This window comes from Bos indicus, chromosome 3, assembly GCF_029378745.1.
Source record: "Bos indicus isolate NIAB-ARS_2022 breed Sahiwal x Tharparkar chromosome 3, NIAB-ARS_B.indTharparkar_mat_pri_1.0, whole genome shotgun sequence".
NCBI lineage: Eukaryota > Metazoa > Chordata > Mammalia > Artiodactyla > Bovidae > Bos > Bos indicus.
The window spans coordinates 3,580,928-3,869,285 of record NC_091762.1 but is presented as its reverse complement, the minus strand read 5'-3'; the positions used below and the strand labels follow the sequence as shown (position 1 = coordinate 3,869,285).

At 44.7% G+C, this 288,358-nt stretch overlaps 1 protein-coding gene and 1 long non-coding RNA gene across 2 annotated transcripts; one reads left to right on the top strand and one right to left on the bottom strand.

The window, feature by feature from the left end:
• Positions 1-61,329: 61,329 nt before the first annotated feature.
• Positions 61,330-235,281, bottom strand: LMX1A (LIM homeobox transcription factor 1 alpha). Its single transcript, XM_019986723.2, has 9 exons — positions 235,111-235,281; positions 234,258-234,355; positions 231,843-232,029; positions 116,578-116,810; positions 70,957-71,129; positions 68,007-68,084; positions 66,162-66,231; positions 63,844-64,014; positions 61,330-61,567 (listed from the first exon to the last, which is right to left on the bottom strand). Exons 2-9 carry the CDS (start codon positions 234,331-234,333, stop codon positions 61,407-61,409), a joined length of 1,149 nt encoding a protein of 382 aa, XP_019842282.1. The 5' UTR covers positions 234,334-234,355; positions 235,111-235,281; the 3' UTR covers positions 61,330-61,406.
• LOC139180636 (uncharacterized) lies at positions 64,736-75,427 on the top strand. The gene is made up of 3 exons (XR_011564869.1): positions 64,736-65,017; positions 68,599-68,706; positions 74,296-75,427. It is a non-coding gene; the product is annotated as an uncharacterized lncRNA (long non-coding RNA).
• Positions 235,282-288,358: the final 53,077 nt, after the last annotated feature.

Below are 288,358 nucleotides of genomic sequence, written 5' to 3'. Positions count from 1 at the left end.
AAAGACAAAAGTGAAGAAGTAGGACCTGATTAAACTTAAAAGCTTTTGCACAACAAAGGAAACTATAAACAAGGTGAAGAAAACAACCCTTAGAATGGGAGAAAATAATAACAAATGAAACAACTGAAAAAGGATTAATTTCCAAAATATGCAAGCAGCCCAGAAAAACAAACAACCCAATCAAAAAGTGGGAAAAAGACCTAAACAGACATTTCTCCAAAGAAGACATACAGATGTTTAACACATGCCAAGATGCTCAACAATGTTCATTATTAGAGAAATGCAAATCAAAACCATAATGAGACATCACCTCACACCAGTCAGAATGGCCATCGTCAAAAAGTCTACAAACAAATGTTGGAGAGGGTATGGAGAAAAGGGAATGCTCCTGCACTGTTGGTGGGAATGAAAATTGATACAACCATTATGGAAGATGGTATGGAGATTCCTTTAAAAACTAGGAATAAAACCACCATGTGACCCAGCAATCCCACTCCTAGGCATATACCCTGAAGAAACCAAAATTGGAAAAGACACATGTACCCCAATGTTTATTGCAGCACTATTTACAATAGCCAGAACATGGAAGCAACCTAGATGTCCATTGACAAATGAATGGATACATTGTGTACATATACACAATGGAACATCTTTGTATCAGTTCTAATGAGATGGATGAACCTGGAGCCCATTATACAGAGTGAAGTAAGTCAGAAAGAGAAAGATAAATATAATATACTAATGCATATATATGAAATCTAGAAAGATGGTACCAAAGAATTTATTTACAGGACAGCAATGAAGAAACAGACATAGAGAACAGACTTATGAACATGGGGAGAGGGGAGGAGAGGGTGAGATGTATGGAAAGAGTAACATGGAAACTTACATTACCATATGTAAAATAGATAGCCAAGGAGAATTTGCTGTATGGCTCAGGAAACTCAAACAGGGGCTCTGTATCAACCTAGAAGGGTGGGATGGGGAGGAAGATGGGAGGGAGATTCAAGAGGGAGGGGACATATGTATACCTATGGCTGATTCACGCTTGACAGAAAATAACAAAATTCTGTAAAGCAATTATCCTTCAATTAAAAAATAAACTAAAACAAGAGAAAGAAATCTACGTGGAGTTCCTGTAAAATACCTGCCTTGCTTACTCTGAAAGATTGTTGTGAGAATCAGAATCAGATAAGGTTAACACATGTGAAAGCATCTTGGACACACTGAAGTTGTATGCAAATGGAGTTTCTTTTAATGTCCTCGGTATTTAATTCTCCTCAAGCCAGTGAAAGATGGGGCAAGAATAATCATCCTAATAGTTAAAAATTTTCCCTTGTATGTATGTTTTAACTTTTTATTTGATATAATTTCAAGTTATAGAAAAGCTATAAGAAAGTACAAAAGAAGCTGTATGTCCTATACCCAGATGTATCAATTAGTAATAAGTTGCCCCATTTGTTTTTTGTTTTTGTTTTTTTGTTCTGTCTCTCTCTCTTTGCAGATATCAGGTCCTTTTACCCCTAAATACCTTATTATATATTTCATTCTCTTATATCACCTCAGTACAATTACCAAAATCAGCAGATTCAACCAACCACAGATTGTATAGTTCTGTAGTATGTGTTTACTGGAAAAAAAAAAAAAAAAATCTGTATAAGTGAACCTGTATAGTTCAAACCTGTGTTTTCCAAGGGTCAGCCATGTATATATTAAGTGTAATATGCATATAAAGATGGAGAAGGCAATGGCACCCGACTCCAGTACTCTTGCCTGGAAAATCCCATGGACTGAGGAGCCTGGTGGGCTGCAATCCATGGGGTCGCAAAGAGTCGGACACAACTGAGCGACTTCCCTTTCACTTTTCACTTTCATGCATTGGAGAAGGCAATGGCAACCCATTCCAGTGTTCTTGCCTGGAGAGTCCCAGGGACGGGGGAGCCTGGTGGGCTGCCGTCTATGGGGTCGCACAGAGTCGGACACGACTGAAGCGACTTAGCAGCAGCAGCAGCAGCCAGTATAAACTCATGTTTTCTGCTGCTGCTGCTGCTAAGTCGCTTCAGTCGTGTCCGACTCTGTGCGACCCCATAGACGGCAGCCCACCAGGCTTCCCCGTCCCTGGGACTCTCCAGGCAAGAACACTGGAATGGGTTGCCATTGCCTTCTCCAATGCATGAAAGTGAAAAGTGAAAGTGAAGTCTCTCAGTAAGTGTCCGACTCTTCGCGACCCCGTGGACTGCAGCCTACCAGGCTCCCCCGTCCATGGGATTTTCCAGGCAAGAGTACTGGAGTGGGGTGCCATCAAATCAATACTACCAATGCATTCTAGTCCTTCCCCTTCCCGAATTTTTAACTTCCTTCCCTGAAAGTGAGTAACCTGGCTCCCATTCACAAAATACTTACTTACCCAGGCTTGGAACACTCACACAGTAGTTTCAAAACTGCGAATCCTGTTTGGCTTACTTCACTTAGCATGATAAATATCGTATGATATCGCCTATATCTGGAATCTAAAATAATGATACAAATAAACTTATTAATAAAACAGAGATAGACCCACAGACACAGAAAACAAACTTATCAAAGAGGAAAGGGGAGGAAGGATAAATTACGAGTTTGGGAGTAACATATGCACTACTATATATAATAGATACTCAGAAAGGACCTACTGTATAACACAGGGAACTATACACAGTATACTATAACCACCTATAAGGGAAAATCTGAAAAAGAATATACACACACACATATATATTGTTTGCTATATACCCGAAACTAACACAACATTGTAAATCAACTCTTCAATTTTAAAAAAGGAAAAAAAAAATGCTAACCCACACCACTCTGAAAACCAAACCTACTGGGCAGAGTTTATTGATGGCTGTTTTTGACTTCAATTGAGGTTATATAGTGAAAATACTGTGGTCAAATGTTACTTAGATTAGTTTTATTTCCTCCTTTGGTGTGATTACATTTTTCATACGAAATGTAAATAGACCCATTTGTTTCTGTTTGTTTTCCATTTTATGTTTCTTCACCATTCTTCCTGCTTAACTTTTTTTTTTTGCATAGCAAAACATCGACCTGGCTCCAAAGTTAAAATCATACAGAAATGTATTTTTAAAGTATGACTCCCCCAATTCTTTGCACTCTATTCCCACCACTCCCTGCAAATAACTAATCTCGCTAGCTTGGCGTTTATTCTTTCCATGTTTCTTTTGGCAAAAAAAAAATAAGCAGATGCATGTATATTTCCTTAGAAAAATTAGATTATTACTGACTTACAGGAAAGACACAGACAGTACACACACCTTATAGTTTGTCTGATCAGGCTGTATTTCCTACTGACTCAGAGGAGCCTGCAGGAGTCAGCAGGGGGCACAGAGCCAGCTCTCATGAGCTGAGTGGATATTACAAGTTCACTGTAGTCTGAACCCACATCCATCAACTGGCTGTTAATCCTTCTTGACAGACATCCCAGAAGAAACTTGATGTGTTAACTAATTCCAGAGTTTAATGGTGTGAAAGTCAAGGTTTGTGCTTGAGAGGCTGGAAGTAAAGTGATTTATTTCAACATTTGACTGAACAGAAGAAGTCACTCATAAAGTAGATTGACTCAGTAGCTTCAGAGCTCTTCCTCCACTTCATCCCAAGAAAAAGAGCCTACACATTATCCTTCAATTAAAAAAAAAAGTCTACACATTTAAGTTTCCCTATAAGGCTCTACTTAGGAGACCCAAGAGTCTCAAGCCCCAAGCCCTTCTTAAGATGCATTCGATATACCACCGTATGCAAGCGACAATGGCAGGTCTGTCTGCCCACCTGTCAGTGGGGCCTCTCAGCCCCACAGGTGAAGAAAAAGGACGATGGCTCCGCCTGACTGCACCTGTGTTCACCTGAGCAGAGTCAAGAATGTGAACAATTCAAGTATTCTCCAGCAGAGAAACTCAGCTGCGAGGCTGAGAGACTCTGGATGCACTTTTCTCTTTGGGAATTTCTCCTTTGTCTCCATTGCTTTTCTTGACTGAAGGGCACAGTCTGTGCTGGATGGCAGACAGAGAGCCTCGGGTGGCTGCCTTGGCTAAGGCAAGCAGATCTACAGCAAAGGAGGCAGCTTCAGCTGTTCTGTACAACCAGGAGCCCACTTGGACATAAGGGAACATCCCCAAACTCTGCCAAGTGTGCAGAGGAGCAAAGCTTTCCTCTCCACCCCCAACTCTCCTTGTTTTCTTGTTTAGTCCATCTTATCATCCCATGTCAGTACACTCAGTTGAGAAGTGTAAAGAGATACATCCCCTTAGGGCACAGCAAAGATAAATTCTCCCCCTTGATCCCTGCATAAACCCTCTTGGGTTGACAGCAACTCTCCTCTAGCCCCATAAGGCAGAGTATTGGGAATACTGTGTTGATGGATGGTAATATATATGTTAGTACAATAATGTTCTATTCCTGGGGCTCTTTCATAGAATCTTGGATTTGGAAGGACCTTGAGGTCACCCAGGACAGTTTCCCACCTACTCAGCAATCTGTCTGCAATGCCTTGACAGGTGGCCATTCAGCCTCTGTCTGAACCCTTCCAGTGATAAGGAACTCCATACCACTGAATAGCAGACTCCTACTCATCCTTCAAGACCTTGCTCAAATGTCATTTGCTTGGTAAAGCTTTTCCCAGTTCCCCTAGGCAGATCAGTTACTGTATAACTTGTGATCCCTCAGCACTTTTCCTTTAGTCTGTAAGAGCCTACTGCATTCGAATTTATCTATTTATATGCATGCCTGTCTCTCCTATGGCCTCTGAGCTTTTCCTGAGAGCTTTCCATATTATTCATAATTGTATCCTCAACTCTTAATACAACACCTGACACTTAGATGTTCCAATAATCATCATTGACTATGAAGATGAGTGTATTCTCCTAAGATAGCTTATACCATATTTAAACAGCAATAATTGTTTAAATATCCATCCTTATGTTGAGCCCATGTCTTATTTCCTGCATTTTCCACACAGTGGGCAAAGGGCCAACAGGAAGCTAGAGCTTGTCAAATTTCCACTCTTTGCTAAACACTCCTCTGGACAGCTTTACATAAACTTCGTTTGTTCTTTCATTTACCATCCTTCTAATACTTGCAGTCCTCATGATTCCTGTGATCCTCTCCTGCTCAGCTTAACCCTGAGCAATACTTCCTCAGCAGATGTGGCTTTAGGACCTCAGCTCTCCATTCTGCTAGTTCTGCATGGGTTTACCTTGGAGAAGCTAAAGGAAACTCATGTGGTGAGGTCCATTATCTGCCCTTGGAATGCAATGGCTCACCAGATAGCATGTGACAGCTGCTCAGTCTTTTAGATGGTGGTGGTTTAGTCACTACGTAATGTCTGACTTTTGTGACCCCATGGACTGTAGCCCACGAAGCTTCTCTGTCCATGTGATTTCCCAGGCAAGAATATTGGAATGGGTTGTCATTTCCTTCTTCAGGGGATCTTCCCAACCCAAGGATAAAACCTGTGTCTCCTGCATTGTAGGTAGTCTCTTGCATTGCAAGCAGTTTCTTTACCACTCAGCCACAAGGGAAGCCTCCAGTCTTACAGAGGACAGATAAAAAGGATTAGGAAAATAGGTCAACACTTTTCCTAAGTACCAAGCACAGTACTTCAGTAGGACATCGAATTTTCCTTCAAGCCTATCTCAAGGGAAGATTCTGTTATGCCCCAACTAATGAAACATTAGCTGCTGCTAAGTTGCTTCAGTCATGTCCGACTCTGTGCAACCCTGTAGATGGCAGCCTACCAGGCTCCTCCATCCTTGGGATTCTCCAGGCAAGAACGCTGGAATGGGTTGCCATTTCCTTCTCCAATGCATGAAAGTGAAAAGTGAAAGTGAAGTCACTCAGTCGTGTCTGACTCTTCGCAACCCTATGGACTGCAGCCGACCAGGCTCCTCCATCCACGGGAGTTTCCACGCAAGAGTACTGGAGTGGGTTGCCATTGCCTTCTCCAAATGAAAAATTAGACCTGAGGCCAAAGAGCCATACAAACTGCACTCAGATTAGTATCACCAGTGTTGAATCCTCAAGTCCAGGTTTTTATCCATAGGTCAGTTCAGTTCAGTTGCTCAGTTGTCTCTGACACTTGCGACCCCATGGTTGCAGCACACCAGGTTTCACTGTCCATCACCAACACCCGGAGCTTGCTCAAACTCATGCCCATTGAGTCAGTGATGCCATCCAACCATCTCATCCTCTGGCATCCCCTTCTCCTCCCACCTTCAATCTTTCCCAGGATTAGGGTCTTTTCCAATGAGTCAGTCCTTCACATCAGGTGGCCAAAGCTTCAGCTTCAGCATCAGGCTTTTCAATGAAGATTCACGACTGATTTCCTTTAAGACTGACTGATTTGATTTCCTTGTAATCCAAGGGACTCTCAAGAGTCTTCTCCAACACCACAGTTCAAAAGCATCAATTCTTCAGTGTTCAGCTTTCTTTATGGTCCAACTCTCATATCCATACATGACCACTGGAAAAACAATAGCTTTGACTAGATGGTCCTTTGTCCTAAGTAATGTCTCTGCTTTTTAATAAGCTGTCTAGGTTGGTTATAGCTTTTCTTGAAAGGAGCAAGCATCTTTTAATTTCATGGCTGCAGTCACCATCTGCAGTGATTTTGGAGCCCCCCAAAATAAAATCTGTCACTGACTCCACTGTTCCCCCATTTATTTCCCAAGAAGTGATGGGACCAGATGCCATGATCTTCGTTTTCTGAATGTTGAGTTTTAAGCCAACTTTTTCACTCTCCTCTTTCACTTTCATCAAGAGGGTCTTTAGTTCTTCTTTGCTTTCTGCCATAAGGGTGGTGTCATCTGCATATCTGAGATTATTGATATTTCTCCCATCAATCTTGATTCCAGCTTGTGCTTCATCCAGCCTGGCATTTCTCATGATGTACTTTGCATATAAGTTAAATAAGCAGGGTGATAATATACAACCATGATGTACTCCTTTCCCGATTTGGAACCAGTCCATTGTTCCATGTCTGGTTCTAACTGTTGCTTCTTGACCTGTATACAGATTTCTCATGAGGCAGGTAAAGTGGTCTGGTATTCCCATCTCTTGAAGAATTTCCCACCGTTTGTTGTGATCCACACAGTCAAAGGCTTCAGTGTTGTCAATGAAGCAGAAGTAGATGTTTTTCTGGAATTCTCTTGTTTTTTTTCTGTGATGTAACAGATGTTTGCAATTTGACCTCTGGTTCCTCTGCCTTTTCTAAATCCAGCTTGAACATCTGGAAATTCTCAATTCACATACTGTTGAAGCCTAGCTTGGAGAATTTTGAGCATTAGTTTGTTAGAATGTGAGATGAGTATAACTGTGCAGTAGTCTGAACATTCCTTGGCATTGCCTTTCTTTGGGATTAGAGTGAAAACTGACATTTTCCAGTCTTGTGGCCACTGCTGAGTTTTCCAAATTTGCTGGCATATTGAGTGCAGCACTTTCACAGCATCATCTTTAAGGATTTGACTAGCTCAACTGGAATTCCATCACTTCCCCTACCTATGTTTGTAGTGATGCTTCCTAAGGTCCACTTGACTTTGCATTCCGGATGTCTGGCTCTGGGTGAGTGATCACATCATCATGGTTATCTGGGTCACTAAGATCTTTTTTGTACAGTTCTTCTGTGTATTCTTGCCACCTCTTCTTAATATCTTCTGCTTCTGTTAGGTCCATACCATTTCTGTACCTCATTGTGCCCATCTTTGCATGAAATGTTCCCTTGGTATCTCTAATTTTCTTGAAGAGATCTCTAGTTTTTCCCATTCTATTGCTTTCCTCTATTTCTTTGAATATATCACTGAGGAAGGCTTTCTTATCCCTCCTTTTTATTCTTTGGAACTCTGCATTCAGATGGGTAAATCTTTCTTTTTCTCCTTTGCCTTTAGCTTCTCTTCTTTTCTCAGCTACTTATAAGGCCTCTTCAGACAACCATTTTGACTTTTTGCATTTCTTTTTCTTGGGTATGGTCTGGATCACTGCCTCCTGGACAACGTCATGAACCTCTGTTCATAGTTCTTCAGGCTCTCTGCCTATTAGATCTAATCCCTTGAGTCTATTTGTCACTTCCAGTGTATAATCATAAGGGATTTGATTTAGGTCATACCTGAATTTTGCCATAAGGAGTTCATGACTTGAGCCACAGTCAGCTCCCAGTCTTGTTTTTACTGACTGTATAGAGCTTCTCCATCTTCGGCTGCAAAGAATACAGTCAGTCTGATTTCACTATTGACCACTTGGTGATGTCCATGTGTAGAGTTATCTCTTGTGATGTTGGAAGAGGGTGTTTGCTATGACCAGTGCATTCTCTTGACAAAACTCTGTTAGCTTTTGCCCTGCTTCATTCTGTACTCCAAGGCCAAATTTGCCTGTTACTCCAGGTTTCTCTTGACTTCCTACTTTTGCTTTCCAGTCCCCTATGATGAAAAGGACATCTTTTTTTGGTGGTAGTTCTTGAAGGTCTTGTAGGTCCTGATAGAACTGTTCAGCTTTAACTTCTTTGGGATTAGTGGTTGGGGCATAGGATTGAATTACTGTGATATTGAATGGTTTGCCTTGGAAACAAAGAGAGATCATTCTGTCATTTTTGAGATTGCACCCAGTACTGCATTTCAGGCTCTTTTTTTGACTCTGAGGGCTACTCCATTTCTTCAAAGGGATTCTTACCCACAGTATTAGATATAATTGTCATCTGAGTTATATTCACTGATTCCACTCCATTTTAGTTCACTGATTCTTAAAATGTCAATGTTCACTCTTGCCGTCTCCTGTTTGACCACTTCCAATTTACCTTGATTCATGGACCTAACATTCCAGGTTCCTGTGCAATATTGTTCTTTACAGCATCAGACTTGACTTCCATCACCAGTCATATTTACAACTGGGCATTGTTTTCACTTTGGCTCCATCTCTTCGTTCTTTCTGAAGCTATTTCTCCATTCTTCTCCAGTAGCATATTGGGCAGCTACCGACCTGGGGAGTTCAATTTCATTGTCATATCTTTTTGCCTTTTCATACTGTTCATGGGGTTCTCAAGGCAAAAATACTGAAGTGGTTTGCCATTCCCTTCTCCAGTGGACCACATTTGGTCAGAACTCTCCATCATGACCCATCCATCTTGGATGGCCCCACACAGCATGGCTCATAGTTTCATTGAGTTAGACATGACTGTGGTCCATGTGATCAGTTTGAGTAGTTTTCTGTGATTGCATAGGTCAATGGATAGGTCAGACAGCATCTATTTTTAGTCCTACCTGTATCCAGCCCTTGCCTCTTTACTTCCACCAAAATGCACCATAAAACCAATTGCTTCCCTTCCTCACAAATCTCTGAAGATGTTGTATTTGATTTTAGTAACTCTCTTCAAATATACTCTCCAGTCACTCTTAACCATGTTTTTTTTTTTTTGTTTTTTTTTTTTCAGAAACCACCCAGGATTCCTTCCTTACCACACATCCTATCAGGCACTTGTTATTGATATTAGCTTTCACAACAGACCTAGTCCCCTCAGTTGAAGTCACCTCTGTGCCTTCTATATACGAAAGACCACTTCTACCTTGGGGCTTGCTCTGCATATTTGAAAAGGCTTCCATCCTGACACATGATCTAAGATATTTATTTACACAAATGTCTCCTACAGTAAAAATCTCTGAGCTTCTACTTTTCCCCCCCAGAAATTGCCAAATTTATCTTAAATTTTATTTGAAAATGCAAAGGCTCTAAATAGCCAAAATAAGTTTGAAAGTGATGAAAAAGTTGGAGGATTAACAGAGCATATTTCAAGATTTTTTATAAAACTGCCAAAATGAAATGTTATATTTATGAACCACATATATGGGTGACTGATTTTTGACAAGATATGTAAGATTTTCAACAAACGGCACTGAACAATTGGCTATCCACATGCAGTAAGATGAATTTCAGCCATTACACCATATACAAAAATTAGCTCAAAATGGACCATAAACATAAATATAAAAACTAAAACTATACAACTTTTAAAAGAAAACAGAAGGAAGTCATTGCTAGCTTAGGTTAAGCAAAGAATTCCTGGATACAATACCAAAAGCATGAGTCATAAAACAACAATTTGATACATTGGACATCATCAAAATTAAACTATTTTGCTCTGAACTTCTTGAGAGCAGGAACTTTGTCAGTTTTTGTGTTTCCAGGATCCAGCATAACCTGTGACATGTACGAAGTACTCAGTTGGTGCTAATGAACTGCTTTTGCAACAACCCCCAAAAACTGAGTCATTGTGTGACCTTACTCACTCACACCAGTGCCTTTGAATCAGCTAGAGAGTTTGTTAGAAATGCAGATCACAGAGCTGTTGACTCTTTTATGGGTAGGGTCTAGATATATGCATTTGTAGATAAGCATTCAGGTGATTCTGATGTTAATGTTCCTCATAATACACTTTCATGAACAGTGACTAACCTGCAGCCTTCTTTCCCATCATGCTCAGGGTATAGGGTAATTTGCCATTTCACATCTAGAGAATTATTAGCTAAGTAGATCAGTCACAAATTGCAAACATCATATATCTGGTATTCAAAAGGCAAGTGTCAAAATATCTTATTAGCACAATTAGGTAAATTAATAGCTGGTTCAGTTCAGTCACTCAGTCATGTCTGACTCTTTGCAACCCCATGAATTGCAGCACGCCAGGCCTCCCTGTCCATCACCAACTCCCGGAGTTCACCCAAACGTATGTGCATCGAGTTGGTAATGCCATCCAGCCATCTCATCCTCAGATGTCCCCTTCTCCTCCTGTCCCCAATCCCTCCCAGCATCAGAGTCTTTTCTGATGAGTCAATTCTTCGCATGAGGTGGCCAAAGTATTGGAGTTTCAGCTTTAGCATCAGTCCTTTCAAAGAACACCCAGGGCTGATCTCCTTTAGAATGGACTGGTTGGATCTCCTTGCAGTCCAAGGGACTCTCAGGAGTCTTCTCCAACACCACAGTTCAAAAGCATCAATTTTTCGGTGCTCAGCTTTCTTCACAGTCCAACTCTAACATCCATACATGACTACTGGAAAAACCAAAGCCTTGACTAAACGGACCTTTGTTGGCAAAGTAATGTCTCTGCTTTTGAATATGCTATCTAGGTTGGTCATAACTTCCCTTCCAAGGAGTAAGCGTCTTTTAATTTCATGGCTGCAATCACCATCTGCAGTGATTTTGGAGCCACCAAAAATAAAGTCTGACACTGTTTCCACTGTTTCCCCATCCATTTGCCATGAAGTGATGGGACCAGATGCCATGATCTTATTTTTCTGAATGTTGAGCTTTAAGCCAACTTTTTCACTCTCCTCTTTCACTTTCATCAAGAGGGTTTCTAGTTCCTCTTCACTTTCTGCCATAAGGGTGGTGCCATCTGCATATCTGAGGTTATTGATATTTCTCCCAGCAATCTTGATTCCAGCTTGTGCCTCTTCCAGCCCAGCATTTCTCATGATGTACTCTGCATATAAGTTAAATAAGCAGGGTAACAATATACAGCCTTGACGTACTCCTTTTCATATTTGGAACCAGTCTGTTGTTCCATGTCCAGTTCTAACTGTTGCTTCCTGACCTGCATATAGGTTTCTCAAAAGGCAGGTCAGGTAGTCTAGTATTCCCATCTCTTGAAGAATTTTCCACAGTTTATTGTTAGACACTATCAATCAGCATAGGAGAGGGTAGGCTGCAGTAACAATTAACCACAATATCCCAGTGACTTGATGTTGCAGAGTGTATTTCTTCCTCAGTGGACTTGGCAGGAGCCTTGGTTCATTTGTGGAAACAGGCTGGAGAGGTTTTATATAAACACGTGCTTCCAGGGACCCATGCCAGGGAGAAGAGGTGTCAAGTCTTGCACTGGTCACAAGGCTTTGGCCTGGAAATGACATCCGATCACTTCCAATGACCACGTCCAGACTCTAGAGGGTCATGTGATCGTGCTACAGGTCTAGAAGGACAGCAAAACTGAAACATTAAGGAATAACAGTAATGATTATCCAAACACTCCCTCACATCTAACAAAACCAGGAAGAGGGTATCAGAGAGGCTGCCACAAACTATGAGCTCAATAATTATTTATTGGGTAAATAAAATGAGAACATGTAGCACCCGTGTGAGGAAACCACTATCATTATCTTTCTACTTGCAAAGCTAGTTCTTTTCTGTTGTAACATATGTTAAAATACATGCTCTATGCTGTCGAGTAGAGGACCAGTAGATTACAGAACATCTGTTTGGTGTAGTTATAATCTCATTTAAGCAAAGTTATGGATGTATGCAGCACACCAGACATAGTTATATGCTATACAAAGAGAAATAAATGTGTTCCACTAGAAGTTATTAGTAAGTTATTTCAGTCTGGTGAGCTTTCACATGACTTTTCAAATTTTATTTTCTTATTTCATTTGACATATTTTCAGTAAGCATGATAATCAGAAACAATAAAGCAACTTTCGTTTTGGAAAAAAAAAAAACACAGATGCTCACTATAAGGGAATGAAATAGAGAATACTAACAGAAAGCATGTATGGGAGAAAATGAAAAGAAAATAGTTAGTATATGTTCTGGAATAAGAGCAAGTTTAACAAGTGGCCTAAGATACAAGGATATTCCATAAGAGCACTAATGACAGTGGACAATTTGAAATGTCAGTTAGAAAATAAATGAGTACCAAGAATAGTATGGATTTGTGAAAAGGACACAGGGACAGGTGGAAGGGGCTCCCAATGACCGAATCTAGGACACTGAACATTAAAATTAATAATAATAGTAGTGGGGATTCCCCTGGTGGTCCAGTGGTTAAGAATTCACCTGCCACAGCAGGGGACACAGGTTCACTTCCTGGTCTGGGAAGATTCCACTTGCCTTGAGGCAGCTAAACCCACGTGCCACAACTACCGAAGCCCTCACTCTAGAGGACATGCTCCTTAACAAGAGAAGCCATCCCCATGAGAAGCCTGCTTACTGCAATGAACACCAGCACAGCCATAAATAAATAAATAAAATAATAGTAATGGGTTGCTGCTGCTGCTGCTAAGTCGCTTCAGTCGTGTCTGACTCTGTGCGACCCCATAGATGGCAGGCCACCAGGCTCCCCCGTCCCTGGGATTCTCCAGGCAAGAACACCAGAGTGGGTTGCCATTTCCTCCTCCAATGCATGAAAGTGAAAAGTGAAAGTGAAATCGCTCAGTCGTGTCCAACTCTTAGCAACCCCATGGACTGCAGCTTACCAGGCTCCTCCATCCATGGGATTTTCCAGGCAAGAGTAATGGGCTACAATCTGTTAAATAAAATAAGAACCAGAGACACTCTCGGAGGTTCCTTCACCCTCGGCACTCATTGCAGTTGTAGGCACATGGTCAGTTCTCAGTCCTCACGTTACTTGATTCAACAACATCATACAACACAGTTGATTTCCTCCTTCTTCCTTTAAACACTTAAAAAACTTTCTGACCTTCCAGAACACAACAGTCTCCTGGTTTTCCTTCTACTTCATTGTTTCCTCTTTCTTGGGCTCTTTTACCTGTTCTTCCTTCTCTCCTCCACCTCTCAACATTGGAATCCCCCGAGGATTCAACCCTTCATCCTCTTCTCTTCTTACTTGCTCTCCTCTGGTGATTCCAGGCAGGTGCATCACTTTGAGTACCATGTATATGATGATAACTTTCAAATGTCTATCTCTCCCCCAGTCTCACTTTCACTCCTGGATTACAGAGTGTATATCCAACATCTTCATCTGGACACCCAGTAGACATCACAGATTCACTGTGTCTGAAACTGACTACTGATCTTTCCCCTAAACCTATTCCATCTTCAGCCTCCCCTTCTTTCAGCTGATGTTTCTCCAAACTTCCATTTCCTCACACCAAAACCCTGGAGTCTTCCATGACTCCTCTTTTTCTCTCATGCCTCCCCATTCAATATGTCAGAAAACCTTACTGGTTATGCTTCAAACATGCATAGCAATCAATCACATTCTCCCTTCTCTTACTGCTGCCACTGGCTGGTTTCTCTGACCAGCATGCTCAGACAACCACTGTCTAAATCTCTCACCTCCTTCAAGTCTGTGCTCAAATGCCACCTTCTCAATAAGGTCTTTGGTTAAATATGTAACCCAAATGCTGCTGTGTTTTTTCTTTTGATCACACATATCATCTTTTTAGATACTATATGATTTGCTTTTCATTAAGCTGTTAGTTGTCTGGCACAACACAGTGCACATTCCACAAGAAGTATTATTTTAATTTGTTTAGATTTATGATTTATTACAACACATAATATTCAATAAAATTTGTTGAATGAAAAATTGACATTTAGAATTATTCATAATATATCATTGTTGGGAAAGGGGAAGCCAGTTGCAAAACCAGGAAAGCAAAGTGATGCTATTTCGGGAAAAATCGTGCATCTTCATTTAGATGTGTATCTTCATGTATATAATAATGTAATACACATAATAGTATGGAATAGCATACAACAAAATGTTTACAATGGTTTTCTTCACTAGACAGTTCCTAAATAATACCATTTTCTTCTTTTGGCCTTTTAAATTTGTGTTTTTTTAAAGGCATAAATATTATGCCTGCATATTTTTGCAGTCAAAGAAAATTCTTTATTTTCCTTTTATGCAAAGAGTTCTAAAAACAAAATGTCACTCAGAAGCCTACAGAGATTAAAAAGAAATCTAATGTGTGTTTATGGCAAATTTCCAATGAGATGGAAGTTAGTGAGGATGCTGTCACATCATGGTTGTAAACTGGGGGTTTGAACCCAGATAAACCTAGGCATTATGCTGATCTCTATCCCTCATCCAAAAATTTTAATTCACAAGGTTAAATGAAAAATCCATGAAAAACATTTAACCAAGTACCTAAATTAGTACAATAAATACTAGCTATTATCACTTATCTCATTTAATCCTCTCAACAAGCTAATAAGGAAACATCACTATTCCAATTTCCTAGATGTAGAAGTGAAAATCTCAGTCATGTCCAGCTCTTTGTGACCCCATGGACTCTACAGTCCATGGAATTCTCCATGCCAGAATACTGGTGTGGGTAGCCTTTCCCTTCTCCAGGGAATCTTCTTAACCCAGGATCCCCATTGCAGACAGATTCTTTACCATCCGAGCCACAAGGGAAGCCCTTGTGGAAAGGGTGTGGAAGACAAGTCTAAAAAGAGTTAAGCACTTGTCCCCAGTAAGAGGTCAATCCAAGATTTTCAACTGAGTTTGTCTGATAAGTGAGTCCACACTCTCGGCAATACACCACACTTTAACCCAAATCTGCGCTGTAAATGTCACTACTTCTTTACTGAGCACAGAAGAAAGAACAAAAATCAGAGTATTACTTCTCTGCTTTCATTTTTAAGATTGATGAAGGGGATGTCTAGAATCACAGGAAGACAGAGCTGCAAGTGTTTAGAGACTTTAAAAACAAGGAAATCAAGATCCAAGAATGTCCATGGAAGTTGCTAGCGTATGGTGGCTGCATCTAGACCTGGCTGCCCGTCCACCCCATTTCCACCCCACACACTAAGTCAAGGCCATGTCCAGTACCCTGTCATGCATCTGCCCAGCCCTGTTGATCGCCTCCGCTAGGATCCCCTCTTTACAGGGCAAAGAGCATCAATTCTTTGTTTTTTGTTTTTTCCCTAGGGCACTTATCCAAGCCTTTCATCATTGACACAGGCCTCTCTGGGTTTTTTTGTTTGTTTTTTTAATCTTTAGTTTCTGAAGCCCAACTAAGGAGCCGTTTCATATAAAGAGTGATTCTTGAATTAGGAGAGAAATAAACATGCATTTGATCATGGGCAGCTCTGGCGGAGGAAGAGGGAAACACACGCTAGCTGCCTCCGCCCCAGGTTATCCCTCCTGGTAAGGATCAGTGGGCATGAGGACTGGCCACAGGGGAGTGGGAGTAGAAATGAAATCTTAATTTCCAAAGAGCTTGGGGAATAAGGCTGCTGGGAGAAAAATTTGATTCTTACAAAGATAAGACAGGCAGAGAAGAGTCAATAAAATTACTAGCTTACTGTGAAAACATTTGACTACTCTGTTCACTATACAACCTCCTTTCAACATGCATTCATTTACCCTACTCCACCCCTACACACACACCAGCAGCTGATATTATTATCATAGTAACAACACATTACAGAGAAGACTCTCGCTGGTCCCTTGGACTGCAAGGAGATCAAAACAGTCAATCCTAAAGGAAATCAACCCTGAATATTTCTTGGAAGGACTGATGCTGAAGCTGAAGCTCCAACACTTTGGCCAACTGATGCTAAGAGCTTACACATTGGAAAAGACCCTGATGCTGGAGAAGATTGAAGGCAGAAGGAGAAGGGGTGGCAGCGGACAAAAGGATTAAATAGCATCACTGACTCAATAGACAAGAACTTGAACGAACTCCAGGAGATAGTGAAGGACAGGGGATCCTGGCGTGCTGCAGTCCATGGGGTCGCAAAGACTTGGACATAACTTAGTGACTGAAAAACAAAACAACACGTTTCATTTCAAAGTACTTGAGAACTGCTCTCAGCACTCTGAACTCAGCAACTCTGAGTTTAGCTGAGCATCTGTTCCTGTCGGAAGAACATGTCTACACACCTTTCCCACTACCCCTCCAGTCTTCTTTATATCACCCCCAGTGGAAAACCACTTGATAATAAAGATGGAAAGTTAGGTTAAATTAAACCAAAGAGAAAGTGATGCAATGATTCACTGCTTAGTAGAAAGATCCTTGAACTGGAAATCACAAGAATCAAGCTTTATTTCCTCATATCCTAAGCTACTGTAATCTCAAGCCTCTACAAGAAAATAAAGGTAATGATGAAACTTTGCCTACCTGATGGCAGGTGGCCATGTCAAATAAATGGCTTTATGAATCCCTTCCAGTTCCACAGTTTATTTTTTTATATCTAATTTTCATTCTTTTTTAAACAGTCTCACTGAGATATGATTGGCATGCAATAAATTGTAGATATTTAAAGAAAACAATTTGCTAATTTTGACAAGTGCATATAGCCATGAAACAAGCACCGCCATTAAGACAATGAACACATCCAACACCCTCAAAGTTTCCTCTTCACACTACTTTGTGATCTCTTCCTCCCATCAGCATACATTGTTTTCATTTCCTAGAACTTTACAGAATAGAATCACACAGTACATACTCATTATTGTGTCAGGACATAGTTTGTTTATAGAGTCAAAAGTATTTCCCAAATGTCTATAGCTCCAGACAAAGTCTTATCCTCAAGGTGATAGTGAGTGCTAAAAGGAAAAGAGAACAGGAAAGAGGCAGAGTGGTGAGAGGATGCTGTTCTTGGAAGGATGGTCACTCTAGAGCCACACGGATGCCTGGGGGAAAGGCAACCCAGGAAGCAGGAAGAACAGTACATTCTCTGCATCCTTGAACTGCATTGTGTACACATTTCCACTTAAGGGGCAAGAGAGCCTCCCAAAGTCTGGTTCCTTTAGAAACTGTAGATGTGTGAAAGCTAGGCCAGCTCCGTCTTGGAAAGACCAAGTATTGAGAGCTAGGAAAAAAAGGATCTGTCCTTTTCTTCCTCACTCCTTCCAGGACCAGCTGGAATATAGCCATCTGTTTGTGTGGGCAGTGATTTTCCAAGAGCACAGCTGCAAACAGGCCCTCTTCGTTCCAGTGGCTCTCTTGTGCAGAGCTCTGGAATAGTCCCAATGGCCTCTTCCAGCTCCTTGGAAGATGATGATGCTTCTTCCAAAGCAACTCAGGGAGGCAAGGTTCCCACTGGCTACTCCCAACTTGGTTCAGGAGCCACATTCTCTTACTCTCAGGCAATCCTGAAGTCCATCTCCCCTAGAGCCTTTTTAAGGCAGAGCACTGGTGTGATCAGAAGGAAATGATCAACCAAGCAAAAATGTCTACTCCAAAAATTCTGAACAGGCCTGCCTAGGAGGATGCCTGAAGTGTCTACCATGTATTTGGGATTCTTTTGAATTAAAACAGTGAAGTTCCTTTTAAAAAATACAAATATGGCACAGTGTTGATAAAGTGTAACATTAGAGTGTAATGGTTTCTAATTTCTTTGTAATTACAAAGTTTGCAATTCAACTTTTTGCACCAGTTGAATCCTGGCCCCCCAAGATGTATATTCATGTTCTAACCCCAGAACTTGTGAACAGAACGAGTGTCCCTGTGAGAGAGATAAGGGGAGAAAACACACATGCAGAAGAGAAGGCCAGGTGAAAACAGAGGCAGAGAGGGCGTGACATGGCCACACACGGAGGAATGCCACAGGATGTTGGAAGAAGCCAAGAAGAACTCTCCCCTGCAGCTTTCCAAGTGTGAGCCCTGGTCAGCACCTTGACTTTGCACTTTCACCCTCCAGAACTATGAGAAAACTGTGAGAGAATTGTGAGAGAATAGTGTTTTGTTGTAAGCTTCCAAGTTTGTAGGGGCTTCCCCGATGGCTCAGCTGGAAAAGAATCTGCCTGCAATGCAGGAGACCTGGGTTCGATCCCTGAGTTGGGAAGATCTCCTGGAGAAGAGAATGGCTACCCACGCCAGCATTCTGGCCTGGAGAATTCCATGGTCTGTATAGCTCATGGGGTCACAAAGTATCGGACATGACTGAGCGACTTTCACTTTTTCACGAAGTTTTTGGTAATTTGTTTCAGCAATTCCAGGAAACTCAAATAACACCTTGCATTATATTTTTATATTTAGCATTACATTTACTATATTTGCTTCTTCTTCTCTTCTGGACCTCAAAACTCTGGGATGTGGGACATTTACACATCTCATAGGGAAGGGAAATGCATTAGAAACTGTTGGTGGAGGGGACTGTGACCAGCAGACCCAGGTGAGGCCCAAAAGGTGGCAGAAGGATCACAGAATACTCTGGGGAACAGGAGGACGTGGGCACCAGGGGGAGTGGTGCCAAGAAGGGGCAGGGCCTGGACTCCCAGGGAAATGATAGCTGACACTGCAGCCTACACTATTTTTTTTTTAATGGGGTAATGACAGTCTTTTATTTTCTACTTTAAAATTTTTACTTATTTAGTTTTTGCATTCCAAGAGAGCATAACTTTTGTTACTGTACAAAGCATATTGCCTGAATATATCGGTGCTCTTTATTCTGACTTCACATGTGTTCTATAAAGCTGTTATTTTTATTTTTACATATATCTCCTCTTTTTCAAATTCTTTTTCCATTTATGTTATTACAGAATATTGAGTGGAGTTCCTTATGCTATACAGTAGGTCCTTTTTGGTTATCTATTCTATTTTTAAATTTTCTTATTTATTTTTAATTTAAAAATTTATTTTAATTGAAGGATAATTCCTTTGCAATATTGTGATGGTTTTTGTCATACATTAACAGGAATCATACGTGTGTCCCCTCCATCATGAAACCCCTTCCAGCTCCCTACCCACCCAGCCCTCCAGGTTTGGGTGTCCTGCATCATACATCAAACTCACACTGGTTATCTATTTTACATATGGAAATGTGTATGTTTCAATACTATCTCATATCATCCCACCCTCTCTCCCACTGAGTCCATTGGCAGATGAATGGATAAGGACATTGTGGTACATATGCACAGTGGAATATTACTCAGCTATAAAAAGAAAAGCATCTGAGTCAGTTCTAATGAGGTGGATGAACCTAGAGCCCATTATACAGAGTGAAATGTCAGAAAGGAAAAGACAAATATCATATATTAATGCATATAAAGGGAGTCTAGAAAGATGGTACCACTGAGCCTATGTGTAGGGCAGAAAAGGAGACATAGATGTAAAGAGTAGGTTTGTGGTTGTACCGTGCTAAGTCGGTTCAGTGATGTCCAACTCTTTGCAACCCTATGGACCATAGACCAACAGGATCCTCTGTCCATGGGATTCTCCAGGCAAGAATACTGGAGGGGGTTGCTGTACCTTCCTCCAGGGGATCTTCCCGATCCGTGGATCCAAGCTGAATCTCTTAGGTCTCCTGCCATGGCAGGCATGTTCTTTACAACTAGTGCCACCTGGGAAACCTTTTGGATATCTATTCTAAATATGAGTGAGTGAATGAAAGTGGCGCAGTCATGTCCGACTCTTTGCAACCCCATGGACTATACAGTCCATGGAATTCTCTACTCCAGAATACTGGAGTGGGTAGCCTTTCCCTTCTCCAGGGGATCTTCCCAACCCAAGGATCAAACCCAGGTCTCCTGCATTGCAGGAAGATTCTTTACCAGCTGAGCTATCAGGGAAGCCCCATTCTAAATACAGTAGTGAGGATATGTGAACCCCAGACTTCCAGTCTGTCCCTGCCCTTCCCCTCTGGTAACCATAAGTTGGTTTTCTGAGTCCCCACAGCCTGCACTTGATGTTCTCGCAGTTTTATGTCTCTGCAGCTTCTCACCCAAGGTTAACAGAATGGACCTCATTGCCAGAAAGGACTTTGGCTCTCCCCAAACAAGCTGTTGAACCAATTCAGTCTCATTGGAATAAGCCCTGGGCTGAGCAAAAAGATTTATGAAAAGTGTTCTTAGGCTGCATTTCTCTGAAGTAACAACTTGAAGAACCGTCTGACTTGTGCTCGAAGGGAAACAGACGGCTGCTGGCTTCAGATGAAGAAGTCGCAGGCAACCCAACCCTAGTTTGGAAGGCAGTTCGTCTGTGATTTGTCACACCAAGAAGGCTCCAGAGACTAAGGAGAAGTGTCTGAATCAGCAAGCTGGCACACATCCCGCTGTGGGCAGGAGCACACACACCACGGCAGCTGATGGTCGAAACATCTTGCCCAAATTCCTTTCCTTGGTTGAATTTGATGGCAGTGAACAAGCAGCCTCCTTGGGAAGCACCTTGAGGATACCAGGGAGAAGAAAGCTTCCTTTCGGGTTTCCAAAACACTCCCCTTTCATGCTTGTTTTTACTGAGTCATTGCCTCCCTCCTGGCCTCCAGCACCGAGCCTGCGTCACGCCTGCCCCAGGTAACCGGAGCCCTGAATGTACACAAAGCACCACTGTGCCGGAGTGATGCTATCAGGCGGGCCTGGCCTGCTCCACACGGGAAGACAGAAGCCAAGCCAGGGTGGCCAGACCCAGAGCTGAAACAGGATTCCCACGCGGCCGATCAAGGACAGAGTGGCCTTTGTGAGGGACAAATCATATTTAGGTGGGTTCCTTACTAACATTGCAGTCATCAGAGCATTTTCTTTCCTGACTTCCAGTGCCAAAATCCTGATAGGCTTCTATAGGATGCAGATCAACCCTGGAGGTGACATTGGATGGAAAACGTGGTGTGGCTCTATTTGGCCTCAATATTTGTGGGCCCCTCAGGACACAGAACACCCTGTAATGTGTGATGCAGAGCAAACCTTGTGGCCGGACCATAGGACTGAAAGCTTGATAGGGGAGGGTTAGAGCAGAAAAGATTTGGTCATCATAGAGGGAAATAGTGTCTTTTACAAGGTTCAGAACTATACAACCTTGGGTTATTGAGCCTTAGACTGCCTTTCCCACTTAAGGCAGAACTGAACCTCCTACTGACAAAGATTACAGGCATTGGCTTCAATTCTATGTATGAGGAAAGCCTCGACATTCGCATGGCTCACGGACAAAAGACTCCCTATCTCCCTATGGCTATAGTGGACCCTGATGGCTGTTTAGAATCCTCTTCCTGCTGTAGGATCCTCTTCTGATTCTACATAATGTGCTCATGGCTAAAACTCATTGGTACATAACTGTTTAGAACACTTAATAGAAAATCTCATCCTTCATCAAAGCCCAGCTCAGGTAACACCTCCTCAGCAAAAGCTTCAACTTCCCAGGTCCACAATTGTCCAGTGTTCACACAATACACTGCAGATGGTGACTGCAGCCATGAAATTAAAAGACGCTTACTCCTGGGAAGGAAAGTTATGACCAACCTAGATAGCATATTCAAAAGCAGAGACATTACTTTGCCCACAAAGGTCCATCTAGTCAAGGCTATGGTTTTCCTAGTGGTCACGTATGTATGTGAGAGTTGGACTGTGAAGAAAGTTGAGTGCCAAAGAACTGATGCTTTTGAACTGTGCTGTTGGAGAAGACTCTTGAGAGTCCCTTGGACTGCAAGGAGATCCAACCAGTCCATTCTAAAGGAGATCAGTCCTGGGTGTTCTTTGGAAGGACTGATGCTAAAGCTGAAACTCCAGTACTTTGGCCACCTCATGCAAAGAGTTGACTCATTGGAAAAGACGCTGATGCTGGAAGGGATTGGGGGCAGGAGGAGAAGGGGATGACAGAGGATGAGGTGGCTGGCTGGCATCACTGACTCGATGGACATGAGTTTGAGTGAACTCTGGGAGTTGGTGATGGACAGGGAGGCCTGGCGTGCTGTAATTCATGGGGTCGCAAAGAGTCGGACACGACTGAGCGACTGAACTGAAGTGAACTACACAATACAGGTGGCCGGAGCAGACTGGGTTGTCTAAGAGTAAGTTTATGCAATTTAGGAGAGGTAGAAGGAAGGGAAGGACTTTTTCAAAGAAGAAACACAAAATTATAATTCAAATTTGACAGGAAGATAAATATTTATATAGAATGAAAAAAGAAATAATAAACTATAAAAGATTAAAAGCTGGTCAGTACAACAGACATTGCAAAAATGCAGAAATAAACTCAGTTTCATGAATTAACTGCCTGATACATTTTTATATTTTTCCTACCTTTTTAGCTATATACTATTTTGTATGCATACGTATTCTTGTAGCATCTTCTACTAAAGAGAATAGAAAGATAATTTCATCTTTCTTTGAGCATGGTTAATTAAAATTTGTTTGTTACAATTAATAGGTGGGATGCATAAAACATATGAACATACAGAGATTTACTCAACACTGTGCTACAGCTACAGTTTGTTCCTGCAAACACAGGAATCAGGAATTCTGATAAATTCATTAGTATGTAATTCTCACTACACACTCACACATTCTACCTATGTAAGTAGAGTGGGTGTGGATATGTTTATAATTGTGTGTATCCCATCCTTAACTATATTCCTGACCTGGGAAAAGTTCCATTTTGGTTAGTCATTGACAAAAGTCAAACCCTCCACTCCCAATTTGATGTTTGGAAGAATTTTTCAGACTGGTTTCTCGGTCCGTATATTTCAAGTCTTCTTTCTCTCCCACAATCTACACACCTCTGGTGCCAGGTGTGATGTGACCTCTGACCCTGCATCTTTGTTTCGTCAATGAATTGGAATGTAGGTGGTGGGTGTATCTGTGGGAGCCATTTCTGTACCAACCTCACTGTACACGGTGAAAGCACTAATCTCAAAACAACTATTATGCCCACTCTCCTGTCCCTTGACCCAATCTCAAAGCTGCTCTTGTAGCATCACCCAGCCCTGGGAGATGGGATGGAAAGAAAGGCAGAGTAGAAGAGAAGGTCTTAACTGATTCCATTTAAGTGTCTTAATCATGCAAATTTTACAAAAGTCCATGACCACTTGAACACATTCCTAGAACTTCTCCAGGCTCTTTGAAGGCACCATGGGGGTGAGCTGTCCTCAGACTGAAGATTCATCAGCTTTATGGAGCTCTGCCCCTTGTATTACCTTTCTTCATTAACCTATTATATTGTTGTTTACCATTATCCTGCATTTATGCCCTGTCTTTACCATTTACTACCTATGTAACTTGATCAAGTCTATCAAACTTGGTTGCATTTCTGTAGGAAAATATATGAAATGGGGCTAAAACAGAGAATGTTCCTGGGGCTCTTGGGAGAATGGTGTGAGGTGATGGCCGGGAAGGTTCTTGGAAGCCACCAAACAGTTGCCATGCCCACAGCAGATCTGGTGATGGCAGTATCCATGGAGGTGTCCTTCACACTCACTGGTTATGACATTGGGGACAAAGAAGCAAGTGAGTCTTTGAAACAACCGTGGATTGCCCTCAGAATAATAGTCAATCTTTGAACAAAGATTATGAGGTCCTTCGTGGGCTAGCCCTACTTATCTCTCCTACTTTACCTCATCTCTACTTTTCTCTCCAACACCCCATCCTCCTTTCTTGCTGCTGGACTACAGAGCTCTTCACCATGCAGCCTTTCTCTGGCCTCTGGGCCTTTTCTCATGCTGGTCCCTCTGTCTGGAAGACTCTCATCCCCACACTTCCTCCCTTTGTCCCACTACCTTCTGATGGTCCTGCAGGATGCAGGACCTGAAACTTCCTCCAGGATGTTGTCTCCGAAGCCCTGGTCTGTGACCCATGTGTTCCCTAGTCTATGGTACACCCCTACCCCCATGGGTCCCCACAGCACCCTGCTTTTCTTCCGTCTCTGCTCTTGGCACACTGATTATAATTGTCTACTCATTTATCTATCATCCCCCACTAGCCTGTGGGCTCTTTGAGGACTCACAGTGTATAGTGCAGTGGCTAGCAAACACTAGGTTCAATAACCATTTGTCAATGGATATATAAGTGAAAATAGGAAGGAAAAAAAAAAAAAAAAGCTGACCGTACAATCCCTCAGTGGCATCTGGAAGAGGCAGCATTAGGCAGCATCCTCTGGGATTGATCTTGGGCAGTTGACTGGCTTGAGCAAAGTAAACTTTCTCCTCTCGGATGACAGAGGGTGAAAGCCTCACTCCCTAGAGGCATCTCTTCAAGGAGCATGGATACCAATCGCTGGAGTCATTGACCCCAGACCTCAAAGAATTTGCAGAGTGGTTGGACTAAGTGAAGGAAGCTTGTATAGGTCAGGGCCAGGTGCCCTGATAACAGAGGCCTCTCTGATCGCCAGGTGACCAGCCACCTAAAGGAGTTGCAGGTGGCTGTATAAGGTGTGTGCTCACTCAATGGCCAGCCTGGGGCTACTCTGAACAGGAAGAAGGACTCTGCATGCTATGGGAACACAGGAATAGAAGCGGGGGAAAGAAATGGGTCATTAATCAGAAGACAATAGCCTGAGGTCAACCTTCTTTCAACCGGACAATTCATTCATCCCTAAGGTTCAGGATGTTGCCCACAAATCAACTTTTCTTCAGAAAAGTGTCTAACCTGTGCTTCATAAAGCCTCATTCTCCTCTATGGCAGGCAGAAGCAGAGCAGGAAGCCTCTGTCATGGGATTTTTTTCTTTTAGATGCAGTAGGGAGGCCACTTCACTTACTCTTAATTGTCCATGATGATCTGAAATTCCACAATTAGACATGCATTCCTTTGGCTTAATATTTCCTTCCCTGTTAAAATGCAAACATCCCTGGCAGTCTGTGCTTTGAATTGTATCCATCATTTACCCTTTATATTACTTGGTATAATCCACTCCAGACATCAGGATTTGCTACCTGAGTCAGAATAGTTGGGAGTACTCTAAAGAGGATTTCAAGTCCCAAAGTCATGGTCACCTCCTTTTCAAATATTCTAAGTGCTCTTGTCCCGGCCCCAACTAGAAATATTGTAATATTATGACACTCTTCACTATGAATACTATTTTTCTTTCTGTGCATTTTCTACCTCTCTCCCTCCATTATTTCTCTCCTTTCAATCAATTTCGTCCCTGTTTTTCTCTATACTTCATCTATCCCAAGGCTGCAGAAACAACCATACATATGTTCATGGGCATTCTTTAACATAAGGGCCAAGTGGTATATGATGAACAGTAAGGCTTTGTTTCAGTTCAGATCAGTTCAGTCGCTCAGTCGTGTCCGACTCTCCGCGACCCCATGAATCACAGCACGCCAGGCCTCCCTGTCCATCAAAAACTTCCGGAGTTCACCCAGACCATGTCCATCAAGTCAGTGATGCCATCCAGCCATCTCATCCTCTGTCGTCCCCTTCTCCTCCTGCCCCCAATCCCTCCCAGCATCAGAGGCTTTTCCAATGAGTCAACTCTTTGCATGAGGTGGCCAAAGTACTGGAGTTTCAGCTTTAGCATCATTCCTTCCAAAGAAATCTCAGGGCTGATCTTCTTCAGAATGGACTGGTTGGACCTCCTTGCAGTCCAAGGGACTCTCAAGAGTCTTATCCAACACCACAGTTCAAAAGCATCAATTCTTTGGTGCTCAGCCTTCTTCACAGTCCAACTCTCACATCCATACATGACCACAGGAAAAACTATAGCCTTGACTACATGAACCTTTGTTGGCAAAGTAATGCCTCTGCTTTTGAATATGCTATCTAGGTTGGTTATAACTTTCCTTCCAAGGAGTAAGTGTCTTTTAATTTCATGGCTGCAGTCACCATTGCTTAGTGGCTATGTGACTTTGGACAAATCACTAGTCTTATTTTTCTCCTTTGAAAAGTGAGAATAATAAGTTATACCAATGTTAGCCGAGAGCTGTCAAGAGTCAATGTAGCCTGGTTGATACCATGGGGTCACACCAAACCATTTCTCCTTTCTCCTTTATCTCTATCTGAGCCTAACCAGAACCCTCAATAAACCCCTGGACACAGCTCAGCTATGGGGACTGGAGGACATTATGGGGACATTAACCTCTCTTGTTAGCCACTTTTACTATTATCTTTCCATTTTCCCTGGCTTTAATCTTCCCCCTATAATAGTGTTCCTAGTAAGGTTGCAATAAATATGTAACATGGTAGCCTAATCTTGAAAATACAGGTGCTTTTTCTGATCAATTTGAACAGAAATTCCACAGCTTTAAAATAACACCTCCAAAAGCATGGTATTCAGTCTAGCTTCATCAGAATCTCTAGAAATGTTTGCTAAAAGTGCAGATTCTTGGGCCCCATCCCAGAGCTCTTAAATAGAGATTCCTGGAAATGTGGCCTGGAAGCCAAGCAGTCCAAGTGATTCTCATGAGAGCTATTGTCTTATAGGTTAAGCTTAGCCTCAGAGGCTGTTTAGTACTATTTAGACTATTGTAAGAGAGGATAGAAAAGCATTCATCAGCTCTTGCTGACTATTCGTAGCACTAAGATAACCTTTTTCCACTGTCCATTGAGACCCAAGGAAATGATTTGCCAGGAAGCTCACAGCTGGTTAACGAAAGAGAGAGAAGGAAACCCAAGCTTCCCGCTTGCAGATTCAGGTCTGTTTCTACTGCATCATGCTGTGTGATCCTTCGACCACCATCATTCCTTCCTTCCAAAGAGTTCTAACCACTGATCAAGAGTTCCAGGATCTTCGTGCAAAAAGAGTGAAATAAGTGTGTGTGACAGAGACAGAGAGATACAGAAACAGAGACAGATAGACAGACACAGATACAGACAGACAGAGAGGGACAGAGAAAGAGACAGAAGCAGAGAGCTCCCTTTTTTTATACTTCTTGTGCTCAGTACATTTTGTCTTATTTTCAAATTCATCCTGAAGTTTACATGCTTGATATGTTCTTTTTAAATTCCTGAAAGTTCAATTTCAGATGAATATAATCATAATTAAATATCATTATGGGAAAAGGAATTTAGATGACTAATAGCATTTTTTTTCTTAATACTGAGATTTGATCTATATGCCCATTTAAGTATCTTTTGTGCTTCCTTATAGTTGAGAACTGTTCTATCAAGTTTCATGCTTCCACCTGATAAAAGATTTTTGGACCAAGGTAATCTTTTAAAACATTAGCTATTATCTGGCAGATAAATTAATTTAATGATCCCTCAGGAAGAGAGAAGTTGAGAGGGCCGTGGTCTGCATGTCAGCAGATTTGAGGTTCCATTCCAAAGAATGAGTTTGAAACACTGGGTGAGTCACTCATTCTCCTGCATCTCAGTTTCCTCACTGGAAAAATAACATAGAAAATTTGAGTGCTTCATGCACTGTGTTTCGCCTTGATATGTTAGTGATCATTCATGGGAAATGCTGCCATACACCAGATCCTGTCTCAGAGAATCTTGACAGATTTCTTATAATAAAGGCTACGAAAGATGAAGAAAAGGAAAGATATAAACATCTGAATGCAGAGTTCCAAAGAATAACAAGAAAAGATAAGAAAGCCTTCTTCAGCGATCAATGCAAAGAAATAGAGGAAAACAACAGAATGGGAAAGACTAGAGATCTCTTCAAGAAAATCAGAGATACCAAAGGAACATTTCATGCAAAGATGGGCTCAAAAAAGGACAGAAATGGTATGGACCTAACAGAAGCAGAAGATATTAAGAAGAGGTGGCAAGAATACACAGAAGAACTGTACAAAAAAGATCTTCACGACCCAGATAATCACGATGGTGTGATCACTGACCTAGAGCCAGACATCCTGGAATGTGAAGTCAAGTGGGCCTTAGAAAGCATCACTATGAACAAAGCTAGTGGAGGTGATGGAATTCCAGTTGAGCTCTTCCAAATCCTGAAAGACGATGCTGTGAAAGTGCTGCACTCAATATGCCAGCAAATCTGGAAAACTCAGCAGTGGCCACAGGACTGGAAAAGGTCAGTTTTCATTCCAATCCCAAAGAAAGGCAATGCCAAAGAACGCTCAAACTACTGCACAATTGCACTCATCTCACACGCTAGTAAAGTAATGCTCAAAATTCTCCAAGCCAGGCTTCAGCAATATGTGAACCGTGAACTTCCTGATGTTCAAGCTGGTTTTAGAAAAGGCAGAGGAACCTGAGATCAAATTGCCAACATCCGCTGGATCATGGAAAAAGCAAGAGAGTTCCAGAAAAACATCTATTTCTGCTTTATTGACTATGCCAAAGCCTTCGACTGTGAGGATCACAATAAACTGTGGGAAATTCTGAAAGAGATGGGAATACCAGACCATCTGATCTGCCTCTTGAGAAATTTGTATGCAGGTCAGGAAGCAATAGTTAGAACTGGACATGGAACAACAGACTGCTTCCAAATAGGAAAAGGAGTTTGTCAAGGCTGTATCTTGTCACCCTGTTTATTTAACTTATATGCAGAGTACATCATAAGAAACGCTGGACTGGAAGAAACACAAGCTGGAATCAAGATTGCCAGAAGAAATATCAATAACTTCAGATATGCAGATGACACCACCCTTATGGCAGAAAGTGAAGAGGAACTAAAAAGGCTCTTGATGAAAGTGAAAGTGGAGAGTGAAAAAGTTGGCTTAAAGCTCAACATTCAGAAAACGAAGATCACGGCATCCGGTCCCATCACTTCATGGGAAACAGATGGGGAAACAGTGGAAACAGTGTCAGACTTTATTTTTCTGGGCTCCAAAATCACTGCAGATGGTGACTGCAGCCATGAAATTAAAAGACGCTTACTCCTTGGAAGGAAAGTTATGACCAACCTAGATAGCATATTCAAAAGCAGAGACATTACTTTGCCAACAAAGGTTCGTCTAGTCAAGGCTATAGTTTTTCCTGTGGTCATGTATGGATGTGAGAGTTGGACTGTGAAGAAGGCTGAGCACCAAAGAATTGATGCTTTTGAACTGTGGTGGAGAAGACTCTTGAGAGTCCCTTGGACTGCAAGGAGATCCAACCAGTCCATTCTGAAGGAGATCAGCCCTGGGATTTCTTTGGAAGGAATGATGCTGAAGCTGAAACTCTAGTACTCTGGCCACCTCACGCGAAGAGTTGACTCATTGGAAAAGCCTCTGATGCTGGGAGGGATTGGGGGCAGGAGGAGAAGGGGACGACAGAGGATAAAATGGCTGGATTGCATCACTGACTCGATGGACATGAGTCTCAGTGAACTCCAGGAGTTGGTGATGGACAGAGAGGCCTGGCGTGCTGTGATTCATGGGGTTGCAAAGAGTCGGACACGACTGAGCGACTGATCTGATCTGATGAAAGATTCTGAAGGAAAGATGCTAGTCTAACTATTTTCAAGCCAAGTTTTCCCAAGCCCATTTCATTATCCATTCAATAATTATTTATTGTGCATCTACTTTAAAGCAGTGTTCCAGGAGCTAGGGATTAAGCAGGAAACAAAACACATTGATATGCTTTCCCATAAGGAACTTACGTTTTAATGGGGGAGACACTGAAAGCAAAATGAAAAATTGTAAAGTATATAGTACATGAAAAGTGATGGAGAGTATTATGAAATAAAATAAACCAAGGAAGAGACTTGGTAAAAAGGAGGTTGAGTGATCAGTAATCTTTAAGAATAATTCTTATTAATCTCTCTGGACTTGATGTTGTGCAAAAACATAACCTGGGCATCCCTCTCCTGGAAAGTGTCTAAGGGCTTATCTGCTCTTAAAGTGCTCTGTTTCACTACAAATGATCATACTGAGAATCATGCAGGTAAGTAGGGAAATGCAGAGTTGATCTTTGGTGTCATAACTGATTACATAGCCAGATTCCTCCCGTGATATCACCTAGAGGATAATTCAGTCCACCCACCCCTTGTTTGCCTAACACTACTCTGGGTACTATTGCTGCTAAGTCGCTTCAGTCGTGTCCGACTCTGTGGGACCCCAGAGACGGCAGCCCACCAGGCTCCCCCGTCCCTGGGATTCTCCAGGCAAGAACACTGGAGTGGGTTGCCATTTCCTTCTCCAATGCGTGAAAGTGAGAAGTGAAAGTGAAGTCGCTCAGTCGTGTCCGACTCCTAGCGATCCCATGGACTGCATGCAGCCCACCAGGCTCCTCCATCCATGGGATTTTCCAGGCAAGAGTACTGGAGTGGGGTGCCATCGCCTTCTCCACTGGGTACTATTAGGATACACTAAAGTAGAAACCATTGCCCTTGCCTAAGGCGCTTGAGGGTCTTACTGGATAAAATAGCTAAGAGAATAATTCTAGGTCAATGTCTGCAGTGCAATAGAATACAGGGAAAGATACTAGAGAATCATGAGATTTGTTACCTAGGGGACATTCTGCCCCTAGTCAGTGGTTTTGTGCCATGACTGCACCAACCTAGGCTCAATTTTGTTACATTTAAAATGCAGATGTTGGACCAGATGACCTTCAAGTTGTTTACATTGGTGAAATATTATTTTTTTACATTTGTACGATACAGGTTTATGCATTCACTCAATAAACATCTACTGAGTTCCCAATGATATTAATACTTGGCACTGAAGGCAAGACAAATAATCTAGAAAACTTTCTTTGAAAAAAATCTCACATTTATTAATGCATTTTAGACTAACATTTTTTGAGCAATTACTATTCTGAATGCTTTCCGTATATAATTCACAACTCTTTGAAGAAGATACTATTATTGACCCCATTTCAGGAGGCAGAATTCTAAGAGAACCCCAATGGCTCCTGTCCTTATAGAATGTCCTCCTGTTGAATGACAGTGGAACCTACAAATTTGATGAGATGTCACTTCTGCGATTAAGCTATACTATTATGACAAAAGGAATTTGTAGACGGAGTCAAAATCCCGAATCAGGAGAAACAGTGATGTCAACAAGCTGGAAATATAGAAGTTTCCACAATGTATCTTCTTACAAAAACATTAATTTGAACAACTAACCATGCACAAAACTACTTTCACAAGAACTAAAGGTACATATGTGCACAAGTCCAGAGGTCTGTGTGCAGGGATAATGACTACAGTTAATAATACTGTATTGAATACTGGAAATATGATAAGAGGGTAGATTTCAGGTTCTCTCATCACACCCACAAAAAATGATACCTATATAAGGATAACTATCTTCACGTGCTAACCTTGACTATATCAAATTTTTATTTTAAAATATGTTCAATTCAAAAAATTGCTCTGGAAAATGTAAAATAGACTATTTTCCAACACCAGTGTTTAACGGTGCCAACAGACAGAAAAAACTCAGTGCCAGCAATTTCCCACCATTTAAAACTTAGCTGTTGTTTCATTTTTGCAGAACCAAACAGGCATCTGAAACCACAGAATGAAACCATTTTATTCTGCATAGTCAAATTGCCTTTAGTGAAAGTTTGTAAATGCAAATTTGCTCTCAGACTCAAATAAACTTATACCAAGCATTAAAAAACCAAGACAAACTAAAACAAAATCAAGGTCTCTGATAAGTTGACTTTGATTGTTATGAATGTGCCAGACATAGTCAGCTGAGACCTTAAGAGACTGAGCAGCTCCTGAGGAGATTCAAAGAGTAAGAGATTTGATGTAAAGGCAATTCTTCACTGCTGGCTTTGAAGACAGAAGAGGTCTTCAAAAAAAAAAAAGAAAAAAGAAAAAAAAAAAAGTGATACAGGATTTTGTCTTCCCTTTTCAACCCCTCTCATACATAAAATGTTATGTTCTGTATAACCTTTATCTAGTTTGGTCCAAAACCACTCAAGTCAGAAAATAATAATAATATTTTGTTTAAAAAAAAAAAAAAAAAGAAGAGGTCACTGGGTGAGAGAATGTGAGCAACTCCTAAAACAGTTGAGAGCAACTTCTTGTCAATAGCAGGAAGGCAAGAACCTCAGCCCAATGAACAGGATTCTGCCAAAAAGGTGAATAAGTCTGGAATCAGATTCTTCCTTAGTCGAGCTTCTAGAGGAGAACACAGCCCAGCCCACCCCCTTGATTTCATCCTGGTGAGACTCTGAGCAGAGAAATCAATCATGCTGTGTTCAGACTTCTGATGGACAGAACTTTGAGCTAAAAAATTAGTGCTGTTAAGCTGCTAAATTTGTGGTGATTTGCTGTATAGCAATAGAAAACTAATATAACCATTTTATAGATTGGAAAACTGAGACATAGAGAGATAAGTAAATTGAGTAAGATTATACAGCCAGCAAGTGCCAGAACCAGGATTATGAACCCATATCACCTAATTCCAGAACCTGTTTTATTACTTTATGCTCTGCTGTACAGCAAGAAACTGGATCAGTATAGTTTACTAAGTACAACAACTAGAATTAGGGTGATCAGCACCATCAGAGAACTGAATCAGTGATGTCCTCTGCCACAAACACATGGTAAGATACTCAGGACTTTGCTAGCTGGTTGCTAAGCTGTTGGCAGCTTGAAATAGGCCATGATGGAAGTATTCACCTTGTGGGAACTGGCAAACACTACAAATCAGGTTTTTCTCTTTTAAAAGGGACAGCAGGTTAATGAGCACACAAACTGAATTGATGGTTCCTCGGGCTTCCCTGGTGGCTCAGATGGTAAAGAATCCACCTGCAATGATGGAGACCTTGATTCATCCCTGGGTTGGGAAGATCTCCTGGAGGAGGGCATGGAAACTCTCTCCAGTATTCTTGGAGAATCCCCATGGACAGAGGAGCTTGGCAGGCTACAATCCACGGGGTCACAAAGAGTCAGACACAACTGAGTGACTAAGCACAGCCCAGACACAGTATAAATGGAGACTGCTGCTGCTGTTGCTGCTGCTAAATCACTTCAGTCGTGTCCGACTCTGTGTGACCCCATAGACGGCAGCCCACCAGGCTCCCCCGTCCCTGGGATTCTCCAGGTAAGAACACTGGAGTGGGTTGCCATTTCCTTCTCCAATGCATGAAAGTGAAAAGTGAAAGGGAAGTCACTCAGTCGTGTCCGACTCTTCTCGACCTCATGGACTGCAGCCCACCAGGCTCCTCCATCCATGGGATTTTCCAGGCAAGAGTACTGGAGTGGGGTGCCATTCGCCTTCTCCGAAATGGAGACTGAGCATCTATCAAATATGGCTGGTATTCAGAGAAAAGGAAGAAACATTGCAGGATGAGGTTCAAGCAGGGCAGCATCATGAAAAGTACGAGTCTGCAGGTGGATCATGAAATACGGCAGAGGGTGTGGGAAAAGCATTTCAGACGGAGGGGCAGCACATTTGTAGAGCAGCACAGAGGTGGCAAGGAATGTCATGTGTGTGCACCTGGAGAAGAGGGCCATGCTGGGCACATCATTCTCCATCATAGAAGCTGGCACGGGATAGTGTCCTGAGAACAGAGTGTGCTCTGAGAGGGAGGGGTCTGGATGGATCCCAGCAACCTACCAGATGGGGTGGGGGTGGGGTGCTCACAACTGTCCATCAGGCACGACCCAGAGGCCCAGGGCACGGTATACTGGAATGGGAAGGTGGGGATCAGGGCCTCATCAAGAAGAGTGCTAATATGAACCCAGCTTGAAGCCAACTCAAATCAGCTGCCACTGCACCAGGTGTAGCCACTTAATAGAATGGATATATTCACTGGACAATAGAGGTAAGAACTTCCTTAAGGAGTTTGATTTAGTTACAGCAACCACTAGTGGGAAGGAAAATACAAAAATAGCAACATTTAGTTGTGTACCTTTTCTCAGAGCCCTGCTATGCAGTGTTAAAAGAACTGGTTGAAAAGAAAATATTCCAGCCTTTTAATCCAGGTGTATTGTGTCCTGGGCAGAAGGAAAGGGCAACCCACTCCAGTATTTTTGCCTGGGAAATCCCATGAAGAGAGGAGCCTGGTGGGCTATAGTTCATGGAGTCACAAAAGACTTGGACATGACTTAGCAACTAAACAGCAACAACAGTGTCTTGGGTGCAATAAAAGCACTTACTAAGATGTGTGCTTAATGCCCTCTGTTGGACATCTCCTTTAGCCTGTCTTCAAACCCTCTCCCCTGACTGCTGCAACCAGCTTCTTGTAGGTCTGACTGGATGGTCCTTACCTCCAGCCCTCACCCCTCACCTTCTACCTCCTTCTCTGTTGATGCTGGACACCTCCCTGGAGCTCCAACCCACATAACCCAGAAGTGCAATAGAGTTAATATTTCAAAGGCAAAACTTGGACCAAGGATAGACAGGAGCCAGTGGGTAAATGTTCCCCCTTTATTCCCCATGTGGCTGGTCTTGAGATGCACTTCTGAGGGCTTCACAGACTGCCTGGTGGGATCAAGCAAGCAGTCACCTGGGTTGGTGACCCTCCTCCCATGCTCTGCTCTGCCTGAGTATTCTTATTTTTAGAAATATTTTTTTTTTTCGGTTTACAAAATTAAGTTCCTAAGCATTTGTGTTCTAATTCTGCAACTGAACTCCCTCTGCTTAAGATCATGTACATATAGGAAGGTCACAGATTAGATCTTGAGAATGTTAGAGAAAACTAATCTCTCTCCTATTTGTAAAAGTAGGAGAATGGAGGAATCTAATAATCCCTTTCTCTTAATCTTCCTAAAGAGCTGAGATCTGAGAATGTGTGGTTTTTCTTAGTTCTGAGAACACCCAACATTTGAACACTGGGCCTGTCATGTCACAGATCTGATGAGGGGAGGGGTACCCCACTGTAAAACTATTTGCTCAATAAAATATAGAAGAAAGGGCCCTGGACTCACTTACAAGATTCCTGACTTCATGATGTGACAATGAGCGAGCAATGTAACTTCCCTGAGCATCTCTTCTCATGTATGAAGTGACACAGGCTGTCGAAGGGATGCAATGAGATGATCCATGTGAACACTGTCAAGGGCTATATACCTGCAAGGGGGAGACTTTGTGATATCCTCTGTGTCCGGGAGAGGATGATGCACCCAGATAAGAGGCACTTTGGAGGGTATGGAAAGCTGAAGAGTGGCCCCAAATACAGCCACATCCTAAATACCTGGAACCTATAAATGTTACCATATATGGCAAAAGAGCCTTTGTTTAAGTTCATGATCTTGAGATGGGGAGATTATCCTGTGTAACCAGGTGGATCCTAAATGTTATCACAAGGTCTTTACTTATAAGGGAGCAAAGGGAAACTTGACTATCCAAGTAAGAGATGTGACAATGGAAGTCATGGACTGGAGTGATCTGATGAGCCAAGGAGTGCCAAGGAATGATTGCAGTCTCTAAAAGGTGGAATGAGATGTTCTCTCCTGGAGCCGCCTGCTGACACCTTAATTTTAGTCCTAGAAGACTCAGTGCAGACTTCTGACTGCCAGAACTGCTAGAGAATAAACTTGCATAGTTTTAAGCCACTAAGTTTGTGATCCATTGTTTGGTTTTTTTTTTTTTTTTTAATGTATAAATTTATTTACCTTGGCTGGATCAGGTCTTACTTGTGGCACTCAGGCTCTTCAGCGTGTCATGTGGTGCCGGGGTCCAGCCCCGGTGCATCCAGGGAATTCGAAGCGGGGACGGCGTCGACGAGGATCAGGAAACAACTGCTTAATTAAATGTTAATTAAGGATATAAAGAGTAATAGAATAAGGATAGCTCAGCAGGAAAATTCAGTGAAGAAAAGAGGCTGAAATAAGGATAGCTCAGTGAGGAAATTCAATGGAGAAAAGAGGCTGAATAATTCAGCCAGAAGGTGAGAGAAAGAACGACATGGGGAGACCAAGTTTCGGTGAACAAGGCCCACACTTCATTTTCCAAAGTAGTTTTTTTTTTTTTTTTTTAATTTTATTTTTCAACTTTACATAATTGTATTAGTTTTGCCACATATCAAAATGAATCCACCACAGGTATACATGTGTTCCCCATCCTGAACCCTCCTCTCTCCTCCCTCCCCATACCATCCCTCTGGGTCTTCCCAGTGCACTAGCCCCAAGCATCCAGTATCGTGCATCGAACCTGGACTGGCATCTCGTTTCTTACATGATATTTTACATGTTTCATTGCCATTCTCCCAAATCTTCCCACCCTCTCCCTCTCCCACAGAGTCCATAAGACTGTTCTATACATCAGTGTCTCTTTTGCTGTCTCGTACACAGGGTTATTGTTACCATCTTTCTAAATTCCATATATATGTGTTAGTATACTGTATTTATGTTTTTCCTTCTGGCTTACTTCACTCTGTATAATAGGCTCCAGTTTCATCCACCTCCAAAGTAGTTTTTATACCTTAAGTTATGCACAGAGGATAATGGGGGAAGGGGTAGAGTCATGCAGTAAGCCAGGCTTTCTTCCTGCAAACTTATCATATGCAAAAGCTTAGGTGATTTGCATCATCTTCTGGCCCGGAGGCCTGTTAACATTTTAAGACCCTTTCTTCAGAAAACTTATTTTTCTCTAAAGGTGATTGGTCAGGAACCAGCCTCCAAAAGCATTAGATAAAGTTGCATTCCTACAGCGCAAAGGTGTGGTGGGCTATAACAAGAAAAAGAATTAACTCAAGGGTCCCAGATTACAAACATTAAAGCTACTACTTACACCAATTATATTAATCAATACACTGCCAGGGACACAGCAGGTAAGGGATATGGAAACTTAGCAGCAAACATTGGCCCAAGAAGTGAAAATCCCTTCACCAATACAATTTCTAATCAATCTTTAAACTGCTCAAAGGAATCTTAGACAGTTTAGAACATCTCATGCCTCTCACAGTTGGGAGGCTTTGAGCAATCACATGTGGCCGGAAAAACCTATTCAGGCAGGCTAGAGGACTTCCAAGGGAGTTTGTAGGTTGAAACACTGTCACACCCAGGAATTATTAACTGGAGCTGTAAGCTAACTCTTTTTTCAGAGAGAGGTAGTGGGGGACAGCCCCCCATAAAGTCAGAGATGTAGGTGAGAGCACAAAGCAGAAAGTAGGCAGACTCTGGTTTGGGAGGTAGATGCTCGAGAATTTCCAGGGGAACTCCTGAGGCTCGATCCCGCCTTTGCGTATGCCGGGCCTCCTTCCTCATGACCTTTGCCACGGGTGGAGTTCCTCACGCTGGCTTCTGGCAGTGATAGACTTTCAGTTGAGCTATTCCAGACCCTGAAAGATCATGCTGTGAAGGTGCTGCACTCAATATGCAATATGCACTCAATATGCAATAGGCCGGCTCCCAGCATCGTGGGATCTTTCATTGGGGCACACAGGTTCTCTAGTTGCGGCACATGGGTTCATTTGCCCTGCAGCCTGTGGGATCTTAGTTCCCTGACCAGGGATCGAACCTGTGTCTCCTGCATTGCAAGGCAATTCTTAATCACTGGACCACCAGGGAAGTCCCTGTGATCAGGTGTTACAGAAGCAACAGGAAACTGATGCAAGTGCTTGCAATCTGATTCCAGCTCCTTCTGCTGCTTTCCTGCCAAAATGAGATCCCCTACTCTCACATACCTTCCAAACATGGAGCTCATGTCATGCTTCCAAGCACACTTTTCTGGATATTCTATAGTTTCTCTAAGAAAAGTCATTATTCCATTTAATGCTAACATTGCATACAAGAATCCAGTCCAGTTTCTCTCAGTTAAAAGGAATTTACAACAGGTGTAAAGAGGAGACAGTTAAGAAAACCCCCAAAGTCCTGCCTGTAATACAGGTGGCTGGACCAAACATCCAGGCAATTAACCATCTATTTGTCAACAACTCTTTGAGCAGTTATATGTGTAGATGGTCACCATGTGAGTTAATAAAAGAGCGCACGACTTTTCTGAAGAAGGAAACTGTGTGAGGGGTTGTGAGTTAACATTAAAAATATAGTGAAAAGAAGTCTTGCCTCCAGCCAGTTATGTGGTTTCAGCAAGTTACACCCGCTCCAGTGCTCTTGCCTGGAAAACCCCATGGGCAGAGGAGCCTGGTGGGCTGCAGTCCATGGGGTCGCTAAGGGTCGGACACGACTGAGCGACTTCACTTTCACTTTTCACTTTCATGCATTGGAGAAGGAAATGGCAACCCACTCCAGTGTTCTTGCCTGGAGAATCCCAGGGACGGGGGAGCCTGGTGGGCTGCCGTCTATGGGGTCGCACAGAGTCGGACACTACTGAAGTGACTTAGCAGCAGCAGCACCAAGTTACAACCTCTCTGGATCTTTGTTTCCTCCTTTTTTAAGAATAGAGTTTACACTGTAGATGGTGTTTGTGCTTTTTAAGTGCCTTGCTTGCTATGTGAACTTCCCTAAATACCCACAACAACACTATAAATGAAGTATTGCTATTTCCATTTCAGTGAAGAGCCGAGGCCTGCATTCACTGCACCTGACAACATCATTATCAGTCTGACTGTAGACCCCACGCTCCTCTCACTGCATCACCAGAACGATGCTCAGCCTTCAACCTTCTTCTCACCTCAAATTCATAGTTCTCCCTGCCTTTGCTCAAGGAGTTTGTTCCCTCTATTTAAAATGCACTAGCTAATCTTTGCTTATTGAGACTCATCATTGAAGACGCAGTTGAAATACCATCCTCTCGCTTGAAATTAACTCTCCCTTTGTCACATCCCATAAAAACTTGCATGACATGTGTGACAACACGGATGGACCTGGAGGGCATTATGCTAAGTGAAATAAGTCAGAAGGAGAAAAACATATGATCTCACTAATATGTGGAATTAAGCAACAAACACAACCACAAACCAAGCTCACAGATAGAGAACATACTGGTGGTTGTCAAAAGTGGGGAGCAGGGGTGGGAGAAATGTGTGAAGGCTGTCCAAAGGTACAGACTTCTAGTTATAAAATCATTAAGGTAGAGGGATGTGACGTACAGCATGTTGACTATAGTTAATAATACTACATTGCATATTTGAAAGTTGCTAAGAGAGTAGATCTTAAAAGTCTTCATCTCAAGAAAAACAGTTGTAACTATATGTGGTGATTATAGTTCGTATAGTCGCCTGGTGGTCCAGTGGTGGTCCGGGAGGTTAGCTAGACTTACTGTGGTGACCATCCTGCACCATCTACAAATACTGAATCATTATGTTGTACCCCTGAAACTCATTTAATGTTCTATGTCAAGAATACCTCAAATTTTAAAAGCATATCAACATTTTCCATTTGGTGCCCTTTATGAACAAAAGCAATGTGAGAGACTTGTTCACCACTGGAAGTCTGAGAAACTAAAATGTGGCTGGTATTTTATAAGGATGGCTATACTCTGAAAAGTGAGACAAGGCCAGCATTTTGACAAGGGATAGTGTCTGGGAGGAGGGTGAACATGCATGCATACATGTAAAGTCACTTTAATACTGTCTGACTCTTTGCAACCTTATGGACTGAAGCCCACCAGGTTCCTCTGTCCATAGGATTCTCCAGGCAAGAATATCGGAGTGGATTGCCATACCCTGAGGGATCAAACCCACGTCTCCTGTGGTTCCTATATTACAGGTGGATTCTCTACTGCTGAGCTGACAGGAAAGCCTGAGAAAGAACACATTTACAAATAAAAAGAAATTATGTTAACAGAACTCAAGGGAAACCTCAGGAGAGCCATCTTGAGTTCTGACTCAATTTCTCCCAGACTCTTGGTGGAAATGTAGAATGGCACAGCCACTATGGAGAACAATTTTGAAATTCCTCAAAAACTTAAAAATAGAATTACCCATATGACTCAGCAGTTCCACTTCTGAGTAGATATCCAAAAGAATTAAAATTGGGATCTTCAAGAAACACCTGCATTCCCATGGTCATTGAAGCATTATTCACAATTGCCAAAATACGGAAACAGTGCAAATGTCCACCAACAAATAAAGAAAATGTGATATACGTATACCGTGGAATATCATTCAGTCTTGGGACTCCCCTGGTGGGCCAGTGGTTAGGAATCCACCTCTAGTGCAGGTCACTCAAGTTCAACCCCCGGTCGGGGAACAAAGATCCCACGTTCCTCAGAGTCACTAAACACACACGCCACAGCTGGAGAGTCACTGTGCTGCAACAAAAGACCCTGCATGTCACGGGTGAGATCCGATGCAGCCAAATTAATACACAAAATATTATTCAGCCTTGAAAACTGAGGAAAGGCTGCAGTCTACAACAATGTGGATAAATCTGGAGGATATTATGCTCAGTAAAATAAGCCAGTCACAGAAGGACAAAGACTACGTGACTCGACTTATATATGCTGCTGCTGCTGCTAAGTCGCTTCAGTCGTGTCTGACTCTGTGTGACCCCATAGACGGCAGCCCACCAGGCTCCCCCGTCCCTGGGATTCTCCAGGCAAGAACACTGGAGTGGGTTGCCATTTCCTTCTCCAATGCAGGAAAGTGAAAAGTGAAAGTAAAGTCGCTCAGTCGTGTCCAACTCTTAGCAACCCCATGGACTGCAACCCACCAGGCTCCTCCATCCATGGGATTTTCCAGGCAAGAGTACTGGAGTAGGGTGCCATTGCCTTCTCCGCCACTTATATATGAGTTATCCAAAATAGTCAAAAGTTAGAGGTAGAAAACAGAAAGGTGCATACCAGGGGAGGGGCTGTGGAGATTAAGGAGTTGTTGAGTGGATATAAAGCTAAAGTTATACAAGATGAGCAAGTTCAACAATGTACCACCTCTAGCTAACAATACAGTGCAGTGCACCAAAAAACATTTTAAGATGACGAATCTCATGTTGACTGTTCTTACAATACACACATACACACAGGTGCATAAAGAAACTTTTGGAGGTGATAGATACGTTTACTACTTTGATTCTCACGATGCTATGGTGGTGTATCAAAATTGTATACATTAAATATGTGTGGTTTTTGGTCTTCAGTCATACCTCAATAAAGTGGTAAAATAATTAACGCTTTCTTTTCATCTACAGAATTGAGAGTGAGAAGAAAACCACAAAACTGGAAGAATATTTTGCAACATATAGAAACAAAGGACTTTATCCAGACTGGTAACAGCACTCTACATATCAGTGCAAAACAATTTTAAGAAAGGACCAAAAACTCAACCTAGGCACTTCACAGATGAAACAGGAATGGCTGGTACACCTGTGACAATTATGCCTCAGCACATTAATAATCAGAGAAATGCAAATGAAAATCACAACAAAAAAACTTTTCACTATTCGACAATTTAAAAATACGGGGAGTGAGGGGGGAAGAGAGTTCAGGGTGAGGAGCCCATGTATACCTGCGGCGGATTCATGTTGATGTATGGCAGAACCAATGCAATATTGTAAACTAAAAAAATAAAATAAAATAAATAATTTAGCATTCTGAATAAGGTAAATGTAAATTGTGAAATGCAAATGTAAAATTTTGTTGGAAAGTGCTTTTACTTTTCCAAATGGAATGCTCAGGGGCTCCCTCCCTCCACTGAGAAGAAACAAAGACAGCGCTCAGTCGTGTCTGATTCCTGTAGCCTGCCAGGCTCCTCTGTCCATGCAATTCTCCAGGCCACTGAGAACTTCTGTCAAAGTAAACTCCATGAAAAGGATGGTGGGTTTTTTCCTCATTATATTCTCAGCACCTATAGTGCCTGGCACTTAGCATATACTCATTAAATACTTGATGGAAGGGAGAAAAGCAAGGAAGGGAGGAAAGACAGAGTACGGATTATATTCCAGGTGTTTGCATGTTTAGAGCCTTAAATCTCAAATCTAGTCTGTGGAGATGAAAGCCTAGGACTAAGTCCAGGCTCTAAACATTAGAATCTTAGGCAAATCAATTAATCAGTGGGAATTCTTTTTCCCCAGCCCCATCAGGGGCAGCTGTGCTTAGAAAGTGGCCGATCACCTCCTGAAGCTTTATGCAAATATTCCTTGGTCCCCTGAATGCTTCGGCCCCAAGGTCTTAGACCTCCCTGTAAACATGTTTCTGGATCATTTGCCGCCAGAGGCCTCTAGGACTATAAACCCCTCCCCTCCTACTGACTGCTCTCTGCACCCCTTGAATGGCAGACAGAATCTTTCTCCTGCAATCAAAGATAAGGATGCAGAAAGGGTGTTGACAATAAGCTTCACCTGGCTCACGGGAGCAGGCACGTCCTGTATCGCTGAATGAGCATGAATGAAGACTGTGATGGAGCAAAGATACCCACTTCCCCCGGGGGCAGAGTCAGGTCATGATTGGGCTCAGGTCAAGAAATTGAGACGGCCCTGGGGGCTGGGGGAGGACTGCAATCCAAACCCATTGTTCACCTTAGGAGAAAGGCCTTCCCCTGTGCCACTCACTGACCCTCCCCAGCAACACCCCCCCTCTCCCCAGTCTGAAAGGCTGGAGGTTTAGGAATGTCATTCCACCTGAGCTTAGCCACAGTAGCAGGCAGGTGGGCCACTAGACACACAGGGACAGGAAGGCAGCCCTTCCATCCGTACAGCAGAGGCCATGCCAGAAGAATTGGGGCAGCTCTCCCAGGGCCACAGCAGCCGGAGGAGCCCACGTGCCCTCAGGAGGTCTGCCTGAGGCCAGCTCCTAGGCAGAGACACTGCTGGAACACTAGCCCTGCGGCCCCTCCCCGCTACCAGGTAGCACCCGTGCTGAGTCAACACACGTACTTCAGACCCAAAGGGCCAGGAGCTGGGACAGGGCTCAGAGGCTTCTAGGATCTATGGGACTCACATCAGATATAGTCCCCAGGAAGGTGGGATGTAGAGCCACGTAAAGGGTAAGTCAGCCCTGACCAGACTGAAGGGTCAAAGAGAGACAGCAGGGATGGATAATAATAGAAAGAAGAATCAGATCGTAAGAGCCACATTTTCCTCCCTGGTCATTATATGCCCAGCGTTTTATATATTTGTTGTCCTTACAATCTTGCAACCCCCTTAGGTGCAGAAACTGGCATTAGCCCCATTCTACTGAGACACAGGGAGTCCCACAAGGTCACAGGATAGTCAGGTCCAGAGCTAGTCTTGTGAGCTCAGGGTCTCTGACTCCATCACCCACTCCCCTCTGCTCTTAAGCCCACTGAGAACAGAAATCTGTTTCTGATCTGAGACCACAGGGTGTCAGGCTCTGAGTTCTTATGAAGCCAAGGCAGAACCAGACCAGAAACAGGCCAAACCCTCTCATTTTGGCAAATATTAACCACTGTAAGAGCTCCCCCAGCAGTTCAGCAGTAAAGAATCCGCCTGCCAATGTAGGAGATGTGAATTTGATCCCTGGGTTGGAAAGATCCCCGACCTGGAGGAGGGCATGGCAACCCACTCCAGTATTCCTGCCTGAAGAATCCCATGGACAGAGGAAGGAGCCTGGCAGGCTACAGTCCATGGGGTCGCAAAGAGTAGGACTGAAACAGCTGAGCGCAGCACACACAATCCCTATAAGTCCTGACACCAGCTAGGAGCCAGACATATAAAAGTGAAGGGAAGATCAGATCCCATTCTCTATTCTGACACCAACTAGGAGCCAGACATATAAGAGTGAAGGGAAGATCAGATCCCATTCTCTGTTGCTCCTGACATACTCCAGTGGGGGCTCTGAGAGCCTGAAGAAGGACAGAGGCCTGGACATACAGGGAGGGGGTTCAGTGAACCTCTTGGGGATGTACTATCTGATTTGAAACCTGAGGAATGAGTAAGGTAGCCAGGTGCATGGGGGTGGTGGCAAAGGCACAGGGATGTGGTAAGGCAAATAACCCATGCAAGACCGGCAGTAGGACAGAGTGCAGAGCCTGGCAGAAGTGGGGGTCTGGGCACGAGAACCTGGAGGGCACAGCGAAGGGAGAGAAAACGCGGCTGTGGATGCTCAAAGGCATAGCCATGAGGTTTGGTTCACCTCAAAAGACCACTCTGGCTCCAGGGCACACAGAGGGAAAGAGCAGCCCTCCCTGCTTGCATGGCATGTGTGACATATTGCTTCAGTCAGTCAGACTCAGCAGGGTGGGCTCTTACAGATCAGTAGGCCCCCAGGGAAAAAGTGAATGTGGTAGCTGCTCAGTCGAGTCCAACCCCTTGCAACCCCATGGACTGTAAGCTCCAGGCTGCTCTGTCCATGGGACTCTCCAGGCAAGAACACTGGAGTGGGTTGCCATGCCCTCCTCCAGGGGATCTTCCCGACCCAGGGACTGAACCTGTGTCTCTTATGTCTCCTGCATTGGCAGGCGGGTTCTTTACCACTAGAACCACAATGGGATAAACGCCACTGTTATCATGGGTGCAGGGGTGGAGCTTCAAAGCTGGGTCTGGGGAAGGGTCCCGAGAAGGCTGGCAGAGCCTCCTGCTGCAGTGCAGGACACACCAAGGCCCTGGAGGGCGCCACTGAGGGAAAGAGGGCCAGAAGCTCAGGGGGCAAGACCCCACAGCCTGCCTTTGTGGACCCATGTCCCCTTGGGAGAAGCATCGACATGCAGGCACCACCCTGGGTTGGGGGGTCCAACCCAGTCAGAGTTTTGGCAAGCCCAGAGCAGTTGTTGGGAGCAACCAGGTCTTGTTTCTCTTCCCTTCCAATCCATCCTCCCCACTGCCGCCAGAGGGATCTGGTGTGAAACATAGCCTCTCATATCCTCCGTCTGCTCAGAGCTGCTCAGTGCTGTTAAAGCTGTTAACACCGCTGAAGCCTTAAACCGGAGTAAGTCAGCTGCCCCACACTATACAAGTAGTTATCAGAGTCTTCACTTCCACATGCTCCCAATTTTGAAAAAGTCACTTAAGTTTAAGAATGTAACAGAGAAGTCAGTAAAAACGGTTTTTTCTTAAATGTCATCCTCTGAGCACACATAGTTTTAAGATTTGATGTGATGCTGTGGGATGCACAAACACTTCAGCTGCTTCCTGAAGGGTGTTTGTCCACACAAAGCTCTTATTTGATTGTGCAAGTTGTGAGCTAAACTAGTCGTTCTTCCTGGAAAATACCATCTTCATGGAAAAAATGACTGGACAAACTATGATTGTGATTTACAGACATTTTCTCAAAAATAAGCAAAGTGAATTTGTCGATTCAAGGGGGAAAATCTCACAGTCTTTGTTGCCAATGACAGAATTTGAGAACTCGAAAGAAAATTAGACTCTTAAACACCAGTGCTTTGGAGATTGACAGCTGCCCAGTCCTGGAAGACTTTTCTCATGAGATCAGTGGTGATACTGACAAATGTGATGTTGAATATGGTGTACTGAAATGTGTCAACGTTGGGAAGAGTTGTCTAGCTCATAGAATCACTAGATTTCAAAAGACCAATAAACAATAAGCGGAGCTGTGATTACAAAACCAACCATGGATTAGAATAATCTACTCAAAGTGCAAGATAGACCAGTGAATTTTTCAAAAATAAACTTAATTTTTAAAATGTATTTTATTGAATTATAGTTGATTTACAATGTTGTTTCTCTGTACAACAAAGTGCTTCAGTTATACAAATACATATTATTTTTCATATTATTTCCCAGTATGGTTTATTATACGATATTGAAAATAGATCCTTGTGCTATGCAGTAGGGCTTTGTTGTGTATCCATTCTCTATATAGTAACTTGCATCTGCTAATCCCAAATCCTCAATCCATCCCCCTCAATCCATCCTCCCTCCTTCTGCCCCTTGGCAACCACAAGTCTGTTCTCGATGTCTAAAAATAAACTTTGTTTTAAAGCAGTTCTTGATTAAATGACAAATTATGAAGCTAGCTTGGTGAGTTTCCACTTAACCAGTGCAGTTTCCCCTATTACTGACATCTTGTATTAACACAATACATATGTTGTGATTAATGACCCAATATGGACACATGATTACCAACTCCATTATGTATTCAGAGTTCCAGAGTTTTTATCTAATTAACTTTTTCTGTCCCAGAACCCCATGCAGGGTATCATATTACATGTAGTCACCATGTCACCTCTTGCTCTGACAATTTCTCAGACTTCCCTTGTTTATGATGATCACCTTGATAGTTTTGAAGAATTTTGGTTATGTACTTTGCAGAATGTTCCTCGTATGAATCTGTCTGATATTTTTCTCATGACTTGACTGGGGTTATGCCTTGGGGGGTAAAGACCATGGACGTAAAGTGGTGTTCTTACCATGTCATATCAAAAGTATACACTATCCATCTGAGGTGTGACTGTTATGTTCACTTCAGTCACAGGTGCGGTAGTGTTTGTGGCTTCTCCACCATGCAGTTACTCTTTCTTTTCATACTGTCATGATTGGAAGGAAATTGCTAACTGCAGCCCACACTTGAGGAGTGGGAAATTAAACACCCCCTTCCTTGAAGGCAGAGTATATGCATGTATTGTCTGAAGTTGTCCACATGGAAGATTTATCACTTCTCCTCCATTTATTTGTTTTTTCAATCATTCTTGTACATCAACATGGATTCATATTTATTTTATACTTTGGGTTATAATCCAGTATACTTCTTTATTAAGTTTGTTCCTTATTTTTTTTTTAGTTTTGGGCACCATCAATTCTCATAACGGACTCCCGTGTCCCTTTGATGTGTCCCCATCATTGTGTGCGTGTGTGTGTGTGTGTGTGAAGTGTTGAGGCTCATCTTGTATAGTTCCTGCCTCAGCTCTACTAGAATCAGTCATTTTTCTCAGCACCTCCAGCTCCTTGTATTAGAGAATGGTATTAGAAATCAAGATCTAGGTGCTAAGCACTCATGGATTTTAACATAACAGAGAACTTGGTTTCAGATTCAAATAACATTTAGGGAGCTACAACTTGTCAAGTTTGGGTTTAATAGGATTACCTGTACCTGTTTCTCTCTTGCACAAGGACAGGGACTTCTATGATTCATTACCCTACTATGGTTCAGAATGTAATGCCAGGCATATATTTGGCATCCAGATATGTTTGTTGAACAGCTGACCCAGTGAAACTGTCTCTTCCAGAGACTGATCAGGCATCTCTGCTGGCTTTACATCTGAATGAAATTTGTTTTTCTCCATTTCCCTAGGGCAAAAACCAAGTGTTTACATCTTGGAAAGTGAAAGTGTTAGCCTCACAGTCGTGTCCAACTCTTTGCAACCCCATGGACTCGCCAGGCTCCTCTGTCCATGGAATTCTCCAGGCAAGAATACTGGAGGGGGTAGCCATTCCTTTCTCCAGTGGATCTTCCCAACCCAGGGTTTGACCTTGGGTCTCCTATACTGCAGGCAGCTTCTTTACAGTCTGAGCCACCAGGGAAACTCCATCTTTTCATCTGAATTAAATGAAATTTACATCTTGGAAACTGTCTAGCAGGAAATAACTGGTCATTGCATTCAAGGCCAGTGGACATAGAACAGTCAGCTGCATCCAAATGTAGTCCTAATCCCAGAACATAAATGGGCCAGGAGCAAGCAATTATCCAGTCAAAAAAACTCTAGGCAGCTAGCCTCAGTAATGAAATGTGAAAAAGATCTTACGCTAGGTGGTGGTCAGATTTACCCAGATTCAACAGCTATGATTCCTCTTGAAAATGATATGCAAATGTGACCAAGTCCCTCAATATTTTAGCATTTGCTTTCTGGCAGGCATGAGATAAAAGGAGGTACAAAGAAGACAATAGAAAGAGATGATGCAAAAAAGAGAATTCAACTTGTGGTGCTCTTTGCCAGGCACATGCAGGTAAATGCCAATACACTGCTTTTTCAGATATTTCAGGCTAGAATCACAGCAATGTCCTTTTTGTCACTCACTTGGTGTATGAAAATTTTTTGGCCCAAATGGTCTGCTGCTGCTGCTAAGTCACTTCAGTCATGTCTGTCTCTGTGCGACCCCATAGACGGCAGCCCACCAGGCAACCCCATCCCTGGGATTCTCGAGGCAAGAACACTGGAGTGGGTTGCCATTTCCTTCTCTAATGCATGAAGGTGAAAAGTGAAAGTCAAGTCGCTCAGTCGTGTCTGACCCTCAGCGATCCCATGAACTGCAGCCTTCCAGGCTCCTCCGGCCATGGGATTTTCCAGGCAAGAGTACTGGAGTAGATGTGTGCTCTTCAATACAGTAGACACTACCCACATGTGACTATTGAGCAGTTGAAATGTGGTTAGTGGGACATGTTGAAAAATAATATTTGTAATATATGCAACTTATTAAAAATATGTAATTAAAATTTATATCATCTATCATCCATTGCTTCTTACCACTTTTAAACATGGCTAATGGAAAATCTTAAATTCCTCAAGTGGCTCATATTGTGTTCTGAGTGGATACTGCAGCCTCACTTTACCATCTGATGTTCAGGTTAGCAGAGGCCTTGGTTCAAGTCATTTCTCTGTCCCATATGACTGCTCACTTGGCTAGAAAGCCCTGCTTTTAACTCCAAGCCATGGTCTCTGCCTGCCTTTGCAAAACAAGGTAATTAACCTAAGATCACTCAGAACAGGCTCTTGCCTGTCTCCTGATAACATCACGTGGAACCCCCCACCTGAAAGGTAATCTCCCAGCAAATCTCAGGCTGGCTGTCAGGCAAAATCTGAGGACAAAGAAGGGGTTGTTGATGGAACGTTCCAAGCCTTAGAGGAAGGTCAATCCCAAATTCATCCTTTCTCCTCTCCCTGTCCTCCTGCACCTGAGGAAACCTTCATTCCTCTTAGAAGCTCCCCTCAAAGACCCCTATCTCTGAGCCTCCCTGCCTTCCTACTCTGCCAGAGTTCTCAGCAGCAGCCCTGGTTTCATGGCAGGCATGGAAGCCTCCCTAGAAAAACTCCCTCTGAGCTTCTCCCCTGGTCAGGCTGACTCCCAGACACTGGCCTGACATCCTGCAAAGGCTAGTTAGAACCCAGTTCCGTGTTCTGTGTCTGTATTCATCAAAGGCAATCTTCTACCATAAGGGAAGACAGGATGTGGTAAGATGTACTTGATATTCCTTGTTTCAAAAGGCATCACCATGTTTCCAGTCACTCAGGCCCAAAAGGTCTTTAATTTCTCTGCTTCCCTTGTCTGATCGTGAACAACTCCTGTGACTTTTGCCACTAAATCATTCCCCTGTTAGGACCCTTTCTTCCCCTTTCCATCTTCCTGGCTTCCCTAGTGGCTCAGACACTAAAGTGTCTGCCTCCAATGTGAGAGACCTGGGTTTGATCTCTGGGTTGGGAAGATGCCCTGGAAAAGGAAATGGCAACCCACTCCAGTACTCTTGCTTGGAAAATCCCATGGACAGAGCAGCCTGGTGCAGGCTACAGTCCATGGGGTCACAAAGAGTTGAACACTCCTGAGTGACTTCACTTTCACTCCCCCTTCCCATCCCCCTACACCAGGCATTACTCTGCCCAGAGTCACTACAGCAATGGCCCCCAGGTTCCATGTGGCTACTGATCTCACACTTCTACTCCTAACACCAGTCTGGCAATCAGGAATCTTTATCCCCCTTTAGTGATTTGGGGGGTGGGGGCGGGAATGTTAAACATGTGGCTAGAAGTGGCAGAAAGACAAAGAAAGCATGTCTGGGATCACAGTACTCTTATGCGCCTTCTACACTGGTTTCCCTATCTCTGTGAAATGAGAAAGAAAGAACTGAGGTCCTATCTGTCTAAGTTGTTTCAGTTTCTCCATAAGTCAATGTGTGGATGAAAAGTGAAAAAAATCCATCACCTAGGTGTTCCGAACATCTGCCTGTTGCAGGTTGTAGGACCCAGCTGGCTGACGTGTTGGAGCCTTGACTTGTTGGCATCTATACTTAGGTCTCTGTTTTATATTGTTCACTGTGTTTTGTTTTGTGTATGTCTCATATAGGTCATTAAATAGTCAAATATTTTCTTAAATAAATATGCTAAAAGTATTTACTAATATGCTTTGCCTCCTTACTAACCTTTAAGCTTTATAAGGATGGAAGTTGTATCCTTATCTTTATGGCATCCCTTAGCAGGGCCTCTTTCCCATCGATGTTCAGGAAAGGTTTGTTGAATTGAATACTTTCTGATGCCTGGTGGATAAAGTCCCATCTGTTAAGGAGGCATCTGAAGTCCTTCCCATCCACACAGCCATAATTTAATTTCACAGCCTTGGCTCAGCCACTCCCTGACCCCTTTCCCCTGCCTCCACTGTTCAGCCACAATAGGCATCTTCCTCCTGCACTCTGTTCTACACTAATTATTTCCTCTTTCTGGATTGTCCTTCCCTGTATTCCTGGCACTCTCTGCATCTTTCAAGGCCCCGATTAAATATTACCTCCACCATGATGTCATTCCTAATCCTCTTCTCACTTTGCCTCTATGGAACACTGCACATACCCTTGTTAAAAGTCCAATTATATCATAATGATCTATTTACAAATCTTTCCTCACCAGCCAGAATTATGCTCTGTGGGGAAAGATTAATTATTTCCAGAACCTAGTGAGGCAGGAAAATATGTTACTCTAAAATAGTATTTTATTTTATTGCAGGAGGATTAAGCAAAGGAAAAAGAGTGAGGATTCAGGACATGGAGGGGGGTGGGAATATCTTGATTGAAAACATAATTAAGAAAAGCTTCTTCTAGTGTTATTCAATAAAAAGGGATCCCTGGTTTGATTATGAGAAGGAAAAGGGTGGGAGAATACATAGGTGTCCTAGTAATGTTAACAGAAGACCCAAGAGAAACCACTGCAAGGTGGGTCGGGACCATGACAGTTGTGAAGAAGGGAAAGATGGCATGGACCATGGTGCTGGACACGTCAGAATACCGTCCAACACCAGATGGGTTCCTTAACCTTAAGTTTTCAGCTATGCTGACCTTGCCCAAGACCCGAGACTATCATATAGCCATGGGGTTGGAGAGAGAAATCCAGCCTAAGGAAAAAGGGACAAAAACTAGACATAGGTTCCATATAGAAAATAAGACATATATGCTTCTTATAAAGCTGAGAGTTCAAACTAAAATTCATGCTCACTATTCCAGACTAGTGACTGACACAGCAATGGTTCTGAAAAAGTTTGCCTTAAGTTAAATGTTGAATGGATGAATGAATAAATTTATCAACATTTAGATTTGCCATGCAATTGCTGAACTTTTTATGGTAGATTTAATGGGTATTTAATTGTTGGAGTTTGGGGGAATGATAAATAACATCGTTGGTTTTGTTTCCCAAGTTTGTAACTAACTTGCAAATATTACAAAGCAATCAGCCATATGGAGATTTTTGTTAAAAAATCAGCTTTATTGGTCAATCTAACTAAAGGGTGATCCATTAATAGCCACATTCAGGGTCCCTAACACAATCGCTCTGAATGGAACTGTTCCCTAAACTGCATTTCTGTTCCAGGACCTTCCACATGGATGAACCAGGAACACCCAGTGCTGAGTCCAGGCCACCGAGGCACCAAAGACCCACAAACTCAGCAGGGCTGGTCCACACATGCTCAGCTCCTTTCCTCGAACCATCGATCACATACTTTATCCACTCCTTCAGGATAAGCAAATTAGAGAGGACAAAAGAGGCCAGGGGTGTTTCTCTAGGGGAAACATGTTTCTCTACAGAAGCATGAGACAAGGGGAATGAAGTTTCCTCTCTAAATCAGTACCTAGTGGGTTACTGGCATGATGTATGATATGTGATCACTCAGCTCCACTTGGCCTCCCAGATGACTTGATCCCTCCTCACCCAATAGGAGGCCCCCACCCAGGCCTGTCTGTTCAAGGGTCTAATGGGGCACACCTGGTGCCTTAGATGTCTTTATGCCCTTTCTCCTACTTCAGAGTAGGAGCAGACTTCCTTAGAGTAATAGCTTAGCCTGTTGCTTTCTGCTTTCTTCTTGAGATTATAGAAAAAGGTTGGAAGAAGCTTTCTGTGTATCACAGGAAATGAAAAGAGCATTTTGGTTTTCTTCAGCTCTCATGTCTCCTAGATCCCCAACACAGACATAAAACCATTCTCAGGATTTGTCCAAATTATAGCTTAGGGCTAGGATTGAGAAAATATCTGATCAGCTGGGAGTGTGACTTCTGGTCAAACCTCCTCATAAATATGTATCTATATGCAAAAAGTGGAAGCTGTGATGGATTTTCTTTTCTTGGGCTCCAAAATCACTGCCACTGGTGACTACAGCCATGAAATTAGGCTTTACTGGCAGCTCAGTCAGTAAAGAATCTGCCTGCAGTGCAGGAGACCTGGGTTCAATCCCTGGGTCAAGAAGATCCCCTGGAGAAGGAAATGGCAAACCACCCCAGAATCCTTGCCAGGAAAATCCCATGGACAGAGGATCGTGGTAGCCTGCAGTCTATGGGGTCGCAAAGAGTCGGGCACGACTGAGTGACTAACATTCACTGCTTCGTGGAAGGAAAGCTGTGACAAACCTAGACAGTGGATTAAAAAGCAAAAACATCACTTTGCAGACAAAGATCCATATAGTCAAAGTTATGGTTTCTCCAGTAGCCATGTACGGATGTGAGAGTTGGATCATAAAGAAAGCTGAGCACCAAAGAATTGATGCTTTTGAACTGTGGTGCTGGAGAAGACTTTTGAGAGTCTGTTGGACTGCAAGGAGATCAAATCAGTCACTCCTAAAGAAAATCAACCCTGAATATTCATTGGAAGGACAATGCTGAAGCTGAAGCTCTAGTACTTTGGCCACCTGATGGGAAGATCCAACTCACTGGAAAAGACCCTGATGCTGGGAAAGATTTAAGGCAAAAGGAGAAGGGGGTGGCAGAGGATGAGATGATTAGATAGCATCACCAACTCAATGAACATGAACTTGAGCAAACTCTGGGAGATAGTAGAGGACAGAGGAGTCTAGTGTGCTACAGTCCATGGGGTCTCAGTCAGATATGGTTTAGTGACTGAACAACAATATGTATGTGTGTATATATACAATGTACATACATATGTGTATATAAATAATGTTACATATGTAAATAATATATATGTGAAAAAATTGAAAATGAATATGAATATATAATATGTAATATACATAATATATATATAAATGACTTTTACAGCTGCACTGGTGGCCAAAACTGGGGTATGGAGGAAACAGTGTATAGAGCTGCCTGTTCATTCTCCTTCAGGAGGCCAAGTAATCTGCACAAGTTCCACACTGTAGCACCCAGGTAAATGCCCTGAGTTCTAAATGTACCATGTAAATCTACATCTAAATGCTACATGTAGATGCCCAGGTAAATTCATTTAAGAAGGTAGAGAAATTTGTGATAAAAGTGATTACATAGATAAACCACATTGATGTCCACAAGAGGACCCAGCTCCAAAGTTGGTGCTTTTTAGATCATCTGTATTTTCCAAAATCACAAAATGATCCTTCTACCCTCTGTCTGCCTTGCCTCAGTTGACCCTCATTACCTGGGGAGTCTGAACATTTCACTTTTTATCCACAGGAGAGGAACAAACCAGGCCTAGATTGCTTCTTAACTGGGTTAGGACTAGATTGAACTATGAGTCAAGGAAATACAGAACAACAGTAACTTAAAGAAAGAAGTTTATTTTTCTCTCATATATGCATTAGGGCATAGATCATTCAAGGTTAAAATGGCAGCATGGCTCTCATGTCCTCAGGAATTCAGGTTCCTTCTACCTTATTGTGTTACCATGTGTCGCCTCCAAATTCACCTCACGACCTCAAGATGGTTGCTTCGGTTCCAGCCGTCACATTACATCCCTGGCCAGGAAGAAGAAAGTGACACAAAAGAAGAGGGGAAGGGCACACGCCAGCTGTCTTTTAAGGAAGTTACCTCAAAGGTGTCATGTGATACTTCTGCTTATCTCATTGGTCAAGATTTATTCAAATGAACACACTTAGCTGCACTGGAGTTTGAGAAATGTAGACTTTATTCCACGTGAACTTGTACCAGCTAAAAATGGAAGATATTGCTTTAGGGAAGAATAGATTAAGGGGAATGATTAGGAGCCTCAGCTACACCTTGAAACAGGATGTCTTTGATCTGTGTTATGAAATCACTGGCAACAAGCTACTGTCACCAACAGCATCACCATCAACCTCATCCAGTGCCTTAGTCAATCCTCCACACCGAGCAGAATGGCCTTCGTGCATCTGTCCTTGTACATGCCTTGCATCCTTTCCTCTCTACCTACTCCGGTCCTTTTTAGAATGTCCTCTCTCTTGGTACTTTTCTAAATTCTACGCATCTTTGAAGGCTCAGTGGAAGTCCCATATTCCTGGTAAAGCCTCTTCTCGCCTCCCCATTTCTCACTCTCTTCAGAATGCCCAAAGCACATATTACCTATGCCAGTGACCTGACCCCTCGCATATATAGGCATTTATGTTGAATCTACCTGATGCAAAGAGCCAACTTATTGGAAAAGACCCTGATGTTTGGAAAGATTGAGGGCAGGAGGAGAAGGGAGCGGCAGAGAATGACATAGTTGAATGACATCACTGACTCAATGGACATGAGTTTGAGTAAACTCCGAGAGATAGTGAAGGATGGGAAAGGCTGGTGTGCTGCAGTCCATGGGGTGGTAAAGAGTCAGACATGACTTAGTGGCTAAACAACAACAACAATGTTGAGTTAGTGTGTACATCTTTTACTTTCAACTAGTCTCCTTGTAGGAGGAAAGATATCATAATTCTCTATACCTCTCACCATCCCTGGCATGCATGTACTTCTAAATTTGTGTATCTTGACTCTTAGAAGTCAGGGATGGGGAAACAGCAAAAAACTGAAAGCCAAAAGGAATGAATTAGAAACTGCACTCTGATCCTAACTAACTCTACAAACTTGGGCTTAATTTCTGTGAGCTATAGGTTTCTTATCAATAAAAGGAAGGAAGGAATACCAGCCCAGGCTAACCCAGAGGTTGTGGCAAGGACAACACACACCCTTTATATAATGTCAATTACACAAATTGTAGGTAAGTAGGGATTCCCTAGTGGCTCAATGGTAAGGAAACTGCCTGCCAATGCAGGAGATGCAGGTTTGATCCCTGGATCAGGAAGATCTGCTGGAGAAAGAAATGGAAACCACTCCAATATTCTTACCTGGGAAATCCCTTGGACAGAGAAGCCATGGAGGCTATAGTCTTTGGGGCCACAAAAGTGTTGGACACGACTTTGCAGCTAAACAATAACAACAAAGCTTTTGTCAGGGCTTTTTGACTGCAAGCAACTCAGGCTAACTTGAGCAAAAAGGGTCTTTATTGGAAGATCAGAGAAGATTGCTCGCAGAATCATAAGGTGTCTGGAACCCAGTCTTGGCAACAGATGGGCAGCAGGGCAACTCCAGGGTCCACTCAGCAAGAACTGTTTGGCCATCTCGTTGGGAGCACCTTCAGAAGTGAGATAACTCTGAACAAGCTTCCAACTCTGTATGTTCCTGCTTCTTGGGTATAGCAGCCTGGAGTCACCCTGACTTAGAGTCCCACAGAGTCTACTCCATGCAGAAAGGTCAAAGCCCTGAAGGAAATCAACGTGATGTTATCAGTAGAGTGAAAGAAGGCTGGACGGCCAGAAAGCGCAAATGTCTACAATAGGCTTAATAAACAGTGTTGATTGACAGTGTCCACTCCTTTGACTCTGAAGACATTTTGCATTAAAGATAATATAAGCAACTTCTTTAGACCTTATCAGCAAACACCTTGGAGGGCATGAGTTCATCAGATTCTTTCCATCCATGGCAGTGAAAATATTAATGCCCTTATAGGAAGGAGATGCAGAACTACTTACTTGACGGGGGAGAGCACAAGGACAGATGAATAAAGTCACAGCTCCATCATCCCTGGGTCACAGAACCTTCTCTAACCTTTCTGACTAGGTCATGCCTCCGTGCTTTCTACTCTCTTACAGTTCTTGGTCTTCTTGGTGGCTCTTGATACTGTATAAGTTAAATTATTACCATTTATGATTATTGGTTATTTCCTCCATTAAACTGTAACCTCCATGAGGGCAGGGGCAATGTCTCTGCTCCTCTCTGTTTTTATGACCCATCCCAGAGCCTGGCACATTCTAGATGCTCAGTAAATATTTACTGAATGAATTAAATACATGAATAAATAAGGTGCTCAAAGGGCCAGAGCAGTCAGTTGCGCAACTATCTAGGGAGGGTCATTCCCATCACATATCAGGGGCAGGTTTCACCTTTTCCTTTCTAGGCACATGGGGTGATGGAACAGATTAAAAAGAGTGGCAGATTAGCTAATTCACCATCCTCTAGGGGTCGGGCCACCCTGGTTGTTTGTTTGTTTGTTTGTTTTTGCCAAAGTCTGCTGCTAGAGGGGATAATGCCCATCAGGCAGTGGGAGAAGTAATCCACAGCTTCTGGGAGAGGAAATAAGACACAGTCTTAATGATCCTCCATTCACTGTACTGATAACATCACGATAATTTCCTTCAGGGCCATCCTGCTGGGAGCATCCACCCAAGTAGGAGCACCCATGGATACCATGACCCCCAAGTGGTCCCTCTGTGGTTGCTTCCTGAGACAAGATACTAAGAAGCCCTCCTATTTGTACAGCATTTGTAGTCTACAAAGTGAAAATTGCTCAGTTGTGTCTAATTCTTTGAGACCCCTTGGACTATACAGTCCATAGAATTCTCCAGGCCAAAATACTGGAGTGGGTAGCCTTTCTCTTCTCCAAGAGATCTTCCCAACCCAGGGATCGAACCCAGGTCTCCCTCATTGCAGGCGTATTCATTTCCAGTTGAGCCACAAGGGAAGCCCAAGAATACTGGAGTGGTTAGCCTATCCCTTCTCCAGCAGATCTTCCTGACCCAGGAATCAAACTGAGGTCTCCTACATTGCAGGCAGATTCTTTACTAAATGAGCTATCAGGAAAGCCCGTGGTCTACAAAAAGCTTTCCTAATTATCTCCTTTGATGTTCACCATGACCAACCTGTAAGATAGGCCCCATTTCACAGATGAAGAAATTAAGGCTCAGAGTCGTGCTTAAGGTTATTTAGGTAACTTTAAATATTGCACAAACTTCAAGGTTAGGGAATCTCCACATCATCCTTGTGTAGAGGGACTATATTTTTAGCATAAACATCTCAAGGTCTTTTTTTTTTTTTTTGAGCCCTAAAGATAGCTCACTTCTTTTTGTCATTGAAATGTTGCAACATAATAAACAAAAGGATTATGGAAAGCAAGGTATTCATTTGGTTTTTATTCTAGTGAAATCATATCAGTTTGCAGGTCAACTTGGATTGACTGAATACATTTGTATTTGTATGTAAGGAGATGGAAGAGGGGAGAGACGTTGAGAAGCATTTTGATTTTACTTGAGGTTCAGTTAAAAATTTATTTTGTCTTTGAATTTGGAATTGACAAATTCATTCCCACCTTGTTCCCATTTTTCACTCATGTTGGGTCAACTCAGAACTCTCCTGCTCAGCCTGTGGATCTGGGCACTCACTCTCATCTCAGCCCTAACATCTAAGTGACAGATGACTAGAGAAGTCACCTATGACCTGACTGCTTCTCCTTGGAGGCCAGAGTTCTTGATGTCTCTTTGGAATTGGAATTTTATCTGCATGCCTGTGAAACACAAACCAAACCAAACCACTCCCAACAACTGTTAAGTCAGGCTAGAAAAGACCCACACTGAGATTAAAGGCAGTTGCACTGAGGTGTGATCAGGAACCTCCCTCTCAGGCGAACCAGTGTGTGTTCTTCTTCTTCAGATGTGGTCTGAGACTCCCAGGAGCTTTTCATTAGTGACCAAACCGTGAGAGCAGGGTCTGGCCCCTGGCACAGCAGCTAACACACATGCCCAGGACAGCTCTTGGCGTGAGCTTTCTCACTTGCCCTCATCACCCTCTCTGCAGTAGCTCGTGAAAAGCACTGAGCCTGTCCTGTGGATGAGGGGTCAGAGGCTAAGCAGGGGGAAGTAACTTGCCCAAAGCCATGCAGTTAGTAAGGGGAGAAGCTGGGTTTGGATCCAGACATATCCACTTTCAGCTGGAAGTGGGGAGAAAATAAAACAGGAAATAACCAATCCCTAGTGGAATCCTGGATGGAAAAGAGGTGCCCTTCTCACACAAACCCCCTCCCAGGCCTTTTATGTGAGCAAAAATAGAAATTTCTCTTGTGTTAGAGCTATTCTGAAATTGGGATGGGTGGTCACAGCAGGTAGCATTAGTCCAGTTCCTCCACACAGGCAGGCATGCAACCCAGCCCTGCAGACTTCTCTGAGGGAGCCAAGTCTAGGCTGATGCTGTAGGATGAGTGGATGCCAAGCAGGCAAACATGGAGGGTGAAGGTCTCATGCCTAAGCTCTGTCTGGAAACTGGAGATGAAACCCAGGGTAGCCCAGTCAAGGCCAGTCTGAGATAGACGTTTCCTGGGTGGACACCACCTGCCCACCAATTTCTCCTTCTAGACCCTCAGTGAGAACCAGAGCCAGCTTCTAACAGTGCGTACATGAGCCAGGGTCAGGGGTGGAAGGGTCTAAACAACTTCAGGGGATGAAAGTGAAAGTTTCTCAGTCATGTCCAACTCTTTGTGACCCCATGGGCTATACAGTCCATGGAATTCTCCAGGCCAGAATACTGGAGTGGGTAGACTTTCCCTTCTCTGGGGGATCTTCCCAACCCAGGGATCGAACCCAGGTCTCCTGCATTGCAGGCAGATTCTTTACCAGCTGAGCCACAAGGGAAGCCCAAGAATACTGCAGTGGGTAGAAAGAACTTTCAAAACAATGCCACCTCTCCTCTGAGTATGTCTTATGGTCTTCCAGCCATACTATTTCCTGACTTCTTTACTCCATAAGCATAATCTTTGCCCATTCATAATCATATTTAAAATTGTTGAGGGTTTGGGGAGAGTCTATCAGGGGAGCCACACTGTCTGTTGTTCTGACCGTGATCCTGGCAAGGCACCTGCCTGCAGTCCTGCATGAGAAATCTTTCTCCTGCCCATGACTCTGCTCTGATATCCAAGTAAATGCATATCACAGACTGCCCTGGCTTGAGTGAACTTGCTGGGAGGATGGACTGTTCCCAGCATCTCCTCCTGGAGAGGTGTCTGTAGGGACTGAGGTCTCTGAGTCCATCTCGGCAGGAAGGTGAAAGCTGCTTTCCCCTTCTGTTTTGCTGTCATCACTCGGTCAGGTTTTCCTGTATAGGCAGCTTCAGCCACTGCTGACAAAACATCCAGGCCCCCCAGTCCCCTGCCAACCACCCCTGCCCCTAAATAAACACCAGCTCATTTGTAAGAGGTTTTTAATTTGATCTTGGTATGCCATTAAGGAGCGGAATAAGGATCTCTACTCATCTTCACTCACACAGTATCTACTGCTTTTCTCTAACTGATCTCCCCCATGGACGCCTGTGTAGTCATAGAGTGTCTGCATGATTTTCACTTAGCAGACTGGTTTAGGTTTCTCGGTGGTTTGCATAAATTATAAAAAAGAGCACAAAAATCACACAACAGTGATTCTATCATAGGGAGCTGTGTTCCCTCTGGCCTTGCAGACAGTGATGGGGACACGTAGCTGTGACCAAAGCTCTGATGACTGGTGACATCCCTAGGAGTGAGGCCAACCCTGTCCTGGCCCCTCTCAGAGGAGTCCTCTGTCTTCCCCATCAACTTGTTCTGGTTTCTCAAGAGGCCTCCTAACACAGAAGGATCCCATCTTAGCACCACAATTGGTGGACAGTGTGTGGAACTGTCCCTGTTTACAATGGCAGCTGGGTCTTCTGTGCTCAGCAACATGAAAGGGAGCCAGGAGGAGGAGCCCTGGGTTTCCACCAGGACCTCCTCTGCCTCTATGAGCTCCAAGAGGCTGTTAGCAGAAAGAGCATCTGGACCATGGGTCAGCCAACTTTTCATGAAAAGAGCCAGATATTACAGATAGTAACTATTTCAGGCTTTCCAGCTCACATATATTCTGTTGCATATTTTTCTCCCCCCTCCTTTTTTTTTTTTACAACCCTTTAAAAATAGAAAAACTCTTCTTAGGAGGCAGGCCATAAAATACAGGCCTGCAGGCTGCAACTTCTGGTCTAAAATATGATAATAACCTGTCCAACCCATTCGTCACAGCCTCCTCCCCATCGAAAGCCTCTAGTCCCCCTGGGCTGCCCTGACGTAGTATGTGCAGCCCAGGCTTGCCGGGGGTACTATAGCAGGCAGAGTTGCCCTCAGGCTCCTGCCCTATAGGCCCAGGTATCTTCCTTTGCCAAATGGCTGGTTGGCTGGATTTTAAGCAAGTATAGATATTAGTCTCAGCCCTGCTCATGTGTCCTGGGGTTGAATTAAGCCTCAGTGTCCCCAGTGAGGTAGGTAAATACTATCAGCCTCATCCCACACTTGCAGATGGTGAAGTTCAAGAGCAGAATTGACTTTCCTAGTCAATTTCCTAGTCGTGTGACTTCCCAACAGTCACATGTCTGAATTTCAAAGAAAGCCAAAGAGTCTAGGCTTTAAATTCCCTAATGATCAGGAATGGTTCTGTCCCCCCACAAGCCCAGTGATTGATTCCACCTCAAACAGAGCAAGAATCCACCAGTGAATACTGTCAGCCACACAGAGTAATTGCTTTCCAGACCTCAACGACACTCTCTGAAAACAGAATTAACTCAAGCACTCAAAGCTACGGGCCTCGGTGGAGCGGCGCTCTCTGCCCTGCCCACGAGTCTCTTCAAACTCAAAATAAAGTTTATAAAAGTAAATTATCTCATTTTATAACTTAAGTGCATCAAGCATTTCCTTAAATATAGTTCACACTGAAAATAAAGTTACTTTTTGCTGTACAGTTGGTGTCTGTTATAATTAGGAATAAACTTTGATGATAAAGTATGAAAGGTTACACACTCACGCACACATCTATCTATCCGTTTGTCTGTCTACGGGTGTGTGGATGGGTAGACATATGCACCTCTCGACAAGAGCTTCCCCCCAAAATGGTGGGAAGTTGTTAGGGGTCTCTAGTATCTAGTTTGCATGAAAATGCCTATATTAAAAGTCCCTGTCCTTAATGATAAACACATTTTCGTACCTAACACTAAGACTCTTATTAGAAACATTAAACTATGCAATCCGTAATGTATTCAGTCTTTGGAAATGCCAAGCTACACCATATCATTATACAACAGCATCCCCAGCAAAACTCCCACCCACCCCACTCTGCCCTGCCTCCCCATACTAAAGCCAGTCGACCCCTCACGTAACACAGTTGTTCCAGAACGGGAGCTGAGCCACAGAATTCAAGGGGAGGACTCAAGAGGTGAAGTAAGAATTCTGCATGGAGTACAGATGATCAATGGGGTTTCCCACTCTGGCCTGCAGGGGCCCGGCTTCTGAGGTTGCTAGGAAACAGTCACCCAGGTTACTGAGGGAGGTGTCCTCACTGTCCAGCTCGTGGAAGAGGGGCTCAGCACCTGAAACGGAGACGAAACACTGCCATGAAGGTCCGGAAGGAGGGACTCACTCGATGCCAGGACATACAGCTGAATTTGGCCCGCGCGGTCTAAGCACACCACCCCGTCCCCACCATGAAAAGCCGTCTACTGGGTGCTGGGAAGGGGGAGCGCTGGGGGCGACAGGAGAGCTACATAGAAGAGTAGGAGGGGGCAGAATCCCTGCCCACCAAAGACCTCCTTAGAGGGCTATGTCTAACGTGTAACAACTGAAAACAATATAAACTAGGATCTGACAAAGTAGTGCTAAACCGAGCCCAGCATAAGCAAATATCAGAGTGTTTAGACACTGGCGGTGGGCGAGACCCAGCACCGGACGCTGCAGAGGCAGGCACAGGGCTTCTAGAAGACTCTGGCCACAGAAAAGGTTCTTGCAGGAGGGAGGGTAAGAAAACAAACATCGACTCTGTGAATGATGCTCACGAATCCACTGGTGATAATACTTGTCCTTTCAAACAGCACAAACATACTGAGTGCCAGCTGTTTCCCCAGATTTGTACTGCAAAGGAAAGGAAGGTTAGGTGTCCGCACTCAACTAGTATAACCTTTGACAATGAAACTCGCAGGGCAAATTGAGGAAGAGCTGGGGGACCACTGTGACCAGAACCTGGAGGTGGGGACATGTCACCTCCACTTCAAGTAAATGGGAGAGAGGAAAACTGCTGTTTATAAAACTCGTCATGTGGCTTTAATTATTCATTGTACTAAAGGATTCATCACAGGAGTAATTTACGTAACAAGACCCCTAGGACTCTGAAAATGTATGAATTGGCAAAAAAACAAGAGCTATTTGTCCTGCTTTTGCATAGCAGAGGAGTGCACACAGGCGTAGATGTGTCTTCTCAGGAAGCAAAGAGGATGGCCGTCACTGAGCATGCCCATATGTATCTACGTGGGTATGAGTGAATGAGGTTAGTCGATGATGGCCCTGCAAGTGGCTGGATCTTAATAAATGTTTGCTGAATGCATCCCAGGGAAAGATAAGGCTGATTTCAACAATATAGATAATTTTATAATGAAGGCAAAAAAGAAGTTGACAAAATCTGTGCACGGAGGCATGTATCTCAGATACTAACATTTTGAAGGAGTACTGAATAAAACTTTATTTTTAGCTATCAGGGTTACTGATTACAGATTTCACAGTACAGGCAAATGCATTACATAGGCCATATACCTTCTCGGTATAAAAAACCCAGTGGCGTATATTTGACTCTAAGATTGAACTTCAGCCTTCAACTCTAGAGCCTGCCCTCTCCATCAGGGCATCCAGGCCCCAGCTGTTGTCCACTGGCTTCAGAAGCAAGCCAGGAAAGTGGGGGAATCTCAGCTGCCCCCACACCCTGCCTTTAAAGCAACCCCATTTTGGCTGCAAGTGGGACTGGGACTTTACTTCACAAGTCAGCTTATGTTTTAGGAATTACATGAGAATACGTACTTGTGTCCATAATAGGAGAGTCCAATTAGAACCTTTGTTTTCTGTGCTTTTCCATGTATTCTTTCCCATGTAAGAGTTGCATAATTAAGGCCTCTGACTATATCACTGCTGGTAATGCTCATGAACTTGTAAATGCGGTGAAACTGATGGTGTTAGTTGCTCAGTCCTGTCCGACTCTGCGACGCCAGGGACTGAAGCTCACCAAGCTCCTCTGTTCATGAAATCCTCCAGGCAAGAATACTGGAGTGGGTAGCCATTCCCTTCTCCAGGGGATCTTCTTAACCCAGGAATCACACGTGGGTCCCATGCACTGCACGAGTGTGTAGCCGGCATGAGTGTGCCATAGCAAGGTAAGTGTGGTGTTTGTGCTTAATTGCTCAGTCAGGTCTGACTCTTTGCGCCCTCAGAGACTTGTAGCCTGCCAGGCTCCTCAATTCTCCAGACAAGAATACTGGAGTAGGTTGCCATTTCCTACTCCCAGAAGTGTGGTATCTGGCAGGAAACGGAAGACTTGGGAAGTTAAATCCCAACAAAAAGGTCTACAGTGAAAACACAACCTCCTTTTCAAACAAAAAGTTTTTAAAAAGGAGAACAGATGGAAACATGACTCATGGATACGCGTACTGGTCTTACTTCTGGAGCCATAGGTTATGTGATTCTAGCAGCATTTTGTGGGACACTTATTCTGCTTTGGAACTTTAATGAGCAACTAGGAACTGCATGGGGAGGGGAACTGGGAGGGGATGAAAAACTCACGCAAGCAAGCTGTGCGAGGTCCCTGCGGGGCTTGAGTCCCTCTTACCATAGGGGTGCATGTGGTCTCCAGGCATCTGGGGTGGGGTGAGCCCCTGTCGGAAGGGATCTGAGCTGTAGACACTCTGTTCGATGGCCAGGAGCTGCTGTGGGGTGGGGAGAGCCGTGTAGGGGTTCATGATCCCTTCCATGCCAGCGCTCCCACCACCGTTTGTCTGAGCTGTGGGACAAAGAAGAGGATAAATAATTCTCCATGTGCAGCCCAGTATCTCATGCTGAAGGTGGGGTAGGGCCTCTGAACAAGCTCTGAACCTCATGTGCCCCACTGGCTGGGGACCACACACGTTGTGTGGCCACGGCAACATCATTTTACTTTCCTCATTTACAGGAGAGAAGGGATGAGGTGACATCAGTGGTTCCCAGCGTGTGCCCTACCACGGGCCACCAGTGACTGTGCTGAAGGATAGAGAAGGGGGATGAGTGTTGTACTTGGAGAGCTTCCTTGAACCATATCATTAAGACAAAGGCTTTTGATGCTACACACAGGCTTGGCAGCCAACGGAGTAGACACATCTAAAGATCCTTCCAGCGTTACCCCACTAGGATCCTATCAGTCAAGTGGGTTCATCGTATTGATCCAGGGGGCCTTGTGGAGCTGATGTGAAGACTCCGTGAGAGGGTGTGTGTGTGCTTTGGGTCTGCAACTTGCTCTGCTGTGTACACAATTCCATCAGAAAAGGAGGACTCAGTTCCCCCTTCCACATCCTGCCGTGGTTCTCTGAACATGGTTGCATTAACTCTCAGACTCTAGTTCCACCTTAAGTCCACCCTAGGAGCTGCCCCTAGAATTCTTCAAAGTTCCAAGCACTAGAAGTCTGTGTTCTCATAATGCCATGATGCCTTCTCCTCCCTTTGAGCACGTTGGCCCATATGGAGTCAACTCACATGGCTCCTCTTGATGCCCTATCTGATCTGTGACCCTCTCTGAGGCCCACAGGGTTGTGTGACTATCTGACAGCACTACCATACCCTAGGGACGCAAGCCCGAGGTGCAGAGAGACAGAAAGGCAGGTCTCAGATCTCCAAACAGCACTGCACATAGAGCTGCAGCAGATTCAGGTCCTCTAACCAGCTTGGCTCCACCCTGCCCAGCTGCCCATGTTCTTGCTTGATTTTTCTACCAGAGCACCTCTCTTGTCATAAGATACTATTTGGCCTCAAAGGTAAGGAATAGAAAGAACTCTTGACTGGAAAAACCAAATTCTTGATGGAGCCTAGCCCCAGCATCAAGCATAAGGCAAGGTCCATGAAGGGAAGGGGCTTTGTCTGGGGGCCAGACAACTGATGCCACTTTCCACAGCCTTCCAACTGTGGTCCACAGGCTGGCACGAATGAGAATTTATTAAAAATGCAGACTCTTCAGGCCCACCATTATCTCAAGGATCAGAATCTACACCAATGCCAGGTGGTTGCGGTGCCCCTTAAAGGGCAAGAATCCCTAAAAAAAAAAAAAAAAAAAAAGAATCCCTGATCCAGGGCACAAACAGACCACTCGGGAGATTCTACTGGGCAGCTGAGGCTGGGGCCATGTCCCTTTAAGAATGATACTGTTTAACATCGTCATTCTTGCTTTTTTTCTTTTAACTTCCTTAAAGGGTCCCACAGCTTGTCCCGTTTCACACTCTCCCCAATCCTCACATCACCCCTATTAAAAAAAAAAAATGAAGGTACATGGAGGTAAGGGCGAGCTAAGGCAGCGTGACCAAGTGGGCCTTAGAGAGACAGGTTCCAGCCCAACTCCATCCTTCACTGACCTAGGACTGTGGTCCATCCTTGCAGAACCTCTGTTTGTGCATCTGTAAGATGGAAATATTAATAACTCCTCTGCTCACCTTGGGGGTTGGTGGCTGTGAGTCAGGTCAGCATGAGTGAGAGCAAAGGTGCTCAGCAAAGGAGTTTTTTTTTTTTTTTCCACTATCATTATTTTTACTATTTCATATTATTTTAGAAAGGATTGTAAGTCACTGTGGTGTCTTCTATGAAGCTGATTTGCCTAGAAGAAGGAGGGCCAGGCTGGATGAGAAACAGGGCGTGTCTTTGATTCTGCAGGTAGGCCCCGACACAGGCCCGGATACCACAGCAGGGTCTGGGCACGGGGGCTTTGGACTGGTTAGTGCCACAGTTCTGGGCCTTCAGCTGGCGCCCTCTGACCTCTCTCAGTTCTCATGGTTTGGTCCTCCCTGGAAGGTCCCTTCTCCCAAGAGAGTGTGGACTGGGCTTCAGGGAGCCCAGAGATGTCATTCCAAGGACAGGGCAGCTGCAGGCCCCTGGCAGGAGAGGCCTGGCCAGGAGGAGGTGCCAGCTTACCGGAACTCAGCCTCTGGGTGTTCTGCTGATCTTGCTGCTGCTGCTGCTGCCGCCGGGCCAGCTTCTTCATCTGGGGAGGAGAGAACTCAGGATTAGAAGTCAGGGGGCCTGCAGCAGGTTCTCACAGCTAGGCCAGGGGGCATCGGCTCAGGGGGAAAGCAGAGGGACCCCTTCCCTAGCTTTTACTCAGGAGAGAATCCACGTTTCAGGCGCCTTGAGCCTGATGCATGGCGGCTGAGGGATTTCTACACTGCAGCCATGGAAAGACAGCTGGCTAGGAATCCTCAGGGCAGCTGCTCTTGGCAGGAACAGGGATGCCCTCTCAACAAATAAAACCTGCTGCTTATGGCGTCACAGTTTAATGTGAGGTGTAAGTGAGGGATGTGCAGTCTGCAGCTCAGCTTAGATGTACAGTAAGGGCCTGCTGGCACCTGTGATTTGGCATGAGCCAAGAGGCCGTTCTACCCACTGGCCCTTGTGGCAGAGACTCCTACCAGGACATGTATGCCTTTAGGTAAGGAGCTTGTCTCCCAAAGCACACTAACTTCCCATAAGGAACACATCAACCCAATCTTTCTCAAAGTGTCTTCTGTGGAACATTAGGGTTCCATGAGATCCTTGGTGTGTGTGCGTGTGTGTGGGGTGGGGGCAGGCAACATTAGGTAAACCTTCATTCCCCAGGTAAATGAAGAGAAGAATAAGCATACATTTAGGTATGTATTTCAAGAAGAGTTCCTGGGTTTCTCATCCTCTGGAAACTGGGCCTTTAGGTGGTTCTTGAGTGTGTGTGTGTGTGTGTAGGGAACATTAGATTTTTAAAAAACTTCTTTACTGCAAGATTTCTCAGAACTTCGAATATGCTCCCTGCTTATGAATATATAGGCTATAGGTTCTCTCAAACCTACTGAACTATGAAATTCTTTCATAGAAAAGACCATGGACTACACACCAGAAGCCCAGTCTGAGGAATTCAGTTAGGGAAATAGTATCTTAACCAATCACGATTAGCAAATGAGATATGAATCCATCGCCCACTAAAGATTAGAGGTCTAGAGAAATGGGCCACTAACACACGTGTGTATGTGTGTGTGTGTGTGTGTGCGTGTGCTCAGTCATATCCAACCCTTTGCAACACCCTGGACTGTAGCCCACCAGGCTCATCTGTCCATGGGGTTTTCCGGGCAAGAATACTGGAGTGGGTCACCATTTCTTCCTTCAGGGAATCTTCCCAAATCCAGGGATCAAATCCACATCTCCTGTGTCTCCTACATTGGCAGGCAGATTCTTTACCACTGTGCCACCTGGGAAGCCCAACACATGCTTGTGTACAGGTAGGAAGATAAATAAGGAAAGGTCTAAGAGAGATGAGAGGCCGTGCCAGGGGTATGCACACCTTGGCAGGATCCAGAGGACAACATGATCTAACAGGGACAGGCGGGGCACTAGGAAAGCTGAGTTAGGACATCCATTCCGTGTGCCATAATGTTGTCTTAGACCAATCATATGGGTGCTATGTTGGTTTCCCTCTGAAATTTCAAAGGAACTCTGGCATCTGGGTTAAATGAATAGGAATTGAAGAACCTGCTTTTACCAAGACACAGAAAGGCATTTCTTCATGAAAACGACTGACAGCCACAGTCACAAGGAAAATAACAGTATCCCACTAGAACAAATGCCCTTCTGCAAGTATGCTGTGGCTGAAATGACTGCTCATCATAGACTTTCTGAATTGAGAGCACCAGTCTATCCAATGAATTGAAGTTAGAAAATTTGCGGGCAAATACAACATTCTACTATTATTTCAGGAAAGCGGCCACACAGAGACAGAAGTAAGAAGCAGATTACCTTAGCTCTCTGGTTCTGGAACCACACCTGAACCACACGGACGCTCAGCCCTGTCTCTGCAGCCAGGGTCTCCCTCACCTTAAAAATACATAACATTAGAAATAGAGAAATATTGGCATGTCAGAGTAGAAGGCAGAACACTTCCTGTGCAGTGCACAGGGAGCCCAACAGGCCACGTCCCACACAGCAGCTGGTGAATATTCAATGCTCAGCGAAATCCCAAACACAGAGCATTGCTTCCCTTCAGTGGGAGAGACAGTGCGTCCCCAGGAAAGTGAGGGGAAGAAGCAGCATTCATTTAGGTTTGTATGGAGAGACAGTGCGTCCGAGGTGAGAAGAAGAAGCTTTCATTTAGGTTTGTATTTTAAGAAGTGTTCCTGGATTTCTCATCCTCTGGAACCTGGGCCTTCAAGCAGTTCTTAGATACTAGCAAAATCTATTTTGGGGTTTCAGCTATATGCCAGGTATATGCCATAACCTACTTAAGGAGAACTGAGGGTGAAAAATCACTTTGCAAAAACAAATAGTTCTCGCTTGCTCTCTTCTCCTGTCTTAATTCACTGACTTAAATGTTTGGTTTTGTCCCTTATAGCTCTAGGTCACTTTGGGTGTCTCAGGAATATTCAGTTACAGCGAGCCCTCAAAAAAGATAAGATAAGAGCCATCTGGGATCTGACAAAGCAAGGCAGACCACACTGAGGTGGGTACGTGTCCTGGGGCTATGAAGAGACAGGACAATCGAGGCCCCTCTCGTGAAGAGAGGGGTTTAAACGTCTGCCCTCTGTACAGGCACATGGCGAGGGACGGGCCAGAAGGGAAGAGGGAAGAGGCACAGATCTCCCAAGAGTGGCCCTGAGACACACTGACCCCTCATGGTTAGATTCTGAGGAGATGAGACTTAGGAGCTCCTTGAGTAAACATAGAAAATAGAGCAAGCTGGAGGCCTAGGGAAGCGTTTACCTTTGTCATGCCACTCAGGCTCAAGCTTAGGAGAAACGGGATGATTAGAGCAAATTTTTAAAGCACATCCTTCTGCTAAGCCAACTTAAACAGCAGTGTACGCAGGGGCCCACGGCCACCTGCAGAAACCCTATCCATCCTTCAGAGGCCCGGCTCAGAAGCCACCTGTCCCACAAAGCCTTGCCTGATTTCCCAGACACGAGTGGCCTCTCCCTTCTCCCAGCTCCAGGCTGCCCCTCTGTCTTGGCCCTTGCGCTTTCTCCCCAGGGTCCCAGCGCACAGCTCCTCCCTGCTGGTGGCCCAGAGACAGGCGGTGGGCACAGGCCACACAGAGGCTGGGGGTCTAGTACATGCAGAATAAGCAAACCGCTGAGGGAGGTGGGAATTGGCCCTTATGCACGTCTACTTTGGGGCTCACTTTCTACCAGCTCGTTCTGCTGGAACTTATGGGGCAGTGAGGTCAGGGAAAGAAAGCACTCTGCAGTTGAAACTTCAAAAGTCAGAAGTGGTGGGAGGATGTATCATGGTTCAGCAAATAACCATCCTTCCCTCTCCTGGATGGGTATGTGCTTCCCCTGTACTCACAGTGGGCTTACTCATGTGACTTGCTGTGGCCCATGGACTGTTACTGAATGTGAAGTGAGTGATCTCCATGGAGACCCACTGGGCATGCCCGGTGGGACTCAGCCTCTTGCCTCCTGCCATTGTCAGGAGACCCATGTGCCCAGGTGGCTGCTTCTCCTGTGGCCTGGACCCTTTAATGACAGACATGCGGGCAGACCTGAACCTGAACCAGCAGCCAACCCACAGCCTAGCAGTAGGAAATAAATGCTTGTTGGAGCCGCTAAGATTTTGTTTGCTACCGCAGCAAAAACTGATTCCTACACAGAGGGAGAGAGGAAAAACAACGCTAAAATGTTTAAATATTGTTCTTCTATGAATTTCAATTCAATTTCAAGAACGTTTCTTTTTTTATCTTTGTTGCATAAAAGACAGTATCTGGTCTGGCAGAGTCAATAAATGGCGGGTACTTAATAAGTAAATGCAGCTATTTGTGACAGAGACTACTAATTGTCTCCAAAATGAATTCTCTCTTTCTTCCTCTTAGCAACTGAATTCCTAAGTTTTAGGGATTTATATGGATACCCAGATGGACTCATTTCCCAGGTCCCTTTGTAATCATGGGATTAAATTCTAGCCAACACATGAGAGTGATGCAAAAAATCCCAGGGTGTGTATGTCCTTTAAAAAGCAACTGCTTGCCCCCCACTCCCCGCCCTACTCCCTCTTTTTCCACCATGGTAGCTGCAAAAAATGGTGACATCTGGAGCAGTCCCTTAGACCCATATGATGAGACAGAGTTTCCCGGCCAATCTTGTGTTGCTCACCTCTGGACTATGATATGAGAGCAACATGAACTCTTATCTTTTTAAGTCACTGTATTTTTTTACATATCTATTCAGAGCAGCCCTGTCTGTAACAGCCCCAAACTGGAAACAACCCACATGCCCATCAACAGGTAAAGGGACAAGCAACCCATGGTTTACCCATGGAATACCATGCAACAACAAAAATGGGTGAGCAGCAACATGGATGAATGCCAAAATCACCACCTTAAGCAGAACAAACTGGACCAAAAAAATAACGTATGCTACAACCCACTGTATTTTTCTTCTATTGTAACATCTTGACCTATACCCCAAATGGAGCCCCTTATTATCTCCCCATTGCTCTCCATGAAATGAAAGGTAAGAGGAAGTAGCCAGTTGGAATGGTGCATGCCGAAAAGCAAAAGGAAATTCTACCACTGCCCCCGCCACAACTACAGGGATCCCTGGAGCCTCCAATGGGGCTCAAGGCCACCCGCCCAGACTGTCTGAACAGCACTCCCACCCCGATCCCCACCAGGTGCCCATCGACACCCCAGAGTCCAGGGTACACACAGAGAAGAGGGGCCTTATCCCCTTTCTTCCCTTCTTCCCCTCTGTACCTTCCTGCATGGCTTGGAGGATACTTCAAACGAGGCCTTGAATGCTCTCCTCTGCTGGGTTGTCAAGATGGTTCTGGGACGTTTGGGGCGCTTATGGTCCTTGCTGTCCTCAGAGGCTCCTTTCCCTGCCCCGTGGGCTGACTTGCAAAGACTTTCCTCATCATCACTTTTCCCTGAAAGAAGCAGAAGTAATGTGTTGAGTCCCTCAAGGCTGCTATCTGGAGTTGTATGTTATTCCATAATAAGACACTCAGGTCCACGTTCTGAGGATGACTTAAGATATGAATGAAACAACCTGTGTGGTATTGATCCCAAAGCCCCCAAGAAGGGGCTAAGGAAAAACTTCTGAAACTTGGAGATAGGAACCAGGAAGTCCACCATCACAGCTCAGGACTTCCTCCCAGGACGTTCTCCTACCTCCACATTTACCAGCTTGTGTGGCCTTGAGCAAGTGACTTAACTCTCTGTGGATCAATTTCCTTCTCTGTAAAATCGGGATAGAGGAGAACACTTCACTGAGGTTATTTGCGGATTAAATTAGGTTACCAAGAAGGCATTCAGAAGGCTGATAAGCATATAATAAATGCCCAGTACGAATTATTTATAACTAATTACAGTTATTAATGTACTAATACTTTGTGTAGTTTTCTTGACCTGGATAAGTTATATATAACTTCTAGATACTATGTCTGAAATACTAGCCACTGCCAGGAGGTAAAAAACAATACTGTTTAAAAGGCCTCAGAAGACCAGCATAAAACTACGTGCACAGACAGATAAAAGGCAATTAGTCAAAACTGCCTGTCTATAAAATAAATAATTCTCTAGTAGAGTAACTATTTATGTGTTTACTTCAACTTTATCAGGAGTGATCAATACAAGGAGTAACTTGAAGGAAATAAAGCCTCTAGTACATATGACATTCATTCCCAGGCTACCTTTTGCATCCCACAGATTTCACACTTCTGAGAAGATGCTTCCAGGATCTAGGAAATACCCCTGTGAGAGAGATTCCTTCCTACTTTTGGCATTAAAAGCCACAGGCAGTTGTGTGCTCACATTACCCTAGTAAGACCCTCATTTCTCTCTGGGTCCTTACACAGCTCAGCTGCCCTCTTTCCTCCAGGAGAAACCTTTGTCCCACGAGCCTCCTCGGCTCCAGTCCCTTCATTCTGGTCCCCTTCTGGCCACTTCAAGAAGTCCAGGATGAGGGGACCCACTGGGTGTGGGCTCCACATCCTACTTCTTCATCCCAACCTCCTTTGGAAAGATGCTTTTTTTGCATACCATGTTGGAGTTTAGACTTAGTTTAATCCTACTTTTTGACTCTGCTAGAGCAAAAAAAACCTTATTTTTATCTGAAAGACAATGGCTAAGAAGCTTTCCTCTATGAACTTTTAGACTTACCGTCTGAATGTGAAGGAAGATGAACTGTGAGTTCCTTGATGGCATGAGCCTTGCAGTGTAACTGAACAGTCTGACACAGGCAGACCTGGGTCTCCATCCAGCTCTGCCTCTTGTTTCAAGTTCAACCCTGTGTAAGGGATGCCCTACACTGAGCCTGCCCTGGAGATAAGAATACCCAAAGCAGCTAACACGGAGGCACACAGGAGGCTTCTATTAGACGTTATGGGAAGGACATCTTTTCCTCTCTGCCTTACCCCCTGTAAGAGTACAAATGATAAAACCTAAAAGATGGATGAAGGTGAGATTAAAGAAGAATCTTCATGACAAGGATTGGTGACTCTGGCCTCTTCAACCTCTTAGGCTTCTTTTCCCAGGGGAGAATTCAGTAAGCTGATCTAAGTCAGAAGTAAGGGGTTTTAGGATCTTTCTAGAAGGAGGTTTTCAGAATGGCAAGAAAAAAACAAGCATGTAAGAACTAAAAGCCTTGGAGAACTAAGGAGATCCCACAAGGAGAGAAAAGGTAGAAAAAAGGAGGCCATTGATGGTGCAGATTCATCCTTGCTGGGCCCTACATCCTGCTGCTCGGAGACTCCCCAGACTCAGTCTTTTGTGAAGGCAATAATTCTGAGTGGATTCTTTGGGATCAAAAGATGCTCCTCTGATACTGTTGATGCTTTGGGTACTATTTCTGAGGCAATGTGGCTGACACCCCATGCCAAGAATTGTGCAGCTCTCCTGCAAGGCAGATGACTACAAGGTTACTGAGTCTGGAACAAATCAGTGAGCAATCCAAAGTACAGAACTGATTTTAATATGCAATTGTATCACCCTTCAGAAACTACATGTCTTATACCTGTTTTGTCCATAAAATGGAATTTGCAAATGTCTTACAGAGTAAGTCACATAGCTTGATACAAATGCATACTGATGACTAGGATGATGCAACTGTTGAAAATGCAAAATCTAAAATAATGCTAGGTTCCATGACAACGGCTCATATAACCATTAGAAGAGCATGATGGCCCGGTGTCCACAAGATGGGCTCTGGAGCCATAGGAACTCGGGTGTCAATTCTGGCCTTGCCGGTGATGATGTGTGATTGTCAAGAAATTCCCAAGACTCAATTTTCTTATTGGAGAAGGTGACGGTGAGTTGGAATTAAATGAGATGATATATGTAAAGGGTTTAGCACTGTCTAGGTATGATAGGTACGTAGTAAATCATCATCGTTTCAAAGGATGTGTTCTTAATCTGAGATCCGTGTTTTCTCTTAACAGTTGCACATTGATGGGAGTCTGAGTTATGGTTTTAAGTGCGAGCATTCATTCCTCTCTTTGCAGACATGACCCTAGCTTGCACTGTGAGTTGGTTTTATAGAAAGTGAGTGTGCAAGTGCTTGTGAAGAGGAAAAGAGAAGGAGAGGGGATCAGGGCTGGTTCCAGAAGGAAGATGTGATGGGTGAAGTTTGTTCAGAGCCCCAGCAGTGGTTGGCTGGGGCCCCTGCCGTCTGTGTACTCTGGACTCACCCCTGCTAAGGCACGTGCACATTTCCCAAGATCCCATCATGGAACAGCTAGGAGGAGGGCAAAGAGAACCGTCTGCTAGGGCGGCATCACAAGCAGCTGCTCACTCATTCTCTCTACATCCCTGAGAGGAGAGATGAAAACATTTGTTTTCAGAAGAGGAGGAGAAGGAGGGCAGGCAGACGTGGGAGGAGAGGGAGGATGAGATTAAGATCTGACCCTGGAGTGCCTCTATCATTTTTGTGGTGCATTTTCTCCCTTTGATTCCTCCTTGTTGCTATTCAGTCTTTCTCTTCTGTCTCCTAAGGGGCCCCATTTTGCCTTCCAAGAAACACTAGATGCTCTAGAGCAGGCATCTGCAAACTTTTTTTGCCAAAGGCCAGGGAGTAAAATATTTTATTCTTTGCAGGTCTTATGGTCTCTGTTGCAACCACTCAACTCTGCCATTGTAGCATGAATGCAGCACAGACAGGATGAAGAGGCGTGTCTGGGTGCTAATAAAACTATTTCCCAAACAGGCACCCTGCCAGACTTGGCCTGCATACCATAGTGTGCTGACCCTTGCCCTGGACCGCTCCTGACCTGTTCTCCATCAAAACGTACATATCCTGTGCCCCAGGCTTTCAGGCTCTGACTCGAGCAGGAAGCACTGTTCAACACTGAGGAGTTAATGACTGCCATAGTTTGGTGTGTCCTCTGGCACACTCAGCAGTGTACAGACATGGAACAGGAAATGCTTCCAACCAAAGAGTCACCACTGTGAAATTTCAGGTGTCTTGGCAGATCTGAGCAAGAGAGAGTCTGAAGACGGAGGAATGGAGTGCCTCTGGGCATTTCCCAAAATGCAGACAGATGTCGCAACCCAGCTGCCAAGGGGAATGCAGACCATCGCTGGCTTCAGCCTGCCAGGTGGTGAACATGAGCGCAGCAGTGCCCTCTGACTCTTTCAGGGAATTTCCAGGCCACTCCTGGGATGTTAACACAGGCTCCTGCCGCCTCCTTCAGCAGGGGAGGACTGCCTGCCTCTGATGCCGACTTCTCCATGCAAGTCCGCAGTGCCTCAAATATACACTTAATGATTTGTCCAAGAGAAAGGAAAGTTCTAAACGAGCCAGGAGATTTCTCACTGGGCCAGCAGGAGTACCATAGAGCAGAAGATGAAGAAAAACCTTCTAACAGCAGAGACATCGCGGGAGCGGAGGGAGGGCTGGCCCCTCTGCCTCACCAGAGGCTCCCACACCCAGATGCAGGCCAGAGCGATCCCTCATAATTTAAGCTGACACCCCTCAGCGGAGATGAAAGGAACACCACTTGCTGTCTCCAACAACAAATGTCAGCATCCCTGGAGGCCATTTAGACACAAACGCAGCATAAATCTGACTCCTAGAGGAAAAGTCCAGAGATTAAGTCTCTACGCACAGCCTACCAGGCTGAAATGAATTTGCTTGGCACAAAGTTGGAGCATGTTTCTCAGGGCCTTTCTTCCTGCTTTCTTGTAAAAAAGAAAATCTGGAATGGCTCAGGGGCTATAGCTTCCCTTTGCCTGGTCCTCCCACTCATTCGTGACATAAGCAATGGCAGATGAAAGACCAGCCATGGTTTATGGCTCCGAGACAGGCTGTACTACCTGTGGGGCCTCCCAGATTCATTTCACGTTGTTGGAAAAATCCCAACGGCCCATAAACTGGGCAAGAGATATCAGAGCTTGGCCCAGGAGGCGAGGGTGAGGGAGGGGGACCAGAGACCCTTAAGTGAGGGAAGGGAGAGGCAGGAACAGGGCTCAGATGCTCCCCCCGTGATGGTCCTCATAAATGTCCTTCAGGCAGGGGAGAAGAGGAAGGCTCTGGGACGTGTGGTGGGTGGAGTGGGAGGGAAAGAAGCAAGGGAGGAATTTATGAGGACAGAATATATAGGAAACTATTTCAGTTGCTGCCCTGTGCTAGAGGATCAGAATTCCACCCTCCCCGAGCATAGATGCAAGGCAGCATTTCACATTCAAAAGGCATTCAAGCTGTCTAGAATAGTGACGTCCCTGCAGCTACAGTTTGAAACTGCCTCATACAGAGTCCTTCAAGGAGGTCTCAACTCAGACCCAAATCACGTTTCTGTAGATTTGCCTTGGACTCTGCATCAGCATCCACTCAGCATCTATTGTGGGCTCCCGAGTCAGGCACTGCAGAAGGACAATTCTGGGCTACAGAGATGATGGAGATTCAGCTTCTGCTCTTACAGATCCCAGATTAACAGAGGATAATGATCAAGTAACAAAATAATAACTCTGCTTACAGGAGCTGGAGGAGGGGGCTGGGAATGCGACAGAATACAGGTGTCACTGGAGGTGCAAGTGAATGACAGGCAGTGCACAGAAGCTGCCAGGCAGGAAAGGACAGAGAGGGTGTTTTGTGTCAAGAGAGAACGTCAAATAGCAGGGGAGCAAGACCTAGGCCTGGCAAGTGAGGCTCATTGAATATACAGTCCACTTGCACATCACCAGGTACTCAGCCCCAGGGATGACAGAGATCAGAGGTGACCCCTTGCTCTCAAGGAACAGAAAGCGAGCATGTGAGAGAGTTAGCATGTGTGAAACAATAAATATAACATAGTATTTGGTTATGAGTTTCAGGCATGGTAAAAAAAGACTATCAATAAAAATGGAGGCATTTAGAAGGGGAAAGAAGGAAGGGATAAATTAGGAGTTTGGGATTAGCAGATACACTATATATTGATAATACTATATGTATAGTATTATATAGTACTATATTTATACTATATAGCTCTATACTTATACCATATATAAAATAAACAGCAAGGTCCTACTATATTGCATGAGGAACTATACTCAATATCTTGTAATAAACTATAATGGAAATGAACCTGAAAAAGAATATATATGTATGTATAGCTAAATCACTTTGCTGTATACCCAAGACTGACACAACACTCTAAATCAACTATACTTCAATTTTTAAAAATAAAGGCATTGAAGAAAGAAGGGTGTCAATGAGCCAGACGAGCCAGTGAAGGCAGGAGTCTAAATGCAAGGGAGGAAGAAGGAGTTGGTCCGAACAGGCACAGGGGAGAGGGCAGGAGTGGGGAAAAGGGCTCAGCCTGAGACTGGAGAAAAGGGGAAAGAATGTGTATGCAGGCTAGTAGGGGGACCTCAGGGCCTCAGAGGGTGTGCACATCTGGGGAAGAAGAACAGCAGGAGAGGCCACGTGGAGCTTTCTCCAGGGGCCCAGATGTTTCTGAGCCAATGTCATTAGCAATGAGACATGGGGGCAGTTCTGTGGCTGGAGCTACACAGGAAAGTGTGGACCCGGGTAAGGGCCGTGAGGTCCAGGAAAGCAGACACCAGTGTCTACATGTGTATGATGCCACCCGGCCCTCAGGTCCGCTTTGCAGAGTGGGCTGAGGAAGTCTCTCGAGTCTCAGCACTAGACAAAAGTGAAGTCTCTCAGTCGTGTCCGACTCTTTGAGACCCCATGGACTGTAGCCTACCAGGCTCCTCTGTCCATAGGATTTTCCAGGCAATAGTACTGGAGTGGATTGCCATTTCCTTCTCCAAGGGATCTTCCCGACCCAGGGATCGAACCTGGGTCTCCCGCATTGTAGACTGACGCTTTACCGTCTGAGCCACCAGGGAAGTCTAGAAAGCACTAGACAAGGAACCTGAGAAAAGAGAAGGCCCACATCCCAAGCACCAGTTAGGTGTCAGTCTCTGTGTCCAGGGTAAACATTTCACCTCCTCTCCATGGCAACACAGCATGGCAGGTACCGGAAGAACTCCTCTCCTATCTAAGGAATAATCACAGCTTCAGAAAGCTTCAGGAACCTCCCCCAACACACAGGGTCCAGGTGGTGGGGCCAAGTTTCACACCAAGCTTGCCTACTTCCAAGCCCAGGTGAGAAACACTCCTGCAGGGAGCAGAGATTCAGACTTTTTACCCAGAAAATAAGGCATAAACAAATGACAGTCACCTGTGTGGGCCCTGGCCCAGGAGTGGGGGCAGTTTAGGAGCTAGGTCTCCCGTAACCACTGAAAGACCACTCTTTATATCAAAAGAGCAGTTACCTACCTGGTGGAAGGTAACTCTGGCCATGAAACAGGAGACCTGGATTCTAGTTCTAGTTTTACTACTCAGCTGTGTATCCTTGGATAGATTCCTCACATTGCTGAGACTCAATTTCTTTATCTATAAAATGAAAAAAACAGCCCTTTCCCTTAACTAACACTTGAAAGCTTCACTTTACAACTGCATTATTTCATTGTTTCTGTTGGAACACTAGGAGGCAGAAATTGTGTTATTATCTGTCCCCCTTTTTTTTAAACTACACATGAGTAAACCAGGCCCCAGGGAGGTGAGTGATATTTTGCCAAAGGGCACACAGCTGGGATGCTCTGTCTTCCACTTCCATTTTCCCTCTCCTGCCTCCGCTGCCTCCCAGGGTTCTGATGATCCAAGGATACCTGGGACTTGGATCACCAGATGAGGCAGCATCACTGTTATTAAAGAGTAAGGAGAGAAAAGGGAAGGGTTTCCAGGGTGATGGATCTTCCACTCTGAGCTCCTGCTGGAAAAGCCATTCTTTTCAGTCCAAAAAGGACAGACCTTATTTTAAATCCTGGTTCCCCTCACTCCACCCCACTCTCCCCAGGCACACCCTGCCACTCCAACCCTCACTCTGGGAGGATCCTCAGTCACGGGGCACCTAGCATTTCAGGATCAGGGCAGACAGGAGCAGAGCTACACTCCTGAGCAGGCCACGGGTAAGGGGTCCCAAGAAGAACCCCTCTGTTTAGTGATGTCCACTGCAGATGGAGGCTCCTGTGCCAAGCAGAGGGAGAGGGGCACCCAGCTCAGGCGTCCGGGTAGTCCCCCAAGGGGAGCTCGGTCTCCACTCTGAGAATGCAGGTGCCCCCCACAGCCTAGCACCCTCTCCTTTTGCTTTCCTTGGCTGGCTGGTGTTCCTGAAGTTCCCCTTGAGCCTGGGAAGTTTGTCGGGAACAGAAACAGTCCTGGTCTGACTAGTGGAATTTCTGTAGATCTGCATCAGTTTGGGGTCTTTTCACATTTCAGTAGGCTTTCTGTTGACATTTACCCTGCCTCACTCCCTCTCCCTTCTATACAGGCACACACACTCTGTATCTTTTCCTCTCTGAGTTTTCCCATCTCTTTGGCCTCCCCTTTTTAATGAAAAGATGGCCACATGCAACCCCAACTGATAAGCAGAGGTAAATGTTCAATGGAACTATGCATAGCTTTGTCAGTACTGGAAATCTTGGTAATCAGGACATCAGAAAATACCTCTCCACCACCATCACTGTATTCCAATCAAGCATGGAAGCCTAAACCACAACTCATTCTTTTTTATTCAGCCAGACTTAGAGAAGGTCAGGAAGCTCATAACAAGTCAAATCAGATATCTGGGGTTCTGCTCTCAGTCTCAACTGCTGTTTAATCGCTAAGTCATCTCTGACTCTGCGACCCCACAGACTGTAGCCCACCAGGCTCCTCTGTCCATGGAATTTCCCAGGCAAGAATACTGGAGTGGGTTGCCATTTTCTTCTGCAGAGGATCTTCCTAAATCAGGGTTCAAACTCACATCTCCTGTTGGTAGGCAGATTCTTTACCTACCACTGAGCCACCTGGGAAGTCTCTCAGTCTCAATACAAGCTCATTAATCCGCTAACCTGATGGCTTACTAGGCATGGGGTGTGATGGGCATGACACTGTATTTGGTTATATTATTAAGGTTTGAGTGTGTTTGCTCCAAACTTAGGAACTGACTTAAGTGGATTGAATACCATATCTCTTTGGAATAATCCAATTTTGCTGCATTAATCACCAGTCTTCAGGAGATAAAATTATCTGGAATGGAAGACAAAGGGTTAATTATCTAAGTTAAAAAGACCCAGACCAACAATCCTCTAGGTGACTAGGGAGCTGGGGTGAATTGGCTAAAACATTCTAAATATTAGGATGAATTCGCTGTGGACTTAATCACAAAGAGAATTTGCCTAGAGAACCACAGCTGATCTGACTGCCTACCCCCTTGGTCTAGATGTTCTGGTTCTGCCAGGCGCTCTGCTGGTTTGGAAGACAAACCAAGGCCAATACCCAGTCAGGCCTTCAGACTCTAGACCATTCTATAAACCACTGATAGACTCAAAAGAAAAGGGCCAAGTGAAGTCAGACACCTAGCCTCTGATATTACATCCACCACTCATCTGCTGTGTGACCTAAGGCAAATGACCTTTCTTCTCTGAGCCCCACCTTCCTAATTTGTAAAATCAGGGGAATAAAGACCTGATAAGCTACCCTGATGGAATTATGAACTCAGCAGTAAGAATAGGTAAAAGCACTTTGAAAAATATTCGTAAAATAGCATAAAAATGTGAGATATTTTAAATATTTTGACTTTATTATGCCTCTTGGGTATTCATGAACTTATATGTTTCCACTGATTAAGAAACTCACAGTTCTCATACAAAATCCCTGTCATTCAACAACCACACATGAGTGTGCCTCCTGTGTACAGGTACTAGACCCAGGATAAGGAGGCATGGACAAGGTCCAGGAAGTCACTGTTCTCCTATCCCTAGTGGGAGAAGAGAGATAAGGAGGAAAGAAAAACTTAGCATAGCTGCTAGCAATGTTAAAATGTTAAGAATAAAATAAAACAGAGTAATTAGCCAAGAAATGACGGGGGGCAGGGCGAAACCTTCTTTTGTTTCCATAATTCTCCACTAAAAAGATCCACATTTATCTTGTCCTGAAGCCTCCCTCAGCTCCTTCCCAAGTCAATTTCATCCCTTTCCAAATACCTAGAGCACCTGCTTGTCTACCTCCAATGTTTTAGTTACTCAAGTATATTCAAGTTAGAAGACAATTGTATATGTTGTTCGACATTATTCTCCAACCGTTTAAACAAAAACAAAATGACAAATGCTCAGATTTTTAAAAAAAAATTGTACTGGAATAATATAAAAATTTCATTATGGGGGACTTCCCTGGTGATACAGTGGTTAAGACTCCACACTTCCACTGCAGGGGGCATGGGTTCAATCCCTGGTTGGGGATCCCACATGCCTTTCAGAATAGCAAAATAAATAAATAAATAAATGAAATTTCATTATGGGAACTAGAACACAGTGGTTAAGAGCAGTGCCTTGGCCTCAACAGTGTTCTCCATCACTTACTAGCTGGTAGTCTGAGCCAAGATGCCTCTACATTGTTTCGGTTTGTCAAATGGGGTTAATAGAGTGCCTGATGAACTATGGAATGAGGTTCGTGACATTGTACAGGAGACAGGGATCAAGACCATCCCCATGGAAAAGAAATGCAAAAAAGCAAAATGGCTGTCTGGGGAGGCCTTACAAATAGCTGTGAAAAGAAGACAAGCGAAAAGCAAAGGAGAAAAGGAAAGATATAAACATCTGAATGCAGAGTTCCAAAGAATAGCAAGAACAGATAAGAAAGCCTTCTTCAGCGATCAATGCAAAGACATAGAGGAAAACAACAGAATGGGAAAGACTAGAGATCTCTTCAAGAAAATCAGAGATACCAAAGGAATATTTCATGCAAAGATGAGCTCAATAAAGGACAGAAATGGTATGGACCTAACAGAAGCAGAAGATATTAAGAAGAGATGGCAAGAATACACGAAGAACTGTACAAAAAAGATCTTCACGACCCAGATGATCATGATGGTGTGATCACTGACCTAGAGCCAGACATCCTGGAATGTGAAGTCAAGTGGGCCTTAGAAAGCATCACTACGAACAAAGCTAGTGGAGGTGATGGAATTCCAGTTAAGTTATTCCAAATCCTGAAAGATGATGCTGTGAAAGTGCTGCACTCAATATGCCAGCAAATCTGGAAAACTCAGCAGTGGCCACAGGACTGGAAAAGGTCAGTTTTCATTCCAATCCCAAAGAAAGGCAATGCCAAAGAATGCACAAACTACCGCACAATTGCACTCATCTCACATGCTAGTAAAGTAATGCTCAAAATTCTCCAAGCCAGGCTTCAGCAATATGTGAAGCATGAACTTCCTGATGTTCAAGCTGGTTTTAGAAAAGGCAGAGGAACCTGAGATCAAATTGCCAACATCCACTGGATCATGGAAAAAGCAAGAGAGTTCCAGAAAAACATCTATTTCTGCTTTATTGACTATGCCAAAGCCTTTGACTTTGTGGATCACAATAAACTGTGGGAAATTCTGAAAGAGATGGGAATACCAGACCACCTGATCTGCCTCTTGAGAAATTTGTATGCAGGTCAGGAAGCAATAGTTAGAACTGGACATGGAACAACAGGCTGCTTCCAAATAGGAAAAGAGTTCGTCAAGGCTGTATATTGTCACCCTGTTTATTTAACTTATATGCAGGGTACATCATGAGAAACACTGGACTGGAAGAAGCACAAGCTGGAATCAAGATTGCCGGGAGAAATATCAGTAACTTCAGATATGCAGGTGACACCACCCTTATGGCAGAAAGTGAAGAGGAACTAAAAAGCCTCTTGATGAAAGTGCAAGTGGAGAGTGAAAAAGTTGGCTTAAAGCTCAACATTCAGAAAACGAAGATCATGGCATCTGGTCCCATCACTTCATGGGAAATAGATGGGGAAACAATGGAAACAGTGTCACACTTTATTTTTCTGGGCTCCAAAATCACTGCAGATTGTGACTGCAGCCATGAAATTAAAAGACACTTACTCCTTGGAAGGAAAGTTATGACCAACCTAGATAGCATATTCAAAAGCAGAGACATTACTTTGCCAACAAAGGTCCATCTAGTCAAGGCTATGGTTTTTCCAGTGGTCATGTATGGATGTGAGTTGGACTGTGAAGAAGGCTGAGCACCGAAGAATTGATGCTTTTGAACTGTGGTGTTGGAGAAGACTCTTGAGAGTCCCTTGGACTGCCAGGAGATCTAACCAGTCCATTCTGAAGGAGATCAGCCCTGGGATTTCTTTGGAAGGAATGATTCTCTGAAACTCCAGTACTTTGGCCACCTCATGTGAAGAGTTGATTCTTTGGAAAAGACTCTAATGCTGGGAGGGATTGGGGGCAGGAGGAGAAGTGGACGACAGAGGATGAGACGGCTGGATGGCATCACTGACTCGATGGACGTGAGTCTGAGTGAACTCCAGGAGTTGGTGATGGACAGGGAGGCCTGGTGTGCTGCGATTCATGGGGTCGCAAAGAGTCGGACACGACTGAGCGACTGATCTGATCTGAATAGGATAGTTATAAAAACTATATGGGTAACTTATATACAGTATGTATAGTACTAAACTCAAGGTAAGAACTTCATAAATGCTGGCTAATTACCATTGTTACAATTTTGCATCCCTTCTATAGAGACCAAATCTAAATCATCTTTGTATCCTCCACATACACCACCACACTAAACATTCAGAAGACTAATAATTACTTTTAAGTAGTTTGTATCTAAAGTAAACAGAACAAAGTGATGCAGTGCATTAACAGGCATGCTGAGGAGTCCTGTCTTTCCATTTTTCAGAGATTAATTCACCAGTGTCAACCAACTTCCAGTAGCTATAGAAATTATTATAGAATTACTAGCTACTTCCATACTTGGGTTCAGCTAGGATGAAATAAAGAAAACTGAGTACCAAAGAATTAATGCTTTTGAACTATGCTGTGGGAGAAGACTCTTGAGAGTCCCTTGAACTGCGAGGAGATCAAACCAGTCCATCCTAAAGGAAATCAGTCCTGAATGTTCATTGGAAGGACTGATGCTGAAGCTGAAACTCCAATACTTTGGCCACCTGATGCGAAGAACTGATTCCCTGGAAAAGACCCTGATGCTGGGAAAGACTGAAGGCAGGAGGAGAAGGAGATGACAGAGGATGAGACGGTTGGATGGCATCACCAATTTGATGGACATGAGTTTGAGCAAGCTCCGGGAGTTGGTAATGGACAGGGAAGCCTGACATGCTGCAGTCCATGGGGTCGCAGAGTCGAACATGACTGAGCGACTGAAATAAACTGAACTGTGGATGAAATTCTTCCCTTAAACTACAATTTGAATTTCTTTTTTTTTGTGCTGACATTCATTCCACTGACAGTCTCATCAGTACCATCCAGTTACGTTTCCATAAGAAGGATAGGAGAGAAAACCATGACAAAGAAAACCCAAAATACAATAATTAAGACTAGAAAGATGTTGGCACACATACACTGCTATGTATAAAATACTTAATGAAAACATACTTTTACCCATACCAAGCCCTGTACCCAAGGTTTTCTCTCACAGTTTTTATACAAGATGGCAGAGTAGAAGGACATACACTCATCTTCTCTTTTGAGAACTCCAAAATTGCAACTAACCAGTGAACAAACATTGACAGGAGAATGTTGGATTCCACAAAAAAAGATACCCCACATCCAAGGGCAAAGGAAAAGCCCCAACAAGGTGGCTCAGTTCAGTTCAGTTGCTCAGTCGTGTCCGACTCTTTGCAACCCCATGAATCGCAGCATGCCAGGCCTCCCTGTCCATCACCAACTCCCGCAGTTCACTCAGACTCACGTCCATCGAGTCAGTGATGCAATCCAGCCATCTCATCCTCTGTCGTCCACTTCTCCTCCTGCCCCCAATTCCTCCCAGCATCAGAGTCTTTTCCAAAGAGTCAACTCTTCGCATGAGGTGGCCAAAGTACTGGAGTTTCAGCTTTAGCATCATTCCTTCCGAAGAAAAACCAGGGCTGATCTCCTTCAGAATGGACTGGTTGGATCTCCTTGCAGTCCAAGGGACCCTCAAGAGTCTTCTCCAACACCACAGTTCAAAAGCATCCATTCTTTGGCGCTCAGCTTTCTTCACAGTCCAACTCTCACATCCATACATGACCACTGGAAAAACCATAGCCTTGACTAGATGAACCTTTGTCGGCAAAGTAATGTCTCTGGTTTTCAATATGCTATCTAGGTTGGTCATAACTTTTCTTCCAAGGGGAAGCGTGGTAGGAGGGGCAAAATCGACAGTAGCCTGCCATGGGGTCAGGAGCACAGAATCCACCCATCTGGGCATAAGGCCTTTGAAAGGAGGTCACCATAACCTCTACCATAGAGGCCAAACTACAGGGAGGGAACACAGCCCCACCCAACAACAGAAAACTGGATTAAAGATTTACTGACCAGAGCCCTTTCACAGCATCATCTTTTAGGATTTGAAATAGCTCAACTGGAATTTCATCACCTCCACTAGCTTTGTTCGAAGTGATGCTTCCTAAGGCCTGCTTGACTTCACATTCCAGGATGTCTGGCTCTAGGTGAGTGTGAGTGTTCACACCATCACAATTATCTGGGTTGTGAAGATCTTTTGTGTACAGTTCTTCTGTGTATTCTTGCCACCTCTTAATATCTCCTGCTTCTGTTAGGTTCATACCATTTCTGTCCTTTATTGTGCCCATTGTTGCATGAAAAGTTCCCTTGGTATCTCTAATTTTCTTGATGAAATCTCTAGTCTTTCCCATTCTATTGTTTGCCTCTATTTCTTTGTACCAATCACTGAGGAAGGCTTTCTTATATCTCCTTGTTATTTTTTGGAACTCTGCATTCAAATGGGTATATTTTTCCTTTTCTCCTTTGCCTTTCACTTCTCTTCTTTTCATAGCTATTTGTAAGGCCTCCTCAAACAACCATTTTGCCTTTTTACATTTCTTTTTTTGGGGGATGGCCTTGATCACTGCCTCCTGTACAGTGTCAGAAACCTCCGTCCATAGTTCTTCAGGCACTCTGTCTATCAGATCTAATCCCCTGAATCTATTTGTCACTTCCACTGTATAATCATAAGGGATTTGATTTAGCTCATACCTAAATGGTCTAGTGATTTCCCCTACTTTCTTCAATTTAAGTCTGAATTTGACAATAAGGAGTTCATGATCTGAGCCACAGTCAGCTCCCAGTCTTGTTTTGGCTGACTGTATGGAGCTTCTCCATCCTCGGCTACAAAGAAAATAATCAATCTGATTTTGGTATTGACCATCTGGTGATGTCCATGTGTAGAGTCGCCTCTTATGTTGTTGGAAGAGGGTGTTTGCTATGACCAGTGCATTCTCTTGGCAAAACTCTGTTAGCTTTTGCCCTGCTTCATTCTGTACTCCAAGGCCAAATTTGCCTGTTACTACAGGTATCTCTTGACTTCCTACTTTTGCATTCCAGTCCCCTATAATGAAAAGGACATATTTTTTTGGTGTTAGTTTTAGAAGGTCTTATAGGTCTTCATAAAACCATTCAACTTCAGCTTCTCCAGCTTCTATTGGTCGGGGTATAGACTTGTGATACTGAATGGTTTGCCGTGGAAATGAACAGAGATCATTGTGTCATTTTTGAGACTGCTTCCAAGTACTGCATTTCAGGCTCTTTTTTTGACTATGAGGGCTACTCCATTTCTTCTAAGGGATTCTTGCCCACAGTAGTAGGCATAATTGTCATTTGAGTTAAATTTACCCATTCCAGTCCATTTTAGTTCTCTGATGCCTAAAATGTTGATGTTCACTCTTGCCATCTCCTGTTGGACCACTTCCAATTTGCCTTGATTTCATGGACCTAGGATGGATTCTAGGTTCTTATGCAGTATTACTCTTTATAGCATCAGACTTTACTTCCATCACCAGTCACATCCACAACTGGGTGTTGTTTTTGCTTTGGCTCTCCCTCTCATTCCTTCTGAGTTATTTCTCCACTGATCTCCAGTGGCATATTGGGCACCTATTGACCTGGGGAGCTCATCTTTCAGTGTCCTATCACTTCATGGCAAATAAATGGGGAAACAGAGGAAACAGTAACAGACTTTATTTGGGGGGGCTCCAAAATCATTCCAGATGGTGACTGCAGCCATGAAATTAAAAGACGCTTGCTCCTTGGAAGAAATGTTATGACCAACCTAGATAGCATATTCAAAAGCAGAGACACTACTTTGCCAACAAAGGTCCATCTAGTCAAAGCTATGGTTCTTCCAGTAGTCAGGTATGGATGTGAGAGTTGGGCTATAAAGAAAGCTGACTGCCAAAGAACTGATGCTTTTGAAATGTGATGCGGAGAAGACTCTTGAGAGTCCCCTGGACAGCAGGGAGATCCAACCAGTCTATCCTAAAGGAAATCAGCCCTGAATGTTCATTGGAAGGACTGATGGTGAAGCTGAAACTCCAATACTTTGGCCACCTGATGTGAAGAGCCGACTTGTTTGAAAAGACCCTGATGCTGGGAAAGATTGAAGGCGGGAGGAGAAGGGGACAACAGAGTATGAGATGGTTGGATGGCATCACTGACTTAATGGACATGAGTCTGAGTAAACTCCGGGAGTTGGTGATGGTCAGGGAGGCCTGGCACGCTGCAGTCCATGGGGATGCAAAGAGTGGGACATGACTGAGTGACTGAACTGAATTGAGCATAGCCCTGCCCATCAGAGCAAAACCCAGATTCTCCTACAGCCCATCCCTCCCATCAGGAAGCTTCCATAAGACTCTTATCCTTATCCATCAGAGGGCAGACAGAATGGAAACCACAATTACAGAAAACTAACCAAACTGATCACTTGCATCACAGCCTTGTCTAACTCAATAAAACTATGAGCCATGGTCATGTAGGGCCACCCAAGACAGATGGGTCATGGGTGAGATGGGAGAGATCTGGGTCATGGGAGAGATCTGACAAAACGTGGTCCACTGGAAAAGGGAATAGCACACCACTTCAGTATTCTTCTCTTGAGAACCCCATGAACAGTATGAAAAGGCAAACAGAAATGTCACTGAAAGATGAACTACTCAGGTTGGTAGGTGCCCAATATGCTACTAGAGAAGAGTGGAGAAATAACTCCAGAAAGAATGAAGAGGTGGAGCCAAAGCAAAAACAAAGCCCAGTTGTAGATGTGGCCGGTGATGGAAGTAAAGTCTGATGCTGTAAAGAACAATATTGCATAGGAACCTGGAATGTTAGGTCCATGAGTCAAAGTAAGCTGGAAGAGGTCAAACAGGAGATGGCAAGAGTGAACATCGACATTTTAGTGATCACTGAACTACAATGGATGGGAATGGGTGAATTTAACTCAAATGACCATTACATCTTCTACTGTGGGCAAGAATCCTTTACAAGAAATGGAGTAGTCAAAGAAAAGGGTACAAAATGCTGTACTTGGGTGCAATCTCAAAAATAACAGAATTATCAATGTTCATATCCAAGGCAAACCATTCAATATCACAGTAATCCAAGTCTATGCCCCAACCACTAATGCCAAAGAAGTTGAAGTTGAATGGTTCTATAAAGACTTACAAGACTTTCTAGAACTAACTCCAAAAAAAGATGTTCTTTTCATCACAGGTGACTGGAATGCAAAAGTAGGAAGTCAAGAGATGCCTGGAGTAACAGGCAAGTTTGGCACTGGAGAACAAAATAAAGCAGGGCAAAGGCTAACAGAGTTTTGCCAAGAGAATGCACTGGTCATAGCAAACTTTCTCTTCCAACAACACAAGAGATGACTCTACACGTGAACATCACCCAATGATCAGTACCGAAAACAGATTGATTATTTTTTTTTTTTACAGCCAAAGATGGAGAAGCTCTATACAGTCAGCAAAAACAAGACCAGGAACTGACTGTGGCTCACATCGTGAACTTCTTATTGCCCAATTCAGACTTAAATTGAAGAAGTAGGGAAAACCACTAGAACATTCAGGTATGACCTAAATCAATCCCTTACAATTATACAGTGGAAGTGACAAATAGATTCAAGGGATTAGATCTGATAGACAGAGTATCTGATGAATTGTGGACAGAGGTTCGTGACATTGTACAGGAGGCAGTGATCTAAACCATCCCCAAGAAGAAGAAATGCAAAAAGGCAAAATGGTTGTCTGAAGAGGGCTTACAAATAGCTGAGAAGAGGAGAGAAGCTAAAGGCAAAGGAAAAACCATAGCTTTGACTACATGGGCCTTTGTCAGCAAAGTGATGTCTCTGCTTTTTAATACACTCTTAGGTTTGTCATCAGAGAAGGCAATGGCAGCCCACTTCAGTACTCTTGCCTGGAAAATCCCATGGACGGAGGAGCCTGGTGGGCTGCAGTCCATAGGGCCGCTAGGAGTTAGACACGACTGAGCGACTTCACTTTCACTTTTCACTTTCATGCACTGCAGAAGGAAATGGCAACCCACTCCAGTACTCTTGCCTGGAGAATCCCAGGGATGGGGGAGCAATAGCTTTCTTTCCAAGGAGCATGTCTTTTAATTTAATAGCTGCAGACACCTGCAGTGATTCTGGAGTCCAAGAAAATAAAATCGGTCACTGCTTCCACTTTTTGCCCTTCTATTTGCCTTGAAGTGATGGGACCAGATGGGGCAGGTGCCATGGTACAATTTGTTCTGCAGCCATCCCTTAGGGTACTGGAAAGCACAGTCTCCAAGGACAGCTTGGGGAATGATGGGCCCTTGGCCTGGAAGCCCTAGACCCCATCTGGCTGGGCTGCCCTTCCCAAGTGACAGATCTTCAACAGACCTTCCCCTAGCCATGGTTCTTCATGGGTGAGAACACAAGAACTGGGTGAGAAAAATAAATATTTATCACAGGAAGAGCTCTCCCTAATTTAACTATCAACTGAGTATAACTGTATGCAGTGAACTCCTTTACAGACCTAAACAGAGTATTTATGGTTCTTACTCATAAGTGAAATTGGGTGTCCCAATGTGATTTTGAGCTTGATGAAATCATAGTTAATAGCACCATCATGAATGCTTCTTACAGTTACTTAGCCTTGAATTTCTAATACTAAAAACTTTTCTTTGCCATCCTGTCATTACTTGTAAAGTAGGGAGTTTATTGTTGAAATAAGGATGAGAGGAAGAATACTGTTATTATGAACCAAAGATCACTGGAGTTCTAGTCTAGACTCTGGACAAGTGGATCTCCAATCTGAGCATGCCTCAGAATCACCTGGAAGGCTGGTTAGACACAGACTGCTGGGCGCACCCCCAGAGTCTCTGACTCAGTAGGTCTGGGATGCAATCTGTGGTTTTTCATTTCTAATGGTTTCCCAGGTGATGCTGATGCTGCTGGTCCAGGAACCACACTCGGAGAACCACTGGTCTAGAACATTCCTCTTGCTCTCTTTCTCCACCTTATGCCTAGATGTACACAGGGATACGTATACGGGCAGGGATGGGAGGTCTGCAATAATAACACATCCTTTAAGTCAACAGAGGCCATCATACCTTTCCAACGAGTCCCAAATCTTCAGAGTAATTTCTGCCAGTTTTGATAATTAGGGGAGAATAAAATTATGATAAAAAAGGATGATGTGCGTCTATAAGCCAGAGGTTGCAAACTAGCTACTTTGACCTTGATGATGTTGACCCTCAAAGTATTTTTGCTTTTAAGCTGTTACATGAATTGACAACATTAAGAATGACTAGATATTGAAACACGGAGAAGAAAAGTAGTTGCCAAGGGCTTGGGAATAGGGGAAATGGGGTGAGCCTGGTAAAAGGATAGAAACTTCAAGATGAATCAGGTCTGAGGCTCTAATATATAACATGGTGACTAGAGTTAATAACACTATATTTTATAACTGAAACTTACTAAGAGAGTAACACTTAAATGTTCTCACTGAAATAAATTTTAAAAACAATAATGGTTGTGCATGGGAATAATGGGAAAATTGGGGCTGAATATACGATGACTTCGGGTTGACGTGAGCAGGGATAGCCCTTGTTATCCATCATCTTGAAGTACCCTACCAAGCACATGAGTCAGATTTGCCTCTTCTTTGTCAAGTGTGATGGCCTCAAAATACCAAACCCACAGATACTTGAGCTGGTAAGAGAGCAGAGAGCCCTAAGAGGGCTCAGCTCTCCCTCACCCTGGTGTGGAGTTGCTCTTTTCCCCTCTATTCAGGATCACCTCTTCCAGGATTGAGGTAAAAGGGCCGGGTGGCCCTTCTGCTTGCCTCACCAAAATGATTCAAAGTTATGAACCACTCACAAAACACAGATGTCATCATGTGTCCATTTAGCTTAATGTCTTAGACTAAGTCTAAATGCATCCTCCCTTGCAGTCAGCTGTTTCATCTCTACTGATCCCAGTGAGAGCTGGGACAAGAAGTTATCAGGAAAGACCCAATTTCATTCTTTTTAACAGCTAGTATTCCATTGTGTATATGTAGCACATCCTTATTCATTCCTCTGTTGATGGACATCTAGGCTGCTTCCATGTCTGGCTGTGGTAAACAGTGTTGCAATAAACACTGAGGTACATGTGTCTTTTTGAATTATGGTTTACTCAGGGTATATGCCCAATAGTGGGATTGCTGGGTCATATGGTAGTTCTGTTTGTTTTGCAACATGGAAATACCCTGCCGTTACAGGTACAGCTGAGCTTCAGCAAAATGTAGGTGGCTGATGGACTATAATGGCAGTTGCAGCTTACCCTTGCTATTAGGGTCTAAGTTAATATAGGTTTTCTTTATATCACACGTCTTGCTCTATAAAGTGAGAGTGCACCTGAGAAGCAGGCATGGATCAAGCTTTTTGTGTAAAGCTGAATTTTATTCCCCCATGAAGAAGAGTTCTTAGTTTCATAGATTCTTTATTTTCAGAGACAAACATTTTTCAGTATGCAAGGGTCCTAATACATCCATCATTCAAGTATTCATCTTAAAATGTTTTAATTAAAAATATTTAATTGAAATATAATTGACATATAACATAACATTGCATAATTTTAAGGTGTACAACAAAATGATCACCACCACAGCATTAGCTAACACCTCTATCATGTTGCCGGAGAAGGTGATGGCACCCCACTCCAGTACTCTTGCCTGGAAAATCCCATGGGCGGAGAAGCCTGGTGGGCTGCAGTCCATGGGGTCGCAAAGAGTCAGACACAACTGAGTGACTTCACTTTCACTTTTCACTTTCATGCATTGGAGAAGGAAATGGCAACCCACTCCAGTGTTCTTGCCTGGAGAATCCCAGGGACGGGGGAGCCTGGTGGGCTGCTGTCTATGGGGTCGCACAGAGTCGGACACAACTGAAGCGACTTAGCAGCAGCAGCAGCTATCATGTTGCATAATTGTCATCTCTCTTTTGTGGTGAGAACAATTATCTCATCATCTGTTTAGCTGAAGCTCCAATACTTTGGGCACCTGATGCAAACCACCAACTCACTGGAAAAGACTCTGATGCTAGGCAAGATTGAAGGCAGAAGCAGAAGAGGGTAACAGAGGACGATATAGATGGTTGGATGGCATCACTGATTCAATGGACATGAACTTGGACAAACTCCAGGAGACAGTGAGGGACAGAGAAGCCTGGCGTGCTGCAGTTCATGGGGTCGCAAAGAGTCAGACATGACTTGGTGACTGAACAACAAATGTTTAGTAACCGTGAAGTTTATGATACAGTATTATTGTCTTGTTCACTCTGCTGTGCATCCCATCTTCAGGACTTATTCATCTACTAGTTCCCAGTTTGTAACCTTAAATAATATTGCCCCAAATCCCCCATCACCCAGTCTTTGGTAACCAGAATTCTATTCTCTATTTTTAAAATATTTATTTTTGCAAAGTATTTAGCATACATCCATGAACAAGACAGAGCCCTTGCTCAACAATATACAGTCTAGTGGAGGAGATAGCAGGTTAGTATTTACAAAGCATCAACAGAAGTGTTCTGATGGGGAGAATCCCCATCAGAGTGTGATGCTGGGCAGAATTCAGTAAAGGGGCATCAAATGTGGTCACTGGGGATCAGGGTGGGATTACTCAAGAAGACTTAGGGAAAGAATAGGTTAGATTTAACAAAAATAAATTAAAATAAAGGAGGAGGCAGCAAGGATATTCCAGACACGGAGAGACAGCAGAGTATGGACAGTGAAGAAGGAGAAAATGGAACCGACCAAAATTGACCTTGTGTTTCAATTTTCTAAAATACAGAAGTACCACAGTGAAAGGATTAAGAATAGGGGCTTTGAAACCAAAGAGACCTGGGTTCCATGCTGGCTCATTTGAAAGTAAATTAATTTCTCTAGATCTCAGTTTCCTATACTGGGCACAGAGAAACATTTAAGAAATTTAAAATGTTAATTTTCTTAGTTACAAGTGCATATTCATAAAGTAATATCACATACTCTATCCACAAGAGTCTTTCTTATTAATATGAGAAATGGCCAATTTTTTTTTAATTTCAAAAAAAAAAAAAAGGAAGGAAGGGGGGAATATCTTTAGTCTCAAACTAGGGAAACAGTCAAACAGCAGAAATTAAATACCAGTTAAAGGCATTCTTTGGTTCACTATGTTGGCAAACATTTACTCAACCCATAAAATGTTGCCACTCTTGTTTTAGATTTGGGGACTACAGTGGGAAATAAAATAGATGAGACTCCTTCCTCTTGGGGAACTTACCTATCTTTGGGGAAACATATTAAATAAGAACAAACTAGATCATTCCAGAATTTAAATAGTGAAAAGTAATGAGGAGAGATTTAAAATATGGTGACTGTGATGGAGAAATCCAGTTAAGGATGACTTTTTAGATAGGGTGGTCAGTGGAGCCCCTGCTGAGAAAGCACCATTTGAAGGTGACAAGAAAGAGCAAACCATGGGAGAGCTCAGGGCAGGATGTCCCAGCAGAGGGGCAGAATGAGCTGAGTGGGCTCAGTGGTTAGGGCCACAGTCCCCGGGAGGAGAGAGGCAGAACACAAGGTGAAGAAGCTGATGCCAGACCCGGTGAGGGCACACAGGCCATGACCTGGGTTTGTTCTTAACACTATGGGAAGCCATAGCAAGTCAGAGCAGAGACTGAAGCAGAGTTCTAGTCCCCATACCCTATCTCCTTATTTCGGGGCTTTTTCCTATACTTTCCTGCATGTCTAATCCACTCTAGGAAGCCAAGAGACCTCAGTTCAGTTCAGTTCAGTTCAGTCGCTCAGTCATGTCCGACTCTTTGCAACCCCATGAATCGCAGCACGCCAGGCCTCCCTGTCCATCACCAACTCCCGGAGTTCACTCAGACTCACGTCCATCGAGTCAGTGATGCCATCCAGCCATCTCATCCTCTGTCATCCCCTTCTCCTCCTGCCCCCAATCCCTTCCAGCATCACAGTCTTTTCCAGTGAGTCAACTCTTCACATGAGGTGGCCAAAGTACTGGAGTTTCAGCTTTAGCATCATTCCTTCCAAAGAACACCCAGGACTGATCTCCTTCAGAATGGACTGGTTGGATCTCCTTGCAGTCCAAAGGACTCTCAAGAGTCTTCTCCAACACCACAGTTCAAAAGCATCAATTCTTCAGTGCTCAGCCTTCTTCACAGTCCAACTCTCACATCCATACATGACCACAGGAAAAACCATAGCCTTGACTAGACGGACCTTTGTTGGCAAAGTAATGTCTCTGCTTTTCAATATGCTATCTAGGTTGGTCATAACTTTCCTTCCAAGGAGTAAGTGTCTTTTAATTTCATGGCTGCAATCACCATCTGCAGTGATTTTACCTTTCCTCTAACACAAAAGTGAACAAATATTGATTTTTAAATTTTCTTTCCACTGTTTCAAATGTCTCTAAATTTCTTCTTCATCTGTTTTACAGGTGTTACAGATTAAGTGCACTTCCTTGGAATTCATATTCCTCCTTTGGTTCTCTTTTATCTCCTATGTATCACCTGGGGTGCTGACCCTTGCAGGCTGCTTGTCTGCCTGGGTTCAGCCAAAGGGAGGCATTTACAAGGAATAGGAAATGGAGAAACTAAGCTATTTCCTTGACCCCCTTCTGCCTTGGGTGGTTCCTCTGCATCTCCTGAATGGCTCCAAGTCCCACCTAAAAATCCCACGGCAGTGTTTGCTTCCACTAGATGTCCACAGAAGTCACATCACCTATCACTCCAAGGCTTCTCTCTGTTGCAAGTCCATAGGCTGTTTCACCATCCTGACCTGTTTGTATTGCCAACAATCTCATCACTGTGCAATCAATTCTCTGTATGAAACTGCTGTAAATGCTGACAATTGGTTCTGCCCTCCCGCTGGTCCCTGGCCGATACAGATCTTGAGACTGACAAGTGATTTCGCAGGTTTGGCAACTGTCCTTTCACCTGCCGGGTGAGCATCTCCAAACACCCCATTTACTAGCACTACTGAAACCTAAGTTAGCTCAAGTCACCCTCTCACTTCCTTTATTATTTTCCTTGGAATTAGTTTTGAAGGCTTCTTCCAGAGTATCAGTTAGGTAATGAGATATGGCAATTATCTACCCCAGCATTTATACATTAGGTACAGAATTCACTGGAATAAAGTAATAAATTTGTATGAGCAGTCAGCACCATGGCCAGATCCAAAGGCCAGGGACAAAAACTGGAGTCCAGAAAAGACTTCAACAGAACTGTATTCCAGGGACAAGGGAGAGACACTGGACAGCTGATCATTTTTACTTGTAGAGCCTCCCTTCAATTTTCTCTTCAATACCTATACTACTGTGTCACACAGAAACCAAACAATTAAAAGGGCAGATTTTGCCACATGCTGTGACAACTCTCAGAGAAGGCAATGGCACCCCACTCCAGTACTCTTGCCTGGAAAATCCCATGGACGGAGGAGCCTGGTGGGCTGCAGTCCATGGGGTCGATAAGAGTCGGACACGACTGAGTGACTTCACTTTCACTTTTCACTTTCATGCACTGGAGAAAAAAATGGAACCCACTCCAGTGTTCTTGCCTGGAGAACCCCAGGGACGGGGGAGCCTGGTGGGCTGCCGTCTATGGGGTCGCACAGAGTCGGACACGACTGAAGCGACTTAGCAGCAGCAGCAGTGACAACTCTAGGAAGAGTTAAAACTGAAGTGATCTCTATACCTCTACAACCTGTCCTGAAAATAATCTACCATATTTCATCAAATATAAGGTGCTTTTAATTATATAATATGTTACTGTTTTACGGGCCACCAAGGAAAAAGAATGCAACCAATTTAAGTTTGATACAATGCTTTCTCATCATACCAACCGTGAGTTATGGTTCAATTTTGGATATATTAAAATACAACCAGTAAAAATGTCTTAGAATATGAAATACAGCATTGGCTCTGCTTAGGCACCTAAGTTTGTTTAACTAGGTAAACTGGCTAAAAGACTGATCATTCTAGAAAACCCTCAGGCTTGGGGCTTTGGGGAAGGCATTCATTAATAGAAGTTATAGACAGCCCCCCAGTCATTTAAATTATTAAATATCTCTTTGACCATATCAGTGAGTCTTGCAGTGGGTGAGAGTCTAATACTAAATGTGCCTCCTCCAATAATTACAATGTGGCCTTGGATGAGGTACTTAATCTTAATTTCCTTAACTATGAAGTGATAATGTCCTAAGATTCATTTCAACTCAGTCTTCTGTTTTTAAATGAAAGGAGAAAATACTAACTAAAGCACTGCCTGATTATGATCACTCAACTGACCAGTGGTACTCAGTCAGGAACGTTCTGTTCCACAGGGTCAAATGTATGGTTTTCTCCTGCTTGTTGCAATAAGTGGTGGCCTTACGGGCATTTGGGCTTCCCTGTTAGCTCAGTTGGTAAAGAATCCGCCTGCAATGCAGGAAACCCTGGTTGGATTCCTGGGTTGGGAAGATCTGCTGGACATGGGATAGGCTACCCACTCCAGTATTCTTGGGCTGTGGCTCAGCTGGTAAAGAATCCACCTGCAACATGGGAGACCTGGGTTTGATCCCTGGGTTGGGAAGATCCCCTGGAGAAGTGAAAGGCTACCCACTCCAGTATTCTGGCCTGGAGAATTCCATGGACTTTACTGTTGCAAAGAGTTGGACATAACTGAGCGACTTTCACTTTCACTGACATTTAGCACATGAAAGCCATAGATGCAAAGCAGCAAACTGTTACACCCAAAATACCAATAGTGCTCAAACTGAGATATGCTGACTGAGGTCTTCCGCAAAGGTGTTTATGATGGTGGACGGAAACCACTGTGCTTGTGTTCTGTTTCGATTATGATTTTTCTAATTTTATTTAATGATTTAATGTCAATAGCTATACAAGAGAGATAGCAAGATTGTCACTCACACAATGCTTAAGGTTCACCGCCCCCACGTTTTCTCTCAAGATGACAATCTAAATCTTAACATTCTCCCAGGAACTTTTCAAGTTTCAATTTTCCTACATGTATAATGAGCTCTACATTTAAGGTGAGGAAGCCAGCCCTACATTTAAGGCAATAACTTCCTTCATGAGTTGAAATAAGTTTCCCACTGCCTTGTCATATTGTTCACTATTTAGTACATACACATAGCATTATGACTTACCTTCCAGCTCCTCCTTGGTGGAACATGTTGAGAAGAATAAAGGAGCCCAGAGAACTTGTAGATCAATGCCCTCACATTTCAGGTAAGAAAATGAGCCCTCCTTTGGTGAAGGAGTGTGTCCAAGGTCATACACCTAGTTATGCTGCTGCTGCTGCTGCTAAGTCGCTTCACTTGTGTCTGACTCTGTGCAACCCCATAGGCGGCAGCCCACCAGGCTCCCTCGTCCCTGGGATTCTCCAGGCAAGAACACTGGAGTGGGTTGCCATTTCCTTCTCCGATGCACGAAAGTGAAAAGTGAAAGTGAAGTCGCTCAGTTGTATCCGACTCTTTGTGACCCCATGGACTGCAGCCTACCAGGCTCCTCCGTCCATGCGATTTTCCAGGCAAGAATACTGGAGTGGGGTGCCATTGCCTTCTCCAACACCTAGTTATAGCAGCCTGCAAATAGGCTTTTAGTCTCTTGACTCAGAGTCCAGAGCTTTTCCCCACACCAAGTGTCCATCATAGTTGTTGAGAGAGCGAAAGTCCTCAACAGTTCTGAGTCAGGCTTCTGCTCAGCAGACAGGTGAACACCTCAGCATAGAACTTTGTTGACCTACTGCCTGGGGAATAGGCTACTCTTCCCCTGACACACATACAAATATTGGATTGGCCAAAAAGTCCATTTGGATTTTCCTGTGAGGTGTTGCAGAAAACCTGAACATTTTGGCTGACCCAATACTTCAGTATTTCCTAATAATTATATCCTTGCATACTTGTCTGCATGTTTGCTCAAGCAGTCGTGTCTCACTCTGCAACCCTATGGACTGCAGTCCACCAGTCTCCTCTACCCATGGAATTTTCCAGGCAAAAAGTACTGGAGTGAGTTCCCATTTCCTACTCCAGGGAGTCTTCCTGATTTAGAGATCAGACCCTCGGCTTCTGCTGCATCTCCTGCATTGCAAGCAGTTTCTTTACCACTGCTCTTTGTCAGTATTGTGACATCAATACAATTTTGAATCTTCATTCAAATTTTGCTAATTATCTTTCAGTGGCCTCCTTCCAGTCCACAGTCCAACCCAGGGATCCACAAGGAAATCAGCTTCTGTGCCACCAAAATCTTCCCCAATCTAGGACAGTTTCTCACTTTTACTTCCATGAAGATTCACTCATGAAAAATACAGACCAGTTGTTCTACAGAACATCTTCCAATTTGAGTTTGTCTGATGCTTCCTCATTATTCATTTTAAATCATGTATTTTGGGGCAGGAACCACAGGACTGATGTAGAAAAGTACTGTTCTTGTTAACTCCATGCGCTCAAACTGAAGAGCTGAGCACCAACACCCCTAACATTTGTTGATAAAAAGTTTTCTAAAGTAAATTATGCCGCCTTTCTGGTTCACAAACTAGAGTTTGTAGACCTAATTGGTCTTTTCTGTATGGTTCTTGGTCTTTCAGTAAGTCCTAAAGGGTATTGTTTTTAAACATAAACAATTACTTTATACAACTGCAAGGGTAGAAAGTATAGAAGACAGGGCTGAGTAGGGACTAACCCTGGAAAAACATTATTTCAAGGTTTGCTTGAAATAAATCTTTAATACCTGTTTACTTTCTGATTCATTCATTCTTTATACTAAAGGAGAATTTCAAATAATATTCTGCTCCACTGAGAGTTCAAATCAGTTGGGTTCCATTGAGCTGTGTTTGATGCAAAATTAAAACTGTTGTTATATCTGAATAATCCTTTCCCCCTACTTAACACTGATATAATAAGCATTTTAACCTACCCTGAAAACCATAAATTGTGTAGTTTATAAGTTGAGAATTCTAGCCTTTGAGATTCAAGTTTCTCCCAACTTTCTGGAACCTTTAAGGATTATAAATCTGTTGTTACTGAGACTTGGCTACAGAGACCATCTAAATGCACTCAGGGCATTACAGTGACTGAAAGCAGTCTGTCACACACATCTGACAAAGCAATCTCAAGGAGGAGCTCTCCGACAAGAGAAGCCTCCTTCTGTTGTCCCACTGGTCCTTGGGCACATCCAAGGTTGAAAAAAAAAAAAATGAACAGTTTGAGGAAGGCTCTGTAAAACCTGTCTCCATGGACCATGGTACAGGGAAAGTTGGGGGCTATGGCCCTATACCAGGGCAGCAAAAGCTGAATATTAGGGTGTGCAGAGGCATGTGGGAGCCTTGATACTCTTGGGGAGATGTCCAGCCCTGCTGTGAGCCTTTCCCTTTGGCAGCTACTGTGTCTGGGCTCAAAGACCCAGGGTTCATTGAAGAGAGGGATGCATTACATTCTCTTTCTCAACCCAGGGAAAGCACCAGAAGATGCCAGTGCATGGTTCTACGAGTCTTTAGAAGGGAAAACGCAGTCTCCACGGATCTCTCTTACAGATAATACGGGGTAGGCTTATGGCATCCCAGAGAACCAGGAGACACTAGCAGAGGACAGAATGATAGAGGGTGCATGCTTCCTTGTACTTTTTTCAGGGTAGGAGATATCTGATATCATCACATCATCTGCTTTGGAGGAGGCATATACTTCTGCAAAGGTAAGGAACTTTTCAATCATAGTTTGTTTATGAAGAAAATAAACACAATTTAAAGCATATTACCCCTTTCACATGAATCTAAACAAATTCTGGGGAAAGTGCTAGACCCAATGTCACATTCCCTTTGGCACATTCCATTTTGCAGGCACAGGCACTGTGTCTGGTGTCCTCTGTCCCTCCTTTGAGGGCCTGAATTCCCTCTAATCACACCCCAGCTGTTAGATGAGGTAATGCCAGCTGTGGCTCCTTGCATCACTGACAGGCTGCCTAACATACAGCTTCTCAACCATATGAGAAGGACACCGTGTGAGTCAGGAAGATGTCCTTGGAGTGTCATTATTTCTTGGATTTACTCACTCTCTTTTTGTCAGTGTATGGATAGGATGTCGAAAGGACCAGCTGAAGTCCCCGGTATGTATGTATGATGACAAATTCTCTTTATTGAGCACTTACTTTGTGTCAGACACCACAATAAACACATTACACATGTAGTATTATCTTATTCAAGCCTTATAACAGCCCGTTTTTTTCAAGTGGGGGAAGGGAAGCTCTAAGTTCTTACCCAATGTCAGTACTTATCTAAATGGAAGAAAGAGAAATTAAATCCAGGTGTGCATAACCTTAAAGTTTTTGTTTTAAAACAATACATTAACTGAATCACTGATTACTCTTGTCCATGTCAATTTCTCTTCCCTAAAATCATTCAAACACCTAGAATATACATAAATCATCAATTTATCCACAGACAATAATTCATTACTCACTGAATGATTCTAGCGTGTTGGAGTCCATCTGAATCACAGAGACGGTGTCTTTGTATCTTTTATGTTCCCTGAGTGACCAGCCCAAGGCTGGCCACAGAGGTTGGGCTTAAGTGTTGCCTGAATGAATGACACTGGAGATGATGCAGAATGAGTGTGTGTGTATGTGTGTGCGTGTGTGTGTGTGCGTGTGCATGATTCATACCAAAGAATCAGAGTTAGAAGGAATGTTAGAAACTGTTTTGTCAAGCCTTATCTGATGCTTAAGTCCTTTCATATCCGTTCATTCACAGTATGATTGTGGATATAGTAAAAGCATGGACAAAGAGAAGACTGCATTCATCAGAATTTGAGGAGAGTGGGACAGGGCAGAAGTCTCACAGTATCATAGATTACACTAGAATGAAAAAAAAGTTGAGAATCAAGGCATAATCCTTCAAGGCTTAATTTACTGTCTGGGTTCACATGTTCCCTGGGGGAGTCAGAACAGCCACAGGTGTCCTGGATACAGACACATCAGTTTCCACACACAATGGTCCTAACAAGTACTGCTTCTGCTTCTGCATGGGCTACCATCATTTATGGCTTGTATCTGGTGGGCTCTGCTCTGTGGGCTGCTCTAGTTCACTAGTTCTCAAACTTTACAAGGCAATAGACTCAGATTTTTGGCTCCACCCCTAGAGCATCTGATTCAGGAGATCTGAGTAGAGTCTAAGAATTTGCGTTTCCAACAAGTTCCCAGGAAATGCTGACACTGCTGGTCCTGGGACATACTTTGAGAACCACTGTTGGACTTGATGTTTGTTGTTGCTATTGTTTGTTTTCCCATGCAAACTCAAACAACTGCAACAGTGGAGACGTTGGTGAAAACCTACCTAGCTTTAAACCCTCAGTTTTGCTGTGGTCCTCAAATCCACACCTGACCTCCCTCTTGAATTCCAAACAGATGTATTCAACTCCCCACCAGACATCCACATCCATGTGGCCCACAAAAGCCTTCACACTCAACATGTTCCACCTGAATTCACTATTTAGATCTTTCCTTCTTTTCTGAACTTTCTATCTCTGCTTGTGATATCAACATTCACTCAATTTAGAAACCTCAAAGTCATCTTCAACTTCAGCTTTTCTTCTTATATTTAATGTCATTTAATTCTAGAATTTAAGCTCCCCAATGGCAGATATTTGGTCTGTTTTGTTTACCATTATATCTCCAGCACTTCTAAGTGATGCCTGGATTCACCGGGTATTGAAGGAATGAATTCCCCTTAACTTCTCTCTAATCTGTGCAGTGGGTCAAGCCTTATCCCTCACCTGTACCATGACAATAACCTCCTGCCCAGCTTCCCTGCCTGCAGTGTTATGTCAGCTCCAATGCTCTGTACTTCTATGTTGAAAGCACAAACTGACTAACATCACAATTGTGATGTTACAAACTTCTGATCAGACTTTGCATAACTCTCAGCATAAGGTGCTACACAAAACAAATAAGATACTATACAGAGCACTTCACACTTTGGCATCAATCTTGCTGTTCACCAACACCAGGATCTCAGTCCCCCAGATGAACCCTGCATACCAGTCTTCCTCCCATGCCAGACACAACCTTATTTCTGTAACTCTGTACATGCGAAGCTATACCTTTCTAACAATGTACTATCTGCCTTTCATCACCTGAAAATGACATACTCTGTCAAGACCAGGTGACAATGTCACATCCACTATGAGCATTTTTAAAAATAGTCCCTTGATCCCTCTGCCCCAGTACACATGTATATACCCGAAAGGGAACTACTGATCCAATCTCTACAATCATAGCCTTTGTATCTGTACTATAACATATACCCAGACTATATTTTATGGTGATTATTTTGTTACAGCAGTATCTTATCCACAAAGGAATCTGAGTGCTTGTAACACAGAAGCTGTTTCCCTTCCTCTTGTAATCACTAGTATCTAACCCAGAGTCTGACAGAGAGAGAGGTCCTCAAAATGTTTGCTGAACTGGCCTCAATTTAATTTAGTTAGCATCAATCAGAGAGTAAGGAATAAACAAACAGTCCTGGACTTAGTGAGACTAATTCTCTGAGGTCTTCACCATCAAGGCCAAGCTGAAGACTAAAGTAATTACTTGGGTAGATAATTCATGAAAGAAGGAAAACCATTTGCATTTGAATGCTCTATGGAGGATTTTCTGCTTGTTGATGTTTCTGGAATTTTTCAGATAATGGCTTCAATTCTTTGATTCTTTCTTTAGTATAGAGAGTAGGCCAGAAAGTTAATCTAGCAATCACTCTCCCATTTTAAACCAGGCAACTTTCAAGCAGTTATGCTGAACAGAAAGTGTCGGTAAAACCAGTAATATATATATACATATTATAGAATGCCATAATGTAGGGGTTGAAGGGTCTGCAAGGTTCAAATTCAGCCCTCCGAAGAGTTCCGAAAGAACGCCAGTTGGTGTTAAGTTGCTTTCCTGCTATTTTAATAACCTCAGATCTGGCCACCATTTATTCATGCCCTTAGAAATTCTCAAGGTCGCGGAAGGACGGGGGCGGGGGGAGACAACTCAGTAAGTGATATCTGTACCCCAGTGTGCAGGAGTCCTGTGTCCCAGGAACAAAATCCAATCCAGGACGCATAGGGCGCCTGGGAACCACAGGGAACGCCCAGTTCAGGTGGCAGGTGTCTGTGCGTTTGTCCCCTTCTGAGTGCACGTGAGCGGGCAGAGGGGGAAGGGGGAAGGTCATCTCTGCCTCGAAAATGCAACAATATGCCCGCCCCTCTTAAAACAAATACACACACACACACACTCTCTCACAGACGCAAATCCCCAGCACCTGCTTCGGAAGGCCCTCCCTCCAAGGCTGGCCGGGGGGCGAAGGCGGCTTCAGCAGAAGAGCGCGGCGGATTTACCGTGGCATTACTTTTAATTAACTCTGCCGCGGGTGCGGGGAGCGCAGGGTGGGCCCTAATCCCGGGCCCGCCTGACGTCACCTGGGAACGCGGCGGCGCTGGGCGGCGGGGACCGGCGACGACCTCGCCGCGACCCGGGCGCGCCTCCGCCCGCGCGGGGCTTTGCTCGGCGGGAATTAAGGAAAGGAGAAATGTTAGTACACTTTTAATTGGAAACCGAGTTCTGCTTTCAGAGCGGCTTGTTTACTCAGGACTGGGCATTAGAACTCAGGGGAGGCTCTAATTGAAGTGACGGCTTTGGAGATTATGGGGAACATATGGCCCTACCGCCGGGCTCTTTATCTGCATTTTCTCATAAAACTGCCGTCGGTGTGTGTTTCTGCGCTCGCCCTTGTACGTTTCTCAAGGGTTCTGGGAGGAGCGGGTGAATACGTTGCCCGCATGGGCTGGGACGCCCGGCACCTTGAGCTCCCTCCCGGCCCGATGGCACTGGGAGCCCCGCCTGGGCTCGCTGGCTCAGCCTGAGCACTCGGAGGGGAAAAAAAAAGAGAGCGAGAGAGAGAGCGAGAGAGAGAGACCGTGAAAGAAAAGAAATGGGGCGGGTAAGCGTCTAGCAGGGGGCGTCGTCACTCAAAGTGTTGTGAGCTGACTGCAGGAGGGAGTTGCCAAGGTGACGGAAGATTCCCACCCCGCCGCCGCCTTCCTCCAAAGCCCGAGAGAGGGAGCCTCATCGTGCCTGGTTGCGGCCAAGCCATACACAGAAGAGAAATGAGAAGTCGGGTGTCTTGGGAACAGAACTACATTTCTCCCTAACTGGCTAGCATCAACCAACCAGTCAATCGATCGATCATCTATTTATACACCTGTGCAGTCTCCAGCACCAATCAACATCCCGTTAGTTACCACTCTCCCCAGTAAGAAGTAGAATCTTCTTACTACATCTAGAGGTGCCAGGTAAAATATAGGACACAGTTGAATCTGAATTTCTGAGAAACAGTGATTTTATATGATAGAAGACATAGTCATACCAAAAATATTATTCACTATTTATGGGAAATTCAAATTTAACTAGATTTTTTTTTGTTGTTTTTTACTAAATCTCATCACCCTTCTCATTCTACTGAAAAAGCTGCCTTTCGTCTTAATTCTAGACTCTCTCTGGTTCACAGCCGATTGACAAGCCCCCACTCTGTCCCCCTGAACTTCACCTTCAGCTGGACCTGTGATTCTCAACCTTGAGTCTGAACATCAGACTCAACCAGGGAGCTTTCACCCCAGACTTATTAAATCCTCAAGGCCCACTCCACAGGAATCCAAAGTACTTTTTTTAAATACATAAGTAGAATAAGTCATATAGAGTGACTACTTTGAAGAGTAACTCTCATTTGAACATACAATCTGGTTTATCTATTTACTTGGTTATGGCTATGGACTGCCTCCCCTCCCCTGGCCCGCCCCACCGCCTGTTAGAATATTATGTAAGAGCAGAGCTCTCAGTGCACCCCCTAAAACAGGCTGCTACTCTGTGTGCTCCACACTATTTGTTCATCAGCCGAACCTCACACACTTCTGTATGTTCCCCCATGCCCCACAGTCCTTGCCCAAGGCAGGCACTCAGAACCGTTCTGTGGATGAATGGACGCTGAGTTGGTTCACTCACTGCTTTCCCATCCTTATGGATTCCTAAGAAGGAATACCTGGACACCCGCCGTGAACACCAGCTGGGTCCACTGATCCTCCCCAGTGCACACAAGCACATGCTACTCAAAACCCTGCTCACATCCCCAAGAAGAAAACAGCATGGCTCTGGATCCTGGTGTGCAAAGCTGGATTTAGACAACTAAGAGTCCAAATGGTTCTTAAATCCTCAGCCTTCCATATACTTTCACAGCATCAAATATAAAAGTTCTCAAAGGAAGCCATATCTGGTTTGCCACCAATCCTTAGTAAAGCGGACTTTGGGTTTTTCCTAGGTCACCACTACCAGGGCATATGGAAATACTGGAGGTGATTCTTCCTTTTGCTCAGTAAAGCTTCTTCAGACTCAGCATGAAAATTCTTGGTTGGAAATCTAAAAGTTGATGGGCTTAGCCTGAATGCCGGTGCTAGAAAACCAGCGTCTTTTCTGTACTTCCTCCCCGTCTTTACTACTGATACATGATAGTAAAGGAAAGTGAATATCTGATTATTTAGCTCAGGTCATGAAAGGTCAAAGTCATGGGCTGGCTCTGCATGGCCAGAGATTTCACCCCTAGCATACACCAGTCACACCGCAAAGCCCCGCCCTTGTACCCCAAAAGGAGCCAATAAAAAGGTGGATAGAAGCACAAATTTCATCACTGCTACTGGAAAAACAAATCAAAGTGCATTTTTTCTGAAAAAGGGGTTGAACAGATGGTAGGATATTCTAGGTCAGCTTGTAGAAGCCTGTTAGAAAAAGTTTTGATGTGTACTGATTTATTCCACCATTGTACTTTTATCCATTTAATTCACAAGGACTCTGGTTTGCATGGCTGATAATTCTCATCTGCACAAAAAAAGCAACTGGTTTCTCCTGCTGTCATCAAATAAGTCACAGGGAACAGAATAGAAATGTATTGAGTAGTTGTAAAAACAAACACACAAAAAAATAGTATCTTAAGCAAACTTTTAAAGTACTTCCACATTCACACACCATGTTTGCTTTGCATCCGCGCAAGCCTCCTACTTCCTTATAAAAGCTGTGCATATGCTATACAGTGATAGGGGTTAATTATTAAAGAAGGACCAGAGGTGAGGACAGAAGGCAACCTTGTGCTCGATTTGAAAGAGTGAGCCTCAATTGAAATCTTGTTTTTATCGCTGTATCTCCTTGCTTTATCGCTTGTTTTTACCGTGTGTGAAGATTCTTCAGCTGGGGTCTCTCAGGTAGGGAGTCTGACTGAACACCTGGAGCCCTGCCATAACCAGTAGGGAGAACTGTCCGTGAAACATGAGAACAAAATTTTAATATACGTGTACGTATTTTTATTAACCAGGCAACACAGCCTAATGCTTAATGAATCTGGCTCTGGAGCTGCTTTGCCTGTGTTTGAATGCTGGCTCTTTTCATTACTAGCTACAGAACTTAAGAAAATTAATAATTTGTGCTTATCTTCCTAATCTATAGAATGGGAATAATCATAACATTCCTCATCAGCTTGATATAACAGTTAGGTCAGTTCATTCATGTAAAATGCCTAAGGCAATGCCGTGTGCAGAGTGAGGGTCCGTAAGTGATAACATCATCACATGCAAAGATCACAATGATCAACTGTCCACTTGACCAACTGTTTTTCTTACAGGGACTGAATGCACACAGAACACTATTACAGATGAAATATGATCTGCAGCCATTGTGCTCATTTTAAAGTATGGTTTTTAACCAAAATTACTAAGTGAGAGCACATATCTGAAATTAAATTACAGTTCAGTGGAAAAGAGATAATGCATCATCATCTCAATTTATGTATTGCCTGTAACTTTTCAAGCACCGAAGATAAACTCTGCCCAACTCACAATTACAGCAAAGGCTGAGTATCAAGTGTCCTGACTCGGTAATTGGTAGAATTAAGTTCTTATTTTGGCTTACCTCTGACTCAAGTATCCTGTGTCCTTATTTCTCCATCTATAACATGAAGACAAAACAAATACACTAGAAGACAAAGGTTCAGAAGAGAAAAGAAGCATGGAGCCTCAGACTGAGGGCAACAAATAATTCTGGTATCATGGCTGTGATACTAACAAGAGACAAAACTTGATTTTGGAAAAAAAACCTGAGAGCCTCAGGCAATTATATCTGCCTCTTGCATGCTTTCCACAGATGCCAGATTAATAAATCAAAAATGTCCATGAAGACCTTTGTGCTAGTCATGATATAAATATGTGTGCTCTTCATGTCTCCTTAATAATACCAACAAAAATGAAAACAGATAACAGTTATCACATGTTTACTCTATGCAAGGCACTGAGCCAAGTCTCTGGGGCCAGACAATACTTTCTGCGTCTTAGGTTTTAGTCTTAGCACCTGACACAGTGTGGGTATATGCAGAAGATTAAAACATATTTATTGGCCTGAGATTCTAAGGATTTATAGTTCTAAAACTTGGGAATAGGTTTGAAAGTAATTGCCCTGTGAAGCAGTATTTTTCAAATTTCAGGCCATGATCCATAAATAGATTATGAAATTAATAGAGTAGCCTAAGACTAGAGCTAAAAAAACAAATGTAATTGGTAATATCAGCATGTAGGTTAAGCAGTAACTCAATTGAGGTGTTGAAACTTTATTTCACATACACACATGAATGTACATGATAGGGCATGGCTTTTAAAAAGTATTTTTACTGAGCCACAGTTAAATTTTTCAAGAAAATGCTCTTGTAGAGGAATCTTGAACACACTGCTTTACAAGAAAATATAAAACAGAATTTAAATGTATTTCTTAACAAGAATAATGTTTACCTGAGTATTTTAACATCTACTCAAGATGTTTTGTTTTTGCTTTTAGTTTTAGTGGCTCACCCCCTTGTTTCTTAACGAAAAGGGTGACAAGGCTGATCTCTAGACTATGTCCCTTTTCCTAGCTCTCAGCCCTTGTATATTAACAAGGTTGGCCTCATTGTACCCCCGATATGGGCGCTGGCTTTGAGATGTTTTTCTGAATTCTGCCCCCCCCCCTTTTTTTTTCCTGCAACTAAAACACAGCATTTAGCGCAGAGCTGGACAAAGCATAGGGGTTCATAAGAAGTATCTGTTGGATTAAGGTTGGTTAGGTGGCTGCCTGAAGGACAGAAGTAGATCATGGCATGTAACAGAGCAATGCGAGGAGGTCCCTGCAGGAATACAATGAATTCTCTAATGGGTAACTGTCCGGCTCGTGTCCTTCCCGGACCCAAAGATGAGTGCTACAGGAAAGAATGGGGGCTAAGCTCAGTATGCCCTGCCCATTCTTGCTTGAAACGCCTACTGAGTCCCAGAGGTGACTGCAAGACCATTTCCTCCTGCTCTTCTGAACTGACTTTCCAGGGTGCAATGCTGGATCGAACAACATTCAGAGACTGGAGAGCACCTCTGAGACACGAAGGCCCAAGGAGTGAATTGATCCCTCTCCAGTCCATCACCCCAGCCACCCCAAGTGACAGGCCCGCCCTGAGGTGCCCTCAGGTCAGCTATCCAGAAGCATCTAAAATAGAAGTGCAAAGACAGAAGATGAGACGTTTGTGAAATGATAGATCTTTGGGGAAATAAGCTTATGAGCTGTGAGCTATCCAGAAGTATGCTAGCCTCTGCACCAGTAGATAATACTGATACTATTTACTGGATATAAGCAATCCACTCTGACTTCTTGCCAGAGAATCCCATGGTGGGCTCCACGGGGTCGCAAAGAGTCAGACACGACTGAAGCAACTTAGCACACATGCACCAAATTTCACACCGTTGATACCCATTACCTCTCTGACTTCTTCCAGCAACTCACAAAAGTGTTAAAATCCCCTTTTACTGATCAAGAAAGAGAGTCCTATAGAGGAGAAGTACAAGCAAACCTCATCTTATTGTGTATCGCTTTACTGCACTTCGCAGATATTGCTTTTTTTTTAACAAATGGAAGGTTTGTGGCAGCCCTACATTGAGCAAGTCTATTTAGGCTGTATTTGTCACAGCATTTGCCTACTTCATGTCTATGTCCAGTTTGGTCATTCTCACAGTGTTTCAAAATTTTGCATTATTATTATATTTGCTATCGTGATTTGTGATCAGTGATCTTTGATGTTACTATTGTAACTGGGCATTTTTTAAGCAGTAATGTATTTTTTAATTAAGGCATAGACATTATGTTTTTAGATATAATGCCACCATACACTTAACAGACTACAGTACAGTGTGAACATAACTTTTATATGCACTGAGAAACCAAAAAATTCTTGTGACTCACTTTGAGATAGTCTCTTTATTAAGGTGGTCTGGAACCAAACCTGCTATAATTTTGTAAATCTCCAAGCTGTGATTTTTGCCAAGCCTATAATTTTTCCCAAGGTCACAATGCTTGTGAGTATAGGCACAACTCAAATTCAGACCTGTCTAACTTTAGGTCCCAAGCACTTTGTACTACAATGTGGAGAATGAGTCTAACTCAAAGAGCCCGCTGACTTTTCCTTGCATTTTAAAATTCATGACTATGAACTGACAAGATAATCCCATAGGACAGTGGAGCATTTTCCAGAATTCATGAGGTAACCACTGACTCTCTATTCTAATTTATTGAAGAACAAGAAGACTTCCAAGATAGGCTGGACTATTTCTGTAATGAATTAAAAAAAAATCAATTCCAAGGTTGTAGAAGGAAATGAAAACCAGCATCTAAATATTAGTAGTAATGAACCTGACTCAGAAGAGGAGAGATGTATTCCACAATGAGAAGAGTAAGACTTATCTGAATCATTCCAAGCAGCAATATCCCACATCCTAAGAAAAATTAAGAAGGAAGAAGGATTCTCAAACTCTGGTATGTGTGAGGAACATTCACTCCTGCTCCAGTAACAAGAAAGTCATACTGGAGGTTAGTGTTTGTCTGATAAGGATCGCAGAGGCTAACGTGGACAGGACAAAGGTAACTTATTCACATGATAGATAAACATTTACTGGGTACCTACCGCATGCCAGGCACTGCATTAGGACCAGGTGGATGCAGACCATAAGGAGAGAGGCACCATATGCCTTTCAGTGCAGTCCAGACCAGTGGATCAACAGAGGCTGTTGATGGAATTGCTGTTGTCATCTACAACATAATGCTTGCTTTGAAGAAAGGTTTCTCATGATGGGACTTCATGACCCAGGCTTCTTCTGGGAAAATCTCTCTATAGACGCAGAGCATCAAACAGAATCCTGCCTTAGGCTGCTGACAGTTTTAACTTTAAGAAGGAATGCAGGGCCAGCTGTTCTTGGATTTTGGTCTGACCAAGGAAGAGCTGGTAAACCAAGAGGGTGTGATGGTTTGAATCCTGGAAGGAAATCTTAGGCAAGGAAGAAATCCTCAGCACAATCTAAAATGCATTCTCTTCTTCAGTTGAGAAAATTTTAAAGTGGTAAGCAAACAAACCCCAAAACAACTAAGCAAAAAAACAGGTTGATCCCATGATAGGAGATGCTAAAAGGAAATAAAACATAACAGATACAGCTGGAGGGAGGGGCAAAAATGAAATTCTGACTAGGCATTTCTGGTGATCTCAAAAATGAAGGAAAAAAGGCAATTTAACACAAATATAACACAAAACTAAATGCAATGCAGTATCCTGGATTGGATCCCGGAATGAATAAAGACATTAGCAGGAAATATCTTGAAACTGAATAAGCTAGAGTTAATAGTTCCAAACCAATGTTAATTTCTTGGTTTACATGGTACATTTATCAAAATGTACATTTAAATGTAAAATGTTGACATTAGGTGGAACTGGGCAAAGAATGTATGGGAATATCTGTCCCACTTTGCAATTGCTCTATAAATCTAAAATTTTATTTCAAAATGTTGAAAGTTTTAAAAAACCACTATACGAGACATTCTTAGATGAACTCTGACGTTGAAAGAAATGTGACAATAAGGGGGCTAGATAATTAGGAAATGCAACACGGACAAGCCAGGAGCCATGACTGCATATAGTGAGCCCCCGAGTCCCCACCTTCTTCCCTGGGTCAAAAAAGCCAGTGACATCAATAGAATATGATATCCCTGACAAGCAGTAATAATAACACGGTGCCAGTTCAGACTACATATGGAAGATTTTATACCCTGCTGGGTGTATTTTTTTTTTTTTTTGAGAATACAGTATTTTTATAGACAGAGTGAAGAGTCTTTTCTAAGGGATAGTGAAAGAATAAGGAAAAAAACAAAAGATTTAGGGAGCCGAAGGGACTCTGTCTCTAACTCGAAGGGCTGTCACATGTCAGGGAGACTACTGTATTCTTTGAGTTCCTGAAAGAGGAACTAATGCCAAAGCTAATGTTACACATGGAAATAGATACTTGGGTTCAGTGGAACAATTTGACAATCCACATTCAGAATGTGAGGTCAGGAACTCCCTGTGGTTGGACAGGCTCAAACAGAGCTTGAATGAGAGCTCCTGGTGGGTGTCTGAAGTAGATAAAGTTCAGGCTATTATAGTTCTAGTTCCAGTAATAGTTCTAGTTCTAGCAATTTAGTTCCAGTAATGCAGCTTATAGTCTTTTTGGTGCCTATTGACTTTATGATCAACTAAAACCCCACGTGAAATTCCATGGAAAGAGGCCCTGTAGCATATAAATACTGTTAAAGTTTGGAATGCAGTGGTTAGATCTCATTTTGCTGACTCTGTACTGTTCTGGTAGCTTGTCAAAATCCTTTTGAACATGGCAAATATCAGCTGACAAACCTGTCACCTGACGGTGTTCCCTGTCAGGTTTGTGTCATCTGCTAATTGAATAAACCTGCCTTCAGTGTCTTCGAGTTATTGATATAAATGTTAAAGAGGACAGTCATCCAGTCGTTCACTCAATAAATATTTATCAAGCACCTACAATGTGTAAAGTGTTCAGGACAGAAATGAGAGGAGAAACCGTATTTGTATGGGGACAGATCCTAAAACAGTTTGCTTTCTCTAAAGCGCTAAGATGAGGTGGACTTCTTTCCTTGAAGATTTAATTTAACTCATTAGGTATTTATTGATCACTTTTTTCCTTGGCATCAGCTAAGCCTTCTTAAAGGAACAAAAGAATTAAAGTTTGCAACCCTATTCTCAAGAAGTTGGTCCTCTCATTAGTAATTCTGGCTTTGCGGCTTTTATGCCGGAAGACAGGCAACATTTATGTAATTGACAAAGTGAGTGGTAGACAAGATATTTGATTCTGATTAAAACCTTAATGTCATTTTATTTAAAGCTGCAAAAAACAATGATAGATTATTAGAGCTGAAGCGGGCAACAGGGCATCATCTTCCCCACCCACCTAGTCGATATCACTTTCAACAACTACAGTCTGATTCTTGAGCAGTTCCACTGTTGCTGTTGACCAGTTGCTAAGTCCTACCCAACTCTTTTGCCACCCCGTGGCAGGCAAGAATACTGGAGTACGTTGCCATTTCCCTCTCCAGAGGATCTTCCTGAGCAGGGACTGAACCCATGTCCCCTGCTTTGCAGGCGATTCTTTATCGCTGAGCCACCGGGGAAGCAGTTATACTGTGTTCAGTTCAGTTCAGTTCAGTCGCTCAGTCGTGTCCAGCTCTTTGCAACCCCATGAACCACAGCACGCCAGGCCTCCCTATCCATCACCAACTGTCGGAGTCTACCCAAACCCATGTCCATTGATTGAGTTGGTGATGCCATCCAACCATCTATACTGTGTTAGACCTAATAATTAGAATGACATCATAACATTCCCTATGTCAAGTCAAAATTGCTTCCCTTTGTCTCTTCATCTATAGTATAAATACTCTATGGTTTTTGTTAAAGAATTGAATGAATTCTAATTCTCTCTGAAGCTAGGTAAAAAAAGAACAGGTTTAGTCCAACCACTTGAAGTCAATAATTATATCTCCATTTAGTCTCTACTTCTCTAGCCTAAGTATCTACTATTCCTTAATTTGACATGGGTTGAGGACTATTTTTGTCATTTACAGCCTAACGCCATGCCTGGCATAAAGCAAGTACCTAAGATATACCTACTGAGCAAGTACATGAATAAGTGAACTGGAAAGCTCTAGTTTGTCAATATCAGCCTCAAAAACAAATGCCTGGAACTAGGAAACATTGCTAAAAATGTGGCCAGAGAAGTGGACTTGTTGATCTATTGCAGTTTGTCTGCTCTGAACATTATACTATTTTTTTAATTGACGTATAATCGACTTACAATGTTGTGTCAATTTATGCTGCACAGCAAAATAATTCAATTATGCATACATATGTGGTGATTTAGTTGCTAAGTCGTGTCCAACTCTTGTGACCCCACGGACTGTAGCCCACCAGACTTCTCTGTCCATAGGATTTTCTAGGCAAGAATGCTGGAATGGGTTGCCATTTCCTTCTCCAGGGGATCTTCCTGACCCAGGAATTGAACCAGGGTCTCCTGCACTACAGGCAGATTCTTTACTGACTGAGCCACTAGGGAAGCCCTATATATACGTGTGTGTGTGTGTGTGTGTGTGTGTGTGTGTGTAGTGAAAGTTGCTCAGTCGTGTCTGACTCTTTGCAACCCCCTGGACTATACATTCTAAGGAATTCTCCCAGCCAGAATACTAGAGTGGGTAACTTTTCCCTTTTTTAGGGGATCTTCCCAACCCAGGGACTGAACCCAGGTCTCCGGCATTGCAGGCAGATTCTTTACCAGCTGAGCCACAAGGGAAGCCAAGAATACTGGAATGGATAGCCTATCCCTTCTCCAGCAGATATTCCTGACCCAGGAATCAAACCGGGGTCTCCTGCATTGCAGGCAGATTCTTTACCAACTGAGCTATCAGGGAAGCGCATACACACACACACACAAACACACGCATACACACACACATATATAACACACACACACACACACACATATATATATACATTCTTTTAAAAATTCTTTTTCATTATGACTTATCACAGGATGTTGAATACAGTTCCCCGTGCTATACAGTAGGATCTTGTTATTTATCCATTCTATATATAATAGCATCATTTGTTAACCCCAAACTTCCAGTCCATCCCTCCTCCTTCCAACCTTCCCCTGGGCAACCACAAGTCTTGAACACTGCACTTTTGATGGTGCTTAGATCCAGCTTCTTTTTGTCTTTGTGTGTGGGGAGGAGGCAGTACACTAAAGACACACTGTTTGTCCCCAGTTAAAATCTGTAATTGGAAAACAGTCACCAAGAGTCACACAACTGTGTACCAAGAAAGGCTAGACCACAGCATTTATTTCCGTATCAGAAAGAATGGTATGTCCTTCTGGGTCTGCATGTCTTCCCAAGGTCATGCTGGTATTCTGATCCCCATAGCACTTAACCCCTTGTGAATTTGAAGATTTTGCAATATGGTGCAGAGGAGGCCCAGTGGTTGGGTACAGCATGGCACCTGAGGAAAAGACAGGATGAGCTGATCTACTAAGCAGCTGTTTAGCATGGGCCCGGCTACCCCAGAGTGAGATGTTCAATAGGGAGAAACTTCCCCCAAATTAAAACATACAGGAAAACTGAAGTCCAATGAACCCAACAGAAGCTGGGATTGTCCTGGTATCAGCTTACCTGAGGCTGCAGAGTCAGGCAAGAAGAACCAACCCTCAGGAGGGAAAGGAAACGAAACAACTGTGATGACGATGACAGCACCAGCAGGCACGGGCACTTACTAAACACCAGACTGTTAACATACATTTATGCTTTATTCCCCAATGTAAGACACCATGATCACCACAACACCGTGATCACCACAGCACCATGATCTACAGTTATAAAGATGAGGGCTTGGAAAGGCTCCAAAACTTGCCCAAAGTCTCACAGATCTAAGTGGTATGGTATACCTAAGGTGAGGGTCCCAGCTGACTGCCTCTAAAGCTCTTGAACTCAAGCATCACCCACAGGGCTTCTGTCCCATGTGTTTATTTATCCTTTAAAACAGATTTTATCGAGCACCCTCAGCATTCCAGGCCTGTGCTAAACCCTGCAGACACAGTAGTAAAGAAAAAAAGATACACACGGTCCCTCATGGCGTTTAGGTCTCTGGCAAGAACAACAATTAAACAAGTGACCCCAATCAAGTGGGATCCATGTCACTGCAGGAGAGGTTAGGGGTAAACCCCCCAGGCACAAGGGAATAAGAGTCTTCCTCCGTGAAGTCAGTCTTAGAAAGAAGCTTCAGGGATACACTGGCAAGACTAAAGAGTGAGCAAGAGAGGCAGAGAGGGAATAAACTCTTAAGATGTGGAAGTCAGTGGGAGACACAGATACGTGCTGAATGTAGAGGGAGGGGTCAGAGGCTGCCCTGAGGCTGAGGAGACGAGCACAGTGAGATTCCAGAGGCCCTGTAAGCCACGGTAAGTGGTATGGAACTTGACTAGAACCGGCAATGGCAAAAACTACTAAGTTCACAGGGACATGCCCTCATGTGATATAGATTCTTCCACAAAAAGGGAGGCCAGGTTAACACAAATGTTGCCCCGTGGGACTGACTTCACTTGGGCAGTTGAAATTTCTCTGGCCTTGTGAAACCCAATCCAGAAAGTTTCTGAACCTCTGCAGGGAGGGTGTATGAGTCTTAGGTGAGTGAAGCAAATATATTCTAAATCCTTTCTTTATGCTGCTGCTGCTAAGTCACTTCAGTCGTGTCTGACTCTGTGCAACCCCATAGACGGCAGCCCACCAGGCTCCCCTGTCCCTGGGATTCTCCAGGCAAGAACACTGGAGTGGGTTGCCATTTCCTCTCCAATGCACCCACCAAACCTTAGTTAAAATCCAGCTTTCCGACAGGTGAGGAAACAAAGGCTCGAGCAGTTCAGCATGACTGTGGCAGACGGAATTACTGGTTCCCATTGATCGTTCTCCTTAATAGTTTTATGCATCTCCCTGTCTGGGCCTTGAGGTGCATGCAGTGTATTTCCCCTCCTCAGACTTTAGGTTTCATCTGGTTTGATTTGACCAGCACAGTGCTAGCAGCTGTCATATGAGTAGAAACTTTAAACGTGATTGAATGGTAAAGCATGCCTTCCTGCACTTTTACCACTGCCAGGAGATCAGGCCTCATGGCTGCTGCTTCTCAAGCCTGAACCCAGTCACACAGAGCAGACGTGAACCTGGTCTATAGCCTAGAGCCAAGGTCAGCAGAGATCAACAGATCCCAGGAGACTTGAAGACTTTCAGCGTGAAGCAGAGTCACTTCTGTTTACCCAGAGACTTGCAAATGTGTGAATAAATGTTTCTGGTTGTATGCCAAGGAATTTGGGGGTAATTTGTTACATAGCACCATCACAGCAATACCTGACTGATAAGAACTTACTCTGAACTTATAAAGAAACTTGCTGGAATGCACAGCACTGCCCTGTCATGGAACCAGGGTACCTTGGTGGTGGCCTTCTAAGGGAGAAAGCAACCTAGACTGCCACTACAACCCACTCTCCTAGCCCCTGGCTTCCCGCCCACCACACATCACTCACCTGAGTCTGACGCTGCTGGGCTCACCAGGCTGAGCAGCTCCCGCTCCTTCTCATAGTCCCCTTTGCAGAGCAGCTGCCCCTCCTTCAGGACAAACTCATCACCCTTCTGGAGCTGCCGCTCGCAGACACAGCAGCAGAAGCAGCTCAGGTGGTACACGCTCTTCTGGGCCCGCATAACAAACTCGTTGGGTGCGATGGCCTCAAAGCAGCCCCCGCATTTGACAGCAAACAGCCTAGCAGCAGGGAAAAAGCAAAGCAAGGTCTGTGAGAAAGACAGCTGAGGCCCAAGTCTTCCCTCAAGTCAGTCGTGAAAGGAACTTCAAGAACTGGGATAAGGAGACTTGGAATGGAATAGGCTTTAAATCTAGGTGATTTTATTCCCTGAGGAGGTTGAACCAAAGAATTCAGTTGAGTTACTCTCTCAAAGGCTTAAGAAAAGAAGGATGAGCAGCCTTGGAGGAAATGTGAGCTGAAGCCCAGAGTGTATTTGGTGTGGTCCATGGCAAAGTGTTCCCAAAGGATGCTCTACAGACTGGTGCCAGGCAGGCTGCCCAGGGTCTCCCAGGGCTGACTTTTCAAACAAAATAACAATAACAAAAAGGTCCAGGCCCACTCCAGTCGCATGCAAATGGATGGGACCCAGAACGTGAGTTTTTAACAAGCTCCCCAGGGCATTCTGAGGTGTCATCTAATTTTTGAAAGAGAAACTGCATCCCAGCTTCCGAGCCTGATATTCAGTGGATTCAGCCCAGCTTTCAGGACTTCTATCTCATTTCACTTATTTTCATCCAGCCATGAAGAGGGTGTCCATCTATGCCAGGAGGAGGCAGTAGATACTAGAGATATAAAGGTTGATGAAATAATTCCCTTCCAGAAATGAGCTCAGGCTAATAAGAGAGACAGACATGTCCAGATAACCAGAGGGTCCCAGTACACAGAAGAGGAGATGACTAACTGTCAGGGAGTCAGCAGGAGAATCTGCATTTTATAGCACATTCAATAAATCTTGGTTCAGAGCATTATTCTATAGACAGGCCCTCCACCATGACAGCCTAAGTGTGGCCAGTCCCATGTCAGAAGTCCTTTCACACACTCACTCACTCATTTAGTCTTCTTCCCATTCATTCTTTCACTGATTCAGAAGCACCCACCACACACTACACCACTCTGTGTCTTAACAGCAGGGTGGGGAAGGAAACCCCGCCCCAGCAGCATTCACATCCTAAGAGTCTCCTGGAGTGTCTGCTGCAGGCCCAAAGAATACAAAACAAAGTCCTCATCCTCGGTCTCCATCCTCTGTTACAGAGCTCCCATAACAGTGAGAGAAACAGCAAACAAAGAAACAAACAGATCATGTCTACCCAGAGGGCTTTACCTTCAGGGAGCAGAATATAAGAATGATATGAAGCAGTGCTTCATGAACACAAAATAGGTGCATAAAGCCCTAGCCTGTTTGTAACAATTAATCACGTCTCAGTCCTGCAGCTACACTAGTAGAGGGCCACATCCGTACACGTGCACAGCGTGTTTATCTTGGCAACTTCCTGGACAAAGAGAAGGGTTCTGAGGGTACAGTGGAGAAGTGGGTAAGGAGGAATTACCAAGAAAGGAGCTGGCACAAGAGAGAGGAAGGCCGTGTCTTCAGGTGAAGGAAACCGAGGCCTGGAAAGGGGGCTGAAGCCGCCTCCTGCGAGTCTGCTAGGGAACAGCCTCTCTGGACAGAGGCAGCCTGCAGGGGATTCAGCACAGCTCGGGATGAGAAGCACAAATGCAGTCTCACTCTTAACCTGGACCTCGGGCCCCAACACCAGCCTGCCTCTCCCCTTGACCACCGGACGATCATTAGAAACACCCATCCTGATATGCTTGCCTTCTGCCTCTCAACAAAGGGGGGTGAGGTTGGGGGGACAGTTCAGGGGCTGCTCTGGCTCTTTCACCACTAAGCAGGTATGTGACAGCCCTCTAAACAGAGCTCCAGGTCTCCACTGCTCTGCCCATGCCCTCTCCCTTCCCCCTGTCTGCTCTGAGTGGTTCTGCTCTCCAAGTCAGAATTTCAGGGCACACCCGACCCAGGAACGATGGCCTTTACTCCCCACCCCAATGCTGGATGTCGTGTATCAGACAGAAAATCCACCTAGTTCATCCCCAGCCCCGAGTCCTCAGACACTGTTTGCCAACCTAAGCAAACGAATCAGGGCTTTAACAGGAACTGGTCAAAGGCTCTCCTTCTCCTCCCCTTCCCCGGGAAGGAACTGTCAAACAGAATCAAGGCAAACGCTCCCGGGAGTCAACAAGCTCTTGAGAATCCACAGTCACAGGTGGTGGCATCTGTGCTTGTCTAACTTCTACCCTGTTAATCTCCTCCTCTTTCTCCTCCCTTCTTAATTTCAACCCCCACTCCAAAAACTTCCCCCAAGTTGGAAAAAGGAGGGTTGCGGGGAGCTCAACAAAGAAATCCCACCATATTGACTCAGAACGGCTGGAGGAAGTGGCGGGAGTTGCCTGGGCTCCGATGCTGTAATGGTCATGATGGGCAGGGGTGGGGGGGTATAGAGACCTAGAAGAGGGGGGCAGTCCTGTTTCTCTTCATTCTCTGCATCAGCTTCCCCACTCTGGGTGAAGACCAGGTTGACCTCACCTAACTGCTTTTCACTAACCCGAGGGCAGCGCAAGGAGAAAAAGCACACATCCACCACCTGTGTTCCAGATGTGTACACAGCTGCACGGGCACTACTGTGGACCCAGCTGCTGACTGCACACTTCCCACAAGTTGTTGTCTCTAAGGCTCAGACAAGCAGAGAAAAGGATTTGTTCAAAAGTCCAGGTCGTAATTAAAACACAGCCTATCTCTTCTCAATGCCCTGGATGGCAGCCCCCATGGTGAGTTCACCCTCTGAATGCTAATGAGACTTCACTCTGGGTTCAGAACCTGGCAGGCTGGCTGTGCCCTGGAAAGCTAAGCCTGATTTCCAGAAACGTCCAACCCTGCTGGGCGCATATAACAACTGCCAACTTTGCCCACCACTAGACATTCACCCACTCCACTCCTGAAGGCTCCGTAAATGATTCTGTACCTCTTTGTTACATCTAATTCCTTCATTTGTAAAATGGAAATAACAGGTTCTAGCCAGTGGAGACATGTCCAGGACCCAAGCCCTCTGTTAAGAGTTCTCCTTCCTCTACTAAATGTCCTTTGTCCTCCATGGGGCAGACATGGGGGTGGAGCACTAACCAAGGCCACTGTGTCCTCAGGGAGTTCACATTCTCCATCAGGCTGTCAACAAATGACCACGGGAGGCTGTTTAGGGTATGTAGGAGGGGGCCAGCCAGAAGAGCCCCAAACAGCCCTACCCAACTGGCTCGGGCTAGAGGTCACGACATCTTCCTTCTCTTCCTTCCCTCCCTCTCCATTTAGCTGTCGTCTTCTTCCCTCTGGCCCTTTCCTGCTCCCACCACAGGCAGGAGAGCCAAGGCTGACTGAAGCTCCATTCCAGGCCTTGCCTATCTCTCTCCCCGAACAGCCACAGCTCTGAGATGCACAACTGATAGTTTTGGTGAGGGAGCTGGAGTCGAGTCTGCTGGCTCGGCCACTTCCAGGCAGTCCGTGTGGGTCAGGGCTCATCATGTAACCTCTGGCGGCCTCAGTTTGCTCTGATGGTGATGCCTACACTCCTGGATTACTGGGGATGAAATGCCAGCAGGTCTGAGGACCTGGAGACCCATAAGGAAGGGCACAATTCTTAGTTCTTATAACGGGCCTTGCCTCTGTCTTTGACTTTTTTTTCCCCCCCCAGAGGCGGCTGTCTGTGCTCGAGTTTCCAAGCTGTGTCCTGAGAGATGGCTTCTTCCTTGACAGCAGGAGTCCTTTTGCTGACTCCTCCCGGCTCTGACATTAGCACGACCTCCTTTTCAAAGTGTGCAGCACTGACCCAAAAGAAGAATAGGGGATGCATGGCTGGCACAGCGGACATGCAGAGAACACGCCTTAGATGAGGCATGTCCTCCCACCACAACGCACTGAGATAATGCAACGGAAATGAGGTATCTTGTATTAGGTGCCATGGAGGGCAGCAAAGAAGAAAATAAAAGGTGACCTGATTCAGGGAAAGGACCAGGACTTGATGTAGGAAGACCTAGGCTCCAGGTTTCTCTTATCAAGAGGCCTCAGAAAAGCCACTGTCTTTTCCTGGGCCTGTTTTCTTATCTTTAACGAGAAAGCACTGCCCTGTATCAGCTGTTACACCAAGTTCTTAGAGGTTGTGGAAGGGGTCAGTCTATTCTGCTTGTCTCCTTTTAACCAGAGAAGCCAACTAAATCCTAAATCCAGGTCTCCAGATAGCGTTTCAGCATGACAGGGCCTTACTATGGTAATTCTCCAAACAAGGTATTTTCCAGAAACATACCATTCATAGACATCCATCCATACACATGTGTGTATGTGTGTGTGCATATACATATATATTTTTGCATATCTTTGAATGTTATGGTTCATTCACAAATATAAACACATACATACATATGCACACACCAGCTAAAACCAACAACTCACTCACGTATTTCTTTCTTTCTTCCTATCTGCACAGTATAAATATGTAAGTACTTCCAGAAAGGATTTACATTATATATATATACATACATATATATATATTGTACAAATTTTCAAATATATCTATTTCTAGAAAAGATCTCATTTGAAGATAGCAAAATGCTCCTAAGGTACGTTTGAAATCCATTAGGCTGGATAATTTAACTCACTTCCATTTTCATGATTCACGCGTTTATTATAGTGTTGGAGATCCTACTCTGTAGGTAAGGAGAATGTTTCCAAAGCAGATATGAAGGCTTGCCACCTGAGAAACTCCTAGAGAACATGACCAAGGCGATGAAGACAGAGGTCAGACCGCTGGGAAGCAACAGCACACCCTGCACAGCCGGAGTTAGGGCAGAGAGACGACAATGTTCTCGGATCCTGTGTGGACACCTGGACTTCGGTGCTGGTCATGTGAGCGCAAGACAATCACTCCACATTATAAATATTGGGGTCCTCATCATTAGAATATTTTTCACCCCCAAATTATTTTATTACAAAGAAAAAGAAGCTTATAGAAGATAGAAGAAGAGGAAACTGGTCTTCACTGAATACTTACTTGCTTCCAGGAACTGCAGTATTTCTTATATTCATTCCCTCACTAAATTTGTGTAGCAATAGCAAATAGAACTACTTTATAAACTCACAGAGACTCTCACCAACTCAACTTTGCTCATGAAGCCTCTCTTCCATGAGAATGAGAGACTCTGGAATGGCTGATTCTTAAGTTCTTCCTCATATATTCTCTCTAGCACTCCTTTCACAGGAGAGATAAACAGATCAAGCAGCTAATATGGTGGTCTGAGCTCCTGACAGGTTTCCTGGACATGCCCCTGGCTTCACAGCAGGTTCTGAGACTCTGCTGCCCGCATGCAAATGAAAAGCAAGAGCTAGGAACCAAGTTGATCCCTTCAAGTTACTTGGTTCTTGGGCCCCAAAGTATATGAAAGGATCTGTGTAAGAGGTCTATCCTCTACGGAGTTGTGTTAAGAACAAACAGTATCTGGGAGATGTTCTTAGACCTAACACCACCATGCCCAAGAGTCTACTCTGATTCCAAGATGATTGGGAAACAGGATGATTCTTGCAGGAACCCCAGTCACTGGGGCATTTGTTGGGTCACTGTTTCCAAGGTATAGGCAGAAATGCAGGTCAGTGGGGCTGGACCCAGAAAGACCCAAGAAAGCCCTACCAGAGAGACCGAGTTATAGAAACAGTAAAGACAGGGAGGCAATGTGCTATAATCAGTACTCCACCACTTATTAGCTGGCTATGTGAGCTCGATCAGACCATAGTGGCATTAGAGTACTCATCTATAAAATGGAAATAATCAAGGGGCCTCTGTCAGAGGGGCACAAGAAGAACTAATTGTGTACTCATCTATAAAATGGAAATAATCAAGGGGCCTCTGTCAGAGGGGCACAAGAAGAACTATTAGTGTACTCATCTATAAAATGGAAATAATCAAGGGGCCTCTGTCAGAGGGGCACAAGAAGAACTGATTGAACCGAAACATCAGAACTGCTTAGCACAGTGCTTGGCACGTGGTAAATCTTCAATAAAATGGGAACTATGATGATGAGGAGGAGGATGGAGAAAAAGAGCTGAATATGAAACATGACAGAGAAATTAGCAGGGAAAAATGATGAGTCATAATGTCAGAGACTGGGAGAATCAAGATGAGATAAAGCAGCATGGAACGAGAAGGACCGGAGCAAATAATTTAGGAAGAAGGCCATGGATAATGCAAGAATGTCAGCAGTCAGGTTTTTAGTGGTACTGATTGTAGACTTGGGGGCCAGTCTTGATAACATAACGGAACCAAGGTCTGAGTTCCCACCTGCTTTAATGGCCTCAGGCTAGGGTTTGCATGCCACCTATCCACATAGGATCTGTCTGGATTCACCCAACTAACACTGCTGGCATGGCTTGATGAAATGTCCTCTTGTTCTGTATATCAACGTAAAGTATCAAAGAGGTTAACTCAGGCTTAGTTTTCTTTTCGGTATCAGTACTTTTTCACCCATGAAAGCCCATGGCTCCCTCCAATCTCTCCCACCTCCTGCCACATTATCCTCTAGAAATCAGACACTAGATCCTGTGTTATCCCCACATTTAGTCTCCAGGTTGATGATACAACTTCCCATATACAGGAATATTAGAGAACATGGCAGCCTCATGCAAACCCAAATTTATCCCAGGACAAAGGCTTTGAAACCCATGAAGGCTGAGGAGGATTATAAGGGGAGCCCCCATTATGCCATGCTAGAAGGTTCCAGAACCAAGCTTATGTTTGGAAAGACTGAGATCTTCATTAACCTTGACCCAGAGTACTTCAGACCTCAAAGGGAGCCTCTCAAAGCATCCACACCATAGATAACTAAGTAGAAGGATGGAAAACAAATAAGTACATGAAAAACCCTGATGCCAACTTAAGGCCAACTGACTGTATACTCTTCTTTCTCACCAAAATAAGAAATCAGAGCCATTTCTAGCCTTGGACAGCAGATCACTACAGATGATACTGCCTTTCCACAGTCACTGACAGCACTAGTTTTAATCAAGTCTATGAACTCTTTGGTCTAGAAAGTAGAAGGGAGTCTTTGTATAGTTCTCTAACAAGCGGGCAGTAATCTGCATGGCACTGTTTCCACCCTCTCCACCAGGGGGCAGCATAGCAGCATGCATTAAGTGCCATGTTGACTTGGTAACTGAGGTCATCCAGGCACTGAGACAAAGATTGGCAACATGCCAAAACTGTCTGTCCGGGAAAATCTGCTGCTGGGAGTCTGGGAGACCATGTGGCTAAAAAGAAGGAGAGATGGTGAGAGAGATGAGTATTCAAAAGTATCGGGAACCAAAAGCATGGCTTGTGGCCTTACAAGTAATGACACAAGCAACCTTGTCAGCTGGCTCAAGGTCTCTGTCCTTGAGGCTGAGCCAACACCACCACAATGAGCAACGGAGCCCATGGTCCTGGGGCGGTGGGAACGTCTGCAGGGACAATAGGGGTGGCAAGATCTTCTATAGGAGACCGTCTCAAGACTCTGCAGCGGGAGAAAATGGGAAACAATAAGTGGCTGGCAGAGCCAATCAGAGTCTGTCTCCCCGGGGCTCCTGGGGAGCTGTAAGAAGGACCATACAATGGGATGAGAACTGCTGTGTGTGATGTCTGCAGTCCCAGAGGCTCCGTGAGGCGCTGGCTTCACCGAGGAGTACAGGGTAATACACACAGCTCGTCACTCAGGGCACATGCTGCTGGCAGTGGGCAGCTCTGACCTCAAACGGTGGACTGAGTAGCTGGTTGGCCAAAAAGTGTTTGGGTTTTTCCATACTATCTTACGGAAAAATCCGAATGGCCTTTTTGGCCAACCTGATACTTGTTGTTGTCGTTATTGTTGTCACAATGAATCTGTTCCAGAATCAGCAAAGTTAGCAGGAAGAGCCTGATGTCTGAAGTCTGATAGAACCTGGATTCAAGTCTGGATTCCATCTTTGAGAACTTGAGCAAGCTATAGACTGTTTTGAAGCCTCTGTTTCTTTATCTGTAAAATGAGATCATAACTCTCACAAGATGGTTTTGGAGCTTCAATAAAATAATGTATTTGAAGGATCTGATACATATTAGCTGGTCTCAGTAAGTGGCAGCTATTAACTCTCTTTATTGAAATCAGTTTACCATATCTGCCTGTGTAAGTGTGTGTATAAGATCATTTATTTCAAGACAGCCAACTGAGCCAAAAATAGAACTTCATAAGCATCTCAAGTCTCTGTTCTTCATTATATAATAAACTAAATCAGACTTTAATGAGCCTTTCATATGTTACTGGAGAAGAGACCAACAGACAAATATGGAAGTATAAATACTCAAGAGGAAACAGGGTACATTTCATTCAGGCAACTATGGCTATGGTCTATCCTAACCTAAGGTCAATATTGACATTAACCAACCAGTGTTGACCAACACTCGCGTTCATTGCCCAACACCCAGCATATGTTCAGGAAGTCCATGGCTCCATGTTTCACTGACCAGAGCCAACAGTTGCTATTTGGTTAATGCTGACATTATCTGACAAATAGAACAGATCCTCTCCCCTTATCACTTCACTGCTCGGGGAACCGCTTCTCACTGAGGCTACTGACCACTCTATGGACGCACACTGGGGTGCTGATATTCTTGCCTTGTGCCCCTAACTCACAGACCCCGCCCCCAGAGATCAGATCATTTTCCCCCTCATTTTATAAATGGAAAGAAACTCAGGCCAGAGAAGGAAATGTGACTACCCCTCACCACAAAGAAATTTCAGATGATTGAGAGGACCAGCCAGAGCTTGAGGCTCAGTTAATGATCAAGAAATACATAGGGAACTCTGCTCAATTTTATGTGGCAGACTGGATAGGAAGGGATTTGGTGGGAGAATAGATACATGTATATGTATGGCTGAGACCCGTTACTGTCCACCTGAAACTATCGCAACATTGTTAAGTGGCTATACTCCAATATGAAATTAAACTTTTTTTTTAAATAAATAAATAAAGGAGGTTATTGCATGGCCCAACTAGGGATGGAAATGTGTCCCCCAGGCTCTTCAGTGGGGGCTTCCCTGTTAGTTTGGATGGTAAAGGATCTGTCTGCAATGCAGGAGAACCAGGTTCTATCCCTGGGTCTGGATGATCCCCTGGAGGAGGAAATGCCAACCCACTCTAGTATTTTTGCCTGGAGAATGCATGGTGGGCTACAGTCCATGGGGTCACAAACAGTTGAACACAACTGAGCAACCAAGCACACACACACACACACACACACACACACACAGGCTCTTAAGTAGCATCCTAATGAACTGAATAAGCAGTGTGTGTCAGGGAGTCTCTTGCTTAGAAGCTCTCTTTCCCCTCCCCCTCTTCTTTGCTGAAACCTGGGAACTTGTCTACGAGTCAGGCCATAGAGCAAAAGACTGCGGTAAAAGCATAGATTCCAATAATCCAAGCCAAGGTGGCACGACTTACATTTCAGACTTTCCATGTTGTCACACAGACATGCAAAAATGGCAAGGAACATAAAACAGACACACAGAACATACATGTTCCCTTTTTAGGGAATTAAAGGTTTCGTTTCCTTTGAAAAATGTCCGTTTTCCTTTCCCTTCATCCTCATTAGCCTCCTGGGACGCTCATAAACATACCAGCAAAGAACAGAGCAGAGGGAATGAGATATTTTTAGCTGATATTCTGGGCAAAGATTCCTATTGTTCCACAAGTTTTGGCTTGACTGGATGGCACGTGGCCAACACAATGTATATGCTTACAAAGAATGTATGTTTCCTGGGCTGTGTGTGTGTGTGTGTGTTAATAGTAAGGAGGACAAGGACATTATTGATGATGCTTTGATGGGAAAGATTCTGAGATCCCAGCAGGGGGCAACACTGAGCTCTTCATCAATCCTGTTTGCTTTTGCCACTATTGCTTTTCATTTGTTACACTGTGCTGTATGTCAATTGCTGGGAGAAATATCAATAATCTCAGATATGCAGATGACACCACCCTTATGGCAGAAAGTGAAGAAGAACTAAAAAGCCTCTTGATGAACATTTCATGCAAAGATGAGCTCGATAAAGGACAGAAATGGTATGGACCTAACAGAAGCAGAAGATATTAAGAAGAGATGGCAAGAATACACAGAAGAACTGTACAAAAAAGTTCTTCACGACCCAGATAATCACAATGGTGTGATCACTGACCTAGAGCCAGACATCCTGGAATGTGAAGTCAAGTGGGCCTTAGAAAGCATCACTACGAACAAAGCTAGTGGAGGTGATGGAATTCCAGTGGAGCTATTCCAAATCCTGAAAGATGATGCTGTGAAAGTGCTGCACTCAATATGCCAGCAAATTTGGAAAACTCAGCAGTGGCCACAGGACTGGAAAGGTCAGTTTTCATTCCAATCCCAAAGAAAGGCAATGCCAAAGAATGCTCAAACTACCGCACAATTGCACTCATCTCACACGCTAGTAAAGTAATGCTCAAAATTCTCCAAGCCAGGCTTCAGCAATATGTGAAGCGTGAACTTCCTGATGTTCAAGCTGGTTTTAGAAAAGGCAGAGGAACCAGAGATCAAATTGCCAACATCCACTGAATCATTGAAAAAGCAAGAGAGTTCCAGAAAAACATCTATTTCTGCTTTATTGACTATGCCAAAGTCTTTGACTGTGTGGATCACAATCAACTGTGGAAAATTCTGAAAGAGATGGGAATACCAGACCACCTGATCTGCCTCTTGAGAAATCTGTATGCAGGTCAGGAAGCGACAGTTAGAACTGGACATGGAACAACAGACTGGTTCCAAATAGGAAAAGGAGTACATCAAGGCTGTATATTGTCACCCTGTTTACTTAACTTCTATGCAGAGTACATCATCAGAAATGCTGGACTGGAAGAAACACAAGCTGGAATCAAGATTTCCAGGAGAAATATCAATAACCTCAGATATGCAGATGACACCACATGGCAGAAAGTGGCAGAAAGTGAAGAGGAACTCAAAAGCCTCTTGATGAAAGTGAAAGTGGAGAGTGAAAAAGTTGGCTTAAAGGTCAACATTCAGAAAACGAAGATCATGGCATCCGGTCCCATCACTTCATGGGAAACAGATGGGGAAACAGTGGAAACAGTGTCAGACTTTATTTTTCTGGGCTCCAAAATCACTACAGATGGTGACTGCAGCCATGAAATTAAAAGACGCTTACTCCTTGGAAGGAAAGTTATGACCAACCTAGATAGCATATTCAAAAGCAGAGACATTACTTTGCCAACAAAGGTCCATCTAGTCAAGGCTATGGTTTTTCCTGTGGTCATGTATGGATGTGAGAGTTGGACTGTGAAGAAGGCTGAGTGCTGAAGAATTGATGCTTTTGAACTGTGGTGTTGGAGAAGACTCTTGAGAGTCCTTTGGACTGCAAGGAGATCCAACCAGTCCATTCTGAAGGAGATCAGCCCTGGGATTACTTTGGAAGGAATGATGCTAAAGCTGAAACTCCAGTACTTTGGCCACCTCATGCAAAGAGTTGACTCATTCGAAAAGACTCTGGGAGTGATTGGGGGCAGGAGGAGAAGGGGACGACAGAGGATGAGATGGCTGGATGGCATTGCTGACTCGATGGACGTGAGTCTGAGTGAACTCCGGGAGTTGGTGATGGACAGGGAGGCCTGGCATGCTGCAATTCATGGGGTCGCAAAGAGTCGGACATGACTGAGCGACTAAACTGAACTGAACTGAACTGATATGTCCCCAAAAAAAGAAGAAGGAAAAGCTATATTGTCACAGTCCAAGAGTACCTCATAATCAACTGATATCAACTGTACTGTATTAGGAACCAGATGTATCCTGAAGATCAGTGATGATGTTCCTAAATCATCTAGTACAGTGACCAGCACACCACAATGCTTAAAACATTTCCAGTCACTATTACTCTCCTTCTGCTCATTCGCAATGCTGCTCCTCAAGAGTGAGCCACTCTTTGGGGAGAGACAAGGAAAGATGCACATTGCCTCACCTTTTGAATAAAAACCCCCAACTGTGGCATAAAAGCCAAAAGGAGCACCGTGTAGGACTTTCCGTTCCCATGTGAGAGGTGAAAAATATCTCCAGATAATTTGAATTTCCAGAATGCCTTTAGCTCAAAGACCTCAAAGCAGGTACAATTTTGTGTAACATCTCAGCTCTGAAGAAAATGTGGGTAGGTCAAGTGTTATTATCTGATTCTATTACCTTCACCACACAGAAACTAGCATCAGAGCAGAGCATGGCGCGTTACACACTGCACCGAAATTCAGCAGTGCTGGAGCCCAGAGTCAGAAAACGAGGTGTTCTGAGCCTCAGCCTCTTTCCCACAATGTTGCATTGCTTTCCTTTCAAGTTAGACTCCACCTGTCTTGAGACCTCCAGGAAGGTTTCAGCAAAGTCTGACCCAATGCAAGTATTAGGAAGAGAAAGAGTTCTTATTTTTACCCTTCAACATTTTACCCTTTGTATCCTTTATCACCCTCCTCACCCACTAAAAACTAGAAGACACCATATCCATTATGAAGGCTACTATCAAAAGTGGAAAAATAACAATTTGGCAAAGATAAGTTGGAACACTTGTGCATTGTGGGAAGCAAAATGGTTCAGCAGCTACAGAAAAGAGTATGGTATTTCCTAAAAATTTTAAATACTGTTACCATATGATCTAACATTTCTACTTCTAGGTATATACCCAAAATAATTTAAGGCAGAGACTCAGATGTCTGTACATTCATATTCATAGCAGCAGAATTTATAAAGTCGAAAAAGGGAAAGCAATCCACATGTCCATCCACAGATGAATGGATAAGCAAAATGTTGTATATACATTGGAATATACTAGAATATTAGTCAGCCTTAAATGTTATGAAATATTATTTGGTCTTAAAAGGAAGGAAATTCTGACACATACTACAACATAATGAGCATTTTATGCTAAACGAAACTAGCCAGTCACAAAAGGACAAATATTCTATTATTTCACTCATATCAGATAACCTGAATAGTCAAATCCAGAAAGGTAGAAAGTAAAATAGTGGTTGTCTGGGGTTGGAGGAAAGAGGGAATGGTAAGTTATTATTTAATGGGTACAGTGTTTCAGTTTTGCAAGATGAAAGGAGAACTGTGGTTGGATGGTGGTGATGGTTGTACAACAATGTAATACACTTAATGCCACTGAAATGCGCACTTAAAAATGGTTGAGATGGTAAATTTTATCTCATGTGTCTTTTACCACAATTTTTAAAAATTAATTAATTAAAAAGCTATAAGACACATTCATACTCTACCTCTTGTAATTGAGATGACTGTGTTCCTAGTTGAAAATCTCACCTGCTGAGGCTCCCTTGCAGCTAGAAGTGGCCATACGAGGCAGTACATGGGGTTCTATTGGGGGTGAGGTGCAAGTAGGAAGTTTTGGAAAAGCTATTGTCCTCTTGATAAAATGAGACAGCCTCAGGTGACACAGACATTTTGCTCTTTATCCCTTCCCTTATTTCTGTCTGGAACTGAAACACAACATCTGGAGATGAAAGAGCCACCATGATACCAGAAAGATGAAAGCTGCCTGCTAAAGACGCAATACAAGAGAAGTGAAACCTGGGTTCGTGGAAACTTTTGTGAACAGTTGTACCATCCTTGGACTTCCTATTTCTTGATTCTCTTTCAACAAAATAAAATAAAATCCCTTTTTATTTAACCTACTGTAGTCAGGATTCAGTTATATGAAATCAAGTGTTACATGAAGGATTTCCCCAACCCATTCAATGTCTATCTAGGCCAACTCCTCCACTTAAACAGTAGACCTCACCACTTCAGGCTTACTCAAAAGCTACGTCATATATTTTCTCTCTCTGTAAACATTCTAATTTTTTTTTTAATTTCTCCCACACTAGGAAAAATTACCCTTCTCTTGATACTACTTCATCCACCAGGTATGTCCTCATTTATTTGATGATCTTTGTAGAAAAATTCAAAAAGAAATTACTGCTTTCTATCTCCAGTTCCTCTTCTAGTCTCTCTAAAGGCCAATGCAATGAGGCATGTGTTCTACATACTCTTTCTCATTTCCTATAAAGGTCACTGGTGGCCTCTGTATTTCTCAGTCATCATCACACTGAACTCATCAGCAGCATCTGACACCCAGTCCAGGTCTAACTAACCCAGAACAGCATCAACCTCGGAACTTCCATAAGAAACAAGCAAGTGGAACATGGGGAGAAAAACAGAAAGCAAGGAGGAGCAGGAGAGCCTGTGGAGCACCAGCCAGCAAGCCCCCACGCCCAACCACAATATTCATGTGCGAGTCTGGGGTATAATTTTCATCTTGGATGCCTTTCATATGGTTCCACTCCCCAGAGCCAGCTCCATTCAGAGGATTAGAGAAACAGGGACAAACATGAGGAGCTCAAGAACCACAAACATCTATTGAAACAAGATTCCTGGCTTAGACTCACAGTGAGCAGTTCCGTGCACAAGTTATGTGTACAGATGTGAGTGCACACACACACACACTCCCTTATACACACGCATGTAAGGACGCTTACTTATATAAGCATACTATAGCCAAAAGTTAGAAGAAATAATTCATAAATCCCCCCAACGATGGGAATAATGACAAGCTAGGGTGTCCCCAAGCCAGGGGAAGTCTTGAAGGGAACATGAGCTTTTAGGGTTGTCTCTATTCCACTTAAGACACTGAGCTCAGAATCTGTAAGGAAGGATAAGAAGGAGGATGATAATGAAAGAGACCACCACTTCTCCACTTGCAGGGGTCCTCCAGGATCCCAGTCAAAATTTTAAGAACAATTAAAAAAAGTTGAAGACTTGTTCTTCCAAATCAAAATCTAAGGCTAGAGGGTCCTCTTGCCGCTTACAGGAAAAATACCTGCTGTCATCATTGGGTGCCAGGCAGATTACTTCAACTAGGCACAAAGGCAGGGATTTGTTTTTCACTTGGGCAAAGTAGTAGGCAGAGGAGCTTTAGTGACGATACCTCTCAAAAGGCCCATAGACATTGTCCAGGAAGATCGCACTTCTGAAAGAAAGGCAAGAACTATTTTGCACTCAAACGTGAGTGTTTCCTGAGCTCTACTCATTTCTCCACCGTGAGGAAGGCACTTCATGGACCAGCATCAATCTCTATCCCAACTGTACCCAGAAGAGACACACAGGAAGTACATTTGGTAATTATTATTGTCACTGAAACATATTTCTACCTCGACTACTGTCGTGGGCTGAATCCCTCCAAGAACAGGTCAGTAGCTCCATGAAAAAAAAAAAAAAAAAAAAAAAACTTTGCCCAAACTGCAGCCATGGGAGGGGCAGAGAAAAAGAGGGTGGACATATACCACAATGCATCCTCACCAAGCAGAGAACAACATGAAGGCCATGACGAGTATATGGGCACACTTGTGGGGAAATGATGAATTTTGCGGTATTCCTCACAAAGACACACAAGGTCTTCACAACTAGAAAATATTGAAAAGGAAGCTGGGAAGCCCAAATTATAGATCATTCATACCAATAACAAATAATTGTTGAGTGTCTACAATTCTAGCTGCTAATATCAAGGCACTGTTTTAAGTGTTTGAAATATAACAGTGAACAAACAAGTAACACCCCAACCCTTAGAGTTTACATTTGATTGAAAACATACCATCTATTTGATGCCAATCACTCCATTGACATCAAACAGAATGTCAGATGAGTGCAGTAGATTAAAAGGAAGGCATAAAAGAGGATGGGATGTGTCAGGGTGGGGAGTTAAAATTTTCACTGAGTAGCTGATGTTTAAGCCATGATCTGAGGGAGCTGTTAAGCAGCAAGCCCTAACACTCTCTGTGAGAGGTGCATTCGAGGCAGAGAGAACAGCAGGTGCACAGGTCCTGGGGCAGAAGCACAGCCAGCATGCTGAGGAGACAGCATCAAGCTCAGTGTGACTGGATGACATTATGACATTTATGGTGTTGTGTGCATTTCTGAGAGGCAGAGCGGAAAGAGCTGCAATAAGAAAACTATAATTCAAAAAGACACACACACCCTCATATTCACTGCAGTGCTGTTTACAATAGCCAGGACATGGAAGCAACCTAAATGTCCATTACAAATGAACAGATAAACAAGATGTGGCATATGTCTACAATGGAATATTACTCAGCCATTAAAAAGAATGAAATAATGCCATCTGCAGGAACATGGAAGGACCTAGAGATTATCATCCTAAGTGAAGTAAGTCAGAGAAGGACAAATATCGTATGATAACATGTGTGTGGAATCTCAGCTATGACACAAAAGCATATGTCAACAGAACAGAAACAGGCTCACAGACGTGGGGACAGACTTGGGGTTGCCGAGGGCGAGAACGGCAAAAGCGAAGTATTGAATAGTTTGAGTTTGGAGGTCACAGATGCAAATGATCCAATGTAGGACGGATAAACGACAAGGTCCTGCTGTGAAGCACAGGAGACTATATTCAACATCCTGAGATAAACCACAATGGAAACAAGAATGTGAAAAAGAGTAGATGTAAAACGGAGCAACTTAGCTGTGCAGCAGAAATTAACACACACCATAAATCAACTATACCTCAATAAAATTAAAAACAGACTAAAATAAATTTGTAAAAAGCCAGATTGGAGAAGTTAAGGGGCAGAAGCTAGATAGTCCAGAGAGGACCCTGCAGGTGACAGTGGGGACTTTAACTCTTCCTTCAGAAGACAGTGGAGGGTGTTCTGCAGAGAAGTGATGTGCTGGGTGAAGCTCTTTTTTATTCTTTTTATTTATTGAGATGAAATTCACCGAACATATTTCAACAATGGAGGGGCATTCAGTAACTTCACAGTGTTGTACAAGGACCACCTCTCTTTTCAACACATTTCCATGACTACCAAATGAAACTTCTTGCACATTAATCAGTTTTTCCTGTTTTCCCCTACTGCCAAACATGGACAACCACCAATTCTGTTTTGTCTCTATTAATATACCTACTCTTGATATTGCATATATATGGAATCATACAGTAGCTATCCTTTTCTGTATGGCTTCTTCCACCGAGCATATTTACTAGGCTAAGGTTCACCCACTTTGAAGCATGTATCAGCAATTTTTTTACCCTATCTGTTTTCTTGAAACACTCCCTTCACTTGGTGTCCACTTCCCTTTCCTGTTTTTCCATAAAAAGGAAGGCTGAGTAACATTCCAAAGAAGGCTGAGTACGATGGAATATTGAAATCCTTCCTTTTCACGGCTGAGTCATATTCCATTGTACAGATATACCACATTTATTTATCTATTCATCCACTGATGGACACTTGGGCTGTTTCCACCTTTTGGCTACTGGGAATGATGCTGCTAACAAATGTATATCCATGAACTTGGCTGGGTCCCCATTTTCAATTCTCTGGGGTATAAGGATGAAGTTTTAATGGGATCACCATCAGCACTGTGTTGAGAGCTAAAGGGAGGAAAGTCAGTAGGAGGTTCTGAAACACCACAGGTGAGAATATACAGACATTGAGAAAACATGACCTGAGATGGGAGATAAACAGGAAAGTGAAGTGGTCACCAAGTGAAGGGAGCATTTCGAGGAAACAGGTGTGATGAAACCCATCTCATGCTGTTAACAGGTCCAGGAAGGCGAGCACTGAGCGCCGACCACTGGGCTCAGCAGTGTAGAGACGAAGGAAGGCGGATGGCTGGGGCCTCCGTGGGGGTGGGGACGGGGAGACACAGGAGTGAAGAGCTCCTTCAAGGACTTCTGTCAAAGGCACAGGAAAAGGGAATGATAGCTGGAGGGGGATGAAGAGTCAAGGATGGGTTTAATGAGAGTAATTATGAAATGTCTACTAATAAGAACGATGTGTTATGAGGGGGATCTTCAGGATGGATGTGAGAGGTGGCGGAGAAGGGCTGGAGCTGGAGCAATGTCCACAATAAAGGACTCAGGACCCAGCGGCACATGTGGAGTGAGCACTGGCCTTACCCTAGAGCAAGGTAAGCTGCCGGGTGCTGCACGTAAAATTCTCAGAAAGTCATATTGAAAGAAGCCCAAGTCTGGATCACTCTGGATTGTCTGATCTAATCACAAGGGGAGCCAAGCTCAAGTCAGAACATCACATAAATCAAAGCACTAATATTTGACCATATATGCCAAATAATTGTCCTTTGCCTCAGATCTACCCTTCTTGTGATATTTTTGGGCTAACATCAAAGCCACATCATAAATAGTGGAGCAGCTGGCTCAGGAGTGAGCAGAGAGACTGCATAAAATGAGCCCTGCACCTCCCACAACATGCAAAATATCGAGGCTTAGGAATAGCTTTGAGAGATATTGTTACCATCTCAGGAGAATCTCACCAGAATCCCCACATCTACTGCCAATATGCACAAATAGGAAGTAAGGTGGAATGGATGCTAAAATATCTTTTTACAACATCATTTAAGGGGCAATGATACTGTAGCGGAAAGAGCACTGAAGGCTTGAGTTTGAGACTCACCCCGCCCCCAACCACTTATCTGTGTGACTCAGTCAAGCTAATTAACCTCTCTGAGCCTGAATCTCTCAATCAAAAACTGGGGTTAATGATACCCATATCACCAGTTTTCAGCAGCAAATGAGGGGACATCACTAAAAATAGTTTGTAAAATATTCCACAGTTACCCACACAACCTGGCTTTAGCTGTCTAGCTGTGCTTCACAGGTTTGTTGTTTTTTTTCTTTTTGTGCAACTTTTTTATTTTTTGTCTTTTAATTTTTACAATGTTGTATTGGCTTCTGTCACACAGCAATGTGAATGAGCCACAACTACATACATATACTTTCCCTCTTGAGTCTCACCCTCTCCCCTCTTCCCACCCATCTAGGCATCACAGAGGGCCAGGCTGCGCTCCCTGTGTTATACAGCAACTTCTCACCAGCTATCCCCTTTACAAATGATAGTGTGCACATGTTGAAAAACCAGCTATCCCCTTTACATATGACAGTGTGCACATGTTGAAGATATTTTCTCCATTCTTCCCACTCTCTGCTTCTCTCACTGTGTCCGCAAGTCCATTGGCTACATCTGCATCTCCATTTCTGCCTTACAAATAAGTTCATCAGTACTATTTTCCTAGATCCCATATATATGTGGTAATATATATTTGTTTTTCTCTTTTTTGACTTATTCACTCTGTGTAACAGGCTCTAGGTTCATCCACCTCAATAGAATTGACTCAAATTCATTCTTTTTTTTTTTTTTAATTTGAAAGCAATTGTAAAGACACTATGACAAGCAACAAGAATGCCCAGAAGGGGAGCCAAAGTCAAAGCACAGGACGGGACGGTGAGAAGTCCCCAACAGCCCGGGTGTATGACCTCTTCAACAAACTAGACTCATTAACTCATCCCTGGCTGAGCCACCAAAGGCTCACCACACGCTGCCCAGAGATGGATGCCCGGTTTCACCCTTCACTCCCACGACCTCCTTAAGCACATTTCAGCCCCTTTGAAGAGTGTGAGATGCTGAAAAGGTGGAGGGGACACTGCATCTGAGCCTGTTTGGAGACAGGCTCCAGAGGGCATCACCCATCCCAGTGCTGAGAGCAGGGCTACGTGGGAGTAGCCAGGTGAGAGCTAGCTTCTCAACGGCCTGTGTGTGCAGCTCTGCATTTCCATCCCCACACTAGAGACCACCAGGTCAGGGCTTTGCAAACTAGTAGAATAAATGAGGGAGCTGCCCCTGTACCAAAGGATATTAGGATTTGGGCCCCACTAGACACCTCCCTGGGTAACCCTTCAGATCAACACGGACCTTTCTGCAATGATATAAATGCCCTGTATCTGTCTGTCCAATGTGGTAGTCAGGAGCCGATTTACATGCTCCTGGAGAAAGAGCATTAAGGTACTTGAAGGTGGGGCAAAAGCACAAATGTGAGGACCCTGCTGTGTTCTTATGCACAGCCTCATGCTATCCTGCAAATACACAGTGCGGCTTCTGTCCTCTCAGCAAACTTTCCCAGCCTCTAAGGGGCAGCTCAAGCTTCATTTCATACCTACCGCCATGGAGTCACCCTTGCCCATTTGGCGCTCTCTATGGCTCTTGTGGTACACTGCAAACGAGAGTTACAGAAGCCCACGGAAGACACAGGAAACCTTCAGCTGGGGACAGTCAAGGAGGTATTTTCCAAAGACATGATGACTTAAAGAGAACCTTAAATAATGAGTCTGAACATGCTGAGTTTCAGAGTCAGACATATCAAATGGGGACTCTAGAGTGAGCACCAGAGAAGGCAATGGCACCCCACTCCAGTACTCTTGCCTGGAAAATCCCATGGATGGAGGAACCTGGTGGGCTGCAGTCCATGGAGTCACACCGAGTTGGACACGACTGAGCGACTCAGCACAGCACAGCACAGAGTGAGCGCAGATGCAGAGACAAAAAACTTCAGGTGAGGGAAACAGGTAGAAAGTAGACGAGCTTACCATGCTGCTGCTGCTAAGTCACTTCAGTCGTGTCCAACTCTGTGCGACCCCACAGACGGCAGCCCACCAGGCTCCCCCGTCCCTGGGACTCTCCAGGCAAGATCACTGGAGTGGGTTGCCATTTCCTTCTCCGATGCAGGAAAGTGAAAAGTGAAAGTGAAGTCACTCAGTCGTGTCCGACTCTTAGTGACCCCATGGATGGCAGCCCACCAGGCTCCTCGGTCCATGGGATTTTCCAGGCAAGAGTACTAGAGTGGGGTGCCATTGCCTTCTCCCTAGCTTACCATATGACCCTGCAATTCCACTGTTGGGCATCCATCTGGAGAAAAACATGATCTGAAAGGATAGATGCACCCCAATGTTCACTGCAGCACTGTTTACAACAGCCAAAACAGAAGCCACTGAAATATCCATTGACAGAGGAATGGGTAAAGAAGATGCGGTCCATGTATACAACGCACTATTACTCAGGCATAAAAAAGAATGAAGTAATGCCATTTGAAGCAACATGGATGGACCTCGAGAGTGTCATACTGAGTGAAGTAAGTCAGACAGAGAAGGAGAAATTTCACGTGACATTCTTTATATGTGGAATCTAAAAAGAAATGATACAAAGGAACTGACAAAACAGAAATAGCCTCACAGATTTAGAGAATGAACTTATGGTTGCCAGGGGGAAGCATGGAGGGAAGGAATAGTTAGGGATCTGGGGAAGGACATGTACACAATGCTAAACTTTAAATGGATAACCACCAGGGACCTAATGTACAGCACATGGAACTCTGCTCAAGCTGGCGCCTGGAGGGGAGAATGGACACATGTATGGCTGAGCCCCTTGCCGTCCACCTGAAACTACCACAACATTGTTAATCAGCTATACTCCAATATAAAATTTAAAAGTTTATATAAAAAAAGTAAGTAGCTTGATTGCTCGCTGCTTGGCACACAGGAGCATTAAGAGATAAAATAGGAAAGGTGTGTTTCATGCCAGATGTGAGGCTATCTTGAGCCAGATGGAGGGGGCCTTGAATGCTAAGCAGAGTTTGACCTCTATTTCTTAGGAAATGGAGAGTCTCGACACACTTTTGAGCAGAGGCTGATAGCACTATAGGAGGAAAACTAACAGGCCATCATAGACGACAGATGCAAAAGAATCCTGGGGAGGTGGGGACCACAGCCATCACATGCCCCACACCCTTCTGTTTCCCAGGGGTGACTTCTCCCCTTCCAGCAGTTGCAAGCCCAGTGACCCCTGCCATTGCTGAGAGTGGAAGAGCCCCACAGCTGACAGCGTTGGTTGCCTTCCCAACGCCACGTCTCCCTCACTAAAGGGAACCCTGGCCTGCTGGGCAGCAATGTGCCACACTCCAGGGAGGAGCCACAATTGATCAAAACCAGGCAGACCAATCTCTGCCCCTTTGCCAGTGACCAACCTGGGGTTTGGCGTGTGGCCCAGTTATGGCCAAAGAGGTATAAAGGGAAGCCTGCTGGGGGCTTCAGAGAAAGATTTTCCCCCGAGGGAGCAACCAAGGAAGCAAGCTCTAGTCTCAGCCCTTCCCTTCTCACTCTGGGTCCTATCTTGTGAGGATAAGAAGCTATCTTGCAGGCACAGGGTGACAAGCAGGACAATGAAGTCAACATGTAGAGGACAGAGGGTAGGGATCTGGAGAGAGATTGGAGCCATGATAACACAGTAAAAAGGCCAAACCAACACGGAAATGCATCCCTCCCAATTTCTGGTTAATTAAAAAAAAAATCACTTTCCTGTTGATTTATTCCTGATTTGTTCCTGATCATTCATTTTCATGCTATTTGGAGCTTAGTACCTACTAAGTTCTAATGTCACCTGGGGTCTACTCCCAGAGCTGACCTGTGTTTCCTATCACATGCAGATCAAAGTCTGTGGACCCTGCAGGATAGCCCTACAATGGCAGGCAGGAGGGGGGCAGTGGCCAAAACTGAGAAGCAAGGGTCACTAAGGCCAGTGGCTGCCGCCCCCTATCATAAAAAGGAAGAGAACCACACTTTACCCTGCTGCTAGCCAGGCAGAAACACCTGGAAGGCAGAGGATGCGCCAGGGCCCCGGCTGCCCCATCAATGACCACTCAGCTCACCGAACGTCTCAGTGCTGTAAATCGAGTGGAAACATTCCGCCCAGCAGCTCGGCCCGGGGCGTGACGAGCTGGGTGCATTCCCTGCCAGATCCTCACTGCCTATCATGCTTTACGGACACAAAAACAAATTCCACCATATGTTAAAGTTAATTGCAAACATTTGCTGCTGAAGAGAACTCCATTTTTCAAGAGCCCACAGAGATCTGGTTACACCAGTGGCTGAAGCATCAACCAGCCTCCTTCGCTCATCAGAAGAGGCAGGGCCAATGTGTGGGTGGCAACCAAAGTGTGAAAAGAACCCTCACCCACCCATTTCCCCCTCCCATCCAGCCTGTTCCCACCTCCATTGCGCTCAGCAAGTGCACCCCAGGTCCAAGAATGTGCAACCCCCCTTCCCCATCAACACAGACTGCAAACCACTGTGGGGGCGTTGGAAGGACTGGGATGTGGGGGCAGGAAGAGATGATGGCAGGAAGGGGCGGAAGGATGATGGCCTGAGAAGTGGGCTGGCTATATTCCCCTGTCCGGTGAGTGTTGAAATAAGAGGCACAGAGAAACCCAGAAGCCCCCAGGAGGCCCAGAGCAGTCAGGCTGGCTTGTTAGGGGTCTGCCTGGGGATATGAGTGATAGTTATTGATGGCGTGGTTCAGGAAGAGGCTAGTGAGGGTCAACCTGGGGCTGACAAGGCCTTCAGCTGAGCATGCAGCCTGGGGAAGTCCCCAAACAGCATGATAGTTGGGAAGAAGGCAGGACCTAAATCCCCCATGAAGGTTCTTACATGGGCCACAGAGAGGTGTTCGTGAGTCCATCCCTGGCAGCGGGCAGAGGAAGCAGGAGGCCCCTGCACTGCACCCGCATTCCCACCTGTCCCAGGAGGAGCACTCGCGGTTTGGACTTGCACCAGCCCAGCTGGAGACCCGAAGTGGGAGGGGACATAGCACTGACTGCTCTGGCTCAGGTGAGAGCACCCAAGCAGTGTGTGGGGAGCATTCCGTGCACTCCCCATCTGCTGCTGCTGCTGCTGCTAAGTTGCTTCAGTAGTGTCCGACTCTGTGCAGCCCCATAGACAGCAGCCCACCAGCTCCCCAGTCCCTGGGATTCTCCAGGCAAGAACACTGGAGTGGATTGCCATTGCCTTCTCCAATGCATGAAAGTGAAAAATGAAAGTGATGTCGCTCAGTCGTGTCCAACTCTTCTCGACCCCATGGACTGCAGCCCACCAGGCTCCTCCGTCCACGAGAGTTTCCAGGCAAGAGTACTGGAGTGGGGTGCCATTGCCTTCCAAATGTGCTGTGTCTGGCTGACGGAGAACAGTTTTTGAGCAAGCTCTTGGAGGAGGGATGTGTGAAGCCACCACCAGCACTGAATGACCCATCACGTCTAGAGAGCCATCCCCAGGCCTTTCAAGGGTCAGTAGCATGTGTGGTGCAATAAGGGGGGCCTGAGGCACAGCCCAACACCACCCAGCGGCCCCTCCTAAGTAACAGCAAGCTCTGGGATCCTTTGCGTCCATGCAAAGACCGTTCATCCAGCAGGTACAAATGTGTAATTGACAAAGGGGAGGAGTTTGTCAAGTGAGGCAGGTCAACCCATCAGGGTTCCTCTGGAGCTTGTCCACTGAGGCAAACGTCACCTTCTCATCTGGGAAGACGGGTTCATACAATGAGCACCACCTGTTTAGTCTCTTCTAATATGAATGCTGCCCCCACCAAACACATTGCACCTTACATATACTATCTTCTTATTTGTAATAAATATGCATTTATTAAGCACCCATTGGATTGAGTCACTCCATGCTGATTATTTGGGGTCACAAAGAGTCGGACACGACTGAGCGACTGAGCAACAACAAATGCTGATTATTACAAAACACAGGGAAGTCTAACATCTAATTAGAAGTTCGTAACATAAGCATAGGAAAAGCTTACTGGCAATACAGGAGTTTAATAAGATAAGAGTGCAAGAAAACATTCAATGGTGTGCTGACCACAAATCTGGCAGCTTTAGGAGAATACACGGGACCATGGGGCAATGCCCCAAGATGGTACCAAGACAAGAGACAAAAAGCTCTAACACTGTCACACTCACCGAAGCCTCACATGCTCAAGACACTCTTCAAGGCACCAGATGGAGTCGCACCCTGAGTCAGACACGACGATCATTCCTGTCTCACAGATTAGGAAACATTCCCACAGAGAGGTTATGGGAGCATAAGCCCATCCTCACCTGAGTGTGATGTATCCGCCCTGAGTCCTGAGCAGTGCACAGCTGCCTGGGGTCCTGCAATTACTTTATCTCTCTTCTCTACTTTTCAGGTCCAGTTGTGGTCCTGAAATTTGTCCTCTCCTGGCCATGCTCCATCCCTATTCTCAGCACCTCTACACACAAATGTATTTGTACTCTGTCTTCATAATATGAGAACACTTTATACATCTACTTTGGTTTATGTCACTGAACTTGCAACCATCAGCTTATATCTGTCTCCCTCATTGTATTTTGTCCCTAGAAGAATAATATTAATTTTTTTAATCCCCAGGATATAGAGAACTAGCTATGCACAGTATCGTAGGTACTTAACAACTGTCTGTCAGACTGAATTAAAATGAACTTGAATGTAACTGATTTGGGGTTTGGGTTTTTAGGGTACGGAAGTCAGAGTTTATTACTAATTCTCTCTCAGAATTGAGGACTGACCACACTGCCCTAGCTAACCCACCTTCCCAGCGCTGAACTCCAGGGGTGAGTATTTACTGCGGAAATCGGAGGCGGCAGCGGGACTGATGGATGGCCACCACCCTCATAAAGAGCTGTGGGATGCAGTCTCCAGCCACAGCCTCAGGGCTGCTAACTCCCTTGAAACTTTATGGCAGTGTTGCCATGGAGGTCACGGATGTAATGCGCCACGGAGGCAAAAAAAAATGAAATTTCCCTAGAGGTGCAACACTGATGGGAACTCATTCACAGGCAAGAGGAGGAACTCAACCTCTCTGAGCCTCAGTGTCCCTGCCTGTAACATGGGGATGATAACACATCACATAAGGTCTTTGGGAGGACTTAATACAGCAATAGACAGAGCACAGAGGCTAGAGCATAGTGGGCTCTCAGCAACTGATAGCAACTCCCATTTCCTTGCCTGTTCTTAGGAGTTCTCCTATCATTTCATCTTGTGAAAGTGAGGTTTGGGGGGGTCTTATTTCAGTTTTTAATTTACACACACTAGACCAGAGTTTGTGGGACTCTGGAGTAAAGGGTGGAAGGAACCCTATGGTTTCCAATCAACGAGGCTCTTCATTGATCAAACATAGCCAGACTGACATCTGAAACTGCCACCAAGCAGCTACAGGACTCAACTCCTCCCAATCTCAGTCCCAGGCTGGGCCTCCACCAGGCATGTAATTTGCTTCTGGGTCCCCACAGTCACTTGTTTGACTTGGTTGCTAAATACACTAACGGGAGTTATTCATTAGCAAGTGTGAATAATACCCCCCAACCAGCAGCAGTCTAAGCTCTGCTACAGAGCCCAGTGCAACTGCCTACCCAGTGCAACTGCCTATTAGCATTCGTGAGAAATACAGCAGTGAAAGGTTCCAAAGAGCGTCACACTAAACCTGACTAGGGTGAAGAGGTCTACTCATTTTCAGGTGACGTCCAACCACACTGCAGTACCTTCCCTCACATATACCCCGGCCAGAACCTCTTCTCTTCACTCAGTATCGTGCCCCTGACTCATGTCCAGTTCCTCAGCAAAATCCGCTCTTCTTTAATGTAACAAATCCAGATGTCAAACACCCAGTCATCCTTCTCCAGGGAAAGAAGAGGTGCTACGGAGGCAGATACGTCAAATGCTCTAGGATGGGGCGGGGAGGGAGGCAGATGAAAGGGGAGGGAAAAGAGTGAGAATGAAAAAGGACAGCATCCAGGAAAGACAACTGTGCTGCTGTCCCACTGGTTTCTAGAACATTCACGGGCCAGTGTGTGTGTGTGTGTGTGTGTGTTCCTCCCTGTGAGTTTGAACACTAGCCCACTCAGAACAAGAGCAGACTGGGGTGAGGCAAGGAGTCAGCCACAACTGTGTTAGGACTATCACTGAGGTGTTCCAAAGGGGAGCCAGCGCATGAGTGATGGGATGGACAGCCTGAGATGCTGGGAGGAGGGAGAGGGAGGCAGGGGATTGGGTGGGCTGGGGTCATGAGATGGCGTGAGGAGAGAGGAAAAATCTGAACGACGCTCCTTCAGGTCAAGTCATTACACTGCAGTCCTGAGAATGCATCTGCTGACTCTCCTCCCCAGCCTTCAACTCCCTGGTCACAGCCTATCATGGAAAACCCTCTTAGCCTTTTCCTGCCCATCAAGAGGTCCTTAATGCTAGGACAAGCCCCTCTTTTTCTGATAACAAGAGCCGGCTGGGATTTTAAAATCAGCCCCTCGCTGATGAAGAGCTCTTGAAACATAAAAAGATTCCAGCCAGACAGCCCTGCCCAAGAGGCAGCTGCCCCTCCAACCTCACCCTCACAGTCTTTGGCAAAGCCCAGCCCAAGTACGCAGCCTTGGATCCCGAGAAGAATCTGCATGTGTGACCTGATGGATAATCTAAGAGGATGAACAGCCACGGACCCCACATCCTTAAGCTCTAACCCATGGTGAACACAGGACTCAAAACCCTGAGGTGATAGTTACTGTCCGGATTCAGGCTGCTAAAATCACCTCAGACAATGATATTCTACATATATGCAATAAAACACACACACACATTTTTAAGTGTGACTGGTGACAAGCTTCCCTGGCTGAAATACATTCCTCAACTTTTAAGAGAGAGGTTAGAAAAGAGTATATACCCATGGCTGAAGATGGAGGAGGAGGTGTCTGCAGAGAGTACGAGTGAGCATTAGAAGCTGAGAGTAGGGTGCCACAGTGCAACAGCTCTGGGACCTAGATTCCATTGTTTAGGGCAGGAACAGGGACCCCCCAGGAAGGGAGCTGCAGGTGAGTGCTGCAGGTCAGGGCAGTGTGGCCAGTCTGCTGGGGCTGCTGGATCCCCAAGGCAGGGCAGAGCTGAGTGACGAGACATGGGCAACAGGAGGAGGTGGAGTCAAAAAGGCTCTGTGGGTGGCACGTCCGCTCAATGAAGTTGTCTTGGCATCTGCCTACCCCTCCACTCTCTGCCAGGGCTCATGACCAGGGGTACCAGCTTTGAGAAGGCATCTCTGCCAAATCTTCCACCCAGGAAGGGGCATTCCAGGGCCATGGCAGCATCTGGAAGACTGTTCGGGGCCCACAAACAGGGTAACCAGAAATAACAGCATTCATCAGGTCTCCTTCATCTCACACTCCCTCATCACAGGCAAGTGTATGTTCAGATCAGAGACGGATCTAACTCGGGTTGTCACTGCTCTGATGAGTACCTGAAAAACCCAAGACCTCCTTTGCTCCATCAGCCCTTTGTGAGCTTCAGATTCCTGGAATCTGCCCCCTCCATTCACTGTGGCCACAGGCAGGTCTCAGCTTTCTGTTGAAAGAACCCCACCTGCACCCCATGGCACCCCACCCACCTAAAATGCATCCTGCCAGGATGGCAGATCAAGAAGGGCATCTGTTATCTTTCAGGGCAAGAATCCAGCTTCTTCCAATATCCAAGGGTGTACAATTGGGCATGAGGAGGTCTATGAACCCCCAGAAATTGCATGGTTTTGTGTGTAGGTGCTTAATGTGAATTCCTAGGAATAACTACCATAGCTAATATAATGTTAGTTACCGTGCCCTAGTTACTATTCCAAGAGCTTAAACCATAGCAGCTAATTTATCTCCTTACAGAGGAGATACAAACTGCATTTATCCTCCATTTAAAGATGGAGAAAACACAGTTACCAAGAGGCCAAGGTACCATGGTCACAGAACCAACCGATGGTAGAGCCGGGATTCAAACCAGGACATCCGGTTCCAGAGCTCATAAACTACCTTGACATACCGTCTCAATTTAAGTCACCTTCTCAGAGAGGCCCATGACCTCACCACACTTGACCCTCGTAGAGGCATCTATATATCAACATCTAGCACATGGCTATGCCCTATTGAGCTCTGCATGCTGAGAATTAAGAACTGCACCCAGCATCCAGGAGACACACGGCAGCCACTCTGTGGATGAATGGACAGTGACGATCATCCAGGCTCTCCACCAGCAGCTTTCTCCTGCCTTTCAGAGCAGTCTCTTTCTCACATCCTCGCACCTCTTCCTGGCACCTCCATCATGCCAAGCCCTTCATCAAACCTGGGGGTTTCCCTGCCATGGGTGTTCTCACTGCCCACCTGCTTCATCCTCTCTCTGGTCCTCCCTCTGCACCTGTACAGTCTCGCCAGACCTCACTGGTCCATAAACCTGGGGGCCAGCCCCACCACCCGATTCAGGACTACCTCCTGGTGTGGCTGGTGGTCACAGAGAAGGTTGTAGGACTCGACAAAATTCAGCACACAGACCCTCAAGGGACAGTGCACATTAAAAAGCCATGACCCAGAGAAAGCCTGCCTGCTATGCAACAGCAGCCAGGCCAAGAGCTTTCACCAGACCAGAGCAGAGGGCCCTGCAGATGAGGCATAAGTCGACAAAGGAGGTGGCCTCCTCTCTGTTTGGGAGGGCTCCTTCTGGAATTTGGGCTTGAGGAGCTTAGAAGTTAAATGCCCACCACCAGCTGTACATCCTGTGAGCATTCGACGCATTTTCCCTTGCCACTGAGCTCTAGGCCAGAACTCAGATCCTTTCCACTGTGGGTTGCAAACTCCCCAGACCTGTCCAATCATGCTGAAATCAGTTATCCCCTGACAGGGACTCTGCGGTCTGTTTAAAAATAAGCGGGTGTGGCCTCCATTCAGTGGGCAGAAGCCTCGCCCCTGAAAATTAGCGCCAGGGTCAGCAGGCACTGGCCCGGGTCTGCTTCCTGCTCCAGCAAAGCCTTGAAGAAGCACCAGAGGGCCCAGCTCATCACCCTCTTTTTTATATTTCCACACCCTCTTCTTAATATCATCCCTAGGAAGACTTTCAGGGCTTATTCTCTCTCTCGCAGGCTCTTGCAGTGCGAGGGAACTAGAGAGATCTCAGAGAGACGCTGGCATGGACTCCACCCGCAAGGCTGCCCTCCTGTGAGGGGAAGGAGTGTTGACAGTCGATTCATCTCTTCCCTCAACACAAGAAGCTCAGCTGCTTCATGCCTCAGGATCTCCTTTAGTTAAATGGGATCCACACTGCCTCTCCAGACCACATCAGTCACTTGAGTACATTTAACACCCTCCAGAAGCAGGACGGGGCAAACTTATCTTCCAATTAGCATCTCTATAATAATAAAAATAATTCGCAGTATTAGTTCTGACAAATGACCACAGTCCAAGCCTATGCAGCAATGTCTCTCCACACCAATAAACATATCAACTGCCCCAAAGATTCTCAAATGGGGGTTTGCGGGGAGGGCTCGAGTGAGGAGCCATTTACATAACCGCTTTCTGTCCAGTGGTCCCCCTCTCCCCGGGGCGGGCAAGTGCTCGTTTTACTGCCTGGCAACCAGACTGGGACTAAGCTTGCTAAAATATGAGTGTTTTTTTGGCTGGAGTACCAGAGAGCCTGCAGCCCTATGGAGAGAGAAAAATTGAACACACCAGGCCGTGGCTCCAGAAAGGGGAAGAATTAGACTTCACACCGAGCAGGCTGAACCATGGCATTCTTTAGATAATGCTTAACAAACCCCCAAACAAAGGCAGCCAACTTAGCTGCATGTTCGTAAAATGTATTCTCAGCAGATTCGGGCTTATTGAAGCACTGAGTTGCTTTGCAGCCAGGCTCCCCATCTTAAGCTTCCCGTTTTTCTGTGCTCTTCCCCTTGTCTAAATTCCTACAGATTCTGCCAATCAGAATTCCTCACTTCAGGCTCAGAGGGGCTTAGCAACCAAGGTAAATGACGGTGCTTTACAATTTGATCCTAACCCTGAAGAACCCCTGGCCCCCATCCCAAAGCCCCCCACTCTGATGAGCCATCATCCAAGGCCAGTCCCCTCAGTGGTTTGCAGGATGATCACTTAGAGATGAAGGCCGTGGAGTTCTTGGATTCACCTCCACGTCTCAGCATCCCACCTCAAATGACATCTCTCACATTTATTCAGTGCTGTCAACAGACTGTTTATGACCAGGATTGTGAAAGTTCAAACTTGAGGTTACTTTATTTTTGGTGATGCCACTGTCGGTGTTATTTTTAAAGCCACAAATACCATGACTAGCATTTGTGTACCCACAAAGAAAGCTAGCTTAACAAACTAGTAGGCGTTTTTTTTTGTAGTCCAGCCTGCTTCTTGTTGCTTCCTAGACGTGAGTGTGCATGCTCAGTCGCTCAGTCCTGTCCGACTCTTTGCAACCCCATGGACTATATCCCGCCAGGCTTCTCTGCTCATGGGATTCTTCAGGCAAGCATATTGAAGTGAGTAACCATTTCCTACAGGAATCTTCCTTACCCAGGGATCGAACCCATGTCTCCTGCTTGGCTGGTGGATTCTTTACCAGAGAGCCAGCTGAGAAACCCCTGATTGCTCAGTGATAAAGAATCCACCTGGCAATGCCGGAGCCACAGGAGATGTGGGTTTGATCCCTGCATCAGGAAGATCCCCTCAAGAAGGAAATGGGAACCCACTCTAGTATTCTTGCTCGGGAAATCCCATGGACAGAGAAGCCTCATGGGCTACAGTCCACGGGGACACAAAAGAGTTGGACATAACTTAGCAATTAAACAATGGCTTTTTGTTGCAGAATGTATGGGGCGAGGGAAAGAGGGCAAAAGATAGGGAAGTAGGCTTATATATGGGATCAAACATGAACATCATCTAACTCTACTGTTACTTAGCATAGCTTTCACCTCTTCCCTCCTCCCCTCCGGGTTATCCTATTTAACCTGTCCTCTAATTCCCCAGGACTTGAGTATTGCTTGGTAGAGAACAAGAATTTAGGATTTAGAGACTAGACTCTGGGATTCTTATATATGGACTATCTGCAAATTTCATGAGATAAAAGCTTTTACTGCAGGAAAAAGTACCTCTTCATTCCAAGAGATGGAAAGCTGGTCCTGGCGGCTAGAGCCCCGCCAGCAACCCCTGCTAACTAACTCTGGGACCTCAGACAGGATTCTTTCTCAGGGGCCTCCTCCATAAAACAAGAGTAACACCTCTCACTCCAAGGCTTAGGGGTGAATGGGATAAGGAGCAGAAAATACCAATACTTTTAGTGCCTCGGAGAAGGATGTGTTGCCTGGAAAAAAAATGCACAAAAGTTGAAAATTATGTTTTATTCAGTGGACTTGCTGAGGCTTTAAGCCCAGAAAGCAGTCTCTCAGATAGCGCTGAAGGATTGCTCCAAGAAGGTAAGGGAGGGGCCTGGATACATAGGAGCTTTTGCAACAAAACCAGATATTTGGAATATCAAAAGATTATTGTTAACTAAAGAAAAAGTAGATATCTCAAGTTAATGAATTTAGCACTCTTCCTATTTTTTTCTTTTTAATATTTATTTATTTGGTTGCACAGGGCCCCAGCTGCAGCACCCAGGATCTTGGTGCTTTGTGGCAGCACATGGGACCTTTTTATTTTCAGCTGTGGCAAACAGGGTCTTTTAGTTGCAGCCCACAGCTTAACTGTCTAGGGCCATCCTGAATCCCCTCAGAGTGCACAGTTAGGAGCTGCTGCAGTGACTCATGGTTTGATGGCTATAATATCATTTGTTTACTGATTTGGCAGGTGACATTTTTCATCCACAAGTGCAAGATATTAAACTTTATTTAAAAATCTCCAAGATTCTCTAGTTCTTGAATATTCTTGCACGTGGCTTCCCTGAACCCATATCTCCACTGAAAAGTTGCAGCTGGGAAGCTATACCCAAGCCGAAAAGACAAAGCAGTGCCTCTGAACAGTTTGTGAGCTGAAGTCCACTTGGACTGGTGACCTAAATGTTCGTGGATTCAGACTGCAGATTTAAGAGGTGATCATGGCAAAAATGGAAGCCGGGAAATATGTCAAGCACAGAGCTTAATGACAGAATCCAACTCCATCCCCAAGAGGCAGAAGAGACTCCGGGATTGCTAGAGGTGAGGACCAGGAAGCTTTCAGGCTGACTGCAGACAGAGCAGAAAGCAGGCTTTTTACAGATGATGGCTACACCTGTGTATTGTGCCTTCGGGCGTACGTAGGGACTGTCTGTCAAAGATCACCCTTTCAGGCTCATGAACCCACAGGTAGCAGTATCCACAGGCTGACAAATCCCAAATCCCCGCCTCCGGCTACTTCTCCAAACTCATGTCCAATTGCCATGTGACACCGCCACCTAGATATAAAACACATCTCAATCTTCACAGGGCCGGGCAGAACTTTTTCCCCCCATCTACTCCTGAAATTGTCCACGTGGCAGTGAGGGGGGTCGGGGGGTGGGGGGAGCGGGCCTCCATCCACCCAGGAGTCATCCTCCACACCGCAAGGGCTAAGTCAGCCAGTCCTGTGAGGTCTCTACATCACGTGCAGAGCTCTTTCCTCTCTCACTGTCTCCACTCCTTGCCCTCCTAAACTCTGCCACACAGCAGCCAGAGGGGCTTTCTGAACATGTGAATTAGATCTCACTCCCCTGTGGAAAACCCTCCAAGGACTCCCAAGGGATTTAGAATAAAATCCAAAATCCTTACTCTGACTGACTGAACTTCTAGTCCAATCCTTGCCAGCAGCTCCAGCCTCCACTCTCCCCGCCTTCGCTGCGCTCCAGCCTCACTGCCTTCCTTCTGGCCTCAAGTGGGTCAACTTGTTCCTTACACAGGGCCTTTTCACTGACCGTATTTCACTGTCCAGAACAACCGCCACCTCTGCCTCCTCTTCCTGCTCCTCTTCCACCCCCTCCTCCCCCTCCCTCCTTTCTTGTGTCCTCTTCCCCCTTTCTTTTCCTCCTCCTCCTGCACATGGATGGCTACTTCCGGCAGTCGGATCTCAGGTCCAACAGGCCCCCTAATTACCCAGCCTAAAATACCCACCTGCTCATCTCCTACCTCATTCTACATGGCACTGTTTTTCTTATTTGCATCTTTGTTCCTGGTGTGTCTCCTCTGGCTCTAATGTAATTCAATGAGCAGAGACATCACATCTGAGTGGCTAGAACAGAGCCTGGCATGTTGCAGGTTCTCAAAACATTTTCAATTGTAGGGCTCGTCTAACCAATAAAATACATGCAAACACACCCTCATGGTCACAGGTTGCTGCTGCTGCTAAGTCACTTCAGTCATGTCTGTCTCTGTGCGACCCCATAGACGGCAGCCCACCAGGCTCCCCCGTCCCTGGGATTCTCCAGGCAAGAACACTGGAGTGGGTTGCCATTTCCCTCTCCAATGCATGGTCACAGGTATTTAGGTAGAATTTTTCTCATCATTCTCATTGTCCACAAAATATTGCACATGACAAGCCTATGCTTACTTTATATCTAATATCTCTTTGTTACCATGAGGCAGAAGAAAGAAATAGCTGAATAGTCATTGCCTAGATTGGCAAGAAGTAAGGAAAAGACGCAATTCCTCCATCATGACAAACCACCTCTATCATCCATTTGAACACCAGTAGTTAAAAAGCAGTTTTAAGAGCCAAAGACCTAAGTCTGAATCTGAACCTCTGCCACTCACAACACAGGGGATGCCGAACACCTCACGCCCACTCTGCCCTTCGTCTCTCATCAAGCGGATGACCATCATACCAGCCCTGCCCACCTGAAAACGGTTGTAATAAGGAACAGTGAAGTATGTAAAATCACTCTGCATATTGTAAAGTGTAAGCCACAAATGTAGGGACTGTTGCCCTTTATTGAGATAAATGGAATTTTCAATGACTGCAGATCTACCTGATTATTGATTTCATTTGATAGCATTGATCACCTTGGGTCAGTATGTTTGTGTATATGTGTATTTTGGGTCGGAAAAAGAGCTAAAGAAGGGCTTCGAACAATGAATTTTAAAGAACACATCCCAACAACAAACACCGAAAGCACATTCTGGGAGTCAAAGCTAATATTAAGAGCGCGTGAGCCGGCAGGCAGCGGAGGTCAGAGTTAATTAGAGCCGGCGGCATTTTACATGTGCCTACCCAGGCCTCCTCCACTGGGAGCACCACATTGTAAATCTGAGCTGGCTGATATTAGTGAGCACTGATTAGAATATGCCCACAGGGCCTCTTAAACTTTCCTCCTCTTCTAAAGCGTTTGTTTTCAGCAAGATTTATGGGCACCTCTGCTGAGGGTGAGCAGGTCTGCCAACACGGAAGTCCTTCCCTTTACAAAGCCTCAGCTGCACAGAGCTTGCCTCAGCACTGGGTGCGAAGAAAAGCAAGTTCCATCTGGGTGATCTTCCTGCCCACAGAGAAGAGTGTGTGGGAGCCTCGCATAAAGTATTCAGATTTCCGACCAGCCTGCAATGGCCCCCAGAACTAGGAGCCACCAATGGGGGTCAACACCAGTGTCATTTAGGAGAACCAGAGGGTGTAGTCTCTCCACGTGTGCAGTGGGTGACAGGAAAAACGGACGTTGACTTTGCCAAGCTCTGAAAGGTACGAAGTGTTTGATGTTTATAAGAATGTCCTTTAAAACTTAGCCACACACTCAGACTATTCTTCTTAAAAAGAATAAGTGTGTTTCCCAGGTTGACATGTTCATAAGGGATACACAGCAGGATCTCCAGCCAGGATGCAGGGATCCAGGGAGGAAAGTGAAAGCATTCTCATCTTACTTCACAGTTACAGGCCATCCCACCTCTGGAACGAAATCCTTGGACAAGGAAGTTCTGCCAGAACTCCATTCCCTACTTACTGCCCAGGATGGGTGAGTCTGCACCTGTGGGATGAGATTTCTCTGTAAAATGAGATGTGGAGGAGGCGGGGCATTACATTCCTTCCAGTCTAAGCTCTACAACCCTACAATTCTCCTTGTCCCCTCCCATGACACCCATAAGACCATGGACCATTCTGAAAAGAAGTCAGGGACAGCTCTGAGATGCTGCAAGCCTTTTCTGGTTAAGAGCTACTCTGAGTCTCAGGGCTGCTAGGAAGGACAGGCTTCTTGCCCAGAAGACAAGAGAAGGTTGACATCTCCAAGGTGAATACACGCTTACAGGCTTCCCTGTGAAGGATTAGCCCACAAGAACCAGCTGCTCACCATCTCCACCAAGAACCAAATGAAAGGAAGCAGGCTCTGCCTGATGGGCTGGGCTTAGGCTATAAGTAGGGAAGCATTCCTAGCCATGATGGGTTGTGAAACACAGCAACCGGTTACTAAGAGAAGCATCATAAGCCTCTTTCCCAAGCTCCTTCTCTGGCATGATGAGCACTTGTCTGTCTGAGGTGCCTCAGTTGCCTGGGAATGGAAGCAGGAGGAAGGGCAGGGGCTTTATGATATGATAGCCCACCTTTGCCAGCCGTGTGATGCTCCCTGGAGTAGGATAGGGTGTGGACTACCTGTTAATAATTTAAAAAATGACAGTTAAGAAAAACAAACAAACAAAGAAAACAACCCAGGACTTATCCAGACTCAAAGGCTGAGTCCAAGAAGGGGAAAAACCCCTGAGCAGTCACTGTGCAGATGGAGGTGAAGTTGGCAGCAAGGCTGCTGTCTCAAGTCCAGTGGGCTGAGGTTCAAGTCCAGAGGCCTGGACTGACTGCATCCATCACCATTTGCACTATCTCTGTGACTATGGACAAACTACCTAAAACCCCTGAACTTTAATCCCCTCATCTATAAATAATCAATAATTATCATAATTGATTTCAAGTTTCATCAGTAATTTCCACCTTGGAAGGTTCTTGTATCAGATAACTTATGTAAGAGCACCTGTTATGTGGACACTCAGTGAATGTGTAAGTGGCAGGCTTCTTTTCCTCCTGGCAGGCTCTGGATCTGTGCAGGAACTGACCCCACTGACCTCAGAGTTCTCACCAGGAAGACAGAAGCCAAGGAAGAGCCAGAGAGGGTCAACCTGAAAGTTCCCTTGCCTCATTTCATGATGGACCCTCAAAAGGTCTAAATTACCCCAACTCTGTATGCCTGGGCATTGAAAGCACACAGCTTCAGAAACCAGAATCTGAGGACTCCCCACCTGGCTTTGTCTTGATCAAATTCCCTTAACCTCTCTGTGCCTCAGTTTCCCCTGATTCAGTAAAGATGTCACAAGACTATCCAGAGTGGAGGGGAGAGTGCCCACCATGCACCAGGCACCAAACTTAACACTTTCCATACTGTCCTTGAATCCTCAAAAATCTTGCAAGTTTATTACTACTGAGTCATTTTGCAGATAAGGACACTGAGGTTTGAAAAAGTACACTGCCTGAGACCACACAGATTAGGTGTGGCACCAAGATTCAAATTCAACCTATCCAGCTCTGAAGACAAGTCCTTTTGCATTTTTAAAATACCTCTAAGAGGTGTTCTGAGTATTTGCAAAATTGTGTCTAGAAATAATTAGGGGAAAGTAAATGATAATATCACACTATAGAGAATATTTGATGCTGGAAGTAAACCAACAATTCTTAAATAGCGCAGTATCCAAGGTGTATCTACCTTAAATCCTCTACCCCCTCCTATTACCCACCTCGGTTGAAATCCAGGAGATAAATACAATGGGGATTAACAGTAAGACTAGGTTAATAGGAAAAATAAATCAAGAATGTCTCACTGTATTTGTCTTGATAATAGAAAGCATTGGAACTTTAAAAATGCAAACTACTAATATTGTCTAAATGATCTCCTATCCTGCGTAGCCAGCAGCCTCAGGTAGTGTGGGTCGGGCTGCCTTCCATAAAATCCATCTGATCCAGCCTGATTTATTAGACCCTAGAGATGGTTCTGCTGGCAGAATATGATCAGTGACTTAAGAAATCTTCTTCACACACAAAAGAATCCACTTCTCTCTGGGGCTTGAAGCACCGAACTCCTTCTCACTCCACTGCCAGTAGGTAAATTAGAGCATGGACCTCACCGCTCCTTAAAGAGAGAAGCCCAGATTCAGAAAGTAATTTGCCAAAAAGGAGGCAGTGACAAGATTAGGCTGGAACTGGCCCTCGGCATGGGTTTCATCCGTGAACTCTTTTGTTTCTTTGTCTTCTAGAGGTCTGGGAGACTCCAGTTATTTGTCCTGGAAGGGTGAAGCTGGGTCTTTCCACCCAGATCACCCCCAAACTTCTAGTGGCTAACAGTGTCATTTCACTCAACTCCCAGGCAACATTTCCTACAAGGGCCACACCTGCCTTAAAATACAAGAGTATTTTTTTAAAATACAAGTCTTAAGAATATAAGGGTCTTGTTGAGGATTACTCTATTCCCAACAAACCTATAAAAAGTCAATTAGGGAAAATTATCCATGTTCTTGGTTTAGCTAAACAATAACAAACAATAACAACAAACCAACTGCCCACTGTATTCCTTAAAAACTCTTTTATTTCAATTATCTGATGTACAGCCAATTTCCCAAGGATGCTATTATTGTGTCAATCGAGGTCCGCCTGTCCTAAGAATGAACTCCCAGCCAGGGTCCCTTGTTTGGCTGTATAGCCATAGAGCCAGACTGAGTTATTCATTAACTCCCTGTATGAAAACTGAATAATAAAACTGAAGCGTGTTAAACAAATCCAGATGAGGGGGTTTAAATCACCTCCAAGTCACTAGGCTTAAAACCGCTGTCATTTCCCCTGGAACAAACACGCTCTACCTTGCTCTAGCACTGTGTTATTAAGTGGAGATAACAATATTTATGCCCATCCCAGGGGGGCCTGGATGGACAGCTCCCCCGGGCTGGACCAGCAGACAGGAAGAACTGACAGGCAGCAGAGGAAACGAGTAGGTGGCCCCCGAATCCTCTTCCAGCTCTGTGACTCCAAAATCTGCAGAGGTGAAGGGCAGAATGGTGTCTTGGGATCAGCAGTGCCTGTCCTGTGTGAGAGCCAGAAACGTGTCTGTGACTGGCCGTGGGAGTCGAAGCTTTCGCCCCTCTGTAACAACCACTTAGCTCTTATTTCTCCCCAGGGATTTATGTGTGAGCTAACAGCAGGCAGCTGCCACCGGGAACTGCAAGGCAACGGGACGTCTGCAAGAGGAAAAGCCCTCCTGGGCCGCTCCTGCAAGCAGCCACAACGCGGTTCAAGATTCCAGCTCTGGTGGGACCCCGTGTCTCCTAGGTTACAGCTGAGGACTGTGTTTTCCTTTATTACAACAGAAAATGTGTGTTCTCCAGGGACTGTTCAAACATCTGTACGAGGTACACCATGTGTGCGTGTGTGTGTGTGCACTCATACACGCTCAGGCAGCAGCAGCAATCATGACCCAGCTCTTCAAATAACCTCTCCAGATACTTAAAATTCACCGGGCCTTATTACTGGCCCAGCAGCCAGTCTGCTACAGATGTGCAGTGGTGCAGTCTCAGAACTCTAATTAAAATAGAGGAAGTGATCTCCTCCTCAAATTTCCTTTAGCTTAAACTCCATAAAAATCACTAGGTAATATCCAATTGGCAGAGCAAATCATAGGAGCTGGCAGCTGGGCTGAGTGGACAGAGCAAACAGACTTCTGGCCCCCCACAGGAGGTGCCTTTGGGAACACCCATGCCAGAGACTCTGGCCTCCTTGCCCTGTGCCTGCATCTAATCTTTTGTGGTAATATTTATGAAGTTATGATTATGCGTCCATCTGGAGTTAGGGGAAGGCTGTGGTTGTGTGTTGTTAGTCACTCAGTCATGTCGGACTCTTTGTGACCTCATGGACTATACAGCCTGCAGGTCCCTCTGACCATGGAATTATTCAGGCAAGAATACTGGAGTGGTAGTCATTCCCTTTTCCAGGGGATCTTCTTCACCCAGGATCGAACCCGGTCTTCCCTCATTGCAGGCAGATTATTTACCATCTGAACCACAGCCTTAAACACCATAGACCCAAGTGAAGCAACTCAGAAAAAGAAAAACAAGCGTCATATATTAACTCACATATGTGGAATCTAGAAAAAATGATACTGATGAAGCTATTTGCAGGCCAGGAACAGAGATGCAGATGTCGAGAGTGGACTTGTGGACACAGGGTGATGGGAGGGGAAGGTGAGATGAACTGAGAGAGTAGCCCTGACATATACACCCTACAATGTGCAAAATAGAGAGCTAGTGGGATGCCACTGCATGGTACATGGAGTTCAGCTCTGTGCCCTGTGATGACCTAGAGAGGGATGGCAGGAGACGGAGGCCACAAGGGAGAGAGATATGCATACACATGGCTGATTCACACTGTTGTATGGCAGAAACTAACACAGCATTATAAAGCAGCTACTGTTGTCACCAAGTCATGTCTGACTCTTCAAGACTCCTTGGACTGTAGTATGCCAGGCTCCGCGGTCCCTCACCATCTCCCGGAGTTTGCCAAAGTTCATGTCCAGTGAATTGGTGATGCCAGCAGTTCTGATATTCACATAAGCAAAATGGCACTGTGGGTCAAGTTGTCCCTGGAGTGGGATCCTGAGGCCATTGAGCACGCTAACCATGTTTGGGACCACTGGCCACCCAACCTTGGGCAGAGTCAGATGCAGAGTGCCCCAGGAACTGACTTGGGATGGATCTGAAATTCCTTCTGAATAACTGTCACTGTCTCCCTGGCCTCGAAGCTCACCAACCTCTTTTCCTATTGCTCATTTTATGTGGTTCAATATATAAGAGTGTTCCTGTTTCCAGTGTCCAGAATGTCAGGACCGACAATCCATGAGAATATCGTTAGGCGCACACAATCATAACTTATGCTTAGGCTGGTGACATGCTGCATGGTACAAGCCGTGCTGAGTGCAGGTCAGAGGACTGAACCTGGGTGGAGGACCGATCACTCTGCATCACCTAAATTCTCCTCAGCCTTATAATTTATCTGAAAAAAGAGGACAGCACCTACCCTGCCTGCCTCACAGGACTATGGTAGGGATTCAATTTGATAGGGATACTTGGCAGATTCAAAGCCTCTCTTAATAGTCACCACAGGGATCAGCCAGCTCCTATGAAGAGCCTGGTCTCAGCCATTTCAACCCTGGCTGTAGATTAGAATCAGTTGAGGAGCTTTTTGAACCAAGAATTTCCCTGGTGGTCGGTCCAATGGCTAAGACTCTACACTCCCAATACAGGGAGCCAGGGATCCTTGGTCAGAGAACTAGACCCCATATGCAACTAAGAGGTTGCATTCCACAACTAAAGATCCCACGTGCTGCAACAAGATTGAAGATCCTACATTCCACAACTAAGATAAATTAAAAAAAAAAAAAAGTACAAGCTCTGCCTGAAGAAGAGTTCTTTAGGAAAAAAAACAAACAAAAACAAATCATAGGCCCCATGGCCAGAGATTCCAATTTAATTGTTCCAATATGCAACTGGGGCTTCCCTGGTGGCTCAGGGGTAAAGAATTCACCTGCCAGTACAGAAGACATGGGTTAGATCCCTGGGTCAGGAAGATCCCCTAGAAAAGGAAATGGCAACCCACTCTAGTATGCTTGCCTGGGAAATCCCATGGAAGAGGACCCCAGCGGGTTATAGTCCCTGGGGTCTCAAAAGATTCAGACATGACTTAGCAACTAAATAACAACAAATGGTGTGACTAGGGGTGAAACCCAGCAGGCTGGTGGAATGGAAACTGAAGTAGTTGACACACGTGGGTCTCCCTTGCCATAAACATGTACATACAGTACACCGATCAGATATATCAAGCCCTCAGTTTACATATCAGTTAGATGGGCACCCTGATACCTGCATGTAGCTTCCCCATTCGTTTCAATGATGCTTCAGTTCAGTTCAGTTCAGTCGCTCAGTCGTGTCCAACTCTTTGCGACCCCATGAATTGCAGCACGCCAGGCCTCCCTGTCCATCACCAACTCCTGGAGTTCACTCAGACTCACGTCCATCGAGTCGGTGACGCCATCCAGCCATCTCATCCTCTGTTGTCCCCTTCTCCTCCTGCCCCCAATCCCTCCCAGCATCAGAGTCTTTTCCAATGAGTCAACTCTTCACATGAGGTGGCCAAAGTACTGGAGTTTCAGCTTCAGCATCATTCCTTCCAAAGAAATCCCAGGGCTGATCTCCTTCAGAATGGACTGGTTGGATCTCCTTGCAGTCCAAGGGACTCTCAAGAGTCTTCTCCAACACCACGGTTCAAAAGCATCAATTCTTTGGTGCTCAGCCTTCTTCACAGTCCAACTCTCACATCCATACATAACCACAGGAAAAACCATAGCCTTGACTAGATGGACCTTTGTTGGCAAAGTAATGTCTCTGCTTTTGAATATGCTATCTAGGTTGGTCATAACTTTCCTTCCAAGGAGTAAGCGTCTTTTAATTTCATGGCTGCAGTCACCATCTGCAGTGGCTTACTGGATACCTACTATACTCATTTCCTACGGCCACTGCAACAAAGTCACACAAACATATTGGTTTAAAACAGTAGAAATTTATTCTCACATAGTTCTGGAGGCTGGAAGTTCATGAGGCTGAAATGAAGGTGTCAGCAGAGCCAACTCCCTCCAGAAACTCAAGGGAAAAGGATTCTTCCAGCTTCTACTGACGTTCCTTGGTTTATGACTGCATTACTCCAACCTCTGCCTCTGTCTTCACATCAATTTTGTGTGTGGGGGGTAGGGCATGTGAGTGTGAGTGATCTCTCTGTCTCTTTCTTATAAGGACACTAGTCATGGCATTTATAGAGCCTGGCGGCTCAGATGGTAAAGCGTCTGCCTGCAATGCAGGAGACCCAGGTTCGATTCCTGGGTCGGGAAGATCCCCTGGAGAAGGAAATGGCAATCCACTCCAGCACTCTTGCCTGGAAAATCCCATGGATGGAGGAGCCTGATAGGCCACAGTCCATGGGTCGCTAAGAGTCGGACATGACTGAGCGACTTCACTTTCACTTTAAACCAAGGTAATGTCCTCATTTCAGATCCTTATCACATGGGGAAAATGAACCTTTCCCCAAATAAGATCACACTGACAAGTTGCAGGGATTAGGACCTAATATCTTTGTGGGGACATCTTCAGCCCACTACACCTAATATAGTCAGATGTTGTGCTAAGTACTGAGAATACAGCAGATAACAAGAGTCTTTTAAAGGAGTGTTAAGAATTACAGACTCTGAGATCTGAAAGACACTTAGAGCAGTGATTCTCAAAGTGTGGTCCCCAGCCCACAGCATCACCCGGGAACTTATTAAAAAGCCACGTTCTTGCTCTTTCTTACCTTCTGAATCAGAAACTCAGGGTGAAATCCAGCAATCTGTGTTTCACCAAGCCTGCTTTAATCAAGTGATTCTGATGCACGATAATGCCTGAGAACCACTGGACTAGAGATTATGGAGTTCCTATATTCTAGACTTCTTTTTCAAATATCTCTGCTAAATTTATAACCAGCTTCTGCCTACATACCACCACTTTATATACCTACCCATTTCATTGCTCACAGTTGAATCAGTGAGAAATGGTTTCAAGTTACTAACACAAGATCTAAGGATTGTTATTACTGTTCCCTATGCACTCCACATACTGCCAATATACCCCACCTGAGCAATAACTCCAATCTGCACAGCCCAGAGCTTGAGTAACTCCGCAGCCAGCTAGTGCTGAATGCCAACCTCTGGTCAACAGTGCTGTCCAAGACACTGGAGAGGACAGAAAGGGCTATAATGCAGAGGTGGTGGCTTTAAGGATGTGACTATCAGAATGGAGAAACTGATCAAAGGTACAGTTCGCATACAAGTAAAGCGGCAGCAGAGTTCTGCCCCTCACTTAGAGATGAAGAGGATTAAAGCAGGCTTGGTAAAACATAGTTTGCTGGACTTCAGCCTGAGATGAAGAGGAGGGTTCAAGGCCTGGGCTTGCCTCCTTCCACATACATGATTTACCAGCTGACTGAATCTGGAGCCATCACTCATCTAGAAAATGAGGCAAGGGAACTGGACGGTGTCTAACCATTTATGGCTTGCAATGGGGCCTCATTATTATTAACAAATAACGATGATGCCTAACCCTGAATGGAACTTGCAGTAAGTGCCATCTTAAACATCTAAGTCCTAATTTCAACCCCACGAGGTCACTTCTGTCATCATCTCTCTCTTATACATGAGGAACTGGTTAGAGAGGTGAAATAATTCTCCCAATATCACACGGCTAGAGTTGGGATTTGAACCTGTACTCTTTTTCTTTCCCTTTTTCAAAAAAAAATTTTTTTAATAGCAGAACTTTTTAATTTATTTTTTTCCAGTGATAAAGCTTTTATTTCCAAACCAAGAGAAGTCTTTTAAAAGTCCTTAAAAACTTTATAAGCACACATTATAAACAAACGTAAAAGGAATATAGTGGGATATACTGGGCGTAATTTCACTCTTTAAACATAATTACTTTTTTTTTATCTAGTCTTTATTTATTTTTTTTACTTTACAATATTGTATTGGTTTTAAACTGAAGCATAATTGCTTTACAGAATTTTGTTGCTTTCTGCCAAACCTCCACATGAATCAGCCATAGGTTAGGGATGAACCTGTACCCAAGTCTGCTGTCTGGCTGCTCACAGTAGACTAAGATGGTCCTCACAAAGGCAGTCAACACTTACTTTTGGCTTTGAAAGACAGCCAACATAACCCTACTATAAAAAGGAGGATTTGGCATCATGTTTCTGCAGGATTCTGGACAGTTTCTCTTTTTTTGAAACAAGTGAATCAGAATGAGCACAGCGACTGGGAACATCCATTTCATATCAGCTTTCCATCATACTTGCCTAATTCTGGAAACACTGTTTTCATTTTAAAAGCTCTGAGAACCACAATGAGAGGTCTGTGTTAAAAGCTGGAAGCCCATCCTGGGGATAGGATTTAGTTTTATACACCAAATAGCAGAAAAGGAAGAAGACGACAGGTTAGACAGGCAAGGTGGTTCTAAAGCCCATTCAGAACAGAGCCAGCAGCCTCTCTCCTGGAAGGCCACCTGCACAGCAGGAGCGCCCAGCCTGTGGCCTCAGTCCATACCTACCAGATAACAGGTCTGATTGATCCATACGTTAAAACACACAGTGAGGAAAGTTACCTCCCTTTATTTCTTCTAAATATATAATTATTTATTTGTTCATTCCCTCAAAATGTGTGCAAAGTGCAAACTGTTGGGTTTCAGGGATGAACAAGACCGAGGGAACTCAGAAAAGTAAGTACAACCAGGGATATAGATGACCCTCTACACAGCTCGGTGTCTTGGAATTTACACCCTTTTCACACTCATTGTTAGTATCAAAAAACACTTACTGAATCAAAGCTATATGCAACGCATTGACCCAGAAGCCCTCGGGGAAACAAGGGCTTAAAGAAGAGTCCGTTTAACCAGAGTTCCAGTTAGCCAATTTCTATTCAGTTCTATTTTTCATAGGCCATACAGACAGTGCACAATTAATGTTGGACTAGTGTGCAGGAGTCTAAAAGAACTTTACACTCAATATTTGGTCCTCAAAACAACTCTCTGCTAGGAGGCATATTTACTTGTACAAGTCACATCACCGTCTCTCCCCTAGTTGTCTCGTCTGGTAGATAAGAGATGTGGGCTAAAGATCACTAAAACCTTTTCCAGTTCTAAAAGGCTATGATTCTCAACATTACAACTAAGACTCAGAGGAAGTGACCTAAAGAACGACACACACCCAATAATGATCATTAATGACTGCTGAGCATGTGCTGTGGTTAGACACTAAACTAAGTGCTATAGAAGGGTTTTCTTGCTGGTCCTCACCACAGTTTCACCAGTGAAATGACTAATGTTAGACCCCTATTCTATAAATGAGGAAACTGACAGAGTGCTTACATACCCTGTGCAAGGTAACACAGCTAGAAGCAGAGGTCCCAGGTGAAAACACAGTCGGGTCTGAACACAGTGACCAAGTTCCTACACACTCCACTGCAGTGGTCATAATGACACAGAACATCAACTTAGATCTTCTAGTTACAAACCCAGGCTCTTTCGGCTGAACTTGGCAACCCTCTCCGTATTTTTGGGTGGGTATGACGCCAACTGTAGCATTAACTCTGTAAGGCTTGAGAGTAAATTACAAGTAAAGAGTCAGTACTCTAAGTAGAGTCTGTCATACAGAGTGAAGAAGTCAGAAAGGGAAAAATAGTGTATATTTATGCATATATATGGAATCTAGGAAAATGGTATAGATGAACTTATTTGCAAAGCAGCCATAGAGACACAGACGTAGAGAACAAACACAGATACCAAGGGGGACAGCGGGGTTGGGATGAACTGGGAGACTGGGGTTGACAAACATACACTGTATGTGTAAAGCAGGTAACTAGCGAGAGCTGACTGTATAGCACAGGGAACTCTACTCAGTGCTCTGCGGTGACCTCAAAGGAAGGAAATCCAAAAACTGTGGGATGTGTGTAGTATTTACTTTGCTGTACAGCAGAAACTAACACAACATTGTAAAGCAACAACAGCCCAATTTTTCAAAACAAGCGAGTACAACTCGTGATAACTTAATGATCAGTCTCAAAAGGTTCGATGCCCAGGGGTGGTCCTGGCAGTCAGGGTTGACCAACATGCAGGGGAACGAGCACCCTTAGCTCCTGCTGGCAGTAGTGTACAAACCACTTAGACCAGTGATTGCCCTTCTGGGACTCTAACCTGAGTAAAAGTCTTTACTTTCAACCCTTCAGCAGTTAAGCCCTTGAGTATCTAATAAAAGATATGGTCCTTCTCCCCTCAAAAATCAAATGCCCGTGAATGTTTGCATGCAATTACAGAGGATGCATGGATGTCAATCTGAAACCTATCTGTGAGTTTCAGCTCTGAATCGCTGAAGAGAAAAAAGAAACCAATCATGTCCAACACCCGGATAATATGATACATAATTCAATCTAATATGCAGTCGTTTAAACAATGCCGGACATGTGAAAGAACTTTCAATGACACGGGAAAGTGTTCACAATAAACTGTCAAATGTGAAAGCAGACTCTAAAATAATGTTATAATATGATCCCTACAAAAATACATAGGCAGAAGGAAAAAGAAACCATGGGAGATGGGAAGCTAGAATCCAAACATTAATAGCGATTTCCAGATGAGTGAGATGGTAGATGATTTTAGTTTCTTCTTTTTAGTGTTTTATGTGTTCCAAATTCTTTATAATAGATATGAAGCCCTTTTATAATAAGATATAATGATTTTCTAAAAAGAATAATCTAATGATATCACCTAAACAAGCTTGATGTTTCATTTTTTCCCTACTGCCAGATAAAAGCTCCCAGCCCTCCTAAGGACAAGCACATCCCTGTCAGAACCAAAATCAGAAGTCAATCTGAGAACTTAGTTCCTGCTTCTCTATTCTTTGGCCACTGAATAAAGCTTGTGCTGTGTTGAAAAAAAAAAAAAATCAGTGGATAATATTAAATTCCACCTGCTGCTGCTGCTGCTGCTAAGTCGCTTCAGTCGTGTCTGACTCTGTGCAACCCCAGAAATGGCAGCCCACCAGGCTCCCCCGTCCCTGGGATTCTCCAGGCAAGAACACTGGAGTGGGTTGCCATTTCCTTCTCCAATGCATGAAAAGTGAAAAGTGAAAGTGAAGTCATTCAGTTGTGTCCGACTCTTAGCGACCCCATGGACTACAGCCCACCAGGCTCCTCCATCCATGGGATTTTCCAGGCAAGAGTACTGGAGTGGGGTGCCATTGCCTTCTCTGAAATTCCACCTACGTGTATGTAAAAATGGAGATTCTTTTTTCCTCGAGAGAGTGTGAAACACTGGATATTAAACCTATAAATGGAAAGACAAGCGGTCCCAGCTCTTTAAGGCAAGGACTCTTCTAGTGACAGTTCTCAGATACAAGCCCAGGAGAAGACTCCCTCCCCAGAGGAAGATGGGAGGAGAGCCGGGATCAGAAAGCTCACGTTACTGATAGGAACGAGTCCAACAGACCGTCCTGAAGTCTGTACACCAAGTCTGGGCACCATCCTGAACAACAGCAGAAAATACTGTACATTTATTTTTCTCTCCATCTATATATTTCTTTAGCCAGAAAAGGCTGATTAGAAATAGTTGAAACCTTGGAAGACCTGACTGAAATCCAGTTTAGCAATCCCACTCAAACTATACACATAAATATAAACTGATAAAATCGAACTTGCTTGTGAGTTCTTTCAAATTGCTTAAATACAAACACACACAAACACATGGGACAAACATTTGAAAAATATAGCCTCTTATCTTTATTTATAATTAGCTCCAAAATATCTTTTCTAATGAGATCTGAGGAAGCAATCAGATGCTCTACGTTGCCATCAAAAGTACATCTTTTCCCTTCTAAAACAGATTTGATCACATCACTGCTGCTGCTGCGAAATCGCGTCAGTCGTGTCCGACTCTGTGGGACCCCACAGACGGCAGCCCACCAGGCTCCCCCGTCCCTGGGATTCTCCAGGCAAGAATACTGGAGTGGGTTGCCATTTCCTTCTCCAATGCAGGAAAGTGAAAAGTGAAAATGAAGTCGTTCAGTCATGTCCGACTCTCAGCGACCCCATGGACAGCAGCCTAGCAGGCTCCTCCGTTCATGGGATTGTCCAGGCAAGAGTACTGGAGTGGGTGTCATTGCCTTCTCCCACAGTACTGCTGACAATCCCACACCAGAGCCCCATATTCAAGTTTAGCCCATTAAAACCTCCATCCCAGCCTCTTATACCACCCTGACTAAGCCCTGTGCCCTGTGACCTGTGGGGTTTGCCAGTCCTTGAGAACACTCTGTCCTCTATTGCTTACACTCTTCCCCTTTGCTGAATGCTATTTCCCAACCTCCTTCTGTCAAATTTTGTCCATCTCTGGACAAAAATAACCATGAAACAGAGAGTATCAAACTTGCATAGGATGTTCCTCAGCTATAGCAGAATCTTGGTGCGAAAGCAGAGGAGGTAGTATTTGGTACAGTATTTGACTGCAGAAAGGGCCTGACAACAAACAGGAGTCAAACAGTTGAGGAAAAAGTACGAAGGACAGCACAGACAGGGAAGAGAGTAGGCAAGGCACGGAGATGCATACCAGAGAACCACAAGTCAGGAGGGAGAGGCAGGAGAGGAAACTGGGAAGGTCCTGTAGGGCATGCTAGAGGTACCATCTCAAAGGAGAGGTGCCAGCATACTCTGAATATGCAAACGTTGTGCCCTGTCAAGCACCGTAATGTGTGTGGGGGGGCGGGGGGCGGTGCTCGGCAGAGAGAAGAAGCCTATTCTTAGCCAGCCAGCTCCAGACATCACCTTGACTGTTAAGCCTTCTTCACTGCCTCCATTCAGAGTTAACTTCTTCTTCCCCACGTGCTTTAGAGCATTCTGTTTATACCTCGAAGGAAGGATAAATGGCAGATGTGTGCTACCCACCACAAAGTTACTAAATCAGATATTGTACAGTGGGGTCCAGGTCTTGGATATTTTTCCTTCTGACACATGCTCTTCCTTATATGAAGGACAGACATCTCAAAGAACAGGGCTCCCTGAACTGGCTGGTATCACAGGCAATGTATCGTCACACCTTTATTTTGTTGTGCGATGTTTCTAAAGAATGTGTATTTCCTTTCCATTATGGTGTGGGTTTCAGAAAATCTATGGGGTTTGACTTTGTGTGATTTAGGAGGATAAGCCCGCGTTTAGTGTGTGTTAACCAAAGGGTTTTTACACACACAGCGAGCTCCATGGGTGATTCGGATGTACATAGATTCACAAACCCTAAGAGGTGCCCAGTTAATTCTCTGTGTGTCTATCTCCCTCATCAGACCATGAAGAGAGTGAGCATCTTAGATATCTCTACACCCCAGTATCCAGCACAGTGTTTGCAACACCCATCCCTACTCACTCAGACCCTCCCCACTTCTGCCCTTGGGTCTTCCCATGTATTAGAAATCTCTTTCCTTCAGAGACTTTTTAAAAAGTCTTTTCTCTATCCCAGTTGCACACTCTCAGAATCCCCAAAGAACCTTTGAAAACTCAGATGTTCAAGCCACACCCCCAGAGATCCTGGTATAATGGGTCTGGACAAGACCTGGGCATCTAAAGCTCCCCAAGGATGGAATGTTGTGTCTTTTATCACAGCAGGCAAACACAGAGCTGAAAGCAACTCCAAGTGATGCTGCTGCTGCTGCTGCTAAGTCGCTTCAGTCGTGTCCGACTCTGCGCGACCCCATAGACGGCAGCCCACCAGGCTCCCCCGTCCCTGGGATTCTCCAGGCAAGAACCCTGGAGTGGGTTGCCATTTCCTTCTCCAATGCATGAAAGTGAAAAGTGAAAGTGAAGTCGCTCAGTCATGTCCAACTCTTAGCGACCCCATGGACTGCAGCCCACCAGGCTCCTCCATCCATGGGATTCTCCAGGCAAGAGTACTGGAGTGGGGTGCCGTTGCCTTCTCCTCCAAGTGATGCTAAAATGGTCTAAAGTCTCTGGATCTCCTCAGTTTGCACAGAAGGAGCAGAATATTCACCATGGAAAAGCAAGATGGTGGACAATGGCCTCTACCTTCTCAACAGAGACAGTGGGGTTCTGGATGAGCTAGTAGCTAGATGCTGGTCAAAACAGAAATAGATTCTCAGGAGACTCCAGGCCCCAACTTCAGGCTCTTATTATGTCCTTCAAACTTGTGCCCCAAATGATCCTTTCTGAGATCTTCTAAAGCCAGTCTCAGGGCAGCCCATGAAGCCAGAGAGAAGGTTCAGCCTGCTCTGCCACCTCCAAGCCCCAGAATCAGCGGAACTGAGTCCGATTAACAACATAAATATTTATAGCCGTGCAAACTCAGGCGTATCATTCAACTTCTCAAAACCTGATTCCTCATCTGTGAAATTCTTCCACCTGTAAAACAGGGATAATAAAAACCCAACCCACAGCACTGAGCTGTAGGGTGGCTTCACATGTAACAATGCTTAGCAAGTGTCTATCCCATTGTAAAAAAATCAATTCCTGTTTCTTGAGCCAGGAAAGCAAAAATACATGACATTAGACAATCTGAAGTGGTCCTTGAAGAAGTAACTTTACAGAACTGGGGAGAGTTAAACTTGAGATAAGAGTTGACACTGCAAATGTCCCAGGGAAGCACCTCCTTGAGTTCAGGTACTGAAGCCCTAGGCCTGCCTCCTTTCCTTCCCTGGGAGTGTGCATGCACCTTGGTGGATGCAGGCTCCTCCCTGGCGTGGCTGCTTTGTACAGAGCCAGCTGGGGAGATGAGAGCTGATTTATGGCCAGGGAGGACCTCCATCACTTGAAGACTGAAGTGACTCTGGAGGCTCAAGTGCAACTTTCAGCTGAAAGGCATGTGACCCAGGGGCTGAGGCTGCTGTCAGCGGGGTCAAAGGGAGGAATTCTGCACAGTCAGCCAAAGGGCTCCAAATAGACAGCAGGGCGTCTGTGGTGCTGCAGGCAGGGGCTCCAACACATACAGTCTGAAGGCTTGGCTGCAGGGGTCCAAAGGGCTGGGAGTGACATTCCAAGTGCCATTCTGCGCTTTGGTGGCTGACCTCTGGCCAGAGCGAGGCAGCTGGTCTGGGTGAAATGCTGCCAGGCCAGCTGAGATCACCTTTCCTCACCATGCTCCAGAGGAAAGCCTGGCAACACTTTGGGCTATGAATCCCCACGAGGTCAAGCTGTTCCGGAAATGGCAGGCTCCAAGGCCCACAGAAGAGACTGTAACTTTTGGGAAACACCAAATTAATCAACAATAATGAGTCTAGCAAACTGCCATACATAATAGTGGCCAGCCATTAACAATGAAGAAAAGAGGGACTGCAAAATCGAAGAAGGTACCTGTTTTGTAAGGCTGATGTAGTAAAGTGATGCCAGCACTCTGATTTCAGCTATGTGAACTGTGTCTGCACATGGGAAGTGGATATCGGGCATCTATTCTCTGCTGAGCTCATTACAAGAATAATTATAACTAATCCCTACAACACCAAGAGATTTTAACTTTTGCATTTGGTAGATGAAAAAATAAGTAAGATTCAAAGAGGCTGAATAACCTGCTCAAGGGTAGCACGTTTCAGACTCAAGATTTTTAACAAGCCAGTGTCCTGGTACATCTCAACGCCAGACACCCTGTCCTTCTTTCCCTTTAGTTATCTGTTCTCTGACCAGAATGCGGTAATGGACATTCACATATCCATGTGAATTTTAGCCATTATTTCTTTCTGGGCATTTAAGAGTGAAATGTAAAGGTGACTTCACTTGTTAATGGATCCCAGTCTTCAAAGAGCAGCTGGAGGAGGCATCTGCCAAACAGGGTGTCTGGTACCTGCTCATCCTTGCGGTCCTAGCTGCCTGGCTATCTGGGGATCAGGCAGGGAGTCCACCAAAGTCCTCTGACTTCCTGCCTAGCTGTTGGCCATGGGGCCCTGCTCTCCACCATGGAAAGCCCTTAATACCACAGGATGGAAGGTATTCTCTGCCTGAAAGATATCATTATTGAATAAAAGGGGAGGGAAAACAGACAAAGGGCACCAAAGCCTAAACAAATAACATCAGCATGAAATCTTTAATGAATGCCTCATCCAAGGCGATCCACTGAAATCCAGACAGTTTAGTAAAAGATGCCTTAAACCCAGTTTATACTGCAAATCAGCCATGAAGAAAAATCAACACCAAGTTAATCCCCATTTAATAATTCAGTTTCAGAATGTTAAAACATATTTCTCTTTGAGCTCCTGCACGTATGACTGATAACAGGGCAACCAAGAAACACACTGGAGAAAAAAAAAAAGTATTCTTTTCGGAACTATACTATTAGTAGCTTCCAAGAGGTGGCAGTTAGCTCTTCCCGACTCCTGACTTCATCTCCCAAATCCTTTCTTTTCTCCCTTAGACTTCCTCCTAGGCAGGGTAATTTTAAATCCTGCTTAAGGGGCCTGACCTTGACCAAGCATGATTGTCAGATCAGTGGTTCAGGCATCAAGGACAGGCTGCCCGAGAACCTTCTGTGGGACAAAGGCCATTGGATCAAAAGCCTCTTGACGTGGGGCCCTGTGGGGAGAATCAGCCACATGGAGATCCTGATTCCCAAAGGCCTGCTGAGCCTGATACTAACCGGTGGGAACAAGCCAGCCTCCTCACCAAGCCAACCTTCCAAACCCATCCTATTCTCAGCTGGCATCCTGAGTTCCCACCAAATCATTCTGAGCTCAACATTGACCGGAACCTGCTGTCAACTAAAATGTACTTAGTCACAACCTTAGGCCTGATGCAGGACTGTCTTAACTCTCTCACTGACCTTCTGGAAAGGATTTTTCTCATCACTGATGTTCAGACAGCTTCCAGGTTTTCCTCTAGACATGCAAAAAAGTGCCCAAAACAACCTCTTTCCCCATCAGAAACTTGACCTGACCTCAATTAAGTTCTCTTCTCCACTCCCCCCGGCCTCCCTCATTTCTAAATAAAGAGAAAAATGCCAGGGTGGAAGCAGTTCTCATAAGCAGAGCCGCACTTTCTCCTTTACTCGCGCTGAAAATAGGAAGCCCCACAGTAAGGTCCACAACTGACCAAAAGCAGCCCCAGCTTCTCCCTGCTATTCCCTGTTTCCTCTCCCATGACAGCTCCCCGGTGCCTCTGTGGTGCCTGCAAATGCACAGAAGAGAAATTAAAAGCAAATTTGCATCACCTTTGCGCAGTGCAAGAGCGCTCAGTTTTAATTTGCATTTTATTTGCACAGCACTTGCATATAATATTGTAGAAATGCCCAGAACACTCCCTCCCCCACCCACCCCACCTGCTTCTCTGCATCCACAAATCCCAGGATGCCTGTGGACGTGGGCAAATTACAGAGGGACCTGCATCTTGGAGAATTAAACCAGAGAGACTTCTGAGTGGTATCTAAAGGGGAGGGAATCTAAGGGTCAGGAGTTTGATGGCTGTAGATTCTGGACCCTCAAATAAGTGAGAGCCCCATTCTGTATTTTCCTTACATATGAAATCATGGTAAATTCTCCTCATTGTGCAAATATGCCTGATGCTGACTCCAAGCTGCCAACTTTCAGGACCAGCTTAACACAATCCCAAACCTGGTGAGAAGCTGTGGGGCAGCTACCTCGTGCCATCTGTGGAAACCCCCGATGGGCCACTTAATATCCCTTTCCCTTTAACAAGTGACATTTCTATGACTCCAGTTCTATTGGGTGTTACACCCACCTGCCAGTCATCCCACCTGTCACCTATGGAGCTGAATACTGCAATCCCAGGGGACTCACATATACATACATACATACATACATACACACACACACACACACACACACCAAACTAGCCTGAGTCCAAGACACATTCCCCCCAAACATACACTCTTCTGCAAATGCAGTACTTTAACACTCTGTGATTTCTGTAAGACCTGAAGTTTATGTAAAGCAGGCACACACAGAGGACAAGAAGGAGGTATCAGGGACTTTCCTGGCGGTCCAGTGGCTAAAACTCCATGCTCCCAATACAGGGGGCCTGGGTTCTATCCCTGGTCAGGAAACTAGATCCCACATGCCACAAGTAAGAGTTCCCAATGAAAGTATTAGTCTCTCACTTATGACTGACACTGTGAGACCCCATGGGCTGTAGCCCACTAGGCTCCTCTGTCCATGGAATTCTCCAGGACAGAAGAAGAGTACTGAAGAATATGGAGACAGAATACTGAAGTGGGTTGCCGTTCCCTTCTCCAGGGGAAGAGCTCCCGTGCTGCAACTACTGATTCCGTGTGCCACAACTAACACCTGGCACAGCCAAATAAACAAATGCTAATATAAATAAAGAAAATTTTAAAAATAAAATTCTGAAATGTATTTTTTTTAAAGCAGCCAGGAGCCACATCTCTTCATGTAACCATTCTCTGCTTCCTTATTACCCAAGTACTGCCCTCCTCCCAGTTTACACAGACAGGCAGCTTCCAACCTGATGGAATTCAGCGTCAAAAGAAAAAAAGGTGGGAACGCTTTGCTAAATATGCTCCCCTAGTGTCAAAACTGACAGCCAGGTTCCAAGAGGTACTTGAAGAAGAAAAGAAAATTAGGAGGAAAAGCAGTGGGATAGTGAAGACAGAGAGGACGAAAAAAGAAAGAACACAGATTAAATCAGTTCTTTCTCTTTCTCCTTTGTTTTCAACTGTTGCCAAGTTATTTATCTCTGGAAAGCCACTTGCTTTTTTTTATTTTATTTTATTATTTAACTTTACAATATTGTATTGGTTTTGCCATGTATCAACATGAATCCGCCACGGGTGTACACGTGTTCCCCATCCTGAACCCTCCTCCCTCCTCCCTCCCCATACCATCCCTCTGGGTCATCCCAGTGCACCAGCCCCAAGCATCCAGTATCGTGCATCGAACCTGGACTGGCGACTCGTTTCATATATGATATTATACATGTCTCAATGCCATTATCCCAAATCATCCCACCCCACCCCTCTCCCACAGAGTCCAAAAGACTGTTCTATACATCAATGTCTCTTTTACTGTCTCATATACAGGGTTATTGCTACCATCATTCTAGATTCCATATATATGCATTACTATACAGTATTGGTGTTTTTCTTTCTGGCTTACTTCACTCTGTATAATAGGCTCCAGCCACTTGCTTTTTTAAGGTGAAGTATTTCTTTGTAGGATGACTTCTTTCACTGGGTTCCACTTAAGTTTATGGCTCTCAGGGAAGGGGAAAAATACCAAATCATAGAAGGCTGGGGTACAAAGGGGTCTTCAGAACATGAACCGTCTTATTTTATAGAAGAGGAAACTGCAAGGCCCACAGTGTGCTGGACCACAGTTAAGTGACTTCTCCAAGGCTACACAGACAGTCTGACGGTGGAGACAAGAGGGAACCCTCAAGTTCCTGCCTCCTGTTCCGCCACACTGCAGCACTGAAGGAAGAGAACGTTCTGAGATGTCCACAACGCTGATTCCTTTCCTCCTCACTCCCTGACTACCCTTGACAGTGAGATGTCCACAATGCTGATTCCTTTCCTCCTCATTCCCTGACTACCCTTAACAGCGATACTGCTCATCCTTGCCTTCAATGTCCTCTGCTGCCCAACAAACATATCTGTGCCCCGTTGCTTTTTACCTTACCTGGGTGCCATGAAGACTGATGAGGCAGTAATTCCTACTGAATTTGTGGCAAAGGCATTTTTACAAAATCACTGCCCACTGAGTTGCCTAGCGATTCTAGGATAATCATCTCTATGATTTCTCCTCCTTAGACAAAAGTGCTGGGGGAAGTTTCTCTCTCCAGATGCCCAGGGAGGCAGCCATTTGCTAGCTATTGAGTCCCATGTAACTCAGCACACTTGCTTTTCCCCCTGGCTTCCAGGATGTTCAGAACTAAGTTTCACAGGTTCACCTGAATGAACTCCTCTGAGCCTTTCTTTTGGAACACCTCTTGCTCCACACCACCCTTCTCCCTCTTTCATTCGTATTTCAATCATTTTATTGTGTCTTTGTTATCTTAGTTCAGACTCTATAACAAATACTATAGACTGAGTGACCTAAACCATAAACATTTATTTCCTAAGTTCTGGAGGCGGAGACATCCAAGATCAAGGTGCTGGCAGATCTGACTTTTGGTGATAGCTTGCTCCCTGGTTTACAGATGGAGCCTTCTTGCTTTGTCCTCAAGAGAGCCCAGGTCTCCTCATTTTCTTATAAGGGCGCTAATTCCACCATGAGGGTCCCCACCCTCATGACCTTATCTAACACGAATTACCTCCCAAAGTCTCTATCTACAAATATTATCACATGGGAGATTAGGGTTAAACATATGACTGTCCCTTCCTCTCAAATTCATTCAGTCCATAGCATCTGATATTATTATAAATTGCCTCAAATCATCTTTGGAAGGGTATCTTATAAATAATAATACTGAAATTCTCAAGCTTTGAGGAGAAAGATAATATGTAATTTTCATATGTCTTAGGCTAAAACCATTAATACAGAGCTGGTGAGAACACTTCTTTTGTGCTAAGACTACAATTATCAGACAGACAGAGAACTCCAACATGCTCCCAAATGTGAAGGTAAATCCAGGACAGGCTCCCCGTGCATCCATCTTTACATGGGCATTTATCCACACATGCTTATCTCCTTTATGGCTCACCAGTGGCATCTGACTTACTACAAATGTGCTGGGGGCTGGGAACACTTTGTGGTTGGCTGACCTTGTACCCACTCTGGAGCTTTGGGTTATTCATGGATCCTCGTCAAAATTTACAAAAACACAAGACAGATGAGAAGGGGGAAACACATTCCTCAGCTGGAAGAGTGGCCAAGTAACCACAAACTGCTGGCCCTCCTGGGATCCTGCTGGTCACGGACTTGGCTTCGGCAGCCCACTGACTTGTTCCTCCAGACAGCACCTACGCCCACGCCTTCTTCTTCCCTCCAACCACCAGCCCTCCGGGTCCCAAGGAGGGAAAGCATGATGGAAAGCAGACAAATATCAGATAGGAATGTAAGGAGCCAAGGTAAGATTGAGAAGGAAGCCACTTCCTCCACACTCAATGCCTTGCCAGGTTCTGAGACCCCTCTGCCTAATACCTTTGGTTCAAGCTTTGGAACTCAGGGTGGATTTTTCAAGGCAGAAGCTACAAAGCATAAAACTTTCCATGTCTTCTACACAGGATGTCCTGTCTAGTATCTCTGTGGGATTATCCCAGATCAGATATTGTTTTCTTAAAATGCACAGCCTCCATCCAAAGTGTAAAGACTCTGGGCCTGGAGGGGGAGCCACAGGCAGACACTCTGTCACATACTGGTCAGCAGCTCAGGTCTGGAGATGGTTAGAATTGAGGTGGTAAAGCCAGGCTCCACTCTTTCCTAACTCTGGGAAATTTACTCAACCTTTCCCTGCTTCATTTCCTCATCTGTAAAATTTCGTGAGACAAGAGATAAGGTACAGTGTGTAAGACAAGGACTGATCAGCCAAGAGCCACAGCACATGGAAAGTCAGGACAGCCCTTTTGCCCTGATGTGCACTCAAATAAGCGAACTTTCTCACTGCCCAACTGCTGCCTGGACCTGCTCCCCAGCTGTGTGCACATGTGCTCAGTCACGTCAGTCATGTTCGACTCTTCAAGACGCCATGGACTGCAGCCCACCAGGCTCCTCTGTCCATGGGATTTTCCAGACAAGAATACTGGAGTGGGTTGCCATTTCCTTCTCCAGTGGACCCTCCCAACCCAGAGATTGAACCTGTGTGTTCTGTACCGCAGGTGAATTCTTTACCCATTGAGCCCCCTGGGAAGCCTATATCCCAGCTACACACAATAAATATTCACTCCACTCAACACCACTTCACTTTGAGATTGAGTAAAATTTCTCCCTCATTAACGTTGGGCTTCACCACAGGACTTGTCTGGCCAATGGAGTGTGAGCAAATGTACACACGTGGTTTGACTGCTATCATCCTTCATGAGAAGGTGGCTCATGACTGATGATCCGAAGAGAATGCAGACAAGACCTGAGCCCAACCTGACACCTGGAGCTGAGTCCAAGTGGCCCACAGCCCGAAAAAGACTGCCCCTGTCAACCCAGAGCCCCATGAGTGAGAAAAGTAAATGCTTGAGTTTTTAAGTCCCTGAGCCTCAGGATGCTTTGTTATGCTGTGTTCCTGTGGCAATAGCTAACCAATACACTCTCAAAAAGCTAAATGTGATCATCTGCTTGTTCTTTCTCCATTTATCTACATCACATGGTGACAGCACCTTCCCAAGTGCGGTCAGCACAGATGGTCTCTGAAGCTCACTGCCAGCCTGCGGGTCTCTCAACACCATCGCACACCCAGGATACAACCCCTGATACTGCCCAGAGATATGGCAGCCGGAGGTGGCTGCCTTAACCAGACTTTCCAGCATCACAGGATTTTTCACTCCAGTCCTTACTGGAAGCCCACCCTCCTCCTTCTCTACCCCCTGCCCGGGCAGCACATAGAGTGAAGTGGTCAGCAGGAGCTGGGGCTCAGGCCTGAGCTGCTGGCAGCTACGCTCACTGTGTCCTCCCGGGCAGAAGACAGATGCTGTGTCTGTGCATGTGGGCAGTAGTAATGACAGCTCCCTGTGGCTTCATGCAAGGGAATCAGGCGGTGCAGGCAAGGCAGGCCAAGCTTCCCTTCCCGTTCCAGAAATGACAGTGAAACAAATGGCAGGAAATTCATTCTGCTGACCAACACAGGAAGCAATGCCAGGGCACAGCTCTGGAAGTGGAGGGAAAGCCAGAGGAAAGATAATAGGGAGCAAGAGACAAAGAAAGTGAGAGAGGAACTCTAACTCTTGTGTGAACATCAATCTCTATTAATTCATTGGTTCTCATAACTCTGTCCATCCAAACCTCACCGAATCTAGTTCCAAAAAGGCTTAAATCTGGCAGATATCTGCTGTTCAGAAAGCTGGGCTGCCATTCCACAAGAATTTTGGATAGCTCAGGTGCCAGATAGAAATGTAAAAGGGGTGGGGGAAGGGCTGGTATGAACAAGCCCAAGACCATCGTACAACTTGAAACAGTCATTAGCCACAAACACGCCTGTCCCAGAGACAGAAAAAAGAACACTAGCAGGACTTCTATCCCCAGGCCATGCTACACCCAGAAGGAATTCTAGGTGATGTGCAGTGCAGTGTGTATGTGTCAGTCGTGTCTGACTCTTTGCAATCCACGGACTGTAGCCCACCAGGCTCTTGTGTCTATGTACACAGTGTGGACACACTTAATACAGATGCTGGTGAGTTACTCGGTGCTTCACTTGCAACCTCCAGATCCTTAGGACAGATCCTTCTGACTCTGCAACTAGGCAGCCAGCCTGTGCTGGGTCAGCTGGTCTTGGCACTTTGCACACACCTCCAGGGAATTTCCACCCAGAGGAGCCTGCCCCATGCATGGAAGGACCTAGAAGACATACAATGAGTTAACAGCAGGCACCTCATTCTGCCATCAACGTTTGGACTCACATCTTAAGTGAAAATAGTCTCTGAGCAACAGCGCGTGTAAAACTTCAACTTTCAGAGAAAGACAGTGAAGACCACTAACCACGGTTAAGGAATGCTACTTTCCCCTTCCTCCCTAATAGAGGTCGAGATACGGAACTATTGCTGGAGGCCAAGCAGTCAGAGAAGGCCTTCTGGAACCTGTTTGCCAGTGTGAGAGGAAAAGAAAGAAAGGAATCAACGGTGGGAGAAATAGTTCTGAGGAAAACACCAGTAGGCATATTAATAAAGGAAGGATCAGTCCAGGTGTGAGACTGATGCATCTAACACACCCTCAGTGCAGGCAGCCAGGCCAGTGGCCACTGACGGATTCTCAGTGGGCCCCAGAGAGCCCCGGGTCAGCCCCCTGCGAATCCGTGCCCAGGAGGAGAGCCGGAATACCCAGGACACCCAGAGAACACCCAGGACACCCAGAGAGCCTCGGGTCAGCCCTCTGCGAGCCCGTGCCCAGGAGGACAGCCGGGAACACCCAGGACACCCGGAGAGCCCCAAGTCAGCCCTCTGTGATTCCATGCCCAGGACGAGAGCCAGGAACACCCAGGATACCCAGAGACCCCCAGGTCAGCCCTCTGCGAACCCATGCCTGGGAGGACAGCCGGGAACACCCAGGACGCCCGGCACTCAAGTCACATGGCCAAATCACTCCAGCTCTACTAGTCTCTGGCTCCTCACCGCAAATGAAAGTGATGTGAGTTGCGGCATGAAACAAATGAAACCGTTTTTAATGCAAGAAAGCTCCAGACACATTTTGGATATGATCTTTACGTGTGACATTGCAAAGTGTTCAGCAGAAATTGAAGACAGCAAGGTGTCTAAGGTAAAGCAATAGGAAAGACACTGGATCTCTTTAATATAATTTTTTAAAACTGTACTGGGCACCTACTTAGTAATTCACCCTTTCTGAAAAGTTTTATTACTTAATCCTAGTAACAATTCTACTAAATAGAGAGTACACTCCCTACTTTACAGGTAAGAAAAATTGAGGCATAAAAAGGTTAAGTGACTCAGATAAAATCACATAGCTAATAAGGAACAGTGTGGGCTTGGTCTCCCAGACTTGCCACTTGGACTCTGGTGCTATGTTCTGCAGCTCTTGTCCACGTGTGACGGTGACTTGTATAGCACCTATCACTTAGAGCAGAGTCTGTGTCTATGCATACACTTAACAATCTCCGTCACAGAAGATGCTCAAGCCGTAATGGTCATTTCTGGAGGGGTGAACTGCTCATCCTGAAAGCACCTCCCAGGTCAGCATATGGGACCTGACAGCACCCTGGATTATCGCGGCCTCCCCCTCTGTTTTCTTGACATGGATATTATTATAGATGATGCTAAGAGAGGTTTACGGGTGTCTCATGTTCTCCCTTTGGTCCCCTTTGGAAAGAGGAGCTGCTTATGGAAAAACCTCCCTTTCCGCCCTGAGTCAAGGCATTCCTTGGGTGACTGGAGGGGAGCCCCCTCCCCACCCCATAGCCATTTGGAAGTGATTACCACCGAGATACCCTGACAGAGTGAATGATGCTGAGGGCTTGCTCCTGGATGCTGAGCGGAGAGCTCGCCGCACGTCCCCACCCCCAGCCCTTGGCACACACTGCTACAGAGAGCCTCGAATCCCACTTGGATGCCGATTTCCAAGGCTTGCTTTCCACTCTCTGATACATGGGATCAACTTTAATAACAAAAACCTGGCAGGGACGGCATCGCTGCCCAGCAAGAGCTCCCAGTGGCAAAACCAAGGAAGTCCTGGTAGGGGGCTGGAGGGCAGACTGTCAGCTCATTTGTTACCTCTCAGCCCGAGATGCAAGGGCAACTTGTGACCTTCTCTCAGGCCCTCTGCCTTGGATCTAACAACAGCAACAATGGTCTGCATGGTGCCTTCTTCCCTTCTTCCTGGAGGAATCCTCCCTTCCACCCACCACCTCCAGTCAAGTTCCACCCAATCCTCCCTGGAAGTTCATCTGCTACAAACTCTCAGAGTAATTTGCACTCCCTTCATGGCTCTAAGAAGCTTCCCCAGGGAGGAATCAAAACTGCTGGGGATCTGACACGGCCAGGTGCTCAAGGAGACGAGTGAACCATCTACCTTCCCCATGATCCATGAAAACCATCACTTCTTCGTATCTGGAGCTACAAGCTTGCTGTCGAGCTGGTCTTGTCAAACCACATCACAGCATTCACCTCTGCAAAAGTCACTGTATATTAAGGCCCAGAGAGAAGACATAGCCCATCTTGCTGCCTCAATGAGAAAAAAAAAAAAGAAACAGAAGTGAGAAAAACACTTGTCTACCTACACTAAATGGTCATCTCTCAAAGTTGTGTCATTAGATGTTCACAACAATCTCATGGCACATTCTCTCTGTTTCACAAATAAGCAAAAGCCTCAGGAATACAGAACGCTGCCCAAAGCTCTCCTGCCAGTAAGTGGCTGTTATCAGATGAACCCAGGTCTGGTGACTAAAGGCTGTTGCTCTCTGGATTCTTGACCCTTTCGGTGGTCTGACAGTTCCCGGATGGCAGGGCCCTTGACACCCCAGCAATCTGTCCTAGCTTTATGCAGCAGAAACTGAAACCTCATCACAGATAGGTGATGATGATACTAGCTCTCCTTCCCAGACTCGATCTCTTGCTACTCCTCATTTTCTGTTCCTGCCATCCAAGCTTTCTTCCTGGATGGGAAGAGTTAGCAGGCTTCAAGTCATAAAATAAACGAGCAGGGCAAGGGGATAAGAAGCACCTCAATTGCCTGTTCCTTTTACTTCTTACTCAACAGAAAGTCACAAGATGGAGCATTTCAAACTCAAAACTGCCACCATCAAAATCCACAGGATACTCAAGACGGAGCAGTAATTCAAAGAGAGTCATTGAAGGTACCTGGACATCATCTCACCCCTACGGGAACTGGAGATAAAGCAGATCAGCATCTGTACAAAAGGAGCAATTAGCAGAGGGGCCCTGCACCCAACAGGAGAGAGGTGCAGATGTGGCCCACACACCTTCCCTCTCCCACCTTTCCTTCTCTTTGTCCCTGTATTTTTAATCTTTCCTTATCTTAGCAGATGATTTGGGGAGTCATGCAGTCAGCATGGGTCACTGAGATCAACTGGAAAGTAATTACTGCTCAACTGCAGAACCTAGAGTTGGGAGAGCTCAGAGCATTTCATTTGTGCAGACTTAGGTACTCGGCAATACAGAGGGGATGCTATGTGGGTAAGGACTTGGGAAAGAATATTATATTTGATTATGACTCCTAGAATAATCTTGGGTAAATCTGATCACCCACAGGACAGGGAAAGAACTTTCTATACAAAATCTGCCATCATGACAGTATTTGCTATATGAAGGTAAAAGTGTTAGTCACTCACTCGTGTCTGACTCTTTGCGACCCTATGGACTGCAGCCTGCCAGGCTCCTCTGTCCATGGAATTCTCCAGGGAAAAATACTGGAGAGGGTAGCCATTCTCTTCTCTAGAGGATCTTCTTGACCCAGGGATTGAATCCAGGTCTCCCACATTGCAGGCAGATTCTTTACCATCTAAGCCACCAGGGAAGCCAAGTTTTGCTATAATGTCCCCCAAATCTGGAAGTCTCTATTCTGACTTCCCCATGTCCTCTAATATTCAAAGAGCTTAAAATTTATCTGAAATCTCCTCCACAGATGTAGTGGAATCCCAGGAACTAAGCATTTCAATCACCAGGATTCACTTTTTTTTTTTTCCTTTCCCCTGGGTCCCCCTGAATGCCTGGCAGGAATTAGAGAGGACAGACTAAAACTGCATCTATTATTCTGAGTTCTACAATATGCCCGGCACATAGGCCTGAAGTGATAAGTACTTTATCAGGTTCATAAACAAATGAAAAGAATCTCCAGTGTAAAAGCAGTCTCAGGTCCAGTCATGATTAAACCACATTCCCAGTCATATGGATTTGTGTAGCAAGAAAGTAAGCAAAAGTCACTCAGTCATGTCCGACTCTTTGCAACCCCATGGACACAATCCATGGAATTCTCCAGGCCAGAATACTGGAGTGGGTAGCCTTTCCCTTTCCAGGGGATCTTCCCAACCCGGGGATTGGACCCAGGTCTCTTGCATTTCAGGCAGATTCTTTACCAGCTGAGTCACAAGGGAGGCCCAAGAATACCGGAGTGGGTAACCTATCCCTTCTCCAGGGGATCTTCCCAACCCAGGAATTGAACCGGGGTCTCCTGCATTGCAGGCGGTTCCAACTGAGCTATCAAAAAAGCCCTTTATGGCAAGAAATCTCCACTCAACTGGATTCTGAAACCGATGGATTCCCAAGACCATTCTGCTTCGACCTAAGAGATGGCAGGACAGGAGTAGCCTATCCCTCTGAACTCCGGGTACCATAACTGACAGATGTGAAAGTTCACAGGCTGGCTCTTATCTACTTCATGTCCCTGAAGTCACTGCACAGACATGCCTGAAGAGAGAAAATATATTCGGGTGCCATACTGAAGGGCCATGCACTGCAAAGCTTAGAGACCATCAACTTCTTTTCCAGCATTGTCATCACAGGTTAAGGGCTGTCACCTTGGGCTGGGAAAGTTCTTACCTATAGACCTGCACTACTGGAGAAGGATAAAGGTATGCTTGACCCAGAGACTCCTGGGAAAGGGAGTTCTTCATTTTGGGGCTCCATCTGCACAAAGACAATCAAGCTCTTTCAAAGAAGACAGAGGCAACTGTTACTATAAGCTTCTGGAGATTTCCAGAGGGCACAGTATGTGGCATGCCATTCATGAGGCTGGGAAGCTCCCCAAAAGCCTTTAAGATGAACTCATAATCTCAAAATGACCCACAAAAGGCCTCCTAGTCCCATCATGGGCATTCAGGCAAGTGGTTCTGGGCTACCCACTCCGCCACTATAACTTGAGGCTACCATATTACATCCCCTACATCACCTAATCAACCAAGACAATGAGAATTGTCTGTTTTTATGGTTTTGATGTTTTCCTTTGTTTTCTAAATGCCTAGACTCTATTTCAGTAGTTCAAGACAAAAGTACTGGTACATCTCCCTTATTAATATTCTAATGTGCTTTGAGGTTGAAAACTTGGGCCATGAGGACAGAGGAGAGTTATTGCTATTTATTAGATTATGCAAAACAGCAGAATGATACGCTAGATAGAGCACAGTCTGGGAAATCACAAGCTTACAGGCACTGAGTCCAGCTTTGTCCCAGATTTGCGGCTGCTCAGAGAAAGACTTCATTGCATTGCTGCCTTGAATTTTTCCATATATCTAACAAGTATGCTTATTGTAGAAGATTAAGGATATCTGGTTATAAATTCTTTGACTCTCTTCCTATCAAGAGCTGGGACTATATCTTCTCACCGTGGATCTGCGTGGGCACTGTAACAGTGACAGTGACAATGGAAGTCTCGCTGTGCCAGTTTCTGGGCCCAGATTTGAAGACTGGTGGTTCTACTTCCTGTCTCTTGATCATTCACTCTTGGAAGCCAGCCAGTATGCTGTAAGGAAGCCCAAGCAACCCTGTGCAGAGAGGCCCACATGGAGAGGAACCAGGGCCCCTAGCCAACAGCCCCAGCTGAGCTCCTAGGCAAAAGCCAGAACCAAACTGCCAGCCACATGTTTAAGCCACCTCAAAAACAGGTCCTCTGTCTCCAGCTGAGCTACTCCAGCCAACACTGCCTCCAATAGCAACAAGCCATCCTTGCTGAGCCCTCCTAAATCGCAGGTTCATTAGCAAAATAAAAGGCCGCTGTTTCAAGCCTCTAACTTTTGGTGTGCTCTGCTATGCAGCCATAAATAATGGGAACTTATATTCAGACTTCTAAGTGGAGAAAAGGGGACTGAACAAAATATAGAGGAATTACCTTTCAGTGATTGCTCTCTATCTCAAAGAGGCTACATACCAGGAAATAAAAGGTCTCCAGAGGAGTAACCTTCTAGTCACAGCCTTGTATCCCCATCACTGGCAGAGGATGAGTCATGCTCAACTTATGCCCATTGGAGACAGGATAGAATCCATAGCAAGTTTATACCAACAGGACCAGCATAACGTATGGGGTCCAGTCATAGAATAAAAATGCAAGACCCTCTATATGAAAATTATAATTATAGAAACTTATTAAGAATCTCAAAATGGGACAGCAAAGAATTAAGCTAAATGTGGGGCCCTTCTGAGACCAGGGCTCTGTGCAACTGCATGGGTTTCTCATCCATAAAGCCAGCCCTGCATCCCAGCTGAATGGCCTTCTTGGTTGACATCACAGGCACATGTATCTTAAACTCTAGAAAGCCACCTCCTCTGCGCCTTATGCTCATACTTTCATTTAGAAAAATCCAGACAAAACTGGAATCCAGACAAAAACAAAAGACAAAAATCCAGACAAAAACAAAAAGCAGAAGAAGTCGCCTAGTGTCAGAAAGCATCTTAGAAATGAGCAACCAACTTCATACCTGGGCAAACACACATATCCTCCCATTTTTGTTATTGTTGGGCTAGGTAATAGAGAAGAGTTTTTAGGACTATTTACAAAAGTGTGGGAAGGATTTAAGGAAAGCAACCAAGGATGGCACAGCAGCCCACGGCAGGGAGCTTCAGGGAGCTGGTCCACCTCAAAGCTCAGGGATTGAGTGAGGAGGAGCAGTTACAGGCCCCCAAGAAAGCTGTGTGGAAAAGACATCTGACAGCAGCTAAAGCTTTGGTCAAAGGACAAAGCTAGCATGTCAGGACTGCACAGGAACGGGGCCAGGGGAATAAATAGCCAGCCTCATCCTCCTTCTACCCCAGCTCTCCTAGCATCATCTCTTCCTGGTCAAACCCAAGAGACGTCAGAGTTCAGCTGAGTCCACAGAGGCACAGCACACAAGTCAGTCTCACGGGAACATATGTGAGAGCCAAGTCTTATTTGTTAGGAAGCTGGGAAAGCCTTCTTTAGAAAACCTCAACATTTTGCCCTTTTAATTTTTTCATCTAAGATACAAGCCCAGTGTCACTGGAAATATCTTTTGGTTGCCATCTCCTCAGCTGCCCTCAGAAGCCAGGGCTGGACTGAGCAGTGAGGGGTTAAGATGAACTGGCTGGAGCCAGCCCTCAGCCCACAGCCACAGAGGGAGAGTTAACAGCAAACAGAGAGAGGCCATGAAGCCAGCGCCTAAGCGAGGCAGCAAACATCTCCACAAGCTGACACCTCCTTGAGAAATAAATGCCGTCTCAGCCGTTTGTGTGGGAGATGTCGGGAGCCGGGAGCCAGGGACAGGGCCGGGGGTGGGGGGCAGAGAAGGGGGACAGGGTGGGGGGAGAGTCACCACATGCTTTTTTCTGAGCTTCAGGACATACCATCAGCTTGGCCCTTGGAGGCCAAAGCAGTGAGCGTGGCCAAAAGGGTACAGGGCTTCGTTGACTCAGCCTCTAAAAATCAAACGCCCAAGGCTGCTTCAAAATAGACTCAAGCAACCTTGTTTCTATGTTTGCACTTAAGCACTGGGTACCTCTGGGTCAAAAACAAAGATCATGGCCTCTGGTCCCATCACTTCATGGTAAATAGATGGGGAAACAATGGAAGCAGTGAAAGACTCTATTTTCTTGGGCTCCAAAATCACTGTGGATGGTGACTGCAGCCACAAAATTAAAAGATGCATTTCTCCTTGGAAGAAAAGCAATGACAAACCTAGACAGTATATTGAAAAGCAGAGACATTACTTGGCTGAAAAGGTCCATGTAGTCAAAGCTATGGTGTTTCCAGTAATCATATACAGACGTGAGAGCTGGACAATAAAAATGGCTGATCACCAAAGAACTGATGCCTTCAAACTGTGGTGCTGGAGAAGACTCCTGAGAGTTCCTTGGACAGCAAGGAGATGAAACCAGTCAATCTTAAAGGAAATCAACCCTGGATATTCACTGGAAGGACTGATGCTGATGCTGAAGCTGAAGCTCCAAGACTTTAGCCACCTGATGTGAACAGTCGACTCGCTGTAAAAGACCCTGATGCTGGGAAAGATCAAAGGCAGGAGGAGAAGGAGATGACAGAGGATGAGCTGGTTGAATGGCACCACCAACTCAATGGACATGAGTTTGAGCAAACTCTGGGAGCTGGTGAGGGACAGGGAAGCTTGGCATGCTTCAGTCCATGGGGTTGCAAACAGTTCAGACACGGCTGAGCGACTGAACAAGAACAATAACCTCTAGGTCAGTGTAGCATTTTCCTAAGTCACTTTCTCCTAATTTGATGATCCACCAAGAGAAAGAATACAGTAACCTCAAGGTCAGGGAACAGACTGGTCCCCTTCTAGCTAGTCCTATGTCCTGTTTTCCTTCCTTGCCTCTCAGCTTCTCTTTCTCTTTGTTTTACTTCTGGTTTCTGCTCTCCCTTGAAAAAAAATATTTTTTTCTCCTTATATCTTTATTTTTCTGCTTTACCTCTCATTTTGAGATTCATTCCCTTTTTTCTTTTCTTTAGTCTCTCCAACTGACCAAACAGCATTGATGTTCACGGTCTCCAGACCCACAAGCCCTCCAGTACCTTCTTCCTTCATGCAAGACTGGCAGTTTCTCTTTTCTCTGGTGGCCAAGCCTCCTACCTTTCCCCACAATAAACACCCAACAATTTTGAGCCATCACGGGACTTAGGGCACAGCCAATAGATAACAGTCCATGGTACCCATTCACACCAGCTAGGGGCACAATGACCACAGGCAGTGTCCCCTCCCCCTGGACAGAAGCCCTGGAAACTGACATCCCAGAGCTCCTGGTGGGCTGGCACACAGCTCCTTTTTCTGTCCTCCCCTCAGCCACAGTGTTAAGCGACTGATCAGAAACCTGGCCCTAGAAATGAGAGCCAGGAGTTCTACTGTTTGCCCCTCATGATCTGTCCAACAGGACATGTCTGTCACTGAATTCCATCTCAAAATCGCCTCATTCTCTTTATTCATTGCCACCTTTCATTCTATAACCTACCCTCAACTATTCAGTGAAAGTCAGGGTTCTAGTAAAACACAACCTTTATGTTTACAAAGGTGATGTCACATCCACGAGTCCTGATTGGTCCTCTCTCTGGCCACACCCTCTCTGGACTGGCTCCCCTCCCCTCCCTAAACTCTCCCAACACCCATACAGACCAAAGAACACTCAGGAAAAGTCCCACTCCCTTTTCATCTCCACCAATCCAACCTTGGTTTAAAGCCCCCTGGGATATCAGTGCAGGAAATGCTAACCATAGCTTTGTATTTTGAATCCTGCCTTTGAAGTACGTGCTAACAGCTGTAATTGGCATTATGAAAGAAGGTTAGAATAAATTACTTGTAGCTAAGGAGCCAGCAAAGAGAAAATTGTCCATGTCAACTTGTATTTGGTCCTTAATCCAACACTGTAAGACTAAATCCCTGTCACCCTGACTGGGTGTTAGTCTGAAGCACACAGCAGGGTTTCCCCACCCTACACTTACTCACTTGACAATGTCAAGAGCTGGCCCCTCTGACTGGCAGGGGCCCTGGGTAGGAACTCAAAACCGCCAAGTAGGCCCAGGAAGGTCTAGAGGCCCCATCCACTCCTGACACTTCTCTTGACACACGTGACCAAAACCCTGACTCCAGCAGCTGAGTCCGGTATCCTCACCCAAGTATTGCCTAGAAGTATTCAAGGAGTGCCCCTCTCAGCAGTAGTGGGTTTAACATCAAGAGTTCTGAACACAGCAAGTCTTACGGGCTATTCTCCACGGCAGTGCCTCAGGTACCCTCACGGAGCCAGACGCGAGCTGCTCACGTGAGGACCTGCTGTCCGTCCCTCAAAGCAGGGCCAGGATCAGAGAGGCTGTGAAGAACGGACGCTCCTCATCCATAGTCTATTTCTGTTATGTGGGGGCATGGAGTGTTTCATTTCTCGATTCAAAAAACAAGGAAGATTTTTCTTTTCCAGTTGTGTGGCTTAGTCCCTTATGGTGGCGTTTTGTCTCATGTATGTACAAGTGTGTGTGTGACAGAGAGGGAGACCACACACACATGTGAGGGAGAGACAGACAGACTCTGGGCAACAGAAGCAGTCACAAAGTGCCCGTCACCTTCCCAGCTCCAAGAACTTGTGCTGAGAACTGGTGGGGAGACAGGTGAGGGCAGAGTAGACAGGGCTGCGAGCACCAGTGTTGCTGCCTCAGGGCCCGAGGACAGGGCACAGCGCCCACCTCGACGTGAAGCCGGCACCTTGCGTCACCACGAGGCCTGGCATCGCCCCTGAGGCCGCACACCAGCACACCCCCTCCCAGCCAGCACTCGACTGCAGGGCCGTGACCCTCCTCGAGCCGCTTCACAGGAGCCCTGCAGGGAGGAGCTGCACCAGCACAGAAAGGTCAACAGAATTCTGCCTGGAGACTGGGGCTGACAGACTGCTCTAAAGTCATAGGCACCAGTAATCTGGGAAGTATGTGTGTTGGATGGGAGTGAGGGTGGTTTTCAGGGTCCTAAAGGTCCCACATGAGTAGTGGAACCAGAGGAAAGAATCTTTAATTTTTTTAATTTTCATTTATTTGGCTGTGGGTCTTAGTTGTGGCACATGAGATTTTCGATCTTCATTATAGCATGTGGGATCTTTAGTTGTAGCACGCAAACACGTAGTTGATGCATGGAGGATCTAGTTCCCCCACCAGGGATCAAACCCCAGCCCCCGGCATTGGAAGCACATAGTCTTAGCCACCAGACCACCGGGGAAGTCCCAGGAACTTCAATGTTAATACGTCCCCACCTGCATCCACATGCGGCTGGGGCTCCCAGGGACACCTGAGTTATACACACGAAGCAGAAAACGGAGGCAGATGCGTTGGTCCTTTCACATACAGCACAAGGGAAATGGACGTGCAGAAGGAAGAGGCTGAAGGAGGTTGAGCAGCTGGCAAGAGTCAGCATTTGGGTCCCAAGGTGCCCCAGGACCCAGGCAAGGTTTCTACCTTCCCTCCTGCTACCCTCAACAGACTGAGGTGTCCCTTCCCTTCAGTTACATTCTCCATCAGGATCTGGTTCAGTGAAAGTGAGTTTAGAAAAACCAGAAGAAGAAATGAACTCAAGAAAAAAACTACCCTCAAAGGATCGTTTACGAAATCGATACTCACAAATGCCCAAGAAGAAAGTGAACGTTCTCCTACGTTTCTGACCCCACCCACCTCCATGTACCCAGCGTGTACATCACACAGGCAGCCCCTTAACCAATGGGAATTATTCTCTTCCTCAAGGGTGCCCTGAATTTGTGGAGCCCAGGCAGAGTGAGGAAAGAGATGAAACCCTTAAACAGTTACAAGTCTTGTTTGTAAGACTTACAGAAATACAACTATCCACAGATGCAATTAATACACTCACTCCAACTATTCTGACTGTGTGATACCCAGGGAACAACACCCTGAATATTCTTATAGGAGAAGGCTACAAAGAAGGCAGGAGGGTGGGTAAACTTGACATAGTAAACTCACCCTTCTCTTTTGTGTTAGTTAAAATCTCAGGCTTCAGAATAAGGCAAAGTTGGAATTTTTTAAAACAAGCCAAAATAATCCTTCATGGGAAATAGATGGGGAAACAGTGTCAGACTTTATCTTTCTGGGCTCCAAAATCACTGCAGATGGTGACTGCAGCCATGAAATTAAAAGACGCTTACTCCTTGGAAGGAAAGTTATGACCAACCTAGATAGCATATTCAAAAGCAGAGACATTACTTTGCCAACAAAGGTCCGTCTAGTCAAGGCTATGGTTTTTCCAGTGGTCATGTATGGATGTGAGAGTTGGACTGTGAAGAAAGCTGAGTGCTGAAGAATTGATGCTTTTGAACTGTGGTGTTGGAGAAGACTCTTGAGAGTCCCTTGGACTGCAAGGAGATCCAACCAGTCCATTTTAAAGGAGATCAGCCCTGGGTGTTCTTTGGAAGGAATGATGCTAAAGTTGAAACTCCAGTACTTTGGCCACCTTATGCAAAGAGTTGACTCATTGGAAAAGACTCTGATGCTGGGAGGGATTGGGGGAAGGAGGAGAAGGGGATGACAGAGGATGAGATGGCTGGATGGCATCACCGACTCGATGGACATGAGTTTGAGTGAATTCCGGGAGTTGGTGATGGACAGGGAGGCCTGGCGTGCTGCGGTTCATGGGGTCACAAAGAGTCGGACACGACTGAGCAACTGAACTGAACTGAAAATAATCCTTAATTTTTTTTTTTATTCTGCATTGTGGTATAGCCGGTTAACAATGTTGTGACAGTTTCAGGTGAAACGTGAGGGGACTCAGCCATGCATATACATATAACCATTCTCCCCCAAACTTCCCTCCCATCCAGGCTGTTACATAACACTGAGTAGAGTTCTATGTGATAATACAGTAGGTCCTTGTTGGTTATACATTTTAAATATACCAATGTGTACACGTGCATTCCTAACACCCCAGCAATCCCTTCCCCCTTCCCAGCAAAGTTGGAATTTACTTATTAATACAAAATAACCATAAAAAAAAAAATAGGGGCACAGAGAACTCCTACAGAACAAGGCATTTCAGATATGTCAATTTGGAGTTTCATCATGTGGGAGAAAATCAAGCCATTCTGGGAGTCACTGGGACACAGGGATAGCCCTAAAATGTGAAGCATGATAACACAAGGGGATAAAATCCTTCTGAGAGGAGCTCCAGGCCCAGAAGATTTCTGCAAACTATTATCTAATTTCATTCCCCTCACGGCATTACAGAGGGATTTAAAACACATCACCTCCAGCTGAAATGGGTTCTGGTAAATTTCCTAAGAGCTTTCATAGATCTCACGTCATCCTCCAGGTTCAGGGTCAACACTGCATTAATGACCCACCGTTTATCTGCTGGGTAATTCACTCGCTGGCAACCTACTTCATTTATGCTGTATGAATTCAGGAAGCAATTAATAGTTGCCACAGAGCAACATGATGGAGGGTGCTTTCTCCCATAAAACTGTGAAGCAAAGCACTTCTCTTACCCCAAGTCAGAGAAGGGAGGCAAAGCAGGTTGGGGCAAAGTACTAAATTACTTTGTTACATGTTCTATCTGCCTCCCTCCCCTGATTCTGCAGAAGGTGAGATGAATTTCTGGCTTTTAGCACTTTATTTCTATTCCATTTCAGAGACATCATCCCTGTTGCTAACAGCTCTCCATGCTACCTTTTTTGACATGCTGTTCACCTTCCGGCTCAGTTCAGGCAAAAGTAATTTAGTAATAATACCATGAAAATCATGGAGAAAGAGAAGTTTACTCATTAACACAAAAAATTATCCTAATGCAAAAAAAGGAATCAAACTAGGGGCACTCTTAGGATTTGATTTCATCTGCACTTCACAGGCACCTAGGCAGCCAAGGCAGACATCTCCCTATGAGCAGAGAGATTATATAACTTATCCATTCCACAACAGAGGGCCAGATGAGAAGTTAAATCAAACAACATCCACTGGCTCCCTGTTCAGAACACTGGCTAAGGCATATTTCTCCTCTTCTCTAGGGGCTCCAAGCCGTTTGCTTCTGAGTTGGGGTACTGCTGTCGCTTGGCTGACCCAACCCACATATTCAGGCCCCTTCTCCCAGTTCGTACTGTTAAAGGTTACCCATCTGACTTAATAAGATGTAAGTGAAAGCCCTCGGGTGGCTCCTAGGAGAAAAGACTCAGTTGGTGAGTCTCTTTGGCCCTTAACCTCTTCTTCCTGCCTTGGATATGATTGCGAGGCTGAGCTGTGCAGTCTTTCTTGGCCATGAGGATAAAGGTCTATAAGCTAAGGATGGAAAGAAGAAATACAGAAAAAGCCTGACTGCTGATGAGCCATGGCACTGTCTCAGTATTACCTATCCCCTAGACTTCTGGTAGTGGGAAAAAAAAGAAAACAACTCCATTTCCATTTAAGCCAGGTTAATTGGGTTTCTATTACTTGATGCTTGGAGAAGGCAATGGCACCCCACTCTAGTACTCTTGCTTGGAAAATCCCATGGACGGAGGAGCCTGTTAGGCTGCAATCCATGGGGTCGCTAAGAGTCGGACACGACTGAGCGACTTCACTTTCACTTTTTACTTTCATTCATTGGAGAAGGAAATGGCAACCCATTCCAGTGTTCTTGCCGGAGAATCCCAGGGACAGGGGGAGCCTGGTGGGCTGCCGTCTATGGAGTCGCACAGAGTCGGACACGACTGAAGTGACTTAGCATAGCATAGCATTACTTGATGCTAAGTCGCTTCAGTCGTGTCCAACTCTTTGCAACCCTATGGATTGTAGCCTGCCAGGCTCCTTGGTCCATGGGATTCTTCAGTCAAGAATACTGGAGTGGGTTGCCATGCCCTCTTCCAAGGGATCTTCCTGAGCCAGGGATTGAACTTGCGTTTCTTGAGTCCCCTGAATTGGCAGGCAGGTTCTTCATCACTAGTGCCAATGTTATTTGAAGCTGAATATAATTCACCTGAATTTCCATCTCTCTCTGTCTCTTTCTCTCACTCTCACTCTCCCTCTCTTATTCTCTCTTTCTCCCCACTTCCTTCCCCTCTTTCTTTTTCTTTCCTTCTCACAGACACAGACACACCATTACCCACCAACCTTTTCATAGAAAATAGAGCTATTCCTTAACACAATAAAGAATACCAACCTTACATCTACAGCCAACATCCTATTTTGAAAAATCAAAGGCAGTCATTTCCCCTTAAAATCCATGGGAAAAGGCAAGAATATTTCCTATAACCACTGCTGTTTACATATAAAGTTCTGTCTAGGGCCTTCCCTGGTGGCGCAGTGGATAAGAATCTGCCTGCCAACGCAGGGATATGGGTTTGATCCCTGGTCAGGGAAGATGTCACATGCGGCAGGACAGCTGAGCCCGTGTGCCACAACTACTTCGTCCGTGCACCTAGAGCCCGTGCTCTGCGACGAGAGAAGCCACTGCAGTGAGAAGCCCACACATCACAACAGAGAGGAGGCCCCGCCTGCCGCAACTGGAGAAGGTCTATGCGTGGCAACGAAGACTCCATGTGCCCAAAAATAAATACATAAATAAATAACCTTTTTAAAACAGGAAAAGTTCTTTCTAAAAAGTAGATAAAACAGATATACAACACCTGGAATTAATGAGATGTTACAGTCACTATTTGAAAATGAGTAAAACCAAAACGGCAATGAATAACTCGTGAAATTAAATTTAGTAAAATAGAGACACAAGACAGCATGTAAAAATTAGTATTTTTCCTATGGTGTTAATAATAAAATTTATAATAGAAGGGGGGATTTTATTCACAGCAGCAGGAAAACATACAAAATATAGGAATAACCCTAAAAAGTAGTATCGGGTTCATTATGATGAAATACAACATCCTGAAAGATGTAAAAGATTTTAAGAGAGACATGTCCTGTTCCTTAATGAGAGGACTGGTTTATGAAGGCAGTAATTTTCCAAAGTTTAAGACAATCCCAGTGAAGATCATAATCATACCTTTTCTTTAATTTTATAAAATAAATAAAACAGCATAAAGAATGAATCAAGGAGAAAAAGTCTTTATTAAAAAATTAAACTATGGTAATAAGGGCAGTCTTGCTCTATTAAGATATTAAACCATACATTATAAAACTACATAAGTTAAAATGGTATGACACTGCCAGGCCTAGAATTGAGAGACAAATAAATATCTATTTAAGTCACCTTGGAAAATCCCCTCATGGCTATGAGTTCAGCTGATGATAACAAAAGCATCATGAACAAATGAAAGAGAAGCTACTTTACAAAAGATGTCAGGAAAACTGAATATTAGAGAAAAGTACTTTCTTCACTTGACAATATATAGTAATATAATTCTAGATGGATGGAAGAGATAAATATAAAAAAATGAAATCCTAAAGGCAAAAATACAGTATAAGTGATCTCAGCAATTCTAAGCTTCATGAAGACAGAGACCACATCTGACTTGCACTATAATTTTTCAAGTGTTTTGCAGAGTTCCTGACATAAAAAAGGGCTTCCATACACATTTGTTCACTAATTGGCATTAATACCATGAAAGAAATTACCAAAAAAAAAAGTAATATTTCATTATAAGATAAAATGTGTGTCTATGATTAAAAAACTTGCAAATCAAATTACAAACTGGGGCAAACATACCCATTAAATATGATAATGGGTTAATTTATCACATGAAAGAGACTGAGAAGTATGTTATAAAAGAAGGAATAAGAAAAGCAGAAAAATACAAATGGCCATTAAACATTTGAAAAATTCTTCAAATATATATGTAATCTAAAAATGCAATATAGCACTGCTGCTGCTGCTGCTAAGTCACTTCAGTCGTGTCCGACTCTTAGCGACCCCATGGACTGCAGCCTACCAGGCTCCTCCGTCCATGGGATTTTTCCAGGCAAGAGTACTGGAGTGGGGTGCCATTGCCTTCTCCAATGTAGCACTATCAATCATCAAATATTCGTTAATAAAACAATGGTCAATGAAAAACAATGCCACGACATATTTATTAGGATGGCCAGAATGCAAATACTGAAAACACCAAATGGTGGCAAGTGCATGAAGCAACAGGAACTCTCACTGGAGAACCTGATTAATCATCCCATGAGATCAGTCAAAGGTACCATAAGGAAAAATGAAGGTAGAGAGAGATAACAAAAATACTACTGAGTATGTAATATAAGTATTACATAGAAGCTAAACATTACATCCACCCTAGAACTTTTACATGAATGGGTATAGCAACATTATTCATAATAGCCAAAAAGTGGGAATAACTCAAATGTCCATCAACTGAACTAAACAAAATGTGGTCAATCCATACAAGTGAATATTATTCATCATACAAAGGAAGGAAGTACTGATACTTGCTACTACTTGGATAAACCTTGAAAACAGTGAAAGAAGCCAAACACAAAATTTGAAAAATTTGCCTGCAACAGGCAAACTCACAGGATCAGAAAGGAGATTAGTGCTTTCCATGGTCTGGGGGGTTGTGGATAGTTAGAATTACTAATGGGTACAGGGTTTAATTTCAAGGATGATGCAAGTGTTCCAAAATGAAAATGGGGGTGATAATTGCCCAACACCATGAATACACTAAGAACCACTGAATTGTATACTTTAAAAAGTATATCTTATGGTAAGCAAATTGTATCTCAATAAAACTGCTAGGTTAAAAATAAACCATATGTTTTGATTCCTCTGTCCTCTACAACAGCTTCCTTGTTTTTTTACCAGTTCTTCCATTTCATTAGAAAAATAATCGCCAGAATAATCTTCCCTATGTTACCACTGAGTAACTTTTTGTGGTCAAGAACTTATCATGCCTCACTTCACATCATACATACAAAAGTTCACTCAAAACAGACCCAAAGACCTAATCAAAAGAGCTAAAACTATAAAGGTTTTGCAAGAAAACATAGGAGTAAATCTTGGTGGGCTTGGATTTGGCAATGGAGTCTTGAATATGACACCAATTGCACAAGCAAACAAAGAAAAAAAAGGAGTTGGAGTTAATCAAGTTAAAAACTTCTATGCACCAAAAGACATGTTCAAGAACATGGAAAGACAACCCACAGAATACAAGAAAACATTTACAAGCCTTATCACTTATAAGGGTCTAGGCTCCACAATATATAAAGCTTCTTAAAAATTCAATTAAAAAAAACATAATTTAAAAACATCTTGAATAGGCATTTCTTCAAAGAAAACAGAAATGGCTAATAGTACATTGCCCCTTGAACAATTTGGATTGTTCGGCAATTGGGATTCGGAGGACCTAAGCTCTAAACAGTCAAAAATCCACTTATAGTTGGCCCTCCCCCCAGCTGTTCCAGATCCATTATCTGCATGTGTATGTCAGTCAGTCACGTCCTATTCTTTGTGACCCCATGGACTGTAGCCCACCAGGGTCCTCTGTCCATGGAATTCTCCAGACAACATGGAGCGGGTTGCCATTTCCTCCTCCAAGGGATCTTCCTGACCTAGGGATCAAACCCAGGTCTCCCACACTGCAGGCAGATTCTTTACCATCTGAGCTATCTATTGTCTACATCCTCAGAGTTAAGAAACAGAGGGTCATTTAGTATTATAGTATCTGCTATTGAGCACTTCTCTGGTGGCTCAGTGGTAAAGAATCCACCTGCCAATACAGGAGACATGGGTTCAATTGCTGGGCTGGGAAAATCCCCTGGAGAAGGAAATGGCAACCCACTGCAGTAGTCTTGACTGGGAAATCCCATGGAGAGAGAAGCCTGGCAAGCTATAGTCAATGGGGTCACAAAAGAGTCAGACATGACTTAGCAACTACACAACATGTTCTACTGAAAATTGTTCACGTATAAAGTGGACCTGTGCAGTTCAAGCCCGTGTTGTTCAAGGGTCAACTGTGCATAAAAATATTGCCATCAGGAAAATACAAATCAAAATCACAAGATACCACTTCACAGCCATTAGGATGACTATACTTTTTTTTAAAGAAGGAAAATAACAAGTGTTGGTGAGAATGTGGAAAAGTTGGAACTGGTATACACTGCTGGTGGGAACATAAGACAGTGTAGCTGCTTGTAGAAACCAGTTTGACAATTCCTCGAAAAGTTAAATATAGAAATACCATATGACCCAACAATTTCACCCCTGGTATATATCCAAGATAACTGAAAACAGGTGAGGTAGTGAAACAAGACTTATACCTGCATGTTCATAACAGTATTTTTCATACCAGCCAAAAGATTGAAACAACCCAAATGTCTATCAGCTGATGAATGAATGATAAACAAACTGTGGTAAGTCACACAATGAAATACTATTCATCCATAAAAAGAAATAATGTACTGACACATACTATGGCATGGACAACCTTTAAAAATATGCTAAGTGAAAGAAGCCATATTGTATGATTCAATTCACATTAAACATGAGTGAGTGAGTGGAGTCGCTCAGTTGTGTCCAACTCTTTGCGACCCCGTGGACTGTAGCCTACCAGGCTCCTCCATCCATGGGATTTTCCAGGTAAGAATACTCAAGTGGGTTGCCATTTCCTTCTCCAGGAGATCTTCCCAACCCAGGGATTAAACCTGGGTCGACTGCATTGGAGGAAGACGCTTTACTGTCTGAGCCACCAGGGACATCCCCACGTTAAACATACAGATAGGAAAATCCTCAGAAATGGAAAGAAGAGCAGCACTGGGCAAGGGCTAGGGAATGAAAGAAAGACAAGATCTGCTTCACAGGTATAGGGTTTCCTTGGGGGATGATGGAAATGTTCTGGAATTAGATGTTGTGAATGTACTAAAAGCTACTGAAATGTATACTTTAAAATGGTAAACTTCATGATATGTGACTTTTACCACAACAATAATAATGATGATGATAATTGGTAGCCTACCCTGTTTCCTCAACATGGTCTTTGAAAACCCTTCTCCACTTATTCCCATCTTTTTTATTTTCAGGCAAGGCTTTACTGGGGCTCCTGCAGCAGCAGCAGGGAGCAAGAACAACACCTTCCCTTGCTTTCTTACTCCCAAGATGGGGAGAGCTTGTTCCTTATATGGGGTGAGGGCAGGGGTGTGTCCAGGGATGAGGCCAGAGGGGTGGCATCCTTCCTGATTTTTCAATTCAAGTGTAATCATGTCCTAATTATTACAACAATTTCTTGCTGTACTCACTAAATAAGACCACAATTTGCTAATTTTAACACCATTTCTTCAAATGCCATCCCTATTACCTAGAATCACCTCCCTTAAACCTCTACCATGAAATCGTTGTTTCAGAACCAAAAGACCCAGGATCTGATCCCAGTCCACTACTTACTAGATGTCTCACCTTGGGTAAATCAACTTCTCCAAGCATCATGTCCTTACACGCAAAATGTGTAGTTAAAATTCAATTAATAAGCATACATATTAAAATTCTAGTTTATGCCAGGGTAATATTACCTGCCCAGTCAGAGGACAGGACTATTAGGGTAGTTATGATGATACATTACCCAAAGTACATGAAAATGTGACCTATAAAGCACCAAACCTATGTTTAAGGTGACAATATCATCTTTACCAGTACTTCACAAACTCCAGGAATTTTCATGTCACAGACATGGTTTATGCAGGCATCTCACTACCTGTACTACTACCATAACCTTTTGTTTGTAATCAATTCACTTATTTTACTTAACGTCTGTATTGAATTCATTACAATATTGCTTCTGTTTATGTTTTGCTTTTTGGCCATGAGGCGTGTGGGATCTCAGCTCCCCGGCCAGGGATCAAACTCACACCCCCTGCATTGGGAGGTGAAGTGTTCACCACTGAAGCACCAGAGAAATCCCCAGATTTATTTTAAGATCTAAACTTTATATCACTACAATGACATCATTGGACTGATGCTTTTTCTATACATGTTAAAAGTAAAGATAGTACTGTCGCAACACAAAATGTGTACCTATGAGCCAGAGAAACCCACCACTGGCCGCACATCTGGGAAGCACTGGTCTCTGCCAACTGCCTTCCTAAAGACCTGAATCAAAACTTGCCTACTCCAGAGAACCCTCCCTGACTTATTTTTAAGCTCATTTTAATGGCTTCTGAAGGGCTTCCCAGGTGGTACAGTGGTAAAGAATCTGCCTGTCAATGCAGGAGATGCAGGAGAGGCAGGTTCAACCCCTGGGTAAAGAAAATCTCCTGGAGTAGGAAATGGCAACCCACTCCAGTATTCTTGCTAGCAAAATTCCATGGACAGAGGAGCCTGGTGGGCTGCGGTCCAGGGGGGTGCAAAGAGTCAGACACTACAGAGCGACTGAACATGTACACACAGGGACTCCTCGGCTCCTTCACGGTAAGTCCTTGCACGTTCAATTTACACTCCATGACTTTTGCACTTGTTGATTTCACTGTTCCCAATACTTTCTCCTCTGTGCTTTCAACTCCTTCACTGGATCATAAAACACCAAAATGTAAGGATCTTGCTTCTTTTATTCCCTCCCATAGGCCCAACAACAGTACAGCAAACATTTGCTGAATGGATAAAGGTTTAAATGGATGAAAAGTGCCCACTAAATACGAGTAGTTATCTTGTTATCATCTCTCTTTCAAAGATAGAGCCAAATTCACCCACCTCATTGCCTAGTCTATAGTACAGCCACATCAACAGCCTAACTCAGACACCGATCAGTGAGAAGGACGGTTTGTTAAAATAAGGCCCAGGCGTGGCACATAGCAGGCATTCAGTAGATCTGGAGGAATAAATGTTGCATAAGTGGGATGATTCCTTCTCAGACAGACCACCTGCAAAGATAAGAGGGATGAGTACGGACTAGTCAGGGTGGGAAGATGAAGGCCCACCTGAGAGTGAGTGTCTGCGCTTGATGGGAGCCTGGACCACACAGCGCAACCTAGGGCTCTAGCTTAAGCCTCCTTCCACCAACCCAAGAGTGGTTCTATGCTGATGAGGGGTCTAGCTCTCAGCTTAGATACTCTCCTAATTAGAAGTCAATCCCAGTAACACAGGAGAGCCTTTGTGCATCCTCAGTGCATTCTGGCCATGAGTCTCAAAGCACTAACAAAAGAAGCTGCAAACGAAACTACTGATTGAATACATCCAGACACAGAGCAATCCTGTGTCAATGTTGACAGAGCAGCTCTTTACCGTCCAGCTCCAGAAGGGCTAACATAAAGCCAAACCACCGGAGATGCTGGGAGAAAAAGAGTATTTGCAACTGGAACCATGGAGGCTGGTATTCATAAAACAACAATACCTAGTAATAATAATAATCGTTTCTAACTTAAAGGTATATAGCTCTTTCCAGCCTACCAAGTGTTAATCAGATTTCATTATCTCTTGCAATTCTTATACCAACCTTGCCAGAGATATAATTTGCCCATTTCTACACATGAAGAAAGTGAAGTCGCTCAGTCTTCTCCGACTCTTTGCAACCCATTGGACTGTAGCCTATCAGGCTCCTCCATCCATGGGATTTTTCCAGGCAAGAGTGCTAGAGTGGATTGCCATTTCCTTCTCCAGGGGATCTTCCCGACCCAGGAATCGAACCCAGGTCTCCTGCATTGCAGGCAGACGCTTTACCATCTGAGCCACCAGGAAAACTGAGGTTCAAAGGGTATCTTAAACTCTGCTTTTCTGTCTCCAAATTCAGTGCTCTTTTGATCTCAAAGTCATCTAGTTAAGTCGGTTTTCCTTCTTGTACTGAAAGATGATAGAAAATAAATATACATTCAACCTAAGATTTAACACCCTCTGTGCCACCATAATAATAAAGGGCTGACTCTAAGTTCAAAAGCAGTGTTAGAAGGTCTTCCTCACACTGGACTGAACATTTCTCCAAGGAGCCCATCCCACTCCTTAGCCCCCATGGCCACCCCCTTCATCTCCAAAACCTTCCAAAGGCACCTGCACAGACCCAAAGGGATCCCAAGGAAATGCAACCTTCTGGATTCCTAGTGCCAATAGCATGACCTCAGCTTCAAATACTAAATTCAAATACTAAAATTCCACCCCGCACAAGATCCCGCTTCTCACTGCAATTCTGATCAAGTTTTCTATCTGACCTCCCCAGATCTGTGTAATCAGTTTCCTCCCTTATTTAGTGAGTCTTGGATTATTTATACTGGTGAATAACATCAGGGACAGAGCTTGAATTTCCAATTAAGGAAGGTTTAAATTAAAAGATGAAGTCTATCTTATTTACTTTACTTCTTGACATGTTGTACCAATGGTAACTAGAGGAGGAAAGGGATGCTTCCTTTCTTCATTGTTCATTTTAGATCTCTGCTTTTTGAAGTATTCTTTCCAGTGCTGCTTTTTCACTGTCTATGCAGTGCCCCCAAGATGAGGATTATCTCTGACAGCCCCACAGTCCTTGGACGAAAGAGAACAGAGCATCCTCTTCCTTCAGTTAATTACCATTTCTTGCCTGTGCATTTGATTTCAATAAAGTCTCTCTAATTACTTCAAATATCACTGCTCCCGCCTCCTCCCCGCTCTCCTGCGCCCTTCTTTCTCTTGGATTGCCTGAAACGGATGAACTCAAACACACCCACAAGCCTCAGGCATCTGCGGCAACCAGCAAAGGCAGCTCCGAGTTAATAAGCCAGGAGAATTAATAAACCAGACTTCCCAAAGTTAATAAACCTGGAAAACACAATGATTACTATTTCTTACTATTATTCAAATATTGAGATTACCATTGTTGTTGTTATTCCAGGCCATAGCGGCAGCTCTCCTAAGCCCCTCCCCCATGCTGCCTGCCTCCCCTTCCTCTCTCCACCCTCACCGGTGGCAGTAATATTGTGTGAGCAATCCCAGAGGGGCTCCCCAGCACTGCCCTGTTGGAAGAAGCAATATTGGAGCTCAGGCAGCCCCCAGTCCCTCCAGGCTCAGCTCTGCCCTTTTATATTACACACTGTTCAGTCAAATCCATCACCGGCCTCCCAGATCTTTCCAATAGGCTGAAGGAGCTGGGATGGAAATGATGATTAAAGGAGCTGCAGACAGGGAGAAAGGGAAGCCAGCAAATGAGATGGGAGGGAAGATATTTGGGTTTTGGACATGCGTGAGCTGTCATGAGTCCAATTTCCATATGATGGCTGCTAAGGCTCAGTATTCATCTGCACCCTTTAGGCAATGTGCGGTGGGTTCTTTGAGGATCAGCTAGGATTACCTGCAAATAAGGGCAGTATGAACCATAGCACCTTCCAGCCTCCCAGCAAGCATGTTCCTCCCTCATCTGTTCTCTTTCCCTCTGAAGGAATCCCTCCATCCACGAAGAAGGCAACCTATTCAAATTGGTCAATGGAATGAAACAAGTGGAGAAAGGCTCACAGGGCAGCAGAGCTTTAGCATTCGTCTAGGCCAACTCCTCATTTTATGGATAAAGAGACTGAGGCTCAACTAAGTCACATGCCTAGGCTGACTGGGTAAGAGGAGCACCCAGCCTGGACCCCTCGCCTTTAGATCTTTCTTCCGCACCTCTTCCTCATCCTGTCTGCCACCAACATCCTTAGTATCATATCCCTTAAACCTAACTCATCTGTTTCCCCAAATCTGCTCAGTTCCATGTGGTCCCTCTCTCAGTGACTAGTATCATTACACCCCAGTGGGTCTCTTTGGAGATTGTTCCCCCCAGGGGAGACACAGCAATGCTTAGAGAGATTCCTGGTTGCCACAAATGAGACTGGCATTTAGTGCAGAGAGGTCAGAGAAGCTGCTGAATGCCCTACAGCACACAGAGCAGTGCCCCTCAACAAAGAATTCTCCAGCCCAAAACATCTGCAGGGCTGAGACAGAGAAACCCCATTGAACCCACTGGTTCAACAACTTGGCTCCAATCTCCTTGTTAGGACATTGATACCATGAGTCCAGAAACTAGAGTAGAGATGAACTCTTAGGTTTGGGATTCAAAAGTCACTTTCTGAGGGATGCCAACAGCAACTAGGAGAGCGGATGCCTGGCTGGGAGAAGGTGGGTGAGAGAGAGGAGCATGGGAAAGGGCCACCCAGGGACTAAGGGGAGGAAAAAAGCAGCATCCCGAAGAGGTTGCACCCCAGTGCATCCTAAACCCTGGGCTAATTCAACCTTTGCACATGATCCAAACCAACTACAGGCCCCAGCCACGTTCAAGAGGCTGTGGCAGCAGATACAGACACCCTGAAAAAGACCTAGGTCTTCCTGACCTCAACAGAGACAAACCTGATTTCAGAGAGATAGCCGTGGACTGTCACACCAGCCCTCTGGGTCTGTAGGGCAACCACAGTACTGCTGAATCTCAAGGCCCAGCACTGAACTCCAAAAAGACATGGGGGGACTTCCCTGGTGGTCCAGGGATTCAGACTGTGCACTTCCACTGCACGGGGCATGGGTTAATCCCTGGTCAGGTAACTGAGATCCCACAGGCTGAGTGGTGCAGTCAAAGCAAAGAAAGGACGTGGGACTCAAGTGCAGCCTTCCTTGGCTGTTCTGAAGCACACTTAGGCCTCACCCCGCCATGGACAACCAAAGCTCTCCACCACCAGGGAGAGAAGCTCGGCTGGATGGTAGGGGCCATTCATGGTCTGGACGCACAGCCCAGCCAGGGAGGGCCTCCCACATGGCTCTCAGTCCAAATCCAGGCTCTCTTCAACAAGGTAGCTACTGCCAGCGGGAGGCTTTGGAAGGAGTCAAGTGTAATTAAAAACTGTGAAAGCAGCATTGTCTCAATTGTAAATCCTTCTCCCCAAGAGGCCTTGACTGGGCAATTCTCAAAGGTGAGGACAGGCCAAAGCTGCCACAGCCACCACCTCTACTGAGCAAGTCTAACAAGGAACTTTAATGGAAAAATGTTTCCATCAATCATGGAGACCTGGAAATTGCATGGTTTCATTCCTTCTGGCTCTGGGATAGAGACTGGAGGAGAGGAAGAGAGGAAGGTGAGGAAAAGGCATGAGACAGAAACTGGGAGAAAGGAAAAATTAACCACAACACCAAGGTGCACCCCCATTCAGCTCTTTCTCCCAAGTTCCCACGGAAGCATCTGTATTATGACAAGGTGCCCACAGGGCCAAATATCTGCTCCTGTGATCAGTGTGGGGCCTGCAGGTTCGCTCTGCTCAACATCAGTCCCAGCTCCAGCAATAGCCTGTGAGTGTGAGGCTAAGGCAGGACACAGGGGTGTGCATGGCTGGCATTCTGTCACTGGGCATGGGGCTGCCTCCCTCATGTGGACAAGTGGGCACAAGGGAGCCCAGCATACAATTCCCACAGGCTCCCCGTTATACACCAGCTGGTGGCTCAAACAGTAAAGAATCTGCCTGTGATGTGGCAAACTCAGGTTGAATCCCTGGGTGGGAAAGATCCCCTGGAGAAGAAAATGGCAACCCACGCCAGTATTCTTGCCTGGAGAATCCCATGGACAGAGGAACCTGGTGGGCAACAGTCCATGGGTTCACAGAGAGTCAGACACGACTGAGTGACTTACACGTTCAGTTTCATTAAACCTCTGCAGTGCCCTCACCCAGCTGCAAGCCTGTCCCAGCACCTGACCAGGAACTCGGTGAAGACACTCAAGAGATTCACCTGTGCACCTCTGCCCATCATGGCTGGCAGCCCGCTGGAGGCTCAGCTGTGAGAATGAGCCTCAGCAAAGTGCCTGAGTTTCTGCAATTCGATCACACTCGCAGAGAGAGTGAGGGCAGACTCCATCTTTCCAATGAGTTCTGTTGAACGACAAAGGGAAAGGCATGCCATATCCCCCAGCTCTCTTGCAGCTCTTGTTTTATTTCAAACCCATGTGAAAAAAATACGCGTTCTGAGGACAATGTGGACTCACATTGCAATAGTCAGGAGAAAAGCAATGTTTCTCTGGGGCAGAAACTTCAAAACACAAAATGATTATATTGACCTGCATTGGGGCAGACTGCACACCAGGGTAAAAGAATGCTTCAAGTTGAGGGCTGGAGAGGCCTCCCACCCACACCTTTGCAGATGTGCAAAGACCTGGCTTGATTTCCAAGCAAGACTAGGTTTCTCCTTCCCTAAAACAATTCAGCAACACGAAGGCCATTCAGTGAAGGCCAGCATAAGCATGACATGGGCCTGCAAAGGCTAGTTCATGCACAAAGTAAAGAGAGTGGAACTGAACAGTCTCATTAAAATAGAGAAGAAAAGAGAGCAACATGGTCAAAGGTAATAAGGGCCCACATACCAAAATAACTCCTCCCCAAAAGCCTTCCAGTGATGCCGGTGAATAAAGAGGACAAAATGGAAATAAACATTTTAGTAGGGTCTGGCAGACTGCCCTCTCACCCACCTCTCAAAAAAATCATTCCTATGAAAACAAAATAATGTATAAAGAGTGATAGCACATTGACTAATTAAAAATGTTATTGATGGGCAAATGGATCACTAAGACTGCTACATTTCTTGTGTATATACATGGAGTCTATGTGCAGCCCAGTTAGAGATTAGGGTTCCAGGGCTGGCTCTGTCACCAACCAGCTCTATGACTCCCACCAGTGCTAAATGAGAAGGCCAGACTCGTAATATTAACAGCAGCTAACACACAGCAATGTGTCTATGCCAGAAATAACTCTAAGTACCCTTACTGCACGTATTTCATCTTGCAAAGTTGGTATTGGTATTCCTATTTTACAAACAGGAGAACAGAGATACAAAAGGTAGTAACAAGGTCATATGGTAAGTGGCTGAGTCAGGATCTAAAACAAGGTCCCTCTTCAGCAGTGACTGAGTAGCTCCCATCAGACCAGCTTCCCCACAGATAACTAGAAACTCTAGGCAAAATACAGGAAGCAACCATGTGAAGATACCAGACGATGACCCAAAGCTGGCATCCGCAGATGGAGGAATGGACTAGAACCGGGTAATCTTCCTGTTTCAGAAGCTTTCAGTCACACAGAATAACTGAGACGCAGATGAAAAAAGCCACAGTCTTACTGACTGAAAGCCCCAAAGGACAGAATTTATGGCAACCGCCTCAGCTAAAAGTGAGAAAAGAAACCAGAAAGTACCCATAGAGTGTGTGTGTGTGTGTTAGTCACTCACTTGTGTCCGACTCTTTGCGACCCCGTGGACTGTAGCCCTCCAGGCTCCTCTGTCCATGGAATTCTCCAGGCAAGAACGCTAGAGTGGGTTACCACGCCCTCCTCCAGGGAACCTTCCTGACCCAGGGATCAAACCCAGGTCTCCTGCATTGCAGGCAGGTTCTTTACCCTCTGAGCCACCAAGGAACCCCACCCAGAGAGGGAGAGCCCCAAATCTCTACCTGGTCCCAGAACTCCATGTGTACTGGGTAGACTTCAAGTTGCCAATTACGGATCAAAGAACTAAACTGAGATTCCAGGCTAGCCCACCACAGGGAAGACAGAGTTTGCAGTTTGAATTCATCCAAGTTAACTGCCTACTAGAAATTTCTTAAAATAAAATACAAATATTCTTTGAAGGAACATAAGAATTCAGGTTATCTATAATATATCATGTCCAGAATACAATATAAAATTATTAATATGAGCCATGAAAGTGAAAGTTGCTTAGTCATGTCTGACTCCTTGCAACCCCATGGACTATACAGTCCATGGAATTCTCCAGGCCAGAATACTGGAGTGGGTAGCCATTCCCTTCTCTAGGGGAATTTTCCCAACTCAGGGATCAAACACAGGTCTTCCGTATTGCAGGCGATTCTTTACTAGCTGAGCCACCAAGGAAGCCATACTTGAGAAAAAAGGAAATCAACAGAGATTACCCCCATAATGATCCAGATGTTAAAATTATCTCACAGGGATTTTAAAGCATCTATTATAACTATGCTCAAGGACATAAAAATATGCTCAAGGAGAATGAAAAATAAGAACTAACATCACAGAAATTCAAGCTGTAAAAAAGAATCAAATGGAGATTCTATAATAGCATTGTCCAACACAACTTTCTGAAATGATAGAAATTTTATATCTTTGCTGCCCAAAACAGTGTCATTAGCTACATACGGCCACTGAGTGCTTAAAATGTGCCTACCGCAACTGAAGAACTAAATTTTAAACTGTATTTAATTTTAATGAGATTAGATTTAAATAGCCACATGCCAACAAAGATTCATCTAGTCAAAGCTATGGTTTTTCTAGCAGTCATGTATGGATGTGAGAGTTGGACCATAAAGAAAGCTGACTGCCAAAGAATTGATGCTTTTAAACTGTGGTGTTGGAGAAGACTCTTGAGAGTCCCTTGGACTGCAAGGAGATCCAACCAGTCCATCCTAAAGGAAATCAATCCTGAATATTCATTGGAAGGACTGATGCTGAAGCTGAAACTCCAATACTTTGGCCACCTGATGCGAAGAGCTGGCTCACTGGAAAAGACCCTGATGCTGGCAAAGATTGAAAGCAGGAGGAGAAGGAGACAACACAGGATGAGATGGTTGGATGGTATCACCACCTCAATGAACAAGAGTTTGAGTAAACTCTGGGAGTTGGTGATGGACAGGGAGGCCTGGCATGCTGCAGTCCATGGGGTTGCAAAGAGTCAGACAAGACTGAGCAACTGAACTGAACTGAGCCACATGTTCTAGAACTAAAAAGTATACAATCAGAAATAAAAATTCAATGGATTGGCCTAACAGCAGATTGGAGATGACAAAGAAAGTGTTAAGGAACTTAAATATAGGTCAACAGAAATTCAATCTGACAAACAAAGAGAAAAAAAAAAAAAAAACAAGCCTGACAATTACAGCAAAAAAGAACAGAGAGAAAGAGTAAATGGATATATAGAGTGGTTCCAAGGTTCTTACATGTTATGTGCAGTGGTACAACATCAACTCTAAGTACACTGTGAATAGTTATGTATGCATAATATAATCCTGGGAGCAAAGGAGGTATAATTAAAAAGCCAATAAGTAAGTTACAATGAGAGTCTAAAAAACAAGTATTTCATTAAGCAAAAGAAAGTATTAGAGGAGAAATGGAGTGCAAAGAAGAGAGTATAAATAGAAAGCAAATAATAAAAATAGAAAAATGGTAGACTGCACTATATCAATAATTATACTATATCAATAATTACAACCATATTATAATTCCAAATACATCAATAACTACACTAAATTCTAATGGACAAAACACTTCAATCAAAGAAAAAGAAAAAAAAGCAAGACTCAGTGATACTTTGAAGTATACCTGTGGCAGATTCATGTTGATGTATGGCAAAACCAATACGATATTGTAAAGTAATTAACCTCCGATTAAAATAAATAAATTTATATTTTTTTAAAAAAATCTAAAAATCTGTTGGGAATCTCCTGCTTTTAACTATTATACTATCCATGACCTATGAAGTACCTCTAGCTCTAAAATCCATTGATTCCATATGCATATATACATGCATATATACACACGTACATGTACAATATATACATATTTTTTTCTACCCACAGGATACATAATGGTCAAATGTATATGTGCACCCAAACCCAGAAGAAATGACAGAAAAGACAATTTTCCAAGTTACCACACCACCACCACCACTGATTTTATTCTCAATCAGTGCTCACTGTGTCAGGTAGCCAGATGGAGGTTTCATATTACTGTGTCCAGAAAAACTCACTTCACTTACTCTAGGAGAGTGGCTTAAACCCGTAACTGCTCAGCAACATAGCTGTTTCAGAATTGCTTGAATTTGAACCTTCATGGAAGAAACTGGCGTGACCTTTCCACACAGCCTGGTGATTAGAGCTGAGCATCTCCAGGGCATTGCCATGGACAAGGCAGCTGTGACACGGGACGCCACACACGGGGCTCGCTACTAGACAGCCCGGCCTGACCCCACCTCCATGTCTCGGAACCCATGCAGCCTTAGGACCAGCACTTAGCCGCTCTGAGCCTCATTTCCTCATCTCAGATAAGACTGTGGAGATGATCACACAATATAGCATCTGGTTGCACAGACTCTCTAGGTTTTTTTTTTAATCTTTTAGGCTCTCAATGCCCAGGGTCATTAGTTTTGCATGGTAGATTCCAAATTATTATTAGAGTTGAAAGAAACCATATGGGATTTTCAAAACACAATACAAATTCAAAGATTTTGAACTCTCTCATAAATGCTAAAACATTCACACATATGTGTAAATTAAGTAGTGTCATAGATATATTTAAAAATTGGAGCATATTACAAAATTAGTATTAGCACCACATTAATTAGGCTTTATTCGATGGCCTTGTTTTAGAAAGATGATCAATAACTTGATAAGTCTTGTCATTACAGTACCTTCTGAGAGAGACTGAGCCTCTCGGATCATCGAAAAAGCAAGAGAGTTTCAGAAAAACATCTGCTTCTGCTTTATTGACTATACAACAACAAACTGTGGAAAATTCTTCAAGAAATGGGAATACCAGACCACCTGACCTGCCTCTTGAGAAATCTGTATGCAGGTCAGGAAGCAACAGTTAGAACTGTACATGGAACAATAGACTGGTTCCAAATAGGGAAAGGAGTATGCCAAGGCTGTATACTGTCACTCTGCTTATTTAACTTTTTTGCAGAGTACATCATGAGAAATGCTGGGCTGGAAGAAGCACAAGCTGGAATCAAGATTGCCAGAGAAATATCAATAACCTCAGATATGCAGATGACACCACCTGCATAAAGCAAAGAAGAACTAAAGAGCCTCTGATGAAAGTAAAAGAGTAGAGAGAAAAAGTTGGCTTAAAATTCAACATTCAGAAAACTAAGACCATGGCATCTAGTCCCATCACTTAATGGCAAATAGATGGGGAAATAGTAGAAACAGTGACAGATTTTATTTTGGGGGCTCCAAAATCACTGCAGATGGTGAATGTAGCCATGAAAATAAAAGACAAAAAGTTATGACCAACCTACACAGCATATTAAAAAGCAGAGACATTACTTTGCCAACAAAGGTCCATCTAGTCAAAACTATTGTTTTCCCAGTAGTCATGTATGGATGTGAGAGTTGGACTATAAAGAAAGTTAAGCACCAAAGAATTGGTGCTTTTGAACTGTGGTTTTGGAGAAGACTCTTGAGAGTCCCTTGGACTGCAAGGAGATCCAATCAGTCCATCCTAAAGGAAATCAATCCTGAATATTCATTGGAAGGACTGATGCTAAAGCTGAAACTTCAATACTTTGGCCACCTGATGCAAAGAGCTTTTCATTGGAAAAGACCCTGATGCTGGGAAAGATTGAGGGCAGGAGGAGAAGAGGACGACAGAGAATGAGATGGTTGGATGGTATCACCAACTCAACGGACATGAGTTTGTATAAACTCCAGGAGTTGGTGATGGACAGGGAGGCCTGGTGTGCTGCAGTCCATGGGTCGCAAAGACACAACTGAGCAACTGAACTGAACTGAGCCTCTGTTAAATATAATACGAAACCTGGTAAATTCACAGGTTTGTGAAATTCAAATGCATTACTTCCTCCTGACAGCTGTAATTAAGTCAGTAGAACTCAGTTCAACCTTCAGTTGCCAACAAATGATCATAATTGTTGGCAAAGAAGAGTAAACATAAGCCTAGTTAACAAATTTGCTAATTATCTTTCAGTTTAGGATTAATGTAACAAATAAATACTGGATGCCTGCAACTTAAGTTTATCAGTCAATTCATATAAACCAACAGGGGTAAGTCGATTTTATCTGTTTCAACACTCCTGTTTGCAAATGAAGTATCCGTTGCCCTTATTTTTTATTTCTGACATCTGATGTGTGTTTTACTTCTCAAGGCAATCTGTCTGCCTTTATATCCTTTTAAAATATTAGATATATCCCTTGAGAATTCTTAGAAAAGTAATGCTGAGGTTTAAAAGTAATGTAAGACACAAACCATTGGTATGAGAACAAAATGGTCCATATGGGCATAATTTACGATTAGCTGGCATTGTTTAACATCACTGATTAAATTATTAGTATAATTAGCTGCCATCTAGTGAGGATCCTTATTGGATGCTGTATAAACATGCACAATTTTTAATCCCTATAACATATGTTGAAAAGATAGTTTCTGCCTTTTAATAGTAAGAAGGAAGACTCCTCAGAGTTAATTTGCCAAGTAACAGAACTGGGATTTGAACACTTGTCTATGTGGGGTAGGGAGTGAAGGGAGCAGGGGGTCTTCCTGCCACCCATTCTTAGGCTACAATCTTCCATGAGAGAATGTGCCTAACATTGGGATAGGCAAAAAGTTCGTTCAGGGGCATAAGTTCTTATAGTTCAGTTCAGTTGCTGAGTCATTTTCGACTCTTTGCACCCCATGGACTGCAGCACACCAGTCTTCCCTGTCCATCACCAACTCCCAGAGCTTGCTCAAACTCATGTCCATTGAGTCGGTGATGCCATCCAACCACCTCATCCTCTGCCATCCCCTTCTTCTCCTGCCATTAATCTTTCCCAGCATCAGTGTCCAATGAGTGAACTCTTCGCACTAAGTGGCCAAAGTACTGGACTTTCAGCTTCAGCATCTGTCCTTCCAATGAATATGCAGGATTGATTTCCTTTAGGATTGACTGGTTTGATCTCCTTGCAGTTCAGGGACCGTCAAGAATCTCTCCAGCACCACAGTTCAAAAGCATCAATTCTTCAGTGCTCTGTTTTCTTTTTAGTCCAACTCTCACATCTATACATGACCACTGGAAAAACCATAGCTTTGACTACATGGACCTTTGTCAGCAAAGTAATATCTCTGCTTTTTAATATGCTGTCTAGGTTGGTCATAGCTTTTCTTCCAAGGAGCAAGTGTCTTTTAATTTCATGGCTACAGTTTCCGTCTGTAGCGATTTTGGAGTCCAAGAAAATAAAATGTCTCACTGTTTTCATTGTTTCCCCATCTATTTGCCATGAAGCAATTGGACCAGAAGCCATGATCTTAGTTTTCTGAATGTTGAGTTTTAAGCTAACCTTTTCACTCTCCTCTTTCACTTTCATCACAAAGCTCTCTAGTTCTTCTTCACTTTCTGCCATAAGGGTGGTGTCATCTGCATATCTGAGGTTATTGTTATTTCTCCCAGCAATCTTGATTCCAGTCTGTGCTTCATCCAGCCCAGCGTTTCACATGATGTACTCTGCATATAAGTTAAATAAGCAGGGTGACAAGATGCTGCCTTGGCGTACTCCTTTCCTGATTTGGAACCAGTCTGTTGTTTCATGTCCAGTTCTAACTGTTGCTTCCTGACCTGCATACAGATTTCACAGGAGGCAGGTCAGGTGGTCTGGTATTCCCATCGCTTGAAGAATTTTCCATGGTTTGTTGTGATCCACACAGTCAAAGACCTTGGCAGTCAATAAAGTAGAAGTAGATGTTTTTCTGGAACCCTCTTGCTTTTTCGATGATCCAGTGGTTGTTGGCAATTTGATCTGGTTCCTCTGCCTTTTCTAAATCCAGCTTGAACATCTGGAAGTTCTTGGTTCCTGTACTGTTGAAGCCTGGCTTGGAGATTTTGAGTATTCCTTTGCTCGTGTGTGAGATGAGTGCAAATGTGTGGTAGTTTGAACATCCTTTGGCATTGCCTATCTTTGGGATTGGAATGAAAACTGACCTTTTCCAGTCCTGTGGCCACTGGTGACTTTTCCAAGTTTGCCGGCATATTGCATGCAGCACTTTCACAGCATCATTTTAGGAACTGAAATAGCTCAACTGGAATTCCATCACCTCCATTAACATTATTTGTAGTGATGCTTTCTAAGGCCCACTGGACTTCACATTCCAGGATGTCTGGCTCTAGGTTAGCAATCACACCATCATGGTTATCTGGGTCATGAAGATTTTTTTATATAGGTCTGTGTATTCTTGCCAGAGATGGCAATGGCACCCTACTCCAGTACTCTTGCCTGGAAAATCCCATGGATGGAGGAGCCTGGTAGGCTGCAGTCCTTGGGGTCGCTAAGAGTTGGACACGACTGAGTGACTTCACTTTCACTTTTCACTTTCTTCCATTGGAGAAGGTAATGGCAACCCACTCCAGTGTTCTTGCCTGGAGAACCCCAGGGATGGGGGAGCCTGGTGGGCTGCCATCTATGGGATCGCACAGAGTCGGACACGACTGAAGTGACTTAGCAGCAGCAGTGTATTCTTGCCACCTCTTCTTAATAGCTTCTGCTTCTTTTAGGTCCATACCATTTCCATCCTTTATTGTGCCCATCTTTGCATGAAATGTTCCCTTGGTATCTGTAACTTTTTTGAAGAGCTCTCTAGTCTTTCCCACTCTATTGTTTTCCTCTATTTCTTTGCATTGACCACTGAGGAAGGCTTTCTTATCTCTCCTTGCTATTCTTTGGAACTCTGCATTCAGATAGGTATCTCATCCTTTTTCTCCTTTGCCTTTAGCTTTTCTTCCTTTCTCAGCTATTTGTAAGGCCTCCTCAGACAACCATTTTGACTTTTTGCATTTCTTTTCCTTATGGAAAACCCCAAATGAAATTTTTGGCCAACCTTATGCGTTCCCTTTCTTCCAGACCACTAACTCATAATTATTTGGGGATCACAAACAGATTCCAGGATCTGATAAAAATCTATGGACCCTCTCCCCCAGAAACACACACACACACACACACACACACACACACACACTTCTGGGAGAATAAGGCAAGGGATTTGTGTATATCCTGACCCAAAACCCAGGTTTAAAAACTTCTATTCCAAATAGAGTTTCCAAATATCAACACCGCTGGGTTTTTCACTCACTTACCTCCTTTACATTTCCCCCTCTTCTGTGACGTCTATGTAACTTTTCAAGGAATAACATAATGGAGCTGAGAAGGAGACATGTCCACATCCTAGAAAAGTCTTGCCACACCCACTGCTTACTCTCCCACATCTCTGCCATCTCAGTAAATACTCAGCTGAGGTGGAATGTCTTGGAATCATCCTCTTGTCTTCACTTTTGTTCACCACTGGTCTAAGGCAGCTTTATTGACGAATTGATTACTCCAAGCCTTTCACAACAACCACTGGGTACCCATTACGTCTTTGGCACCAGACTAGTAAACAAAACTATGTCCAGGCTCTCATCAGTGAACAAAATAAATACAGGCCTCAGAGATACTGCAGCTTCAGTTCCAGACCACCACAACAAAGCAAATATCGCAACATCGTGAGCTGCATGAATTTTTGGTTTCCCAGTACATATGTAAATAATGTATACACCATATGGTAACCTAAGTGTGCAATAGCATTATGTCTTAAAAATGTGAATACTTTTATTTATAAATACTTTATTACTTAAAAAAAAAACTAACCATCTGAGCCTTTAGTAAGTTGTAATCTTTCTGCAATAGTAACATCAAAGGTCACTGATAACAGATCACATAAGAAATCTAATAATAGTGGAAAAGTCTGAAATACGGAGATAATAATCAAAATATTATACAGAAACACAAAGTAAGCAAATGCTATTGGAAAAATGGCACTATAGAAGGGCTGATACAAACCTTCATTTCATACCAAAAAAAAAAAAAAGTATTTCTGTGAAGTCCAATAAAGCAAAGTAATTATGTCTGAGGTCAGGGGCTGGCGGCTGAGAGGAGCAACCCCATGTCCAAGGAGCGGCGGCTGCACGGGCACAGGAGGGCCGAGAGGAGCTACTCCATGTTCAAGGTCAGGAGGGGCGACCATGAGGAGATACCCCTCGTCCAAGGTAAGGAGCACTGGCTGCGCTTTGCTGGAGCAGCCATGAAGAGATACCCCATATCCAAGGTAAGAGAAACCCAAGTAAGATGGTAAGTGTTGTGAGAGGGCATCAGAGGGCAGACACACAGAAACCATAATCACAGAAAACTAGCCAATCTGATCACACGGACCACAGCCTTCTCTAACTCAATGAAACTAAACCATGCCGTGTGGGGCCACCCAAGACAGACGGGTCATGGTGGAGAGGTCTGACAGATGTCATCCACTGGAGAAAGGAATGGCAAACCACTTCAGTATTCTTGCCTTGAGAACCCCACGAACAGTATGAAAAGACAAAATGACAGGATACGGAAAGAGGAACTCCCCAGTTCGGTAGGTGCCCAATATGCTACTGGAGATCAGTGGAGAAATAACTCCAGAAAGAATAAAGGGATGGAGCCAAAGCAAAAACAATACCCAGCTGTGGATATCACTGGTAATGGAAGTAAGTCCAATGCTGTAAAGAGCAATATTGCATAGGAACCTAGAATGTTAGGTCCATGAATCAAGGCAAATTGGAAGTGGTCAAACAGGACATGGCAAGAGTGAATGTCGACATTCTAGGAATCAGCGAAATAAAATGGACTGGAATGGGTGAATTTAACTCAGATGACCATTATATCTACTACTGCGGGCAGGAATCCCTTAGAAGAAATGGAGTAGCCATCATGGTCAAAAAAAGAGTCTGAAATTCAGTACTTGGATGCAATCTCAAAGACAACAGAATGATCTCTGTTTGTTTCCAAGGCAAACCATTCAATATCACCGTAATCCAAGTCTAGGCTCCAACCAGTAATGCTGAAGAAGCTGAAGTTGAACGGTTCTATGAAGACCTAAAAGATCTTTTAGAACTAACACCCAAAAAAGATGTCCTTTTCATTATAGGGGACTGGAATGCAAAAGTAGGAAGTCAAAAAACACCTGGAGTAACAGGCAAATTTGGCCTTGGAATACGGAATGAAGCAGGGCAAAGACTAATAGAGTTTTGCCAAGAAAATGCACTGGTCATAGCAAACACCCTCTTCCAACAACACAAGAGAAGACTCTACACATGGACGTCACCAGATGGTCAACACCGAAATTAGATTGATTATATTCTTTGCAGCCAAAGATGGAGAAGCTCTATATAGTCAGAAAAAACAAGACCAGGAACTGACTGTGGCTCACATCATGAACTCCTTATTGCCAAATTCAGACTTAAATTGAAGAAAGTAGGGAAAACCACTAGACCATTCAGGTATGACCTAAATCAAATCTCTTATGATTATACAGTAGAAGTGAGAAATAGATTTAAGGGACTAGATCTGATAGACAGAGTGCCTGATGAACTATGGATGGAGGTTCGTGACATTGTACAGGAGACAGGGATCAAGACCATCCCCATGCAAAAGAAATGCAAAAAAGTAAAATGGCTGTCTGGGGAGGCCTTACAAATAGCTGTGAAAAGAAGAGAAGCAAAAAGCAAAGGAGAAAAGGAAAGATATACCCATTTGAATGCAGAGTTCCAAAGAATAGTAAGGAGAGATAAGAAAGCCTTCCTCCGTGATCAATGCAAAGAAATAGAAGAAAACAACAGAATGGGAAGACTAGAGATCTCTTCAAGAAAATTAGAGACACAAAGGGAACATTTCATGCAAAGATGGGCTCAATAAAGGACAGAAATGGTATGGACCTAACAGAAGCAGAAGATATTAAGAAGAGATGGCAAGAATACACAGAAGAACTATACAAAAAAGATCTTCACGACCCAGATAATCACAATGGTATGATCACTGACCTAGAGCCAGACATCCTGGAATGTGAAGTCAAGTGGGCCTTAGAAAGCATCACTACGAACAAAGCTAGTGAAGGTGATGGAATTCCAGCTAAGCTATTTCAAATCCTGAAAGATGATGCTGTGAAAGTGCTGTACTCAGTGTGCCAGCAAATTTGGAAAACTCAGCAGTGGCCACAGGACTGAAAGGTCAGTTTTCATTCCAACCCCAAAAAAAGGCAATGCCAAAGAATGATCAAGCTACCACACAGTTGCACTCATCTCACACGCTAGTAAAGTGATGCTCAAAATTCTCCAAGCCAGGTTGATACTCCAAGCCAGGCTTCGGCAATACATGAACTGTGAACTTCCAGATGTTCAAGCTGGATTTAGAAAAGGCAGAGAAACCACAGATTAAATTGCCAACATCCGTTGGATCATCGAAAAAGCAAGAGAGTTCCAGAAAAGCATCTATTTCTACTTTATTGACTATGCCAAAGCCTTTGACTGTGTGGATCACAATAAACTGTGGAAAATTCTGAAAGAGATGGGAATACCAGACCACCTGATCTGCCTCTTGAGAAACCTATATGCAGGTCAGGAAGCAACAGTTAGAATGGCATATGGAACAACACACTGGTTCCAAATAGGAAAAGGGGTACGTCAAGGCTGTATATTGTCACCCTGCTTATTTAACTTATATGCAGAGTACCTCATGAGAAACACTAGGCTGGAAGAATCACAAGCTGGAATCAAGATTGCTGTAAGAAATATCAACAACCTCAGATATGCAGATGACACCACGCTTATGGCAGAAAGTGAAGAGGAACTAACAAGCCTCTTGGTGAAAGTGAAAGAGGAGAGTGAAAAAGTTGGCTTAAAGCTCAACATTCAGAAAACGAATATCATGGCATCTGGTCCCATCACTTTAGGAGAAACAGTGGAAACAGTGTCAGACTTAAGTTTTTTGGGCTCCAAAGTCACTGCAGATGGTGATTGCAGCCATGAAATTAAAAGATGCTTACTCCTTGGAAGGAAAGTTATGACCAACTTAGCATATTAAAAAGCAGAGATATTGCTTTGCCAACAAAGGTCCATCTAGTCAAGGCTATGGTTTTTCCAGTGGTCATGTATGGATGTGAGATTTGGACTGTGAAGAAGGCTGAGTGCCAAAGAATTGATGCTTTTGAACTGTGGTGTTGGAGAAGACTCTTGAGAGTCCCTTGGACTGCAAGGAGATCCAACCAGTCCATTCTAAAGGAGACCAGTCCTGGGTGTTCATTGGAAGGACTGATGTTGAGGCTGAAACTCCAATACTTTGGCCACCTCATGGGAAGAGCTTAGTCATTGGAAAAGACTCTGATGCTGGGAGGGATTGGGGGCAGGAGGAGAAAGGGACGACAGAGGATAAGATGGCTTGATGGCATCACCAACTCGATGCACATGAATGTGAGTGAACTCCGGGAGTTGGTGATGGACAGGGAGGCCTGGCATACTGTGATTCATGGGGTCGCAGAGTCGGACACGACTGAGCGAGTGAACTGATTTTATTAAACGATGCATGACCTTTACCTTTGTTGTCATGGGGCCTACATTCTAATGGGGGGAACAATATATTGACACAGTAAGGTAAACTACAGCACATCCTAAACAGCAGCTGGAAAAAGGAAATACATAGAAGTTATGGGAGTGGCAAGTGTCAACGTGGGCTGCAATGTGAAATAACTGGATGTCTGACTAAACACATGAAGGAGGAATCAAACCTGGGGAGACTCAGGGAACGCACATTTCATTTCTTGTTTATGGTCCTTCCTCCCCTCTAGAAGGTAGGCTCCCTATTATACAGAGTGAAGTAAGCCAGAAGGAAAAACACCAATACAGTATACTAACGCATATATATGGAATTTAGAAAGATGGTAACGATAACCCTGTATACGAGACAGCAAAAGAGACACTGATGTATAGAACAGTCTTATGGACTCTGTGGGAGAGGGACAGGGTGGGAAGATTTGGGAGAATGGCATTGAAACATGTAAAATATCATGTATGAAACGAGATGCCAGTCGAGGTTCAATGTACAATACTGGATGCTTGGGGCTGGTGCACTGGGACAACCCAGAGGGATGGTATGGGGAGGGAGGAGGGAGGAGGGTTCAGAATGGGGAACACATGTATACCTGTGGTGGATTCATTTTGATATTTGGCAAAACTAATACAATTATGTAAAGTTTAAAAATAAAATAAAATTAATTTAAAAAAAAAAAAAAAAGAAGGTAGGCTCCCTAGAGTTAGGGATTCTCTGCTAGTGTTCTCTGCTCTACCCCAAGTGCCTACGACAGTGCACGTAGAGGTACTCAACAAACGTTAGTTAAACAAGGGAAGCAAATGAAAGAGCTAAATTTACCTTTGGGCTGGCCAAAACTGAGGGTTTAGGGCCACAGTTCTAAATCTTCCTGAAAATATCAATACCCTTAATTAAACAGCAAATTTAAAGCAAAGAAAAAAGAAACCGAGTCAAGTTGGGGTCACCTTTAGAAGGGAAAGCTGAAAACTGACTATACATGAAAAACAATAATAATCTGAACTCCTACTTTTAAAAAGCCAAATAAGAAATGGGCTTTAAAAAACTCCAGCCTATCCAATACCAAAAAGGCTTTTAAAAGTAGAAAGGACCTTTGAATACAGGACTCCTAAATGCTGAATGGTCTATCAGTTAGGTTGTAGTTGAGGTACATGGAGACGGGGCAGGTAAGAGAAAAGCCACCAAACTGGGAAGTGCCAGCCACTGTGCCACACCACCCTCACCCTCGACTGCATTCCACATTACAGCCCTACATACGCAGATCACTGTGCTCTGATGCCCTTGGGTTTCAAGCTGACCAGTTCATTCATTTATCACTCAGTGCTGAAGCCTGAGGTGGTGAGCCTGAGGATACAGGTTGGGTCTCCATGGAAATCAAGAGACACGATGCAGTTATCTGGCCACAAGTCACACCTCTGACCTTGCCCAGTGATCCCACTTATGTTCATCCTCAGTTACACAAAGGGACAGAATATGGTCTGTGTGTGTCTGTGTTACAAGCCCAAGAAACAGCAACTCAAAACACATGCTTCATGTTCAAGAAGGCTTCATGTTCAAGCTGACCCTGGAGGACGGACTGACCACCTGCAGCAGAATTACAGCATCAAACCAAGGCCCTGGATGCAAATTTCTCCATCAGCTTCTCCTAAAAACACTATTTAATTCTAAGAAAGAGTAAGTGCTATCTGGATGGGAGCCACAAATGGTTGGAGGGTCACAGGCAGGACATCTTCTCCCTCTGTCTTGTCCTCAGAATTAGCTCAATCTGGTAAAAAGTCAGGAATATGAGTTCCCTGGATTCCATGGCATGTGACTTTAGTGATGGTTGGTCTTACCACATTACAGGTAATACGAGCTTCAGAACCTTCTTTCCTCTCTGATTAACCAGCAATGTCAGAGTGAAGCTGAAATCACTTCATTGAAACAGTTCAACCTCTACAATACCGCACATCATTAAATTTTCAAAGGAGTTTGTTGGGGAAGTTTTTTTAATCCTTTAATAATTGAGTTGGGGGAAAGAGGCCAGTGATGAAGAGTGTTTACCTGAGCTGATATTAACTAGGTTTGGCTACTAATGGCTTTCCAACAGTCCCACTGTGTCCATGTTGCCATTTGAAAGAGTACATTCCATTTGGCACTTGCCCTTTCACCGTCAACAGGGAAACTGAAAAAACAAGGCACATGAAGTGCTGCAATTTGTATTTCAGTTCTCCACCCAATTCTCCTTCCTAGCACCACTGAGCTCGGTTTAAACTGAGCTCTTACAACCAGTTGACAAGTAGAAAAATTCATCCCATGAATCTTTTGGCTGTCTGTGATATCACATAAGCCATCATTGATATAGTCTCCACTGAATTTACTAACCACAGAGGCAAAGCCATTGGAAAATATTCAGCCTCCTTGATAGCACCAATTTTAGTTTGATTCCCTTCTAAGTTAAGAGGTCTGGCCCCTTATGACCCTGTCACCTTTTCTCTTCAAAGGTCACATAGGTTTCAACAGTCCTAAGGAAGGATTCCCACTTAACCACACACTGGTCTTAAAACTTCTTGTCAAAAACATTCCCGCTCACCTGTGCCACATATCAGGCAATGTGTGATCATGCTCCATAGCTCAGCGAGCTCGAGAGGTACAGTTGCTGAGGTCAGTGGGAAAATCTCAAAATGGTGAAATGATTTGCCCAGGCCCACCCAGACAAACAGGGGGCAAAGGAGGGACTACAGCTCCAGGATTCCAAAAACCCACTGTTTTCTCCTAGGTCACTCTAGCCTCCAATCTGGGAAAGCTAACATACGAATCAACCATGTGAATAAGACTGTAAAACAAATGATAGTGAGTTAGGGGACCAGGCCACCGTGGTATGGTCAATAAGGAGGACAAGGTCCCCATCCAGGGCTCCCTTCTCTCTCCTGAGAATTACAAGAAGCAAAAGCCCTTCAGTGGGCAGGGGTGTGGACTGGTCTAGTTGCCAAGCACAACTGACTAATTCCTTTCCTGGGGAGACATACACTCCTGTCCTGGGGAATCAGACACCCACTGTGCACCTGTAACCAAACAGAGATCTGCATGGATGAGGAGCAGAAACAAGGAAATGGTGGACAACTGAGATTTACACTAAGACAACTGGGATCTGAGGCAGGACTCGAGCTGGAGCCCCACTCCACCACCCCGCTGCTACCCCTTGGCCCCTGAACTAGGCTGACCTTGGAAAAGAAGCTATGTGGGAGGGGGCAGTGGCCACCTGATGAGATATCCTGAGAAGCCATGGGGAGCAGAGCCACCTTCTGCTGGCCTCTGTTCTGTGGTGATCAGTTCTGACCAATCCAGAGAGAAACGCACAAAAGGACAAAGGAAATGAATGGCTGGAAGAGACCAAAGCAGGGATTCAGCATGTGCTCTGGGTGTATCCCTGCCCCTGCCCCCTCGCTTCTCTTCTATCAGCTGGAGGCCCCTCTCTCTCCTGGATCCTCAACCTCCTCTTTTTCCTGGAGAAACTCACCTTAGCCATCATGTAGCCTCAAGATTACCCCATCTTCCCAAAAGAGTTGGCCATCACTCCCTCTACTTCTTCCTTTTCATTATAAAACCCACTAAAATGCTGTCCTGTTCCCTCCAAGCTTCTGACAGAGCTACTCTTGATAAGCTTACCAATGGCTAAGTGCCAGTTCCAAAAGCAAATAAGTGGCCCTCCTTTTAAAATTCCCCACCTCTGCTCTGTCCTCCAGAAGCCCACTCACCCTGGTGTTTTCTCCTGTATCCATGTCATTTCATCACAGCCTCTTCCAGGGCTCCTAGAATGCCAGTGGCCCCCCAAAGTTATACCCTGGGCCCCTTCTCACTCTGTGTAGTATCCCCTTGGGCACTTCTCATATTTATTTGATAACATATCCTAAAGCTGTTTGTCCAGGCTAATTTCTAGATCTTCTTTCGCAACTGTCTCCTGGACATCTCCACCTAAATGGTTCACATTTCCATTCACACTTCAAGAGCTAGCTAACACATCACCTCTTCCATGAAGCCTTTTCAACAATCCCAAGCAAGCCATTCATTGATTCATTTATCCACTTAACCAAAATATATTTGTCTAACAAACAGATATTATTTGTCAAGAACCATGTAAGATGCTGGAGATACAGGAGTTAAAAAATAAAACAAAAAGAAGGTCCCTGCCCTCATTACTGAGCTTATGGCTCAGTAATACAAACAATAGTAAACCAACAAATAAATATGTATTTCAAATTATGATAGGTACTATAAAGATAATGAACAGTAATATAGAACCAAGGGATTTACCTAAACTGGTGCTTAGTCTCACTGGCCATGCCTCTCATAAAACAAGTTTACTCTTCTCTCTAGTCTCCGTTAATTTATATCTCTAAGCAGTCTCTGCCAGATTGTTAATACATCAGTGCTTTGTTTTATTCACTTTTACATTTCTGGCACATACAAGAATTTAATAAGTCTGTCTGATGATTAAAGGGATGAATGAGTAATTTAATTAATGAACCAACTGTTTATAAGATTCCATTTAATTCTAAATTTGAGAAATCCACATACAACTAGGTAAAGCACATTCCAATTGGTGGCATATCACCCGAAATCTCTAGTTTCATTACCCGCCAGTTTACAGAGATTAAAATCAGACATACATTTCATCTCTATAAAATTGACTGGAACTATTTTTAAGAGAAACAAGTGTCAACAATGGTGAGAGAAATAATACAATCCAGGAATACTTAATTTCCTCAAAACACAAGGTTCTAGGATCCCTTCTTCGATCCAGCCAGGCCAAGTGATAAACAAGAGGGAGTGAACAGTTCTGGAAACCAGCCTCACATCGGGGCACAGTGGGCTCTTTCCTAGCTGAGGCTGGGGCTTGTTTGAAAATACAACACAGTTTAGAAGAAAACTTGGAAAGGGTTATCCGAGGAATGGATGGACAGCTGTTGGCTGGTCCCAATGGAAGTATGTCTGGAAGGCTCCAGATCTGATGGTTAACAGTTCTGCTGCCAAATGTGCAGACAGGCTCCCAGAACAAAAGTCACCAATAGCAAAGTCTGTGAGCTAGAGAGGAGGATAAGGGATGTGAGTCTCCCTCTGTGTCATTCTTCCCATGCGGAAGAACAGGGATGCTAGCGGGTCAGTGGAGACCAGTGCAGATGGGATGGGATGGGAGAGGAGGGATGGGCAGGATGGCTTTGCTTTGGCAGAAGAGTTTGATAAATAGGAATGACGAGTGTACACTAGCAGCTTTCACACACACACACACACACACACACACACACACAGGCATTCCCCAAATCCAAAAAGACTTCCTTTAGAACCACAGAATGTATAAACAGCTGACTGTCGGAAAGCTGCCGGAAAGCTCAAGTATCTAGCAGGTGGGGACTTGTTTTCCAAGAGCTGGTTCAATAGGACAAACTGAGAATTGTGATCTCACAGGGGTGTGAACACCAGAATTCAAGGAGCAGATGGTGTGATTTAGTGGAAAGGTCACTGAACCTGAAGTCAGAGGCTGTGGAGAGCATCCTAGCTTCTCTCTTTACCAACAGCATGACCCTGGGTAAGATCTTAACCTCGCAGAACCTCAATTTCCTCATCTACAAAATGCAGGGTGGCGCGGGGAGCCTCTCCATATCTACCTTCTTAAATTGCTGTAAAGTCTGATAAAGGTAATATCTGTGAAGGTTCTCTGAAAATTGAAAAATATACATTTTTCCCACCATATCCTTTTATGGCATTTTCTATGAGACAATCATTAATCTGCTTTATAAACATTAACCCAAAATGACCTTAAGAGGTCAGTACAATTTTTTATTTCCATTTTATTGAATTATAATTGACATATAGCAGTGAATATGCTATAAAGAACCTGCCTGCAGGAGATAAGAGACGAAGATTTAATCCCTGGGTGGGGAAGATCCCTTGGAGGAGGGCATGGAAACCCACTCCAGTATTCTTGCCTAGAGAATCCTATGGGCAGAGAAGCCTGGTGGGCCACAGTCCATAAGGTTGCAAAGAGTCAGACACGCCTGAAGTGACTTAGCACGCACACAGGCAGTGTATAAGTTTAAGGTGTACAACATAATGACCCGACTTAAACACATCAGAAAAAAATTACCACAATAAATGTGGTGAATATTCATCATCTCATATGGATACAAACTTTTTTAAAATAGGAAAAATAGTTTTCCTTGTTACTCTTAACAATGTTCATATATAACATATAGCAGTGTTTGTCTTATTTATTATATCGTGCTTCATGTCTCTAGTGCTAATCTATCTTTTAACTGTAAATTTGTAAGGCTGGTACTTATCCCCATTTTAAAGAGAGAAAACTCATCCCCATGCACAGAGAAAGCATGACCTCAGTCCAAGGTAACACAGCTAGTGAGCAGCAGAGCAAGAATTTGGTCCCAGACACTCTGGCTCCAGAGTTTATGCTCTTAACCACGAGACTGTGTTGAGTTATTATACACAGCTCCTAAGAATATGCATTCTTTTACTCATATTAAAAAACCAACAATAATAATACCCAAGCATATATAGTTCTCCACATTTCACCAAGAGGTTTTCGAAGTTCATTATCTTTTTTAATTCTCACAACAACTCTATGAAGTTGTTATTATTCTATTCCTTTGTGTGGATGAGGAAATTGTGGCTTGGATATCACTCGACAGTGGGACATGTGTTCCAAATTATTTTTCCAGTAATGGAGAGAGCTGTGGAGTGCCCAAGCCATTCATATTCACCTGTCCAATCCTCTCCCATCTATGGACATGGACTTCTAAAATCGAAGATCCCAACCAATAACAGAACAAAAAGAAAATAAAATCCAGAAGAAAAGGAGTGGGTGTGGAATCACGGCTGGCCTCACATACAAACAGGAAAGCGTCTGACAAAGTGATACTTGCATTCTGCCCAAAATTATCTACTGATCCCATTCTAGGGCCTAAAATTCTACCATAAGATAGTTATTCCTTTGAGAGAACACCCTTCCAGTTAAAAAGTACCTTTGGAAGGTCCACATTATCATGTATATCCCAATGTGATATTTCATAATATCCTCTCCATTTTGACAGCTAGTGGAGAGTAGGCTCTAACCTGCATACAGCATAATTTGGGAATTAAAAGGTCATAAGATGGGTTCAGAGTATAAGATAAGCAAGAATGCAAGGCTGAGCTGAAAGTTGAGACCCTGAAAATGGGGTTGGAAAACCAGTGCTGTGGTTGAATTGGGGGCTTCCAGTTACACAGATCCCCAGGGGAAAGGCAGGTGTGGAGACCAAGCACAAACGCGCGCAGGGAAGGGTCTCCTGGGATGCTCTTCCCCTTTAGATTTCCAAAGCTACTTCAGGCACCACCGAGGAGGCGCTACCACGACATCATCCCAGTAAGGCAGCAGGCTGTCACCACGCAGGCACAGGGAATCCGTGCACAACAGGAATCCCTGCTACAACGCGAGGAGGGGCAGGGGAGAAGCGGTGGGGGGAGCCAGCAGCAGGGGAGGAAACTCTCGACGGTTGTGTTAAAAAGGATTTGTTCCACTGTCAAAACCAGAAAGCTCTCCCCAAGAGCCAGCTTTAGGGAAGGAAGCCTGAAACGACAGAGGGGAAGAATTATTATGGAGGCCCTTTGGAAAGGGGGTTGAAATGAAGAAGGGAGCAAGCTGCAAGCAAAAGGCAGGTGTGGCTGTACAAGTCCACCTCTGGACAGTGGCAGCCGGCAAGGCCTGGGTGTCAACAGAAACTGAGCTCTAGTGCCTCTGTTGGGTCCCGATCAAAAGAGACCCCAAAGCCACCCAACTCCCTCGGGCAAGGACAATCCTCTAAGTTTTGCCTATTCCTGGTTCTCCCCAGCAACTGGGAGAGGGCCCCATGACTACCAAGCTCCCCCAAACTGTACGAGCCACACCTTGACCACTCACCTGCCCATTCCCCTTTCTGGGCCCCATCCTATCCGCAAAGACATCAACCTCCTCTCCACCCAGGAGCTGGGGGCCCCCAGCCAAGCTGGCATCAGCTTCCACTCAGGTTCAGTCCTCAAACAAAGACATATTTGGACCCTCCTGCAGAGACAGGGGGAACCGCTTCTGAGCCCAGAGGGAGCTGGCCTTAATCTGCTGCACAGTGAATGACAGCAATGTTAAGAATGAAAATATGGTTTGGGGGGATAGTCCCCAGGAGCCCAACATTTTGGTATTTAAAGGAACTTTAATGAGCTTAAGAGGCTAATCTGGAGTTCAGGAGGGGGTGTTTTGTTTTGTTTTGTTTTGAAAAATCCTTTTAAAGGTTCCTGAGGCTGGAGAGGGAGGAGGCAAGAGCATTGTGAGTCAAGGAGTGGCTATGGTATAACTGAAAGGGATGATGGGAGGAGGCTGCTCTAAAGACCCCTTCTCACTGCAGCAGCAGTACTTGGGAGATACAAGATGATTCTTTCCAGGTGGAGAAGTGTGACAACCCGAGAAGTAGCCAAAAAAATTGAGCGTGAGTACACGCTATGAGAATGCTAGCCAGGCTTCTCACCAAATGACTCCTTGTCCTGGTTTATTGGTGACAACATCAGACTCAGGCACATCTCTGACACACCGAAAAACATAACGCAGCATCCATGAAAGTGCCAGGCACACTCAGAAAGATGTTCAGGGTCCCCTAATTGGTCACCCAGACAGTGTGGTCATGAGATCACGCAAACCTGGGCATAACGTCCCTCACCAGCTGCTGCAGTTGAATTCTGCTCCCATAACTGGATGGACCGTTATTTTGTGCGTCTAAAAGACAAAGTTGTTTCCTCCAAGTGAGAAAAATTAAAAGAGGATTCCTAGGAGGCACTAGTTGTAAAGAACCTGCCTGCCAATGCAGGAGATACAAGAGACGTGGGTTTGATCCCCGGGTCAGGAAGATCCCCTGGAGGAGGACAAGACAACCCAGTCCAGTATTGTGGTCTTGAGAACCCCATGGACAGAGGCACCTGGCAGGCTACAATCCATAGGGTCACAAAGACTCAGACATGACGGACACGACTTAGCACATACACATGCAACAGTCCATAAGGATAAGGTTGGCCTGGCAGAAAAATGAGGCCATGATGAGATGATATTTAAGAGTCCTCACGTGCCTTCAAGAGTCAAGTTAGTAGAATTCCACAGGACATAGGGGAGTGAAGGGGAGGCTGAATGGGATGCAGCTAGATGTGAAGTCAGATATAGCACATGGTCCATTCCACGTGCTATTCCATGTGCTGAATGTCAAAAGTATTTTTTTTTTTAATATTAAGAGTTTAACTGGCCCATCAGAAAATGTTTCCAACCCATAGTGGCCAGATATCTAGCCAGGGCTTGTCCATTACAGGGTAATGATGATAAAACACAAATCTAACAGGGTGGAAAGCCACTGGAGGCCTGAGGAGTCAGAAAAGCCAGACATATTTACTGTTATCCAAAAATAGGATCCCCCAACTGGAATCTTGAAAGGCTAGAAGAGACCAAACTCTTTCATGTGACTTTAGTTAAGGACGAGGAAAAGCACAGTCCACTCTGTATTTTTAGTTGTTATGACATTATGGTGCAATAATGGGGAGTCTGGCAAGGGCTTCATTAAATTCTGGCTAATCCGAGCATGGCAGCCAGGTGACAAGCCCTACAGATAATCTGGTTGCCTTGTTCACCACTGAAAAGTATAGCATGGAAGTCGTTTTTTTAAATCCTCTTTTAACTACCCAGATGGGGCTATTTGCGATGGGACCATGTATACCCAGAAGGTAGGAAACCAATGCTGAGCCACAGTTGTATTCTTCCGATAACGTCTTCACTAATACTTCAGTGTTTCTGCTGCATTCCAATTGCATCTGCTGTCTAATGCCAAAAGAAACTTAATCCCTATCCTAAGTCTCATTTTATTTATTTTCAGTAGTGTGAAAACAAACATGCAGTAAGATTACAGTGTTTACACCTCGTTTTTAGCTGATATAGCTCTAATCCTCCTGCTAATTAATGCCAGGGCCAGAGCAATTTTATTAATTTCAACTTGGTTAAAAATATAGAGACAGATAATTGTGCTTGACTAAAATAACAATTTGACATTTGGAAGGTGTTCACTTCATTTCAGCAAGACAGTTGGCTAGGTTTCATTTAATATATGACAAAGAGACACAACGCTGCAGCTGACATTGGTTAAGGATAACACGACTAATTCTAATTGTGATGAATTGGCTAAACTGTCCCACATCGCGCTAGTCGTGGAGGAGATGAAGGGGAAAAATGTAAATTACAAGGCACACCAAGTTTCTCTGTCAGTTTCAGAAACAAGCACCAAGGGGAAAGGGCCTCTTTCCTCCACTACCTTTCTACATTTGGCTCCTAAAATTACCAACTTTCCCAAATGGAATCTGAAAAGACTGCAAGCAATACTGTTCTATAATTGCTAAGAAACTTTCCGAAAAACATATAGGGCATTCGTTCCCTAGGGGGAAGCCTCAGGTTATGCTGGAAATAGGACAGGACTATCCCATACAGGAAACTTTCTGCTTCTTTTGGGGGTGGGGGAGGCACTCATCACCCCACACAGTCCCTAATCTTCCTTATCCCACCCTGTAAGTGGCTTACCAAGAACTCTCATCTGAAGAGGCGGGCATGTTAGAAAGATGTTAAAAAAAAAAAAAAAATTCAAAGCATTTAAGTACAGCTAAGATTTCATAGTTAACTCAAATTATTTTTAACTCTTTCTACGGTGGCTGTGATTGTACTTTACCCGCCATGGTCCGTTTCCCAGTACTGTACAATATACTTAACAATCAACTTAATATGGATTATTTTGAACTTGATATAACACAACAATGACATCTTGTATACGAATTTACCCCAAGATGCTTTAATAAATTCCTGGAAATATAATGAGTATTTTAAATTCTTGTCTATTTTCTCACTTCTGAACATTAGAACCCAAATCATTTCTTTGACCATAAAAAATAATTAGCTGATAATTTAATGAAGGGAATTGTTCTCATTAGAGAAACAGTAGCTACTCATTAACTTCAAAAAACCCTCCAAGAAATAAAAGCAACAGTGAAGAGGGCTTTCTAAAATTAGTAACAGTATTTGGGGTCACACAAAAGTTATAAATAAGAAAAATGAAACTAAAAAGCAACACAAACAATGAATTATCAGAAGAGCTCTTGTCACTGAAATCTGAACGGCAAAAGCAGCTCCTTAGCTGGGTGGATGACAAATACCCAGAATTCTATAGTATGCAAAACTGAGTTGAATAAATAACTTTTTTTTAATGTGCTCAATTTACGTTAAGGATAAAAAGAATCCCACAAGCCTACTCTGAAAGGAAATGTTCATATCTAATCCCCAGAATACTATTAATATCTACTCCTACTCTCTAATTTTCTTTCAACATTTGAAGTCTGAGATTCAGAAAATCCTACCTAGGGACCAATTCATATAAAAAGAGAAAACACCTCTGAACAAAGACTGTTTCCAATCACCCTTTAAATAAAAAAAGAGATAAGTCAGCTTGCACAAACACAGTCGCAGACCATGGACAATGCTTATCCCAAGCTAAGAGCCCCCTGCAATTTAATGCACACATCAATTTAATACCTAGCTGTGTTTGATTTTTATATGCCTAAATTTTACCATGCCAGGCATGGGGCCAACAGAAGATGAAGTAAAAATCTAACAACTGCCTCTGTAATTTCATCTGCGGGCTCCTTTTATGAGGAACTGATGTCCAATTTTAATCTCCAAGTAATGTCACGGTAATAAAACCAAACTAACTCTCCTCCCTACACACCTCCTACACTACCTTGATAAAATCCAATATTAGTCCATTACTGATCCTAATAGAGATCATTACCTCAGCCGTTTTCTCCGTGGGGCTGCCAATCAGCAGGTCAAAAGAAAGATACAGAGAAAGTTCTAATGAGGGATATGCACCTCACTTCATTGGAGTCCCTTTCTTCAGAAAAGTTGGTCTGCTCCAAAAGAAGGGGGGGGAACATGGACTGGCCCTCTGAGAGAAGGTTTCCCAAGACCTGCGATTTGCTGACATGTGGGGAGTTACCATGCTATAAGAGGAGCCCTGATGACAGCAATACTATCCCACACTGCTCCTAGGATGTCCAGAACAATCTAAGGGATGATGATAAACTTCATATGTGAGGGGAGAGGGCCCTGCCTGACACACAGAGCCGCCAGACACATGAAAGAAACAATATAAATTTGATTTAAATGTGGGATCTCTTCCAGAAGCCTTAATTATCTATTGTATCACCACATTCCTGTTAATCAGCAGCCTCTCCTGTCTCCAACTTAAGTCCAGCTACAGTATTTGTCTGGAAGACATTCAGGGAAAACTCCAAACTAACCAGATCCTGGAGGACTCAGTTAAATAGGGAACAATAGTTATACAAGTAGAAGTTTCCCCAAGCTGAAAAACACTTTGGTTATTTGCTAACTTTCAAGAACTGTCAAAGACAGTTGAGTCCAACGTTTAAGCGTTCACACCTATAACACCTGAGTTCTACGTGACAGGACGCTCCTTCAGCAATTCTGTGCACGTATCATCCCACTGAACTAGCCATTTTTCTTTGATGGCATGTCATGCACAATAAAGGTCACCTCCAGTTCTTAATTTCTGGATATTCATATATCAGTTTTCTACACTCCAACTTTAAATGCTTATTTGTTTTGGATGCTGAGAAGATAAATTATTCCTAAGAGTGTCATAACGTATGAGACAAATATTTAACGAAATGCCCTGAAGTCCTCAAATGGATGGTTGTACGTCTAAAATGCCACTGTCGATTCAGTTTTTAAAAATTAGACAAATGTGGTGTTTGACATCAAGAAGATGTAACAACTAGTTGATAGAGTAGAATTTTCACATTTTAACTGGCTGTCTGACACCATGAACAGGCAGTTCATAATTCAAATGCAAAAGTGCCCAACAGTCAGAAATGTACATACAAATGGCTGACATAAATATGATAAGGCCACTGTGTCAATATGTTTATGAACTCCACTGAAGACTGCACATTAGCTATATGGTTTTTTTTAATGTGTAAAAATAGCATTTGAACTTCATTTATTCTGGAGACAAGGGCACCGCCTGAATTTCATTTCTATGAATTGTTCCATAATTCACCACTAGTGTTGTCCTACAGCTTTAACTTCTATCTTAATTTCCTCTCCATTCGCCTTGGCTAGGCCTCAAATTTTTAAAAAGATTCTAAGGAAAAAGGCAAAAACTATCTTTATAAATGCATTCGTGAAAGAGGAAATGTGCTCTCTGTTTTATGACTATTATCTAACACTAAATTGCATCCCCCAGAGGATAAATTTCTTCCAGACAACTTCTATTCAATACTTAGTCCTATGATCTAAGTAGAGGTTTACAATAAATACTCAATAGCTAGGATAATATAGGCTATAAGCCTCCTGAAGGCAGGCTTTGAGATATTTTCTCAGTATTTTCCCATCACCAAGTCTACTTCCTTGCCTGTAGAAGCTCAAAGAGCTTGCTGAATAAAGGAAAATGTCTTGAGCCTAATTTTAAAACAAACAAACAACCCCCCACCCTTCCCATTTTACAGCAACTACCATGAAGGCTAATGCCATTAAGATTATCACATATACTACATCCTGGTTTGGTTGAAAGAAGAATGGGATATGGATGGAGGGCAGTGGAGAAAAACCGTAATAAAATTAAAAGACAATGGCGGCGCTGGGCACACACAAGTGCTGATGGTGAGCAAAAGAGATAAGCATCTCCGTTTTGGACATCTGTGTTAAAATCAAAATTAAAAGCCCTCATGGTAACATCAACACCTCTCTGAACAATGTAGCTCACACTACTCTGTAAAATCTTCTTGGTTCTGGCCAACAGCTGGCAAGTTGATCCCTGCAATTTTCCCTTTGCAGAAATAGCTTTGTGCAGGAAGAACTGACCCTAGTGGGCTAATAAGCCCCAAACCGCCGCCAAACCTGGGAGGCTGCAGTGAAGGGACATTGCTGTGTTAAGTACTTTACAACAACTGTTTCTTCTCCTCTTGACACAGCCTGACTTCCTTAAAGAAGATTTGACTGGCCAGACAGCTGTGTTGACCCGTAAGCCTTCTTTGATTCGTGATTTTTTTTTCACAAACAGAATAGAAATTCACCACCCAAATCCTTTCCTAAGCTCTCATACTTTTGAATTTGCTGGTGTTGTGCCTGAAGGATGTGGACATTTCAGTAATCTGTAAGCACAAAGATAAAGATTGGATCTACGCAATCCCAAAACTTTCAGATGGCAACGGGGGCGGGGGGCAGGGGGGGGGGTGTTGAGCAGAAGCTTTATCCAAAGGTGGTACTTTAAGTTGTGTGTGCAAAATTTGCTTTTTTACCTAAAAATCGCACTTTTCACTCAGACACTAGGGCAATGAACAATCAAGACCAGATACAGGCACATCTTTTTAAAAAATGTACAACTATACCCAATGTTACCACTTTGGGTAATGGTGATGTGCTTCTCCCCTTATTTCTGTATTGCTCTACTCATTCAAAATCAGACCTCTATTTTTTGTGTGCTGAAAAATGTAGTTATCTTTTCAAAACAAAGCAAAATGTCCAGTACTCCATCCACATAGGGGTAAAATGCAGGAATACTGTATCAAAGGAGTGTGAGTAGCAGAAAGAATTTCTGTGTGTGGTCACTGGATCTGATGACTTTGTCAGTTTGCAGTAAACCTCAGAGGCAATGCAAAAAAAGAAGATATTTCTGTTCTCTCTCTGAGCTTTTCTGTGTTATACTGAGATTTTCCCTACACACCTCATTTCATGGTGTGTTTTTAATAACATCATAGGAACTGTTTTTCATGAACACTAAACCTCCCTTGATTTTCCTCATATACTGCTGTCCCTTTGATTCACCAGTGACAAATGCGAAATTTTCCTGTGCACGTGCCCCCAGGGCACTCCGTCACTTATACCAGTCCGGAGTACAAAAGCAGAGGCCTCCGTTTCAGCCATTTTTCTTTGCTTCAATACCCTCCACGTCTCTGTGAAGTCAGTGTCCCCATTATTTAGCCATTTTTGACCCGGAAAAGTAGTGTCTCCCCACCCCACCCTCTGCTTAGCTTTACTAAGCAACTCCAGGGCGGGCCTGGCCGGAACCAGCAAATCCTTCAAACTTCCATTCCCCAGTGTCATCCAGGCTTTAGACATTATGAAGATCTAGAATTGAAATAGTCCACTTCCCTAAATACCTTGTTCCTAACTCTCCTCATCACACACCAGAACGTTCATGTCGACCGGCCAAGACCGGTCCATGTCGAACCTGCCGAGCAGCAGAAACGCACCCCCAGACAGGAATTAGGGAGATGGCAGAGGATGGAAGACGTGGTCTGGCTGCCCGTGTGGCCCGAGGGTTTTGGAAAAAACGGTGTAAGGGGTAGGGAGAATACAGGGAGCGAAAAAGCCAGCAGGGTGTGCGGCGCCTCGGAGTTCAAAGGAGCAACAGTGCTGTGCCTGAAGCTTAATCTGTTGGGGACCCCAGTGGACAAAGTCAAGGAAGGAAGGAGCACAGGGCATCCAAGCTGTGGGACTGAGACTGCCTCAGCTCTGCGCATAAGCGTCTGGGTGGCACAGACAGGTGGGTAAGGTGGAGAGGGAACCGGAGAGCAGAGGTGGGCCACTGGCAGCTCCGCCCCCCCTCCCCCGCCCCCAGGGCACCCCAGTGAAGCGGGGAAGGGAGAAACAAGGTCGATGGGATGGGATAGGAGTGTCCACAATGGAGTGTCCTCGGGGGAATGGCCAGGTCCAGAAAACTGGACGAGCAGACCATAGAGAAAGCCATCCCTTGGCGCTTCTGTCGGGCCCCAGCCGCTACCGCGCCCATGGGCGCAGTCCTCCGCTGCCCCGGGGAGCTTACAGGATGGAAGAGAATGGGCACCTGCGTATCTGAGCACGTGGGTGTATCCTGCACCTTCCAGAAGCAGATGAGGGGTAAAGAAGGACAGGGTCTCCCACGCTCGCTGATGCGGTGTGGGGGAGGCGATCCGAGGCGCGGGCACTTACTTCTCATAGTCATACTTGCAGTAGAGCTTCTTGTCCCGGTAGAAGCAGGTGGTCTCCAGGGGCTCTTTGCAGGAGGCACACTGCACGCACTGCTCATGCCAGAAGCTGTCGTTGAGCCGCAGCAGAAACCTATCCGAGATGACCCGTTGACAGCCCTCACAGACAGACTTCGGGCTCACCGCTCTGCCTACAGCAGCAACAGACGTCCACCGATGAGCCGCGCTGGCCCAGCACCCCACCAAACCCAGCCGGACCCTCTACAGATCCATCACTCCACACTCACGGATTACCCCCACGGGCCCCACCCTGGAAAGCCCCCTGCTAAACATCCAAGCCGAGATTTGGAGAGCACAACAAAATCAAACAAAATAGCATTTCTGATAAACAGGGACTATTTGGGAAGGTTTTAAATTCTACCAGGGGAGGGGGGAGAAATCAATAAGTTGCCTTTAATTATCAAACCTATCCAGGTATGCACAATCCTGCACACCTCATGTAAAAATCAGCCTACAAATAAATTTGTGCTCCCAGGTTAATCAGCTAGTCATCAAATAATTCACCATGCTTGTCTCCATTGTCTATGATTAAAACTATGAGTGTGTAAAAATAATTCTTTTCTGTTGTTGTTTGGTTTTATCCTTTGCTAAAATGCAATTTTGTTCTATTTATTTGGAGGAAAAGTTTATACATTTTCTTTGCTTCCTAAAAAGTCCCATGCCTGCAAGAAAATACCATTCCCGCCCTAGGCAAACGGTATTGTTCAAACCAAAGAGCCCCAAACTGCTGGATGGCCCGCAAATTGCAGATGGGTTTTTTCATAATTAAGAAACATCAAAACGGAGAAAAGGGGGGTGGGGGGAGTAAAGAATCAGGACTCCAAGACACTGCAGTGTCGGGCCAGTGTTCCTGGAATCAGGCGAGCTTAGCAGCCACGAAAGAGGGCTAAACCAAACCCAAACCGACTCAGAGGGGAAAGGACTCTTCTCAATCCTAACCTTTGCACTTGCGTCCGTTTTGTTCCTTTAGTTTTCGGGTGCGGGTTGGGAGGGTTAGTTTTGTTTTTGTTTTTAGGGTTGTGGGATGCTCGGCCACCTCTGTCACTTTGTCGGCACGTTTTATTTAGAGAAGGCTTTGTTCCCCGGTAACAATACTTTTGCGAGAGATGTCCCAAAGGGCCTGACGCTTCCCGGTTTCCCTGCTACACTTGGCCCCTTTCCCCTTAGGAGACACGGCTATCGGCTCAGGAGCGGGCCCAGTCACCTTGGGATTCAGGCAGGCGGTGCTAGAGGTAGCGAGCTCTTTAAAATGTTTCCTATTTTTTTCTGCCCTGTCTCGGCATCTAGGGCCGCGACCCCGGGCACAGGGAGCGGACCTGAGGCGGGCAGGGCGCACCGGACTCGCCGTGATGCCCGCTGAACGCTAGCCCTGACCCTCCGGGGCAGCTCTGATTCTCTGGCTCTTCCGAGGCTGTATGGAGTCGGGAAGTTTCTGAAAAGGCGGTCGAAAGAGGGGAACGAGGTGCACGCGATTTCGTTTCATCTGGGGAGTTGGGGGGCGGGGTGGGGGGAGGATATCCTCTCTCAGTCCGGTTTCTCCAGCCGAACTGTCTCATCCTCCGCCTACACCCCGCTCTAGCTGTTCCGAGTTAGGAAAAGGGGCAAGAAGTTTAAATGACAAAACGAAACCCCGCTCCCCCGCTAAAAAAAATTAAAACACCCTTCACCAAACTTGAAAAGCATCGAGGGCGGCAAGGTGGGAGTGAGAATCCCTGGCTTCGGTTCGCTTTGACCCGCGTATGGGTTGAGGCCCTGGGTTCGCCGCTCCTCCGTAGTCACTGCGAAGGGACTGGGGAGACCCAAGAGGCAGCGGGACCCGCGAGACGAGAGATCCGGCACCAGTTAATTAAAGCCGAGGCTAGGGCCCCGCCGCGCGGGCTAATCCCCGCGATGCGCTGCCCACCCGCCCGGAAAAGCCTCTTGGCGGTGCTCGAGGCTGAGACTGGGGCTGGAGTTGGAGGCAAGAAGCCGTCTCGAACTTGGGTGCTTCGGACCTCGGGTTTGTGTGCTCATCCCTAAGTCTCCGAAAAGAGGGCGGCATTTATGAGATGTCGATCAGCTCTATGATTAAAAATCCATCCTTGGGTATTTTTAATCACTTGCCATTCAAATGCCCGCGAGCAAGCTCGCCCGCCCCTCGCGGCTCTGGGGAGTTCGGTGCCCGGCGAAAGAGGCCTGGGGCGGCTGGTCGGTTTAGGGTGGGAAGGACCCACAGGTTCTGACAGATAGGGAGTAAGCTCAACTGAGTGTACGAAGCGGGGCGCTAGCTCCCCTACTGCTGTGTCCCAGCGAGCTGGACGCCAGAGCTGGGGCGTGGAGGAAAGACTGTGCGCCCGAGGCGCACGGCCTGAACACTCACCCAGCAGCGAGGAGAAGGAGGCCGACGTTTCGATGGCGCTTTGGAAGTTCTCCTCCATCTTCAGGCCGTCCAGCATGTTCGGACCGCGCGGGGAGGACCTGTAGACGAGAGGAAACGACGCTTTGGGCGTCTGAGCCCTTCAGGACGCGGCACACGCAAGCCGCCGCACTCCTGGGAAAGGACGGAGGGAGTGTCCAGGGTGACCAGAACGAGCTGCGAGGGTAGAATTCAGCCAAGAGAAATGTGGGCTAGGAAGAGAGAAAGCAGTCACAGCGAACTGCTCGGACTGATCTGATTTCATTCGAAGCCAACGCGTTAAGTACTTAGGCCTCCGCCCCCCAACTGCGTTTCTCCTGCCCCTGTCCCCCACCCCCTCACCAGGTCCCCAGCCCCAGGTTTCCCCACCCCGAGTTCGACTCCGCCCCAACCTATACCAGTCAGGGCCCTAGGGATGCCTCGGCGGGAACCCAGCTACTAGTGTAAGAGATAAAGGAGTGGGTAGTTTCCCTCGCGGGGCCGAGCCCAGGCACGCGGAACTATGAGGTCTACAGTCCGCGCCCAGACCGGCAGCGTTGCGTCCCTCACCTGCCCCGGCCGAGAAGGGGCAGAGCAAGCGATCCGGAGAGCGTCCCGCCAGCTCCCAAACTCGGGGCGCTGGGATCTGCCAGGAGCGTGCGGGGCGCGCAGGGAGGTCCGCCCGCCGGTCGGCCGGTGCAGGGAACGTCTGCAGGAGCGAAGAAGTCGCCTCGGGGAGGAGCGCGGCTGGCCCTGCTCACACTTGGATGCATTTCAAATCAACTTTCAGAAACACGCCCGCCCGAGCTGGAGCCTAGGAACAGGCAGCCTTCCTTACCTGATGGGTGAACTCGCTCCCCGTGGCAGGAGCCAAAAGAAGTTGCCGAGCGCTGCGGGAAGCTTCGGCAGGGGGAGGCGCAGGCCCTCGAGGCTGCAGCCGGAGCAGCCGCCCCCGGCTCCGGCGCGCCCGGGAGGGAGCCGAAGCGAGCGCCGGCCCCTGGCTCCGCTCCTCGGCGCGCCCGGGCCGGGCCGGGACGTGGCCGCGGGCGGCCGGCCTTGTTGGGACGTCCTGCCCGCTCGCGTCCTCCTCGGGAGGAGAGGAGGGCCCGATGCTTCTCCCGGTCTAGAGCGAAGGCGGAGGCCCAGGGTCCTGGGTGCGAGTCGGGCCCTGCTTGGCTGGGGCGGATCCGGCCGCTTCTGACAGGGACCGCGGCGCTGCGTGCGCGGCGGAGGGAAGGGGGTGGGGTGCGCAGGGAGGGGGCTGGGAGCGCGTCCCGTGGAGGGCCAGCGGTAGTCCCTTCCCAGCCCCGCGGCGCAGCCCAGCCTCGCGGCCACCGCCGGGTGAGCTCCTCGGCCGATGCTGTCCTCCCGGGCACGCAAAGTTTCCTCCTCTCCACGTGTACTGCTACCTCTGGCCGCGCTGACGCCGCTGCTGCCCGTGGCTCCGCGCCCCCGCTACGTTTTCGCTGAGATCTCGCCGCCACCTGGACCGCGGCGCCCGCACACTGGTTCCGCGGCCGCTCTCCAGCCACCGCAAACCTCATGAGCTGCGAACAAGGCCAAGAAGCAATTTGCCGCGCGTGGCTGCGGGACCCTGAAGCTCAGAGTTCTTCAAGCCCCTTCTTGGTCACCCGGGGCCCCCACACGTTCCCAACTTCCACTGGGCTGGAAACGCCGTTTACCGTTTCAGTTCGAAAGCCTCTCAAGGATGGGGTGTGCAGATGCCATAGGATCCAAGGCCAGAACTTGAATCATGCTCCTGGGAGCGACTACATGGGATCTGACCCCAAGGCGACGAGCTCCGAATACCACCGCGCAGGAAGTCAGCTAAGGGGGCATTCTTAGCGGAGCAAAGTATCTGGGGGTGGGGTGGGGAGAATGTTAATTCACTAAACCTCCTAACCCTAGCCTCCGGTGGTAGAACTTTAACCCCTGTAGGAGCAGAAACTGTCTCCTGTGTATTCCAGGAGGTTAGCACAGTTCTGCGTCCCAAGTAGATGCTAATTAAGAAAGAAAAATCGTGACGCCGCTAATACTTAACCGCATATTTCTTTTGTTTCAGTCTTGGTCACACAGTTAACTCATTTAATCTTCACAACAACCCTATGAGGTGGAGACATTATCCCAATGTTAACAGGCAATGAAAACAAAACACTGAGGGCGTCTGAATACTACGGGAAGGTTCCATTCAGTGGGGTTCTCCGGGGGCCCCTCATGTCTGAACTGAATAGAAGTGAATTGCCATTGCCACGCATTTTGGCACGTCGAACCTGAGCAGAGGAGATGCCACTGAACAAGCGTTGCCTATTACCTGCTCCAAGGACAGGACAGCTGTCTTATTTTTAAAGAAAAAGTAGCGGCAGCGCTTGCTGCAGTGTGCTTAAGGGCAGTGACCCCACTGTAAGTGCGCTAGGCCAGTAAGGGCAAGCCAAACACTGAATATCACTTCAGAGAAGGCAGGGAAAAGGGCAAAGAATTTAATGCTTTACATTTGAACGTTATTTTACACTATTCAAGGCCCTTTCACACACGTGATTTTGCTTGATCTTTACAACAAACCTGTGAGGTAGGCAGAACAAACAGTTTTCTCCATTGTTTCAGATGAATCTTTAGGGCTTAGCAAGGCTGGGAGATTTCTCTGATGTTGCCCAGATGGCTAGTGGCATGTCCCCTGACACCAGTCCTTTGTCCTTTCTGTCACCTCATGTAGAGCAAGAGGTGGAAAAAAAAAAATGTGTATGAATTACAAGGATTCTTAGGATAATACATAAAATAGAAGTTAGGGAAGAAAAAAGGTTAGGCAAATACAATCATAAAGAATATTTTTAAATGCCCAGCAGAGTTTTGGTTTCACTGAAGGTCTTGAATTTGTGAAATATGTTAACCAGTGATGAGAATATTTATGTTAGAGGATATCCTGAAAGTGGGTAGATTCTCATTGCATCTGTGGCCCAACTTTTTCAAATGGGCCTTGTATCTGGAAAGTGGCCGATTAGTGTAGATTACCCAAGGATTTGGTGGGAATGTTTTTCCCTAGATGGTTCTTGGGCATCTGGCAGGATGCAGATATGTCTGATAATACATTGTAAGTCATAGGGTCCCTGATGCAAAGCCAGGCACATATATGTGATCAACAAGCAGTTGACTGATGGATGAGGGATGCACCCACCCTTTGGCAGGGAGAGGGAGCGCCTCAGTAAAGGTGAAAATACAGCGGGTCAGGAGTCAAAGGGCCTCAGTTCCATCCGCACCTCTGTCACTAGGTCGGTTGCAGCATCAGTTCATTTCTCTGGCCAACAGTGCTTCCCTTTGAAATGAGAGGGCTATATTTTTGAAATATGGGCTGTAAAGCCCTCATAGTCTAAAGTTAATGTAATCAGACTACCTTTGGACAACGGGATGGGCAGTAGAACCAGTGTATCCTTATCATGTGCTTTGCAGAATCTAAGTGTAGACTCACTGATATAAGTGATGTGTCTAAACCAATACAGATAGCAGTAGCAGTGTTTAGTAGCCAAGTTGTGTCCCACTCTTTGCAACCCCATGGACTGTAGCCCACCAGGCTCCTCTGTCCATGGGATTCTCCAGGCAAGCATACTGGAGTGGGGGGGGGGTGGTGCGCCATCTCTCCAGGGGGTCTTTCCGACTCAAGGATCGAACTCACATCTCCTAAGTCTCCTGTTTTGTTAGGTGGATTTTCCACCACTGAGCCACCTGTGAAACCCAAACCAAGAAAGATACACCTTGTTTATTCAGAATTTTCTCTTGTATGATTTATCTTACCTCTGCCAATGAATTAGAGATCATGAATCCCACTCCTACACCACATTCTTTCACTGTGGTCTTAATCCACTCATTGACATGAATGAGTGAACAGGCATATTTCTATTTGTGAACCATCCTTTTTTGCCTTGTGTTTTCCAAACACTATTATTTTACCTTTTTAATGAAAAAGATAACACAGAGCCACCATTCAGAAACTCTTTATGAAAAATAAGCCAGGTTCTCCCTTTTATCAGGAAGAAATATTTTTTTCCAAGAATTTGTCCAAGTGGGGGTAAACAGACATTAGAAGAGACATCCCAAATTACAGACTTTTTGAATTGGAAGTGACCTTAAAGCTCATCAGGTCCAACCATTCCATTTATATGGTCAAATTGCTTCCCCTAGAACTGCCACCTCTGGTCCCTTGATTGCTTAGAGCCGGCCACTCACAATGTCAAATCCTAGTTCCAAAATCTGTCATATGTGGGCAGAGCAGTCTTCTCCATCCAATTCACTTTGCTCTGAACCTGCCCCAGTTTTTCTCTATCTCTCATAAATTATGACAGCCAGACCTGTTGCAACTTTCCAGTGATCCTGTGTTCCAGGCCTCATCTTCTTTCTCTGGCCATAAAACACTCATTAGCACAGTTAGATTTTTTGTTAGCCTTTTCAGGGGCTGGTCACTGTTGATTCAATTGCTCAGTTCTGTTCCATACAGGCTACTGATCAGCCACATCTTCCCCAGGTTACAATTATACAGTTGGTGTTTGGCCTCAAGTGTGGAAACTTACTTATCCCTGGTAAGAGATAGGCAGCTGTTCCAAATATCAGAAATCTTGCAACTTCAAAGCTGTGTCGTAAGCCTGGTGGTCTGCTTTAAGGAGAAAATGTGGAGCCCTTTCCAGGCTGGCCTTCCAGCTGCCATCATTGGTGAAAGTGGAAGTGAAAGTCGCTCACTCATGTCCGACTCTTTGCGACCCCATGGGCTATACAGTCCACGGAATTCTCAAGGCCAGAATACTGAAGTGGGGAGCCTTTCCCTTCTCCAGGGGATCTTCCCAACCCAGGGATCAAACCAGGGTGTCCTGCATTGCAGGCGGATTCTTTACCAACTGAGCTATCAGGGAAGCCCAGGGCAGACAAAAGCCAATGAATGAGGAGTCACCATGGGGCTCCAAGAGGGTGCGCAGGAGCCTTGTAACCTGGGGGTACATCTTTCAGTGGGAGGTGACCAGATCCCGTTCAAGTCCTCTCCCATCATCTGTGTCCAGTCAAGCAGTAGTCTGCAGAAGATGGGGTTGAGACATTCAGACCAGTTGTGGAGCTACCGCCTTTCTATGACCAAAAAAAGAGATCGGCACAACCATACTCCTGAATCTTTGTGGCTGAGATTGGGAGAGAGGACTGGACCGACGCTTGGTAAGAGGGAGGCAGAAAGCAAGGGAGAAGGACGTCCGGCTACAGAGTGGAGGTGACAGGAACATATTTTTTTACTTTCCTTTTCTTGCTCTCATTTCTGTGTTTTATTAAGGGAAACACAAAGGGAAAATTGTGTTATTTGTTAAAAAATGTCAAAGTGCATTTCAAGCAAGAGGAAAAAAAGCAGACACATTACTGCCTAGACAGGAAAGGCAATACGCTGATGCTAAACGGGGCAGCCAGAGAGGAGTTCGGCAGGGACACACTGCAAGCGCACGCTCTCCTGACCTCCAGGGTCTTTTCCTGGGACCTTCCTGGCCCCACATGGACAGGAACATCTCACGAAGGAGCTGGAGGACCAGCTGCCTTGGGGCTTTCTGGGGTGAAAGGGAGCATCCCAAATCAGCTGCTCCAAAAGAAGGGAAATCAGGTGATGTCCGAGCCAGGTTCTTCCATCAACATGATAAGGACAGCCCTGGACACAGAGGAGACTCATCCAGGCTGACAAGGCACCATTTAAAGCATTGCACTCTTTGCATCTTATAATAGGACCATATACATGCCCACTTTATCTCTGTCTTGGTCTATGAGCTCTTTCAGAAAAGGATCCATATCAGATTCAGCTGTGTTTCTCCTGTGCCTGAGTGAGGCTTATGCCCTAAAGTTTTTGCATATTCCATGGCATAACTGAGTGAACTGGAAAGAACATACCTGGGCTTTGGGAACAGGGTGGGCCGAGTTCAGATTTGTAAATGGTTTAATCTTAAATCACTCAATCTCTCCATTTTCCAGTTTCCTTACCTCTACAAGGAGAGGAATAAAATATTCCTCAAGAGTTGATAGAGATGATGGATCTGGTTAACGTGATGTTTCTGTCTCACTCTAACTCCCCATGAATGAGCAGATACAGTTTCTCAAGGAAGGTTATTTTCACCTTGCCCTTGTCCACATGAGCAAACAGGAGCCATACCAGGGTTTAGACAGCCTGCATGTGTCTAATGACAGCAGTTGTCACTGGGTGATTGATATATTCCTGTGCTTGGGGTAGGGGGTGCTCTCTGGCTAAGGGGATACAAGGCGATTACAGAATGGGTCCTGGGGTCACACAGACTTAAGGTCGAGCTTAATCCTGCCATTTAGGATGAACCTTGGGTAGGTTTCTTTATCTCTCCACCCCTTAGTTTCCCCATTTAATAAACTGGTGAAATAATTGAGTTGTTTCTCTGTGTGTTAAATGAAAAATACATACAAAATACCTACCATAGTGACAGGCACACAGTGAGATGAATTTCAGTGGCCACCACCACAGCCACCACCATCATCGGCGTCATCACCATCAGACAATAAGCACCTCTGCTGCTGCTGCTGCTGCTGCTAAGTCGCTTCAGTCGTGTCGGACTCTGTGCAACCCCAGAGACGGCAGCCCACCAGGTTCCCCAGTCCCTGGGATTCTCCAGGCAAGAACACTGGAGTGGGTTGCCATTTCCTCCTCCAATGCATGAAAGTGAAAAGTGAAAGTGAAGTCACTCAGTCATGCCCGACTCTTAGTGACCCCATGGACTTCAGCCTACCACATTCCTCCATCCATGGGATTTTCCAGGCAAGAGTACTGGAGTGGGGTGCCATTGCCTTCTCCAAAGCACCTCTAGGACTGTGTTTTATTACATCTGTGGCCCTAGTACCTAGCACTTAGGGGGTGGCATCCAGAGAATGTGACTGGAATTACACTGAACAGAATACCTAATTGAAGACAGTCTTGGCAGTAAGTGAATTTCAAGGGCTGGCTGGCTCTAGGTTCCACGTTCAATCTGGGAAGGAGTTTCTTTTGGAACAATCCCACATGCTCCTAAACAAGTCCCCATACTCGTGCAGACTTCCTGCACAAGCCTCTCATTTCTGGGCTCTGACAAGCCCCCTCTTGACATGTACACGTGGTACTTCACACTAGGTACCAGGAACTTGGATGCTATGGTGTATGGGGTTGGGGGAGGGAGCGGCGGGTACAAGGAGTAAACGCCCCAGGCATCTAAACAGAGAAGGACCTGTGAAGAGACAGGTCTGTTAACATCCTGCGCTTGGCTCCTCTGCCCATCTCCCCTCTGTGGGTTAGGAGGAGGGCCCCGAACTCAGGGCCCAGGGCAACATTTGGGGGGCTGGCTAAAGCTTTCTTCAGCACCCCGGACAGGTGATACCCAGAGGCAGCTGAGCACTGAGCAGGTGCAGAGACCACCTGCACCAGCCCAGTAGCAAGACCACCACTACTTACAGCTATTTTCAGGAAGGAAGGGCCCCCATCGTCATCTTCACCCATCAAGAATATGAAACCAGAGTGGCTGCTGCCAGAATACTTATGATGCCCCTACTCCTTAACCTCGGAGAAGGCAATGGCACCCCACTCCAGTACTCTTGCCTGGAAAATCCCATGGACAGAGGAGCCTGGTGGGCTGCAGTCCATGGGGTCGCTAAGAGTCGGACATGACTGAGTGACTTCACTTTCACTTTTCACTTTCATGCATTGGAGAAGGAAATGGCAACCCACTCCAGTGTTCTTGCCTGGAGAATCCCAGGGACAGGGAAGCCTGGTGGGCTGCCGTCTATGGGGTCCCACAGAGTCGTACACAACTGAAGCGACTTAGCAGTAGCAGTAGCAGACTCCTTAACCTACACACCTTCTCATTTCTTCTGAGAAATCTACCCTGTTTAATATTGTTAATATTGTCAATTGTTAATTTATTTACATAACATATCCCATGTATTTCCAGACAAGTTTTCAGGTCGCATATGAATACTACCAATATTGAAATGGAATTTCAATTATATACAGGAAACAGAAAAGCAAATCATCCCCAAAATAATGATGCAGGGCTAATCATTTAATCTTGAGGTTTATCAATAACCTCAGATATGCAAATGACACCACCCTTATGGCAGAAAGCGAAGAGGAACAAACAGCAACTTGATAAAAGTGAAAGAGGAGAGTGAAAAAGCTGGTTTAAAGCTCAGCATTCAGAAAACTAAGATCATGGCATCCAACCTCATACTTCATGGGAAATAGATGGGGAAACAATGGAAACAGTGACAGACTTTATTTTCTTGGGCTCCAAAATCACTGCAAATGGTGACTGCAGCCACAAAATTAAAAGACACTTGCTCCTTGGGGGAAAAAGCTATGACAAACCTGGTACACAGCATATTAAAAAGCACAGAGACATTACTTTGCCGACAAAGGTCCATCTAGTCAAGGCTATGATCTTTCCAGTAGTCATGTATGGATGTGAGAGTTGGACCGCATAGAAAGCTGAGTGCCTAAGACTTGATGCTTTTGAACTGTGGTGTTGGAGAAGACTCTTGAGAGTCCCTTGGACTGCAAGGAGATCCAACCAATCCATCCTAAAGGAAATCAGCCCTGAATATTCATTGGAAAGACTGATGCTGAAGCTGAAACTCCAATACTTTGGCCACCTGATGTGAAGAACTGGCTTATTGGAAAATACCCTGATGCTGGGGAAAATTGAAGGCAGGAGGAGAAAGGGACAACAGAGGATGAGATGGTTGGATGGCATCACTGACTTGATGGACATGAGTTTGAGCAAGCTCTGGGAGTTGGTGATGGACAGGGAAGCCTTCGTGCTGCAGTCCGTGGGGTTGCAAAGAGTCAGATTTGACTGAGCAACTGAACTGAACTGACTGAATCTTTTGATCATGATAGGATGTTAAATGTCATTCTGAGTTTACAAGGTGAAACAGAAAGTAAAGCCCTACAAAACTGCTCTGATCTCATCTAACTGTGTATCAATTGTATTTACACATCTAGTTGGCTTTAGGAGAAAGTCTGTAATAAAAGAACCAAACTATATAACTCATGGCAATAGAAATCAGATTTGGGACCTCACTAACAGTGCTGGAGCATTTTTACTTTTATATATTGACTGTCTCTCTCTTCTTCCTGAAAGAATTTAACATAAAACTGAAGGTGGATAATGATAAAATAGAACTATAAGATCAGGAATAGAGAAACAATGCAGATATGCTAAATATGAGTTAATAGGCACCTCCTGAGGGCAGGAGCTATGTCTATGTTTTGCTCACCTAGTTTGAGCTAACATTGCTCTGAATACTTTCTTGGCACCTGTTATGTTTGAATGTTTGAATGAGCAAATGAATACTGTGATTGCAAGTCAAATTTGTCTTTGAGTTTCCTGGTTCAGTTCAGTTCAGTTCAGTTCAGTCGCTCAGTCATGTCCGACTCTTTGCAACCCCATGAATCACAGCACGCCAGGCCTCCTTGTCCATCACCAACTCCCGGAGTTCACTCAGACTCACGTCCATTGAGTCAGTGATGCCATCCAGCCATCTCATCCTCTGTCATCCCCTTCCCCTCCTTCAGAGTCTTTTCCAATGAGTCAACTCTTCGCATGAGGTGGCCAAAGTACTGGAGTTTCAACGTTAGCATCATTCCTTCCAAAGAAATCCCAGGGCTGATCTCCTTCAGAATGGACTGGTTGGATCTCTTTGCAGTCCAAGGGACTCTCAAGAGTCTTCTCCAACACCACAGTTCAAAAGCATCAATTCTTCGGCACTCAGCCTTCTTCACAGTCCAACTCTCACATCCATACATGACCACAGAAAAAACCATAGCCTTGACTAGATGGAGTTTCCTGGTAGCTAGAGCAAAAAGGGAAATAGCCAGTCTACAGATACTTTTGCACCAGTATTAGAGTTGTGATGGTGGGTTTGTTTATGTAAGCAGTCCTCATAGCGCTAGATCTCTGTGCCCAGGTAGGTAAACAGTCAACCATTCCACCCTAATCTTCAGCATTTCTTGCACAAAATGAATATTTGCTGCATGAATACATTAATGAGATCATTAAAAGGTTCTTTGATGCATCTAAAATATAATCACTTCCTTTTCTTATCCCATAAATAATTTATCTACAGTCCTTTTTGAAACTTGAAGAATGGTGGGGGGCAGGGGGCGGTATCTGTCAGGAGGTTATTGAAAGTGAAGGCATTCCAGGCAGATTGAGTGAGCACACCAAGGGCAAAAAGCCAAGGTGAGTTGCTGGAGGATCTCTGTGAACACAGGGAAGTGAGGCAAGCCAGGAGGGCTGGATACTGCGCATTAGAATTTATTACCCTGGAGGTAATAGAAAGCCTTTGAAAGTTGGAGACTGGAGGAGTGAAATATTTAGGCATATGGTCTAAAATGACTAAATCTGGTAGTGGTGTGGCTGATAATTCAAAGGCAAAACAGGGACTTCCCCCGCAATCCAGTGATCAAGACACGGTGTGTCCAGTGCAGTGGGCGTGGGTTCGATCCATGGTTGGAGAACTAAGATCCCACATTCCACATGCTGTGTGGCATAGCTAAACAAAAAAAGCAGAAGAAAGTGAAGGTAGGCTAGATAAACTTTACTACTCTGGTATAAGAAGTCCAGGGCCTGGATCAGGGCAGGGACAGCAGCCATGAAATCAAGTGGGATGAACAAAAAAGACTTCTCAGAAACCAAGTCCAAAAAGCTCAGCGTCTGTTTAGTTGTGAGGTGAGGAGGAAGGAAGGAGAAAAGTAATCGAAGAAGCGTGGGGTAATGTTGAAACAGAAGTGGGAAATGCGGCAGAAAAAAACAGCTGGATGGGGTGCAATAAGAAGTTTGGTGACTTTTCAAGATGTTTGCACATTCATTATCTCATTGATTTCATATGCAAGCAGAGTGAGACCCGCCCTAAACGTCAGCCTGAAAAATACACTGCCCCTCTTTGGAGCTGCCAAGTTTCAAGCACCAAACCTTTGCCTCGGGTTCTTGCAGCAACAGCAGGGCACGCACCCGAAGGTGCTGCACCCATTCCAAGCAACCCGGAGTCTTCCCAAGGACTAAGCTACCCATCCTGGTTCTGGGCCAGCAGCAGCTCAAAGCCAGGTAGTGCAAACTCCTGGCTGCCATGCTTGCCAGGAACGCAGATGGGTGTGCCCCAGAGTTCAGCCAGAGTCTCCCAGAACATCTGGGCAGGGTGGGGAGGGCGGAGCACAGCCATGAGTTTGGAGTTTCTTCAGCGTCTCATCTTTCTTCCCACTGGGCAGAGGACTGTGGTTTCATCACTGATTCATTCCCAGGCACAAGCAAGTGGCTTCCCTCCGGGCTGCATCTTCTCCCCAGAGCACCAGGGCAGATAGTGCCCTGAGATGGGAGGGCATTAATGAGAGGGTCCCACACACACCTGGTAGAACCTCAGCTGGACAGGGCTGGTGATCGTACAAAGAGAAGAAACACTGACCTCATCATGGCAAGTCAGCCCTGGAAGGAAGGGACCCCCCAGGCTCAGTGGTTCTCACCTCTCCCCTCCCAGATGGGGGCACCTCTGGTCTGCAGCTACTGCCCCACGTCATCATCACTGGTGTTTAGATGTGCATGTGGGGTCCTCTGAGAGATCCTCCATCCCAAGAAAAGTCTCACATTTTTCTTCCCACAGATGGTTCCCCACTGACTTTTCTAGCATTGTGTCCCCTCTCCCCCGCTCTTTTCTCTCCTCTCCCACTCAGCTCCATGCACTAACTCTCTCTGCCACCTCAGACATGACCCAGACATCACCCTAGTACATCCCTGCGCTTGGGTGCAGGCTCTGTCCTCAGTCAGGACTAACCCCCTCCTCTTTCCTCTCTGGCGTGTTGAATATCTACCTCTGATGCTCTCAGACAGGTAATTAGCACTTCCCCTGGGTAAATTCACAGGCTGATTAGCATTTATCACACAATATGACCAATTCTTCTTTAGATGCCTGCCTCCTTCACTGAAAATACACACATCTGTGTCCCACGGAGCTCCGTGTCCTCAGAGCCTGACCAAGTCGGGCCTTGCTGACCCATAAGGAGGGAGACTGGAAAAGGCAGATGCTTACAGGGTTCAAACACCAGGGAATAAAAATGGATGCAGGAAACTCGCCCCCTGGCACCCCCCTCCCACAGTTCTCCCCAACATCCACCAGATATTTGGTTCTTCTGTGTCCTTCCAGACTTTCTTTATGTACATCAAAGAAAATACAGATCCTTAACTCCGCCCTTTGTAACGCCAGCAGTAATATTGCTCACTCAAAACTTTTCTTCTACCAAAAGATCTTTTAAATCCTTCAAAGTTCTTAATATTCATACTATCTCCTTCTGAATGTCCAACTTGTAGATTTCAGTACTCACAAAACAAATAAGATCACACATTTAATGTAAGTTACAGTACAGGTGCAGCTGGCTTTAAAAAAGGATTGAGTTCCTGGGAAATCATATAAAAATCACTCATTGCAACACCATGGACTGTAGCCCACCAGGCTCCTCTGTCCATGGAATTCTCCAGGCAAGAATACTGGAGTGGGTAGCCATTTCCTACTCCAGGGGACCTTCCTGATCAAGGGATCGAACCTAGATCTCCTGCATTGCAGGCAGATTCTTTACCATCTGAGCCACCAGGGAAGCCCATATAAAAATCACATTGTCATTAAACCCATGACATTTTGGTGCATTAACAGGTATATTGTCTAAAGATACCCAGGTGAAATGCTTCTTATCAGTGAGGAAACTGGACACTGTGGTGCTCCTGAACTGTGTGTCAGGTTCAGAGTTGCTAACGCCTCGATTTGTTAGAACTAGAGATGCATTTCAGTGAGAACAAGGCTCTCAGTTCAGTTAGGAAAAGAGTAAAATTTAGAGCCTCTCCCGCAGATAACCCCTCAGACTTTAAACAAGGGGTCAACCACTCAGATGGCCCCCTGGCCCATGGGATCCCAGGGGCCAGATCAGGTCAGCACCCAATCACTGCATGGTGGCACAGAAACCACTCCAATGGGTTTAGCTCACAGGGGCACCACCCAATGACTGAGCTGCTGCAAAGTGCAAGTCAAGGGCCCATCAGCTCTAGCCATGGGCCTGCTCCAGCTCACTTTTTGTAAGGCTTACAAACTAAGAATGATTTTTACATTTTTAAAAATTTCATAAGATCAAAACGAGAATAATATTTCATGGTGTGTAATGAAATTTAAATTTTGGTGTCCCTAATAAAATTGTATCAGAACACAACCTGCTGTCTCATCTGATGACTGTCCATGGCTGCTCTCACACTACAATGATGGAGTTAAATGGTTGAAACAGGCAGTAGAGTCACAAGCCTAAAGAATTTACTGTCTGGCCCATTACAGAAAAACTTGCTAACCTCGGTTTTAAAAGACACTCCAAGACCCAAAGCAGATGTCTATGTGAGATGGGCTTGTCTGTCTCAGCGTTGGGTACCTATTTCTGAAGCTCATTCGTTTCTTTGAGAGAGGATCCAGACCTCAGTGATGAGACTTATTCCTTTTGGAGAAAGCCATCATCACCATCACGAGTCAGTGCTGAAGCACTCCTCTTATCTGCTTCAGGGGATCAAACCGACCTTTCCCAGCTGGTGCTTCCTGGAGTTCAAGGTGGGCAGGGGAGAGTGGCCAGCCAGCTGCAGGTCACATCATCTTCCTGCAGTACCGCAGATTTCCACAAGAGGGCGGCAGCTCTCCTGTCTGCAGTTTCTCAGATGTCCTTCCAGGCTTCGGAGAGCAGCCCCCGGAGACCTCAGTGCCTTGCCAGCCCCTGCAGGACTTTCCCTAGATTGATGGTCAAGAATGAGGCTGTCTTCCGGTGCAGGAACTCACGTAAGCCTGCTGGTCCCAGGCAGCCAGGCTGACATCTTAGTGGTTGATCATCACATGTATTAGTCTTGAACTGTCAGCAAAAAAAAAAAAAAAGGAAAGGGGAAAAAAAAGAATACCGGTTGAGTCTTTCTCCCATCTTGCCCACTCCTGATCCCCGTCTGCTAGTCCAGTAAAGCACAGTGTACCGGTTTTTAGGCTGTTCTCTCCTAGCTCTAAACTCAGCCTTATTGCTGGGGCCAGAACTCAGTGAACCACACTTGTGTTTTCCAGATGTTTTCCATGCTAGGCTCTAAGTCAGGGTGATAGAAGAAGGGATTCACCTCATCCTGGAAGTCTGCTTCCCTGTGCTTCCTTCTGCCTATGGCTCTAAGGGACCCCAGCAACGCCTTAAGGCATAAGAGTGATGCCTCCGCCGAGAGCAGCGGGATCTGGTGTGCATCTTCACACTGCTGAGCCAGCTCCCCCGTGTCTACTCAAGGTCTACAGAGACACTCCAACCAGCTGTGCCCCATCCTCAAAGGGCAGGGTCCTGTGTCCACCAAGCCTCTCCTCCAAGGTCCTAATTTTTATAATTCAAATTTCTTCCCTTTGTCCCCAGAGCCCAATGGGTGGTAGGCCTCCCACAATTGCTACATTTATGATAACCTAGGGTTCCCTTCCTGCCTCTTCAGTGACATAATTAACAATGTGCTGCCTAGTTAACTATTCTTTATGTTAATTCTGGCTTCCCAGGTGGTGCTAGTGGTAAAGAATCTGCCTGCCAATTAAGGAGACACAAGAGACTCGGGTTCGATCCCTGGGTCCTGGAGAAGAAAATGGCAACCCACTCCAGTATTCTTGCCTGGAAAACTCCACAGAGGAGCCTGGCAGGCTACAGTCCATGGGGTCATAAAGAGTCAGACACGACCAAGTGACTGAGCACACACATATGAAATCCTCACTGTTCAAGTAACTGGGGTGGCTTCTGTGTATACATAACTCTTATCGAGTCTAAAATTAGGTAAACATTTCACTCTGATTATTGGATCACAGACCCTCCTAAGGCCCACCTGAAAAATTAAGTCTATAAATGCTCAATACATACTGATATGGGAAAGACATGGGGCCTGAAGCTGAGAAATGGGCACCACCAGTTTCCTGAGGTCTCATACTCTTGAGACTCTTCACACTGCCTGGGACCCTAGCTCTCTCTGCCCTCATCCAGCAGGGAGGCTCTGTGACTATGCCTGGGGGTGGAGGTGGGATGGGGGGAGATTAAAAAATGCAGGTTAGCTGGCCTTTGTCCCTCTTGCCCACTTTCACTGAACCCACCCAAACCCACCATCCTCACAAAGGAGCCCAGAAAAATAAAAGTACCCGGTGAGTGCCCCACAATGGCCTGGTGAGAGACAGTTACACTTTCACTGGTCTGGCAGAAAGCCCCAGTTCTCAGACGTGATTCTTTCCAGGCAGCACCGTATCTGAGGAAAGAGAAAGAAGCCACCGTGGCCAGGAGAGAAGGGGGCACAGAACTCCCTACCTGCTCAAACCTGACTGAACCTGTCTGGTGGTTACCACTTAAGAAAGACAAAACTGCAGAGGAAAGAGGGGCTTCATGCCTGGAGCAGATTGTACAGCTGATAGGATCTCAATAAAAAATTATCAAAAGTTATTATCAGTGAAAAATAAAATTTAAAATAACAACACCCGGCAGCAGATTTGGATAAGTGCTGGGAGAAGAGGGGAAAGAGGAGGCTGGCAGGGACTGAGCAGGAAAGGGAGGCCATGGTCAGGGTGTCTCCACTTGAAACCCAGCAGGGCTCTTTGTAGACCAATTCCACCAGTGTAGTCAAAATCCTCTTCAAGAGCCACTGAAATGACAAACAGAGCTTCCAATGACATGTAAGAAACAACCTCTTCAGCTGTCATCACTAGGAAGCACCGACTCAACCTAATGATTTTACTGGGATTCCTTTTAATGAAGTCTTTGCCCCTCCTTTCCCAGAATGCCTCCCACCTGGATTCCAGGAACACCAGGACACGGCTGTGAACTCGCGCGCCCCCTGGTGGCAGATCACCGCCAAAGCATGAGGGCCATCTGCCAAGCTGGTACAGCAGCGTTGACGACGAAAGCTATCCAAATCTTTATGTTCGTTTCCCACATCCCTACAGAGTTAAGCAGATTTTAGCATTTTCATCTCCCTCTTCTTTTTCTCCATTTGGCTACTGCTTTCTTGACTCACCTCAAGTCCCTTTTTTGTCTGAAGGCTGAGTACCCAGCCAAGACTTGGCTCTTCAAACTACTGAGAGTAGCTCTTGGGTCACAGATGGAAACAGTTATGTATCAGGGTTTTAGAGACCTATCAGAAGAAAACCAACCGTAGGGACTAGGGCACCGAGACTACAATGGGTAAGTCATTCCAGTTCCACTCTACAGCTGACCTCAGGTTCCAGGATGCTAGGGCCAGGAAAGCTAACTGGTCAACCACTCACCTCTTCTGAAGAGATGTGTGCCCCAGTAAACACAGCTTATGCCTAGCAGACCAAGTAAATGTTCCAGATGACAATAAAACCACATACAGAACACAACTAATTGGTCACAGCATTCAGCTGACCTGCTCCACAGAAAGTGCCAAACAGCCACTTCAAATCAGCTGGATTTGACAAATGAGATGAAAACTTCTTCCTGATCTTGGCCTATTTGAAAACATAAATGTAAAAAAATTCATGATTTATTGTCATCTGGAACATTCACTAGTCCAAATATGAGTTCCAAATCTGCTTAGCCATGGCCTTGTAGATCTCTCAAATCCCTCCCCTTGTTTTTTTAAAATGTGGGTGTCTGAGCTCCTTTCATATATTCTTAAACATAATCTCACCTCAGGGCCTTTGCACTTGCTTCCCTTCATGTCTGTCCCATTTTTTACCCTGGAAATAAGGCAAAAGTGAATGACTGGAAGGTCCAGGCTATTAAAATTGTTAGTGAAATATACTTTTATTATTATTTTCAAATTCAGGGACACTCCTTATTCAGCATTCAGACACTTAATCTCTCAATTCATTTTAATTCAATTCAACTGCCAAGAAAACCCACAAACCCAGAAGTAATCAAAGAGTCCTTCAGGCATCAGCAGCAATGAAAATATCCTAAAATAGCCAAAAGCAGGAAATTTGCTGAGATTCAGTTATTTTGCTAACCAAAAGAAAGTGAGACTCTCTCATTGAATGTCAATGCCTATAAAGTGAAATTCTGCCAGCACCCAAATCAAGAAGAGCAGGAAGAAACAGATACTAATAATGATATAATAATAACATCAAACAACATTGACAAGTAATATTTATTAAGAACTTACTACATGATGGCCATACTACAACTGTGTTATAGTTTGCATAAGTAATGCATGTAACAACCAAATCAGATAGGTTTTATTATCAACCCCATTTTAAGATGAAAACACTGAGGCACAAAATACAACAACCAAAGGGGGAAAAAAAAAAAACAACCCAGGAAGCCAAGGAGTCAAATTTTAGATAGTTATGATTACAGAGGCTAAAATGACAACTTATGTTAGAAATACATTGTCAACACAGAAAATGACAACAGAGAGCAGAGATGACCAAGAGGTTGATGAACACATCAACCTCAGAAAGCTCAGAGCAGGGCATTCAGAGTCAGGACCCTTTAGTGACCCTGAGGACATCACTGTTCCATCAGGCAGGCCAATAATGAGTCTCTAAGCTAGCCCTCCCCCATAAAACCTCCAGGGTGATGACTAAAGACAAAAGGGTACTCAATTTGTTTGACTTTTCATAAACCAATTATCCAGAACAGTATTTGTCTAGCTTTTTCTTCTAGATGTGTTGACAACGTAAGTTATTGAGGAGCTGCTTTAAACTGTTGAATTGTTGTAATCAGCACATTAATTGTATGCAAAGAGTATCTTTAAAAAGCCTTGAATGTTACTTGCTGTCAAGTAGCTTAAGCAATCTGCATGATTTTATCCTTGCCATCACCTGCATTGCCTTTTTCTTTCTCAGAGTGATGGAGTCTTTCACATGAGAACATTTCTGCACGATCACCGGTTCTGAATGTGGGAGACTCTGGGTGCATGTGTGAGTTTCTCCTGCACTGCAGGGCCATCCAGAACTTGACAAAAGCCAGCATCAGCTCCTACAAGCAGGAATCACTCTCAGAAATGAGTTTCCCCATTGCTAGGGAGAAAGTAGGGGCAGCGGGGGATGGTGATTTGGAGGTTTAGGGTGTGACAAGTGGACTTCTGCCACTCCTACATAAAACCTGTCAACACTCAGCCTGGAATCATAAACAGGACAAGTAAGATTTTCTAGGTTGCCAGCATTCTTTCTAAGTTGTCCATACAGAGCTGATGGGATGCACAGGCTGTGAATCCTGGGAAGTGTCCTAAACAAGCCTTAAATAAAGCCCTTTAAACCCTGACATCTGGTCCACAGCATATCGAAACTTCTTGCCCAGGACAGCTTTTTTCCCTCCAGATTTCTTTGAGTAACTTGTGAGGCAACTCTCAGTAATTATTTCAATTTACAAATTAGTCTCAGTTGTTCCCCTAATTTATACTGTGGCCCCAAAGTACCCTACGTAAGCCAAGCCTCTCACCCACATATGCCACAAGTACTTCATCACCAGGGCAGACCCCAAGCCTAAACTGTATCTGTTTGCTCTTGGAAAATACAGGTTAGAACAAACCGGGTCTGTTGTAGGACGAAGCGTCTCACAGCTGCAGGGACTCAGCTGGGCCTCATTAGCTTCACAGAGCACTGGAGCCTCCTCTCCAGTCATGGGCCAGGACTTAGGACTGATCGTCTCACAATCACCACCCCAGCGGAGCCAGATCAAGTCATGAGTATTCAAAGTCTCAGTTGACTCGTGGTGCCCATGTACAAAGATGACATTTCCAGAGGCTCATGTCCCCTTTTCCAATGCTCTTCCCCTTAAGGACTGGAACTCGGGGTGTCACTGTCCCTTCCAGTCAGATGGCCTTTGCCCGCAAACCTGCTGTCCTCTTCAGAAGGCCTAGCAGAGAGCAGAGACTCTAGCTCACTCCCCAGGGTACTGCTGCTCAACTGGGGACCCCCAAAGTATTCCAGCCTCCAGAAGGCAGAGCCAGATGAAGTCCTGTGTTCAGGCCTGGTTTAGAAATCACACTTGTGATGTTCTGCATCATCCCAGTACTTTCGCATATGACACAGGTTGCCAAGGTTAGTAACGGTTAAACTTTGAGTTAGTATGACTTAGGATGGATTTTTTTTCTCCTGCCGGTAACTTTTCTTTGAATACCAGGTTTTCATGTGTACATGTTGTCTTCAGAAAGAAAACATCCTTCCTTGGTAAAAAGAAATACATAGAGTTTGAGTTAGCTATGAAATGATTCCCTGTGTGTTTTAAAGAGATTTTCAGTGGTTTATTCCAAGTCTGCGCTATTTAAGAGTTGATACTTACATTTGACAGACTGACCCGTTTACTTGGGAGATCCGTGATTCAGCTCTGTGCACATCTGTCATAGACTTGCTCCCCTCCATCCACCTGAGAGGGAAGAATGGCATCACCTCTCCCCTTCCTGGTTGGCTGTCAGTCACCGGCAGGGCAAGGCACACATGCCTCAGACTTGGCGTGTTCTGTCCATAAAGCTCTCCACGGGACATTCTGTAAGTTCATATTTTCCCTCCTCCTGAGAGATGCACAAAGGCCAGTCATAGTAATTGCAGTTTTTCAGCTGAGAAAACCCAGCTACTGGGCATGAAATCCCCTTGGATTTCCCGGTTATATGGAGCAGGTTTGTGTTCCCATCTTTTAAGACAGATCCTCCTGGGCTGTGAGCATCTGATAGATTTCCCAAACTCCCTTTAGAGTCGTCATGGGTGGACTCTATCAGCTGACAGGAGAGGGGCTGAAAACATATTTCATGAACGCTCACAAGTTAATCACCTTCCAAAATGAAATTACCCAAACGGACCACAAGATAAGCCTGGCAACAGTTAGAGCTTGTTTCCTTTTGAGTCAATCACAGTAGCAAACATGTCTCCTTTGTTGTACTCACCTGGCGTGGCTGGGATGTTGCAGCCATCCTGCCTGTCAAGAGGAGGAAGCAGAGGAGAGGGGACCATTTGGTTAAAGATCCTCTCATCCCACTCACCTCCCAGTGTGCCCCCGTCATTGTGAGCACCAGCCTATGCACCCATTCAGTAAGCAGATGGTCCTGGGGCTATAGCTCTGACCTGTGCTGCCCGATGGGCTGCAAGGTTACCTCCTGCCAGTCCCTGCCTGCCCCCACACCCACAGACTTCTGGGGTAGACAGCCAAGAAAGCCGAGATCTCAGAACACAGCAGCGGGTGCTTCAAGATCAACACAGGTGCGGTGGGAGCACAGAATGATGCCTTCAAGTATGACCCAGCTGGGGGTGCTTTCCAGTGTTTCCAAAGTGAACGAAATGATGCCCGCAAAGAAATTGGTCATGGAATCCTTGAAACACAGCTTTGCCTTCTAGCATTTTGCCTTAAATCCCTTCCCTCGGTATTATATCTCCATGTCTCAACTGCCCTATATGTCTATTGAGTTAAATTTGATAAGCCTGTTAAGCAAGGCTTTCAAACTTTATGGGTTTTTATTGTGCTTTGAACATATCGTTTTTTAAAACATGAAATACTTGATTTGATTGGTCCATAATATCGCATAAATAATCAGTGGAAAACACCATGGTAAAACATTCTGACATGGGATGTGCAAGCCCATTGTCAGGACAAGCCAGTACAGCATCACAAGAATGGATGAGAAGAAAATCCCCAGTTGCATCCCTTATATTACCTTTCAAGGTAGTGCTTGAGCACACGCTGACTAATAATCAATAATATTAAAAACCAGTAGTCGTTTAATACGAATCACAGTACTCGGCGCCTACAAGAAGCCGTCCCACATCTGGGTTTGACAACAAACCTGTAAGCAGGTCGGGTTCTATCACTCACATTTTACAGACACGGAAACTGAGGCTTGGGTGAATTGCTGACCCGCCTCTGGCGGGCTGAGCTCCGGCCCCTCCCCTCTGCCTCGGGCGGCTGGTGCGCCGAGGTCGGTGCCCAGCCTCTCCCGCCGCGCTCGGGACTGAGCGCTCCCGAGAGGGGCCCTCCGTGGAGGACGGGCGCTGGCGGGACTCGGGGCTCTCCGGGCGCTCCGGCCCCGCCCGGACGGCTCGGCCGCTCGGCCTTAGCACGCGGCGTTAGATAATCTCCGGGACGGCCAGCGTGCTTTCCCTGCCAAACCGCAGGGAGGGACGTGGCCGATGGAGGGAAGGGGCTGGGAACTGTTTGTTGCTTTTTCTGAATTAAAAGAAAATTGGGGAACAGAGCAAGGGAGGGAGCACAGAGTTCAAGGGAGAATCTGGCGAGTCACCTTGGCAGACCCCTGGACCACTTCCAGAACTCTCTCTTGGAAAGGGTGAGGCTGCCGAGTGTGTGATGAGTGCTCAGTGAGCATTCATTGTGGATGATGGATGACTGGCCTGGAATCCTTCCACACCACAAATTTGTTCCTCTGTACACCCAGGCAACCGAGAAGCCAAAAGAGGTGGGGAATCGGGGTGCTGCCTGAACGGCACTTTCACTCTGCTGCTGGCACCGGAGCCTCCCAGCGTCCAGCCTCGCCTGCTTGACTCCTCTTTGACGCCCCTGCCTCCTTCCTTTCCCGGCTCAGTCCCTCTGGTCCCTGCAAGCAGAGCTCGGAGTTAACTTCTTGTCTCCACCTACGCTCTCACAGTCCCAGCCGCAGCCCAGCCTCCCCAGGCAGCGATCTGCTAGAGAGTCTTCAGGCTAGAACTAGCGAGGACAGCCTCCCTGCCTCCCTGCCTCCCTGCCTCCGGCCCGCCCCTCTGCTGCCTGAGGGGCGGCGCGGGCCACACCACAGCTGCCAGAATCGCGTTTCCGTTGCCTGGTTTTGATCATGTAACATCCCCACTTGGAAGACCAGAGTGAGTCCCTGTGGCCTTATATGTTAAGTCTCAATTTCTAACTATGCATTCAGATCCTCCCCCACAGCCCCCCATCTTGCTTGCCTTACCCAAATCCTTCCAATGCAGAGCTGCTCAGATTCTGCGAAACTTCATAGCCACTCCCTTCCCTGCCCCGCCACTTGGTCATCTGGCCGGTATTTATCGAGCGTCTACAAAGTGAGGGCACTGAACTATGGGCTGCAGATAAAGACCAAGAAAAACAAGCTACCTCCTCCCTCACAGACTGTAGAGTCAAGGGAGCAACAGTTAAGACAAGAAATTTTCTTGCTCCCAATTGCTACTGAAAGGACATAACACACTTTTAAACCTGAGCACAATTGTGTAAAATAAACCAATAAACAGGCGTGCGCAGATGAGGGACTGAAAGGAAGTGCACTAATATAGTTGGCCCTGTTAAGTATCCACATTGAGCTAAGCATCTTCTTGCTCTGCTTTAGGTACTTTCCAAAATTTTTAATACTGATCACATATTCATTTTATAATAAGAAGCAACTGCTTTGTGACAGCAGTTATCAAAAAACAAGGACTCATGTTGATGTATGGCAAAACCAATACAATATTGTAAAGTAATTAGGCTCTAATTAAAATAAATAAAAAAAAAAGAAAAAAAAAGATTACCTTTTTGTGATTAGAAAGGCCATGTCATTTCTTTTAAGAAAGTTTTGCAGCTGCAGAAAACATAAATAAAAAAATAAAAATCATTCACAATTCCAATACTAGCACATAACAAATATCAGCATTTTATTTTATTATGACCTAACCATTATATTTTTTCCTAAAATTAGCCTCACATTATGCACAGTGTTTCACAACCTATTTTTTACTTAACGTGTTATATGTAGCCTCCATGGCATTGAGGTGTTCCAATTCAACGGAATATTGCGAGTTTTTCACATCATTATAATATGTAACATATGAACCATAATTGGTTTAATCAGTTCTTATACCTAAATGATGATATTTGTCCCTAAAGAGGGAGAATCTTTTGGAGTTTGGAAATAGGCTCAGACAGGGATTCAGTTCCTGGCTTTAACCACTTGTTCAATATATTAATAATTTTAGGTACATTAACTAATTGTTCCTAGGTGGTGTTTTCCTTACAAAGCATATATCTTCTATATAGGGTTATGGCGAGAACAAAATAAAATAATGCTTTTTATAAGAAAATTATAATAAATAATATTACTTACTTAAATACTTAGATTTATTGTACTTAAATAATAAATTATAATGAAATCATTGCTTTGGCATGTCTGCACCTAGGTATTTGTTAACTCTGATTATGTCCTTGGAATACATTCCTAGAAGTAGAACTTGCAGGGGAAGTGGTTTGACCATTTTAAAGTTTTTTGAGGCATACCACCAAGTTGCACTATTGAAAAAAGTGTATAAATTTCACTTAAAAGAAGGAGGAGACAGGGGAAAGGTTTTGAAAATGAAGTTGCCTCGAGCCCTGTGCGCCTGTGCTGTCATGGGTGCGTTCCAGAACAGGGACTTGGATGAACCCTCCCAACTCTTCAAATGTGACCCTCTGCTGCTCTCCAGACTTCTTCCCACCAGCTCCAGTCCCTCCCTGTCCTAAAAGCTCCCTAGATGGATCCTCTATGTCTTCCCCCAGGGAACCCTTCTATAAGATGCAGACATAAAGAACAAACTTGTGAACACAGCTGGGGAAGGAGAGGGCGGGGAAATTGAGAGAGTAGCATTAAAACACACACATTACCATATGCAAAATGGAGATCCAGTAGGAATTTGCTGTATGACTCAGGGAGCTCAAATCCTATGCTCTGTGATGACCTAGAGGAGTGGGATGGGGTGGGAGGTGGGAGGGAGGTTCAAGGGAGAGGGGACGTATGTATACTTGTGGCTGATCATGTTGATTACGACAGAAACCAACACAAGACTGTAAAGTAGTTATCCTCCAATTAAAAAGAAATAAATTTTTTAAAAGACTCTTCTACTTAACATTTAGCTGTTTCTTTACTGTGTGTTGCTTGAGATTTTTGCCATCTCTGCCACATGCTACCATTGTCTCCTCCACCAGACTGTCAACTTCTGAAGTTCAAAGCTAAGCTAGGAAAATGAAATCGATTTTAGCTCTTTAGGTAACCATTTGCTGTTTTGAAAGAGAATAAATCATCCCCAGGTCAAAACTATTCAGGAAGAGCTGAAAAATACGAAAACGCCATATTTAAAGATGCTACTTTACAGGTTAGGAAATTGGGGCTACAATGGGGCCTGAGCCCTTCCAAAGGTCACACATAAGCCATAGAGCCTCTTCTTGGTCACTCTGCATTCCTCCTACCACAGGGCCACCTCCCACCAGCTTGCATGCTTTATTGCTCATCCTGAGCCCCATGTTATCCAGCACACTATCTCAATTTGAAAAATCTTGCCCTTGACTCTTGCTTTCATGCAGCCCGCGGCCCTGCTATCTGTCCAGATCATTTCTGCGCTTGGACACCGCACTCCCACCTACCACCCTTCCTTGAACCGGGGGAGATAACAGAATCTGTGCCCACCCCAGCATTCCTGCGCATCCCAGACATGAAAGCAGTTGTGAAGCATGCGGAATCCTCCCCGATTTCTTTCTTTTTACCTTACATCCCTTCCTCTTTGATGTCAAGAGACTATTTGAAAGAAAAGAATCTAACCTGACCTACTACCCGGAATGCCAAGATAAACAATTATTGGGCTGATGGAGGGCGGTCAGCAGATGGTGGACGAGGATGCACTGGACAAGGTTGGGCTGGTTTTCTAAACTCCTGTTCCACTTCAGGGCTGACCAGCAGGACCTTTGGCTGGAAGCTCCCAGGGCTCCCTACTTAACAAGGTCCAGGGTCCCACAACCCACCCAAAGAGGCTCCTGTCTTTCCCTCAGACCCTCATCTCTTAGCAGAGCTCAGTAAGAGCCCTGGAAACTTCCCAGGAGTAAAGTAGATTCAAAATCACTGAGAATTGTGAGGTTGTGTGGTACAGTGGGATGGGTAGAAATGAGGAAGGGAGGAAGGAGGATATGCCCTCTTCCCAAGCCAGGTACAGAGGGATGCTAAAATGCCTCCAGGAGACACTGAGGGTCACGTGGAGCTCCAGTCTCTCCTGCCTAGAGCCCGTGCCTGCCACGACCAGCATCTCCCCAGTAGCTTATGGCAAGTTCTGCTTTGTGCAGCAGAATGGTGTTGGATGATGGAAGTCAATGTGGGCTTTGAAAAGGGCCATAATTTGGTGCATCAGAATTTGAGTCTCACCCTGAACAGCAGGCCACTCTCATACAGCCCTTTATCCCCCCCCTCTCCTCTTCTCACTCACTAGGTCACTGATACTTTCTTGTTGCTCTTCAAAAAAGCCAAGCTACTTCCTGTCTCAGGGCTTGGCACATGCTGCCACCCCTGTCTGTATGGCATGTGGATCTTAGCACCCCAAGTGTATGCCAACCTGTACACAATATGAAGGCTTATTACCTGCCCTGCCTGTGGACGGCGCTACTTACATGCACGCTCATACAGCTACACACACATCCTCTGAACGGGATACTCTGCCATACCTTAGCATTCCTGGCGCCTTCTCCTCATTCACCTCAGTCGTCTCCTCATCAGGAGGTCTTTCTTAGCCACTCTGTCTAAGCAGCACTGGCCTCCTCAACACAGGTCACCCTCGTTTCCCTTACTTTGCACTATTGTCTTCCTCATGGACTCTTACCTGTGGGCTCCCTTGTTTGTTTTTCTCTTCTTTTCTCAGAATGTAAACTCCAAGAGAGCAGAGAACTGTTTCATTCATTGGCACATCCTGAAATCTAGGTCAAAAGTGACTTACAGCAAGAGCTGAATATAATACACACATATAATCAGTCTCGAAGAGAACTTCCACTTGTGGTTTTGATTCCTAGGAAAGACTCTTATGTAACCTGGGAGGGTCTCAGTTGCTGAATCTCACGCTTCTTCTCCCTGAGCTTTTTTATTTAATTTTAATTCATCAGTGTTTCAGTGGACCTGCCGTCAGAGCAACTTTGCAGGGCTGGGACGGCACTCCCCTCCAAAATCCAGGGCTCCCTCCCGTGAGAATGGTGACGATTCTTCTGGAGGAGCCTGGTTGTAAGAGGAAGTCTTTGCAAATGACTGCTCAGGGACCCATAATGTAAACTTACACCCCAAGTCAAAAGCATGTATTGCAGAATGATAAATCTTTTGTAAGTCATACCTCAAATTCCATTGTTTACAGAGGAAGTACTATTGCTGACAAGCATAAGCCATTTAGAAATATGACAGGAGTTATGAACCCTGCAAGAAGGAACCATCCTTGAACTGGAATGCTTGACAGTGGAATTTCTTTCTATTTGCTCAAACATTTTGGTAACCCGTTGGAAATGTTTCTCTTTGGCATTTGACTAGAGGAGAAGCAAGTGACTCAGAAGGGAGAGGAGCTCGTGTAACAGGGAACTGTCAGCGGCAGCCGTGTGGTGGGAGGAATGGGAGCCAGTCTCCGAGCGGAGTCCAGGAGGCTGGGCTCCAGTCCCAGTGTGGCCAGGTCTCTTTCTGCCACCTGGACAGTAATAAGTCCTTGCATATAGGGGTGGGGATTACCAGTTCTCATCAAGGTTTCAGATTCTCTTCTCCTTCTGAGCACGTGTCCCTCTAAGTTAGATGTATTCTTGCAGCGGAAATGTGAATGGAATGATGTGTGTGAATTCCCGGGGAGAACATTTGAGAGCCTGTGATTCCCATGTTCTGTGTACCTGCCTCTGTGAACTTCAAGGCCTGATGCCGAGCTGGTTATGGGTCCCAGAGTGCCTTTGATCAACAGAGTCCACGATCTACCACCCCTCCCTTGAGCAGGCAGTGTGTGGGAGAAACGAAGCCTTGCCTTATGCATTAAGATTTTGAGGTTTGTTATAGCAGCAAACCTAGCCTATCCTGACCAATACTGTGCACCTAATAAGCCAGGTGCTTCCACCTATGTTAACTCCTGTGATGGCACTGTGACCCTCTGGGTCTCATTTTACACTTGAAGACATGGAAGCTCAGCGAGGCCAGAATTCAAAGCTCAGATTCAAAAACTGACTTGAAAACTCATTCCCTCTCCATGATACTATGACATCTCGTACTCTGGAAGTGCGGCTTCTCAGGTGACTTAGTGGTGAAGAATCCATCTACCAATGCAGGAGACGTGGTTTGATCCCTGGGCCAGGAATATTCTCTCCAGGAGGAAATGGCAACTCACTCCTGTATTCTTGCCTGGAAAATTCCATGGACAGAGGTGGGCTACAGCCCATGGGGTCGCAAAAAGTTGGACACGACTGAGCACACACACACTGGAAGAGAGTCAACTTTTACATTTCTCCAGACCCTGTGAGGCCCACAGCCCTTGCTCTGCAGCCATGACTGAGTTGGATTTGTTGTGGTCTGTGGCCTCATGGGCTTTATGATTTAATGTGGGAATCAGAGAGACAAGTAAACACTTTTTCTCCCTTAAAGAGTAGGTTAAAGAGCAGGCACAGCATGAACCCATGGAGGAGCAGCGCTGTGTGGCTGAGTGGGGTTGCAGGGGTCGGGGGTAGTGGCTGGAAGCACCGTGCAGGTGGGCGTGCAGGCTTCAACCAGGGCAGCCCGAAAGTCACAGGGGATGTTCGATTGGCCTGAGTGTCAGAAGACTCAGGCCCCAGGCCTGGGTCCACCAGTCTTGGTGAGTCACCTTTCTGGGCCCACCGCCCAGATGTGGGAGAAGCATCTTGGATCTGGACGCTGCCTACACATAAGCGTCATCTGGGGAGCTTTAAAAAGGCAAACATCCAGCCACCCTCAGAGATCATGATTCAGGGGCTCAGGCAGCATACATGCCTGCATAGTTTTCTAGGTAAAGAATCCACCTGCAAGGCAGGAGACCCAGGTTCAATCCCTGGTTGGGGAAGATCCCCTGGAGAAGGGAGTGGCCACCTACTCTGGGACTCCTGACTGGAGAATTCCATGGACAGAGGAGCCTGGCAGGCTACACTGCATAGGGTCACAAAGAGCCACACTGTCTCAGTCTCACAAAGATAGTTTTCAAGAAAGGCTTTTTTTAAAAAAGGTCTTGATGCATGAGCAGACATGATCATTCCAGGACACCTTTCTGTTATTTTAGTGGGCACTGGACGAGCACTGTGGGTATTTATTTTTGGTCAGGAGTGTTCCAGGCATTTTCAGAGTTCACCTCAGACCTTGGGGAGAAACAGGTCTGAGGCCTTCCTCAGAACTTTAGGGGCCACTCAAAGTCAGAGGCTCCAGAGGGGCAGTGGGATTCCTCAGGGCGCCAAACCCACTTCCTGAGTGACAGCATTGTGAATAAGGCCTCCTTTTCTGGGACAAAGAGCTGATAGGACTGGGAAGGTGAGTAAGCAGAAGACTTCCTGGGACCGCACCTCAGTGTGCATGGAAGGTGCGCTTCTAGGCTGGAGAGGTTTCATCCTGAGACGGCCCTTGCACTCCAGTCCTGGACAAGTCTTCTCGAATCCCATCCACCAGGCTACATTTTCCAGACCCACACAGAACTAGCAGCCAATCTCCAAGCTTCTGCAGATCTGGCTCTCAATAGCCCTGCTCCAGAGCCTCCTTCTCATTACATTTGTCCTCCTGAAACCAGGGGCATTAGCTGTGGACTTGGCTGGAGGAGAAACCACAGAAGCGCCAGAGAGACAGCACAGAGGACCTCCGGCTTCCCCGCAGCCTCTTGGCAGAGCTCAGGGTGGCTTCTCAGCTGGCATGCTGCAGCCAGGCTGCTGGGCACTTGCCCAGCCCTCATGCCACATCCCATGGCAGAGGGCAGGGCATGTGGTAGCTTTGGTGTGTGAGTATATTCCAGTTCCTAGGAGTCTAGTAGGATCACAATGCAAATTATTCATTCAGTTAAGGCAACCAAAGTCTCACACACGCTTCATCATCAACACAGGTAGAACTACTTAATATAACAGAGGAAAAGCCACACCTGGCCCCCATAGTGGCTTCCTGAGCCACACCAGGAATATCCAGTGCAGTGTCAGCAACATGGTCTTTCTCTCCAAGGCCAGTCTCTTGACTGAAGGTACTTAGGGCATCCATCAGCTGTCTTTGCTGCTCCTGGTATATCAACATCATGCAACCTCCAACTCCTCCACACTACACAATGCCAGGGAGGTTCAGGTTTTGGACGTAATCTTGGTGACACAAGCCACACGTATATCTTGGACACCGTCTCTATGATGTGACTTGGGACTTGTTGATGAAGCCAGCTAGTAGTACCAAATAACTCAATTATCTGCCCTTCACAGTACTGAAGCCTATCTTTCTCACCCACTCACTTGGTTTCTACATCTTGCCAACCTTCAAAAAGAATTTGAAGAGATGCACCATGAATGACATTGTTACTCATCAAACTATTAAGAGAAAGAAAAGAGGCCAAGGAACATGTATTGAAAAAGGCTGGGGTGAAGAGGAAGTTAAAAGATACTTGCTCCTTGGAAGAAAATCTATGACAAACCTAGAAGTGAAGTGAAGTGAAGTGAAGTGAAAGTCACTCAGTTGCGTCCGACTCTTTGAGACCCCATGGACCATACAGTCCATGGAATTCTCCTGGCCAGAATACTGGAGTGGGTAGCCTTTTCCTTCTCCAGGGGATCTTCCCAACCCAGGGGTCAAACCCAGGTCTCCCACATTGCAGTGGATTTTTTACCAGTTGAACCACCAGGGAAGCCCATGACAAACCTAGACAGCATATTTAAAAGCAGAGACATTACTTTACCAACAAAGGTCCTACAGTCAAATCTATGGTTTTTCCAGTAGTCATGTATGGATGTGAGAGTTGGACCATAAAGAAAGCTGAGCACTAAAGAACTGATGCTTTTGAACTGTGGTGTTGGAGAAGACTCTTGAGAGTCCCTTAGATAGCAAGAAGATCAAACCAGTCAACCCTAAGGGAAATCAGTCCTGAATATTCATTGGAAAGACTGATGCTAAAGTTGAAGCTCCAATAATTTGGCCACCTGATGTGAAGACCCAACTCATTAGAAAAGACCCTGATGCTGGGAAAGAGTGAAGTCAGGAGGAGAAAGGGATGACAGACAGAGGATGAGATGGTTGGATGGCATCACCGACTCGATGGACATGAGTTCAAGCAAGCTCCGGGAATTGGTGATGAACAGAGTCTGTGGAGTCGCAAAGAGTCAGATAAGACTGAGCAACTGAACTGAACTGACCTGGGGTGAAGAGGACAGATAAGCAGAGTGATTGTACCAGAAGACCAAATGGAAGTTCCCACAATCTGGTGCAAAAGTTGACCTTAAGCATCCCGATGGCCAACAGAAAAAACAGGAACAAGGATATATCACAATGCCCTTAGTTTTCTACGAGAGATGAGATTTTTATCAGATGGTGTGGAATGGCAAGCATTTCCTAGCTCTGAAAGCATGAGAATATATTATTTTCAAGATCTTTGTATTAATATCACTGAACAATAAAATGTTATCTACCAAAGTAATTTCACCAAAATAGCCCTGTCAAGAAAGAATAATGATAAATTGTCATTTTTGTGGTGATATTTCTATAAGAAGCTAGAGTAAGATATATATTAAGATTATAGTCTGCCGTGCTTGGATTGGATGTTTGCTATTGTGGATCTATATTTATGGCATTTATGGGGCCTGAAATGGCTTCTAGGGGTGTCAAGCCAGGGATTGTAATGTGGGTTTCAAATTGCACAAACCCTTAGAAGCAGGAAGGTGAGAGTGGGTAAAGTATAGAACAGCTGAGGGTGGCCGAGGGAGAGAGTTCAAGAGCCAGGTTCCACTCCAACTGGGGACACACCGCCTTTATTCTACTTGGGAAAAACTGCCAGAACACAAGCATGTGCAGAAGCAGCCCACAGTCATCTGGCTCCCCCGTAGCACCCGGCATTTCTTGCTCAACTTCCCCTTCGGGCTTCCCTGGCCGTATACACTCTTCCTTTACTTCCTTCACTGGTTAGTCACATCTCCTCAAGGGTGCATATTCTCCAAATTTCTTCCTTGAGCCTCTGTTCTCATCCTGGGGGAGACTTTAAACCACTGTGTTCTTGCTTTCCCCTGGGGTAGGATGCACCTTCAGCATCTCAGACTCACCATCCCCTCACTCCAATTCTTGACCTGCTTTGCATGCCCTGTGACTCTCAAAATCCCTCAGGCTTAGCATCTCAACCTCACCTCTGCCCTCTATCCAGTTAACTGCCCTCACCTGCCAATTCGGTCTCAAATTCTTTTTCCCATCCTCTCCCGCTTCCTGCCAACTTCCTACTTCAGGCCTTAGGTTCTCTGTTGCTGTTTACTTGCCAGGTCATGTCTGATTCTTGGCTAGCCCATGGACTGCAGCACACCAGACCTCCCTGTCCCCACCATCCCCTGAAGTTTGCCCAAGTTCATGTTCATTGCATCAGTGGTGTCATCCAGCCACCTCATCCTCTAACGCCCCCTTCTCCTTCTGCCCTTAATCTTTCCCAGCATCAGAGACTTTTCAAAGGAGTCAGATGTTCACTTCCCTCTCAACCGTGGGATCTACCCTTTTTTTTTTTTTTAATTGGAGTAAAACGCGTATAACATAAAATGTACCATTGTAACCTTTTTAAAAATAGACTGTACTTTTTAGAGCAGTTTTAGGTTCATAACAAAATTAAGCAGAAGATACAATATCCCATATCCTCGCTACCCCCACACACGCATAGTCTCCGCCATTACCAACATCCTCCAGCAAACGTATGTTTGCTACAATAGAAAAACCTACACCAGCACAGCATTATATGTCCATTATGTGTCTCAGATTCCATAGTTATTTTAGGGCTCACTTTTGGTGTTGACAAATGTGTGCGCATTGTAACCACTTTTTAGTGTACAATTCAGTGGCATTAACTACATTCACACTATAGTGCAACCATCACCACTATCTATTTCCAAAATTTTATCATTACTCCGAAGAGAAACTCTATCATCTTTAAGCAGTAACTTCCCATTCCCCAATTACCCCAGCTCCTGTAATCTCTAATCTTTCTGCCTCAGTGAATTTGCCTACTTTAGAGATTTCATAGCTGTGGAAACATATATTTTCCCTTTCGGGCCTGGTTTCTTTCACTTAGCACAATATTTTCAAGGTTCATCATGTTGTAGCAGGTATCAGAGCTGCTTTCCTTCTTATAGCTGGATAATACTCCATTGTATGGATATACCATATGTTAAATTTATCCATTCATTTGTTAATGAACACTTGGGTTGCTTCTGCCCTTTGGCTATTGAGAATAATGCTGCAATATACACCGACATACAAGTATGTGTTTGAGTCTCTGTTTTCAAATCTTTTGGTAGTATACACGGTTGTCACTTAGAATCTGTGGAGGATTGGTTTCAGGACCCCTAGTAGATATCCAAATATAAGATGCTCAAGTCCCTTATATAAAATGGTGTCATATTTGCATAAAACCGATCCACGTCCTCTCATGTACTTTAAATCATCACTAGATTATTCACAATACTTAATATAAATGCTATACATAGTTGCTGGCATGTGACAAATTCAAGTTTTGTATTTTAAAACTTTCTGGAAATTTTTTCAATAGTTTCAATGCATGGTTGGTTGAGTCTGTGGATGAGGAACCCACAGGTATGGAGGGTGGACTGTGCGAAGACAAGGAATTGCCCACTCTTCCCTTTCACACACCCGGTTTCCACTGAGTAAACCACCTACCAGTCCTTGACTGGTGATTTTCCGGTCCCAGCACCCCGTATATACTGATGTCTCCTCCACATCTGAAAGTCCTCTCCAACCATGTTAGGTAGAAAAATGCAAGATAAAGTCTTGTCCTAATCCCCAGAATCTTGAATATTACCTTATATGGCAAAAGAAGTGATAAGTAATAATCTTGAGAGAAGCACTTTATGAATGTAATTACATGTATCCTTTAAGAGGGAGGCAGAGAAGTATCAGACAGACACACGCAGAGGCTAAGTCACTGTGAACAGGAGGCAGCGCTCAGCAAGCCAGGAAACGTCAGAACTGCCCCGCATTTAGGAGCAGCCAGAATAGTGAGGAGCGGATTCCTTTGGAGCCTTGGGAGGAAGCACAGCCCTGTCGACATCTTGATTTAGGTCTTCTGGCCCCCAGAACAATGAGAAAATAAATTTCTATTGTTTTAAGCCTCCAAACTGTAACTCGTATGGTAAGCCCAGGACACCATGATATCATCTTTCAAAGCCCTTCTCAGACCTCACCTTCTCCATGAAGCCTGCTCTGATTACCTCCTCTGGAAACTACAGCTTCCTTTCCTGAGCCCTGTTACTCTTTGCTTGTACCAGTTTACGAGACTTGTCATAATCTGTTTTGTAACATGGTTATAAATATGGATGTCTGGATTTTAAAATCCCTAACAGCAGGCACCAAGCCTTCTATACCAAAGTATTTAATTTATTTATTTTTTCTGAAGTATTCAATTTAAATGCACACATTAGGTACTTAGCATGACCAGGCTCTGTTCCAGAGACTTAAGCCCTCCATTTGGAGTACATGCTTTTCTGATTCTTTATTTTATAAATAATTTATTCATTCAATCAACAAATATATATTAAACACTCTGTGCCAGAAACTGTTTGGAGTTCTGAGCACACAAAGGTAAACAATTTAGGTGCCCCCAAGTCCTTGACACACCACAAATAATTTTCCTGTCTTCGTGAGGGAGACAGAAAATAAACACATATACATTTGTAAGTATTTAATGACAAAAAATGACAAATGTCTTGAAGAATTTCAGAAGTGATATATAAATGCATGCTCATTGTGAAAAGAAATAAAGAAGATGAAAAGTACACCTTAGTACTTTACCTTAGTACTTAGTACTAATTCCACTCTACTCCTGGTAGTAACACTTGTTAACAATGTACACTCTTTCTATCTTTTCCCCATGCATCTATGTACACCATATAACCCATATTCAGTTCAGTTCAGTTCAGTTCCTCAGTCATGTCCAACTCTTTGTGACCCCATGGACTGCAGCACGCCAGGCCTCCCTGTCCATCACCAACCCCCGGAGCTTACTCAAACTCATCCATTGAGTCAGTGATGCCATCCAACCATCTCATCCTCTGTCATCCCCTTCTTCTCCTGCCCTCAATCTTTCCCAGCATCAGGGTCTTTTCCAATGAGTCAGCTCTTCACATCAGGTGGCCAAAGTATTGGAGTTTCAGCTTCAACATCAGTCTTTCCAATGAACACCCAGGACTGATCTCCTTTAGGATGGACTGGTTGGATCTCCTTGAAGTTCAAGGGACTCTCAAGAATCTTCTCCAACACCACAGTTCAAAAGGATCAATTCTTCGGCACTCAGCTTTCTTCACAGTCCAACTCTCACATCCATACATGACCACTGGAAAAACCATAGCTTTGACTAGACGGACCTTTGCTGGCAAAGTAACATCTCTGCTTTTTAATATGCTGTCTAGGTTGGTCATAGCATTTCTTCCAAAGAGCAAGTGTCTTTTAATTTCATGGCTGCAGTCACCATCTGCAGTGATTTTGGAGCCCCCCAAAATAAAATCTGTCACTGTTTCCACTGTTTCCTCATCTATTTGCCTTGAAGTGATGGGGCCAGATGCCATGATCTTAGTTTTCTGAACGTTGAGTTTTAAGCCAACTTTTTCACTGTCCTTTTTCACTTTCATCAAGAGACTCTTTGGTTCTTCTTTGCTGTCTGCCATAAGTGTGGTGTCAGATTCAGTTATTTTTTTAAAAAAAACAAAATAGCATTTTATGCATCACCCTGTTACTTGGCATAGAATTTCACATAGAGTAAATGTCTGTTCTACACATAACGTGTGTTTGATGAGTATTAAATTTCTTAAACTTTTCCTAAGGCCCACCTAATGCTGAGCATCAGGGCCAGGTCCTTCTGGCCTCTCTATTAATGGGTTCAAGCTCGGGCAAGCCCTTTGAGTACAAAGAAGGGATGTGAACTGGGCAGCAGTCAGGCACCTGGGGGGAGGTTAGCAGCTCCTCCCACAGGCACCCGAAGTTCGTTGTGTAGACAGTCCTTTCTGTCCCAGTCTCCAGCACTCCATCACTCAGTACTCCCCGAGCTGAAGATTCAGGAGACTGCCAGATCAGAGCCCTTGCCCCAGTTCTGAGAAGTATCATTTATTCCCTCAGTAGACATTTGCAGAGTAGGTCTAGACTAGCAGTATGCCAGGCTCTGGCCATGTTTGCTCACAAAATATTCCCAAGAATGGAGCAGAGTGGTGTATGAGACAGATAAAGATCCAGGAGTCTACATCTTACTTGCCACTTGGTTTCATCTGCCCTGGTTTCCCTGAGGGAAAACAGTGGCTGTGACATCTGCAGCTGCTACAAAAGATGCACTCCTACCTGGGTGGGAGACCCCAGACAGCCTGGCTCCAACCTGTGGGAAATTTTCCTATTTCCACCTAAGCCTCTGTTTGCTCCTCTGCTGTATCCCACAGGAGCCTGGCTGTCTAAATGATCACATTCTGTGTGTGCCCGTGTATGTGTGAGTACATGTGCACAGATTCTCCACATACTCTTTGCTGTGGCACCCATGATACGATGGACAGGCTCTGAAGAATCCTTAAGTTAGAAAGAACACCCCCAAAAGCATTTCTCTGCCTCCAAGAAGACTGTGTCTAGGTCATGGACAATAGCTGGGTATTTTCCAGCTTTTAAATCTCATCAAGGAAATGGAAATATGTCTGATCCCATCCTGGACCAAATTTCAACATGTATTTTTGCAGACAACTTCCTAGGGTGTCACCTGACTTCCTCCTAACCGCACTGCCTCCCTGCATTGACCACAATGCCCCTACATGCGAGATTTTGCCTTCTCGTCATTACTGAAAAATTTTCAACTTTGCTTCCAGTTCATTCCTTGTATAGGACTAACTTACATTAAATAGTTGACAATTCAGTTTTGAAAGGAGAACTGCAAGTCACTTTTGAAATCCATAGGAAATATTTATTCGTTTTTGTTCAACTTTAATCTTTGCACATTTGCACATTTTTTTTATATGTGAATTGGTGCTCTGTAACCCAACTGAAGGGCTCCTGAGTCAGTGCTCCTGTTTCTAATTACTGAACATCTAGAAGCAGTTCCAGACAACTGCTCAGCATTACGTTCCCACCACCAAAACCTGAGGGACAGAATTCTCGGTTACAAGACGCCAGAGTTAAGGGTTGAAAGACAACATCTATTATAGCCTTCTGTTCTCACTCACTCATAATTGTCCCCAAATTGTCCTTTTGCTCCAAATCATTCCACGCTGTTTCTACCCCAGGGATGAAACTGCTTGGAAAGTTTGAGCAAAAAGTGGTTTAGCCAGTTTGGAACCAGGCATCTTGAGAGGAGAATATCTTTCTCCAGCTTTAAAATAAATAAAGTGTGTCTATGGCTGTGAACAGCCCCTAAACAGCTGTCCCCTTACAACATTGGCTCTCCAACATGGGTGGTCAGCTTTTTCCAAGGGAGGAAGTGTCTGTGAATAGAGCAGAAATCCAGAATTTCAAGAGAGAAATCATAGGCAATGAAAGTATGGATTTGCGCTTTCTGTTCTATGATTTGGCAACGGGGGGCAGGGAGACATATTATCTGCAGAATGCACGCAGTCCTCTTTTCCCGGGATTAGCTGTCTTATTTGCAAAGGAGGCTACGTAGTGGTGAATGGTATGTGATTTAAATGAAGGCGTTCTTGAGTTTGAGCTCCATCCCTTACTATGTGGCCTGGAGTTAGTAATATAACTTCCTCGAGCTTTGCTATCCTCATCATTAAAATGAGGCTCAGGTGGTACCCACCTCACAGAAGTGCCTGGAGGACAGACTGAGGTCCTACATATGAGACACCAGGTCCGTGTCCAGGAGAGCATGTGTGCAGCAGAGGTGCCTGGGAGTGCAGCAGAGGTAATCACAGACACATACACACAGGTGACTTCAGCCTGAATGTGTTGTCATCTTTCCCTGTGGATTTCAGCCTCCATTCCCAACCTCTTTGGTACCCATATCTCATTTTTCATTTCAGTGTAAGAAGCTACCCCTACACATTCTCAGCCCCTGTGATTCAAGTGTTGCTGTTTCTACTACCAACCCTACAAGTGTAGCTGGAATGCGATTCCAGTCAATTAGAGGCTATGAATGCCTGCTTCAGGATTTACACTGGAATAGGAGGAGAGACAAACACTCTTCTCTTTTTTCCCAGGGTTACTGTTCTGCCAGGCTGCCCGGTGAGAGCTCCTGGTAAGTCATCTTTGGTCAAGCTTACCAAGAATGGTTTCAATAGAAAGAAAGGCAGACCCGAGAGATGGCACGGGGAATTCAAAAGACACCAACCAGGTGTCTTGATCCTGCTATGCCTGAAGCTGGACCTGCCTTTAGACTTTTCTGCTCATGGAGACAATATGTTCCCTTTTTTTTTTTTTTTTGCTTAAATCAGCTTGAGTTGGGTCTCTGTTGTTTATACTGGTTCTCTTCAGAACAAAAACTCAAGGCTAAGAGCAACCAGCAATGGCTGGAACTTCATTATATGTTTGGAAGACACTCGTCCTCTACTTCTGATCTGCTGGCAGCTTCAGACAAGTCCTTTTGCTCTCTGAGTTCTCAGCAGTCAGATCAGGCCACTGTGAGAAGTGACCACTGAGGCTCCAGTATCTTGAGAGGCAGTGATTTGAGGGAGATAGAGCATGGAGGGGATCAGCGTCACAGAGGAGAAGTTAAGAGCTGGTTTCAAATTCTTGCTGTGTGACCATGGACAAGTTACTGACCTCCCCAAGTTTCAGTCTCTTCAACTGCAGTATGAAGATATTCTATCTAGTGAAAGGAATTGCTCTCTTCCTAATTCCATTTCCATCCCAGCCCAAAGCTGAAAGCCTTCTGCTTCTCGACCAGAGATGTAAACTGGGAAAACCTTTTAGCTTCCCTCTCTGCCCTGTCACTTTCTCCTCCTCATGGGAGGAGAAGGTGACTAGCCTGACTAGTGGGAATGGAGCAAGTCAACACTCGCTCAGCCTCGTTACCTCTTGGCCAGGCTGCCTGGTGCCGCGTATGTTCACGTGTACGAGCCACATGTTGCCCGGATCCGTGGGATGGACCTTCGAGCAGGGCCACTCTCACCACCCAGGGTGCCCTTGCCAGCTTCTCCACCTGGGAAGGGGCTGGGGTAAATCGGGTCAGCCTGCACTGTGGGTCTGGACATCTTTAATTCAGGAAGAAAGGCCCGTCATGTCTCTAGTCCAAATCTACCCCTTACAAAGCAGATACTTGAACTCTCACTTGGCTCCTGGAGTCTGTGGTTAGATTAATTTTCCACATACTTCAGAATGAGAACATGTTTCACTAACTTTGGGAAGAAAGAGATTTCTCCAACAAGACTCCAGATTTGCACACCATAAAATGGGAAATAGATTTGACTGCATCAAAATTAAAGATTCTGTTCAAGATAATAAATGATACTAGATTGGGAGAACGCACTTGTAACATCTATAGTTTTCAAAGATGTAATATATAAATTATTTAAAGAACCCTTGCCACTCAGGAGGGAGAAGGAAATGGCAACCCACTCCAGTATTCTTGCCTGGAGAATCCCATGGACGGAGGAGCTTGGTGGGCTACAGTCCATGAGATCGCAAAGAGTCGGACACGACTGAACAACTTCACTTTCACTTTCACTCACTTGCCACTCAGGAAGCAACATCGAAAACCAAAATAGAACGTTGGGCGAAGGACATATATATTAGGCACGTGCCAAAAAAGAGTGACGCAGCCAGGCCTAATTGTTAATTAAGATAGGAAGCAAAGCAGAGACGTTTGGATGCTTTCAAATTTTAATTCAGTCTCCTCCTTATTCTCTACCCAACACGTTGTCGTTCAACCCGCAGATTTATCATCTGTATGTCAGCCCTTTTCTTGCGATTTACTTCCCGTGCCCAAGCAAACCTGCACCCTTCCCCCAAACAGTTTTAGGGGGCCTTCCCTGTACCTGTGTGTCCCCTTCAGAAGGGGAGGATGGTTACTTCAATACCCTCTTAGGGTAGCAAGGACCGGCAGTGATAACGATTAGTCAAAATCTCATTGGTCACCTGAGGCTTTAAACAAGCAGCCTCCTTTCTGTTCTTTGGCAGCTGCGATGAAGAGCAACCTGGTCCAGTTTTGAACCAAAATTTCCTCAAAGGATCTGAGCATGCATGATATATTCTGTTTGTTGCCAAGATGTGAAATTTATCTTTTGGAGGAAGTTGCATATAAATCTTGTTGTAATTTATTTAAGTAAAAAGATAACAGGAACAACTTGCTGAGCCCCCTGGTTTCCTGTGAGAAAGAAAAAAATAATCAATTTTCAGAATGTTGGGGGCCTTTGAATCACTAAGGAGAATTTGGTTGCATCACTTAGAACACTCAGAGAAGGCAATGACACCCTACTCCAGTACTCTTGCCTGGAAAATCCCATGGGCGGAGGAGCCTGGTAGGCTGCAGTCCATGGGGTCGCTAGGAGTCGGACACGACTGAGTGACTTCACTTTCACTTTTCACTTTCATGCACCGGAGAAGGAAATGGCAACCCACTCCAGTGTTCTTGCCTGGAGAATCCCAGGGATGGGGGAGCCTGGTGGGCTGCTATCTATGGGGTCACACAGAGTCAGACACGATTGAAGCGACTTAGCAGCAGCAGCAGCAGCTTACAGCACTGTAAATAGGAAATTCGTGGTAAAGGAAATCTGAATGGCTAATAAGAACATTGAATGGAGCTCAGCTTTTCCAGTAATAAAAGAAAAGAAATTCAGAGAAAGATCTCACTTGACGTGCAACATATTTGACAAAATCGAGAATTTGACCAAATGAAAGGAAGGATATATAGAAATGGGTCACTCAAGCTCGGGTGCATTTATTGGTGAAATTCGTAGAGAAAGAGGCAGAAGTATGAGTGAAATAAGCATGTGACTACTCTGCAATTAGGCAAGTCCTACCCCTTGTACATACCCCAGAGAAACTCCCATACAGGTAAACAAGGAGCCTGTCATGGGAAAGGATTCTAGACCAATGACGACTCTACCAGAATAACGTGCAGCTATCAGAAGGAACTGGCTAGAGTTACACAGAACATCATTGATGGATCTCAAAGATTAATGCTGAGTAAAACAAAAGAGGATGGATCAAAAGGAGATGGACAGCAAAAAAAAAAAATCATTCATGTACATTTTTAAAACCTACAAACAATACTGCATACTTTCCATAGATGTCATATATAGATAGAACAAAACAGAAAGTGGATTTTCAGGGACCTACTAGAAATACATAAGGAGAAGCTACCTTTGGGAGGATTTCTACTTGAAATAGCAGATGAGGGGGAAAAGAAACAACAGAGGTGCCGTGAGTGGTTTGCTTTTCAATCGACTGAGAAGGATAAACAAAATTCTGTCCGCTGGGGTTAGGAACCAGCTATACCACCCCATCATCTGACAGAACACTAAACCCACAGCAGGGACGGGTGTTCAATTAATTTAACAATCTTTAATGTGTTTGTTTTATACTTTAGATCCTGGACTTTCTAAGATAAAAGATCTTTCAGAACGGTGCTGAGAGATCAGGGTGATCTCCTACTACCTTATGAGGTCATGGAATAGAAGATCAATCAATTTCTAAGAGGTAGAAGGAAACAGAGTTCATTGCATCAAAATCTTTGACTTTGCCAAGAAGGGATCTGAAGTCCTAAGAGGCCCAGTGACTCTCCAAGGTCAGAAAAGGAGCCTGCTGCCTGAGACCAGAAGGGGACCCCAGCCTTCTCCCCTCTTGTCCTTTGCTTTTTCCACTAGGTAGCCTGACATTAGCATTGCTGCCTCCAGGTGTGCTGTGACTTCAGCTTGCCCAGAATGCCCATAGCTGGCTTGGCACATTTTGGAAGGAGTGATCTAGCACTTTTACACTGCACATTGCAACTGGCTTGTGGCAGAGAAAAAACCAACAGATCCTATAACACAGTCCCACTGAAAACTCACATTCAGTCACCCTCCAAAATCTCCAGTTCTACCTCCGAGAAAGAAGTCTGTCAATGCTGCCTTGGAAACATCCGATGTTGCAGAGTAGTAACCAGCTTTAAATCACCCCTGATGTGGCCTTGTCCTTGGACTTCATATGTAATACTGGTGGCTTAGCAGGTTACAGGTCTGTAACCCCTTTACCAAGAAGATGATTCTTTCCCAGCTTAAATGGACTCCTCTGTTTCTCAGCAATCTCCATGAGATTCTCCAGCCTTTCTCCTTTGAGATCTCTCTTCTGGGCCTAATTCTCCAAAGCGAAACCTCCATTGAGTGAATATCCATTTGACCTTCTGAGTCCATTTGAGGTTCATTTTTCAAGCTATTTGTTTTCTCTTTTAAAAGTCCCGCCCCTCCTGGTTGCCTCTTTCCGCGGAAAGTGCCTGTGATGCCCTGAGCCGGCAGCAGAGGGCGCCCAGGGCTAAACAATCTTGGCACCAACCGTCCAACTGGGGCTGAACGAGTTGAAAGCGTTCAGCAGCCGCTCTGACCGCGAAGATCCTCCCCTGGCGGCCTGGACCTGGGCCAGCTAAGTGTGGTCGGAGGTGGCCTGTGCACTCCAAAACTGTCACGGGAGAGATTTTCATGGAGTTTTCCAGGGAGAGGGCTGAAAGCTTCTCTTCCCTGGCTGGGAATGAGCTCGACCTCTTCCCAAGTTCGCACAGGGTCCTTTCCCAGATTCGGCTTTCCTGTCTGCCTTGGGGATAGGGGGAGGGAAGTGCTTTCTATTCTGCTCGCTACGCAGTCCCTCCTAGGAACGCCCTGAACTAACGCCGTATCTGGGGACCCAATCTCTCTACTGGAGGAAGGCATTTATAGATTAATTGTCTGGAGCCCTGAGATCGTTTAGGGGACGGATCCTCCAAGGTCTGACTCCCAGTCTTTTGAATTATATCAGTCGTGGCAAATTAACATTCACAGAGGGTTTACTTGATTTTTTGTTGTTTTTTTTTTTGGAAGCAGCCAAAAGACATTCAGACCCACATCTATTAAATAAGGGATGAAATAAACTTGGAGGTATGAAAGTACAGAGCCTGGTGTATAAGGAGCTCTGGGTAGATGAGGGTGACCTGTGACTCTGGATTCACTGGTAGTTATTGTAGTTGTTGTCATTTAGTGAGTTTTTTAAAGTAATTTTTATTTGAGTATAGTTGCTTTACCCTATTGTGTCAATTTCTGCTGTAGAGCAAAGTACAAATACATTTCAGTTCAGTTCACTCACTCAGTCGTGTCCGGCTCTTTGCAGCACACCAGGCCTCCCTGTCCATCACCAACTCCCGGAGTTCACTCAAACACATGTCCATCGAGTCGGTGATGCCATCCAGCCATCTCATCCTCTGTCGTCCCCTTCTCCTCCTGCCCTCAATCCCTCCCAGCACCAGGATCTTTTCCAGTGAGTTAACTCTTCGCGTGAGGCGGCCAAAGTATTGGAGTTTCAGCTTTAGCATCATTCCTTCCAATGAACACCCAGGACTGATCTCCTTTAGGATGGACTGGTTGGATCTCCTTGCAGTCCAAGGGACTCTCAGGAGTCTTCTCCAACACCACAGTTCAAAAGCATCAATTCTTTGGTGCTCAGCTTTCTTCACAGTCCAACTCTCACATCCATACATGACCATTGGAAAAACCATAGCCTTGACTAGACGGACCTTTGTTGGCAAAGTAATGTCTCTGCTTTTGAATATGCTATCTAGGTTGGTCATAACTTTCCTTCCAAGGAGTAAGCACCTTTTAATTTCATGGCTGCAGTCACCATCTGCAGTGATTTTGGAGCCCAAAAAAATAAAGTCTGACACTGTTTCCCCATCTATTTGCCATGAAGTGATGGGACCAGATGCCATGATCTTCGTTTTCTGAATGTTGAGCTTTAAGCCAACTTTTCACTCTCCTCTTTCACTTTCATCAAGAGGCTTTTTTGTTCCTCTTCACTTTCTGCCATAAGGGTGGAGTCATCTGCATACTGAGGTTATTGCATACTGCATACTGCACCTCTTCACTTTCTGCCATAAGGGTGGAGTCATCTGCATACTGAGGTTATTGCATACTGCATACTGCAAGCTGAGGTTATTGCTATTTCTCCCAGCAATTTTGACTCCAGCTCGTGCTTCTTCCAGCCCAGTGTTTCTCATGATGTACTCTGCATATAAGTTAAATAAGCAGGGTGACAATATACAGCCTTGACGTACTCCTTTTCCTATTTGGAACCAGTCTGTTGTTCCATGTCCAGTTCTAACTGTTGCTTCCTGTTCTGCATATAGTTTCTCAAGAGGCGGGTCAGGTGGTCTGGTATTCCCATCTCTTGAAGAATTTTCCACAGTTTATCGTGATCCACACAGTCAAAGGCTTTGGCATTTATCCCCTATCTTTTGACTTTCTGTTGATCTAAGAAAATAGTCACAACCTAAAAGGTTGAGAGTTATGTTTTATTCTGTGGGAATTTTTAGGAGTTCAAGTCAGGGCGATGGTATCTCAAGTAACTCTGAGAAAACTGCTCTGAGGAGATGAGGGGGTTGAGGGAACCAGGATATACAGAAGTTCTACAACAAAAGGCAGGTAGTGGGAACATCAAAAAGTTACTAATTAAAGGAAACCAGATATCTCAAGTTAAGGAATATAGCACTTTTCTATGTATGGGAGGATGTGAGTGTCTGGGCTCACTGAAATAATTCCTTACATGTTCATCTCAGCTATCTGGGGCTAGTATCCTGTGTTTTTTTTTTTTTTTTTTTTGCATCTTGAGCTTTTTTGGGGCTCACAATATGGAGTGGCTACAGCCTAATGGCTGTTAAATCATAGCCGTCTGTGATTTCTTCTCCTTCCTGGGTGCCCTTAGGGCTCATAGTGGAGGGCTGCAATCGCTAATGACTGTCACATCCTTGTTTACTGATATGGCAGGAAACACTCCATTTCTTACATCCCACTTAGGTTACTGCAGAGCAGTAAGACGAGTTCCCTGTGCTACCCAGTAGGTTTTATACACACACACACTGCCACGTATAAGACAGATACCTAATGAGCTTCCCTGGGGCTCAGATGGTAAGTAGGTTTTATACACACACACACTGCCACGTATAAGACAGATAACTAATGAGCTTCCCTGGGGCTCAGATGGTAAAGAATCTGCTTGCAATGCGGGAAAACTGGGTTCAATCCCTGGATCAGGAAGAATCCCTGGAGAATGGCATGGCAACTTGCTCCAGTACTCTTGCCCAGAGAATTCCATGGACAGAGGAGCCTGGTGGGCTGCAGTCCATGGGTTCACAAAGAGTTGGACATGACTGAGAGACTAACACTGTAGTATATATATGTCAATCCCAAGCTCCCAATTCATCCCTTCTCCTCTTCCCCTCTTGGAAACCAGTGTGGTTTCTACCTCTGTAACTCTATCTCTACTTTGCAAATATGTTTATGTGCGCCATTTTCCTAGATTCCTCATATAAGCGATATTATACAATATTTGTCTTTCTGTTTCTGACTTACTTTGCTCCATATGACAATCTTTAGATCCATCCATGTTGCTGCAAATGGCATTATTTCATTCCTTTTTATGACTGAGTAATGTAATATTCCATTGTGTGTATGTACCACATCTTCTTCCCCATTCCTCTGTCAGTGGACATTTGGGTTGCTTCTGTGTCCTGGCTGCTTTAAGTTAGAGCTGCAATGAACATCGAGGTGCCTTCATGAGTTTTTGATGTAGAACCATGAGACCATTTTTTTTTTTAGTGGCCTCTAAACCAGCTCTGAAGACAAATGTAAAAGATAGCAATCCAAACAAAATATCATTTCAGCAAAAAATTTTGACAATTTCAATGTGATTTGTTTGCCCAAGTTCCACATTTATTAAAAACACCCTTCCTTATTATTTTGTTTGCTTATTGTGCTTATTAGGACATAGTTGGTAAAGAATCGACCTGCCAGTGCAGGAGATGCAAGAGATGTGGGTTCAATCCCTGGGTCAAGAAGGTCCTCTGGAGAAGGAAATTGTAAACCATTCCAGTATTCTTGCCTGGAGAATTCCATGGACAGAGGAGCCTCGCAGTCTACAGTCCATGGGGTCATAAAGAGTCAGACACGACTGAGCCACTGAGCACGCACATTGTATTTATCAATCTCTTAATCTATGTAGACTTCTTGGCTATCAAATATAAAGGTAGTGCTGAAGATAAAGGACCAGAGGTCTTGGAGTTCAGTGGCATTTGCTTTGTATCATCCTTGAGAGTGGCTGAGGCCCTCATTCTGCCCGCCTGTGGGTCCTGGGGCAAGGCATGGGTCTACAGAGTCTGTTTCTTCATTTTTAAAAGGGAGCTAGCGAGCGCTCTCCTGCCTATTACTCTGAAGCCAGATTACAATCACAGATTTTTATGTGTTTTATGAACTCCAGAGTGCGGTAGGCATTTCATTTCTTAGTATCCTGTGGTTCTTGTTCTGTTTTCTCAATTACAAGTTCTTGAAGGCAAAGACCATGCCTCAACTTCTTTGGTCATGTGCCATGAAGAGTAACTCAGAAGACAGTGGGGACATTATACCTTCTGTTAACAGTCTACCCAACGCTGGTTTTCTGGCTTGTGGCTAGAATGATGGGGCTTCTGGGCTTGCTACAAGACTTCTATTTGCAGTGGGCTGCCATCTATTGAGAATGAAGTCAAAGATACCAATTCTACTAAACATGAATTGAACAGCAACCAGAAGTCTGCTCAAATCTGGTATGGATACACAGTTGAATCAGTCATGATCTCCACTCTCAAGGAGTTTATAAGTAAAGTTGATAGCACAAACAAATGGCCAATAATGCCAAGTACCATGTTAGATGTACTCAGAGGGAGGCACAAAATAATGAAAAATTGCAAATATGGAGTGACCAGGACAAGCTTCCTAGAGATGTGGCATTTGAGCTGGCCTTACAGGATGAATAACTTGGATAAGTGAATCTGATACAGTGGTCATGCCAGGCAGAGAAGACCATCTGAGCAAAGACATCACCAGCAGACTGTTAGAGAAAGGTTACGCTGGCAGGAGGTGAGTGCAGGGGGACATGTAAGAAAGAGAAAGCTAGCAAGTTCTGCTTTGGGGCCTAGCCTTGGGGCACATTTGCTGTCCTGCTAAAAAGAATGGGTTCGTTTCAAATCTGAAATGAAATCACTACAGCTAATGTACTTGGTCAAAGGGCTCAAGATGGCCCATCTGGGTTGATTCCAAGGGGACTCCAAGGGAGAAGTGGCATGGTGTTGCGAAGGCAATCACAAAAAGCAGTCAAGGTGGTGCATCTCTGGGTCCTGGTTTTGACGGGTGTTGTGGAGTTACAAGGGCTTCCCAGTGATGCTAGTGGTGAAAAACCTGCCTGCCAATCCATGAGATGTAAGATACACGGGTTCGATTCCTGGGTTGGGAAGATATCCTGGAGGAGGGCACAGCAACCCACTCCAGTATTCTTGCCTGGAGAATCTCATGGACAGAGGAGCCTGGCGGGCTACAGTCCTAGGCTCACAAAGAGTAGGACACGACTGAAGCGACTGAGCACACACGCACATCGTATTGCAAAACCTCTGAAGATAGACAGGGAAAGGTTTTCTTTTCTTCCAGACAGCCCCCAAACTGCCCTGTGGCATTTTCATTCTTTCCCCATTGATGGTGCCCCAGGCAATGCTCAAAACACCTCATTTCAGACATTGAAACATCCGGTGGAATCTGAACTTCAACTTCACATTGAATTCAAGCCCGTTCCTGTAGCCTGACATGAGCACAGGGATATGAGCTGGGAGGAAGATGGAGGAAGACAGGAAGATGGACTCCTGTCTTCAGAGAGCTGTGGTCAACAGGAAAGCATCAGTCTGTATGTTTAGAGGTATTCCTCAGGCCTTCCAGGCACTCTCTCACTCCCATCAGTCTGGCTCTGTGTTTCTGCAACCTAGCCAGCATCCAGCTAGGAGCAAGGGACCAGGCTCCCCTTCTTGTAGGTACCCATGTCCAGTCTCACTGAGGGAATTCTTTTCTGTCTGTTTCATTAGGGTTGGATGTGCAGGTCCCTTCTCCCTCCTGGGCCCCCTGAAGTGGTGGGGTAAAGCCAAGGACCACCCCCGGGTACCCTTTATTCTCAAGAAATCTCCTCTTAAATTTAAATCTATGAATTTAAGCTCAAGAAGTATAAAGTAAAAGTCACAGAATCAGCTCATCTTTTTTTTCTTTTATTAAAGTACAGTTGCTGTATATATTACATGTGTAAAATACAGTGATTCTCAATTGTTAAAGGTTTTACTCCATTGATTGTTATTATAAAACATTGGCTATTTCCCCTGTGCTGTACAATAAATACTTGGAGCTTATTCCATACCCAATAGTTTGTACCTCTTAATCCCCTACCCCTATATTGCCCCTCTACCCAACTAGTTTGTCCTCTACATCCGTGTCTGCTTCTTTTTTTTTTTTTTGCTATATTCACTAGTTTATTTTAGATTCCACATATAAGTGATATCATACAGTACTTTTCTTTCTCTGTTTGACTTAGCATACTTCACTTAGCATTATGCCCTCCAAATCCACTCATGTTGCTGAAAATGGCAAAATTTTGTTCTTTTTATGACAGATATACCACATCTTCTTTATCCATTCATCTGTTATGGACACTTAGGTTGCTTCCAGTCAGTCTGTTCAGTTGCTTAGTCGTGTCTGACTCTGTGTGACCCATGGACTGCAATACACCAGGCTTTCCTGTCTACCACCAACTCTTGGAGCTTGCTCGAGCTCATATCCATTGAATCAGTGATGCCATCCAACCATTTTATCCTCTGTCATCTCCTTCTACTCCTTCCTTCAATTTTCCCAGCATCAGGGTCTTTTTAAGTGAGTTGGTTTTTCCCACCAGGTGGCCAAAGTATTGGAGTTTCAGCTTCAGCATCAGTCTGTCCAATGAACATTCAGGACTGATTTCCTTTAGGATGGACTGGTTGGATCTCCTTGCAGTCCAAGGGACTCTCAAGCGTCTTCTCCAACACCACAATTCAAAAGCATCAATTATTTGATGCTCAGCTTTCTTTATAGTCCAACTCACATCCATACATGACTACTAGAAAAACCATAACTTTGACTAGATGAACCTTTGTAAAGTAATGTCTCTGCTTTTTAATATGCTGCATAAGTTGGTCAACCCACTCCAGTACTCTTTTTTTTAATTTTATTTTATTTTTTAACTTTACAATATTGTATTTGTTTTGCCATATATCAACACGAATCTGCCACAGGTATACATGTGTTCCCCATCCTGAACCCTCCTCCCTCCTTCCTCCCTGTACCATCCCTCTGGGTCGTCCCAGTGCACCAGCCCCAAGCATCCAGCATTGTGCATCGAACCTGGACTGGCAACTCGTTTCATATATGATGTTATACATGTTTCAATGACATTCTCCCAAATCATCCCACCCTCTCCCTCTCCCACAGAGTCCAAAGACTGTTCTATACATAAGTGTCTCTTTTGCTGTCTCATATACAGGGTTATTGTTACCGTCTTTCTAAATTCCATATATATATGCGTTAGTATACTGTATTGGTGTTTTTCTTTCTGGCTTACTTCACTCTGTATAATAGGCTCCAGTTTCACCCACCTCATTAGAACTGATTCAAATGAATTCTTTTTAATGGATGAGTAATACTCTATTGTGTATATGTACCACAGCTTTCTTATCCAGTACTCTTGCCTGAAATATCCCAGGGACAGAGGAGCCTGCTGGGCTGCCGTCTATGGGGTCGCGTAGAGTCCTACACGACTGAAGTGACTTAGCAGCAGCAGCAGCAGCAGCAAGTTGGTCATAGCTTTTCTTCGAAAGAGCAAGCGTCTTTTAATTTCAAGGCTGCAGTCACCATCTACAGTGATTTTGGAGCCCCCCAAAATAAAGTCTCTCACTATTTTGTTTCCCCATCTATTTGCCATGAAGTGATGGGACCAAATATTGAGTTTTAAGCCAACTTTTTCACTCTTCTCTTTCACTTTTATCAAGAGGCTCTTTAGTTCCTCTTTGCTTTCTGCCATAAGGGTGGTGTCATCTGCATATCTGAGGTTATTGATATTTCTCCCAGCAATCTTGAGTCCAGCTTGTGCTTCATCCAGCCTGGCACCTCACATAATGTATTCTGCATATAAGCTAAATAAGCAGGGTGACAATATACAGCCTTGATGTACTCCTTTCCCGATTTGGAAGCAGTCTGTTGTTTCATGTCCAGTTCTAACTGTTGCTTCTTGACCTGCATGCAGATTTCTCAGGAAGCAGGTAAGGTGGTCTTGTATTCCCATCTCTTTCAGAATTTTCCACAGTTTATTGTGATCTACACGGTCAAAGGCTTTGGCATAGTCAATAAAGCAGAAGTAGATTTTTTCTGGAACTCTCTTGCTTTTTTGATGATCCAATGGATGTTGGCAATTTGATCTCTGGTTCCTCTGTCTTTTCTAAATCCAGCTTGAACATCTGGAAGTTCACGGTTCACGTATTGCTGAAGCCTGGCTTGGAGAATTTTGAGTATTACTTGGCTAGCATGTGAGATGAGTACAATGGTGTGGTAGTTTGAACATTCTTTGGCATTGCCTTTCTTTGGGATTGGAACAAAAGCTGACCTTTTCCAGTCCTGTGGCCTCTGCTGAGCTTTCCAAATTTGCTGACATACTGAGTGCAGCACTTTCACAGCATCATCTTTTAGGAACTGAAATAGCTCAACTGGAATTCCATCACCTCCACTAGACCTGCTCGTAGTGATGCTTCCTAAGGCCCACTTGACTTCACATTCCAGGATGTCTGGCTCTAGGTGAGTGATCACATCATTGTGATTATCTGGGTCATGAAGATCTTTTTTGTATAGTTCTTCTGTGTATTCTTGCCACTTCTTCTTAATATCTTCTGCTTCCGTTAGGTCCCTACCATTTCTGTCCTTTATTGAGCCCATCTTTGTGTGAAATGTTCCCTTGGTATCTCTAATTTTCTTGAAGAGATCTGGTTGCTTCCATATCTTGATAATTATAAATAATGCTGGTATAACACTGAAGTACATGTATCTCGAATTTTGGGGATTTTTGGTGGGGGAGTATATACCCAGGAGTGGAATTGCTGGATCATTTAGTAGCTCTATTTTTAGTTTTCTAAGGAACATCCATACTGTTTTCCACAGTGGCTGTTTACATTCCCACCAACAGTGTACACCAGCTCATCTATCTTAAGTCCTGTGTGAAAGAATTTGTAGTTGATCTTTAGACTATGAGGGAACTTCCTCACCACACACTGGGACTTTAGCCAAATGTTTAACAGTAGGAAAATTCCATTCAATTTTTAATTCCATTAGTGATGCTTGAGGGCAAGGTCTCAATATCAGTGCTATTGACATTTTGGCCCTGACAGCTGTTTGTCACAGGGGCAGTCCTATGCATCGGAGACGTTTAGCAGCATCCCAGGCATCTACCCAATACATCTCTTCCAGTTGTGACGATCTCTTCAGACATTTAAACCTCCCATCCACTGGGGGTGGGGCTGGGGGAGAAGTGGCAAAATTGCCCCCTGGTGAGAACTACTGCCTCACAGACAAAAGGAAATCACTGATAGTTTTTGAGCAAGGAAGTAAGGTAAGATTATCATCAAAAATCACTTTGTTGGTGATTTATCATCAACAATCACTTGATTGGTGATGATAAGAACGGGAGTGGTCAAGGCCAAGATATGCTTGCTGTGCAGATGGTATCTTTTTAATAATCCCTAACCATGTACAAAGCAGTGTCATAACATTACCTCATTCATTTCCACGGCCATCTTCTGGAAGGTAGGGGACTATGTTTCACTGGTGAAGTGTAAAGACAGAGAAAGGGGCTGCCCTGGGGAGCCTTCAGGTTGAAGAATAATGGTGTGGGAAGTGGGGAGGGTCCTTTTCCACGGAGTCTAGGACTTTCTTTTCAGAGCAGGAATCCTGTAGAAAATATTGGGATCAATGATAATAGATACTGTAACTGAAATTAAGAGCTAACCATGTGCTTGTGTCTCACAGATCCACTCACTTAAGTCTCTCAACAGACCCCTGTGAGCAGGTGCTATTATTATTTCCAGTTTACAAAGTCAAAGACTAAAGTCTAAGAGGTCAGGTCATGTGTTCAAGGTCACTCAGTGATCAGAGATGGAATTTTAACCAAGGCTGCTGGGCTGACTCCAGAGCCCTTGTTTATAACCATGCGTTTGCATGCTAAGTTGCTTCAGTCGTGTCCAACTCTTTGTGACCCCATGGGCTGTAGCCAAGATCCTCTGTTCATGGGATTCTCCAGGCAAGAATACTGGAGTGGGTTGCCATGCTCTCCTCCAGGGGATCTTCCCAATCCATGGATCAAACCTGCGTCTCTTATGCCTCCTGCATTGGCAGGCGGGTTCTTTACCACTAGTGCCACCCGGGAAGCCCGTTTATAACCACGGCACTATCCTAAACTAGTTTCCAGCATGTGAGAGACCAGAGGCACTACAGTTTCCAAAGCTCTTCCACTTCATTGTCAGCACTGATAGGTAAGCGAGGCCTTAGTTCCATTTTACTGATGAAGATACAAACTAGAATACAAGTGTTAAACCAAAACCAGAAATCAGAATGGTTTGATTCTTTATACAGTACGTTGGGTGATCCTGACCAGGATATGGAATGGAATATTATGGTAACTCTCAAAGCCAGAAAAGGTTTTAACTATTACAATCTCACACTTTAGAAGAAAATTAGTATTTATGCCCATCTTCTATGTTGGGTGCTGTGATAAAAGCTTTGTGCACATTATCTATATAATCTTGACAAGAATCCTAGGGCAAAGAGCTTAAATATCCCAATTTACAGATCAGGTCATTGAGGCTTGGTGAGATTGATGTCCATCACGAATGGCAAAGACTCAAACTCACATATGACTTGTGCCAAGGCACACGCTCCTACATTGGACTTTTTATTTTATCTTTTACCTTACAAGGTAGGTATTATTATCTGATGTTTGCAAATTAGGGAAAGAAAGAAAAGCCAGAGAGGTGAGGTGACTTCCCCCAAACACAAGATCACCAGTTGGGGGATCTAAGAGCCAGTATCTGGTTGACTGTGTGCAGAACCCACACTCCTCACCCTGGAGACTTGGGTCCCAGCTCTATGAGAACTCTTGAGAACACAAAGCTGACTCCTCCAATATTCCTGTATGTGTGAGTCAGCCTAGGGAGTATGGGGCTGTAACTCTCAGGGAAAGTTACTCAACATTGTTGGGACGAACTGTTCTCCCCAAAAGCTGACTTCTCTTAACCGTGACATAAACTGAATGAGCGAAATTTCTCTCTTCAGAGTTGTGGACTCTAGAAGCTTCCCGGGCTGCTATGGATCAGAACCTTAAGGAAGTTTGAATATCTACTCAGCTGCTCATACTGGGGTGTGAGGGGAACCAGGTCAGAAGGGAAGTGGCCTTAGGGACCCCAAATGTCATGGGATCAGCCTGAGAAGAGATGCCTGCCCAGCTTTAGCCAAGTTCAGTGGGTTCTGTGACAACAATTCCAGGAGACACCGTGTGATGGGCATTTAGATGCCCTGCTGAGCCTTCATCAGCCTGGATTGTGCTCCAAGCAAGATACAGGGTTCAATGAGGAAGGGTTCAAAGATTTGAATGGAACTTGGGTTACCACACCTGGGACCTGGTGGGTTTCCATGGAAGCCCCATGTTACCTGTTAAGCAGCTGAAAGTGTCCAGTGAGTTATTCTGGTGGAGGAAAGAGGTCAGGGACCCCACCATTAAACTCTAGTCTCTTCCCACCCCAATCATTTCCATCATGGTTTACAAATAAATATAGATTAAAAACAGCATAATTAAGATTTTTAATTCCATTGTTTAATGGAATTAAAGGCAACTAAGCACACACAGATATGGCAACCACTCCAGTACTCTTTCCTGGAAAAGCCCATGGACGGAGGAGCCTGGTAGGCTGCAGTCGTGAAGAGTCCATGGGATTTCGAAGAGTTGGACACAACTGAGCGACTTCACTTTCGCTTTTCACTTTCATGCATTGGAGAAGGAAATGGCAACCCACTCCAGTGTTCTTGCCTGGAGAATCCCAGGGATGGTGGAACCTGGTGGGCTGCCATCTATGGGGTCACACAGAGTTGGATACGATTGAAGTGACTTAGCAGCAGCAGCAGCAGCAAGCACACACCGTTCAGTTCAGTTCAGTCACTCAGTCGTGTCTGACTTTTCGCGACCCCATGAATCGCAGCACACCAGGCCTCCCTGTCCATCACCAACTCTGGGAGTTCACTCAGACTCACGTCCATCGAGTCAGTGATGTCATCCAGCCATCTCATCCTCTGTCGTCCCCTTCTCCTCCTGCCCCCAATCCCTCCCAGCATCAGAGTCTTTTCCAATGAGTCAATCCTTCGCATGAGGTAGCCAAAGTACTGGAGTTTCAGCTTTAGCATCATTCCTTCCAAAGAAATCCCAGGGCTGATCTCTTTCAGAATAGAGTGATTGGATCTCCTTGTAGTCCAAGGGATTCTCAGGAGTCTTCTCCAACACCACAGTTTAAAAGCATCAATTCTTTGGCGCTCAGCCTTCTTCACAGTCCAACTCTCACATCCATACGTGACCACAGGAAAAACCATAGCCTTGACTAGACGGACCTTTGTTGGCAAAGTAATGTCTCTGATTTTGAATATGCTATCTAGGTTGGTCATAACTTTCCTTCCAAGGAGTGAGCATCTTTTAATTTCATGGCTGCAGTCACCATCTGCAGTGATTTTGGAGCCCAAAAAAATAGTCTGACACTGTTTCCACTGTTTCCTCATCTATTTGCCATGAAGTGATGGAACCAGATGCCATGATCTTTGTTTTCTGAATGTTGAGCTTTAAGCCAACTCTTTCACTCTCCACTTTCACTTTAATCAAGAGGCTTTTTAGTTCCTCTTCACTTTCTGTCATGGGATCCCTAAATTTTCTTTCCCAGGAATAAAGCAATTTTTATTTCTTCAAAATTGTATGCTCACTGACGGGACATATCTGGACTGGAGAGTTAGCCCTGGGTGTTTTTCTTTTTTTGAGAGGACAAGTTGCTGATGGGGAAGGAGGTATCTGCCGTCCACACAGCCCTTTCCACTTGTGTGGAACTCAGTTCAAAACACACTTTTGCTATGTGCCTGTGTGCATGTGTGCTAAGTTGCT

Coding starts and splice junctions, on each gene's coding strand:
- LMX1A (XM_019986723.2), bottom strand. CDS start 234,333: ATGCTGGACGGCCTGAAGATGGAGGAGAACTTCCAAAGCGCCATCGAA. Junction 232,030..234,257: donor CTCCTTCTCCTCGCTGCTGG/GTGAGTGTTCAG, acceptor TTGCTGCTGTAG/GCAGAGCGGTGAGCCCGAAG. Junction 66,232..68,006: donor TCCAGAACCAGAGAGCTAAG/GTAATCTGCTTC, acceptor TCTCCTCCCCAG/ATGAAGAAGCTGGCCCGGCG.